General features: G+C 40.4%; 1 protein-coding gene across 3 annotated transcripts; it reads left to right on the plus strand.

Annotated features, from left to right (window-relative positions):
* Positions 1–43,365: 43,365 nt before the first annotated feature.
* Positions 43,366–236,846, plus strand: ITGA8 (integrin subunit alpha 8). Of its 3 annotated transcripts, XM_027594758.2 has the most exons (30): positions 43,371–43,933; positions 44,628–44,761; positions 72,349–72,449; positions 75,713–75,836; positions 82,473–82,534; positions 83,625–83,670; positions 90,381–90,506; positions 91,611–91,655; positions 97,406–97,449; positions 105,963–106,019; positions 108,772–108,824; positions 121,505–121,710; positions 124,107–124,298; positions 152,614–152,659; positions 154,841–154,948; positions 162,012–162,067; positions 162,718–162,872; positions 164,147–164,284; positions 164,781–164,848; positions 166,524–166,671; positions 171,643–171,735; positions 176,066–176,145; positions 181,396–181,476; positions 197,954–198,059; positions 200,014–200,172; positions 212,770–212,898; positions 217,160–217,273; positions 224,006–224,107; positions 231,942–232,064; positions 233,968–236,846. In XM_027594758.2, the coding sequence occupies exons 1-30, from the start codon at positions 43,728–43,730 to the stop codon at positions 234,052–234,054; spliced, it is 3,189 nt and encodes a 1,062-aa protein (XP_027450559.2). In that variant the 5' UTR covers positions 43,371–43,727; the 3' UTR covers positions 234,055–236,846. The 3 variants fall into 3 exon arrangements, with proteins under 3 accessions (XP_027450561.2, XP_027450558.2, XP_027450559.2); XM_027594757.2 differs by lacking the exons at positions 231,942–232,064; positions 233,968–236,846 and adding an exon at positions 224,784–225,353 and having other exon boundaries at positions 43,367–43,933; XM_027594760.2 differs by lacking the exons at positions 105,963–106,019; positions 231,942–232,064; positions 233,968–236,846 and adding an exon at positions 224,784–225,354 and having other exon boundaries at positions 43,366–43,933.
* Positions 236,847–288,358: the final 51,512 nt, after the last annotated feature.

Genomic DNA, 288,358 nt, shown 5'->3' on the forward strand with positions numbered 1-288,358 from the left:
GCAGAACTGCCATATGGACTGGGAGACACTTGTACTGCAGTCCAAATTTACACCAGCCCAGAATTTGTAAAAAGAACTATCTCACTGGAGAAAAAAAAAAATATCACATGATTTACCGGCATATAAACATAGTATGTATCCTATCAGAGTATGTAACTTAAAACAATTTTCTAAGTATGAAAAAAATATTTTGCCATGAAAGTCTTTTGATTTGAGTAGAAGACTCACAGTACAAGTATTTTTTTCACCATGTTCCAAATCAGAATTAATACTAAACATCTCCACTGAAGAACACTAACTCATTCTATCAACACAGCGGTTACATTATGTAATAACATTTTCCTCCCTGTCAATGCACTTCTTCTCTTGTTCTCACTAACTGGTGTTACATATTAAACCAATTGACTAATTCTAAACAAATATTTTGAGTGAAAGAGCAAATGCAAGCCATTTCTAGCTGTCTTGCCAAATTAAATTAAAACATTTTGTCACATAAACGCACATATAATCGTTTTAAAAATTTAAGCGGGGACATGTGCCATGTCAAAATCATAATGCTCCAGAAAAACAAAAAAAGGTGTTTTTTTTCATGTACTAAATTTCCTATAACATCTTATTTAGTTACCATCACACTTCTCATCTACTCATTTTTATAATTTCAAGAAAGTCGGTACCACTTTTTCCTATATGGCAGAGTTCCAGAATCCTAACTGAAATACACAACCTTGCAAGAGGTTGGAACCAAAAGCTAACCTAGTGGACATTTCTGAGGGCATAGTGGACCCCTGACACTGGTCCTTCCATTTTCACTAGCTATGCATTCCTGAATAAGTTGTTTTGTTTCTATCTTGTTTTCCTCACCTATGAAATGGCTTATTGTGGAACTCCAAACATTTTGCATGCATTTTCTGGCTCAAAGTAAATAGTAGGTGGTGGGAATTACAATGTTTATCATTGATCTTCAGGTTATTCACTTGCCAAATAATGACTCCATACCCTGATCAACCAACAAATACTTTTCTAAAGGACATGGTGCACAAATCTTCTGGGACTAGACAGAAAAAAATAGAACTATTTAAAATATTCAAGCTCCCAAACAATCCAACTTCTTATGGAACAGAGTGACAGTTTTCAGTACATTCCCCAATGCAGGTCGGTGACCTCAGTTACAATGCTAATAATCACAGCAGTAAGTTTTGGGCTTCTAAGAGGTAGCACCAAATCTCATTCCCTTCTGTGGTTCTAATAACACCTTGTTGAACAAACTCGGGACACAACCGTGGTGTACAACACTCATTTGCAATCCTTTTTAATAATCACCCACTTGAATTAGGGAAATTTCATGCATTGTTTTTTTTTTTTTAAGATTTCATTTATTTATTTGAGAGAGAGAGTGCTCACAAGCATGAGCATGGGAGAGGCAGAGAAAGAGAGAAAAGGAGAAGCAGACTCTCTGCTGAACCGGGAACCCAATGCAGGGCTCGATCCCAGGCCCCTGGGCAGATCCTTAACCAACTGAGCCACACAGGCACCCCATGAATTGATTTTTCTCTTAAACTACTGGGGTTATAAGAGTCCCCTTCCTCCAGAGGAGTCCACTGTCCTCAGTACATGTGACACCTGATACAACTACAGTGAAAGATAATTAAGAATAAAGTAACATATTAAGATTCAACTGACTAGAGGTCTCATACTCCAACAAATGAGGATATTGGGTGGCCCCACTGAATCTTGACTGGTGAAATCTGAAGCCGGATCGGTTAGGAGATTAGGTAAAAACCCCAGGTGATGGCATAAGAAAAAAAAAAAAAAAGCCTGCTTTAGGTACAAAGGATTGTTTCTCTCTCCTCGCGTGGAGCAAACCCTTGAGCAAATAGCAGCTTTGGTTTGGCTGCAGAGGAGTCTTACATTTGTGGAGCAAAAGCACGTGGGGTTTGGGAGCAGAATCTTGCACTGAGGAGTTGAGGTCTCATGCTTAAATATTTAAGAGGCGGCCGTGGAGAGTGCTGAGGTTGCATAAAGACAGGCGGGAGGCGGCCAAATGTAAACACCCTGGTGCAACGTTTCTAAGAGGAAATGGTGTTACAGCCAGGACAGGGGTATTTAGGAGTCGGAACCAGACATTCCCAAAGGGCTGAAATCCAAGATGGGGGAACTCCTTTCAAACAGCAGGTAAGAGGGCTGTCCAGAAAGACAGAGGCTACCTGGTAGAGTTCATGTTACATCCCCACTCTACAGGTGAGAAAGCAAAAACTCAGAGGTTGAGGCTCAACGTCCCCGGTAAGTAGCAGAGCAGGGGCTCAAACACAAATCTTTGAGTAGGTCCTACCTGTCCCTAAGCCGAAGGCAGAGCTGGACTGACAAGCAGGGAGTCTGTGGTCTCCAGGGGCAGGGAGCCAAGCCAATCAGTATTCTTCCTTCTGCAATCAATCCTCAGCCACCTCTAGTACTGGTTCTTCTAGTTCAGCAATGCTGCACTGGTTCACCAGCTACCATCCTATCACCACTTTCCTTCTTTCTTCGTGTAAGAAAATGAGAGGAAAGGTTTCTGGGACGGTCTGTCCTTGGGGCAGTGCAATATTCAAAGGGCATTTCCTCCTCAAATCATGTTTGAGAGTGGGTACTGGGCTCCCCTCCCTAAGACCAAATGAAAGAGGCATCAGGGGAAACACTTTTTGTAACAGTGGGTGCCTGCGACATTGAGAGACCTTCTCAGACAGCAGCCTGGGGATATGTTCATATGCTGTTCTGAACAAGACAGAAGAGAACCAGAGAAGCCATGACTCAGCAGTGGAACGACCTTCATTTCTACTGGGACACCAGGGGGGTGTATGGGGGGGTGAGGGGGTAGGAGTAGTTGTGCTTGAACTACGTCCAGGTGGCCCAGCTAGGATAGCAGCCCCCAGGAGTCTAGTATGTCACACATCAGGCAACTGTAGAAGGAAACCCCTCAGCACACTGTAAAGAACTCCTCCATGTACCCCCCCCCACCCTGGAGAGAGCACCACTGGGAACCCATACATGAGAGGATCAATGGCAGGTTAGTGTCACCCAGGAAAGGAGTACAGCCAGCCCAGAGAGGGCAGCAAGACCTTCCAGTTACACCCCTTCCCTCCTTGTCCAGCACACTGGAGCATCATCCCCTGCACTTTGCTCCCTCCCTAAAGTAGGCAGAGTCCCAGTAAGGGTGGGGAATGGAGGGAGATGAGCTTCATATGGAATTTGAAATTCAAGCTTTAGACTAGATTCCTTTCATAACTTTAAGTGAGCTGAAAGTTCAGGACTCTTAAAATAATTCTTAATCTCCACCTTGCCCCCTCCCCACAATCAAACCAGCAAAGGAACCTGTCAGGTTTACCTCCAGAATATGTCCATAATCCAGCCACTTCTCGCCACCACACGGCTTCTTCTGGGTACAAGCCACCACTCTCTCTTTTGTAGATTATTCTAAAAAGCCTCACCCCACTGGTATCCTGGCTCCCAAAACCTTGCCCCTCTACAGCTTATTTTTAACACAGCAGACAGAACAGTTCTGTTAAAATGCAATTCAGATCATGTCACTCTCCTATTCAAAACCCTCCAATGGTTGCCTTTCTTGTTCAGAATCAAAGCTTAAGTCCTTACACTGGTCAATATTGCCAGATACGATCTGTACCCACTCACGCCCCATTTCTTATTCCTATAACCACCCTACAAAGACACTCATATGTTCTTATTCCTATAACCACCCTACAAAGACACTCATATGTTCAAAGCCACAACTGGCCTCTTGGCCAATTTTCAAATTACCCTGCACACTCCTGCCTCAGGACCTTTGCACTTGCTTCCCCTTTTCTTGAAATTCTCTTCCCTCAGATATCCCAAGCCTCACAGAAATAGCAGCCAACCTACAAAGGCCATACACTGTAATCTTTGTCATTGTTTTTGAAGGTCATTACCACATAACTAACTCTAAGCTAACTGATACACTAATTTATTTTATTATCTGTATTTTCCCACTAGAATATAGGACAAGGATGTTTGCTTGTTTTGTTCACTAGTGTTTAACACACAGTGGGAACTCCGTAAGCATTTGCTCAATGAATTACTCTAGCCAAGAATTTGTTGAAGGATGGGAGACAACATTTGATAAATTATGGTTTAAGCCAGTGACTGGGGGGTGGGGAATGTTTTGACACTTTCACTACCACAGAGTTATCACACAATAATGAACCAGTTATCTGTGTGCTTGGGGTACAGCAAATGCTGCATCAAGGTGTATTATGCCTATTTTTATTTGTATGTCAAGGACATGAAACTGAAATGAGGGTAGAAAGGCCAAAGGTCTTTCATGAAGGGGCTGGGATGCTGGGGTAGTGGGAAATTCCAAATGGCCTTGCTCGTGTGGCTGAGTTGGTGCAGGTCGGCCACTGGCAGTTCACATGGGGTGGTGTCCAGGGTCCTCCGTTCTTTTCCACATGGACCTCAACACACAGCTGCTTGAGCTTCTGCACAACACGGAAGCTGGACTCAAAAGGAGTGGCCCAAGAGGACAAGTCTCAAAGTGCTCGTGCCAAGCAAGCCTCCGCTCGTGTTTCATCAGTTGATGTCTCCATGGCCAATATTAGACGCGTGGCCAAGCTCAGAGACAGTGAACAAGGTGACTCCATCAGGACAGGAGCATCAGGGAACCTGGATCATTGGGAGGAGCCAAAGGAACAGCTTCTCACAGCCATCTCAGAGAGTATCTGGACCAAATACAGACTAAACATCCAGCATTTCAAACTGTTCACTTAATCCAAGGGTAAGCTCATTTGAGAGATCATTTCACACAAACCAACTTTGCAAGAGCCTGATCTATAAATGATAATGTCAATTCTTTAGTTTTTCTTGGGAAATCTGCGTATATTCAAACTCTGTGCCATTCATGTATGGCCTTGTGAGGAGTCAACAGGAGACCAAAATTTCTGGCCATGTGGTAAGCAAGCAATCAGTAAAAAGGAGAAAAAATAAAGAATGAAATAAAAATTTTGCCTTGTCAAAAGGTCATTACAGCAAGTTAATAACACCTAGTGCTATCATTTTCCAAGTCAAAGAATATTTTCATCTCAGTCACTGGAACTAGTCATTAGAGTCAAAGCAAGGAGCCCTATGGGCAATGCTAAACAGAGCAAACTTATTTCACTCTTTAAAATTTCTACTTTAAAGACTTAATATTGGCTTGTGCAATTATCATTTCAGAATTAAAATACAACCAGATTACCAAGGACACATCTACTAGTTTAAATTTAAACTGGTGGTTTCTGGATAAAATTCAAGGATACCGGTTTCAACAGCAAAATACATATATCTCACAGTTGATTCGTCACTCTAATAGTTAATCACATTCACTTCTTTATGCTTTTACTTCGCAACAATTGTACGGAGTGATATTTTTGTACTTGCCTCCAACTCCTAAAAGGAATATACCCTATTTGGGCACAACCTTTGAAAACAAATTTTTTAGAAACCTCAGTCTGGCATCACTCTCCAGAATGTTAGAAGAATATAGGAAGACCAAACATGGAAAAACAGATCAATGATATGGGCCATGACCAAGAAAGGGAAGAAGGAATCTGAAAAATCACAGAAAGATAGATCAATGGGACCTGCTTGGAGGGTTCAATGGGACATGGGCTACAAATAAAAGGGAGGAAATAAAGAGGACTCCACATTTTTCCTTTAGAGGACTGAGAAAACGCAACTTGAGAAAGAAAGTCACTTAGAATCAGACAGAAGAATAGGATGAGAGATCACCGGAGGGAAGTGCCAAGTTCCAAACATATTTATCCAACAGATATGTGTTGAGCTCCCACTATGTGCCAGACACTGGTCTAAGCTCCAGGTCCCAGTGAGGGATGCTCACTGGGATGCTGTCCTCAGGGAGTTCACCTTCTGCTCGAGAGAGGCAGACCGCAAACATGTGGGCAAATAAGATAATTTCCCGTAATAATACCTTAGAAATGCCATGAAGGAGATACAAAGAGGAAATGGGATGGAGAGGGAATGGGACTCATAGGAGAAGGGGCAAACACATTACCTCAGAAGGTCAGCTGGGAGCTGGGGGATGAGCGTGATCTAGTGAAGGAAGCATCCGGGAAGGCATCCCAGGCAGAGGGAGAAGCAAATGCAAAGGCGCTGCGGTGGGAAGTAGCCTTGCCAGTTTGAGGGTTGGCACTGAGAGAGTAGGAGATCAGTTTGGGAAAGGTAGGCAGAAATGAGGTAACACAGGGACCTCAGGCCACGGTGAGAAGTCTGGACTTTACTCTGATATTAACGGGGTGCCACTGGAGAACGTGAAACAAGGTGACAGGATCTGATTTAAAAGATCACTCATTCTATTGTCAAATCAACATGCCGTACACCTTGAACTGACACAATATGTCAATGATATCTGCAGAAAGCTGGGGCACACTCTGGCTGCTCCATAGGGGTATATCATAAAAGGTGCAGAAGCTGGGGAAGAGACCAGTTAGGGAGCCCCTGCAGGACTCCGGGTAGAGCGGCAGAGGTAAGAACCGTCCTGTTGGTGGTGGACACACTGATGGAAGCCCCGCTGATGCATTCACGGGGGGATGTGAGGAAGAGAGATGAACACACAAGACAATCACCTGCAGACCCGAGAGAGAGATAATGTGAGAATTTGAGAAACAGCAAAAATAGGATTGCGAGATACTCTAGATGAGGGTATTCTCTAGATACCTAAAAACATAGGGCTAGAATTTAGGTGAGAAGTTAGGGTTGGAGGTGTAAACTTAAGACTTACTAGCTTGAGTATGATGGCTGACATGGTCATGCACTCTAATAGACTAAGCATGGAGCGGGCATAGCCAGTCATGCCAAAGGGAGTATTCTTATTTAGAAATTAACAAGATGAAGGAGAGTCGCAGAGCCGATTACACACACATCTGGCCAGAGCAGGGAGAGAGCCAAGCGTCCTGAAGCCGTGACTGACAGGCTCCAGGTCTAAGATGATTTTTGTCTCTTAGCAATGCCCCAAATAGGGACTTGTTTGTTGGTTTGTCTAATCTGAGACCCAAGAAAGTGTTTCTAAAATCGGAGAGGAAGTCTAAAAGGCTTTAGGGATCCAGGAGGATGAGGTCCTGGAAAAGGCTAGGTAGTTAAAAAAAAAGAAAAGAAAGAAAGAAAGAAAAACAACTTTTGGCAAACCTTGATGATGGAATCAATTAAAACAACAAGATACTGCTGGACACCTATTAGAAATGGGCAAAGTCCAAAATACTGATAATACCAATTGCTGGCTGGGATGTGGAGCAACCCAAACTCATTCACTGTTAGTAAGACCACAAAATGGGACAGTCACTTTAGAAGACAGTTTGGCGGTTTCTTACAAAACTAAACCACCTTACCATATGATCTAGCACTCATACTTCTTGGTATTAACCCAAAAATGTCCAAAAAAGTGCCCCCCCCCCGCAACAAAACCTGCACATGGACATTCATAGCAGCTTTATTCATAGTTACCAAAACTTGGAAGAACCAAGATAACCTTCAGTAGATGACTGAATAAGGTTATTGTGGGACATCCAAACAACAGACTATTTTAACAGCATAAAAAAAAGCAATGAATTGTCAAGCCATGGAAAGACATGGAGGAAATTTAAATGCATACTGCTGAGTGTATGAAGCCAACCTGAACAATATACCTAGTTTGTAATTCCAACTATAGGACATCTTGGAAAAAGCAAAACTGGAAACAGTAAATGATCAGTGGTTGCCGGGGGGTTAGTGGGCAGGGATGAATAGGCAGAGCACAGAGGATTTTTTAGGGCAGTGAAACTATTCTGTGGGATACTGCAACGGTGGATACATGTTATACATTTGTCAACAAAATGTACAACACCAAGTGTGAACCCTAATGTAAACTACGGACTTTGGATGATTGTGATGTGTCAGTGCAAGCTCATCAACTGTAACACATGTCCCACTCTGGTGGGGGTGTTGAAAATGGGGGAGGCTGTGCATGGTAGGGGAGCACAGGGTATATAGGAAATCTCTGTGCTTTCTGTTCAACTTTTCTGTTAACCTAAAACTGCTCTTTCAGTTTTTTTAATTAAAAAAAAAAAAAACATACGGAATCAGAGCGGTGTGGCCCAAAGTAAAAGAGAGTAGAAGCCCAGAACCACAGCCAGAGCAATCAGTGAGATAAGCAGGACTGTTGGTTTTTTGTTAAGTAAACTCCATTCTTCCCATTGCTCAGGCCAAAAACCACGGTGCTGTCTTCCTTCCTTTCCTTCCAGTTCATGAGCAAATACTGTTGGCTGCACCTTCAAAATAGATCCAGAAGGTAATCACGTCTTTGTATCTCCATGACCTTCCTCCTAGATTATTGCAAAAGCCTCCTAATCAGACCTCTGCATTCCCTACCTTGACTCCTCAAAATCTATTTTCAATGCAGGAGCTGAGGGATCCTGTTAAGGTCAGAGCCAAAAGTCAGGAGGTCTCCACTCAAAATCCCCCAGACTTGGGGCACCTGGGTGGCTCAGTCGGTTAAGCTTCTGACTCATACCTTTGGCTCACGTCATGATCTCAGGATCGTGAGATTGAGCCCTGTGTCAGGCTCTGTGCTCGGTGGGGAGTCTGCTTGAGATTCTCTCTCTCCCTCTTCCTCTGCTCCTCCCCCCACTCACCTGCGCATGCTCTCTCCCAAATAAATAAATAAGAGCACACATACTTACTCAGCCTTGAAGTCCCCACATTGTGCAGCCCCCTCCTCCTCTCCCTGTGGGTCTCACCTCACCTCCCTGCCCTCGCCTCCCGGAATTCCAACCACATTGCTTTCCTGTGCTTCCAGATGCACTGGGAACGGCCTATGTGCCTCCTGCTCTTTCTGCCCAGAACGTTTTTCCCCAAGACACCCACACGGCTCACACTCTCATTTCCTCTAGATCTTTATATAAGATCTCATTGGTGCGGCCCTCCCTGTCTACTCTAAATTATTAACAGGCCCCTACCAACTTCTGACCAGGCATTTGCTCTCTTCTTTACCTTCTGTTACTTTCCTCCACACCACTTTTTACCATTTGGTATATCTTAGCTGATTTATGATTTTTATTGTCAATCTTTCCTCTCTAGAATGTAAGCTTCATGACTTGAATTTTTATTTACTTCTACTATGTCTATCCACCCAGCGTCTGGCACAGCTCAGGCACTTGAGAAATATTTGTTGGATGAATTAATAACAGAAGAAATTCCCAACTTTTTAAAAGTGCACATGACAAAGAAATCGAAAAGTCAGAGACTGAGGCTGCTGAAATGTCTCCGTCTTCGTCCGTTTGGGCTGCTATAACTAAGCACCATAGATGAGGGGCTTATAAACAACACGAATTTGTCACAGTTGTGGAGGCTGGGAATTCCAAGACCAACATGCTAGCAGATTCGGTGTTTGGTCAGGGCCTGCTTCCTGGCTCACAGACAGCCTTCATTTTGCTCTGTGCTCACCTGGTGGAAGGGGCAAGGCAGCTCTCTGGGGTCTCTTTGATGAGGACACTAATCCCATTAGGACCTAAACACCTCCCAAAGGCCCCACCTTCCAAATACCATTTCACTGGAGATTAGGTTTCCACATATGGATCTCAAAGGGACACATTAGTCTATAGCAGTCTCCTAGCAGAGTTTTCCCATATAATTTGAGAACAAATGGCATATTGCAGATTTTTACTGATTATAGAAGATCCGTGCCTCTGATTATTCTGTACTGACCGACCAAACTGATATACGTTTTATATCTTTCATTTATATTTGACTTTTAAAGCTCGTTTGCTCACTGTAATCTTTATGAAATACATGAAGTTCTTAGGATACATGGAGTTGATTATAAACTCCAACAAAGCCTGAATTTAGAAGGTCTTGGTCTCTCCGCTGGCTATTTTTGGATGCCTTTGCTTGAACACTGCAACAACGCAACTAAAAGGAAAAACAAAAAAACACTACACACTCTCAAGGGCTAGACCACAAAACAACTGTCTTGTTTATTAAAACCTGATAAACCTTTCAAACCATGTTTATCATTCTTTTACAGACAAAGCAAATTGCAAACAGGGTTTTTGGTGATACATCAATTTGTGGCCACTAAGAAATTATAGCAAAAGGAGAAATCACTTGTCTTTTTCCTCAGTGCTTTTACTACTACACTTCCGAGGCAATAGATAAAACCAGCTTAAGGTTTTTAACAGCACCGCTCAGCAAGGGAAAACATTTATCACTACAATTTAGTGCCACTGATATTTTCCTTTTTATCTTTAATTACTGTTAATATCATAGTTAAAGTAAAACATAGATTCCTTCATTGAGCCGCTTGAAACTGGGGCCAAAATTCCAGATGTTGTGACACCCTTACAATTACAGCTGTTGCTTTTCTACAGTTTTGTTATTGCTGTTCTATCCTCACCAGCCTTTCAAACTCCCTTATTTAACCAGGAAATACATGGAACTTAACTAAGAAGAGTTAAGTATCTCAGTACTCTCAACGTGAGAGAATACTAGAAGTTCAGACACTGTGCTATGTATCAATAAAACAGACATGAGGCTAAAAGTTGTCTGTTACTTCTATTAAGAACTTTGCAAGGTAAAACCTCATTGTGGGTCTCCATGGTCTGTCTCTATGGGAACTGTTAAACATCAACACATGGTTAGAAACATACAGTATTCCTCCTACTGAACATAACAAACCACAGTTGAGTTGGAAAAAGTTCTTCATGGCTAAATTATTATCTATAGGTCCATGTTTACTCCCTTATTTCCTAAATCGGGGTTGGGACTAATTAACACTTCTTGGGCGCCTGGGTGCCTCAGTTGGTTAAGCGGCTGCCTTCAGCTCAGGTCATGATCCCGGAGTCCCGGGATCGAGTCCCACATCGGGCTCCCTGCTCAGCGGGGAGTCTGCTTCTCCCTCTGACCCTCTTCCCTCTCGTGCTCCCTATCTCTCATTCTCTCTCTCTCAAATAAATAAAATCTTTAAAAAAAAATTAAAAAAAAAAACACTTCTTATGCCCATCTGTCTACATAATAGAACTATAATAATTAATATAGTGTGATACAGACCCAGGAACAGAGAAATGAATGTGGCAAAATAGGAGTTGCAGAAACGAGCTCATGATGCACAAGCACACATATGTGTGTTTAATATGCAGTATTTCAAATCAAAGGGAGAAAAATGGATTATTAGTATGCCAACATGTATCCATTTGAGGAAAAATATCAGTTAGATCCCTACCATACACCCGGTAATAAAATATATTCAAATGCATTTGACACTATAAGAGTACTAGTAAGTGTGCCAGTTGAAGATGGAGACATAGGAGCCTTCTGAACTTATCTCCGTCCATGAACACAATATATCTACCACTATATATGAAAAAATTCTCTCTGAAAGAAATTCAGAGACTAGTTGAATAACTCCTACATGGTAGAGAAATCCCGCCATAAATCCTACCTCTGGCACAGTAACATACAATTGGGAGGGAACTCACAATTCTCAGCTTCTCTCTTAGGAGTGAAAAGGTTGGACCCAACATCTAGTGCCCCAATTTTTAAGACCTGCACCTGAGAGATGGAACCCCAAAACACCTAGCTCTAAGAGCCAATGGTTCTTGGGTCCACAGGACTCACAAGGCTACAGAAAACATACAGGATCACAAGGACTCACTGTGGCTAACCTCCCAGGGCTCAGCACAAAAGCAGCTGACGAAAATGCCCATCTCCCAGTCTTTCCATGAAAGAGGAGTATTGGCTTATCTGATCTTGAGCCTGAGGTTCAGACTCCTAATTTAATACAAATCTAGGTGTTGACTACAATCTTCCCCAGAGACTGGGGAGGATGGTGGACACCATCTTTGTGCTCTCTCTGCCCTACTCCAGTTCAGTCTCCATTAAGGGAGCTTTTGCAGCTGCCATCCGCAGAACATAACATTTGATTGCCTGGCTCTGAAGGTTACTTTCAACAATCCCAGAGGCCTGTAACAAAGAAACTGGCTATTCCTCCAGAGCTCAGTGCAGAGGGAGAAATAGCTGCCTATTGCTATATATTTCCCTCTTAGGAACTGCTTTTGCTGTGTCCCAGAGATTCTGGACCATTGTGTTTTCATTTTCATCTGCCTCCATGTATTTTTTTTATTTCTTCTTTGATTGCTTTCTTGACGCACTGGTTGTTCAACATCATGTTGTTTAGCCTCCACATGTTTGTATTTTTTCTAGTTTTTTTTTTCTTGTGATCTATTTCTAGCTTCATACTTTTGTGGTTGGAAAAGATGCATGGGATGATTTCCATCAACATACAAATGGATAAGGAAGAGGTGTGTACATACACACACAATGGAATATTATGCAGCCACAATAAAGGATGAGATCATGCCATTTGTGACAACATGCATGGATCTGAAGGGTATTATGCTAAATGAAATAAGTCAGACTCAAACAAGTACCAGTGATTTCACTCATATGTGGAATCTAAAAAAACAAATGAATAAGCAAACAGCAGAATCAGACCTATAAATACAGAAAACAAACCGATGATTGCCAGAAGGGAGGTGGTGTGGGTGAAATTGGCAAAATGGGTGAAAAGGAGTGGGAGATACAGGCTTCCAGTTCTGGAATGAATAAGTCATGGGAATAAAAGGCACAGCATAGGAAATATAGTCAATGGTATTGTTATAGCATTGTATGGTGACAGATGGTACCTACACTTGTGGTGAGCACGGCATAATGTATAAGCTTGCCAAATCACTATGTTGTACACCTGAAACTAATGTAACATTGTGTGTCAACTATACTTGAATGAAAAACAATTTTTAAAGGATATGCTGCCTACAGCCAGCCTTCTAATCAGCCTGCATCTTGGTGCTTAGACCCTTCCCTTTCGGACACTGAAAAGTCTTTCACCCTCAACTACTGGGAGCCACTAAGAGCAAAGGCAGCTTGGACAACCACAAAGTTCGGAGAAACAATCAAGAGCTAGGGCAAGGCTAAATGATAAGTTTCATCTCCCCCATCTCCCACAGGAGAACACTCCCTTAAGGCTGGGAGTGGTGACCATTTTATCTAATACACAGAAACCACAGTGAGAGTCAAGGAAAATGAAGAAACAGAGGAATATGTTGCAAACAAAAGAAAAAGATAAAACTCAAGAAATAGACCTTAATGAAATGGAGATAAGTGACTTACCTGATAAAGAGTTTTAAAATAATGGTCCTAAAGATGCTCAGTGACCTCAGGAAAATAATGCATGAACAGAGTGAGAATGTCAACAAAGAGATATAAGCAAGTACCAAACAAAAATCACAGAGCTGAAGAATATAATAACTGAACTGAAAAACTCAATAATGGGGTTCAACACCAGAACAGATGATGTGGAAGAAAGGGATCTTTGAACTCATATATGGGACAATGGAATTCACCCAAATAGAGGAGCTAAAAGAAAAAAGAATGAAAAAAAAAAAAAGTGTATATTAAGGGATATATAGAACAACATCAAGCAGACCAGTGTTTGCATTATAGGAGTCACAGAATACGAAGGGGCAAAAAGCTTATTTGAAGAATAAAGGCTGAAAACAACCCTAACCAGGGGAAAGAAACATACATCCATAACCAAGAAGCCTGAATGTTCCAGTTAAGATGAATCCAGGGAGACACACACTGAGACACATTAAAATTAAATTGCAGAAGTTAAAGACAAGGAGAGACTCTTTAAAGCAGCAATATAAAACCAACTTGTTACATATAAGGGGACCCCCACAAGACTATCAGCACATTTTTCAGCAGAAACTTCATAGGCTGAAGGCTGTAGCACAGTACATTCAAAGTGCTGAAAGAAAAAAATTCCAGCCAAGAATCCTCTACCAAGAAAAGTTGTCCTTCATAATTTAATAAAAGATAGTTTTTCAGACAAGTGAAACAAGAAATTCATCACCACAATAATGGCCTTACAAGAGATGTTAAAGGGACTTCTTCAAACTGAAACAAAGGGATGCTGATTAGTAACAAGAAAACATATAAAAGTATACACCACACTGCTAAAGGTAAATATAAGTTCAGAATACTTTAATGTCATCTTGGTGGGTAAATCACATATAAATCTAGCATGAAGTTTAAAAGACAAAACCACTAAAAATAACTTCAACATAAAAAGTTGTAAATTGTGACATCAAAACGTAAAACATGGGGGAGGGTAAAACTGTAGAGCCTAAATAAGCATTCTAAATTAAATTATCAGCTTAAAATAGATGTTTAATATAAGTTTCATGGTAATAACAAAGCAAAAACCTTTAACAGATACACAAAAGGTAAAGTGAAAGAATCTAAGCATACCACTATAGAAAAATCATCAAATCACAAAGGAAGAGAGCAAGAGAAGAAAGGAACAAAGGAATTATAAAACAGCCAGAAAACAATTACAAAATGGCAAGAGTAGCTATACTTCCATTAAATAAAACAGATGTTCAGACAGACTGTAATAAAAGACAAAGAGGGTCATTATATAATGAAAAAGGGGTCAACCCAATGAGATGATATAACATTTGTAATTATATATTTATATATGTTTTTGTATGTAATTATATTTTTATATATAATATACTTTTATATGTAATTATATATTATTTACATTTATATTGTATTTATATTTTTATATTATACATTATATTTGTAAATATTTATGCCTGTGACATAGGAACACCTAAATATATAAAGCAAATATTAACAAACCTGAATGGAGAAATAGACAGCAATACAATAATAGTTGTGGACGTCAATACCTCACCTTGAACAATCATTAAGAAGGAAAATCAATAAGGAAACATTGGATTGAATCTACACCTTAGACCAGATGGACTTATACAACATTTCCATAACATTTCATCCAAAAACAACAAAATGCACATTCTTCTCAAGCACAATGAGAAATAGATCATATGTTAGGCCACAAAACAATTTTTTTTAAGATTTTATTTATTTTAACAGAGAGAGACACAGTGAGAGAGGGAACACAAGCAGGGGGAATGGGAGAGGGAGAAGCAGGCTTCCTGCCGAGCAGGGAGCCCGATGCAGGGCTCGATCCCAGGAACCTGGGATCATGACCTGAGCCGAAGGCAGACGCTTAATGACTGAGCCACCCAGGCGCCCCACACAAAACAAGTCTTAATAAATTTAGGAACATTGAAATCCTATCAAGCATCTTTTCTGACCACAATGTATGAAACCAGAAATCAAATATAAGAAGAAAATACTAGAAAACTCACAAATACATGGAGGTTAAATAACATGCTTTTGAACAACCAATGGGTCCAAGAAGAAACCAGAAGAGACATTTTAAAATATCTAGAGACCACTGAAAGTAGAAATACAACATAATAATGCTTATGGGAAACAACAAAAGCAGTCCTAAAAGGGAGGTTTACAGCAATAAACGTCTACATTAAGAAACAAGAAAGATCTCAAATAAACAACCTAACTTTACACCTCAAGAAACCAGAAAAAGAAGAGCAAACTAAGCCCACAGTTAATTACTATGAAGGAAAAAATAAAAATCAGAGCAGAGATAAATGAAATAGAGATGAAAAAAATACAATAGAGATGAAATGGAGTTGTGTTTTTTTTTTTTGAAAAGGTAAACAAAATTAACAAACCTTTAGCTAGACTCATCCAGGTAGGAAAAAAAAAAGGGGATTGAAAATCAGAAATGGAAGAGATTACAACTGAAACTACAGAAATACAAAGAATCGTTAAGAGACTACTATGAACAATTATGCCAACAAATTAGACAATCTAGAGGAAATGGAAAAATGTATAGCAACATAGAACCTTCATATAAAATCTGAACATACTGATTACTACTTAGATTTAATCAGTAAACAAAAATCTCCCAATAAACAAAAATTTAGGACCACATGGCTTAACTGGTGAATTCTACCAAACGTTTAAAGAAGAATTAATACCAATTCTTCTCAAACTCTTCCACACAATTGAAGAAGAGACAATACTTCCAAAATCACTTTACAAAGCCAGTATTATCCTGACACCAAAACCAGACAAGAATGCTATAAGAAAAGAAAATTACAGGCCAATGTCCCTGAACATAGATGCAAAAATCTTCAATAGCATATTAAAAACCAAATTCAACAATACGTTTAAAAAGAATCATACACAATGATCAAGTGAGATTCATCCCCGTTATGCAAGGATAGTTCAACATCTGCAAATCAACATGATGCACCATTTTAACAACTTGAAGGATAAAAATTATATGATTATCTCAGTAGATGCAGAAAAAGCATTCAACAACCTCAAAGTCTATTCATAATAAAAACTCTGTGGGAGAACAGGGAACATTCCTCAACATAAAAAAAAAAAAAAAAAAAAAGGCTAGAGGGGCACATAGGTGGCTTAGTCAGGTAAGCGTCCAGCTCTCGATTTTGGCTTAGGTCATGACCTCAGGGTTGTGAGACTGAACCCTGCATCAGGCTCTGTGCCCAGAGCCTGCTTAAGATTCTTTCTCTCCCTCTGCTCCTCTAAAAAAATTAAAAATAAAAAAAATAGTAAAAGCCATATATGACAAGCCCACAGCTAACATCCTATGCAATGACAAAAAACTGAAAGTGTTTCCTCAAAGATCAGGAATAAGACAAGAATGCCCACTTGTGCCACTTGCCAGAGCAACTAGGCAAGAAAAAAGGAATAAAAGACGCCCATATCAGAAAGGAAGACGTTGCCCCACATCAGGCTCCCTGATCAGTGGGGAGTCTCCTTCTCCCTCTCCCACTGCTGCTCCCCCTGCTTGTGCTCTCTTGCTCATGCTTTCTCTCAAATAAATAAAATCTTAAAAAAAAAGGAAGAAGTAAAACTGTCTGAATTTTCATATGACATACATATTAAAAAACCTATTAGAATAAATGAATTCAGCAAAATTGCAGGTTACAAAAATCAACTTACAAAAACTGTTGGGTTTCTATACACTAATAGTGACCCATCGGAAAGAGAAATTTTTAAAAATCCCATTTATAGTTGCATCAAAAAGAATAAAATATCCTAGAAATAAATTTAATGAAGGCGGTAATGACCAGTTACTGTACACTGAAAATAGAGAACACTGATGAAAGACACAAATAAATGCTCACTGATGGAAGAATAAATATTGTTAAAATGTCCATACTACCAAAGCAATCTATAGATTCAATGAAATCTCTATCAAATTTCCAATGACATTTTCACAGAAATAGAACAAATAATCTTAAAATTTATAGGGAACCACAAGAGACCCTGAAGAGCCAAAGTGATCTTGACCAAGAACAAAGCAGGAGACATCACACTTTCTGATTTTAAACTACCTTACAAAGTTATAGTCATCAAAACATGCTATTGGCATAAAAACATACAGAGATCAATGGAACAGAGAGCCCAGAAATAAACCATATATGTATGATCAGTTTATGACAAAGGAGCCAGATATATATGGAGGGGGAGGGAAGGACAGTCCATTCAATGGTGATGGGAAAACTGGACAGCCACATGTAAGAATGAAACTGGACCTACCATACACAAAAATCAACTTAAAATGGATTAAGGTCATGAACATAAGACCTGAAATCATAAAACTCCTAGAAGAAAACAAAAGGAGTAAACTTGTTGACATTGGTCTTGGCAATGTTTTTTCTTAATTTTATACCAAAAGCAAAGGCAATAATAAAGGCAAAAATAAACAAGTGGGATTACATCAAACTAAAAACCTTCTGTACAGCAAAAGAAACCAACAAAATTAAAAGCCTAACTATTGAATGGGAGAAAGTATTTACAAATCTTGTATCTGTTAAGGGGTTAATAGGCAGAATATATAAAGATTTCATACACTTCAATAGCCCAAAAACAACACAACAAAACCCAAACAATTTGATTAAACTATGGGCAGAAGATCTGAATACACATTTTTCCAAAGAAAACATACAGATGGCCAACAGATAAATGAAAATGTGCTCAACATTCTTAATCAGGGAAAAGCAAATAAAAGCACAATGAGGTATTACCTCACAGCTGTTAAAGGGCTACTATCAAAGAGACAAGAAATAACAAGTGTTGGTGAAGATGAGGAGAAAAGGAAACCCTCACACATTATTGGTGAGAATGTAAATTGGTGTCGCCACTATCCAAAACAGTATGCAGGTTGCTCAAAACATGAAAAATAGAATTACCATATGATCTAGCTATTTTACTTCTGGTTATTAACCCAAAGGAAATTAAATCACTACCTTAAAAACGTATCTGTGCCCCCATGTTCATTGCAGCATTATATACAGTAGCCAAGACATGGGAACAACCTATGTTGATGTTTATCCATCAACAAATGAATGGATAAACACGGTGTATATATACACGATAGACTGTTATTCAGCTATTAAAAAAAAAAAAGAGTGAAAGAGTGAAATCTTGTCATTTGTAACATATGGATGGATCCTGACAGCACTGTGCCAAGTGAAACATGTCAGAGAAAGACAGATATTGTATTATCTCACTTCTATGCGGACTCTAAAAACATTTAAAAATTGAACTCCTAGATACAGAGAACAGAGTGAGTTTGCCAGAGGCGGGGGTTGGCATAATTTATGAAGGTGGTCAAATGGTACAAACTTCCAGTTACAAGATAAGTAAGTCCCGGGGTTGTACTGTACAACATGGAGACTATAGTTAACAATACTGTGTTGCATATTTGAAAGTTGCTAAGACAGTAGATCTTCAGAGTTCTCATCACGAGAAAAAAACTATAACCATATGATAGGATGGATGCTAACTAAACTTACAACCATTTTGCAGTATATACATATATCAAACCATGTGGTTTACCCTGAACTAATACAACATTTCATATCAATTATATCTTGATAAAACTGGAGAATTTTTTTTAAAGAGTACTAGCAAAAGTTCTAAGTGACTTTATATGGGCTTGGAATAGAAAAAGACTTTCTAAGCATGACATAAAGTGGGAAAACGATAGCATGGACACATAAAATTTTATAATTTCTGTATATAAAAACCCATAAGTAAAATTAAAAAGGAAATGACAAACTAGAAAAAAAATACACACATGTGGCTGACAAAGAGTTTACATTGCTACCCTGTCTCAATAAGAAAATGTTCTTAGGATGTAAGAGGACACTCACGAATGAAAAAACAGCTAAGCTTTAGTTTCTCTCTTGAAAATTAACAATAATGATAATGCATGTAAAGAGCTTAGTACTGGCCTTGCACTTACAGTTTCTAATACAAGTGGTGTTATTTACTGCTGCATGTGTGTGCATGTGCATGCACACAAGGGCACCTGCACAAACCAGCTCCACCAGTTTGCCCAGAACTGATCATGGGTAAAACTGAAAGTCCAATATTGCAGGGAACTCTTCAGCTGGCCAGTTGGGATGGTTGGTCACCCTACTACACACATACATATATACATAGTGAAGGACCTGAAAGAATGTGCACCAAGCTTTTAACAGGGTTTAATTCTGGGAAAGAAGTATTACAGATTCATTCTATTTTCTTTGTTATGCTCAGTTGTATATTCTAATTTTTCCTATAAATAAATGTGTTGGTTTTATGATTTTAAAAAAATTTATTCTAATTATTTTCTTTAAAAATTTGATTTAGGGGCATGTGGGTGGCTCAGTTGGTTAAACATCTGCCTTCGGCTCGGGTCACGATCCCAGAGTCCTGGGATCAAGTCTCACATTGGGCTCCCTGCTCAGTGGGGAGTCTGCTTCTCCCTCTCCCAGTTGTGCTCTCTGGCTCTGTCAAATAAAATCTTTTAAAAAATAAAAAAAATAATTGAATTTAGCCTCTAGAACTCTTAATAGCTGTGGAATGATTTCCTAAATACAGACTGAGTCAAATATTAACAGTTCTTACAATAGGAGAAAAATCTTTTGGCCCCAATACATGATATGGTATCAGTTTGTCAGCACTAAAGAAACATTCCCTGTACATGGCTTCTGCACTTTAATGTCTTGACAATTAGCATGGAAAAATACAATAAAGTCGTTTAATAAATGGCAAGATATGCAGTTATATTAGTACGCAATGTTTTTAGTGCTGTCAGTAAAAATTAGAGATGTTCCATGTGTCTATTGCATTTAATACAACGTCACTTATGATGTCATCATTTCAAAGACTAGGACTTACGTGCTGAAATTTTGTCCAAAGGCTGGTGGGATTATGTGATTATGTAATGAACTAGATGGCATGCTGACAGAATTTGTGATTTATACTTAAATTGATGGATTTTATTTTATTTAATTTCTTTAAAATTTTGAGTGTTCCTAACTTAAATACATACTTTAAAGTGTCTTTCTTTCGAGGAGAGACGCAGGGGAAGGGGGGGGAGGTGGGTCCCAGAACTTTGATGAGGAAAAGAAAAAATCTTTTCATTATTCTTTTAGTACCCAGGGAGCTGTAAATTCACGGAAGACAGATGTGGCAGGGAAGGACAAGCCATGGGGCCGCCTCTTCCCGTGACCAGGAAAAGCCTCGCAATCCACATAAAGGTTCATCAGTACCAGTGGGATTGTCTCGCATTTCCTTATTTAGTGCCAGCAAGCTGTTAATGGCTTGACTCAAGTCTTTCCAGTTACTGTATTTCTGAATACTTCCACATGAGATTTAGAACGTCTGAGTTGTTAAGAGAAAAAAAAATTTTTTGGAACACTGGAAGCACACAAGACAGCCTCTGATTCCTTAACTCTAATTCCTAGAGCTAAAATCAAAACACACACACACACACACACACACACACACACACACACACACACACACACACACACCCACACCCCCTCCTGGCCAGGACCTCATGTAAACAGAGATGTAATCCTGTAACTCAGCCCTATTCAGAAACCCAGGCTCCCTGATTTAAATGGCTCACCTACATTACTAGAGCAGATTTAGCCGTCATTCCAGATGCGTTCAAAACCCTGTCTTTTGAATCTAGCACGATTTCCAGCCTTTTACACTTAACTGCCTCAGCCCCCTCTACAGAGAATTATCTGTGCCTATCATGGTTGGCCTTAATTACAGAGCCTCCATCAAGTATCTGGGATTACATTACTGCTATATACACTCCTCTCTGGCTTTGCCCAAGACAAAGGGTCCCTTTTCAGCAATTACAACTAATCAAAAACAAATTGAGCTTTGGGCTTTACTGCTCTCAAAAACAAAACAACAACAAAAGCCAAACCGCACGAGAAAATACTCCTATTGCACTAAAAATGCATCTCCCAAGCTGTCCCTCTTTCTCACTCCCTCACCCAATCCCCAGTCCCCTCCACATGCAAACTGAAAAAGAAAGTAACCCGGGAGATTTTTTTTGAAGAATTCATGAAAAACCTACTTTCTGGCCGCTATCATAATTTGTAGAGAAGTTAGAGGAGATATACATGGAATATCCCCCTAGAGAAGACAGTCTTTTTTTTTTTTTTAAAGATTTATTTAGTTTAGAGAGAGATTGAGAGAGCGAGTGAGATGGAAGGGGGCAGAGGGAGAATGAGAATCCTTAAGCAGACACTCCGCTGAGCACAGAGCCTGATGCAGGGCTTGATCCCAGGACCCTGAGATCATGACCTAAGCTGAAACCAAGAGTCAGACACTCAACCAACTGAGCCACACAGGTGCCCCAGCCTTATTTTCCTAGGACTGCAGCAGAAAGTCACCACAGGTCCTTGAAATGCACATGCTGTCAGCAATCAGAATTCTATGAACCAGCGGTAGAATGTCTGATGAAAAATAAGCAGGCGTGGGGAACATCAGCCTGTAAAATCTGTCCCCGAAGTGAAGTTCTGGGGCTCAGGCAAGCTCCAGGAGCCAAGACTGAATGACATGTGAGCCACTGAGTGGCTTGTTCGAAAGCGGCATCCCCGAGGCAGCTCACTAACTCACACGGAGCCCGCGCCAGATTCTCTGATTCCCCAGGTGCTGGCAGCAGCATCAGTGTTCTTTTGGGCCTTGTGGTACCTAACCTTTCCTCTCTGACTCCTTCCGTTACCTGGTCCCAAGCGTTATCCCTTTCTCCTCATGACATAGCCATAGACCTCCTCACCTCCTATACTGAGCTAGCTCCTCACCAACATGCCCCTGCTTCCTCCTATTTTATGTCCCATCTAGAAACAAACATCTAAGTTCCTCAGTACATTTTTGTGATGCTTCCCTAGACCACAGAATCTATTCACCGACCCCAAATTACATGTATTGTTATGATCAAATAAACCAATGATGGATTATAGGGGAACTTTACCGCGTACTCTTTTCCCCATCATCAAACCACGCTCACCTCCAATTATGAGCGGCGGCACTCACCCTCTCTCATCCCTTATTAACCCCGGCTCCCACAGGCCACCGAGGCCAAAGTGAGTAGATGGAACAATGCCTCTGAGTGGTTTGATTTTGAGCTACAGGGAGTGTCATGGCAGCACAGGGGAAGTCCATGTTCAACCCAGACTCTAAGCAGAAAGGGGTTGCTCCCACCAAAGCCGCTTAAAATAACTGCACAGAGTAAGTTGGCTGGACAATGAGATCCTCCTCTCCTAAAGAGAAGAAAACCCGTAAAGAGAATCCAAACACGGTTTGGTCCAGGCAGAGAGAAAAGACAGAGATACAGCATCAACCCAAAAAGGCTGGCCAGCATTTGCAGAACACGCTGGGAGAAGCAAAATCTTCCCTAAAAATCAGTTCACAAAACTCCATCACTCGGAGACTGGACTGGGAGCAGTGACAGGAGCAAAGACGAGTTATTTTCTGTGCTTAGTTACAGGGACTTTAAAGAAAGAAAAAAAAGGGAAGAAAGAAAAAAAGAGGTCACAGCTGGTGCAGAACAAAGGCCTGGAGAAAGCAGATTCCAGACATGAGTCTCTAGCCCACCCTGGTTAATACTAGGTTCGTGATCGAGGAAGCACTGAAGACTCTTACCACAACACACTGAACGTCTTTATTGCTCTGGGGGAAGAGCTCTGGACACATCTACAGTTTGTTGCTTAGAGCTCTCATTTCAGAATATGTGTTCAGCCATTCTCAAAAAGTCCTTTTGTTGAATTTGCACTGCCCCCCTCCTAGAAGGACTGGGTAGACCCTTCCTATCTTTCACTGACTCTTTCTAGAGGTCACTGATCATTTAACTAGAAAACGCTTTGAGCTCATTCCATTTAATTCTATCTTTGTATATGGAGATAGTGCTAGTTATGTATATTTTCATATTTTTTAGTACTTATACGTGTATTGATATTTATTTGTCCTCCATTCCAAGTAAAAGATTATACCAGATACTATGAAGACACAGAGTAGATACAGCACGTTATTCTTGCCTTCAAAGGACTAATAACCTAGGAACATGAAATAAATAACTCAAGAGTTAAATAATGACAGAGTAATCAAGAAATAGCTCAGTACTTGTGGTAACTTCTAGGGCAAGCGGAGGGAGAAACCCCATGGGGACTTGGTATCCTTCTACAGTTTCTTTTCTACGTGCCAGGAAGTAGTATTGATTTTTCTTCCTGAGTCTTGCTGCAAGTTTTGGGTCTAGCCCCTTTGGCTCCCCAAAGCATGGGAGTTTGGCTGCTGGGCCTGGGTTATGATGATCCATCCCAGGAACGTAGAAAGGGTACTAGGGAAAAGGTCGCTTGACCACTAGAGACCCAAGAACCAGCACATTTGAGAGGAGTTTATTACAACCAATTGGGAATTCAATCCCAAGAGGCTAGGGTTGGAGAAAGAAGAGATGGAAAGAAAACACAGGTGTGAGGGTGGCCATTGGCTAGAAGGCAAGAAGCCAGCCTAAGTGAAAAGATTTATACCAGGGGGAGGGCACAGAGTCTGAGAACACTCCCCCACCCCCAAGGAAATGGTTGCAGTAGCTTTTATTAAAAGCAATTGCCCCCTTGAGTTTTAGTGGGATGAATCATAAAAGGGGCCCACTGAATTTAGACACCACCCCCTACCTGCTCTGACTCTTTCCTACCAGGAAGGGAGGGGTGGCACTACCCAGGGCAAACCCTAACGCTCCCTAGAACATCGCTGAGGTGGGAGAGGGGTTCCCTCAAGTACCTCTTTGAACCAGACACTTCCTAGTGGCTGATTTTAATGCCACCGGCTGCCCAGAACCTCTTCTAACACACTCTATGTGGTCCAAGGTAAAGAAGGGAATCTTGAGTTTTGATGATCAGGATGAGCATGAAATAGAAGGTATGGGGCAAGATGACCCTGAAGAGAGCTTCTCTAGTTACCTTGGAGAGTCAGAAGTCAGGGTCTTTCAGCAGCTGGCGTGGGCAGAATGTGCATTGTGTTTGGAGGCAAGCCCAGACTCACAAATCTCCCTGACTCCCTCCCCCCAGAGGTGCAGCATTAGCTGTGGAACTCCTTATATGTGTATAAGGATAGCTTCCTTAATATTGACCAGCTGTTAGGTTAACAGCGGTGCCAAGGATGGCAGGGGACCAGTGGGAGTGAAACAATGATTGATACAAAAGAGAGTGTTCTGGCCAGTGGCCATGTGAGTCATTGCAACTAAATTCTGTTAGGAATATGTAGCGCATGTGTCTTTTTTAGTAAGAGGTTCTCCTCTGGAGTTAATATAGAGTATCAATCGATATGATCCATATGGCTGATCATCTGCATACAGTGGGCAGATGGAACCAGACTTGGAAGATCTAGAACAGTCAGCTGTTTGGTCTGACAACAGAATCACCCAGGATATTAAGACTGTACATCACTTGGCCTCCTCCTAGATCTACTGAATCCTGATATTCAGAGGTAGAACTTTGGCACAAAGTTTAAACACAGTCCTTTTTTTAAAATCCCACAAGAAGCATAGCCAAGGTGGTGAATTACTGTTCTAGAACAATGCTCTACAGAATTGGGATACAAAATGAGGACAGAATTCTCGAACTGTGGAAGAATGATGTGGCCAGATAATCCGTGAGCATATGTGGGACCGGGTCATCTATCGATGGTTCGCTAATCTGTGAACGTGTTTAAAATTAGAAACTGGTTAAGTTTTAAATGTTTTAAACTACATAATAAATCACATAACCTTCTTCTGGTCATCATCTTAGTCTAGCTAGCTACAACTCTTACTCCTAAGCAGTACATTTAATAAGTTGAAAAAGTTGCACCAATAGGATTTGAGTCACTGTTCTTCTGACCACACTGGATTCAACAGATCAGTGGCTTATAAACACTCACGATCAGAACAAGAAGAGCAACCAGTGGGGACAAGGCTCTGCTCTGCTAGGAATGGAAGGGGAGGACAACAAGAGGAGTGGTGGGCACTGTAAGAAGGCAGAGTCCTTGAAAGGTGGGACCACTACAGGAAACATGTCAATTAAGAGAGCCAAGTTTTTCTGGATGATTTCCACAGAGAAAGCAAGGGGGAAATAAAGGGTTATCTTAGTGAAATCAATCCAGGGTAGATTATTATTAACATCTCTTTTGCCAACCACATATGTCCCTCACCGTTAAAAATGGGACCTTGGGTAGAACAGATGGTAGATGGTCTATTGTTGCCACCACTTCCTTCTTTGACCACGATTTCCAGTAACTGGTCACATTTCATTTTAAAGTTCCCAGTGTTAAGTGCTCAATTTGATCAAGAGGAAAATGGGTTCCAGTGGTCCAAACCCTTCTAAGTAAATACATTAGTTGGCAGCATACTGTGATGTCATGGTAAATATAAGGCCACTAAAAGTCTTGTTGGATAACATGTGATGTTTTGAATAGGCCCAGGGCTCAGCTAGGGTGTTGCTATGGCACAGGTAAAGTACATGGGTTTAGCCACCCTTGGTTGCTTCATAGAGCTACCCTCCCTCCATATTCTTTCTTGTGCACACTCCAAATTCCATGACTACTACTTCTTTTCAGGGAGGGGTCATTATATCTAAGCACCGCTCTATTAGAGCTATAGCATCACAAAGTTTTGGAGCCAAAGGACCAGGTATTTGTTGGTAGCCCAGGCATCTGCTGACCAAATATATTAGAGTTCTTTAGAAAGTAGGATGTGTATGTGTATACACACACACACACACACACACACACACACACACACACACACACACACACACACACACACATGCATATATATGGAGGGAGGGAGGGAAAGAGAGAGCTTGAGAGAGACTGAGATACATTTTAAGGAATTGGCTCCCACAGTTGTGGAGGCTGACCAGATCAAAATCTGCAGGGTGGGTTGGCAGGCTAGAGACCCAACAAGAGTTCAAATCCAAAGTCTGTTGCAGTTCAAATCCAAAGGCTGTCTGCTGGCAGAATTCCCTCTTGCTTGGGGGAAGTTGGTCTTTTGTTCTATCCAGGCCATCAACTAATTAGTTGAGGTCCACCTACATTATGGGGAGCAATCTGCTTTACTCAAAAGTCCACCAATGTAAATGTTAATCTCATCCAAAAACACCCCCATAGACACACCCAGAGTAATGTTTGACCACATATATGGGCACTATAGCCCAGACAAGTGGACATATAAAATTAACCATCACAGTGCCAAGTGGGCACCCTAATCAGCCTAAAAGACCACAGGTCCTCAAGCATCAGATACAGGGGTGTTCTCCTTCCCCCAGTTTGTAGATGGGTGGCTAAAAGAAGTAGGCATAGATGGACCCCAAACAAAAAGAAAAAAGGTACTAACCTGGCCAGGGTGGTATTCATTCCCTCTGGAAATCACAGTGTGGGAAATAATGAGAAAACCTGATAGCGCTATTTGAAGAAAGTTCTTGTTTCCAGTGCATGTTAGCATAGGGTCCCTGAATGAGGACAGACAGATATATGTCGTGTTCTCAATGCATTAGAGCAAGGAGTAGGCAGTGTTAGGATGAGGGAGGAGTGGAATTTCACACAGTTCAAAACCCACTCTGCTGGAATATCTGCCCTTAAATGCTTTGAAGGCTGTATCCCAGGCTTTGATTTACCATTTGTTTTCCCAGAAATCAAATTACAGTATCTCTGGAAAATCTCTTAGTCTTACTATGGATCACATCCACCTTTATGAGTTTTACAGGAGCACACACAAACAGCAGTCTATCGTGTACAAGAACTTGGCAAAAGAATACTATTGTGACTCTATTCAGAGTACTTAAGTTTACCACTGTCTCTCTACTAAAAAGTGATCCACGTAGAGCCAGTGAAGCCACCCACAGCAGAAAAGCTATTGAGTGAGCCACTGTCAGGGGCCTTGTCACACACTGGGGGCTCTGAAGTTAGGAGTTCCAAGTTTGGCTCCACCAAGCAAACCAAACCAGCTATTTATAGTACTTATAGGACTTAAAGGAAATTAGAGCACAGAGAAATGAGGCACAAGACAACATAATGGATCTCTATCTGCACTCTCTCCAATAGATTGCAAACTCCTGAGGGTGTCTTGTTCTCTGCTGAATGCCCAGAATCTGGCACATAACAACCTGTGCTCGGCAAACATGTTAACTGGCTAAGTGACTGGCTGGTTAAATGAAGTCCAAAAAAGTCTTCCTCAAAGTACTGACACATCATCAGAGTTGTCAAAAAGGAATGGGACTTTTTTTTTTATTGGTAGGAAAATTGGAATGTTCTCAGAGTGAGTAATGTTGAAATGAATTTATTTATAAAATGGCCACCATCTTTGCATGTCTGCTTGGCCCTCTGTAAAATGCGACTGGCATGGCATGTTTACTTAGCGCCCATATAATGCTCAGGGATACATCTGATATGTAAATATGGCAAGAAGGCAGCCCCCCCAAACTATTCATTCCAACAGCTCTTTTCCTAACTAGCAGAGGACAGAAGCTTCCAGGAAGATATCATCAGGTTGCTCAATCTGCCTAGATTTTAACTCCTGGAGGGCAGAGAGCATGTATCTCATCCCCAGCACCTAGCACATTGCCCGACACCCACAGAATGTGCTCAGGCGATGGTTATCCAATGCTTATGTTGTTTTGTTTTGTTTTTTTTCTTGCCAAGCAAGGAGATTGGAGCATGGCAGAATTTCAGGAAGCCTGTGATAACAGAAAACTGGTGAAGTGAGCAAAGATTATTGCAGTGGAATATCAGAAAGAATTAAGAGTAGAGGAGGATATTGACAGAGAGAATAACACCTGAAGAGGCTAACTAGACTATTGAGTAGATGGGGGTAATAAGAAGACAAAAGAAAGATAACTAGACTTGCAGTGAGTATTCATTCTGCCGAGTATGGAATTAGAGTATAATATTATGATATACATAAAAAGGTGGCAAGCAAGAGATCAGGTTTTTAGAGAGGTTCAAAGAACACAAAAGGTAGCGTTCCCAATCTTGAGTAGCCTACACAGTACACCGTTTCATTATTGACAAACCTGAACCAAGTGTCATACCAAGAAATAATTTCATGATCAGGGATTATTATCACCTTGGATAACTTACTTGCATATTTATCCTTCAATAGTATCTATAAGTATTATAACGTTTTATGTCTATATATAAATATATTTACAACATTTCTCTTTTGTAAACTGCTAAGACAAAGATTAAAACCCCGCAAGTACAAATTTTTTGTCATCCTAAAAAAAGGAATTCAGTCCTTTCAAATGAATAAGCCCTGAAGTCAGCATTTTGAATGCTGTAGGAAAAATTTCCAGCTTTTCTCCAAAATCATAACTATGAATGGACCCATAATTAATGCCTATACTTTCATTTTAGTGGAGCAGTGAGTCTTGGCGATTTGGGGGACATCAATGTTTTGATGAGCTGATGGAAGGTATGGACCCCTCTCCTTTACAAAAAAGGTATATACAACTTATTTTATTGAAGAAGGGTAGACAAAATATATAAAGATGTATACTTAGGTTTTTCATAGAAAAATGAATGTGTACTTCCTAAAATAAAATTGAACTAAATCAAAACTCACAAATAAAGAAAAATAAAATTTTAACTCTGCTCGCATTTCAAAGAGAAGTCAAATTTTGTTTGCCTTGAATAGGAAAAGAAGATTATAACGAGGCCTTTGTTACAGTGATGTTCATGTCAGGGCAATGTTTGACGTCTATTTAATTTTGACTTTTCTATCTGATGGCTGTAGGTGATGAAAATTCCACTATACAGAACTCTGAAGTGTTTGGTAACATCAGGAGAGCCTGCGCTCGTGTCAAGATTCACTGAAATCCCCCAATTCTTTGAACTTAATTAATGCCCCATCATTTCCTATGTTTCTGAAGTGACCTTAGGCAAAAATCTACATCCTTGACGTTGTCCTCAAAGACAAGAATTTTTAAAAAAGAGAGGAGTCATAAGCAGAGACCATAGGACTTACACTGTCAGGAGCCATGACTTTTCTCATCTCATGGCCCAGTAATGCTCTCATCCCCTTTCCAAGAGCCCCTTAGTCCTATTTGCTTCCATACTTGAGGCCTTGCCTATTCCTACCCACCAATTACTTTCTCCACAGTTCTCCACCATGTGCCTGTTGAATAGCCAAGAAGGACCCCAATCCCACTGCAGCCAGGGAGAAGGACAGCAACGGAAGTGTGGTCTGAACCATTTCATCCCAGAAGCACCATTAATGTCATGGTTGGGTTTTGTGATATACTGTTCCATTACGAGGCCATTATGAACAAACTAGTGGGCTTACTGATTACCACATTTGTTCCCATCAAAAAATACATTCCAAGTTCCATACAACCCATAAAAACTGGCTCTTGGGGCACAATCTGTCCAGAGCCTAGGTGCTCCGTGCATGTGATGTTACCCTTGCACTAGACATGAATTTCACCCTCATTAGTTTTAACAGAACAGGGCAGAGATCCAGAGGTATTTTATTCCTATGGGAATAAATATATGATTTATCCCTGTCTACATCCCAATTGTCAGGCACAGTAGTTCATATTAAAAGAAATAGAAACGGGGGGTAAAACTTCTAACCACTTCTGTTTTTACCACTGGAGCCAGACCTCTATTTTCTTAAAATTTTGTTCTAAGAGCAGAGTGGAAGGCTGCCGTTTTTACTGTTATTCTACAGGCATCTTGGGCCCACAAATCTAATAGGGAAGCTAAAAAACTACAAGGAGATCTCCTATCAGAGAGCTGACTTCTCTCCAGACTGTGTCTTCCCTATTTGGTAAAAGTCTGTGCTACATCTCAACTGATTCTTGATTAGCTTTGGTCTCGTGTCCTCGGAGGGTAAAATCAGGATGGAACATTAAATTGGACATGGAGGGAACGTCCTTGGATGTGTACACACTCTTAGATAGAATGCGACTCCCTGTACATTTTAAAATCCTAATCACATCACTATTATCCTCACTCTTAGTTACTAGCTATTGAGAATGAAGCTGTGCTTTTAAATTTACCGGGGAAGACGTGATTAATTGAAGACACACAGGCTGATGTCTTGCCTCTCACATTATTATAATCTAGTGGTGTCTCATGGTCCCACCAAAACGACAAACTTTCACCACAGCCAGCTTTCTGTGTTTGTGGTGGCGAACCTCCAAAACAGTGTTGTTTGGCAAAAACAGGAGTGTTTTTAGCAACAAAATCCAAGACAATTGTTTGCTACAATCTGAAACCAGCACATTGCCGGCCAATTAACTGAGCATCTGTTACATCTGGCCCCAAACTATTAACTCACAATCTTGATTATCTTCATGTGTGAAACCAAGTAAATGCCCAGCTAGGTGTATTTTATTTTACTTATTTTTTTTCACATAAGTCAAAGATTCAAATTTGTTTGCAAATGTTCTCTGGATGTTTGAAGCTTTCTAGATAATTTAGTGGGGTTCCCCCCCCAGTTTCTGGTGGAATTTGTTTTTGAAAAACCTACTTATTTAGAATTTATATGCCTAATATAAAAATTATTTGTGTTAGATGGCATGATTTTCAGTGAAACTAAAAGAAACTCCAACTCAAAGTGACTTAAACAATAAAAAATATTCACAACTCACATCACTGAAAAGTTGAAAAGCCAGGCAGATGTAAGGCGTGGTTCAGTTCAGAACTCTGGCTCCATTTATCTCTGCTTCTCCCAGTTCTTCCTCCATGACGGCGGTCAGCAGCACTTGAGATACTGCCTCCTCTTTCCTAATCTAGAGGAGAAAGAGACTCATCTCTCGTCTCTGGTTATATAAACCTGAACCAACCATGGCCGCTATTAGAATGCCAGGCACTGATTGGTTCATTCCTAACCTCACCCCTACCAATCATGTGGCCAGAAAGATGGCACAGGCTATTTGGCTAGTGCCAATCAGAGCCTAACCTGGAAGCTCCATCACACCTGAACCACCAGCATACTCCGTCCGTAATGGGGGCCGGAATGTGGAGGGGCGGGAGTTTCCCCATAGAAATGGGAAAGAGAGGGGATAGGTGCTATGCTACCTAAGCAACTATTGAATGCCAACTTAATTCATTTCCCTTAAAAAACTTAATTCATTTCCCTTAAAAATGAACTGACTTTTCTTTTTAGAATTGTAATAAAGAGCTATTACAGAGACTTTTTGTAAAGCACCATACAGGGGCACCTGGGTGGTTCAGTTTAGCGTCTGTCTTCAGCTCAGGTTATGATCCCAGGATCCTGGGATGGAGCCCCGGAATGGGGCTTCCTGATCAGCAGGGAGCCTGCTTCTCCCTCTGCCCTTCCCCCCACCTTGTGCTCTTGCATGCACGCTCTTTCTCTCAAATAAATAAATTCTAAACAAAAAAACCCCAACATATATGTTTTTAGATTAGAAAGAAATAGGATAGTATTTACCTACCCTCAAAGAACACTTGTACCAATATTTATAATGGTTAGGAATCCAAGTGTTCTGGAATCTGAGCCCTTGGATTTAAATTGTATCTCCATCATGCACTTAGCTACATGTCATTGGGTAAGTCAGTTAGCATCTGTGTCTCAGTAAATGAGGATAACAATAGTGCCTACATCATCAGGACTAAGTGAAATCACACACGCAAATAAATCTTGTAACAATAACAAGTGCTTCATGGTTGTCACCCACCCATTAGAATGCAGCTTCTATGTGGGCAGGGACCTCACCTACCTTATTCACTGCTGTAATCTCAGTGGCCGGCATATACTAGGTGGTTGATAAACACTTGAGGGAAGAGTGAAGGAATCTCCTTTCCTTCATCTCCCTCAAAAAGAGAGTAAGGAAAAAGAAAGAGTTAAGAAATTAGAGGCCAGTACAGCTGGAGCAAGTTTTTGGTGGAAAGCCAGCACTAAAATCCAGAGGATTGGGGTTTGGAGTTGTAGATCTACTTTGAGTGCTGTTGGAACAGCGCAGCTGACGGGGTCTGGAAGGGAAGAGGTAGAAGTGTTTGTTAAATCCCACAGCATGGGCTTCTTTTCTTTCTTTCTTTCTTTCTTTTTTTTCTTTTTGAGCCTGAGAAGCAAAGGATGAAGTTGGATCATCTGGTTCAGTAACATAATCTTAAAATAAAATGAAAAATCTGGGAGTCTCTCTGTGGGAAAAGGGAGAACAAGAGAGTCAAAGGAAAAAAGACAATAGAGGATTTAATCCAAAACATCTAAAAGCAAATATTGTTTTCAGGAATTTTCAGAGATTCTCTACAAAGGGAGAAAGAAATTGATGACTAAGGCAGAGAGGGATAAAGATGTGGAGATGTCTCAAATACAGGGACTGCACACATGCGTCTTTAAAGTATGCCTACAGGAATTCCTCATTCATACAGCTAAACATGCTGGGTTTCGAGCTGGCCCTCTCCACCCCAGCCTTCCTTATCTCCTGGGCTTCTGCCAAGATGTGGCACAATTTTAACTGCAAAAAAATGGGTCCTGCTCAGTGAGAAGAAACAAAACTGAACTAAACTCTCCTCCCAAGATAAAGCAAATAAAAATTCACTTTGGAATATTCAGAGAAACAGTGTAGGAGAGAAACTATATAGAAGATATAACAAATATGCAATTTTGCATGTGCGTTTTAAATAGACTTTTTAAGTTTAGAATAGTTTTAGATTTACAGAAAACTTGCAAAACAAAATAGTACAGGTAGTTTCTCTATATGCTTTGCGTCCAGTATCCCCTGTTGTTAAGATATTACATCAGTATGACGCAGGTGTCAAACTTACCAACAAAATTGGTACATTACAAGCTGAAGCTCATACCTCATTCAGATGTCTTTAGTTTTCATCTTTGAAATGTCTTTAGTTTTATATTTTGTCTTTAGTTTTATACTTTGTTCCAGGATCTCACCCAGGGTACAACATCACATTCAGTAATCATGTCTTCTTAGGCTCCTCTAAGGGGTGACAGTTCTTAGACTTCTTCTTTTGGCCATCCTTGACACTCTGGAGGAATACTGGTCAGATATTTTGTAGAGTGTCCCTCAATTTGGGTTTGTCTGTTGTATTTCTCTTGATTCCATTGGGATTATAGTTTTGGGGAGGAAGACCACAGACATGGTAAAGTACAATTTTCATCACATCATCAAGGGTACATTATCAACATAAATTCCTACTGAGGCTGTTAATCTTCTGAATATTTACCCCCTTTCTATACTACACTCTTTGTTAGAAGGTCACTGTGTACAATCCACATTGAGGGGGTAGGAAGTGTCGTTTCACCTTCTTAAGGGGGAAGTGTCTACACACATTTTTAAAAAATTCTTCCATATGGGAACTTGTCTCTTCTCCCCGTTTCTTTATTTATTCAATCATTTATTTTTATCGCTATGGACTTGTATTAGTCTGCTAGGGTTGCCATAACAAAATACCACAAACTGGATGACATAAACAGAAATTTTCTTACAGTTTTAGAGGCTGGGACTCTAAGATCAAGGTAACAGTGGGGTTGGTTTCTGATGAGAACTCTCTCCTTGGTTTGTAGATGGTCACCTTTCACTATATCTTTATTTGGCCTTTCCTCTGTGCACACCAGATCTCTCGTGTCTCTTCCTTTTCTTACTGGGTTAAGGTCCCACCCTTATGAGCCTTAATTTACCACCTTAGAAGCCCTATCTCCAAATATGTTCACACTGGGGGTTAGGGCTTCAACATATTGAATTTGGTGGGGGTGAGTGGGCACAATTCAGGCCATAACAGGGCTCATGATAATTTCTTTTATACTTTGGGTTATAATCCAATACTATATTATTTATTTTCTTGTTCAAGGAGCCTTTGGGAGCTCTTTAAGTTGACTCTTGTGTCCCCTTGATGTGTCCCCATCAGTTGGTTTTTTTTGTTTTTTGGTTTTTGGCTTTTATTTTTGTTTTTTTAAGTAGGCTCCATACCCAGGGTAGAGCCCAATGTGGGGCTTGAACTCACAACCCTGAGAACGACACCTGAGCTGAAACCAAGAGTTGATGCTCAACCAACTGGGCCATCTGGATGCCCCCATCAGTTTGTTTTTTGAGCACTCCCTTATTTTCTACATTACAAGATGCTTCAACTTAATCTTATATATTTCCTTCCCTAACCCTAGAATCAGCCATTTCTCTAAGGGACACTATTACTTTTATTGGAGAAAGATGTTAGACACACAAGCTGGTCCCTGGATCTGCTTGTTGCTAATACGTGTTGCCTCTGGGCTTGCTCAGTGATGGCACTTGTTTTAATGCCCCTTGTGTTGATTTGTCAAAGAGTCTGATGATAGTTTCCTTTCCCAAATCTAGAAAATAGAAATGGAGTAATAGAAAAAGTAAGTTCTTGGGAATCAGAGGGACATTCTGTGATTTATCCTCAGGTTTACTGCTTACCAGACATGTGAACTGCAAGTTCCCACAAAATTTAGGTTTCCTCATTTTCAAAATGGAATATTTAAAAAATATTAAAAGAGATTATATATATATATATATATATATATATATATATATATATATATATATATGGGTAAAGGAAAGCATCAAGCTCATGACCATAAATATTAGCAACCCCTTAGCATATAGGTCACCTATTATCTCTGCAATTGGACCTTTGAGCAAGAGATAAATGTTTTGGTAAATATTCTTTTCTACATGCAAAATCTAATGCAAGAATCAGCTGACTTATTCATCAAGGTTCTGTCCTGTATTTCAAACCAACTATTGGACAACTCTACATGTATATGTAAATTTTACTTCAAATTCAAAAAATTTAAAAAAAAATTCAAAATATTTGAAGCTAAATTCTTTTCCCTAAACTAAGTGTCACATTAGAATTTTACCTTTCTAAAAGGAGCACCATTATTCACCCAAATTATCCAGACCTAAACTCTGGTAATGCCAGACTAGATATTTCAGACTAACCGTTCTGCGAAGTACAATTTTTAGAAGTTGACAAAGTGTTTTTTCCATAGTTTTAAAGGCACTGGGGCATTCATAAGTCACTAAGGAATTGCTGAGCCAATGTCCATGAGGCTTGGTAGCCAGTATCTGGAGCCATGTTTCCCTAGAAGAATCTGTTATTTTTCTAATGAAATGGAATAAGGAGAGGTTGGGGTGGGAAGGGCTTATTGGGTTAAGGAAACAAAAATTGTAACCCATGGTCTTGGAAGAAGTTTGTTCAATGGTAAATATTTCACACTTAATGTTAAGACCCCAACAGTTTACACTCTAAGGATGAATTGGAAATAGATTGGCCCTTCCAGGAACAGAAGCCCAGATTTGAGTCATCTTGATCTGTGAAAATTGATTAAAGTGAGTTAGCCATATTATTGCTCATAGAAGCCTGCCAGAAATAAGTGTAAACTCTATCTGAATAAGACAGATTCATTCTAGGCCTTAGGTTACTTGTGTATCTTCTAATATATGATATCTGGTATTTAATTTTTTTTAAAAATGCTGCTATGTAAGAGGCACACAAAGAGACAAGATGGGACCAAAACACAAGAGAAACAACAGATAATATAAACAGACCCCTCCCCCACAATTCACATAATAAAGTTAACAGACAAAAACTTTAACCCTGAAAATGTTTAATAAAATAAAAATAAGATTAGTAACTTTGGCAGAGAACTAGAAACTATGACAATAAAATAACCTATGGCAATTCTGTAACTTAAGGATACACTAACCAAAATGCAGAACTCAATAGACTGATTTAACAGCAGATTAGTCACAATTATAGAGATAATCAGTGAGATGAAAGATAAATCAGAAGAAAAATATTAAGATAAAACATATGGAAATAAACAGATGGAAAATGTCAAATAAAATAAGAGGACAGACTATACTATGAGAAGGTTATAAAAATACCCTGATTGGCATCTCAGAAAGAGATGACAGTGGAAAAGATACAATATTTGAAAACATACTAGCTGAGAATTTTTTTAAGACAGTAACCCAGAGGTTCAAACAGTTCAAATTTAAAAGTAAAGAAGTATACATTTTAAAAAATCACAACTACACACAACACACTAAAAACAAAAAACTTTTGCCTACCCGTTGTCATTGCATTTTACCTCCTTAATTCTGATCTTTATTTTTCACATGTAGACCTATATAACTATGTACCAACTATTCTCTGTTTCTCCCTCATTTATATAACTTTTATATTAATATGCCTGAAACATCACTTGTTACCCACCCGAAAAAAAACCCTCAAGATTTTTTGGTAACCTCTCTACAAACTGCTATTGCCCAAAGGAGTATTAATTGAGAAGGCTCAACCAAGACAACAAGGCACTGTGGTTGTGAGGATGATCATCTCCAGGCTAGGGTCGGGCAAACAGTGAATACCTGATGTCCCTGGTGAAGGGTAGGCACATGTGGATAATGGAGAGGAAAAAATAATGTCATTCTATAACCAATTAGAAGTGTAAGTAATAATAATGACTAACCCTTATATTGCTTTTCATATGGGCTCTCATATAGGTTTATAATTTCAACTTGTTGAGTCCTCATAGGTCTTTGTGATATATTGTTAGTGTCTTCATTTTACAGCTGGGGAAACTGAGGCATAGAAATGGTTAGTAACTTGCCCATAGTGTTATAGGTAAGTGGCAAAACTAGGCTCTGGACCCAGATATCTGGCTCTGGAACTCATGCTCTTAATGCCTATGTTATACACGGCCTCAACACATATGAACAGCATTGATTTCCAAAGAGAATCATACCATGATTGAGCTGACAGCAGAAATTTAGGGTTCAAGAGAGAAATGTCCACTATATTTAGGGCTAATCTCTCACCTTGCAAGAATGAGATGCAGATGAGTGAGATCACACAGTGACAAAGGGCTGGACAACAATCCTAACATTATTAGAAAAATTATTACAATTTAGAGCCCTTCCCTCTTTGGGATTACCATTATTTCCCTGATTTGGTACCATACTAAGTAGTGACAAAAGTTTTTCAGGGATTTTGTAGGAAGTTACTCTAAGATCTACTTAGAACAAGTCCTCCTTGCAAACAGCTGAAAACTGGGCTAAGCCTAATCCATTTGGTTTAGTTTTCTCCTTCCAGTAACTCGACTTGGCATCTTTCTTTTTTCTTTATGAGGGTATTTTAACTTTCATCTGCTGGTTTTAATTTAACTTGTCATATTTCCATTTTTTTGTGCATGTGCCCAGAGGCCTTTGGGAAAAGGACACATTTTTTAATAAGTCAAAACAATAAAAACCAGAAAGGTCAACTTAAGTCAGTTAGTCACGTTTTAAGCAATCTAAGTAGAAGACCAAAACTCCACTTCCAACCTTTAAGTTGTTCTCTTGAAGACTGCTAAGACTGGAAACAGATTAGGGCATTCTTGAACAGAAGGAATTGAAATGACCAAGGCCAGTGAGTGTAACTCACTGTCACGATAAGCAGGAGGCCTTTTTATGTAAGTTACACAGATGACAATATACATTGGTACCCTAAGAGCTCTAAATGCCCTAACTTGATTCCCTGTACACAGATGAATTCTGCTAAAACTGAACTTCTCTAAGTCAATGGCCCCAAACAAGTCATAGGATTCCTTGTTTTCCAGATCTGGGTGAACAGGATTATAACCATATATATATTTTTAAAGTTGTGGCATGAATAGTGTGTTTTATTCTTTGGCTTGTCACATGTCTGTATTCTTTGAGGAAAAATATCTCATAAAAGCTTCTCCACCTTACTCTCACCCCCATTATTCTCTAAGCACACCTTCTTAGTTTTGCTCCTGGAGCTTGTCAACTTATCCATTAATTATCATGTTATCAGGTGGCTAGCTTGTGTGCCACCTAACTCCTCACTAGATCATAGGTTCCATGTAGGGAGGAAATTCTATTTCTTTAGCTCACAATTGTGTCTCGAGGGCTGGCACAGTGCCTAAGACATAGCCAGTGCTCATGCTTGCTGAATGGTTAAAGAAAATGAATAAACAAACCACAAAATCAAGTAGGCAAGTGAGGTTGAATCGGACACAGTCCTTACATGGATGACATGGAAATCTGATTTGGATTTTGCAGTTAGCTGGGAAAATAAGAAATATTATTTTTATGGGCAAATTCCTTCCTTCCATCCTTCTTGTCTATCTTCTTTTTCTCTCTTTCACCTGATGATTTGCAAAGCCATAACAAGGAGACAAAGATGGTGTTGAATGTAGGAGAGATCAACTCAATATTGGGAAACATTTTAATGAAAAAAAAGCCATCGAAGTAGTTGTGAGATTAAATTATTTTTCATGAGAAAATTCCACAGGATCACAGACACTAGAGGGCAGTCCTAGGCACCCTGGCAGTGTCTTCCGGAGGCTGAATAAACACAGCAATCTAGCCTGAGGTTTAAAACACACTCATATCATAAAATCTTAAAATAAAAATAAATTAAAACACACTCATATCAACAAATCAGATACTCCAGCCTTCCCGTCCTCCTGCAATTGGAGGACTTCCTCCATGACTTCCCACCTACTGTAGGAGAGCTTCGGTGCCTCAGCTGAGTCCTTTCAGCCTCCAGGACCGGGAGAAATGCATTTTTGTTTTTTATAAGCTACCCATTCTGTGGTATTTCGTTTTGGCAGCCCGAATGGACTAAGACACCTGGTACGTGCACAGGTGGGGAAGAACGCCTCGTTCCCCATTTTAAGTGACCCTCTTTCCCAAAGACTAGCATGGTACTGCCCTGAACCAGGTTAAGGTTTAACCTTACTGAAATTTAATAATAATAATAATAATAAAAATAATAAGCCCCTTGAATATATCCCTATGGCCTTATTTGGCACTGGCAGCATAAGCTTAGGTTTGGCCTCGAACATAAGCTCTGTGGGAACTGGACTCCCCAGGTGCCATGGTCCAAGTTTACAGCTAAGATGTTGTGAGTGCCCTGAGCCCCCCAGAAGTTTGCTTCAGTCACTTTGAGCAGTAGTTATGTAAAAGGCCCACCTCACCAACCCAGCCGCTTATGTAGGTTCTTCAGGATTCTGGCGCAAACTGGCCCTAGCTGAAATCTGTAAATTATTCAAGATCCCGAGTATACGTTCAGGTGCCCCTGGGGATTTGCCTCTCAGGAAGATTTATCCCCAATTGTCAAGGATTTGAAAGAGCATTATTTTCCTTAGTTACCTTCCCTTTAGAGGAAGACTTGTTTTATTTAGTTTTATTTTTTGTTTAAAGCAGAGCTGTTTTTAAAAGGCTCATTCTAAAAAGAGATCAAGTCAGAGTCTGTTTTCGACTAGTGGGAATTTTCCTGCAACTAAACTGTGGGCTGTGTTTGAACATCTGCCAACACGGGGGCCATGGCTGCACCCCTGTAACTCAAAAGCGGCTAGTAAAATCATGAAGGGAAATCACAAAAGAGAATTACGAGCAAAATTATCAAAAAGACCAAAAAAAAAAAAAAAAGATTTTTCTGTAATGAGAGTCACCCTCCAGGTACCAGAATAGAAAATTTGCAGACATAAGCTTGTGTTAGCAGAGACAGTTGATGGATTTAAAAGTTTGCCCCAAGTTTAACCGACCGGTTTCTAGTAATCAGTTGTTTCTAATAATGAAAAAAAAAATGAGCATAGTTGAGCAAAAGAAAAACCCAAGATCATCTCCTCCATCATTACCTTAAATACAAGATGAAATTGAAAAACTGCTTTTCATTTTTGGTGCATTCATTTTTCAAGCTATTGGAACCTTCAAGAACACAGTGTTTTTACATTGGCTTATTTTGTAAATGGTTTAATTAACATAGTGAAAATGTGGTTGTATGAATGAATTAATCATGTCAGGATTCTCCTACCTCTTGATCCGAAGGCAGCATTGCACTTTATCATATAAAGAAACAGATTTAAACATAGTAGGAATAACACTTGGTTATTAAGTCACAAATGTATTTTGTCATCTGTTAAAAAGTATGCACTAATGGTTAAATGTTACAGCATCTCTATTTTTAAAGTATTCAGTACATGGCTGCAACCCAGAGATCATTTTTTCCTGTAGTGCTTTTTACTTATTTATTTTTGGAGAGTTTGGGCCAAATCTGTTCCATCTTTGACCTTTGGATTCTTTTCTTTTTAGGGAAACAACGATGTATACCTTTCCCAGTATTAAACATACACACAAACTCACATGCATGATAAACAATTCCCAGACTTGCTTTTCTGACAAATAAATCAGTGCTAGTAGACCTTTAAAATGTCAAACTTCTCATTCAGCATGAGAGCTGTCACTGTCCATGTGTTCTCTGACAGCACCCCAGGCCTTACTGATTGGCATGGTTCCCATGTGTCAGAAGAGTGAAATGTACAAGACACCTATTCAGACCTACCCTGTCCCGATAATTATTGCAGGGTTGTTTTGTTTTTCCTTTTCTTTTCTTTTTTCTTTTCTTTCTTTCTTTCTTTTTTTTTTTTTTTTTTTTGGCCTGGCTTCTTCAGAGATTTACTACTTTCTCAGGCTTCTGGCCTCCCAGGGAGGTCAAAGAGCTTCAAGTTAGTTTGCTTTCCCTCCACTCTTTCAATACCAGGGTACCACCAAACCTTGTTCCAAGACCTCTTGGAGAAGTGCACAGCTGCCTTATGGCACCTCTCAATCACTGCTCACAGGCATGCCCAAAGGGTCCTCCCAGCATAGCTTACTAATTCTAGAAAGGTGACTTCTCATGATTATCACAACTTTAAAAAATGTTCTTCTAGACCTCATAGCATGAGGAACTGGTTTTGATATCCGACAGTCCTGGGTTCATATTATACCATTTTTTTGCTCTATAAATATGGATATTATTGCATTTCTCCAAACCTTAATGCACTCATCTGTGGAGTGGAAAGGGATGCCATCAAGAATATAAGTTTATTGTGTAAGTTAAGAACTAAGTATGTATTAGAAAATAGGAACAGTACATGTACCCATTTGTGTGGCAGTAAGTGGAATTCTCTTTCCCTACCTACTCTATTTTGAATACAAGGATAAAGAATACACTGGAAATATTGCAAAGCAAGGGAGTACAAAAGGGGATACCCTGGTGATGTGCTGCCCTATACAAATCAAAGCATTTTATACCATATAGTGACTTCTGCCCAGTAAGTCGGTATGGGGGCCAAACACACGTCTAAGACAATGTTACTACTTTCTACCTATTTAGGTATTCCTTTCCTACCTAAGATTTGCCTGCAATATGAGGAATTTCCAAATTTCAATATGCCAGTGTCAGCAAGCCATCGAGTTGAGGTTATCCCCTAGTCTCAAGGTCAGCAACAGCTCTGAATGTGCCCATGTGTATGTTGCATATGAACTATTCATTGATATTTACTACAGAGAACATCACTTTTATTAACATTGTAACCTGACCAGAGCCCAAGACTCCATGTCCAACACAAACGGACTTTTGGACTAAGAAAAAAAGTTTTCTACCATCTACTCTTAAGTTCTTGTCTGGAAAAGGACTATCCAGTTAGGAAATTATCCAGATGTGATGATTTGCCAGGTAATCCAATAGTTTATTGATTTTTTACAATTTTTACGGGGATAAGACAAGCAAATATAAAGACATAAAATTCAAATCAAGCTTCCAAGTGAGGTCTGATGTGAGAGAGAGGAGAAAGTCCAGCTTTTCAGTGGGCTCAGAGTTTTCCTGTGGATAGCCTCCCAAATCTGCCCCGCCAGACTGACAACTGCCGGAAATTTATGCTTCCAGAGCCTCTGGGGCTGCCAGACTCAACTCAGACTCAACAAGCCCAGCATCTGACTCACCACAGACCTCCCATCCTCTCCTTGCCCATGGCTACTGTTTGTATTCTTCTCTTCTAACTGGATACCTTCACACTCACCTTGGACGCTCCTTGACTTTCATCTGCCATTAATCCTCTGACCTTTTCCCTTCTCATTGCCCGGTGGCTTTCTCCCTCCCCTACTTTCTGTGAATCAGGTCAACGGCCTCATCACCCAGTGCATCTGGGCAATAGCTTCTTGGCTTTCCCTTGCTTCTAACAACTGCTACCCCACCCCCCACCCCACCTCCTTGCCAGCAAGTGTTTTGAATCCCTGTGGGCGTGTCATGCCTCTGCTCTAGAACTGGCTCTCTCAGCCTCAGTAAATGTTCTTGTTACTAAGATCCTCTGTCTCGGGAGATCCATCCCTATTTCCTGCCACTCCCTGACCCACTCTTTTATTCTATCCCTTATACAACCCTTTCCTCCCAGCCTGGTGTCGGTGATACTCTTTGCCTCAACTTTTCCGCCCATAACGCCTAAATCCAAGCCTCTTATTCCAATTCCAGCCCAAGTCTACATCTGCCACCAACTTGCCTTAAAATACTTTCGAAACTGCTTACCCTTCCTGTCTCTACACTCCCTGGCTATTTAGCTCCATCCCCTGCACCCTCTCCCCAGGTTAACCCTTACTTAATCGCTCTGTTCGCCCATTAGCCCTGTTTCCCCATAAGAGCGTGTGATGTGAGCATCTACACCATTCTTCTTCATCCTACTCATTCTTCAGTACCTCCTCCAAGCAGAGGACACAGAAAGAGAGCAATAGTGTCCCTGAATTGGAACTGAGGTTTGGACTCCTGTAGATTCCAGCCTACGGTTTCTACCCCCGCTGAGGGTAAATCATTAATTCGAACGTTTCTAACTTTGTTACTCTTCATCACAATTGCACAGGGCCACGGAAGATTTAGTATCAAGGCATTCACATGCCCCACGTGCCTTTGAGAAAGCGCTAAATAAAGGGTTTTTTTTTTTTTTACCAGTTACCCTGCAGGGGGGCCGGGTGGGGGTGGAAAAGTTGGATTTAAGAGCTCAGCCGCGGACGAACACACGGATGGACCCTGAGGGGTCATCAGGCTGCAGAGGTGATGCAAGGAGCCCAGCTTTATCTCGCCTCGTGGTGGGGTACGTTCTCACATTCTTCCGTTGGGGAGAAATTACAGCATACTCTCGTCCCATGCCGGGGGGGCGGGGGCATAGCTCCCAAAAGCAGTGGCCTGAACTGGCATGTGCGAGATTCAGATCGTCCCTGAGATGCGGCTGCAGTGGCTGGGCGGGCGGCCGAAGCAGGCTCTTGGCGCCGGCCTCCAGCAGGGACGCGGGCGGCCAGGAGTCTCCGGGGCTCCCTCCCGCAGCCCGCGGACCCGCCGCTAGGAGGCGCCGTGAGAGCGCCGGGCCCCCTCCCGCTGCCAGAGGAGGACTGGCATCCCCTCCGCCAGCCCCTGCGCCGGCCGGGGAGCAGGCGGGGAGCAGACCTCAGAGGACAGGCGGCGGAGAGCCGGGGGCTGTCACCGCGGACGCGACGCGCGCACCGACCCAGGACGCGGGCACCTGCGGACCGCCACCCGCCGCCCCTGTGAAGGAGCCGGGCCGGTGTCTTGGGCTCCCGCTCCCCGGTGAGCACCCGCCGGGGCGGAGGGCGATGTCTGCCGGGGCCCGCCGCGGTCCCCGGGGCAGCCGGGCGCAGCCGCTCGCGCCCCTCTGGTGCTTCTCGGCCGCGCTGGGCGTGCTGTGGACCCCCGCCTCGCAGGCGTTCAACTTGGACGTAGACAAGCTCACGGTGTACAGCGGCCCCGAGGGCAGCTACTTCGGCTACGCGGTGGACTTCCATATACCTGCCGCTCGCACGTAAGTCGCCCAGCGCAGGGAGTTCGCGCGCGGGGGCGAACGCGGCCACAGGCTGGGTCCCTGCCCGTCTGCCGGGGGACCCGCGCCTGTCCCCGCAGCTCGATGGAAGGAGATTCCTGAGATTCCAACCCGCTGCGCACTTGGGGTCCCGTCCGGCTCCCCCGCCTCTTGTCCCCCTTCCATGCTAGATGAGCCTTGTGAACTTTGAAGTAGAGACGTGCCACTTGCATTGAAAACGCAAGTCCTGGGGAGCTCCCAAGACGCGAGCAAAGACTCGAGCACCATACAAAGGGGAGACCGGGACCGAACAGACTCAGGCCAGTTAAAACAACGGACCACAACACGGGTCTGTTTATGCATAGCCTGTAACAATTAAGTGTCTGGGCGCAAGTGCTGTCGGCTACAAGCAGCTGGGCTCTGTCCTTTGCTACTTTTTTCCCCCCTTTTCTCTCATCTCACTGTATACATAGCTCCACCTAGAGAAGAGTTGGGACGATTTGCACCCTCTTCAAAACCAGGTTTCAGACGCCCATAGGTTTCCAACAGGAAATCAAGTGTGACAGTCGGTCTCCATCATAAATACGTTTCTGCCCCCGACCCCCACCCTAGTCTCAGCGCGCCGCCACGGGAGACTGCATCGCATGTGCACACTTTTATGATTCCCAGGGAGTGATTTTCTGCATCCCTTTTGCAGAGCGAGTGTCTTGGTGGGGGCGCCCAAAGCCAACACCAGCCAGCCAGACATCGTGGAAGGGGGAGCCGTCTATTACTGTCCTTGGCCCGCCGAGGGGTCTGCGCAGTGCAAGCAGATACCGTTTGACAACACCAGTAAGTGTTATCTGTCATTCTCAACGGTGGGCCTTGGTTTCAAGGAACTGGAGCCATCCTGGAGTTAACTCCCCACTTTGTACTCAGTTGGCCTGTCTGATGAGTCTGTGTTGTGGGCTGTTCAGGTCCCTAGAGAAGCCTGAGTGAAGGCGAGGAAAATGTCCCGTGAACCCCAGAGAGGGAACGTTGGTGTTTTGACCTTGAGTATTTGGGTGCGTCCTAGTAACTTCTGTTTCCTTACTGTCCCAAGATGAGCATTTTCAGGGTGAGTGGATGCTTTGAAGAAATACAAATGTTCCACCCAAACCTTGATTATGGAGAGAGTTTGGTTGCTTCCCAAGGACAAATCCAGGAAAAGACAGATCCTTAGCATTTCCAGTGCCCAAACTCTGGAGGCAAGACTCAGCTGCTATAGACCCAGACATCACTCCATGTTGCTGTTTAATTCTTTACAGAAAGAAAGAATTTTCTTTCAAAATATTGGACATTGGAGGCAAACTAGTACAAGCAGAGTGTGGATGGATTACATTCATTTCCAAAATCCCTAGACAGATGTTTCTTATTTAATTAAAGGAAAAATACATTTTAACCAGTTCAGGCTGGTTAGGTTTTCTCTCATGTTTTTTCTTTGGGTCCTGAGAAAATAACTTTACTGTAATGCTTTAGAAAACATTAACACTGAGTGTTTTAATTTGTACCTCTAAAACTTTATGAATTCAAAAGGTATACATTATCAGGAACCAAATATCTCTTTTCAGAAAAATGTGAACTCAAATAATGTTTTTTGATGATCAGTCATTTAAGATACCTTTTGCACCACACAACTATTTTTATGACATCATTCTTCATCATTGTTACATTAGTGTGCATTTAGAATGTATGTAGAAAATCCATTTTCACAGCATTTTGATGAAATTGGATGGCTTGTATTTTACCTGTTACTTTATCCGATTTGCAACTTTCTATCTTAAAAAATAAAATAATTTCGATTCTATCAATATGAAAACCATTTCAAAGGAAAAAAAAATCCTATGCAAGGCTTACCTTGAATTATGACCAAATTAGGAAAATACTTCATAAAAGCATTTTCAAATTATGTTTTTCATATGTGTCTATCTATAGTCACAGTAGCTCCTCTACCATTTTATTAAGTAACTCAGTTACTTCGTACCAATTTTCATAAGCTTTTACTTTTAAATGTATTAGAAATTAGAAAAATTAAGCCACTTGATGTTAATTTGTAAAAGATATCTTTTAACTAGTTGTTTAATTGGGATTTTAAATGTTTCTGCTTACTGACCTACCTCCATTTGAGAATAAATTTTGTAAATCAGGATTAAGCATAAAATTAATGGCTTTTTAAATAACCCATATCAAAACCATTTGTATTTTTAAAAGACCCTAAAACTTAAGCCTTGATAAATAAAGACATAAATCAATAGTATTATTTGAATTTAAGTTAAGGGAAATAAGTATTTACATTTTAAGATATGTTCTTGTATTTTTACCAAGAAGCAATCTATAGTCATGGACATAAATTTTGTAACCTGCTAGGACATTCCTATAACATACCAAATCAGGATCTGGTTAGTATATTTTTCCTTTGATAAAAGAAGAACCGATGTCTGCCCAGATAAGTCACATCTGAATACCTTTCTAAGTACTAATCCCAGTAGATGTCATCGTTCAACAGATGAAAACCAGAGAATACAGACATCAATATGAATTTTTAAAAACTGAACACTCCCAACCAAAAAATTTCCAATGTTAAATTACAATAGGTAAATTTTCCAAAAGTTCCTCCTAGAGCAACTGTTTGGAGATCTGAATTCACTTTCCCATGGCCAACTAATGCTGCAAGATTGTGCTTTGGTTTCCAGAACAGCCCACAGGAATGCACATAACCCTTATTGTAGCTGAGTTATAGTTGTAGTGAAACAGTAGGAGACAAACCAGCACAGTTTTAGCAATTAAATAAATAGAAAAATAATAAGAATGTCGAGAAAAGATCAGTGTTACTTGGAGAAAGAGGCAGGGGTGAATGGCATCCCTTCTGTGCAAGTTCTGAGGAAGACATCTGGATATCTCAAAGGGCTCTAGAGAATAATGCTGTTGGTTCTACACTATATCTTATTTGACTTCTAAATGAATGGAGGTTTTTTGGATTTTTTTGTTTTTTGTTTTGTTTTGTTTTGTTTCGTTTTTGTTTTGGTAGACAGATGCCCTCTTCCTGCTGTTATACTTAGCAACCATAACTGGATTTGAGGATTCATAAATGGAACAAAATAAGGGGGAGAAATGGGGAGGGAGATAGATGTTTCTGAAGTAATTGAGCAAAAAATGAAGGTAAAAAAGAAGCAAAACAGAGGAAGTCACACGTTTGTGAGAAATGAATGGTCTGCGGTGGAATGAACAACGCAGTGAGCTGGGAAAGCTTGGGGGAGTCCCACTGAGAAGAGTCTTTGAGAAAAGAAAGTTCCCCATGTTAGCCATCAGGGGGTACTGTGGGCCCAGGAACCTTGGTTGCTGTTGGGAATGGCCTGGGAATGGTGGGGCAAAGGGAATCTGCGGACCCTGGGGGCTCCTGGTTGGCTACTGAGTGGGTGCTAGCACGCGACGCATCATTTCTATCGATTTCTCTATCCAGGCGCCCCAGACAATGGGGCTCTTTGCAGTTGGAGTCCCTGTTCTTTGGGCACAGTGTGACCTTGGAACCAAAGATGAAAGGCAAAAACACAGGTGTTGCTGACTCTGGGTCTGGCAGTCGATGTTACCACACGCTTGGCATTTATTGATCACCTACTATGTACCAGCCACTTATACAATTTATTTCTAACCCATAAAACACATTTTATGAATAAGGAAACTGACATCAAAGGTGTTAAAAAAGTTACGTGCAAGACCACACCATGGTAAGCAGTAGACGCAGGGTTGGAAAAAAGGTCTGCCTGGAACAGAGCCTGCCTCTTCACCCTGCCTGCCTTCCAGGAATGGGAGAAGTCTGTTCCTAATGGGGAGCAAATTCAGGGCTGGATCCTATGGAGCTGACGCCCTGCTTGTCCTGCCTTCCCCACCTCCTTCCTCTCAGCCCCCAATTACCCTCACAAATTTCAATGAAAATGATCTTCCAGAGAAGATCTAGAAGGGAAAAGCAGTTGGGGTCGAGGGCTGTGGAGAGCAGAGGTCATAGAAGAAGGGCTTTGTCCTGATGGGGATGACGGGTTGTCCACGCCCTTGGCTTGCCACAGCTCCTCACAGCATGCTATGGCCCCTCAGTGTCCCCAGTCAGCGACCTCCTGTCTTAATCTCTGCCCCTTGGCAGCCCATGTACAGTTTTCCCAAAAGAGGAAGAAAATTACTCTGCTTGACAAAGTAGTGGCTTTGAGTGTTGAGCACCCACAAACTGATGTTCACATAATACAGCACGATGTCTCGGGCATAGATATGTATCATACTGCAGATATTCCTCTGTAAAGATAGGCGTGACTTCCCTGTCTTTTCTCCATCTGGCTTTACTGTTATGTCTGAATTCAAGTAAATTTGACCTTTTAATGACATTGTTTCAACTTGTTCAAGCCGCCTGGGGTGTCTACAATTTAGTGTTCACGGTGGTAACCTAACAAACTCTCTCAACCTAGGCATTGAAGGAGACTGGCCTATAATTTAGTCCCCCAATCTGGTTGTGATCTTGAACTTCAGTTGTAAGGTCAACTGCCTTTTTTCTTTTTTAAACTTCCATTTTGTTCGATGTTTTTTTTTTTTCATTAAACGATCACTTATTTTATTTTTACCTTATCGTGTAACCTGGATCTTAAAAATTACTTCTCATCATGAATGAAAAACCAGGAAGCCAGAAATAGCCTAACACTTCAAATGCATGAATACTATTAAAATCTGTGGTCCTTTCAAGTGTGGAGGAAGGAAACCTGAGGGAAGCATATGGTGGTGGGGGAGGTGCAAAGTGCAAAGAGTAGATAATTTTCCTGCTCTGTACAAAATCAAGTGGTTGCAAAAAAGCACTTCTCTCATCTCCCTTCTGTCTTTCCCTCTTACTTCACTAGAATAAAATTCCCCCTTCACCAAATTCATTTCTTTCACGTTAGCCTCAGAAACTGTCTAAACTGTGCCCCGTGTCTTAAACAATTTAAAACATCACATCTGCCAAATTCATGCCTCTCCTTTCTAAATCTACTCCAAGGTTCATTTCATCTTTTTCCTACATTTTCCAAACCCATGTGTGGAGTAAATACAACTGCTAGATTAGAGCCCCCCTGCTAAAAGGGGGAGGGAAGAAACAGAATGAATAGAGCCTCATCTTTGGAATGATGAAGGGCAAATTGCCAACAGTAGTGGCAAAGGCATAGTGTGCAAATATCTGATCATTTTAAATACACAAATGAAACCTTTTGAGGAGAAAGATAATGGCATGTGCTAATTAATGATGATAATCATCATAACACGCAAAGTAATGGAGGCAAGACAGCTGGGAACACTGGCAGTTAGGGACCCATATAAAGAATGAACAGGAAGAGGTGGGCGGTGGCATTGAGATTTGGAAGTCATCTGAGAAAAAGTACTAGGATTTGCCTGGCCTTAATTTAGTACCTTTGTGTTTAAAACAACAACAACAACAACAAAACAAAACCCTAAAATGGAAGACAGTTTGGTTAAGATATTTCAAAGCTCTGTAATGCTAAGATTTTTGTTAGAATTGTGTTTTAGCTTGGGGACCGGAAGCCTTTGGGTGAGGGGGGTCTGCTTTATTTTGTGTTAAGTGAGCCCACAATAAGAAGCAGCTTAAAGCATCTGGCGCTGTGACTGGTACAAGGGTTGCTTTTTGATAATATTGGGTGTGCCCTTTTTCTCGTGTGAGGGTTGGGAAACATATTGGTCACATAAGTCTTGCTTTTTCCAACTTCCTCAGAAAGAAATCAGGTTTTGTTCAGGAACAAAGAAAAGAAAAATGTAGGTCAGAGCTATCAAGTAAATGACAGAGGAAATAACACAAATGTGACAGAACTCGTGGACAGCAGAAATCTGGGCTTTGGGAGGCTCGGTTGAGAGTGGAAAAGAGGGGGAGGCAACCCAAATAGAACCTGCTCTATGAAGAATTCATAATGCAATAATTAGTATAAGTGCTGCTAATCAGAAACATATAGAGATACATATACATTCACTGCTGACCCCACTGAATCACTGAGGGTGGTTTAGCTGGATGGTTCACTTATTCTGGGAGCAACTCATGATGGCCACCACACCTGACATGCTGCCTGGACGGATGCAACCAACATCGCTAAGCTTCTCCCAAACGGCTCGGACTTCCATGCGACAGAATGCAACCGAGTCCTGATACGAGAAGGGAGGAGGCTGTGGTCCCTACAGCACATAGCAGCCGAGGAAGCAATTAGAAAAAGGAAGTCCTTGAAACTCTAACTAGAAATGGGAAACAGATCTGCTCTATGGCCAGTTGAGTAGTATGAGCATCAGGCGCCTGTTGCCTAATCTGCAAAATTCTTTCAAGAAACTAGAGGTCTGTGTGATGGAACAGGCTTCCAAGCTCTCGGCAGGAAGAGCCAGTGCAGTGGCTGCAGCATTCTGGGAGAAAGATAGGAAATTGTCTTAAAATTATTCCGAAAGCAGAAAAAAGCACTTGGATGTAGAAGGTGACCGGTTGAGATGTGTGCATTCAAACTTCACCTGTTGTGTATAAAGAGCCCTGTATCTGTGCACGGTGTTGAAGAGTATTGCCAATATTATCAAAAAAGTTCAGAGCAAGTGCGCCCTGACTGACACCATCCAGATTCACAAACAGATTTTTGAGGAAGATAGATAGACTAATTATTGACCCTATTAAAAGCACTCACCTAGAAAATAATATTTAATTTTCAAAATTCAGTTTAAGTATATCCTTACAAAAACATATTTAATGCATCAAGCAAGGTGCACCTATGTAATGAAACCCTAAAATAGATTAAAAATAGTTTTAATTCTATTATGGGTATTTAAGGCACATAAGCAAATCACAATTCACCAATAGGTGATTTATACTTAAAATAATCTACCTAATACACCGGTATTATTCCAGTGGACTTTAGCCAGGCAGCTCCCACACCAGTTCGGAAGAAACAAAGTTAGATGTCAGTCCTGCAGAAAGATCAGTTGTTGGGCACCTGGGTGGCTCAGTTGGTTAAGCGACTGCCTTCGGCTCAGGTCATGATCCTGGAGTCCTGGGATCGAGTCCCTCATCGGGTTCTCTGCTCAGCAGGGAGTCTGCTTCTCCCTCTGACCCTACCCCCTCTTGGGCTCTCTCTCTCATTCTCACTCTCTCTCTCTCAAATAAATAAATAACATCTTTAAAAAAAAAAAAGAAAGAAAGATCAGTTGCTGGATCTCTGATATTTTGTATATGGCCCCCAAGATCTGCCAACTTTTCTAGATCCACAAACATTGGTAAAAGTGACCATTTACCATTTTAATTGTTTTTAGTAGAAATAAGGCATGGATTACAAATAAATCTTTATAAAAATGCCGGGCATTAGGGGTGGGAAGGAGGTGTTGACTCCAAAGGAGCAGGGGGTGAGCCCACGGATGGACCTTTCTGTGTCTTGATTGTGCTGGTGGATACATGGCTGTGTGTATTTGTCAAAACCCGCAGAACTATGTATTACCAAAAGTGAATCTTACTGATTGTAAATGAAAAGAAAAAATGAGAAGGAAAATTTTTATGAAGAATGCTAGAGAGTTGTCTATTCGATGTGGGGATTCAATTTGGTTTTGTGGCCATTTGCTATGAGCATGTGGTCTTTAAGCTCCCGGACTATGGAAAGGTCTGATGTAACAATAACTGGCAGCATAAGGAGACACATATTACCCTTGAAGAGCTTAGGCTGCTGCCTCTAAATAAGGGGGGAGCAATCAGTCAGATCATCCTGTAGGACCTTCTTTATCATTCTTTAACTAAAGGATTGTATGTTCAGAGTATGTTTGGCAAGAGAACTGTGAATGAAAACATGATGAATAAGAATAAGCCTTTGCAATGAAGCATCATACTTGTGTAATATTATCCTTACTGAAATTCAGACATGGGACCCCTCACTGGTAGTCATTAAACTAAGGAGACCTCACTTCAAACACTTATTGTAGTTATCGCAATCCGTGTAACTACCCTCAGGGTATGTACATATTAACATTCGTTCAGTTTTATTCTTTACCTCTGATATCTGACATAGGGACACAGATTTGTATATGATATTGCAAAAGCCTCTGCATGCATCTGCCCTGGTTTCCAGGAAGTGTAGAGATTAAAGAGGCACACACCATTACTACAGAAATAGGTTTAGGCAGGGACGGTGCACAGCCCACCCTATGGACTGCATCTCCCCACAGGTGTAGGGGAGGAAGCCATAGGGGATGAAGCCAACTCCCCCTACTCAGGTTATGGCTCCATTTCACATGTGTCTCGGTTGTTATCCCCTATGACTTGCCCAGATGTCTCCAGCTTGCCACATCGCTCACACAACTTACGTCTTTAGCACGATATGTCACAGCACTGGGTATCTCTCAAATGTATATTACATATACACACATGTCCCTGCTCTCCCTGGGCCCACGTCCTCTACCATCCAGAACATCTTCTCTCCCAGTCATGATTTTCTGGTACTTCTGGCTTCATTCTTCCTGCCGTTCCCAAAGGGAAATATGTTTTAGACATTAATTCTGAAGTTGTTGCCAATCCTTTTTTAGAAGAAAGGAGGCATAAACACTAAAAAAGTAATGTTTTCAAATATCCTCAATATGGGTGGTCAAGCAAATTATGGCCTAATCACTATGGGAAATGGTTTTGTTTAATGTTAAATGAAAAACATAAAATTCAAAATTGTATCTAGACCTGTCAAAGAGTACAAGAAGGGATATGGAATGAGAGGCTGTCTTTGGGACATGTGATTAAAATTGGATTTCTTCTTCTTTCTATTTTTTAAGATTTTATTTATTTATTTGACAGAGAGAGAGAGACAGCAAGAGAGGGAACACAAACAGGGGAAGTGGAAGAGGGGGAAGCAGACTCCCCGCACAGCGGGGAGCCTGATGCGGGGCTCGACCCCAGGACCCTGGGATCATGACCCGAGCCAAAGGCAGACGCTTAATGACTGAGCCACCCAGGTGTCCCTCTTCTTCTTTTTTTAAATGCGTTTTTTTAACCTCATTTTCAAAACCACAAACAGGTATTTATTTATGATCAGGAAAAATAGTGGTAAAAATAAACATGCAAACATTTCTAAATGAAGTTATCGAGTTCCCTGAAGGGTTGTGAAGATTATGTATAGATGGTGGAGTAGTTTAGAAATGCACTATTTTTGTATGGGTACTTGTGTTTCCAAATATTGAAGACCAAGGATGTTTTCAGTAACAATTATATGTGTGAAAATAAGAAGATGCAGAAGTATTGCCTGTTTTACACATTTTCGATTGTCCCTGAATCAATAGGAATATAGACTTGATGGTCTGCCATAACAGTTTCTAGAGCCTTTTACAAGAAGGGGCTGCTTGTGGGGGCAAACCACTGTACAGATCCTACCAATTCAAATGCTAATTTCATCTGGAAACACCCTCACAAACAGCTCCAGAAATAATGTTCTGTCAAATATCTTGAGCCAGTCAAGTTGACACATAAAATTAACCATCGCACACCTCTATAAGACTCACAGTGCATGTTCTCCTAGGAATGGCACCGAGAATTCATGAACTAAGGAAGCCCACTGGGTTTGTAAGAGAGAACATTTATTGGTAGTCACTATTTATCTTCACATTTCTTAGGCCAAAACATACCCAGGTATTACTGTGGTAACAAAGGAGTTCAAATCTCTGGTTTCAAATAACTTGGGTGTATTGCTTGCTCACATTGTATGTTTAATATGAGTTGGTAAGGAGGCTCTGTTTATTCAAGTCACCCAAGGACGCAGGCCAATGGAGGTTCCTTATTTCTGTGTGCTTTCAGGATCACCTCAACTGTAAAGGCAGGTAGAAAATTGCACATTGTCTGTGAAAGCGTCCGCCTAGAATTGACATTTACCAGTTTTCCTCACATTTGGTAGGCCAAAGCAGGCCATGCCAACTTATTTCACACTTTTTTTTTTTATCCACACCTAACAAAATTTTATCTACAACCTTTAAAAGAATACCAGAGAGGAAATGCAATAAAAGTGGTTGTCTTTGAAAAATGTGATTAAAACTCATTTTTCTTCTATCCCTAATGGACATATTTTGTGGGACATATTTTGGGGACACTGAAATGGTTCTTTGGGACAACAGTCCCAACCCTCATACATTACGGTAGAGAGCAGATACATGGCAAGGAAACGAAGGTGTTTCTGTCAGCAGATACAAAGATGTGAACAAAACTTTATACCAAAAATCAGTCCTTAACCTGATCCACCTGGACTCCATTCTCTACCACAAATATTGTCTGGCGAGACTGAATGTCCTTCATCCTTTCAATCAGGCTCCTTGGGGGACATGCTATTCGATCATAATGTCTTTTCCCCCCTCAAAGCGCTTTTCAGTAAATTTTAACCTTACTTATGAAAACATTATCTTAAGACAACAATGGAGTTGAAAGTAAAGCTTCATGTTAGCAAACAATAAAATCAAATTTCAGTGACTAGAAGAGTGTTAATAACTTTCTACAAGCAGATACTGTTCTAAACAGTTCTGAACAGAGCCCAAGGCCTTACCTAACTCTTGTGGGGTTTACAGTGCATAGCCAGTGACAAACTGAGAAAAAGGAAGGTAAGGCCAAGGGAACAATGAGTGGTGTGTGTGTGCACTCATGTATTTATTTTAGATTGGGTGGGTATTATTTTCCTGGTGCTGCTGTAACAAATTACCACACATTTAGCGACTTTAAACAACACAAACTGATTGTCTTACAGTTTTGGGAGGCCAAATTGAAAATAGGTCTGACTGAACTAAAATCAAGGTTTTGGCAGAGTTGTATTCCTGCTGGAGGCTCTAAGGGAAGAACCTATTCCCTTGATTTTTCCAGTTTCCAGAGATTTGCCCACATTCCTTGGTTCATGGCCCTCCTGCATTTTCAAAACCAGCAATGTCAAGCTGAGTCATTCTCCCACTGCCATGTCTCCTGCCCTCCTTTCCTGCCTCCATCTTCCACTCTAAACGATCCTTGTTATGGGCGCCTGGGTGGCTCAGTCGGTTACGTGTCTGCCTTCAGTTCAGGTCATGATGCCAGGGTCCTGGCATCGAGGCCCACATCAGGCTCCCTGCTCAGCAGGAAGTCTGCTTCTCCCTCTGCCCCTCCCCCTGCTCATTCTCTCTCTCTCTCAAAGATAAATAAATAAAATCTTTTAAAAAAAAAAAAGAATCCTTGTTATGACAATGGTCCCGCCTGGATAATCTCTTTATCTTAAGGTCAGCTGATTAGCAAACTTAATTCCCCTTTGCCATGCCACCTAAAATATTCACAGATTTGGGAGTGGTTAAGATGTAAACATTTTGGGGGACCATTATTTTGCTTACTACATGTGGTTAGAGTTTCATTGAGGAGGTGGTCTATCTGAGCAAAGATCTAAATTAAGTGAGGGAGGGAATGAAGCCGTATTGAGGGTTGGGTAGTGTTCCAGCTTGCAGTGAAGTCATTGTTGAAATCTGGAGATGAGAGTGTCCTTGGGAGATGGAGGCCACTGGCTTGGACTGAGGTAAGTCGGGGAAAGAGTGACAGAAAATGAGGCCAGAGAGCCAAGTATATAGGCAAGTACCTTAAAGGCCAGGGTCAAGGCTTTGGAGTTTATTCAAGGAATGATGGGCAGCCACTGGTGGTTTTGAGTAGATAGGCAAGATAATTTGAATCATATTTTTCCAAGGATCAGTTTAACAGACTGTGTACAAGCAAGGAAACTAGATGGAAGACTATCCCCGTTGTTGACTGACAGAGAAGTATGGTTAGGGTTGGGCGATAGCAGTTAGGGTTGAAAAATGGTTAGATCTGGGTTCCTTTGAAATGGTAGAATTTCATTAAGGTAGAATTTCATTACAGATCAGATGAAAGGTGTGGAAGAGAGATAATTTTGACCTGAGTAATGGAGGAATGGGACAGAGACAGGGTAAAATAGGAAAGGAGCAAGTCTTGGAAAAAAAAATACTAGGAGTCCAATCCAGACAGGTGAAATTTGAGCTTCTTATTAGACATCCAGGTGAGGTCACATGGGAAGGTGGATCAGTAAAGTTGGAGCTCAAGCAAGAGGCTTGGAGACTGAGATTTGGAAGTCATGAGTATGTGGATGATATTCAGAACCACACCTTGGGGAGTGAGTATCGTGGGAGAAGGGGGAAGCAAAGCACAGCCAAGAGAAGAGCATGAGAAGAGAGAGATCACGGTTGAGATTGAGTCCTGGGGCATCCCGACATTTGGAGAAATATTGGAGAATTGAGAAGGATGTGTAACAAGCGCTGGGATAGAGGGCCACTGAGGTGGAAGAAGTCATGAAGCCGGTGAAGCAGGTCTTGTGAGGTGGAGTGAAGTGAGGATGGAAATGGGAACATTTGCTTTGGCAACGGGAAGTTATTGCTGATAAACAAAAGTGGTTGTGGTGGAGTGTTCGAGAGAGAAAATGAGAGGACCAAAGGGGACAACATGAAATAAGAAGCGAAGTTATCAGCTGAGCATGAGAAGGTTGGGAGATTGAGGAAGTGTGAAGAGTAGTTCCAGGGTGGAATGAACTGAGTAGTGAAGTCACGGGAGTGATTAGCAGGCAGTGCGCAGGGACCGTGCAAATTTATAAATCTGAATTTATTTGTGAAAGGAATAAATTTTTGCCTCTGCCCACCTTACGGTGTGCTTCTACTCATTTGGGATAGGATTTAAGATCTCCCAGAGAACAATTCCATCCTGAGTGTTAATCTTCCATGAGGATACGGCTGCAGACACAGAAGATTTGAATTCTGAAATGCTGATTTTATGTGCCATTGCGAATCGTGATTCTTTTATTTTTTTTTTAACCACAAAATGAACCATTTGTTAAATGAATGGTTGGGATCCTTTTTACTACATCTTCCGGCAACAGAGATGAGATCCCAAGGAAAATGCAAGCATATGACAGGAGTTAGCGTAAATACATTTGCAAGCGCTATTGGGAGGCAAGTTTATACAGCCTTCATCCTGAAACCCAATCATATCCTGTATTTAAAAGCATTGCTTTGAGGTCATATTGAAGAGATTTATGTCATTTAATCTGCTTCCTGAGATTCCCTTGCTGAGAGGTTTTCATTACTTCTTGAAGCAAATAAATTGTTGGGCACTAAACAGAAGCATGCTGTGCGCCTGACAATCTGACATAGAAGCTATATTGAGACTCGTCAGTTCCCCAGCTGTATCTATGGCCAAAACTTTGGAGACCAGGTGTGAGAAAATCTAGAGCTGAGAGAAAGTCTGAGGAACTCAAGGAGCTCAAAGAAAATCACTGTGCTTGGGAACGAAGAGATGACACTGGCGCGGTAAGGGTGGTATGAGAACTCTGGTTTCAGGATAGAGAATGAATTTGTAAGTAGCAAATCTGGGGGAAGGGAGACCAGTCAGGAGGCTATCGCAGAAATTGAGGCTAAAGAAATGGTGGTCACAACTAGAGGAGTGGCAATGGGTATGGAAAAAATGGACGGATTTGAGAGGGCTTCAGAAGGAAGAATCAACAGGAACTGACTAGCGAATGGAATTTGAGAGTGCAGCATTGCTGATTGCCAAGGATGCACGCCAAGCCCCTGGCTTGGTTCATGGGGCCACCATTTTACTAGGTATACATAGCAAACAAGACAGACGTACTCTCTGACCATGTGATATTCAAGTCCAATGGACAAGAGCATCAGTGTCAGGAAGCGGTAGTCTGAGACAAGTACTGTACAAGCAGAGAGTGAAGAAGGTTTTAGGTGTGCAGAAGGGCTGCTGTCTCTGTCTGGAGGGGGACTTAGAGGGTATCAGGGACAGCTGTTCAGAGAGGGCATCATTAAAGGTCAGAGCTGAAGCTTGATGTGTATGTGTGTGTGTATGTGTGGGTGCACGGGTGTGCCTATGTGAGCTGTGTGTCGGTCCCAGGCACGGGTGAATTGAAAGAGAAAACTGTTCTAGTCAGCGCAAATGAGTGGAGTGGGTTGGAGCAGATGAGGTCAAAAGTGATGTCTCTATACAACTCAGGTGTATTCAGCTCTGCCTTTCAGACTTTCATGTCACAGTAGGGGAGTTTTTGTTTTGTTTTACTTCGTGTTTTTAATCTGATCTGCCAGAGGTGGCTGACCATTTCCCTTTGGAGAGACGAGTCTTCCATTTAATAATGTTTGCTCCCCTAGCTGCATCATATAAATTAACAGAACATCTACCCAAAAAATCACTTGCATCGTACCAACAAAAGTCCTTTTGTATTTCCAGAACAAACCTTACGTACAACCTGAGTTAACTGGCATATGAAAAACATTTCAAATGATATTATATGATATAGAAAACTCATTTGTATTATTACTAAACAGATGTCTGAAGAACACTGGCTAGGCACTATTGGTTGTTAAAAAATCAAGTTGGGAATATGATCTTTATTCTTGGTAAGACAATATAGATTTGGAAATAATTGTAGCAGAAAATTTATATTCTCACCTAGATTAGGAAAACTACATAGTATTATGTATGGAAACAAACATTTAAATAGTGATATGAAAATAATAATTTAAAATAAAGCTTTCATGATTTCCAGAAAAGAAATGTCTTAGACTAGAGGAATGAGCTAAAAGCCTCTTAAACTCTGAATGGTTGGATGGGCTTACCAAACTTAACAGCTACTATATCCAGGCAGTAGGATTCCAATGACTTTCCACTTAGTGCCTTATATAATTCTTCATACAAGTTCCATTACTTTGTATTGTTTGAATTTTTAAAAACAAAAATATGAAGGAATTTCGATTTGAAAAGAGCTTTTGGCTCTACGTTTTAAAAGTTTTTTTTTTTTTGATGACAGATATATTTTTTTTAACAGCTTGGTTTACTTCATTCCACTATTTAAATGTAATGTGTGGTGTTCATTTGTATTCATTCAATTATTTTATTTGTTTGCTCATTTACTTATATTTGATAAATTTAACATGTTAAAATTTATAAACTTAAAGCATGTTACTTTTATACATTTATATATTGTAATATGATTGCCACTGAAGCAATATTTATCCCATTACATCATTATTGTGCAGTACTATTAACTAGATTCATTACAATGTGCATTAGATCTCTATGGCTTATTTACTACTCATTGCAAGTTTGTGCTGTTAAACCCCATCATTCTTGTCTCCCTCTCCCAACCCCCTAGTAACCACCATTCTACTCTCCGTAAAAAGCAGAGTTTTAAGGAAGTGATTTGGATTAGTTGGCAAACAAGGAAGAATGGAATTTTGCAAGAGAAACATCATATATGAAGTCTAGGAATGGGACTCAATAGGGAACAGAGAGGAAGTTATCTGAATGGAAGGAAATGCTGTCCCTGGACATCAGGTGTGGCGCCCCAGACCTATGTTATGGAGGGCAGGGCATTTAGGTTTGATCTACTAGATGAAGACAGGAAAACTATTTTTGTGTGTCTGTGTGTGCATGAGTGCATACATACACACATACATATTTGCATATGTATATAATATTCATTTAATCAGAATAACACATTTCTGTCCATCAACAGATGAATTGATAAAGATGTGGTATATATATGCATTGAAATATTATTCAACCATTAAAAAGGAGAAAGCCCTGTCATTAGCAACAACATGGACAGAACTTGAGGGCATTACACTAAGTGAAATAAGAGAGAAAGACAAATGCTGTATAATCTCACTTATATGTGAACTCTAAGAGAAAACAATAGCAACAACAAGAACAAAAACTCAGACAAAGAGATCAGATTTGTGGTTACCAGAGGTGGGGGGAATTGGAGGAAGGTGGTCAAAAGGTACAAACTTCCAGTTATAAGATAAACAAGTCCTGGGGATGGAATGTACACCATGATGACTACGGCTAACCCTGCCGAATAGTATATATGAAAGGTGTTAAGAGAATAGATCCTAAAGGTTCTCACCATCAGGGGGAAAAAGTTCCTTTTTTTTTTTTGTATCTGTATGTGAGAATAATGGATGTTTACTAAACTTACTCCTGTAATCATTTCATCATATGTGTGTGTGTGTGTGTGTGGTGTGTGTGTGGTGTGTGTGTGGTGTGTGTGTGTGTGTGTGTGTGTGTGTGTCAAATCATGATGCTGTACACCTTAAACTTATAGTTTTTTTTAAAGATTTTATTTATTTATTTATTTGAGAGAGAGAATGAGAGAGAGAGAGCACGAGAGGGAAGAGGGTCAGAGGGAGAAGCAGACTCCCTGCTGAGCAGGGAGCCCGATGTGGGACTCGATCCCAGGACTCCAGGATCATGACCTGAGCCGAAGGCAGTCGCCCAACCAACTGAGCCACCCAGGCGCCCTAAACTTATAGTTTTGTATGGCACGTATATCTCAATAAAACTGGGGGTGGGAGGAGAATAACATTACAATTTACAATTACAATTCAATTTCTTAAACATTACATGGAAAAATGAATTTGTGATATTTCCTCAAATACTTGAAAACTCACACTAAGATGATCAAGAGTATGAAGCTGACAAAGCTGTTCTTTAATGGTTTTTAATAGTGGTTTTAGGGTATCGGGAACCACACATTTGGAAGTTTGACTTTCTGGGGCATAAAAATCAGCACAGGTTCTTTTCTTGGATTTGTTTCTTTCCGACAAGGAGCTCTCCCGCCACAGCTGTATTATTTTGAATTTTACAAAGGAGTAATCCCTGTTCTCAGATATGTAGTTTCAATTTAAATGAAACTTTTACAGCATACATTGATTATGGGAAAGATTACAAACAAACGTTTAAAGATCTCTTTTTACCCTTTTCCTGATTAAAAATGTCTGGACAGCTCCTGCAACAACTTTAAGAAAATCCCTAAGGCCCTGCACTTTAAAGTGATGACTGAAGGTATAAGGAAGCTTACTGTGCTCCAGAAGGAGGTCGAGGACTTCTCTATAAATAGCTTTCAGAAATCCCCCCATCTACCAGAATGTTTTGCCGCACCTGTGTCAGTTTCGGATCTTCCCTTCTCTCCCCCGTGGTGATCTATCTTCACTTCTTGTAATTCCTCCCATTTGACCAAGCTAAATGATTAGAAAAATCTGCTTGAAGCCCATATGTGCACCATATTCTACACTCCCTCATTCCTGCTCTGAAATGAATATTCCCATGAAAAAGGAACCAAAAGTTAGTAGGCTTGCCACCCACTTGGATTTGTACCCAGACTGCCCAGAGACCAAGCTTCTGATTTAAGAGAGGTGGCTTCAAAGCCCAGAAATGTGGGACAAGACAAATCAATTTGATTGCAGCTACCCATCTAAATTTTCCAGTTTGGCCTACAAATCTTTTGATTTTATCTTTAGGGTGTTTTTTTCCCCCAGATATTTTATTTTATTTTTTGAGATTTTATTTTTTTAAGTAGTCTCTACACTCAACATGGGGCTTGAATTCACAACCCCAAGATCAAGAGTCGCATGCTCTACCCACTGAGCCAGCCAGGCAGCCCCCAGATCATATTTGAAATGAAAGTGAGATCATAATGGGGCGCCTGGGTGGTTCAGTCGTTAAGTGTTTGCCTTCAGCTCAGGTCAGGATCCCAGGGTTCTGGGATCAAGCCCTGCATCGGGCTCCCTGCTCAGCAGGAAGCTTGCTTCTCTCTTTCCCACTTATCTTGTGCTCCCTCTCTCGCTGCCTCCCTCTGTCAAATAAATAAATAAAATCTTAAAAAAAAAAAGAAAGTGAGATCACAGTAACCAATATCCTGGACAAACTTCTGAATAAATATATGGAAGCTTGGTCATTCATTCCACAAACTTATGAAGGGCACACTATGTGCAAGGCACCATCCTAAAAGTGGGAAATACAGAGATGAAGCAGAGAATTAATGTCTCCGCCCATGAGATTTACACATATTCTGAAGGAGACAGACAGTAAGCATGCAAACCAAGAAACAAGATCATCTCAGATAGTGCTCAGCCATGTGAAAAACTGTCACAGTGGGAAGAGTAAATGCAATAAGAAGACAACAAAAGCTGAGCACATCCAAGGGACAGAAAATCAATGTGTCTGCAGCTTAACGAGCCTGCGCAGTTTGGAGGAGTTGATGCTGGAAAGGCAGGCAGGGGCCAGATCATGTCAGGAGTTAATCACTGCAGAGGTAGAATTACAACTCCCCAAGAATAAAGATGGATAGTTCAATAACTGGTGTTGGGACAACTGGCCTTTCATATTGAAAATAAGTAAGATATCTGGGCACACCATGTTAAAAAAAAAAGAAATTCCAGATGGACAACAACCCCATAAACAAAGTTAAAAGACAAGCAAAAATCAGGGAATGATATTTGCAACATATATATGGGGAAAGAATCAAGACCCAGAATATATGTTGAATTCTTACCAATCAAGAAAATGAATCACCAAACAAGAGAATGAACAAAGGAGGATAGAAACTGGAAATTCACAGAAGAAAAAGGTGTGTGGGTCATAAATAGAAAAAGATCACCTTGCTAATAATCAGGGAAATGCCAATGAAGACAGAACAAAGGGAGGTACCATTTCACCTGGCTGGGCAGAAACTTACAAACCTACAAGACAAGAGCTGCTGGCCCTCCTCTTGTGCACTGCTGGTGTGCATGGTAACTGTAGTTGGTGTGGCACAGCTGGGGAAGTAGATATGGTGACTCTGTGTGACCCAGCAATGTCATCTCTACCCTGGTGCCGGACAGACATTCTTCCACATGTGTAGGTGGCTATGGATATAAGGATGTAGTCGAAAAACAGGGGGAAAAAAAACAAAAACAAATGTTCACATGTAGGTGGAATGGATAATTAAAATGGAAATGGAGTAGGATACAATGCTGAGCAAGAATTAAAACGAATGAGCGAGGAGCGCCTGGGTGGCTCAGTCGGTTAAGCATCTGACTCTTGATTTTGGCTTCAGGTCATGTTCACGGTGTGGGGAAATCGAGCCCCATATTGGGCTCCACGCTCAGCAGGGAGTCTGCTTGGGATTCTCTCTCTCCCTCTCCCTTTGCTCCTCCCCCGGCTTGCACGTGTTCAATCTCTCTTTCTCTCTTTAAAATAAATAAATAAATAAAATCTTTAAAAAAAGAAAGCTAAATCTGTCTATCCATCTATCTATCTCTCCATCTATCTATCTAAACACAGATATCTCTCACAAAGATAAAATCGAATGTCAAACACCAGCACAGACTATTACATACAGACAATGTAGTACCATTTTTTTTCCAGTTAAAAGGAACGCACAAAGGCATACTGAATAAGAAATTGTTGGCAAACTACAACTAAATCTGACCCACCACCTGTTTTTGTATGGCCTGTAAGCTAAGAGTAGTTTTCACATTTTGTAATGGTTGGGAAAAAAATTTGTAAAAGGATAACATTTAATGACACATGAAAATTATATAAATTTCAAATTTCTGGGTCCATGCACAAAATTTAATTGGAACACAGCCAAGCCCATTCTTTTACATGCTGTCTATGGCTGTTTCTGTGACAAGAGCAGAGAGGAGTAGTTGCTACAAAGACCATAGAGATTGCAAAACCGAAAGTATGTCTTTTCTTTCCTTTAAAGAAAAAAAAAATTCAGACTACTGTTCTATATTATTCATGGACATTATGTTTTAAATGGCCAGGAGTATACACATCAAATTCATGGTGGTGGATACCTCTGGATAAGGAAAGGAGGGGAACGGAGCCAGGGATAATTACCAGAGGATACTGTCATGTTTGTAAATGTGAAGAAGCTTGTCAATTCTGCCTGGTAGGAATATAAGTGTTTGTTATATTAAGTCCTTGTACCTTTTTCTACTTTCTTTAAGCCTTGGAACAGCTAACAAAGAAAAATATATTTTGTAGACATTACCCTCAATCAGTGCATACAAGTCTGTCATGTATATTTTAACAGTTGGATAGTAAACTATTTTATAGATAACAGAAATTTCTGTTTGAATCCCTTAGATATAAATATTTAAGCTCCAGTTTTGCTATCACAACCAGGATGGCAAATATCTTCATATTACATCTTAAAGCATTTGTGTAATTATTTCCATTGAACCAAATCCTGAAAGTTGAATTCCTTGGCTAAAAAAAAAAGTACATTTGGGGGCATGTGAAAAGATGGCAGAGGAGTAGGTGCCCTGAATTGAGCTGGATATCTACCAGACCACTCTGAACACCCACAAAATCAGCCTGAGATGTAAGAAGATAGATCTGGATCTCTACAAACAGAATATCGCAGGTGGTTGGTTTCGAGGTGTGAAGCGGGGAGCTGTGATTCCGTGGGCAGATATCGGAGGATAAGTGGCAGGGGGAGGGAGCCGAGCTGTTGGGATACTGCACCACCGGTAAGCAATAGCCTCCCACACTGGGGACTGGGCACAGACTCGCAGACTGGACTTGGCGGGGAAAGGACTTTAGGGCAGCACCCCAGGCTGAAACCGGAGCAGTGGGGTGTGCCTGTGAACTGGGGGTGGCTGGCGGTATTAGAAGCCCAAAGGGCAGAGATGCACCCCGACCTGGAGGCGAGGACTGGGAGCACTGCTAAGGGGCTCACAACCCAGGATGCTGCAGTTTATAGCAGAATAGACATAAACGCAGATACTGTGGCCTGGAGAGCTCACTGAAGAACAGACTGTGATCTCTCTGCTCTGAAACAGAGGGTTGGAAACGGTCTCTTCTGCTCTGACTCTCAGAAGAGACACGGAAAGCTGCCAGGGAAAGCTGCCAGAGAACAAAAGCCCCCCAAAAACGGTTTTCACTGAGCCCATCCCCTGCCACAGGGGGCAGGGCAACTCTGCCCAAACAGGGTTGCCTGAGTAACAGCGCAGCAGGCCCCTCCCCCAGAAGACAGGCTGGGAGAACGAGAGGCCAACCTTAAGGTCCCTAGAAAACAGATGCATCTTGCTTGGGTTGTGGTCAATAATTTGGACTCTGTACACTCCTTCAACCACCCCTCAACAGAATGACTAGGAGGAGGAACCCCCCCAAACGGGAAAGACTCAGAGACTGACTTCTGCCACAGATTTACAAATGGATACAGATATAACCTAGATGTCAGAAATGGAATTCAGGGTAGCAGTTGTGAGGATAATAGCTAGAATGGAGAAATCGATTAATGGCAACATAGAGTCTCTAAGGGCAGAAATGAAAGCTGAATTGGCAGAACTTAAAAATGCTATCAGTGAGATCAAATCTAATCTAGATTATCTAACAGCTAGCGTAAGTGAGGCAGAAGAATGAATTAGTGATCTAGAAGACCAGTTGACAGAAAAGAAAGGTAAAGAGGAGGCCAGGGAGAAACAACTCAGAATCCATGAAAATAGAATCAGAGAAATAAGTGACACCATGAAACATTCCAATGTCAGAATTATTGGGATCCCTGAGGGGGTGGAGAGAGAGAGAGGACTAGAAGATATATTTGAGCAAGTCGTAGTTGAGAACTTCCCTAATCTGGGGAATGAAACAAACATTCATGTCCTAGAGGCAGAGAGGACCCTCCCAAGATCAAGGAAAATAGGCCAAGGCACCAGCATGTAATAGTAAAACTCGCAAATCTTAGAACCAAGGAAAACATCTTAAGGGCAGTTAGGGGGAACAGGTTCCTTACTTACAGAGGAAGGAACATCAGAATAACGTCAGGCCTATCCACAGAGACCTGGCCAGCCAGAAAGGGCTGGCAAGACATATTCAGGGTACTAAACGAGAAGAACATGCAGCCAAGAATACCTTATCCGGCAAGGCTGTCATTTAGAATGGATGGAGAGATGTAGAGCTTCCAAGACTGGCAGAAACTGAAAGTGTGACCATATGTGACCACTAAGCCGGGCCTGAAAGAAATATTAAGGGGGGTTCTATAAAAGGACAAAGACCCCATGAGTGATATAGAACAGAAACTTACAATCTATAGAAACAAGGACTTCACAGGCAACATGATGACAACAAAATCGTCTTTCAATAATCACTCTCAACATGAATGGCCTAAATGCTCCCATAGAACAGCACAGGGTTGCAGATTGGATAAAAAGTCAGGACCCATCCATATGTTGTCTACAAGAGACTCACTTTGAGCCTAAAGATACATCCAGACTGAAAGTGAAGGGATGGAGATCCATCTTCCATGCCATCAGACCTTGAAAGAAGGGGTGGCAATTCTTATATCAGACAAATTAGATTTTAAGCTAAAGACTGTAGTTAGAGGCACAGAAGGACACTATGTCATTCTTAAAGGGTCTATCCAACCAGAAGATCTAACAGTTGTAAATATCTACGCCCCCAACATGGGAACAGTCATCTACATAAGCCAACTGTTAACCAAAATAAAGAGTCATATTGATAATACGTTAATTGTAGGAGACCTCAGTACTCCACTCTCAGCAATAGACAGATCATCTAAGCAGAAAATCAACAAAGAAACAAGAGCTTTGAATGACACACTGGACCAGATGGGCCTCATAGATACATACAGAACATTCCACCCTAAAACAACAGAATACTCATTCTTCTCGAGTGCACACAGAACTTTCTCCAGAATAGACCACATAGTGGGTCACAAATCGTGTCTCAACCGATACCAACAGATTGAGATTATTCCCTGCATATTCTCAGACCATAATGCTTTAAAACAAACTCAATCACAAGAAAAAATTTGGAAGAAATTCAAACACTTGGAAGCTAAAGACCACTCTGCTCAAGAATGTTTGGATCAACTAGGAAATCGAAGAACTTAAACAATTCATGGAAACCAATGAGAACAAAAACACATCGGTCCAAAACCTATGGGATACTGTAAAGGTGGTCCTAAGGAGGAAATACATAGCCATCCAAGCCTCACTCAAAAAAATAGAAAAATCCTGAATTCACCATCTAACTCTACACCTTAAAGAACTAGAGAAAAGGCAACAAACGATGCCTAAGCCACACATTAGAAGAGAAGTAATTAAGATTAGAGCAAAGATCAATGAATTAAAAACCAGAAACTCAGTAGATCAGATCAACGAAACTAGAAGCTGGTTCTTTGAAAGAATTAATAAGATCGATAAACCACTGGCCAGACTTACCCAAAAGAAAACAGAAAGGACCCAAATTAATAAAATTATGAATGAAAGGGGAGAGATCATGGCTAACACCAAGGAAATAGAAACAATTATTAGAAATTATTATCAACAACTATATGCCAATAAGCTGAGCAACCTGGATGAAATGGATGCCTTCCTGGAAACCTATAAACTGCCAAGACTGAAACAGGAAGAAATTGACAACCTGAATAGGCCAATAACCAGTAATGAGATCGAAGCAGTGATCAAAAACCTCCCAAAAAACAAGAGTCCAGGGCCTGATGGATTCCCTGGGGAATTCTACCAAACATTCAAAGAAGAAATAATACCTATTCTCCTGAAGCTGTTTCAAAAAATAGAAACAGAAGGAAAGTTTCCAGACTCATTCTATGAGGCCAGCATTACCTTAATCCCTAAACCAGGCAAAGACCCCATCAAAAAGGAGAATTTCAGATGGATATCCCTGATGAATATGGATTCCAATATTCTCAACAAAATCCTAGCTAATAGGACCCAACAATACATTAAAAGGTTAATCCACCACAACCAAGTGGGATTTATCCCTGGGATGCAAGGGTGGTTCAACATTCACCAATCTTTGTGATAGAACACATTAATAAGAGGAGAGAGAAGAACCATATGGTCTTCTCAATTGATGCAGAAAAAGCATATGACAAAATACAGCATCCTTTCCCAATTAAAACTCTTCAGAGTATAGGGATAGAAGGAACATTCCTCAAGTTCATAAAATCCATCTATGAAAAACCCACAGTGAATATCATTTTCAATGGGGAAAAGATGAGAGCCTTTCCCTTAAGATCAGGAACACAAGGATGCCCACTCTCACCACTATTGTTCAACATAGCACTAGAAGTCCTAGCATCAGCATCAGACAACAAAAAGAAATAAAAGATATTCAAAATGGCAAAGAAGAAGTCAAACTCTCTCTCTCTTCGCAGATGACATGATACTTTATGTGGAAAACCCAAAAAACTCCACCCCCAAATTACTAGAACTCATACAGCAATTCAGTAATGTGACAGGATACAAAATCAATGCACAGAAATCAGTTGCTTTCTTATACACTAACAACGAAACTGTAGAAAAAGAAATTAGAGAAACGATTCCATTTACAATAGCACCAAAAACCATAAGATACCTCAGAATAAACCTAACCAAACAGGTAAAGAATCTATACTCTAGGAACTATAGAACACTCATGAAAGAAATTGAAGAAGACACAAAAAGATGGAAAAACATTCTATGCTCATGGATTGGAGGAATAAACATTGTTAAAATGTCTACGCTACCCAGAACAATCTATACCTTCAATGCCATCCCGATCAAAACGCCAATGACATTTTTCAAAGTGCTGGAACAAACAATCCTAAAATTTGTATGGAATCCGAAAAGACCCCGAATCACCAAGGAAATGTTGAAAAACAAAGCTGCAGCATCACATTGCCTGATTTCAAGCTATATTACAAAGCAGTGATCACCAAGACAGCATGATACTGGCACAAAAACAGACATATAGACCAATGGAACAGAATAGAGAGCCCAGATATGGACCCTCAACTCTATGGTCAAATGATCTTTGACAAAGCAGGAAAAAATATGCAATGGAAAAGACAGTCTCTTCAATAACTGGTGCTGGGAAAATTGGACAGCTATATACAGAAGAATAAAACTCGACCATTCTCTAACACCATACACAAAAATAAACTCAAAATGGATGAAAGACCTCAGTGTGAGACAGGAATCCATCAAAATCCTAGAGGAGAATATAGGCAGTAACCTCTTTGACATCACCCACAGCAACTTCTTTCAAGATACATCTCCAAAGGCTAATGAAACAAAAGCAAAACTGAACTTTTGGGACTTCATCAAGATAAAAAGCTTCTGCACAGCAAAAGAAACTATCAACAAAACAAAGAGGTAACCCACAGAATGGGAGAAGATATTTGCAAATGACACTATAGACAAAGCACTGATTTCCAAGATCTATAAAGAACTTCTCAAACTCAACACCTAAAAAACAAATAATCAAGTCAAAGAATGAGCAGAAGACATGAACAGACACTTCTCCAAAGAAGACATACAAACGACTAACAGAACATGAAAAAATGTTCATCATCTTTAGCCATCAGGGAAATTCAAATCAAAACCACATTGAGATACCACCTTACACAAGTTAGAATGGCAAAATTTGACAAGGCAAGAAACAACAAATGTTGGAGAGAGGTTGTGGAGAAAGGGGAACCCTCTTACACTGTTGGTGGGAATGCAAGTTGGTACAGCCACTTTGGAAAACAGTGTGGAAGTTCCTCAGAAAATTAAAAATAGAGTTACCCTATGACCCAGCAATTGCACTACAGGGTATTTACCCCAAAGACACAGATGTGGTGAAAAGAAGGGCCATATGCACCCCAATGTTCATAGCAGCAATGTCCACAATAGCCAAACTGTGGAAAGAGCCGAGATGCCCTTCAACAGACGAATGGGTAAAGAAGATGTGGTCCGTATATACAATGGAATATTACTCAGCCATCAGAAAGGATGAATACCCAACTTTTCATCAACCTGGATGGGACTGGAGGAGATGATGCTGAGTGAAATAAGTCAAGCAGAGAAAGTCAGTTATCATATGGTTTCACTCATGTGTGGAACATAAGGAATAACAGGGAGGACTTTAGGGGAAGGAAGGGAAAAATGAAGGGGGGGAATCTGAGGGGGAGACAAACCATGAGAGACTATGGACTCCAAGAAACAAACGGAGGGTTTTAGAGGGGAGAGGGGTGGGGGGATGGGTTAGCCCAGTGATGGGTATTAAGGAGGGCACGTGCTGCATGGAGCTCTGGATGTTATACAAAAACAATGGATCGTGGATCACTACATCAAAAACTAATGATGTATTGTATGGTGACTAACATAACATAATAAAATTAAATTAAATTTAAAAATAAATAAAAAATAAATAAATGTACATTTAGGGGCACCTTGGTGGTGTAGTCGGCTAAGCATCTGACTCTTGGTTTCAGCTCAGGTCCTGCTCTGAAGGTCATGAGATCGAGCCCCATGTGGAGCTCTGTGGTCAGCCTGGAGTCAGCTTGAGATTCTCTCTCCCTCTTCCTCTGCCCCTCCCACTCATGCTCTTTCTCTCTCTCTCCCTTTCTAAAATAAATAAACCTTTAAAAAATTTACATTTAAAACTTTGACATATGTTGCCAAATGGCCCTTCCAAAATACTATGTTGAGTTATCATCTTGCAAACAGAGTGAATATTAATATTTTTTGCCAAACTGGTAGGTGACAAGTGTTAAGCCATTATTGTTTTAACTTGAGGCTCAGGACCTGTCCATGAATTTACAGGCTATTTAATTTCTTCTTCACTCCGCAATGCTTATTCAAGTCCTTAGAACTTTCTCCTGTACAATGTTAGTCTTTCCTTGATTCGGGAATTTTTTATATATTAAATATGTTGATCCTTCCCTTGAAAAAAGTTTCACCTGGATTTTCATTTATTTACGCTTTTAATCCAGTTACTACACAGTTCAACCTCAGAACAGCAGAAAAGATGTCTCAGGAGTCACAAAGGCCAAGTCACATCATTTTCTCTAGCAAAACAAGGTCAATTTGAAAGTGGCTTCTGCTTTTTCCCCAGAATCCATTTCCTTCCTCCCAGGAACGTGGGAGGGATCTTCTTTAAGGATATTTGAAATTTTGGAGGTGCTGGTCTTTTCATGGCTTTTTAGCAGATTGGAAATTTCAAAGCCACTGTGTTGTACTTTCTTCCTGTAATCAATCAAAGCCACATTGACAATCTTGAGAGGTGTTACTAATTTCATTGCTGAGTACCAAAAATCACCAATAATAAATAACCTGTGTGTGTGTGTGTGTGTGTGTATGTGTGTGTCTGTGTGTGTGTGTGTGTCTGTGTGGTCCTTTCCAATTCTTGGACTTAGGTTGAGTTTCCAGGTTTCTAAGTAAGAGATATTTGTAAAGGGTTTGGACTTTCAACGGTATGGCTACATGATTTCTGTAGTGTACAGCTTCTCAGCTTATAAAGAAAGCACTTTCAGTTTCATTTATCTCATGTGATCTTTATGACTTTGATCACCTGTGAAAGAGGAAAGGGGGAAGGTAATCTTAGCCTTATTTTATAGAAGAAATCAAAACTCCAAAGATTAAAAGAATTGTCCCCAGTCACTCAATTAATGGTGATAAGATTCTTTGTCTCTGAGCTCTACAATCTTCCAAAGTGCCTACATATAAATAGAAATGTTTATATTTTCAAGTGTATGCTATAATCTGTAAGATGCTCTAGTTCTTTGCTAGTTGTGTGCATTTCTGGTAAGGATTTACAGAACTTGTTTTAAAAAAAAAAAAGCTCGGAAACAACAAAAGCATAAGGTTTTTAAGAAGGAAATTCATGATTTTCTACTAACATGTAAAATGTAAATTTTAGATTAAGATTGAGTATATATAATTTGTAAAAGTCTGTAATCATATGTAAACTCAATTTAATGTTAATTACATGTATATTTTGGCCTCACTTAATAGGAGTTAAAAGTTCATTTTGTAATGCATTTATTATAGAGTCAAGGAAGAAAAATGAAATGCATACCAAAGGAAACACATACAAATAAAATGCCTTGGTACAAATGTCTTTTGAAATTCATTAGCTATTACTGACAAAGCTCCAGTTAGAACCATGCGGTTAGAACCATGTGGGAAATACGTTGACTGGGAATCAAGAGTGAAAGAAAAGATATCTGCTTTTTATTAAGACCTGAAGTGTGCTATAATTGGGTTGAGTTTCTACCCAGATGGCCCCCCTCATTCTGACATCTGCAAAGTGTATATAAAACTGTGTTGAGGTGTTATTTTCTGTGGCTGCATAGAAACATGTTACTCAGTTAAAAGCCAAGACCTTGGAGTCCTTCACAATCATTCCTGCTAACTCATGCCAAGAAACTCGTGCTTCTCTGATCAGGGAGATTCCTGTGTGTTTCCCTATTGGAAAAGATTTGGAATTCCTTAGGGCAGTTATAAGTATCTGGTCTTCGAACTTTTATAAATCAATGACAAACGTGTAGATTCAAGACTAGCAGAGTCCACATCAAGTTTATAATACAGTTCTCTCTGAAAACAAGTTGTAAAAAAATTGCTTCTTGTAAGTTATGAAATGTCATGTTCAAATATGCATTTTCGTTTGGCATTTTTCTAAATGAAAAATCTTGATTAGAACCTCCCCCTCCATGTATGAAAATTGTTTTTCAAGTATTTTTAACGGACACGTTCATTTTTACGCATTATATCTGGCTGCCACATTTTACAAATTATTAACAATTCCATGTCCTCCTTGTCAGACAACAGAAAGATCAGAGTTAACGGAACCAAGGAACCTATAGAATTTAAATCCAATCAGTGGTTTGGAGCAACAGTGAAAGCTCACAAAGGGGAAGTTGTGGTGAGTATGAATCATGGGGATGCTTTGGAATAATATGTATTCTGAAACGTTTTAAAGCTCATATTTATAAAAATACTTTCATGTAAGGACATGCCAGAATTTTAATGATGAATTTATCAGCATTCTAAAAATAAACTTGGTGCTTAAAATTAAAGAATTTATTCTAGTGTTCAAAGGAGATAAAGCTTGTTTTCCACATCAGTGAGATATTTTTGAATATTTCAAAAACAACTAAGGAAGATAGAAAAATAAAAGCTAAATATTAAGGAGGTAAATATTTTATTGCTCAAGATTGATTTAAAGGGCTGATTACACACTGACCAGAGAAATAGGACTGCCATTTGGATTCTTTAAAAGTTTATCTACTGTGGCATCATTGATCATTTTTAAAGCTAAAGGAAATTTTTCTTTAAAAATATAACCACTAACTACGTGGTTCTCTGAATACATTAATACTTTTTAAAGCAAAAAAATCTCACTCCCAAGTAGATGTCATTCAGCTTTAAAATGCTATGACTTTATAATTCTATTATCTTATTGTTTCAAGTAATGATATATGTCTAAGTTATTGAGAAATAAATGACTGTATTAGGCTGATCTGGAAATTTTTTTTGTTGGGAGAATTTTTTAAACCATTGGCTTTGATTTCCTTACAACAACAAAGCAATAACTTTGCTTTTAGGATTTGTTTAAAGCTGCCTGAATTATGATTTAATAAGAATAAGTATCTAAAGGAAATGCCTTGCTTTATTTGGTCTGTGGTTAACCCCCCAAGGAGATTTTGACATAAACAGGTAATGTATAAAATACAGATAGCCCTCTCCAGTTACAAATCCAGAATTTACAGTATGGTCTCTATAGGATTGTACTTGCACTAATATGGTTTTCACATTCCAGAACTGGTAAAAACCTTTTTATCCTTTAGTGGTGTATGATATGTGAATTTCTTTGGAAAGCTAGCTACTTCCATCTAATAACTATTTGGGGTAAAAAAAAATCTTTTGGGTACTATATTGATATTTTTAAGTCTTGAAAATTTATCTGTAATTTACAGACAAATTATACAAGTTATTCAACACTTGTAGAAGCCTTCAGGGTCACTGAAAATGAAATCATATGCCATATTCATAATAAAAATGGTTAATTTGGGGGCATGCTTGCATTTTCAAAATTATGTGAAAGGAAATAAGATAATATTAAGTATATTTCAAGTTATTTTTTTCCTTTGAGCACTGAAACTTAGCAGGGTAAGGAAATAAATTCTACCCTATGTGATAATTATCAGAACTTCAAAATGCTGAAGTATTCTTTTGAATATCCAGGTGTCATATGTGTATGTTTTAAGTTTGGGTCACAGGCCAAATTCATCTCATCAGTATGTTTCACATCAGTGTGAAACTGAGCAGATATAAAAAGGGTAACTTTCTAGAGCTGACAGCAGGCAAGTACTGGGGAAAAGTTTCCTGGCATTTAAGTGTGCCGTGGGGATCCAGCAGGTGAGGTCATTTGGCAGACTACTGGCGGCACAGGTGAATGTCTGCACTGCCCAGACTCCTGCTTTTCACTGTGGGGAACTTTATGTTAAACATATTAACCATATAACTTGTCAGTTTACCAAAAGGGCCCTAAGATAGGGAACGTGGATGAGATTCGCAGTTTTTAGGTATTGGCCAAGACCTCACAATACCAAAAAACTCAAGTAGTGGAAACACTCTTCTTACTTGAGACTATAAGTTATTTTTACTAAAAGTAGTTACGCAGGGGACTGATTATCAAGGACACATTTGGAATCATGAAAGGACTTTAAAAACAGTGTCTGCCTTCATTTTTCTGGCATTGTTTTAAGAGTGATACCATCAAACTAGGAGGTAGGCTAGTGGTTCCGTATTCGAGGAATCTGCAATTATGTGTCCTGAGAATAATGAGCACTTGAATAATCAGGTAAAACACACTTATGGAGGATTCTAGCTAGCAAAACAAGTCAAAACGATGCCTATGTCTTCTAGACATTTATTTCATTGCCTCTCTCCTTTGTAACAAAATTAATATTGTTTATTTTACTTAAAGAGGATTTCATATATTCTCTTTCATATTTGATACCCTTGGAAATACCATGCTTTTGTTAGAATCCAAGCTTCTGGAGAAAAGAAGAGTATTTTATGCAAGAATCATGTTTCTTACTGTTGTTTAAATTAATTTTTGTTTTGTTGCCAATAAAAACCATTAAATGAAAAACAAAGTCAAGAACACTGTGGCAAGGGTGTCCAAATGAAAGTCATTGTTTAAAAAGTTGTAAGATATACCGTCTGTGACAAACCAGGGAAATCCACAAAACAGAGGTTTACAAATTTGTCTGCATCCTTTGATTTGAAAATAATTTCTTAATGTAACAACTAGACAAAGAAAGTAACTAGTCTTCATTTTAAGACATCACACTGATTTATTCACTGCTTCAATGATCATTTGATTCTAGGTAAGTCCTATATTTTTAAAAAAGAAAAGAAGGTGTGAGTTCTTTGCCGTTAGGAAACAATCACTTTGTTTTCATGTTATGTTAACCACCATACATTACATCATTAGTTTTTGATGCAGTGTTCCATGATTCATTGTTTGCATATAACACCCAGTGCTCCGTGCAGAACGTGCCCTCTTTAATACCCATCACCAGCCTAGCCCATCCCCCCACCCCCCGCCCCTCTAGAACCCTCAGTTTGTTTCTCAGAGTCCAGCGTCTCTCATGGTTCGTCTCCCCCTCCGATTTCCGCCCCCCTTCATTTTTCCCTTCCTGCTATCTTCTTTTTTTTTTTTAACATATAATGTATTAATTGTTTCAGGGGTACAGGTCTGTGATTCGTCAGTCTTGCACAATTCACAGCGCTCACCATAGCACATACCCTCCCCAATGTCTATCACCCAGCCCCCCCATCCCTCCCACCCCCCACCACTCCAGCAACCCTCAATTAGGAAACAATCACTTTTGACACTTATTTAACTTAAAATCCTGTAGGGGAAAATCTCATTCCTTTCTATATGTTTAATTTGTTCTGATTCTGTGGTACATTAATGTTAAAAAAAAATGGCTTTGGATGTTTCATTAACTCTGACTACTGAGGTACTTACCAGCATGCTGGAAGCCAATTAATTCACCCCCTACTTTAACATAGTTTATCATGAATTTAGGTACCTTAGTCAACAAGTTATATCCTATCATGGTATGTGGAAACTATGTCAAGAAAATATTGATTGTCTTTGTTGTATCACAGGCCTGCGCCTCTCTGTATCACTGGAGAACTCTCAAACCAACACCAGAAAAGGACCCAGTTGGCACTTGCTATGTAGCAATCCAGAATTTCAGTGCATACGCAGAGTACTCTCCCTGTCGGAACAGTAAGTGATTTTATTCCTTGAAACTGTAATTTAGCTCAAGAGCCTTTCTGTGGTAGATGGTGCAGGCAATGTCAGAACACCGTTAGTAAGGACAAAGAGACGGGGGTGAAGGTTACGGACAGCCTTTCGGGACGCCTTTCTGTGACATGGCGGGGAAGACACAGAATTCTGTTGATCCTCTTCCATGTTGTATAAAATTTCTTTTAGATATTTTGCAGGAGAATTGCCTGGTTCCTTACTTTAGGCCTTAAACTCTCAGTTGTTCTCCAAAACTCAGGCTGTGATCTGAAGAATGCTGACCACGCACTTCACTTTTTAATGGCAGGAGTGGTCTTAACTAGCTACTGTGCTTGGAACTGGGGACACTCTGACATCAGCTTTCTGTCCAGCCTGTGTTTGGTGTTTTGCTTTGTTTTTTAGAGACAGAGAGCATGAGTGGGAGGGAGGGGCGGAGGGAGAGGGGGAGAGAGAATCTTAAGCAGGCTCCACACCCAGCACAGAGCCCGACATGGGGCTTGATCTCACAGCCTTGAGATCATGACCTGAGCTGAAATCAAGAGTTGGATGCTTAACCAACTGAGCCCCCCAGGCGCCTTGCAGCCTGTGTTCTTGACAACTGTTGCTTTCTTTGGCAGTCGTGTGCTCCAGTTATCTGCATGGCACACTTCTCTCCTTTAGGTGTTTAATCTCCATTTTTTAAAAAAGACTCTGTATACTTAGAGTGTAAGTCTCATCTGGCCATTCTAGGGGGCTTCCAGTGAACATCCTCGAAAGCAAGCCTGCAAGTGCCATCTTTGGGGCACAGCTGTTTAATCACTTCTGGGTGGAACACTCCCGGACTTGGGACAGCATTTCCTTTTTTTTTTTTTTAAAGATTTTATTTATTTGACAGAGAGAGACACAACGAGAGAGGGAACACAAGCAGGGGGAGTGGGAGAGGGAGAAGCAGGCTTCCCGCTGAGCAGGGAGCCCAATGAGGGGCTCGATCCCAGGACCCTGGGATCATGACCTGAGCCAAAGGCAGCTGCCTAACTGACTGAGCCATCTAGGCGCCCCGGGACAGCATTCATTTCCAATTGGTAGATCTACTCAGTCTTTTTGTGAATTCTTCCAGTTTTCTACCTGTCGTGTCGGTCATTGAGATTTGCCAGAAAGAAACCAGTGGATTTTCATTCATATTCCTGATAGTTTGCAAAACCGCACTGAGGAAAGAAATGTCATTAGAACATTCTGGTAACTGGTTTCAGGAAATTGATTTTTTAACAACCCAATTCCAAATTAGATTTCCAAAACTGTTAAGTAAAATTTCACCATTTTTGTGTGAATTTTTTTTAGATTCAAGATTAATTTTGGCAGGGTGCCTGGGTGGCTCAGTCGTTAAGCGTCTGCCTTCACCTCAGGTCATGATCCCAGGGTCCTGGGATCGAGCCCCTCATCGGGCTCCCTGCTCAGCGGGAAGCCTGCTTCTCCCCCTCCCACTCCCCCTGCTTGTGTTCCCTCTCTCACTGTGTCTCTCTCTGTCAAATAAATAAATAAATAAAATCTTTAAAAAAAAAGATTAATTTTGGCAAGGTAATAAACACATATCAGAAATAAAACAATGGAATGAAGGGGGGGAAATCGGAGGGGAAGACAAACCATGAGAGACAATGGACTCTGAAAAACTCTGAAAAAAACAAACAGAGGGTTCTAGAGGGGAGGGGGGTGGGGGGATGGGTTGGCCTGGTGATGGGTATTAAAGAGGGCACGTTCTGCGTGGAGCACTGGGTGTTATGCACAAACAATGAATCAGGGAACACTACATCAAAAACTAATGATGTGTGGTGATTAACATAATAAAAAAATTTTAAAAAGAAATAAAACAATGAAGATAAAGAATGGATCAGTGATATCAGAGGGTTAATAAAGAAGCCACTGAGATTTAATCTGAAGATCAAAGTGAAACAGCTAACTCAGATGGTTTTGGGGGAGGATTTTGGCAAAGAGAAGATCATGACTTTTGTTTAAAAATATTGAAATTAATTAGCCACTTCCTCACATCATGACAAATGTCAGCCGAATGAATAATCTGTGAAATTAAGGTTTTATTTTAAATGGCTTTAAAACAGAGGGTTCCTTGTTGATAATGAGACTCGATTATGTATCTATTCAACACATTGAACACTAATTATTCTATGTTTGGGGAATAAAGCACAGAACAAGAGAAAATAAAACCCAATCTTTAAGAAACTTACATTCTAGTGGGGGAGACAGACAACAAACATGTAAGTGTTCAGATCCAGTCATTCTACATCTGGGTATATAGCCAAAGGAAATGAAATCAGTATCTCAAAGAGATATCTGCGCCCACCCCGTTCATAGCAACATTGCACACAGTAGGCAAGACATGGAAACAATCTAAGCATCTGTCAATGGATGAATGGATAATGAAGATGTTATATATATGTACAATGGCATGTTGGTTAGCCATAAAAAGAAGGAAATCCTGCCATTTGGGACAACATGGATGGAACTTGAAGGCATTATACTAAGTGAAATAAGTCAGACAGAGAAAGACAAATACCAAAGAAAAATACCACTTATATGCAGAACCTAACAAAAGCAAAACCACCACCCCCCTGCCAAACTCATAGATACAAAGAACAGATTGGTGGTTGCCAGAAGTGGGGGGGTGGGAAGATGGGTGAAAGTGGTGAAGGTGGCCAAAGGGTACAAACGTCCAGTTATAAGATAAAAACGTCCAGGGGCTGTAAAGACCAGGAGGGTGACTATAGTTAGGAATACTGTATTGTATATTTGAAAGTTGCTAAGAGAGTAGATCTTAAAAGTTCTCATCATAAGAAAAAAATTTATGGGGCACCTGGGTGGCTCAGTCGTTAAGTGTCTGCCTTTGGGTCATGATCCCAGGGTCCTGGGATTGAGTCCCGCATCAGGCTCCCTGCTCAGTGGGAAGCCTGCTTCTCCCTCTCCCATTCTCCCTGCTTATGTTCCCTCTCTTGCTGTGTCTGTCTCTGTCAAATAAATAAATAAAATCTTCAACCAAAAAAAAAAAGAAAAGAAAAAATTTATAATGATCTGTAGTGATGGGTGTTAACTAGACTTACTGTAGGGATCATTTTGTAGTATATACATATAGCAAATCATGATGTTATATACCTTGGACTAATAATATGTTATATGTCAATTATATATCAATGAAAAGAATTTTTTTAAAAGAAAAGTTCATAATATAACGTCATATAGCAAAAAGTGCTACAAAGAAAAAATATAATAAGGCAAGCAAGTAGGGAGTGACATGGCCTGCCTGGGTGGGGAGAGGAGCTTTGAGACAGGACCAAAGAGCTCTCTTAGCAAATGGCTGTTGGAGAGGGCGAGCGGGAGTTTCCCAGGTATAGGCAACAGCCAACAGCCAACAGAGGCATATTTTGGGTCATGTCCCACTCAGAGTGTTGTGTTCCTTGGTTCAGTATGAGGCCATTACTATTATGCTAAAGATAAAAGTCAAGTAGAGAGATAAATAAAATCCTGAATTTACTCAGAAAACTAATGGTAGGGCTGAGATTTAACACGGAACATGTTTCACCAATCCTGTTCATATCATATTGCTCATGTTTTGCTAAAAAGCCTTCCCCAGTACAGTAAACTAGTAGAGCTGAAACGGTGAGCCCATCCTTCACACTCCTCTTGCCTTGGTGATCTCTCATACTCTTCCAACCAACATGGAGGGTGATCGTTTATAAAATTTGTCACTGCCTCTTATTCTGCCTTTTTGACTGAGTGCCTCTGTGATGAGAGAACTCAAGTTAAAATACGGCACATGGCACTTAGACATGAGTCTGAGCCTTTACCTGAAAATAAGAATTATAGCAGCCTTGTGTCTTGAGTGACACGGGCACATTATGGTGCCAGTTTACTTACTGTTTATTTTCCTAAATAAAAGAACAACTTGACCAAGGTAAAAATGGAGTTCATGTTGAATTGCAGAATAGCTAAATAAATTGCCAAGAATTCTTCCAACTCTAGTACACAGCTACAGTTTTCATATTCCTTGTGGTCACTCTCTTACTACAAATACTTCCTCCTTAAATTCACCCAAGGAGCGGACTTCCTGTCCTTCCCTTGGGTGTTTACAGTTCATTAACACAAAGCCAGCTTGTTCAGGAGCATATGGTCAATATCACAGAAGGAACACCAGCAATATTATTTTCAAAAGAGAATTTAAAGAACTCTCTCATGCTAATTCCCTATCACAAACATACCCCACTGATACGTTTAGCAGTATGGGAACTAATCTGCTCTTTCATATTCATGACATGCCTAGAGCTCTTATGATCATTCATAATTCAGGTGAGGATTATTTACATATGGTCTTCCAATCAGCATGATTCCCTGGATTCTTGAGTTCATTCTGGGACATAATTTTAAAATTTACAGACGCTCTGAAGTTCAGGAAGATAGATTCCTTTAGCTCTATGAACTATAACTCTAAGAGAAAAAATTACCTCACATTTTCTTATAACCACTGCTTCAAATAAACATTTGAAGTTGGTTATTTTCTCAATGAGTTTCATAAAAAATTAGTATTTTCTCTTAAGTTTTTCAGTTTCCTGTTTTGAAACAAAATAATTTCAAAGAACAGTCATATTTCTTCCTTTTTGAATAATTTATAATATTAAAAATGAAAGAAAGACTTGGCTTTAAAAAAAGGATTTCTGAAGAGGTTTGTACATTAGAAAAATATACTTCTAAATATATGCAAGATTACACATATGTGTTTACATAATCATATATCAGGTATTCATATAGAAATATTTACACACATGAACTTCCAGAAAACTGGTACCCAGACATTGGAGGTTATACACATGAACCTTTAGGGAATTTTATAGCATTCAGAACTACAAACCACAAAATACAACTTAAAATAAGGAAGAAATTTCATAAAAATATAGCGTAAGATGTTGTACACTTAAAATTGCAGAGGTTAAATCTTATGTTAAGTGTTTTTACCACAAGAAAACAAACAAACAAGGGGACACAAGAATTTTTTTGTAGGTGATAGAAATCCTTATTACTTTGATTTTGGTGATGGTTTCATGGGTGTATGCCTATGTCCAAACTCATCAAAATGCATATATTAAAATATGCATTTTTTATATATTAAGTATACCTGAATAAAGCTGGGGAAAAAAACTCTTAGCTTTAAAAAAGAACCCCACAAGGCATTAATGGACATTTGAATTAAAAACAGGTATTATTGTAAAAAAATACAGTGTACACGATAGAACAGTGTATTAAAATATACAGGGAGCATCTGGAGAGAAATGGATGATGACAATGCTAAAATTAGCTAAGGATTAACCAAAGGAAAGAAAAAACAGAAGACATTCTAGAAAAAGCTAGAAAGGCTAGATCTATCAAAAAGCTTCTGGAACAGGCATACCTAGTCTATATATTTTTCCTATGATAATGTCCAATTCCTTTCCTGCTCTCTTTTCTTAGTTTCCATTGAGGAATATCCTTGATAAAAAAAAAAAAAAAAGGAGTAATTATTTGCATGTTCATATCAAACTACATAATGATTGAGATGCCCCCCACTGAACTACGTTTTGATTTTATGCTAAGGACTTTAGAAGCTGTAGACGGGGGGTGCCTGGGTGGTTCAGTGGGTTAAGCGTCTACCTTCAGCTCAGGTCATGGTCCCAGGGTCCTCGGATAAAGCTTGGCATCAGGCTCCCTGCTCAGTGGGGAGTCTGCTTCTCCCCCTACATTTACCCCCTGCTCATGATCAATCAGTCTCTCTCTCTCTCCCCTCTGTGCCAAATAATAAATAAAATCTAAAAAAAGAAGAAGAAGAAGCTGTAGACAGTAGTAAATTCCTGATCCTGATGTCCTAGAAACTTTTTATAACAATCCCCTGGGAATCCACAGGTTGACCTACCCATAATTTTAAAAACGGTATGGTAAGGACCTATTGGACATTCAGTTAGTGAATTACATTGGATAGAATACAAAATAAGCCATTACTAGAGAGCTTTCTCTTTTGCAAACACTGTTTTATTCCAGTGTGCCCGTGTGGTTCATTGTGACCATAAATGCAATTTCCAAATGTACCTAACTAATGATAATAGAACAATTTTAAATTAACTTCCTCTTGGCAATCATTAAAATTGGAATCCTTGTTGGTGCCCTCAGCAGAAAGCATCTGCCCAGGTGACCTTGTTTACCTCTCTCTTGCTCAAGGGATTTCTTTAGGAATGACACATGTGGCTTCGCATAGAACACTCAGGCAGCTCAGAAACACATTACTGCCACATGGAGAATGCAGAACATGGCTGAAAGAAGGAGAGTTTATTTCTTCAAACAAACATGAGTTGTAAAACCCAGTATGATAGCTCCAAGGGACGTTATTCCTAACAATCTTACTAGAGAATCATGATGATATTTAGGACAAGAAAATAAATTGAAATATATGTCATAACTTACTCAGAATGAATTTAAAAAAATATAAAACACATATTGGTTATTTTAAATTTAGAAGTATATAGAGAAAATAACAGAATATCCTGAATTGGTTATTAAAATATACCTTGGGAATGATGATGTTATAACATTTCTACATTTTGATCCCTCTAGGTAATGCTGATCCAGAAGGCCAGGGTTACTGCCAAGCAGGATTTAGTCTGGATTTTTATAAGGTGAATTCCTTTGGTCTTGTAGCTTCTAATATTTGTATTAGCTGTTTTTTTTTTTTTTTTTTTTGCCCTCTTGCCCTCTGTCTCACTCGCATCCCCAACCCCATAAACCACAACCACCAAAAGAATCTTTAGGTATATATCTAGTCTGTTTTGGCAACTTCTTCAAATGTTTTTGTTTGCTCTTTATTTTTATGAATCTATGAAGATGACAAACTCTTAAAATAACACAGAAATACATATGATAAAAAGCAACAGTCTTTCTTCCCATCTCTTGTGATGGTCATTTTAAATGAAAAATCTCAAAAACTCAGTGGGAAAAATGTGCTTCCAAAAAAAATCACAAGAATCAGTGAATTGCTTTATCTCTTAGCTATAATTCACTGATGAGATTTAACATTAGTGTTAAAATTCACACATCCTTTCACAAAATTAAAAACAGAGATGCCTAGTAAGAGGGTACAAAGATTTCATGGTTTTGAAAATAGTATAGAAAAAATTCTTCAGCCTACAAAATTCATTGCCTTTTTTTTTTAATCATTGTCCTTTTTTTTTCCACTGAAAGTTAAGGATGCAGAGGTTGGAAGGTGGGGTTGTAAGGAGAAGGAAAAATTTATATTTGCTAGTCTGGAGTTTTTGCTTTCTCTCCTGAGAAGGGGAGAGGGAGGTGGTTGCAGATGTATGGAAAAAACAGTCATTACTGTGGCCTTGAGATAAATAGAAACCAAATTTTCTTTTTGTTGCCAAGGCTCAAAAGATAATGCCTGCTAAATTACACAGCATTAAACTTGTATATATTTTGCTTACCTGAGGCAGTGCCAAAGAACTGAATTTATATATCCTCAAGGGAAAGAATTCAACTTAGCTAATTGAGTCAAATGAAAATTATTTACTATGCTAACACACTAAATAGTGGAAAGCAAGAAAAAGAATTAAAATGAGCTGCATGCCTCTGATAGAAGGGCCTCATTTAAAAATTGCTTTTTTGTGTATAACAAATTGTGAGAGCAATGCTTATTAACAATGATTTATCACCTTTAAAAAAAATCTGTTTTGTTTGGTTTTTCCAATTGTTGCTGTTTCTGTTTTGTAGAATGGAGACCTCATAGTAGGAGGACCGGGAAGTTTTTATTGGCAAGGTACGTTCCATTAGCAGAGAAGAAATGCCCATTTGTTGTTAGTAACAAGAAGGTGAAGCACAAGTAACAATCAAACATTGACCTTTTATTACATTCATTTTATATCCATGTTCATGGTTTCCCAAATAATTGAGCTATCATTTCCCATTGTACATTGTTATATAAATGATATTTTAAAATACTGTTGCAACTTAATTCATTTATTCACCACGTGTTTATTGAGGCTACGCCAGGCATTGTGCTGCTAGATGCTGGGGATACAGTGATGAGTAAAGACAGACATTGTTCCTACCCTCACAATGTTAATACCTGGGGGAAGATGCAGGCATTAATCCAACACTCACCCAAGTCCTCACGTGGTACTCGCTGTGAAGGAAAGGCCTGTCATGATGGAGCCATGAGAGTGTAGGAGGCTTCTCCGAGGGTGTTTCTTGCAGCTGTTTTGTCCTGTGAACACTGGCGAACAGGGGACTGAAATACAACCTGTGCTCTGCTTAGGGAGCCCTGAACTAGATGTGGGACAGCATCTGCCCAGACGGGGTGATGCCTTCTAGTTCTTAAAAAGGTGTTACATAGGCCAGCAACTTCCCTAATGTCAACTAACTTGGAAGCAAGCAACCCTGAGCTGAGATCTGAACTTTGCTAGGAGGGAACTAGCAAAGAGAGAAGGGACTTTATGGAAAGGTTCTATGACCTGAAGCTGAGCAGTCAGGTGAGAGAGAGGGAAGCCAGGGTGACCAGAGTCAGGAGATGGGGAGGAGCTGCTGTGTGATGTGGAGCAGCCCCCCTGGCCATGGCTTGCAGGCCAAGGTAAGCAGATTTTTCTTTTCCTGAAAACAATAAGAAGTCCCTGGTGGATTGCAGGAGTTTAAATAGATGGCCTTAGCTATAGTAATTAATTGTTGCTTGTCTTGAGAATAATGAGAAACCACTGGAGAGTTTTAAGCATGAGATGCTATGATCAGATCTATGTTTTGGGGTGAAAAGATCACTCTGGTTGTTATATGGAAACTGGATTGGAGGTTGGCCAAAGTGAAGTATCAGCAAACCAGTCATAAAGTGATAAGTTAGTTATAAGTTTATAAGGTAAACTAGCTATAAGGTTCAGATGAAGATGCTTGCTTCTTAGAGTGGTAATAGTACAGATTGAAAAGGGGGAGAAATTTGAGAGATGATTTGGGGGGGAAATAAACAGCTTATCTAATGGGTTGATATGTGTGGGTGAGGGAAGGGAGGATGCCAAGCATATGTTTCTGACTTTTGCAACTGCATGGTTATAGGTGGGTCTCACCCACTGAGATGGGGAACCCTGGAAGAGAACAGGTTTGGAGTGTATTGTAGAGGGAATATTATGAGTTTGCTTTTGGTTATGTTGAATATGAAAATGTTTGAGATATTCAAGGTTCTTCACATAAGTGTTTAGATGTATGGGCTTTAGCTCAGAGAAGATATCTAGGCTAAAATACAAACTTCCATCACTTGCATCTTGGTGACAATTAAAGCCATGCATGTGGATGGGATGCCTACATAGAGATGACAGAGAATATTTGCTGAATTTTGGCTGTAAAGTTTAGGATAAAGATAGAGTAGACTATGAAAGAGATGAATAGTTGAGTGAAGTTTTTCTTTTAAAATGGAAGACACCTGATCATATTTAAAAGTCAATGGAAGAGTACAAATATTGGGAGTCTGGGAAAGATGGTGGATTAGGAGGACCCTAAGCTCACCTTGTCCCCCAGATACAACTAGATAACACTCACATCAGTGTAAATAGCCCAGAAAACAACCCCAAGACTGGCAGAACAAACTCCACAACTGAATGTAGAGAAGACGTCATATTGAAGAGGGTAGGAAAGGTAAAGATGTGGTAGGGAGCTAACCAGACCCCTGGGGCTGTCCTTGGGAGGGAGGGACACTGCAGGCACAGAGAAGGGAGAGAAATAGACTATCATGTCAGGGATCCCTCAGGGGGATGATGAATCCCTATTACATTGGTTTTGAAAACCAGAGGGGCTGACATTCACAAGTTCTTATAACCAGTGGGACTTAAAACCCCAGCATAAACATGCCATCTGCAGGAACCAGCATGGCATTGCCAATACTTACTACCTAACTTGCTAACACCATTTGCACTTCAGTCGATCTGTCCCCCTCCAGTCAGACCAGCTTTAGTCCCAGTTGCTGCAGGTCCCCTCCCATAGATCAGCAAAAAACTTGCTGACACCTTGCCTCCTGCCCCTATGCACTTTGAGGATCCACCCCTTTAACACTCTTGGCCAGAAGACATCCAAAGTGGTGTTATACACACACAATGAATCATGGAACACTGCATCAAAAACTAATGATGTACTGTGTGGTGATTAATATAACATAATAAAAATAAAACAAAAATAAACAAAAAATAAAGTGGTGCAACAAGTCTGGTAGTGTGCAAACAGACCTGACATGGGCCAGCACTACTCCACAGTGACTCCTGGCCTGAGGAGAGGGAAAGATAACCACACACACCTGTCATACTGTGGCCCCAGCAGTGGGCTGGGGACAGTCAGTGGTTCTGAGTGCAGGACCTGCCCACCAATGAAAGTTTCTCAGGCAACAACATGGGGAAAGTTCAGTGATACTGCATCTCTGGCAAATGCCTGGTCTGACTCAACTCAAGCTCAAGGCAGCCCCAGACTGGACGACTAACAGCACAGGGACCAAACCCTACCCACAACAGGCAAAGAGAGCCACTGCAGATGCCTGGACTGAAGAAAAAGTAGCTCAGCCACAGCAGCAGGGCACATACAACACACATAGGAGACACTTTGAAGTGCCAGGTTCTCATGAACTGGTGACACCACACTGTAGAGGACCTCTTCTTCATAAGGCCACTACTTTCAAGAGCAGGAGATGTAGCTGACTTTCCTAATACACAGAAACGGACACAGAGAGTTGGACAAAATAAGGAGACGGAGGATTATGTCCCAAATGAAAGAATCGGACAAAAATCACAGCAAATGATCTAAGCAAAATGGAGATAAATAATATGCCCAATAGAGAATTTAAAGTAGTAATCATAAAGATACTCATGGAACTTGAGAAAAGAGTGGAGGACATCAATGACCCTTACCAAAAAGATAGAAAACATAAAAAAGAACCAATCAGAGATGAAGAACTCAATAAATGACATTAAAAATACATGAGATGAAATAAATAATAGACTAGAGGAAGCAGAAGAACAGATCAGTGACCTGGAGGATAAAGTAATGGAAAGCAACCAAGCTGAACAGGTGAGGGAAAAAAATAATGCAAAATGAAAAGACTTAAGGAATTCAGTAATACCATCAAGCATAGTGATTTTCACATTATAGGGATCCCAGAAGAAGAGAGAAAAGGGGGCAGAAAATTTATTTGAAGAAATAATAGCTGAAAACCTTCCAAATCTGGGGAAGGAAACATAAATACAGATCCAGGAGGTACAGGGAGTCCCCAATAAAATCAATCAAAGGAGGTGCACATGAAGACCCATAAGTAATTAAAATGGCAAAAATAGCATATCAACAGGATTTATTCACAGAACTAGGACAAATAATTCTAAAATTTGTACAGAACCACAAAAGACCCTGGTTAGCCAAAGCAATCTTGAAAGAGAAAAGCAAAGTGGAGGTATCACAATTCCAGATTTCAAGTTATACTACAAAGCTAATAGAAATCAAAACAGTATGGTACTGGCACAAAAATAGACACATAGGCCAATGGAACAGAATAGAGAGCCCAGAAATAAACCCATGGTTATATACTCAATTAATGTTCAACAAAGGAGGTAAGAATATCCAATGAGAAAAAGTCAGTCTCTTCAACAAATGATATTGAGAAAACTGAACGATTACATGCCAAAGAATGAAATCGGAGCACTTTCTGACACCATACACAAAAATAAACTCAAAATGGATCACGGACCAAAATGTGAGACCAGAAACCATAAAAATCCTAGATGAGAGCATAGGCAGTCATTTCTCTGACATCAGCCATAGCAACATTTTCTAGGTATGTCTCCTGAGGCAAGGGAAACAAAAGCAAAAATAAACTATTGGGATTATTTCAAAATAAAAATCTTCTGCACAGCAAAGGAAGCAATCAACAAAACTGAAAAACAACCTACTGAATGGGAGAAGATATTTGCAAATGATATACCCAATAAAGAATTAGTATCCAAAATATATAAAGAACTTCTACAACTCAATACCAAAAAATAAATAATCTAATTAAAAATGGTCAGAAAACTTGAACAGACATTTCTCCAAAGAAGACAAACAGGTGGCCAACAGACACATGAAAAGATGCTCAGTGTCACTAATCATCAGGGAAATGCAAATCAAAACCACAATGAGATATCACCTCATACCTATCAGAATGGCTAAAATCAAAACACAAGAAACAACAAATGTTGGCAAAGACGTGGAGAAAAAGGAATCCTTGTGCACTGTTGGTTCCCACCATGCAAACTGGTGCAGCCACTGTGGAGGCTTCCTCTGAAAATTAAAAAATAGAATTACCATATGACCCCATAATTTCACTACTGGATATTAACCCAGAGAATACAAAAACACTAAATCAAAAAGATATATGCTCCCCTATGTTTATTTCAGCATTCTTTACAATAGCCTAATTATGGAAGCAGTCCAGCTGTCCATCAATAGATGAATGGATAAAGAAGAAGTGGTATAGAAACAATGATGGAATATTACTCAGCCATAAAAAAGAATGAAATCTTGCCATTTGCAACTGCATGGATGGATCCAGAGGGTTTATTACTAAGTGAAATAAGTCAGTCAGAGAAAGACAAATTCCACGATTTCACTCATATGTGTAATTTAAGAAACAAAACAAATGAACAAATTTAAAAAAGAGAAAAACCAAAACACAGACTCTTAACTATAGAGAACAAACTGATGGTTACCAGAGGGGAGAATGGGGAACAGGGGATGAGTGAAATATATGAAGGGGATTAAGAGTACACTTATTTTGACAAGCACTGAGTAATGAATAGAATTACTGAATCACTGTATTGTATGCCTGAAACTAATATAACACTGCATCTCAACTATACGGGAATTAAAATAAAAAATAAAATAATAAAAAACTACAAATGTTTTTTTAAAAGCCAATGGAAGAGATCTGGGAGATGGGTTTATGATAAAATTGTATGTGAAATTACTATTAAGCTTAATTCATACATGTACAATTATGAACATCAAATAATTAACATTTCAGTCTTAAAAATTATTTTGCAAATTGAAAAACTATATTTTATGTAGCAGATGGTTATAAAGTAAAAATTATGTGTGTTTAAAAAGACTTCTTCTAGTTCACTTGACTAGATAATCTAATTCACTGGATTAGATCATTCTTTCCTTAAGTTAAAATGTCGGACAGTGATAATTTGCTGAAAAGTAGCCATACCAAGGAGATTTAGAAGCATTGTCTGTGATAGGTAACGTAAAATTTTATTTAGGCTTAAGATTATAATGTTTATTGAAGCAGCTAAAGAAAACAAAGGCAGTGTGTGGGGGGGAGGTGGGAAGGGGGTATTTAGCTTTAAACCAGAGAAAATTGGCAAATTTTGTAGACATTGTTCACAATCATTTCAGGCACAGTCACTGGGAAATATTTATGGCCAGATTTGATAGTTTTATTCCTTTTGGACTTCAAACAGAAGGATTGTGTGAATTATCAGTAAATTCCCAAAGAATAATTTGGCTTTAAAACTAAAATTAATATTAAATGTTAGTTTCTTGAAGTCATTTCTCCAATTTTCTCACAAGAAGCATGAGATCACACTTGTCCCTTAGATGTCCATTATAAATATAGGAATGCATGGAAATTGTGGTGGAAAATTGCTGGCCATCTTTTGGATATTTGACCACCCCAATATGATCATATTTCAAGACTTTTAATAGTGACTTTATTTGGGAGATATTAGCCAAAGTTCTTACCATATCATTGTTGGCAGCCATGGATTCCTTTTTTTTTTTTTTTTTTTGCTAAAATTCTGGATCTCACTGGACCTCACAGCCTCCCATTGTCATAATTTTATGCTCTCCGTATACATTTTAGCATAAAAAAATAAAGAGCTCAAATGTTATGTAATTCCCTCCCTTAACATAACTGATAGATTTCATAATCTATTAAGTGTTTTAGATTTAATCTGTATTTTGTGAGAACACAAAATGTCTTCTTAGAATGCCAAAGGAGACCTTGGTTGTAATGCCAAATATCTTAAAAGTGAAACCACATGACCGGAGAGAAAGCACTCATGCTCTCTGGGCCTCAGTTTCCCCACTTATAAGAAGTTATGCTTTGGTTAGATGATCTCAAAATTAGATGATGTTTCTTCTAGCCACGATGTTCCAGATTAAAAATTTAATTCATAAATTTTGCCAACAGGTGTCTTTACACAGATATTTTTCTCATTTGGAGATGGAGGGAGTATGTATTGTGAAGGCATTGGGAAGACAGATAAAATTATGTAGTTCATCTTTGGTTCTTCTGTCAGAATGGAAAGTTCTATCCAGCTGTAGCCAGTTTTACCTTGCAATTTGGCATGTGGGAAAATTCATCATCAAAAATGCAAGCAATTCCATGATTATTTTCAGGAGAGTATATGTTATTCACAGGGCCTGTCTCTTGCATTCATTCAGCTAATGTATTAATTTGTTTGAACACAGGTCAGGTGATCACTGCCAGTATTGCAGATATCATTGCAAATTACTCATTCAAGGATATTCTAAGGAAATTGGCTCGAGAAAAACAGACAGACGTGGCTCCAGCTTCCTATGATGATAGTTACCTTGGTGAGAATCATTGCTCAACACATTTGTTGTTTCTCAAAAGGCAAACATATTAAATGTAGATGCAAATTTTATTCCTCACTTATCTGATGTTATTCTGCAACTTATGCAAATTTTCTTTCCTTATTAGCTTAGAATAGACTTTCTTTTGCTGAGCCATATTATATGTCTTTTCTTTAGGTTCAGCCTATTTTCTAGGTTCCATAACAGAATCTTTCTTCAAATTCAACAACCATTTATTTATTTTAAAAATTTCAATAAATTAGACTAGGTGGATACTTCCTTCACACAATAAAACATTGGCCTCAGCTCCAAAGTCAATATCTTATTTAGTGGGGGATTTTGATGGTTACTTTTGTGTTTCAATTTAGGTGGTAGTATGCAGTTATGCAATCAAACACTAACCATCATAGTGTCTTGCGCATAAAATATTTTGCCAATTGTAGATAGTATAAATTAGTGGGGCTGCCCAACACTGTAGGGGCAACATGCTAGCGGTCCTTTCCAGTTTTTAGAGCAACAACAAAAGACCTTTAAACAGTTGCTAGAATATTGTCAAAATGTATTACATGCAAACCATGTCATTGTACCTCTGTTGCTTCCCACTTTTGGTATCCTATTGGCATTTTGATTGCTTAATAAATTAAGCAAAATGTAGTTATATTTTTCACCTCACCTCACTTTAGAGGTAAGTGAAATTTGTGGAAAACCATCCTTAAAGAAATTAGGAAGGAGACCTTCTTGATGATCAGAAATAGCCAAACCTGAGCACAAAAGTTACCTTTCAGAGTATCGTGTCTGATCCTGATGAATTAACAACCTTAAAATGCAGTGGCCACCATTTACACTTTAAAGTGGATTATGAAGCATCCCTCAGAATCTGATTGTGCTGCCATTCTCAGAAGAAGCAGATCTATTATGCATTCAGGATTTAGTACAGAAATTGGCTTCACTAATTTTTCCCTCTACAGAACCCTAAACTTTTATGTTGCAATATTTGTCGAGATTTCTGAGCAAAGCAGTACTATGGTAATTCTTTCATTTTTCTAGACATAGCTCATTTGTAAAGCCTTCAAGCATGATTGGTTTTTCTTTTCTTTAACACAGGATATTCAGTTGCTGCTGGGGAATTTACTGGAGACTCTGAGCAAGGTGAGAGACATTATTGAATATAAGTCATTTATAAAGCCCGGGAAAGATAAGGTTAGGTTACCCTTTAAAAAGCCCCTTTATAAATGTAATTTTTGTCACTACACAAAATGTATAAAAGTGGAATCCCAGAATGTATATGATAATAATCTATAGAAAAACAAGCAAAATACACTTCAGCACAGCTTTATCAGTCTCAAAAAATTCCATAAGACTAAATATCAATCTTTATAAAATCTAGTTAAGCAATAAAAAACAAGTCCAGTAATCCCATGTTATGAATTTAAAAAAATAAGGTGATTAAATGGCCTACACAAAAGCCATGCTGTTAATGACAGATCAAATTTGAAAAATCAACATCCCCCATCTTTACTTTAATTTCTGGGATCTCATATTGGACATGTCCATACTCAACTCTCCACCAGACTCCAACCCAACATCTCCACGTTATTTCCTTTTCCCCTTCGGACATGCTCAAGCCCAAAATAATGGAATGAATTAACCCCTATTCTCATATATGCCCCTCACCTCTGTTCTCTATATCCTGTGAAGGCTGTCATCCCTGGTTTTAATCTACTGATTCTGCAGCCACTCTAATTTCCAGTGGTCAAATGCTACTTTTTTTTTTTTTTAAGTATAATTCAAATGTCATCTCCTCCAGAAATCTGTCTTTTACTTCCTTCTGTAAACTCCTATCTCATATCATTTTTCTTTCTCCTAAGGCATTTATCGTTCACTTATTTGTCCAAAATTTTTTGAGCACCTACTCTGTGCCAGACTTTGTATTAAGTGTTGGACACATGGAGGTGAACAGATGATGATCCTTACTCTCAGAGTTTATGGTCCTAGTGGGACTGACAGGCATTAAATAATGAACACAAAATACCTGATTAAAAATTGTAGTAAGTGCTAGGATAAAGCTCTAAACATAAAACTAATCCAACCCTCATGACCTAATCACCTCCCAGAGGCCCTGCCTCCTAAGACCATCACATTAGGGGTTAGGTTTCAATACTATGAATTTGGGGGGACACAAACATTCATCCCAAAAGAATACCCATCATATACAAGACTGGTATTGTTTGTTGAATGACTCAATCATCAATCAATATTTTCTTCTTGTTTCATATGAACCTTAACTACTTTTTACTAATGTGTTTTAATGAATTCACAAAGAATTAAGAGTAAATGAAATGTGGCCATCCCTAGAAATCATCAGAGCTCTTTTAACTGTTTCATGTCAACAAGACCTACAAAGCAGAAGTTCACAGAGCATAAAACACTCTTTATGCAGTGAAGCAGGGGTTGAAAGCAGGGTTGGTTTTTTTGTTTTGTTTTTCGTTAAAAGAACATTTTTCTTTTAAACATAAGCCAATTTTTAAAGGCCCTATCTTTCCATTTTTTCTTCAAGATATTAAAAGACAATCTATTGTGGTAGTTAAAAGCATGGACTTTGGAGCTAGACCACTTGAGTTTCAACCCTGACTTTGCCACTTACCAGCTCTGTGACCTAGTTACCTGAATCTCAGTGCCTTCATTTCTTAATTTCTAAAAGAGAGATGGTGGTGATGATGAAGGTGATGATGATGATGATGGTAATGGTAATGACGGTGATGATGATGACGGTGATGACGACAACAATGAAGATGATAGTATTATCTATATCATAGGATTCTTATGAGGATTAAATAAGCTATTCCTATATGTTCATTAAACAGTAGAATAATCCCTGATACATAACAAGTACTATTTAAATATTAGCTATAAGAAGAAAGAACTCTTGGGTCAGGGACCATCAGAGATAAAATTGAATTCCTAGTACCCTAGAAGAGTCAAATCTTATAATCACTCAGTGATTTAGCAAAGGAAACTGTAAAATATGCCAAATGATTTTAAACATGACATTAAACTCTTGGAAAGTTCCCGCACCCGGTACAGCATTTAGTCCTGACCCAAGGAAATTAAGAGGGATGCATGACAGCGTATCACAGAGAAAGATGGTAGAAGATCATTGTGATTTTCCGTCAGATCACAGAAATGACTAGATGGATCCAAGTTTTAAATGATTTGTAGATATGTAAAGGCACTATCAGAGATCATGATCCATTTATCAGACCACATCAAGCCATGACTACCCATGTTCACTACTTACTTAACTAGATGGAAAGAATTGGAATTCTATGAAAAACAGTGAGTGACTTGATGTCCTCTAGATGAGCGGTCCTTAATATGGGATCCTTGGACTCTGGATGGTACATGGGTGGACTTCACAGGATTCGCACCCCTAGAAATCATATGCAAGGTTTTGCATATAGGTGAACTTTTCCAGTGAGAGGATCCATAACTTCCATCTACTTCCCAAGTGTGCTTATGATTCAAAAAGATTAAAATATTTTGTTCTTGTTTTAGAGTCTGATGTGGTGAGCCAAAAACCAAGAAAGTGATCTGGCCAATCCTAGGGAATATGAATGCCTGCTTTTTAGAGGTTAAACAGTGGAAATATTATAAAGCATGTGGCACGCTCTGTAGTGGGTAGAAGACATTCGATAGATACTAGCCTCCTTTCTGCTTCTCTTGATGGTCAGGTCATGTATTTCGAGGCCAGGTATCTAACTTTTTCCTCCATGTATTATTGATATTGAGAGAAGGTTTACCACGAGGTACTGAAATGGATCTAAGAAAAGTCACTTATTTTCCCTTCCAACAATATTTTTATAGTTAAGTGACAGTTCTAACTTACCTTAAACTCCAATTTCCCCATCTTGATCATTTGTAAATAATTATGAACATTTTTAACCAGCATTTACTTTTAATAACTCCTAGTGTTGTGACCATATAAGGCTGCAGACTCCAAAGTTACTGAGTGTGATGGTTGTTGTCTTTTAAATGAAATTCTGAATGTTTGTGGAATGCTTAGTTGTGGTCGTCATGTATTTCAAATGGGATAGTCAGTCTTTTCTGGTTGATAGGCCTGATTCTGGTATCAGTCAACTCCATTATATCGGATGGTGGTTTGTGGTTACATGCCAATTTAATTCATACCAAGTAAAGATTACTGAAAACTGAGCAGTGTGCTACCAGTTCAGCCACCTTTCCTAGAAATCTGTCCAGATAGCTTAGTTTTTCTGAGCCTGGTTGTATTCTTCAAGGACATGCTTCACCTTCTCTCCCATTGCTGAAGTTGAGCAGTCCATGCTCCCTTGTAAAGTTAACTTTCCACTTTAAACTAGGCTTCATTCCCTCTCATGACTCAAAGAAGGGACTCCAGCCATTCCTAATTCTCTATCTCATATCATCAGTTTTTTTAATCATCCCCATGAATATACAAGCATACTGTTATTTCTCACATCTTAAAAAGAAAATCTCTTAACTCCACTTCCCCTTCCAGCAAGCACCTGTATTCTCTGCTTCAAGAGCGGTCACTCTTCTCTGCCTGTATCTCTGTTTTCCAGTTCCACTGTCCCCCTCCTCTTAAACTCACTGCTCAGCTGAAACAGCTTGTGTCAAGCAAACCAGAGGCCTCATGCAACTCATTTTCCTTAACTATCGGGAGCATCTGACAGAGTTCATCATTCCCTCCTCATTTCTTCACTCGACTACCCAGACACTTGCGGCTCCTTCTCCATCTCTTTTATTGATTCCTCTTTAATTTCTCTCATCTCACTGAAGTGTCCCAGGGTTAAATATTTGGGCTGTTTATTTCCTCTTTGAGTTTTGGTACTCTCATCCAGTCTCACTTATTTTTCCAGCTTATGCTGAATTCCAGGCTCATGGTACTTCTCCAGATTACACTGAATTCTAGGTTCAGGGATACATGTTCTAAGATCTAGAACCTCAAACTCAATACTGAACATCTCTATTTGAATAGCTGTCTCAGGCTTACTGTGCTCATGAGCAAACTCCTAACCTTCCCCCTGAAACGTGGTCTACCCTCCATCAGCTTCATCTCAGTAAGTGACAATGCCATCCTCCCAGTTGCTCAAGCCAAATACCTTGGAAGTCAGCCTTGGACTGTACTCTTTCGCTCACACCCCATCCATATCCAATTCATGAGTAAATCCTGCTGACTAAACTCTCAAAGTATGACCAGAATCTGACCACTTCTCACTTCCAGCACAGCTTCTACTTTATTGCAGTAGACTCTTACCAGGTCTCTCTGCATTTACCCTTGTCCCCCTGTAGTCTGCTCTAAATCCAGTAGCTAAAGTGGTCCTTTAGAAACAGAAGTCAGATTGTGTAACTTCTTTGATCCAGTGATTTTTCAACTCGTTCAGTCTGAAATTCAAGTCCTCACAATGACCTGAGACTCCATTCATGAGGCTACTAGTTACTTTGACCTCTCTCCTACCCCTTTACTCCTCACTCCCTCTTCTCCAGCTACCATGGTCTCTTTACTATTCTTTGAATACTCCAGACACACTTCTACCTCAGGACCTTTGCACTTGCCATTCTTTCTGACTAAAACATACTTTTCCCACTTCTCCATAATATTTACAGCCTACTTTCTTCAGTCTTTGCTCCAATGTCACTTTCTTGCCATGTCCTTTCCTGCTAATTGTGCCCTAAGAAGTCATACGTCCTTCCCCACCCCACCTCTAGCGCTCCCTGTACCATTTTACTGTTTGTTTTTTCTCACTCACTACACTTATCCCCTTCAAATATGCCATTTCATTGACTGTGCTTTTTAAATTGACTGTCTCTTCCAGCCAGAGTATAAGTTCTGTGAAAGCAGGGAATTTTGTCCATTTTGCTCACTACTGTATACTCCATTTGCCTATAAATATTTGTTGACTGAATGAATGGATTTACTACTGAGAAGTCCAACATCTAACCCCAAATGAATCTTCTTTGATTATTAATGCTAAGATCATGATCACCCACCTCTGCTAGAACACAGCACACCAGATGTAGTTGATGCTAGAACTCGTGCTGTACCTTTCAGGGCAGGATGAGGGGACGGGAAATTTAAGTGGAAGGGGATTCTCTTCCAGGCCCTTCCTATTTAAATTAAACTAAATCTTTAACCCCAATGAATCAAAGGTTGGTTTAGATTTATAGAAACAAGAACTGAAAGATTTTTGATAATTAGCAATTCCAACTCCCACCAATTGCAGGTAACTGGAAAAATGAGGTTAAATGACACATCCCAGGTATATGGCAGGCCCAAGAATAACACCATAACAATCTAGAGCCAGATCATAGTGCAATGAGTTATATGGACCCTTTCCCCCAGATTTGCCTCTTCTGTTTCTATTAGTGAAGCTTCCCTTCTGGGGGACCCTTAGCTACCAGGTCACCTGCTAATTCTGCTACCAGCAAACATTTCCAAGGGGGCCAGACTCATGTCATTTATGATGGCTTTTCTTTAGGTAACCAGAATTGTTTTAACACGTTCGTGTGACAGAAGCTATACTTTTTACACTAATACAAAATGTCACCACAGTGAAAGCTAGAGAAACCAGAGTAAGAGGTTTAACCTACAAATCACACACAGAGCTGAGAAGCCAGGCTTATGCTATGCAGGCAAAAACACATGGAGACCAGTGATGAAGACTGGTAAATCTCACAGTACAACTTTTGTTCTGTATTCCATAGTCTGTAGCAGAAGCAAAAGCAAACACAAAGCCATGACTTCACACTTCCAGCTCTTCACATGGTGGTTACTCATGTCACAAGCACTATCTTTAACTGATGTGTTGGATAACTTTAAAATATATGTAATCCCCCTTCTCAATGACTATTTTTATCCCCAGAACTGGTTGCTGGCATTCCAAGAGGAGCACAGAATTTTGGATATGTGAGTACAAAGAATGCATTGTTGGATATTTTCTTATATATGCAAAGAAATGTTTCATTGCATTCAACTTTTAAATGGTTTAAAATGCCTTTTAATAGTGAGCTCCTATCGATCCATGCTTGTATGCTTGTTTGCTTACTAAAAAAGGAAGGAAAACAAGCGAAGCTAGATTTTTTTTTCTGATCTATGTACAGTGTGCAAAATGAAGATGCAGGGCCCTTTGTCCAAAATTAAGAATTTCAGGATCGCAACAGCTGGGCATTAAACCAAGGGTGGGGTCTGACTGAACGTGGGGACCAGTGTGATGGCGCAGGTCACGCCCATGAAGCCAGCACGATTCTTGTGCTTCATCCAGGAATAATTGCAGAGAATAATGTTGCTGATGTGCTCAGCATTTTAATATGCCTCATATGGTAGAAATGAGAAAATCAATTGTTATTACACTAGTGTATTTGTTTCCTGAGACTGCCACAACATTACCATAAACTGGGTGGCTTAAAACAATATAAAATTGGGGGGCGGAGCAAGATGGCGGAGGAGTAGGAGACCGAGATTTCGTCTGGTCTCAGGAATTCAGCTGAATAGGGATCAAACCATTCTGAACACCTACGAACTCAACAGGAGATCAAAGAGGAGAGTAGCAAGAGCTCTCTGAACAGAGAAGCGACCACTTTCTGGAAGGTAGGACATGCGGAGAAGTGAATCCGAGGCAATATTCCGGAGGATAGACGGCGGGAGAGGGGACCTCCGTTGGCCGCTTCTGGCAAGTGCTAGAGCCGCGGACACAAAATCGGACCTTTTAGAAGCCGGCTCCGCTGAGGGACGTCGCTCCAGTGGCTCAGCGGGGGGTGGAACCCTCGCGGGACAGTGTGGTCTCAGGACCCTTGGGGTCACAGAAAGACCGGGGGTGCCTGAGTGCGGCAGAGCTCCCAGGGATCGGAGTGGGGAAGCCGACTGCAGAGACGGAGCCGAGGCGCGGGCTCTCAGCCCGGGGTGGCCATAAACTGTGATCCGTAGCCCAGTCGGGCCACTGCTCCTCCAGCAGGGACCCAACAAGCGGCAGATCCGGGGAGACTCCCCTTCCTCCCCGGGAGGAGTGGCACGGGAGCGCACCGCAGGGATCTGCTGGGTTTGGAGACTCCACACGGGGACGGGTGCCAGAGATAGAAATGCTCGGTCACAGGCCGGGTGAGCACGGAGTGCGGCCGGAGACCGGGGAGACAGGAGTGACTGCTTTTCTCTGGGGGCGCACTGAGGAGTGGGGCCCCGAGTTCTCAGCTCCTCCGGGTGGAGATTGGGAGGACACCATTTTCACCCTGGTCCTCCAAAGCTGTACCGAGAGCTTGCAGGGAACAAAAGCTCCTGAGAGCAAACCGGAGCAGCTTGCTTAGCCCAGACCGACAAGAGCGTGGCAATTCAGCCTCCGGCAAAGAAATTTGGAAACCACAGCAACGGGCCCCTCCCCCAGAAGATCAGCACGAACAGCCAGCCAAGACCAACTTTACCGATCAAGGAGAATAGGAGAAATCCAGCGCTAGGGGAATACTGCACATAGAACTCATGGCTTTATTTTACCATGATTCATTAGTTCATTAAAGTTAATTTTTTTAACTGTTTTTTTTAATTTTTCTTTTTCCCCTTTTCAACCAACATCTTATCAATCCCTTTTTTAAAAAAAAACATTTTTTATTTTCCATTTTTAGAGTCATATTTTATCCCTTCATAGTAGTTACCCTTATTTTTGGCATATATATATAAGTTGTTCTCTCTTTAAAATTTTGAGATACAGTTTCTTCTAACAGATCAAAATATACCCTAAATCACTAGTGTATGGCTTTGTTCTACTCTCCTGCCTGATCACATTCTCTCCCTTTTCTCTTTTTTTTTTTTACATCTTCTTTCTTTTTTCAAACAACTTCTCTTATCAATTCCTTTTATAAAATCTTTTATAATTTTCATCTTTACAGTCATCTTCCATCCCTTCATTTGTACATATATGTCTTTCTTCCTTTAAAATTTTAGGAGGCACTTTTTCCTAACAGACCAAAATACCCGCAAAATCTAGTGTGTGGCACTGATCCATGCACTAGCCTGATCATATTTGATCATATTCTGCTTTTTTTGTATTGTTCTGTTTTTGTTTTTATCTTTTATCTTTTTTTCTTCTCTTTCTTTTTTCTTTCTTTCCCTTTCTTTTCCCCTGGTTGCAGGTCTTTTCTGATTTGTATACAGTATATTTGCTGGGGACGTTGTTAACCTGTTAGCATTTTGTTCTCTCATTCATCTATTCTCCTCTGGACAAAATGACAAGACGAAAAAAATCACCTCAGCAAAAAGAACAAGAGGTAGTACCGTCAGCCAGGGACCTACTCAATATGAACATTAGTATGATGTCGGACCTAGAGTTCAGAATCATGACTTTAAAGATACTAGCTGGGCTTGAAAAAAGCGTGGAAGTTATTAGAGAAACCTTTCTGGAGAAATAAAAGAACTAAAATCTAAACAAGTCGAAATCAAAAAGGCTATTGATGAGGTGCAATCAAAAATGGGGGCACTAACTGCTAGGATAAATGAGGCAGAAGAGAGAATCAGTGATAGAGAAGACCAAATGATGGAAAATAAAGAGGCTGAGAAAAAGAGAGATAAACAACTACAGGATCATGAGGGCAGAATTCGAGAGATAAGTGATACGGTAAGACGAAACAACATTAGAATAATTGGGATCCCGAAAGAATAAGAAAGAGAGAGAGGGGCAGAAGGTATATTGGAGCAAATAATAGCAGAGAACTTCCCTAATGTGAGGAAGGAAACAGGCCTCAAAATCCAGGAGGCACAGAGAACCCCTCTCAAAATCAATAATAATAGGTCAACACCCCGACATCTAATAGTAAAACTTACGAGTCTCAGAGACAAAGAGAAAATCCTGAAAGCAGCTCGGGAGAAGAGATATGTAACCTACAATGGTAGAAATATTAGATTGGCAATGGACCTATCCGCAGAGACATGGCAGGCCAGAAAGGACTGACAAGATATCTTCAGAGCACTAAACGAGAAAAATATGCAGCCAAGAATACTATATCCAGCTAGGCTGTCACTGAAAATAGAAGGAGAGATAAAAAGCTTCCAGAACAAACAAAAACTAAAGGAATTTGCAAACACGAAACCAGCCCTCCAAGAAATCTTGAAAGGGGTCCTCTAAGCAAAGAGAGAGCCTAAAAGCAGCACAGATCAGAAAGGAACACAGACAATATACAGTAACAGTCATTGTACAGGCAATACAATGGCACTAAATTCATACTTTTCAATAGTTACCCTAAATGTAAATGGGCTATATGCCCCAATCAAAACACACAGGCTATCATTGGATTAAAAAACAAGACCCATCAATATGCTGTCTGCAAGAGACTCATTTTAGACCCAAAGACACTCCCAGATTGAAAGTGAGGGGGTGGAAAACCATTTACCATGCTAATGGACACCAAAAGAAACCTGGGGTGGCAATCCTTATATCAGACAAATTACATTTTAAACCAAAGACTATAATAAGAGATGAGGAAGGACACTATAGCCTACTTAAAGGGTCTATCCAACAAGAAGATCTGACAATTGTAAATATCTATGCCCCTAACATGGGAGCAGCCAATTATATAAGGCAATTAATAACAAAAGTGAAGAAACACATTGACAACAATACAATAATAGTGGGGGACTTTAACACCCCTTGACTGAAATGGATAGATCATCTAAGCAAAAGATCAACAAGGAAATATAGACTTTAAATGACACACTGAAACAAATGGACTTCACAGACATATTCAGAACATTCCATCCCAAAGCAACGGAATACACATTCTTCTCTAGTGCCCATGGAACATTCTCCAGAATTGATCAAATCCTAGGTCACAAATCAAGTCTCAACTGGTACCAAAAGGTTGGGATCATTCCCTGCATATTTTCAGACCACAATGCTTTGAAACTAGAACTCAATCACAAGAGGAAAGTCGGAAAGAACTCAAATACATGGAGGCTAAAGAGCATCCTACTAAAGAACGAATGGGTCAACCAGGAAATTAAAGAAGAATTAAAAAAATTCATGGAAACCAATGAGAATGAAAACACAACTGTTCAAAATCTTTGGGATAGAGCAAAGGCAGTCCTGAGAGGAAAGTATATAGCAATACAAGCTTTTCTCAAGAAACAACAAAGGTCTCAAATACACAACCTAACCCTACACCTAAAGGAGCTGGAGAAAGAACAGCAAATAAAGCCTAAACGCAGCAGGAGAAGAGAAATCATAAAGATCAGAGCAGAAATCAATGAACTAGAAACCAAAAGAACAGTAGAACAGATCAACGAAACTAGGAGCTGGTTCTTTGAAAGAATTAACAAGATTGATAAACCCCTGGCCAGACTTATCAAAAAGAAAAGAGAAAGGACCCAAATCAACAAAATCACGAATGAAAGAGGAGAGATCAAAACCAACACCAAAGAAATACAAACAATTATAAGAACATATTATGAGCAACTCTATGCCAGCAAATTAGATAACCTGGAAGAAATGGGTGCATTCCTAGAGATGTATCAACTACCAAAATTGAACCAGGAAGAAATGGAAAACCTGAACCGACCTATAACCACTAATGAAACTGAAGCAGTCATCAAAAATCTCCCAACAAACAGAAGCCCAGGGCCAGATGGCTTCGCAGGGGAATTCTACCAAACATTTCAAGAAGAATTAATACCTATTCTCCTGAAACTGTTCCAAAAAATAGAAATGGAAGGAAAACTTCCAAACTCATTTTATGAGGCCACCCTTATCTTGATCCCAAAACCAGACCAAGACCCCATCAAAAAGGAGAATTACAGACCAATATCCTTGATGAACATGGATGCAAAAATTCTCACCAAAATACTAGCCACTAGGATCCAACAGTACATTAAAAGGATTATTCACCACGACCAAGTGGGATTTATCCCTGGGCTGCAAGGCTGGTTCAACATCAGCAAATCAATCAATGTGATACAATACATTAACAAAAGAAAGAACAAGAATCATAGGATCCTCTCAATAGATGCAGAAAAAGCATTTGACAAAGTACAGCATCCTTTCTTGATCAAAACTCTTCAGAGTATAGGAATAGAGGGTACATACCTCAACATCATAAAAGCCATCTATGATAAACCTACAGTGAATATCATTCTCAATGGGGAAAAGCTGAGAGCTTTTCCCCTAAGGTCAGGAACGCGGCAGGGATGTCCACTATCACCGCTGCTATTCAATATAGTATTAGAAGTCCTAGCCACAGCAATCAGACAACAAAAAGAAATCAAAGGCATCCAAATCGGCAAAGAGGAAGTCAAATTCTCACTCTTTGCAGATGATATGATACTTTATGTGGAAAACCCAAAAGACTCCACCCCAAAACTGCTAGAACTCATACAGGAATTCAGTAAAGTAGCAGGCTATAAAATCAATGCACAGAAATCAGTGGCATTCCTATACACCAACAACAAGACAGAAGAGAGACAAATCAAGGAGTCGATCCCATTTACAATGGCACCCAAAACCATAAGATACCTAGGAATAAATTTAACCAAGGAGGCAAAGGATCTGTACTCAGAAAACTATAAAATACTCATGAAAGAAATTGAAGAAGACACAAAGAAATGGAAAAACGTTCCATGCTCATGAATTGGAAGAACAAACATTGTGAAGATGTCAATGCTTCCTAGAGCAATCTACACATTCAATGCAACCCCCATCAAAATACCATCCACTTTTTTCAAAGAAATGGAACAAATAATCCTAAAATTTGTATGGAACCAGAAGAGACCCCGAATAGCCAGAGGAATATTGAAAAAGAAAAGCAAAGCTGGCGGCATCACAATTCCGGACTTCCAGCTCTATTACAAAGCTGTCATCATCAAGACAGTATGATACTGGCACAAAAACAGACACATAGATCAATGGAACAGAATCGAGAGCCCAGAAATGGACCCTCAACTCTATGGTCAACTCATCTTCGACAAAGCAGGAAAGAATGTCCAGTGGAAAAAAGACAGTCTCTTCAACAAATGGTGTTGGGAAAATTGGACAGCCACATGCAGAAGAATGAAACTGGACCATTTCCTTACACCACACACAAAAATAGACTCCAATTGGTGGAAAGACCTAAACGTGAGACAGGAGTCCATCAAAATCCTAAAGGAGAACACAGGCAGCAACCTCTTCGACCTCAGCCGCAGCAACTTCTTCCTAGAAACATCGCCAAAGGCACGGGAAGCCAGGGCAAAAATGAACTATTGGGATTTCATCAAGATAAAAAGCTTTTGCACAGCAAAAGAAACAGTCTACAAAACCAAAAGACAACCGACAGAATGCGAGAAAATATTTGCAAATGACATATCAGATAAAGGGCTAGTATCCAAATCTATAAAGAACTTATCAAACTCAACACCCAAAGAACAAATAATCCAATCAAGAAATGGACAGAAGACATGAACAGACATTTTTCCAAAGAAGACATCCAAATGGCCAACAGACACATGAAAAAGTGCTCAACATCGCTCGGTATCAGGGAAATCCAAATCAAAACCTCCATGAGATACCACCTCACACCCGTCAGAATGGCTAAAATTAACAAGTCAGGAAACGACAGATGTTGGCGGGGATGTGGAGAAAGGGGAACCCTCCTACACTGTTGGTGGGAATGCAAGCTGGTGCAACCACTCTGGAAAACAGTCTGGAGGTTCCTCAAACAGTTGAAAATGGAGCTCCCATACGATCCAGCAATTGCACTACTGGGTATTTACCCCAAAGACACAAATGTAGGGATCCAAAGGGGTACATGCACCCCACTGTTTATAGCAGCAATGTCCACAATAGCCAAACTGTGGAAAGAGCCAAGATGTCCATCGATAGATGAATGGATAAAGAAGATGTGGTTTATATACACAATGGAATATTATGCAGCCATCAAAAGGAATGAGATCTTGCCATTTGCAATGACGTGGATGGAACTGGAGGGTGTTATGCTGAGTGAAATAAGTCCATCAGAGAAAGACATGTATCATATGACCTCACTGATATGAGGAATTTTTAATCTCAGGAAACAAACTGAGGGTTGCTGGAGTGGTGGGGGGCTGGGAGGATGGGGTGGCTGGTGATAGACATTGGGGAGGGTATGTGCTATGGTGAGTGCTGTGAATTGTGCAAGACTGTTGAATCACAGATCGGTACTTCTGAAACAAATAATGCAACCATATGTTAAGAAAAAAGAAAAAGAAGAAGATAGCAGGAGGGGAAGAATGAACGGGAGTAAGTCGGAGGGGGAGATGAACCATGAGAGATGATGGACTCTGAAAAACAAACTGAGGGTTCTAGAGGGGAGGAGGGTAGGGGGATGGGTTAGCCTGGTGATGGGTATTAAAGAGGGCACATTCTGCATGGAGCACCAGGTGTTATGCACAAACAATGAATCATGGAACACTACATCAAGAACTAATGATGTAATATATGGTGATTAACATAACAATAAAAAATTTAAAAAAAACGAACAATATAAAATTATTTTCTCATAGTTCAAGAAACCAGAGTCTGAAATCCCAGTGTCAGGCAGTGTGTCGCTTCCTGCAGCACGTCTAGCAGAGGATCTTTCTTATCTATTCTGGCTTCAGGTGGCCCCTGCCTTTTTTTGGTGTGTGTCAGCATGACTCCAGTCTCTGCCTCTGTCCTCAGATGGCTTTCTTCCATCTGGGTCTATGTGTGTCCTCTCCTTTCTGAGGAGAACATCAGTCATGGGATATAGGGCCCACCCTAAATCCAGGATGATTTCATTTCAAGTTCCTTAATGTATTTCATCTACAAAGACCTTATTTCCAAATAAGGTCACCTCCTGAAGTTCTGGGCAACATGAACTTTGGAGGGATACTATTCAGACCCGTTATACCTACTTACCACAAAATTAGGAAAAGAAAATCAAGAGACCCTCTGAAAAGAAAAAGTTATATTTTAAATAATGTTTAATTTTTAAAAAGTCTAGTAAATAGTATCTGTAGATTTTAGGCTGGCTGAATAGAATTAAAGGTAATATTTTTGATATGTAGATAACATTTAAAATTTTCAGTTTTGTTTTTTTGCGAAGAACCATAATCATCAGTTTCTCATAATAATGTAAACACAGAAATGAATTTAGACAAAAACCCTGATTAGATCAATTAACTGGCCATCAGGTTAATGGCTCTCAGCGTTCATTTGAATTCAATTTCTATTTTCCCTTTTCAGATTAGTGAGCATGCATTTTATCTGAAAGTATCACAGACTTAACCATAAATAAAAGTTCAGTTGGAATTTTTTAAAGATCGTTCTTATGGGATTACATTTTTGTTTTACATATAGTTAATAATTAACTACCCTTCCCCAAAATTTAGAAATGACTTAAGTTGTAATTTAAAATGTTTTTTTTCTCCAATTCTGTCAAATGATGTAACCTATCTAATCTCTATGATTTCAGGTTTCAATCATTAACTCTACAGATATGACTTTTATTCAGAATTTCACTGGCGAACAGGTGAAGACCTTTTAATACCAATCAGTGTCACTCAGTACTAAGAGTAAATCGCAATATTCATATCATTTATTCATTCATAAAATAAATGTTCACCGAGTACCTACTATATGTTGGAAACTGTTCTAGGCACTGGGAATATAACCATGCATCAGACAGACAAGATCCCAGCTTTCATGCAGCAGTGTCACTGAGTACTAGGATCTGTTATATTGTAGGCCGGTATATAGTGGGCCTGGTGGTGAGTTCTAAGTATCTGCCTTCCCTCTGAGAAAACACAGGCTTCTCGTAGGCCCCATTGTATCTGTTAGAGTCAGTGGGCCTGTGCTCTGCCTCCCTTCCTCACTGCAACTGGAGCCCTCCACCCATCCCAACATGATGTGGAGGTTGACAGGCTATCTTGTTCTGGTCCCTTCCTCCCAGGGATTAGATATTGTTCCTCCCCCACCATCACTGGCTGAGGTCTTATTATGAATGAGGGAAATGCCTGTCATTCTCCTAACCTAATAAGGCCTGAGGTCATACTTTATCCACCACCCCTGAGTTGTCCAGGGTCTTGTGACCTGTTGAAACTTGCCACATTTATTTAAACAATGAATGTGGTATGGCCATCTAAGGGAGCCAGTCATTAATTGAATCAGTTTCTCTGGGCAACCCATATTCTCTCCTAACCAGAAGCCCACACTACTGAACTTCTAGGAAGCCTCACATTTGAATGTGGCCAAGTTACCTCTTGACCTTCTGGATCATGGTTTAGGATCCTTAGATGCTCCATTCTTAGATAGATATGTAGATTTGGAATAATATATCTGTCTAGCAATTTTGATTAATAGAGTTTTCTATTGAACACAGAGCATTTTTTACATCCCCCCCCCCCAATTGGGGCTTTCGTCTATCCATTACTCTGCAGTTTTCAACAAAGCATTTAACAATGTCCTTCATGATACTCTTGTGGTAAATGTGGAGAAGTAAGGCTGGGACAATACTGAAGTTGGATGAACTTACAAATTTTGAACTATTCTCAAGTGATGGTAATTAATGGTTTATTGAAAATCTGGCAAGACTTCTCTTTTGTCCAGATTTGTTTCACATTTTTATCATTAGAAGCTTTTTAAACATTATTAAATTTGGCCTTTCTATAACTTCTTGTCCTCAATACCACCTAGTTCTTCAGTCTTTCCCTCAGCATTTAATGCATAAGTGATGAAACTCCTCTGAGTGAAGGCCACACAATGCCACACCAGAAATAAGAATTTCACTGTATGTTTGGAATAGAGAAGAGAGGTGGGAAAACTGAATTATTATTATTACACAGTTAACTCATGCATTCATTCCCTCTGCAAAGAGCATTTGGTACCTGGCAACTATATCTCAGTCTTCAGAATACTATAATAAAAAAGTCATAGATTGGGTGGATAAAAAACCCAAATGTTTATTTCTCACAGTTCTGGAAGGCTGAGAAGCCCAGGATCAAAAGGTAGGCAGATTCAGTATCTGGGGAGAGTTGGTTTTCGGATTCATATAGACAGCCATATTCTTAGGTCCTCCCATGGTGGAAGGAGGGCTGGAGAGCTCTCTGGGTTCTCTTTTATGAGGGCACTAAACCCATTCATGAGGGCTCCACCCTCATGACCTAATCACGTCCCAAAGGCACCACCTCCTAATACCATCATATTGGGGGTTAGGATCAATATTTGAATTTAGGGGAAGGAAGGGACACAAATGTTCATCTATAGCAACTGTATATGTTTGGAATAGAGGAAAGAGGTGGGAGAATTTAATTATTTCATGACACTTGTTAACTCATGTATTCGTTCCCTCTGCAGAGAGTATCTGGCACATGGCACCCACTCTGAGCTGGACCCTAGTCAGGCAGTGTAGACAGAAGACTGAACAACACAGACCAAAATCTCTGCCTTCTGTGGAGGACACTTTCTAGTGCATTGTAGACTGATTACATTAGAAGATGATGGGAGGCCAAGTCAGCTAAAGCACTGGATGCCAAAACATGGAAACAAAACATCTCGACACGTTCAAAACTATGGGCTGAATCTGAAAAGATGATAAATGTTGGAAACATCACTTGAAAAACAAAAAACTTAAGAGCTAGAATGTGGCTCGCTAGTTATACTCGGAAGGGACTTAGAAAACTTAGTTGACAATGAACTCAATATGAATTGATACTGAGACATGGTTTCCCGTGAAATTAAAACCCTTTTTATGCTTCATTGATATAAACAGCCCAAAGCAAAGAGTGTAAATCCTACTTAACTCTTCTCTGGGCAGTGCACTCATGGGGTATTATCTTTTCTTTGGTATCACATGCAGTATCTCTAAGAAAGAAAGGCCATGATGGTGAGCCAGTTACAAATATTTCCATATGAAATATCATACAGGAGTGGAATTAGATTCATTCTGTGAGGTTCAACATGGCAGAACTAAATAGGATTAAGGACTAGAAGTTACAGAAGTGCCAATTTTAGCAAAGAAAATTCTGATAATTGTGTCCATAAATTGAATGGGCTGATTGTTGAGTAGCTGCAGAGGATGACCAAGCAGATGTCAGGGGTACTGAGGGGAAATTATGCATGGGGTCAGACTGAATGACTTTAAGACTCTGTCCATGTCCAGGAGTCCATGAATTTAATGCAGAAATCTGCTGCAATGAGATTCATCCTTCAGGAAAAATTGAGAGAGGACGATAAAAATTATTTTTGAACATAAACTATGTCATCTTAATGGTTTTTCTTTGCAGATGGCATCTTATTTTGGATATACGGTCACAGTGTCAGATGTTAACAATGATGGGTAAGTTTTTAAGAACTTCCTCACTCACCATATGTTATATTCATCCACAAAGATGTTGCATTTTTTTTCCTTCATGGAATAGATCCTTCCATACTTCTTCAACAAGATAGAGGCTCTCTTGTTTTAATTGGGTGTTTTTTTTTTTTTTTTTGGTTCAGGATAAGAGGATATATCTACTAAAGAATTCTATCGTCCTATTTTATGTCTCTGTGGAGATTTTCCACATCTCCCACTTCCAGAAAAGGACTGTTTTACTTAGTTTTATCTTTAATTTAATGAACTGAATAGTCCTTGGCCATTTGAAATCCAAAGCCATGAAAGCATTTGCTCATCTGTCGCTCTTTACCCTTACTTAGCATGTGATACATTCATAACCCATTTGCACATAAATAAACATTTTTTTCTCCTGACATTGCTTTAATCAACATACTAGTAATGCCCATGGAGAAGATGAAATAATAACATGAACTTTTCAGAGTATGGCAGCAAATTACAATTGAGCTTGGATCAAACACCATGATAAACTATGGTTGTGTTTAAGTCATTCCTTAAAAACAAACTATTATTAAACATCTCTTTGGCTCACTAAAACCACCTAACTGATAGATAAAACAGATGATTAAATAAGAAAGCCAATACACTGATAACTGATTAGCCATCCAATAAATATCACTGGAGCACCTACTGTGTGTCAGCCATTGTTCTTCGTGTCCAGAATATGGTGGCGAATAAGGCAAAATAGGTCTCTGCTCTCAGAGAGTTCACATTTTTATAGAAATCAAATACCTGCAGAATCCTGACTATGTTCCAGGATCTGGGTTAAGCAAGCACTTTAGATACATCATTGATGGACACTAGCTATGATTTTCATATAGATAGAAATGTACTTTATATAACATGGTGGCATATGACTGGAGATAAATTTAGTTACTTTTGCACCTTTCAGAAAATATCTTTTTTTTTAAGATTTTATTTACTTATTTGAGAAAGAGAGAGAGAGAGAGCATGAGTGGGGGGAGGAGCAGAGGAAAAGGACAAATAGACTCTGCACTGAGAGCAGAGCCTGATGCAGGGCTCAAACCCACGACCCTGAGATCATGACCTGAGTTGAAATCAAGAGTCGGACATTTAACCGAATGAGCCACACAGGGGCCCCTGGAAAAGATCTTTTTTATTATTCTTCCATTTAATATATATTTCTTGAGCATCTACTATACACCAGCACTGTTCTAGGTGCTGGGATATAGCAGAGAACAAAATAGACACCGCTACCCTCATAGAAGCTACACTAGTGGTGGGGAGTTGGGGACTACAGATGAAAAGTAAGTAAGTCAAGTCAAGCATATTTAGATGGTGATGAACATCAGATAGGAATAAAAAAAATGGAAGGGCTGAAACCAAGATGTCCTTCAGTAGGTAAATGTACGTTCAGACAACCGAATATTGCTCAGTGCTAAAAAGAAATGAGCTGTCAAGCATGAAAATACATGGAGGAAGCTTACTTGCATATTATGAAGTGAAAGAAGCCAATCTGAGAAGATTACGTACGGTATGATCTCAGCTATATGACAGCCTGGAAAAGGCAATGCCATGGACATAATAAACGGATCACGGGTTGCCAGGGGCCAAGGCGGGGAGAGGAGGGAGGAACAGGCACAGAGGATTTTTAGGGCAGTGATGCCACTCTGTAAGACACTACAGTGGTGGATCCGTGTCACTCTACATTTGTCCAGACCCACTGGATGTCCAACACCGGGAGTGACCCTAATGTAAACCATGGATTCTGGGTGATGGGTCACTGAAAGTTCATCGATCGTAACACATGCACCGCACTGGTGGGAGATATTGAGAGTTGGGGAAGGCTGTGCCTGTGGCGGCCGGGGGTATATGGGAACTCTCTGTACTTTCTGCAGGAGTTTGCTTTGAACCTAAAACTTCTCTAAAAGATAGTCTATTAATTAAACTTATAAAAGCAAAACAGAAGGGGGGTAGAAAATATTGGGAGGGTTGTGACTTTAAATGGGGTAGATAGGGAAGACCTCAGTGTTAAGGTTGAGGAAAGTTGAGGAATGATCTGCTGGAAGTGGGGTCCATGGGGAAGAGATTCCCGGAGGTGGGAGCTGCTGGAAGTCCGAGGACATCAAAGAGACTTGGAGAGGAGGCAGAGGGGTGCAGGATCACAAAGGTTTGTGAGCCACTGCATTTATAAAGTCTTGCATAGTGCCACACAGGCTCTGCTATGGATAGAATGAGTGTTTCCAAGAAGGACACATTTCAGGAGCCACTGGAGGATAGGATACTAAGCAAGGGAATGGCCTACTCCAACTTTGGTCCCAGCAGACGCACTGTGTCTGTTGGGTCTCCTCGGCCGTGAGGCCCCTGGGAGCCCACTGCCATAAGCGAGTTGAGGCAGGACAATGCCCAGGGCCAGAGCAATGACAGGACAGAGACAGAAAACTGTAGTGGTTGCACTTTGGAGATATTCTGAAAGTATATTTGAATGGTAATCTTAGCCTGGAAGCAAGTCATTGGAAATTAAATTGCTTTCATCTCCAACTGAGCTGTGAAAAGAAAGTAACAGTTAGGGCCACCCTTCACAATTTCCAAATTAGATGGACTGGATTTGTTATCAGCACCTTTTAGTGATCTAGAAAAAAAAAAAAGGCGGGGGGTGGGGGCAGGGTGGCTGAAGAAGAACTTGAGTCCAAAACATGGCATGTTGTCCCAATTGAGGAAGCCCACACTTTAGTAAAAACAACAACAACAAAAATCCCATGATGGCCTTTGGGATATGTGCAAACACATTTCTTTCAACAGATGGTGACACAACAAACACAACCTCCCCCCCACACCCAGGGGAGCCACGCAATGCCTTATTGGGACCAGATGAACTCAGTGTGTGCCCTTCGTTTCCTCCACTCTGCCCTGAATCCTTTCAGCTTTCCCCCAGTTCAACACTATGCCCTGCAGGGCACTGCCTCCTTCCTGGGAACACATTCATTCCAGTCCATAGCAAAGCTCTGTGACAACATTTATAGGACCTTTTTTTTTTTTTTTTTTTTTGCCATGTTAAGAAAAGAACAAGAACACTTGTGAGGAAAGGCTCTCTTTGGTCTCCTGCTGATCAAAACAACATGGTAGTAACAAACACAGGAATTTTCCAGGGATAATTTGTCCTTTCTTGATGTTCTTAAAAAATTGCTATGCCCACTATTTCTTTTTTATTAGGCCGTATATTCTTAATTCTTTAGATTGCATCAAAAAAATACATCCATTATCTTAATATTGCCACTCTTTTTTTTTTAAGATTTATTTATTTGAGAGAGAGAGAGAGAGCAGGGGCAGGGGAAGAGGGAGAGGAAGAGAGAAAGACTCTCAAGCAGACTCCCTGCTGAGCACGGAGCCTGCCAGGGGGCTCAATCACATGACCCTGAGTCGTGACTTGAGCCAAAATCAAGAGTTGGACACTTAACCGCCTGGGCCAGCCAGGCACCCCTTAATATTACCATTCTTAACGTACCCATAGATTCTCAGTCTGTATGTAATTTGCCACTCTTAGTTACTGTAATGCTATGTAAATTCAAGGCCCTATTATAAATAAGTAAGCTATAGAGGCCACTGAGCACCTTTCATCCCAAATACCGATAGACAACTCACATGAAGTCTGAGACTGCAACAACGAAGATATAATTTGCCATCATCTTTGCAGCACCTGTGTTTCGAGAAAAATTGCTTGGTATTGTTGGCTTTCAAACAGACATCTTGTGTGTCTAGGTTTATACTTGATCCCAAGATGGGGGTCCGAAAACCACCCCCAGTAGTAACAGCCATGTCCTCACCTCCCTGGTGGGTATTCGTCTCTGGGGAAGGTGCAGAACAACCCACTGGGGCAGAGACATAAACTGCAGTCCCTCAGAAATCTTAGCAGAATCAGAAAAGAAAGGCAGCAAATCATGCGTGTGCCAATGACTTTTCTCAAGCCCAAGTCAGAACACATGTGTTCTCATTTTGGGAAGGAGTGCTTTTGTCATTCTAACTTCTGACAAGATTTCTAGCAGAGATCCGAAGATTGCATGGGATTTACAGGAGACATGAATCCTTGTCTCAAATAAAGTTTTCCTGGATATTATATATGCGGTCTCCCCAAATTCTTAGTCCTTTCAAATGCAAAAACCTCTATTCTCCACTGAAACTATTGAAAAACCTAGCATCGCGTTAAGCAACAAAATTTTGTCAGGCATGATTAGCAGGCAATGTTCTTTCCTCTCTCAAAGTGACTTCACGTGTAATCTGTGTCTAATAACGTAGGATGACCCAAACTACAATCCAGTGACGCTATCTAAAATTCACCCGCGAAGAAACTGAGACACAAAAGCTCAGCGACTTGCCCAAGATTACACACTAATTAGGCAAAGGTCTTGATTAGATCCCAGACCTTCTGCTGACTTACCCAACAGTATTTTTTTCGCTAGCTACAGAGAACTCTATACTAAGCTCTATAAAATAGCTGGTAGGAAAAATATATAGAATTTCCATGTCCAAGGACTTATAATCTATAAGAATTAGGAATTTTCAATGTAATAAGTGAGTAAAATGGCATGCCTCTCACTTACTTTTAAAAAGCTGAGAAATTAGTGTATTTGTCACTGAAACAATCCATGACCTTTTTTACTTTTTTAGATAAATATTATGTTTAAGGTGTACAACATGATGTTTTGATACACATGTGCACAGTGCAGTGATCACTGTGTTCAAGTTAATTAACATATCCATCTATAGGATCCATCTCTCTTCATCCAGCTGTGCAATCCATCCATTACATAGTCACCATGTCTACTGTGTGTGTGTGTGTGTGTGTGTGTGTGTGTGTGTGTGTGTGTGTGGTGGTGGTAACACCAGAGAGCTACTCTCTTAGCACCTTTCTAGGATCCAGTACAGTGTTATTAACTGTAGTCACCATGCTGTACACTAGATCTTTAGAACTTATACATCCTACATTACTGCAACTTTGTACCGTTTGACCAACATCTCCTCTCTGCCCCACCTCACCACCTCTGGTAACCACAGTTCTATTCTCTGCTTCTGTGAATTTGACGGTTTCAGATTATAAATGTGTGTGTTTCTGTGGGGTTTTTTTTTAAGATTTTTATTTATTTATTTAACAGAGATAGAGAGCACAAGTAGGCAGAGCTGCAGACAGAGGGAGAGGGAGAAGCAGGCCCCCCACGGAGCAGGGAGCCCAATGCGGGGCTCGATCCCAGGACCCTGGGATCATGACCTGAGCCGAAGGCAGCCGCTTAACCCACTGAGCCACCCAGGCGCCCCATGTTTCAGTGTTTTACTCTTATTTTTTGGTAAGAATCTACATTCCTGTTTATTAATGTGTGTTTTATTAATTTCCATTATTTTTATAAGCAAGGTCATACTTCCACTTTATAAAAATATAAAATCATAATTTCAGAGTTATTTTCACCCAAAGAACTTTAATAAGATTGTCTAACAACAACTGATTCATGAGACAAAATTCAGTTATAGTTTTTAGTGTCATGGCATGTAAGAAAAATCAGTCTGTATGATTATATTAAAAATAGCTATACTAGTCTGCTGCATTTTACTGAGTCAGTAGTAATGATTTATATATAATTTTATAGTCTATAACTCCTATATATTTTTTTAAATTCACAAAACCCTTTTAACTTTCCCAGCATTTATCAGTGATCAAGGAATCATCAGTGAGCATTAATCACCAGTAGAGTTCAGTATTAAAACTGAGATTTAATTCCCATTTTTTTACCCAAATTTCTAATTTTTCAATAGCCTTTTTTTTTAAGGTCTCCATCTTCTAAACCTTGGATCTGAGTGGATGCTATGCAATGACTCAGAATAGGATTAAGAATATCACTTGACAGGGGTGCCTGGGTCGCTCAGTTGGTTAAGCGTCTGCCTTCAGCTCAGGTCATGATCCCAGGAACCTGGGATCGAGCCCCACGTAGGGCTCTCTACTCAGCAAGAAGCCTGTTTCTCCATCCCCAAGCCCCCTGCTTGTGTTCCTGCTCTCACTATCTCTCTCTCTCTCTGTCAAGTAAATAAATAAAATCTTTTTAAAAAAAAGAATATCACTTGCATAGTTGATTGGTCATTGTTCAGAAGTTAGGACTCCACATATTCTGTGGGATTAAACCAGACTTTCCCTTCTCTGGCCAAGAGATAATTAAGTACTTTTGTGCATGAGGTTACCCAGTGACCATTCTTTGACAGTATTTGACATTTTCTCTACCCACTGTGCAACAAAAGCAAGGTCCCTGCAAATGCTCCAAAATCTCGACACAGGAGGTGGGGTGGGGAGGGAGAAAAGACAATGTCATTAAGTAATGTTGACCAAATTAGTAAATTGGTGGACTTTCCCAATATTTTTTTTAATTTAAAAAGATCTCTAGGTATTGTGAGTGACTTCAAAAGTTAAGACCAAATGGTGGTGTCTGTGCTGGTTGGTGGTTGATACTGTCAAGCTTATGACTGTTTTGAAAATATAAACAAGCTGGTGAAATTAACTTTGGTTTAGTTATCTTAAGATAGCCAGAGCTATAAACTCTGCCAATGTAAACTGTTAGGAATTTCTGGACAAACTTAACAAAGGGAGATGGAATTTTTCATCTTGAGCCTAAGCAAGCAAATTAGGGTTTTTTCTTATGGCTTTTGAAACTTACAGTATTTATACTATTTCAGAAACTCACAGGATTACAATTTAATTGATTGGATTGGTTTTTTGCCTCTGCAGGGCCCAAAGGAGATAAATTTCAAGAGAATTTTAGCAGTTTGTTAACTTGAGAACATTTTAGAGAAAATTTATTTGAAAGGAATCAGCTTTGGGTAATTATGTTTTTGCCCCAGATTTAGCCTAAGTATGTATTCTCTCAGACAGGTTTTACTATTATGATTGAAATAAGTAGAAAATCCAGAAAACTAAAACAGAAAGAAGTTGTAAATTGAAATTGATTTCTGTAATGTAAATGATCAGCTATGCTAGTTCTTGTCCACCATAAAAAATTCAGCTGATAAGATATCAACTCTAGTATAAAGTCTGCTAATCTGCATTCTGTTAATAAATAACCATGTTCCAAAAATTAATTATGAGCATTAGCATGCAGTATCTACTACTGGGAAAAAAGAAATATAGAAAAGTTTATATGTTAAACCAACACATTAACACCATTTGACTCAGAAAACTTGAATCTAGATGCTCCATATTGAATATTCTTATTGCAGGGTCCTCTCTTTCTCTTTCATTCTTTATCACTATTTATACTTTGCTTTTCAGGAAAATATAATGTTTCTGTCTCAAACAAAATGGGAAGGAAGAGAAATTGAGCCTTGCATTATATTATATTATCAGGGCAGATTTAAACATAAAAAGAGACATAAAACCTGTGTGTATGTTACCCAAAGATTTTAAAGAAAATTGTGATTAAATATTAGACATTTTGGATAAAATGAAACTTAGTGTATATATCCTTTGTTGAAGTGCCTTTATATAATAACTCAGATCTTATCCAAACTGCCATGACCCAAACAGAAAGGATGGATTTTACTGAAAACCTCATCATTAATAATAATAATATTTCTTCATCATTAATTTTTTGACATTACAAAACCATACAGGCTGGGTGATATGTGTGTGTGTGTGTGTGTGTGTGTGTGTATATATATGTATATATATATATATATATATATATATACATATATATATATAATATTCTCTTACAATGGTACCCAACCTATTACACAACTATATATCAGAAAGTCAATGAAAAATACCTTTACTAATAAAATATTTTAAAAACTTTAAACTTGGATTGGGCACATTCAAAACCAGGATTTGGCAAACTAATTTTGAAACAGTACAATAGCACACATAGCCTACTGCAATGGTTTTTCAGGGATTTTTTTTTTTTTTTTTGCTTGTCGTCCATAATAAGAAATACATTTGACATTGCAACCTGGCACACACACACAGAACTGAAACAAAAGTTTCATGGAACAATATTTACCCTCACATAATGTATTCATTCTATTTTCTGTTCTTTTCTATTTCATTTTTTAAAATTGCTTGTCAAGACCCACTGAATTGATTTCACAATCCACTAATGTGTCGCAAACCAAGATTTAAAAACACCAGCCTAAACAATAATATATATTGTGGCTCTTAAGTAGTATTGCTATAATAAAATAATATTGACACTAAGTGCAAAGTATTCTATAAGGCACATTGTACCAATTAAATCCAAGACAGTTATTGTCTTTCAACCTTATGGGAAACACAGTTATAAATGAGAAACAAATGTCTTTTGCTGTTTTTATGGCATTTAGAACATTTTAGAAGACTTACACTTAAATATCTGGGGAAATATATTTCTAACAAAATAAATCAATGCTGTCATAATCCTCCAGGAATCCAAAAGTTCCATGGACGTGCTAGGCTCTCACAATGATGGGTCGAGTAATTTTCCATTTCTAGAACTCGGTGTTGGCAGTGAGAAATGTAGAGAGCAAACCATGTCAGTCCTGAATCATGTTTGCACCCTCAGGGACCAATTATACAGCTTGTTCCTTCTTTATAGAAGGAGAAAATGGCCCCATTCCATCTCTACAGTAGAGACCAGCGATTTCAGACATCTTTGAAGTACAAGGCAGCAACACACACAATTAGGTGTTTAACAAATGCCTCTTCACACTGGCAATAATTATAACAGAAGGGGAGGCAACCGGGTTCCTGCGAGGGGAAGGCCAAGGGCGTAAATAACTCGAATCCTTGCTCTCCTCTGGTCCTGGAGCACAGCAGGATGGCAAGCTTCATCAAGTTACTTGTAAGATTTTTAAGAAAATGTTTTGCCTAAGCAGAGCAATAACTTAGGTTCTGGAATTTGAGATCAAAATAATGGCCATTCCTCTTTTCCCAGCCCTCTACCCACCTCCAGGAATGCACTTGTCATGATGAGCCCAGGTGGTGGATAGAAATGTTGAATCACTATATTGTACACCTGAAACTAATATAGCACTGTATGTTACCAATATTGGAATTAAAATAAAATTTTTAAAAAAGAACAGAAAAAAAAAAAATAACTGCTCCTCAAGTCTTTCTATAACCACCCTTTCCTTCTTACAAGTTGGCCAAGCAACACTTCAAGTGTTTCTAGCTAGAAACCATGTGTTAGGTCTCCTGCTGTGGGAGACAAGTAAGAGGCTATTAGAAGTAGCTAGCAGCCCCAGATGATCCCAAAGTCACATTTCACCATGTTTCTGGTTCCTACAAGGTAGGAGAGGGAGAACGGGGATACATTTTGCTTTTTTAACAGGAGCTCTTTCTGCTTACATTGCTGTGATGTAAAAATATTGTGTATTCCCTTCAACACCTGGGCCAGTGCCTTCATAATACCTATCATGTATTAAATGCTGTAGTATGACCTGTGTGTATGCGTGTGCGTGCACATTTGGAAAGAGAAACACACAAAGAGAGACAGAGCTGAAGACAGAGACCAAGGGAGATCTTCAGTGATGTATCCAATGAAGTAGCCTATTTCTACATTCACATTTTTTTCCGGGGCGCCTGGGTGGCTAAGTTGGTTAAGTGACATTTTTTCGGTAATGTTAACTTGTTCAATAGGACACAACTGGTTACTAAAAGAGCCGGATTTTAAATCTAAATCAGTATAAGGTCAAAACTCCTGCTTTTCTCATACGTCTGGACTCAACTTACTTTTCCAGTTATCTTTATTTTTTTTGTAGGCTGTATTTTTTTAGAGCAGTTTGGGTTTATGGAAAACTTGAGCAGGAATTAGAGAGTTCACATATATTCCCTCCCCCGCCCCTCCACCATCGGTTTCTACTATTACTACCATCTTGAGTTGGTGTGGTACATTTGTTATAATCGATCCACCCATATTGATACATTATTAACAAAAGTGCACAGCTTACATTATGGTCCACTCTTCCTTTTACACATTCTGTGGGTTTTTTCCAAATGCATAATGTCAGGTAAATCCATGTACAGTATCATGCAGAATATCTTCATTGCCCTAAAAACATCCTGTGCTCCATCTATTCATCTCTCTCCCCTCCCCTCATTCCCTCCAACTACTGATCTTTTTAGTTTTGTCTTTTCCAGAACGTTATAAACTTGGAATCCTTCAGTATGTAGCCTTTTAAGACTAGCTTCTGTCACTTAGCAAAAAGGGGTTTAAAGTTCCTCCCTGTCATTTTGTGGCTTATTTGTTCATTTCTTTTTATTGCTGAGTAATATTCTGTTATATAATGTGGCACAGTTTATTTATCCATTCATCTACTGAAGGATATCTCGGTTGCTTCCAGTTTTTGGCAATTGCAAGTTTTTGTGTGGACATAAGTTTTCAACTCATTTGTGTGACTACCTAGGAGTGTGATTATGGTCTCATATGGTGAACCTGTGTTTAGTTTTGTAAGAAACTCCCATACCATCTTCCCAAGCGACTGGACCATTTTGCCTCCTCACCAGCAGTGAATGAGAGTTCCTGTGGCTCCACATCCTTGCCAGCATTTGGTGCTGTCAGCATTTTGTATACCAGCCATTCCAATAGATTTTTAGCAATATCTCATTTCAATTTCCAATTCCCTAATGACATATGATATTGAGAATCTTTTTATATGCTTATTTGCTATCCGTAAATCTTCTCTGATGAGGTGTCTGTTCAAATCTTTGCCCAGTTTTTAATTGGGTTGTTTCTTATTGCTCCTATCATATATTATATATATTTAACATTGATTATGTATAACAATGATAATATATGTTATGTAATATATAATGGTATCACGTTTTATATGTTACTGTAATGTATTATTACTATTATTGCTATTTCATATTATTAAGTTTTAAGAATTCTTTGCATGGTTTGTTTTTCCAATTAAAATCATTGGCATCCCTCTAGCATGGAGCTCACCTGGACCACTCACTGGCCCTGACTCCACTCAGAGACACTTGCTTTGGGCTCAGAACCCTGCCACCTGGCAAGCCTGCCTCCAGAACCACCTGTCAGAATCCCACCCAGGTGCAATGCCATCTCCTCCAAGAGCCTTCCCTAACTCTCTCAAAGTTCCAGCTCTCTCTCCTGTCTGGGATCTCTAGGATTCATTTTGGATTATTCATATGCTTTTTTTCACCCTGCCTTGTCTGTAGGTAAATGAGTAGCAATTTGACCTCTCTTGTACGTTCCTTAGGAACAGGATTGACCTAATAGTCATAATATCCCTTGACTCACTTATCACAGTATCTTAAATACAGCTGTTACACAGAATATCTCTTGAATCATACAGGGAAATGGAGACCACAGGGAAGGCAAGAAGTTGGAGAGAGAGGCAGGTCAGAGTGTTGTTGGAGCGTCTTGCAGTTGTCTCAGACCTTAAAGGAGGTTTTGTGTTCTCAGTAACTGTCCCACCTCAGTGCCCTTTTAGATGAATGGTAATATTTTTAGTTTAGTTGGCAAGTTTCTGCATGTTACCTAATCTATATAGGCATAAAAGTCAAGTGCAGATTTCTATTTATGCGTGAGGTCACCCTTCAGATTGTTGCATCTCCCAAGAAAGGGGTGTCTGCAGAGGTCATTAGTATCGATCAATTAAATTATGAATTTTGGTTGATGTGACTTTTTCCAAAATTTCTAAAGTAAAAATGATACACGCATATGTTTTTAAAGAACTCAAATAGCTTAGAAGGCTCTGTTCTATTCCTCTTCGTGCCCATTGGCTCTGGGAAGGAAACATCTTTGCCCCCTTGGATTTTGTTCTCCTGGTAGTTATAATTTATCTCTAAATAACTTGCATAGGCATTTGTTTCTTGAATTTTTTCAACCTTAAAAATTGTCTACTAGTTTCCCGCTATAATATCTACATTTATAAAGAATAACTATCAAGTCTTATTTGGGAGGAAAATTTACTTTCTATATTTCTAGGCAGTCCCACAACCCTCTCTGGCCTCTGTTTTATTTAAATGAAGGTAACAAGAGGACGGAAGGAGGCAAAATTTATTTTAAACCTTATTCCTGCAAGAAAACTTCATAATTTAAGGGTATAGTTCTATTGTTGTAGACAAACTCTAATCCACTTTGAGAAAAACCTTTTTTAGATCTTTTTTGATATGTTTTACTTGTATAACTACATTTTCCGGAAATGCACTAAGAAGCTTTTGAAAATGGTGAAGTATCTGGTTTTCTTAAAGTAGTCATTGTAACATAGTTTAAAAGTTCAGTGTACGGGCACCCAGGTGGCTCAGCCAGTTAGGCATCCAGCTCTTGGTTTTGGCTCTGGTCATGATCTCATGGTGAGATCGAGCCCCATGTCAGGCTCCCCACTCAGTGTGGAGTCCGCTTCTCCTCTCCCTCTGCCCCTCCTCCCACTTGCACACACACTCTCTCTCTCTCAAATAAATAAATCTTTTTTTATAAAAAAAAAGTTCAGTGTAACAATGAACTTACAATGTTCTTACAACATTCTATCCCAGAGACAGCAAAGAAAGAAATACGATGATTGTAAAATACTCATTTTCCTGGGAAAGGAAAAATACCAAAGAAATATACTAATCTAGTTGATTAAAAGTGTACCCCAAAGAATCTCAGGTCTGTCAGTGCTCTGACCTCTCTCTTTGTTCTGTACAGAATGGATGACGTATTGATTGGGGCACCTCTCTTTATGGAACGTGAATTTGAGAGCAGCCCTAGAGAAGTAGGGCAAGTTTACCTGTATTTGCAAGTGAGCGCGCTTGTCTTCAGGGACCCGCAGATCCTTGCAGGCACCGAGGTTTTCGGGAGATTCGGTAGTGCTGTGGCACACTTAGGAGACCTGAACCAAGATGGATACAATGGTAATTGACACCAATACATGGAAATTGTTTTTTTGTCATAATTCATGTTACCGGTACACAAAGGAAACAATGACAAAGTGGTGTGTGTGTTATGGTTACTATTATTGGTTTTTAATGAAGTATCAAAAACCTCAAGGCAGTTTAAAGTTTATATATGCAGCTCTTAATAAAGGCAGCAATTGTTTTTTAAAGTGATATTTGGATTTAATGACTCAAAGAAAACTAGAGAACCTTCTGTTATGTACAGAGTCAAGACAAATAAATACATGTCGATGTATGGACAAGTATATTGCCTTGTGATTAACCCACATGGACTATGTATAGGTTATGCTGAATTTTAATTGGTCTGTAAACCTGAGCTTGAGGGCAATTTCAATGTTTGCAGTAAAGTAGTGTTAAATTCTTAGTTTAGGATTATGATTCTTTAAGCTAAGAATTTGTGAATGCCTTGCAAGTACCTTCTCAGAAAAACATGCAAGCTCACACAAAGTTTTGCTTACATGTTCAGGACCTTTAAATCAAGAAGCAAGGTATAGTGGGTTTCTTAAAGTTCAAGGGAATAACAGGAATTTGCTCCAATAAAATAGGCTTGGGAGTGTTTGCATCAGATCAGTATTCATTAGGGCCTTTGGCATTTTTATGTTTTCTTTGAAAAAAAGACATCCCAGAAATGTATGGTTAGTAATTTTTAAAGTGCTATAAAATATAAATGTATATTGAAAGTTCATGGTTCCAGGAAAATAATAAAAAAGAGACAAGTTCATCTTTAACTGATACGCTGCTTTCAGAAACTGCCCTATCGCTGAGCACCAAGCGAAATAAATAATGCTAAATTATCTATCAAGCCATCTTTTCCACCATGTTTTCCTCTATTTGTCTTTTTTCTCAAACCCTTCATGATATTTTTGAAAGCTAAGAGAAACATTTTTAATGACATTAAGGGGGTTCTGCCTCTCTGAGCCTCACTGTTTTTGAGTATAAAGTGGGCAAAATAATTCCAAACTGGGAGGAAACATGAGACAGATGTGGACTGACTTAGAGGAGGTGAAGGAAGGGCCCCTTTGCACCTGTCACATGATGATATCTTTAATTTCCACCATGATCTGAGATTTGGGATATCTATCGTTACCTGTTAAATGAAACTGGAATTATGATCCTCATTATGTAGTAAAGTCAATTCATGATTTACTTAGTCTTATCAGACTTACTTAGGAGCAAAGAGAAATAAACGACAAAGTGAGGACACATAACCGTCATCCACTGGCGTGAGCTATTATGTTATTGTGTTCTTGGTGCTCTTTTTTATGTAAAACTCAGTCTTTCTGTGTATTGTTTAGAACAATCCTGAAGAACACAATGTGTGGAAGTTACTTTTCATTGAGTGCTCTATTTACCGTGGGAGTCAGGTGATAGTGTTCTTTCTAGGTTCCCCAATGTCCTCTACTGTAAAATGCATCCTGCCTCCCTCACGGGACAATGTAATCATTACATTATATAATCTTTGTACAAGAGATTGTTTATTTCTTTTGACAAGAAACTCATAAGTACCTTGCAAAGGTGCCTCCTGTTTTATCCAGCCTAGTGATGTGACCCAGCCCTCCCTGTTGCTCGCTAAATTCCCGTGTAGACCATGCTCTCCCTGCTCCTCCAATGGGCCCAGCTTTTTCAACCTTTAGACCTTGGCACACCAGTTCTTTCTGCCTGGAGTGCTCTTCCCTCTGATTTCACACAGTTGGTTCCATTTTGTCCCCAGCTTTCACTTTCAGCACGAGCCTTAGCAACACCCTGTCCAATCACCGAATCTAGAAATAACCACCATTCTCCATTACATTAATATTTTTGATTCTTCTGCATAGAATATGTCACTTTCCATCTTTTTTTATTTTATTCTGTTATGTTAATCACCATAATTATTACATCATTAGTTTTTGATGTAGTGTTCCATGATTGTTTGTGCACAACACCCAGTGCTCCATGCAGAACATGCCCTCTTTAATACTCATCACCAGGCTAGCCCATCCCCCCACCCCCTCCCCTCTGGAACCCTCAGTTTGTTTCTCAGAGTCCATAATCTCTCGTGGTTTGTCTCCATCTTTTCTTGATTGTCTCTCTATTCAAATTGTCTACTACCTGCACTAGAACATAAACTTTCTAAAAGCGGCATCTGGTTTGCTGTCATACCCACTGCATCCAACACACAGTGGTCACTCGATAAATATTTGCTGGATGGATAAAAGCCAACAAATAATTTATGGTTGCTGCAGTATTACAAAATTTTCCTGGAAAACTGAATGAGCCCTTTGGATTATAGTTTACTGCTCTTTGACTGCACTTAATTCTATCTCTAAAACCTTCTTCTTTCCTTAAAAAATATGTTCATGTGTCCCCATTTGCAGACATTGCCATCGGAGCACCCTTTGCAGGCAAGGATCAAAGAGGCAAAGTGCTCATTTACAATGGGAACAAGGATGGCTTAAACACCAAGCCTTCCCAAACTCTGCAGGGAGTGTGGGCCTCACAGACCATCCCTTCGGGCTTCGGCTTTACTCTAAGAGGAGACTCAGACATAGACAAGAATGATTACCCAGGTAAGGGTTTCTTTCCTCTCCCACCAGAGAGCCCACTTCCTAGAAAGAAGCCCATTCTCAGGACGGCGCATCACATGTAAGCTTTTCCCTCATGAAGGCGAAGGCCCAGCTTAACTGTGGACGGCCCGGGGCTCTTTTGCATGATTCCTGAGTGACTTTCATGAGCATTTAAAGGCAGATAAAGGGATGCCTGGGTGGCTCAGTCAGTTAAGCGTCTGCCTTCAGCTCAGGTCACGATCCCATGGTCCTGGGATCGAGCCCCACCTCGGGCTCCCTGCTCGGCGGGCGGCCTGCTTCTCCCTCTCCCTCTGCCCCTCGCCTGCGTGTGCTCTCTGGCTCTATCTCTCTGTCAAATAAATAAATAAAATCTTTTAAGAAAATAAAGGCAGATAAAATAACCCCTCCCTTTCCTACCAGGAGACGATGTTAGAAAGGCAAGATGGCTTTTGAAAAGCCACATTGGACATATGACTTGTCAACTTTGCAACCAAAGTTATTTGAAACCCCTCAGTGAGTTGTTCTCCACTGATAAAGACAACTTGCCTCAGAGCGAGCTAGAACAATTTATTTTAACCCTGTCATTCTCTCTCGAGCTCATAGTTCCTGTAAGTTAACTCATGAACTTCAACATTTTAGTCCTAAAGCTCATGTTTTTTGGAGTATAAATATTTTCTTGCCACACTTTGGGGTTTTTTTCAAAATAGATTGAATATTTCAAAGTGAAACAAGAAGAACTGGTTCATAATAAAGACTGTAAACTCTTTTTGATTACTTAATTCATATTGAGGTCTCATGGAAATTAGACAATACAGTGAGATAATTCATGTTTTATGTGTGGTGTAGGAAAATACAATTTGTCTTAAAGGATCGTTTCAGTAATCCCAGGGGTTTTAGCAGAGAGCAGACTTCTTGGTTTTATGGTTCAATTTTCACTTTTATGTTAGTTATTTTAAGATGGTTTCAATAAACACTTAGAAATCACTATTAGTTAACTGACAGCTTTAAATATTTATTAAAACCTTGTCTCTTTCTACCACCCTTCCCTTAACTGGGTATTTTCCGTATGAAGAGTTTTTTTTCTGGTTTGGGGCAACATTCCAATAAACTGACGGCCTAAATATACATCACTAATTTCATCCTTCCACTTTCTCTTCCCCTCTGGGATTAGGCAAAAAGGATACTGCCACATATTCTCATAAATTTGCCAGAAGTCTTTTATGGCACTAACATAGATGTTGTAGTGGGCTCAAAGCAGATTTAGTATTATAATTATAGGCAAATACCTTCCACATTTTCAAGAACATCTAGTTAAGTTTATTTTCTTAGGTTATATTATACTAGTCCAATCAATGAGGTTAGTGGGGTTTTTTTGGGGGGGGTCATTCATAATATATTCTATGTTAAATAATCCTCCCTATGTGATTCCTTTCCAAAATACATTAGGATGATTCATGAAATTTAATTCTTGGGTTCTAACTTTAGGTAAACAGTTATTTTGGAAAATTACTGCCAGTCATTAGGCTTGTCATATTCTCACCTTAGTACCAGGGAGCTTGACAGACAGGATGGCGGGACCTTCCCCCAGGTAAGGGAGATAAGGGATGTATCGATCACACAGGCAGTTCATCAACTTCTTTCGAAGTCTCCTAAATAAAAGCCAGGAAGGAGAGAAACGTGAAAGAACTTTTCTCTCAAGGAATATTCCTTCTGGGGCTGGATGGAGGAGGAAGTGAGCCAGCATAGGACAGGGAAGAGAAAAGCTAAAGTAGGTAAATGTTGGTCATTAGTCGCCTCTTACTTATGTCTTCTTTTATCCCTTCTTAACAATCAGTAAAAAGTCATTTGAGGCCATTCGTTAACTTTATCTACTGAGGCTGATGCAGTTTATACTAACCAATGAAGTTCATGCAGTCTATCCATCTGTCTGTAAAGTGAATGATCTTTACTAAGGCAGGACCAATAATGCCACTGACTGAATTCTTATTCCTCAAGGTTGTCTTGAGGCGTTCGGTGTTCGTCTGGACATCTTAGTAAACTTGGGTTCTGGTTCCGGTTCTGCCTCTCAAATGGAAATAGAGATGTCTGGTGATTCATGATCCTATAACATTTTCCTTGATCCTCGTCTTCTTGCAAAAGAATGCCACTCAAAGAAGCCTCTTTGTAGTGACACCAAGTCCCCAGGGACCTATGCAGAGGAAAACCACCTGATGGACGGGTAACTACATTCCATTCACTGGAACTGTGGATTTGAAGTTCACAGGCATAATTCAGGAACTAGACATGTAACTTTCCTCATTATTCTATTAAAAAATTCCACTTGGCTTGTCTCAACCCTCCATTTCCCTGAAGAGGAAAACCTTAATGTCATAGTCACTTCCAGATTCAGACTTAATCTCAGTTGAGTAAATGTTCATTTAGATTCAGGACTCTCCTTCCTCTCCCTTTCAAGGAATGAGTAGCGTAGGGCATGCCTGTTGTCCTGGGATTGACAGAGGGGCATGCAGCCCAATGTGTCATCTGTTTTTATTAGTTTCTGCCTGGAGGATAACCCAGTCTCTCCTGGTCTTCGATGTGTTGCTCGAGCTTCTGTGGTTAATCCAATGGCCTGTGTAGTGGCCACTGGCAAAAGTTCCATGTGTCCTGGATCCTCATGCTATTTTGGCCTCTTCCGGTCCCCTCTCAGCATGTGCTTCTATGCCATGGTTAGGCGTTAGACACTTGCAGGTTGGGTTCTCAGGTCTCTGAAATGGTTTTTATCCCCCTAGATTATTCCTTGAGCCATTGCTGATTTTCCACTGGGACATTTTATCACTCCAGCCCTAAGAAAACATTCTTGGGTTTTGCCTGGGCAACAGCAGTCTCCCCCCCCCCCCCGCAAAGGTTATTGGGTGGCCTGCTTTCCAAACTCTATAATTCATTTTATAAACTCTATGTCCTAGTCCCCCATGGTCTGTCTTGTGATTTTTCCAAACCAATTCTTCCTGGAACTTAAAAAGAATTAGTTTTCTTTCTCTCTGGGGTCCTGCTCTTCCAAATCAAAATTGCTTTCAGATCATTGTGCCTCCTAGGAGGTTCAGAATCCATTTAACAAGTTGGCTTTCTTCTAGGATATATCTAGTCATCCTCAGTAAGCAGAGCTTCTCAATCTCGGCTGCACATCAGAATCACCTGGGGAACTTTAAATAATGCACCTGCTCGGGTCACACTCCAAACTCAGAATCAGACTCTCTAAAGTCAGAATCTCTGGGTGGTAGAACCCAGACCAGAGTATCATAGTTAAGTAACCTGGATGATTCCAGTGCACAACCCAGCTGAGAACAAATGATCTAGAACATGTTCCCCCTTTAATGGACATAGAATTGACTGGGCATGTCATTCGAGCACATATCCTAATTCAGTAGGTCAAGGGAGTGGGAAAGGTTCCCCTTTCCAATCAGTTCCCAAGTTTTTTCCCTGCTACTGGGCTCCACATTACACCCTGAGTGGTAAGCTCTGAAGCACTGTGTGTACCGGTCACCCATTGAGCCTATTATCACAGGCTGAATGCATGGCATCCCTTCAGATAGTTTGACTTATGGAGACTGAGATGGGCTGCAAGGCTTTATGTTCTTACCCAAAACCCTATTTTGAGAAACACGGCTCTAGAATCTTTGTGCTCAGTTCCCATGCCTACGGTAGCCGGATGTGCGGTGTGCTCTTTTGGCAAGCACCTGTTAGCTAAGCTCTGGCATTCCATTTATTATTTAGAAGGCTGTCAAACTAGCCCGAGGGGCTTTTCTCCAGGTTGCCTCTGTGTGGTTACTGCCATTGGGATGCTTGGGTACAATACGTGCTCTGGCCCCATCTGGAAAAATTAAGGAAGGCCCATTTAAAATATTTAAGTTTTCATGCACTGCTCTACATTTCCTGGAAGTTATCTGTGCATTTAAAATGATGCCTCACTGACTTTCATTTAAAATATATTATCGCATTTGTTAGGAATTAACCTACCTTAACCTGGCTTAAGCCATAAAGGGAGAGATTTATATTAAAGCTCTTGGAATATCTCAAGGGAACCTAATGACAGGAATTCTGCCAGGCCTCTGGAAGGGACTAACTGGGATCCAAGATTGTCAGGGTAGGGCTTCTTTTCTGTCTCTCTCTTACTCCAATCTCTGCTTTTCTTTGCACGTCACCTCTCTCTCCCTTTCTCTCTCTATCTCTATCTCTCTCTGCCACCCTCCCTCTCTTGCCCATATTTCTTTGAGTACATAGTAGTGTTTCAACTCCAGAGTTTGCATATTGCAGTTTTACTCACTCAAAGAGACTATCTACAATTTATCTCAGTCCCAAATCCTAAGGAAAGGAATCTTTTAGGCTCTGAGGTAAAGGGTGACATTCTCCAAAGAAAGTAGGAGGTGATTTGTGGACTGTGCAAGGATCCCAATAAATATCCACTATGATGCCCTGGCAAAACAAAACAAAACAAAATGGCCCTACGAAATAAGAATAGTAGTAAGAAGTGAAGAAAATAGTTGAGAAGAAAAATATTTTGTTTTAAAAATTAAAATATTAAAAATGATGATGTGATTGTTCACTGATATTTTTATGTTTATTCCTTTTGCTTCAAAGTCCAAAAGAAAAATAAGTAAGAAATTCCTTCATTCAGTCAAAAAATATGTATTAGTATTTACTACATATTAGACATTGTGCTGGGGGGTCAGTGGCAAGGCATACACAATCACTACCTTCCCAGAGCGGACATTCTAACTGAGAAAGACAGACAGTTAAATAATTACAACAGAGTGTGAGCGTTTTAACACTGAAGTCTTTAAAAGCAAAACTTTTTTTGGAGTATCATAACACCTGAAAAAATTCAAGCATGGTTGCTGAACATTATGCTTATGATTTTTAAAAGTATGTCGTGAGAAAAATATTGTTGGCCTCTGGAAATTTTCTAATTATTTGGTCTTCATTAAATCAGCTGAGGAAAATATATAAGCTCTGTAGCTCCTTACACAGACACCTCCACGAGCCCTGGCAAACTTCCAGAAGCCAAGCTAATATTATGATCAGGGTGACAAATTATGTACAGGTTGTGCCCAGCCAAGGGGCAAGTGAGGGCAGATTCATATGCCAAAGAGTTCCCTCCATACAGGGCCGCCTTTTTAAATTCAGACACAGGCATTTGTGGGCTCTCAGTGGCCCTGTTCCAGGTCCTCCGTTCTAAATAGACCAGAAACAAAATCCCCAAACTCTTCGCTTTAACTACGTGGTCACCTGCAAAATTCATGTAAAGACAAATGTACAAGTGAACAGTAGTTTGAAATTCTGCACTAAAATCAGTTAAACCCTTTGGAGCTGCTATTAAATGGAACACACTTGAAGAACTGGGAGGACCCAAGTGATGGCTTCTGAGGGGGTTATTTTTCCCATTCCTAAGGTGAACACTTTTACCTCATTTGAGGTGTACCCAGTGCTTAGCAGCTGTGTCTGCAAGCAGAGCTGGGTTGGCTTCCCCTGGTCTTCACCGCTTGCCACCTATCCACTTCTGGGCACACTGCTATGAAACCTACGTATGTTAATGGCGGGGTGCGTATGTTGCCCCATTGGTTAGGTAGCAGCAAGTATTCTTTACATGTTTTTGATACAAGTCAGCTGCCTTTTGCAGGAAGAAAGAAAAAGATTGTGATGTTTGATGTATATTTATTGTGAATTACAGCTGTTTCCTCTGCCAGACTGACTAGAAATCAGGTCACCTGGTACCTGAAATAACCAAAAGCACAGACATGTAAAAGGTGGTTTGATTTACATTTACTCTTTGTCGCATGATCTCTTCTGCAAGTTACAGATGTTCTGTATTTGAGCAGGACCAGACACTTAGTTTCCTTGTCTTAGGGAAAAAGAATTCTACCAAAAAGCAGGCATGGGAGCAATTATACTGCTAACATTATTGCAATTATAGCAATTATTACTACTATGCCATCTACTGCATAGAAGATAGATACAGGGTGCCTGGGTGGCTCAGTTGGTTAAGCGACTGCCTTCAGCTCAGGTCATGATCCTGGAGTCCCGGGATCGAGTCCCGCATCGGGCTCCCTGCTCAGCAGGGAGTCTGCTTCTCCCTCTGACCCTCTTGGATCTCGTGCTCTCTCTCTCTCTCTATCTCTATCTCATTCTCTCTCTCAAATAAATAAATAAAATCTTTAAAAAAGAAGAAGATAGATACAGTTCATATCCACTAGAATATTATTTTTTAATATTTCTCATGCACACATACATACACTCACACTTACATGTACATACATGTGTATGTATGCATGTGTATTTTTTGTGTATGTGTGTGTGCCCCAAGAGAGTTTATAGGGTAAGGTTAGATGACACTCCACCTCCTTCTTTTTGGGAAATATCAAACCAGTGTAAAAATAACCTATTAAAGTTAGCAGTGTGGCTGGGAACAGACTGCCCAGGTTAAGATTCCCATCCATCACCGATGGGCTGTGTGGCAATGGACAAATTACTTGATTTCTCTGAGCTTCCATTTCCTTACCTGATATTATGGAGCTAACAATACTTCCCTCACTGCGTTATGTGTGTTTGCACTTTCTAAGTTGGGAAAAGATTTTTTACAAAATGTTGTGAAATGGCTTAGAACCAAAAAGGAAATCCATTTGATTGACATGAACAGACTCAAAGCTACTTTACTTCACAGACATATTGGGCCACATAAAGTGTTGAAAAGCTGCATCCTTGGATTCTGGAGATGGACAAAATGGGTTTCAAAGTGGACTCCACAGTTTCCTAGCTGTATAAGCATAAGACAATTTCCTAATCTCTCTTCAATCTCCTTATCTGTGAAATTAGGTATAGTAAGTTGGTATAAAGACAAAATGGCATTGTTGCTATAATATGAAATAAGATGATGTGTTTAAGTTAAAATGGGATTACATAGAACATAGTTTAAAAAATGCCAGCCCTCCAATCAAGTTTTAAAGCAAGACTGTATTTTGGAGGTATTCTTTTCTTACGCACACTAGTTGACATTATTTTCTTTTGCTTTCCATGGCCCCCATTCTTAATTTACAACACCATATTTGCTTCTCCCACCCCAGATGAACACTGATATTGAGACTCTGTTGGGTTGAGACGCACTCATAAAATTCCTGTTGCTGGACCCTCCCTAGAGGCTTCTGATATCAGGAGGTTATTGCCCTGCTATGATGTAGTTCCACCACTCACCCCATCCAACCTCCCACCCCTGCCGTGATGGAGGGTAGAGGAGGTGGGGTAAGGAAGAGATGCTAAGGATGACTCTGGAATTTTGATCCACAGTACGTGAGAAAAGTATGGTAGAATGGAGAGACATGGGGGGATTTTGTTATAGAAATATAGAGATTCTATTATAGAAATAATATTTGGAATAATTTTCCTAAATCTAGTTTAAACACTCAGTATTTGTTTCAATTTTTTACCGTGCATATTGTCATTGGTACCCATACAAAAATAGGAGTCATTAGTATATTCATTTCTGGCACCAAAATTCTTTTTCCTATTTAAAATATGGATGTATTCAGGTCTCTGTGTTGGTGCTGATTGGAAAATGAGGGTTGGCCAGAGGAGTATCTTGTATACATTAATTGAGTGAAAGCATTTCAGAGAAGAAACAGCTGTGATAGTCAGAAATCCCTACAATTCAATGTTCTAGCCTAATCCTGTTAAACATGATTGTATAACAAGACCATCTGCTAAATGCATAGCCCAGATATTGGAGGGTGGAGGAGGCAAAGTGCAGGTTTTGTTGAGGCACAGAAATCTTGCCGGCAATAAAAACTGGGGGAATACATCGGCTGAATGCCAAGATTATCACTGTCTTCTTTAGGCCCGATTATACCGTGAAGTCACCTCAGACAATTACACCAAATGAAAAATACATGACTCATTATCTGTTTTAATGAGTGCTGTGTGTGTGTGTGTGTGTGTCTGTGTGTGTGTGTGTGTGTGTGTGTGTGTGTAAGCAAACAACTGAGCAAGAAAGAACCTTCACATAAGAAGAAATAAAAGGGTGGCTTTAACCAAGGGAACAATGCATAATCAAACATTGAGCTCCTTGAAATTGATTTAAAGTTTAGATGAACTAAATTCAAATCTCATAGTCAAAGTTTATTTCTACTTCTCAAACTGGTACTCAAGTTCTCCTGAAAAGTAAAACATGATCCTTACTGAGCAAGATTTTCATAATTTCATTATAAACACATTAGAAATTAGTATATAACCTTTCTTATAAAATATCTTATGAATTAGATTAAATGGAATTAATTAAGTCAACTGACAGAGGTCCTGGACTTGAATCCAGGTCATAAAGTGGAAGTAAAAGTGAATGGAGAGATAAAACCCATGAGTTCTAGAACCATCTCTCCCAAGATAATGTTCCTTTAGTAACTCAGCTTCTCTGGGCCTGACATTATTCCCCTGAATGTGACATGATGCATGGAAAGCTTCTCCAAGGGTCTTTTTGAACTCCATACTCCTCTGATCCTAAAATCCAAAATCTAGACTTACTGCTTTCCAGATAAAGATACTATCAAAAAAAAGAGAACCGTAAACCAATATCTCTGAAAAAGATAGATGCAAAAATTCGCCCAAAAATATTAGCAAACTGAATCCAATAATACATTAAAAAAATCATTCACCATGATCGAGTGGGATTTATTTATGCAAGGGTGGTTTAATATTCCTAAGTCAAAATGATATATCAATCAATAAGAGAAAGGATAAAAACCATCTGATCATTCCAATAAATGCAGAAAGAGCATTTGACAAAGCACAACATCCATTCATGATGAAAACCCTAAACCAAGTAGTTTTAGAGAGATCACACCTCAACATAATAAAGGCCATACATGAAAAACCTACAGCTAACATTATACTCAATGGTGAAAAATAGAGCCTTTCCCCTAAGCTCAGGAACAAGACAAGGATGTCCATTCTCCCAACTTTTATTCAAGACAGGACTGGAAGTCCTAACCACAGCAATCAGAAAACAAAAAGAAATAAAAGGCATCCAAATTGGTAAGAAATACCTAACCCTGTCACTATTTACAGATGACGTGGTATTATATACAGAAAACTCTAAAGACTCCACCAAAACACTACTAGAACTGACAAATGAATTCAGTAAGGTTTCAGGATACAAAATCAATGTGCAGAAATCTGTTGCATTTCTATACACTAATAATGAGCAGCAGAAAGAGAAATTAAGGAAACAATCCTTTTTACAGTTGCCTCAAAAATAGTAAAATACCTAGGAATGAACTTAACCAAGAAGGTGAAAAGCCTGTACTCTGAAACCTATAAAAGATTGATGAAAGAAATTGAAGATGACACAAAGCATTGGGAAGACATTCCATGCTCATGGATTGGAAGAACAAATATTGTTAAAATGTTCCTACTACCCCCAGCAATCGACAGATTTAATGCAATCTCTTTCAAAATACCAACAGCATTTTTCACAGACCTAGAACAAATAATCTTAAAATTTTGTGATTCCATACAAATAATCTTAAAATTTGTATGGAACCACGAAAGACCCCCAAATAACCAAAACAATTTTGAAAAAGAAGAATAAGACTGGAAGTATCACAATCCCAGATATCAAGTTATATTACAAAGCTATAGAAATCTAAACAGTATTGGTACTGGGACAAAAATAGACATATAGGCCAATAGAACAGAATAGAGAGACCAGAAATAAACCCGCAATTATATGGTCAATTAATCTTCAACAAAGGAGTCAAGAATATCCAATGGGAAAAAGACAGTCTCTTCAACAAACGGTGTTGAGAAAACTGAACACTTACATGCAAAAGAATGAAACTGGAGCACTTTTTTTTTAAAGATATTTATTTGTTTATTTATTTATTTATTTATTTGAGAGAGAGAGAGAACAAGCAGGGAAGAGGGGCAGAGGGAGAGGGAGAAGTGGACTCCCCACTGAGCAGGGAGCCCGACGTGGGACTCAGTCCCACAACCCTGGGATCATGACCTGAGCCAAAGGCAGATGCTTAACTGACTGAGCCCAACTGGAGCACTTTCCTACACCACACACAAAAACAAACTCAAAATGGCTCAAGAATCTAAATGTGAGACCTGAAACCATAAAAATTCTAGAAGAGAGCACAGGCAGTCATTTCTCTAACATCAGCCATAGCAACATTTTTCTAGATATGTCTCCTGAGGCAAGGAAAACAAAAGCAAAAATAAATTATTGATACTGCATCAAAATAAAAGTCTTCTGCACAGCAAAGGAAACCATCAACAAAACTGAAAGACAATATACTGAATGGGAGAAGATATTTGCAAATTATATATCTGATACAGGGTTAATATCCAAAATATATAAAGAACTTCTATAACTCGACACCAAAAAACAAATAATCCAATTAAAAATGGTCAGAAGACATGAACAGAGATTTCTCCAAAGAGACCATACATATGGCCAACAGACACATGAAAAGCTGCTCAGCATCACTCATCATCAGGGAAATGCAAATCAAAACCATGAGGAGATATCACCTCACACCTATCAGAATGTCTCAAATCAAAACCCAAGAAACAACAAGTGTTGGTGAGAATGTAGACAATGAGGAACCCTCATGCATTGTTGGTGGGAATGCAAACTGGTACAGCCACTGGGGAAGCTTCCTATAAAAATTAAAATTAGAATTACCATATGATCCCATCATTTCACTACTGGATATTTACCCAAAGAATATAAAAACACTAATTCAAAAAGATATATGCACCCTTATGTTTACTGCAGCATTATTTCAATAGCCAAATTATAGAAGCAGCCCAGTGCCCATCAATAGATGAATGGATAAATAAGAAGTGGTATGTATATACAATAGATTATTACTCAGCCATAAAAAGGAATGAAATCTTGTCATTTGCAAATACATGGATGGATCTAGAGAGTACAATGCTAAGTGAAATAAGTCAGTCAGAGAAAGACAAATACCATATGATTTCACTCACATGTGGAATTTAAGAAACAAAACAAATGAGCAATGAGAAAAAGAAACAAAACAAACAGACTCTTAACTATAAAGAACAAACTAATGGTTACCAGGAGGGAGTTGGATGGGGGGATGGGTGAAATAGGTGAAGGAGATTAAGAGTACTCTTATCATGCTGAGCACTGAGTAATGAATAGAATTGTTGAATCACTATATTGTACACCTGGAACTAATATAACTGTATATTAAATATACTGGAATTAAAATAAAAAATAAAAAAATTAAAGAAAAAGGATGTTTTTACTACCCAGTCATTTATTCAATTTTTTATATGTGTATGAACTCATGGATATTATTTTATTTTAAGGGCTATAATCCATTATAATATTTGTTTATATTTGTTGCCTAATGTGTTCTATATCTGCCATTGGAAACCCTTTCCAGTTCATTCCTATGTTCTCTTAATACTTCCCATCCTTTTATGAGCATTTCCTTGCTTTATAACATCACAATATGCTCTTAGCTCATTTTGTATTTTCCGTGCTCCAGCCTGAAATCAACCATTCTTTAAAGACCTACAGTTTCTTTATTGAATAACAGTATTTAGAAATCAAGATCTAGACAGTAGGCTTTATCATGGCAGCTATGACATCAAGACTTGTAACGACTTGTTGCCATATATTATAGCTACGTTGCAAACCATCAACATTACTTGAAATCAACAAATTACATTTTCAGTGTTCAGCCTATATTTTTTAAGTCAACATTTTTCATTTTGGTTGTCAACAACAGGTATTTGGGTAACGTTAAGGTAGATAATATATATAAGCAGTTAACACTCTGAAAAACATGTAGGAGGAATTATTAACTATTAGTTATAAATGACTACATTGATACTATTTTGACATCATCCATGCCTTTAAGAAACAATGCAATCATGAAGATTATAAGGCATCCAACAATTAACTGTAGTACAAGACAGCATATGAGAAGAATTTTAAGAGGTAAAAAAGAATAATAATGAATGAATTAAAAAGAGAAGTTTCTGCTAGCTGAGGTGTTCAAAGGAAGCTTCACAGGGGGAAATAATGGCTAAGCAAGGTCTTAAGATACGGGTATGATTTTAAGTGGTGATAAGGAGACAGCATTCCAGAAAGGAACACAGCACAACAAAGAAAGACATAGCACAAGAAAAGGGCAGTTTTGGAAGTGATTTGGTTCAAACTGAGGAGAGCATAAATGGAGAGATTCAATGAAAGGTAGATTTGGGGCAGGTAATGAAGGACCTTGAATAACATGTCAAATAATTGGTACTTTATTAGGAAAATAGTGGAAAAAGAGATTTTGTTTAATAATTCAAAATGACACTTTTGCTTCAGTCATTAGCAATGAGCAGAATGAGCTGTCATGAAAAAGGAACTGGAGGGCAAAAGCCATTAAAGCATCCCAGGTGAAAGCAGGGCACTGAACCAGGTGAGTACACTGGTAATATCAGAGCAGCCTGGAGGTGTGTGAGGATAAAACAGGCTCAGCCACCTTCACCCCTTTTGCATTCCCACAAGCAGGGAATGAAAGCTCCTGGAGTTTCACAATATCACCAGGATTTGATGTTATCAGTGATCTGGATTTGGGTCTTCCTAATAGGTGTGTAATGATATCTTGCTGTTTTAATTTGCATTTCCCTGATGAGCATCTTTACATATGCTCATTTGCCATCTGTATGTCTTCTTGGGTGAGGTGTCTGTTAAGGTCTTTGGCTCATTTTTTTAATGGGGTTGTTTTCTTATTATTAAGTTTTAAGGGTTCTTTGTATATTTTGCATAACATCCTTTATCAGATGTATCTTTTGCAAATATTTTTTCCAGTTTGTGGTTTATTTCCTTATTCTCTTGACATTGTTTTTCACGGAGCAGAAGTTTTTAATTTTAATATAGCCTAGCTTATCAATTCTTCCTTTCATGGACCGTGCCTTTCATGCTGTATCTAAAAAGTCATCACTGTACCCCAGGTCATCTATAGGCTTTCTTCTATGTTGTCTTACAGAAGTTCTATAGTTTTGGGTTTTACATGTAAGTCTGTGATCTGAGTTAATTTTTTGTGACGTGTGTAAGGTCCGTATCTAGGTTTTTGGTGGGTTTTTGTTTGTTTGTTTTTTGCATGTGGATGTTTAGTTTTTCCAGCATCATCTGTTGAAGAGACTATCTTTGCTCCATTGTATTACCTTTGCACCTATGTCAAAGATCAGTTGATCATATTTATATGGGTGTATTTCTGGGTTCTCAATTCTGTTCCATTGATTTATTTGTTTATTCTTTCACCAACACCATACTGTCTTGATTATAGTAGATTTATAGTAAGTCTTCAAGTAGGGTAGTATCAGTTCTCCAACTTTGTTCTTCTTCAATATTGTATTGGCTATTTTGCATCTTTTGCCTCTCAATATACACTTTGGGTCAGTTTGCTGATAGCCACAAAATAACTTGCTAAGATCTGGACTGGGATTACACTGAATCTATAGAGCAATGACATCTTAACAGTATTGAGCTTTCCTATCCATGAACATGGAACATTGCTCCACTTACTGAGTTCATTGATTTCATCAGAGCTTTTTAAATTTTCCTCATATAGACTTGTATGTATTTTGCTAGATTTATTCTAAGTATTTCATTTTGGAGGGTGGATGGTAATGTAAATGGTATTGTGTTTTTAATTTCAAATTCTACTTATTCATTGCTGGTATGAGACAATGATTGACTTTTGTATATTGGCCTTGTGTCCTGCAACCTTGCCATAATCACTTATTAGTTTCAGGAGCTCATATGCTGAATCTTTTGTATTTTATACTTAGATGATCATGCCATCTGTGAACAGAGATGGTTTAATTCTTCTCTTCCCAATCTATATACCTTTTATTTCCTTACCTTGTCTTATTGCATTAGCTAGGACTTCTGTTACGATTTTTAAAAGCAGTGGTAAAAAAATAAATAAATAAAAGCAGTGGTAAGAGGGGACAATCATTGTCTTGTTCCTAATCTTAATGGGAAAGCTTCAAATTTCTTACCATTAAGTATAATGTTAGCTGTAGGTTTTTTTGTAGATATTCTTTATAAAGTTGAAGAAGTTCTCTATTCCCAGTTTACTGAGAGTTTTTGTCATGTATAAGTGAAGATATTGTTGAATTCTTTTTCTGCATCTACTGGTATGATCATGTGATTGTTTTCTTCTGTATTTTTTCGATGTAATGGATTACATTAATTGATTTTCAGTTACTGAATTAGCCTTGCATACCTAAATTACATTTGGTTGTGGTATACAATTCTTTTTATACATTGTTGGATTCAATTTGCAAATATTTTGGAGATTTTTGCATCTATGCTCATGAGAGGTATTGACTCACAGGATTTTTTTTCTTTGTATTTTCTTTGTCTCATTTTGATAGTAGAGTAATACTGGCATCATAAAATGAATTAGGGCATATTCCCTCTGCTTGCATCTTCTAGAGGAGAATGTAGATAATTTATATAATTTATTTTTTAAATCTTTGGTAGAATTCACAGGTGAACTCATCGGGGCCTTGTGCTTTCTGTTTCGGAAGATTATTAATTGTCAGTTCAATTTATTTAATAGATGTGGGCCTATTCCACTTACCTCTTTATTCTTGTGTCAGTTTTGGCAGATTGTGTCTTTCAAGAAATTGGTCCATTTCACCTACATTTGGATTTCCCTGATGCCGAGTAATGTTGACTTTTTCATGTGTCTGTTGGCCATTTGGATGTCTTCTTTGCAGAGGACATAATGATCCTTGACATGTATGTGCCTAACAACAAATTGTGGGCATAGGGTTTTCCTTTATTATCTCTTTACGTGGGCATAGAGTTTTCCTTTATTATCTCTTTAATGTCTATGGGATCTGTCATAACATCCCTTCGTTCGTTTATATTATCAGTAATTTGTGTCCTATTTTCATCTTATTTAGCCTGGCTAGAGGCTCAGTTATATTGATCTTTTCAAAGAATTAGCTCATGGCTTTGTTGATTTTCTCTATTGATTTTCTATTTTCAATTATATTGATTTCTGATTTAATTATTATTTCTTCTGCTTACTTTGGATTTAATTTGCTCCTCTTTTTCTACTTTCCTAAGGTGAAGGCTTAGTTTATTTTATATCTTTCTTCCTTTCTAATTTATATATTTGGTGGTATAAATTTCCCTCTAGGCACTGCTTTCACTACATCCCACAAATTTTGGTAAGTTGTGTTTTCCTTTTCATTTAATTTAAAATATTGTTTAATTTGTCTTGGGTTTTCTTCTTTGAGCCATGTGTTTTTTAGAAGTATGTCATTTAATCTAATACTTTGGGATTTTCCAGCTATCTCTCTGTTATTGATACCTACTGTCATTCCATTGTAGTATGAGAACAAACATTGTATGACTTCTAGTCTTTTAAATTTGTTAGAGTGTGTTTCGTGGCCCAGATTATGGCATATCTTGGTCAATATTCCCTATGAGCGAGAAGAATGTGCATTCTGCTATTCTTAGATGAAGCAGTCTAGGGATGTCAGTTATATCCAACTGATTGATGATGTTAAGTTCAATTATGTCCTCATTGATTTTCTGCCTGCTGGATCTGTTCATTTCTGATAGAGAGGTGTTGAAATCTCCAACTATAATAGCGGATTAATCTATTTCTCCTTGCATTTCTTTTAGCTTTTGCTTCATATATCTTGACAATTTGTTGTTAGGCGCATACATGTTAAGGATCATTATGTCCTCTCTGCAAAGAAGACATCCCAATGGCCAACAGACACATGAAAAAGTCCTCAACATCACTCGACATCAGGAAATCCAAATCAAAACCTCAGTGAGATACCACCTCACACCAGTCAGAATGGCTAAAATTAACAAGTCAGGAAACGACAGATGTTGGCGGGGATGCGGAGAAAGGGGAACCCTCCTACACTGGTGGTGGGAATGCAAGCTGGTGCAACCACTCTGGAAAACAGTCTGGAGGTTCCTCAAAAAGTTGAAAATAGAGCTACCATACGACCCAGCAATTGCACTACTGGGTATTTACCACAAAGATACAAATGTAGTGATCCGAAGGGGCACGTGCACCCCAATGTTTATAGCAGCAATGTCCACAATAGCCAAACTATGGAAAGAGCCTAGATGTCCATCAACAGATGAATGGATAAAGAAGATGTGGTACACACACACACACACACACACACACACACACACACACACACAATGGAATATCATACAGCCATCAAAAAACCAAAATCTTGCCATTTGCAACGACGTGGATGGAACTAGAAGGTATTATGCCAAGCGAAATAAGTTAATCAGAGAAAAACAATTATCATATGATCTCACTGATATGAGGAATTTGAGAAACAAGACAGAGGATCATAGGGGAAGGGAGGGAAAAATGAAAGAAGACAAAACCAGAAAGGGAGACAAATCAGAAGAGACTCTTAATCTGAGGAAATAATCTGAGGGTTGCTGGAGTGGTGGGGGTGGGAGGGATGTGGGGGCTGGGTGACAGACATTGGGGAGGGTATGTGCTATGGTGAGCGCTGTGAATTGTGCAAGACTGATGAATCACAGACCTGTACCCCTGAAACAAATAATACATTATATGTTAATTTAAAAAAAGGATCATTATGTCTTCTTGGAGAATTGGCTCCCTTATTATTATGTAATGCCCCTCTTTATTTCTAATAACTTTGCTTAGTTTGAAGTCTACTATGTCTGAAATTAATATGGCTACTCCTGCATCCTTTTGATTACTGTTACCATGGCATCTTTCTCCATCCACTTACTTTTATTCTACATGCATCTTTATATTTAAAGTGTGTGTCTTATAAACCACACATAGTTAGGTCTTGTTTTTTGATCCCCTCTGACAATATCTGTGTTTTAATTGGTGTATTTAGACCATTGAAGTTCAAAGTCATTATTGATATAATTAGATTAAGTTATACTATATTTGTTAGTACTTTCCATTGTTGCCTTTGTTCTTTATTATTTTTGTCTTTCACTCTTTTTCTGCATTTTGTAGTTTTAATTGAGCATTTTATATGATTCCATTTTTTTCTCCTTACTTAGAATATACTTCTTTTCAACTTTTATTAAGTGGTTGCTCCAGGGTTTGCAAAATACTTTTATAACTAATCCAAGCCCACTGTCAAATAACACTGTAGGACTTCACATGTAGTGTGGGTACCTTATAAATAACAAAATAATCCTAATTCTTCCTTTCTATTCCTTCTATCAATGCTGCCATATATTTATATGATACACACACACACAGACACACACTATGTGTAAATAAAATATACCTACATACTAAGTGTAAGTCATATATATACAAATACAGTGTTGCTATTATTTTGCTGTTACATGTTAGATCAAGTTAGGATAAGAAAAGTAACATTTTTTATTTACTTTCACTTATTGCTTCTCCACCGCTTCATTTCTTTATGTAGATCCAAGTTTCTTACACCATTTCCTCCTCCCTAGAGAACTTCTTTTTAACATATTTTGAAGTAGGACTGTTGTCAATAAATTCCCTCAATTTCTGTTTGCCTGAGAAGGCCTTTGTTTTTCCTTCAGTTTTGAAGGGTAATTTTGCAGGGTAAAAAATATCCGGGGTTTTTTTCTCTTAACATTTCAAATATTTTACCTCATTCTCTTCTTGTTTGCATGGTTTCTAGAGAAAAGTTGGATGTAATGTTATCTTTTCTCCTCCTTAAGTAAGGTGTTTTTCCCCTCTGGCTTCTTTCAGAATTTTTTTGTTTTCCTTCTATTTCTTTTGTTTTTTCTCCCTCTCTACCTTTTGTAGTTGTACCACAGTCCTTGGATATTTTGTTCTGTTTTTTCCAGTCTTCTTTCTCTTCGCTTGCCCTCTAGCTCAGATATCTTTCCCCTGCTGTGTGCAGGTTACTAGTAAGTCCATCAGAGATACTCTTCATTTCTGTTACAGTGTTTCTGATCTCTATCATTTCTTTTTGGTTCTTAGAATTTCCTTCTTTCTGCTTACCTTGAGCATCTGTCCTCGTATGCTATCTATTTTATCCATTAGAGCCCTTAGCATATTAATCATAGCTGTTTTAAATTCCAAGTCTGGTAATTCCAACATCCCTGCCATGTCTGAGTCTGGTCCTAATGCTTGCTCTCTCTCTTCCCACTATATATTTTTGGCCTTTTAGTTACACCCTGTAACATTATGATAACTGGGCATGATCTACTGAATAAAAGGAACTGCTATAAATAGCCCTTAGCAATGTGGTGGTAGGTGTTGGGGGAGGGGAAGTGTTTTGTAATCTTATGAGTAGGTCTCAGTCTTTTAGTGAGCCTATGCCTCTGGACCGTGAACTTTATACGTGCTTCTTAGTCCCCCTCTTTATGTTGGACTGGATGTCAAGTGTGGGCTGGAGTCAGTATTTCTCTTCCCCCAGGTCAGTTAGAACCTGGTAGACACCCGGGAGGTAAAACTCACAAAAGCGTGCCTTCCCCCAATCCCTCCCCACCACCCCCCACCCCGCCCCTGTGACTGGATCCCCGGGGAGTTTTTAATCCCCAGAGTCGTCCACACTGAGCCTCCAGCAATTCATCACCTACTGTTCAGGTTTCTGCATCCCAGAACTGGCTCCCATGGAGGTTGCTGCCCCAGCAACGTGGCTCACTGTATTTGCCTGTCAGTTCCTCCAATTTGGAGCCACAGTTTGCCCTGTGACCTCACTTCTCTTAGGGATCTAAGAAGGGCTGTTGGTTTTTTCAGTGTGTTCAGCTTTTTACTTGTTGTTAAGTTGGAGGGCTGACTTCCAGGCTTCTGCACTGGACCAGAAGCGGAAGTCTGTCAGTTTAACTTTGAACTAACTCCCTTTTAAACACTCAATCATAGAACCTTGCTTCTTTATGAAACCCCAGGCAACAATAAATATGACAGGATATCATTTATACTTGATATTACTTATAAAGATATCGTTAATAAAAACTTGATGCCTTGCCATGGTCCCTTTTATGGGTGGAGGGAGCAGGATGTGGAGGGAGTGGGAGGGCGTTCTCCTGGACTTAGAACCTCTTGCATTATTTCTGACCTCCTACTGCATGCGCTTTCTAGAAGTCATTTTTAATGCATTAATATGTGATTTAAAAGCCATATTTTAGAGCAGTTCACTTGAAGCATCCCTTCTGTCTTCGTACACCCTGGACATTTGCCCGGGAGTTCACTTCCCACTTATGAACTCGGTTCAAATGTCGCTTCCTCAGGAAGTCTTCCCTGACTCTTGTCCTTTCTCTAAAAACACTTATCTGAGATTGAAATTACACATTAGTGTGATTATTTGATAAATATCTATTTCACCCCACTCGGCTGGACACTGTATTAGGTGAAGGCAAGCACTGAATTTGGTTTTGCTCACTATGGAATCGCTTGTGCCCAAAGCAGTGGGTGGGACTGAAGGCACCTAGTAAATATGAATAAATAAATGTCAATGAATGAATGAGTGAATGAATGAACAAACTAATTTCCTCACAGCCACCCACCCGGCAGGTACATTGTTGTTCTCCTCTCTTTTCACCTGGCCACTCTCTTCCAGCTCTACTTAAATCCAGTAAACTGTTTTACTCCTGTGCAGAATGAGAATGGAAATGTAAGCAGAGATGATGATGCCCTTTAAAAAGAAACTGGTATCTTCTCCTGGGATCATGGGAAGCTCGATTCAAGTGGTGCACTCATTCTTGACAAGCAGAACCCTTGGCCCTAGCTCTGTATTCCCTGGACGTTTAAATGTCAATTGCTGTTCACACTGCTCAACCAGGAGAACCAGTAGCCAGTGTGATAGAAACATCACCAACCTGGAGTCAGGGGACCCCTATTCTCACTTTTTCACCCATTATTATCACCTCTGTAACCTTGGACATACCACTTACTTCTCCTAACCTCAGCTTCTCTACGCTTCAAGACTGTTGTGAAGGCGGTTTGCAAACTAAGGAATTCTACCTAGTCAACTGTTGTTACTTCTTAACACAGCCCACCAAATGGAGGTGGGAGGGTTTGGAATCTCACTCTAAGGCAGAGATCCAGGCCCTTTGAGCCAGACCTGTGCTTTAAGGTGATGATTCGGGTAACTTATGCCTAAAGCCTTCCTACAAGAGAAAGGAGGAGACATTTTCAAAATAGCTAACGTGAACGAAATCCTTCTCAGTACTTCGTCCTTGCAAACGTTGCTCATGTGATGCTCTTCTTTATTTATGGTCATGATTTTATATTTTCTGGCTGACATTTTCCTGTGGTGACATTATTAATAGCTGGTTTCCTAAGAACTACCAACCCTAACGGAAATTCACGAGAGCATGAATGTGCAACAGAAAAGCTCAGGGTCTGGCCAGCCCTCGGGCTAAATTGTGAAGTAGGTGAAGCTCGTTGGGGGAATGGTCAGCTCTTCTTGTCCCCAGCTTCCTTTTCTTTCTGTCCCTGATGACTCCTCTATGCCACCTGCAGAAACAGACACTCTTCCCTTTTCTCAAATGTGCGGTGGGGAAAGATCTAATATCCTTATTCCTATCAGGACATTAGTGACCTGAGGAAGTAGGTCGAACCCAGAAACTCTGATTTGGGGGGTACCGGCCTACATTTTTAACAAGCCCCTTGGAGAGATGGCTGATAGACTGTGAATGCCTCAAGGGCAAGGGGTGCATCTGCTCACCCTCTGCTGAATCTTTGGCACCTAGGGCAGGACTTGGCTCGTGGTGGGTGTTCAGTAAAGAGTCTGAATGAGGGAACCACTGCGTACATGTTCTTCTCTTCCTCTCCTGCTTCCCTTGCAACTCTATAAATGTGTATTTTAGTGTATCAGTCTGCTATGGCTGCCATTGCAAAGTACCACACACTGGGTGGCTCAAACAATAGAAATCTATCTCCTCATGGTTCTGGAGGCTACAAGTCCAAGATCAATGTGTGGTTAGGGTTCCTTTCTTCTGAGGCCTCTCTCCTTGGCTTCTAGATGGCTGTTTTCTCTTTGTGTTCTCACATAGGCTTCCCTTTCAGTGGGCCTGTGCGGGCCTCTTAGATTAGGGCCCCCCTCGTGTCCTCATTTTAACTTAATTTCTTTTTTTTTCTCCAAATACAGTCACATTCTGAGGTACCAGCGGTTAGGACCTCAACATATAAACTCTGGGAGAGGGGACACAATTCAGTCTCTAACACTTAACAGACTTATAAAGTCCCACAATGTTTTAATCCTGGGCTTTTATCTATCAGGCTGGAGGTGGGGCAAGGGTCTCAAGAGATAACAAGCCCTTCTACAGCCTGAAATCCTTCCCAATAGGCAGCCACTTCTAAATGGGACTGTTCCTAAACAAACATACTTTTCTCCAAGACTTTGAGCAACTGACTAGACAGCACACTTATTGGAAGTGTGGCCACGCCAAGGATAAAGTGAAATGCCTTTAATTCGGTGACACAGAATGCAACGAGTAAAGCATCAAGCAACAGCCGAGGGAAAAAGCTGCTTCTTGCAGCCGCAGGACGCCAATAACGTTTGGAAAACTGTTTTACTAAGGTGGCAGACTCATCATTTGATATTTCAGTCTTATTTTGTGTGGGATTTTTTTTAAAAGGAAAATAAACTCTCAGTAAATTAGAATGTTGCAACCTAATACTGCATTCCAACTCATAAATGTTTTTCTTCAGAGTTCATTTGGAAGCATTTCAGACAGATTGTTAGGATTATTACTTTCTGGGATAAAACCATGCATTTTTTTTTTTTTTCAAGCACTTTTTCCTCAACTCCTAACCTTCCTCTCAGGAATATTTTGCATGTTGCAATAAAAAAGCAAGGAAGAAAGGCGGCCTCTATTTTTAGATTAACGCATTTGCCAAACTCAAGGAGACTTATCTAAATGCCTGCTTCCCACAGACATGAGCTGTTTCTCCAGTGCCAAACGCTTAAGCCAATTTCATAACCTTCTTACAAGTCAACATTGCCATATTTACTCACCACCTTTAACCCCATCATTTTATACATCATCTTTAATCCCACCGTTTCTCTGAAGAGCATCCCTGTAGGAAAATGAGCAGAGCCCGGGTGGGTCCAGGTGAACAATTCTGCTGGATGACCACCATTTGTCTTGAAAACACTTGTGCGCTGTGGGGAGGGCTGAGCAGAGATGGTGCCTGGACAGTGAGGAGAAGGGCCTGGGGGGGATTCTGTGAACTGTGAACAGGAGTAACATTAGGACAGGACCCAGAAGTCTTCCGATCATGAACTCAGGGAGCTGAGTCATGGGGGTAAGCAGGCCTGAGGCCCTAGTCTGGGTAAGCCAGGGAGAAAGCCAGAAACTGGCCGTCCCATCATGGGGGCAAGAGGAGAGGCAAACTCTGCAGGAGCAAGGCTGACTAACAGGCACAGAGGAGTGCGGGGCCGGAACAGGGCAGACAAGGCACGGTTGTGCAGCCCCAAGCAGTCCTGCCGAGCTCGTGGCTTTCTTGAACGATGAGAACCTTGAAGATTTCACCAGACATTTGGCAGAGAATAGCGACTTGCCCCGAGTCATTAGGAAACCAGCGGCAAAGTGAACTGGAATTTAGAATTCCCGATTTTTTACCCTCCGTTCTGTAATTTTCCACTTGAAATCAAACACTGCTTTAAAAGAGGGCTTCAAAGATGTTAGAGAGATTCAACAAGAGAATTTACAAATCAAACTCAGCCTGTAGATACACAAAATAACTGTGCATGCGTGGTTCTAGTGACTTTCCCCAAACCGGACGCAACTCAAGTGACCACTAGCCAGGGATGGACAGACTGTGGGCCATCCACACAGTGGAACCCTGCTCAGCAAGAAAAGGGAGTGAACTCATGACATACCCAACGTGGTGGATGACTCTCAGATGCGCTGAGCTGATTGTGAAGGAAGCCAGACCCAAAAGGCTACATACCGTGCGCTTCCATTTCTCTGCCATTCTGGAAAACACATTCGTGGATGCCAGGGCTAGGGGTGGGGCAGGTTCAATGACAGGCAGCATAGATGACATTTTAGGATGATGGAACTGTTCTTGATCCTGGTGGTGGTTATATGACTGGATGCATTGATCAAAGCTCTTAGAACAGGACACTAGAAAGGATGCAATTTACTGTATGTATAATATACTTAATTTTAAAAATTTTTAAAGAGAGAAAAAATGGCCTGCAGATGGGCTTTTGGGAAGCAGCATGGTAAAATAGGAAAGCATGTTGGCTCTGCAGCCAGACTGCCTGGGCTTAAACTTGGCCTTGTCCCCTTCTCTAGTTCGCTTCTCTGTATCTCATTTTCCTCATTTTTAAATGGGAATAATTAAAGTATGCACCTCCTGGGATTATTATAACTAAAGAATTCATATACTCAAAGTGCTTAGAAAGCTAGCTTTTGTCTGACGCATGTCTACACAATTATCCAACAGAGCCTCAGGACAAATTCCTAGAAGTGCAAATGCCAGGGCAAAAAGTTTGCCTTGTCAGACCAATTGGCAAACTTCCTTCCAAGAAAATTGTGCCCATTTACCTCCCCTCTCACAGACAGCCTGAGTTCTCAGTCCTCGCCCAACGCTGCCTGCCACAAATCCTTCATCTCTTCCGATGGAAAGGTCAAAAATGGTATCTCATTGTTCCTTTCATTTGGATTTCTTTGCTGACTAATGAGGCTGATCATCTTTTTATATATTTATTGGTCATGGCTATTTATTTTTATGTGAATTGCCTCTTTACAACCTTTTTATTAGAATGTTTATAGTTTTATTATTAATTTGTGTGGGCTCAGTATGAATTAGGGTTAATAATAATTAATATTTATTTATTTTACTATGTGCCAGACATTCTTGTAAGCATTGAAAAATACTCACATCTGATCAGGCGTATACATTATAAACATCTTCCCCCATTCCTTTCATTTCTCTTTGGACCCTGCTTTGACTTTTTGCAAAAGAGTTTACACTTTAAAATTCCTTTGTGATTTCCACATTGTTTTGGTCACGTTTAAGGAGGCCTTCTGTCTGGGGTCATTGTAATCTTTTTATACAACTATTAGCTGTACGTTACCATATTTCTCAATTGTTTGGAAGTTCCTTATGGCAATTCTCATTGTCTAGGATTATTCTAAAATAGTAAATGTTTCTTAATTCCAAAATATAAAAGGAGGGCTCTGACGGCATCTTTAGCCACAGACATAAGCATTAGTACATTTCTCAACGAGACCAGAGAGTAGGAAGGAAAAGTAAGAAGGCTCACATCTTGTGAAATGTAGACGCTTGGATGGCCAAAGGGACTTTCCACTAAAGGATTCTGAGTGATCCTGTAACGCATTACTGTAGCTGCTCTTCCTGCTGTCTCCCCTCCGATTGGCCCCTGTCCCCTCACCCCTAGAAAGTTTCCACTCCCTCCTGCCCACCTACACCCACACTCAAAACAAAGCTGTTTCACATAGAACTTCTTCCAACTCTAAAATTTCCTTCCTAGGTTAATCAAATCAGACTCTATAGTCCAAGTACCACTTTAAAAGCTTGGCTCTTTTCTTCTTCCTCGTTTAATAATAATAATTTTGGAGAAATAGAATACAGAACAGAGGTGTAATACATATCCTATGACCTCACATTTTTAGGGTTATTTTTTCTTGCCAACTGAGCCTGCATTCATGCTAATGTTCCCCTTTTTGAATCCTTAAAAGTACGCAGTTGTTTCATCAAAGGCCAAAAGGAAAATAAACCGTTTCCCAGGCAAAGTGAGGTGATAACAAAGGGCTCCAGCATTTTGGGAATAATTTTAGATTAAGGGGAAAGAACGGATCTTAGTCACCAGTTATTTCTTCGAGAAAAAAAAAATAGCTGTGTCTTATATAAAGGCAAAATTTTTTGTTTGTTTTCAGAATCTGCCCTTAAGAAGTTTCTAGAAGAAAGGAAAATAAACATTAGATAATGGTATAAGACCTGTTATCTCAAAGCAAGAAAGAAAGTTTGCAGAGTTACAAATCCCAAGTATCAGTACGAAAATTACTTTCTCTTCAGATTATCCTTTGAATTCCTAAGCATGACGGAATTATGTAAGATTAAAAAAGTAGTGTGTATGTGCATATATACATGAATATATGTACATGTCTATCTGTACAGAAATGTGTATGTGGATAGACATACATAGATACACAAATATCAATATACATGTATGTATATAAGGATCATATAACTATGTGTGTGTATATATACATGTATATATGTATATGGAAACCACATAGTACTCATTAAAACAAATCACATATTTTGAAAGGGCAAATCAGTTAGGAACACAAATTGGCAGATCAATTCTCCCCCTTAGAGAGATCCCAGAAGTTTAAGGTCCTAAGCATAAATGTTTCTGGCCTTTTCCAGCAGGCACAATACCAAGGTGGTGTCTCCAAAGGCAAACATACTTTCCTGGTAGATAACTGTTTTCTTGGCCTCTGAATAACTGTGGCCGCATTCTCATGAAGAAAATTGTGGACTTTTTTGCCAGTTACTTTATTTTTCCAGAGAAGTAAAATTCCCACCCTGAGGCACAGGAATCAAAGTTTCTAAAGGAAAAGGCCTCTTGCTCATTACTCTCAGGGGGTGTCTCTCATCTTCTTGTCTAAAATGATGATCGAGTTGTGATGCAGCTTCTGTACTTTCTGGAATTTTCTAGCATCTGGAGCTTCTGTGTGTGTGTGTGTGTGCGCGCGTACATCCGTGCACACTCACATAGGCAGAAACCCAGCAGAATTTAACTACGGTTTCCATGAGCCTGTCTTAACAACTGTCCCATTTTCTTCACCTTGCTCATCTTTAGTACATTATCTCATTATTACTTATTCTCTTATTTCAAGTATTTATAAAGCCTCTGTTCCCAATCTGGCCCAGTGCCTGGTACTGTGGATGCAAAGATTCTTTCTTTCTTCCTTCATTTATTTCACCCTGTACCATTCCATGAGGTAGTTGTGATATGTGAGCCCAAAGAAAGATTTCTGCCCTGGAAGAGCTCACAGTCTTGTTCTCTTGGCCATTTCCAGAGGAGTCCATCATTAAAATTCATCTTTTATAAAGTATCTAATCTTGGTATATTAATATTTCACCATATTTGGAGCCCCCAAAAACAAAGCACATAATTCCTCTAGAATCAGTTTTCATAATGGAACTCTCTTGTCTGGTGTCAGGTCAATAGATAGGGATCAGGCTGAGGGCCACCGGTGTTCTGTGTAACTCCTGGAGAGCATGGTACACAGGGAGAACAGAGTTCACATTTCCTCAGATCAGTAGCTCTTCTTCCCCTGACATAGCAAAAATGCATGGATATGCTGGAAGAGAGGAATGTAACAGGAAAAAATAAATGTGAAAATATTTGAAAAAGTTCAAACTCTGATACAATTTTAAAAATTGGTAGACTCGGAAACTTTGGCTTCTGGCTTCAAAGACTTGAATCTTTGGAAAAGACTATTTCATGCCATAAGCCATAGCTGGTCACATTGTCTTTTTTCTTACTGTGTCTTTTAATCTCACTAATAAAGAATTCTTCAAAATGAACTGCATTTGACTTCTTTGAACATTCGCATATGCACACTTTTAGATACAGAGTTTGGGAGTCCAGTCTCGAACCCATGATCTGAATCTGACTCTGTGTCTATAAAACACGAGACATCTCAACTGTGGTTTTAACCTGGAACATGTTGAAGTCCCTTTCTTTTGAAAAACAAACATTTTTATTAAGAACGGTTGTTGTTTTGGGTTGGGTTCTTCCAGCACAGACATTAAGACAAGGATTTAGAAAACAAGTGAGAAATGGTCCGAAGAAACATTGCTAAGGGAGGGGGAAGAAGGCCATGGGAAGGAAGATGGATATGAAACAGGTTGACACAGTGGGTAGTGGGAGCTGGGGACATGTGGGAGACAGGGAAGAACGTGCTTCCAGAGTTATCCCACTGGAGGGGTAAGGAAGCAGCCGTTCCTGGTTATCGCCTGTTTCCATCCATCATTAGCTGAGGGCTCGGGCCAGGGTCACTTCCGGCCTCCAGGGGGAATCATGCTTGCAGTCCGATGCTGCTCCTATGTCCAGGAAAGGTGAGTGCCGAGGGAACGTGGCTACAAATCATTTTCCTGTGCAGACTCCATTAAACCAATTAATTCCTTGATTGGTTTTCCATATGGACTGGCCAGAGAAGACCTCCTCTTTTTTTTTTTTTTTTTCATTTTCATTTCTGCTCTCCTAGGATTAACCACTTATGGTCTCAACTGTGTAAGTTTTCTTCTGTGGCCCTTATTTCTACCGGGTCCAGTTTTCTCATATCAACACCTAAATTTTATTCTACAGGCTCAGCCATTGTCATTTGTATGTTGGTTTGGTTGCATCTACCAAGAGGAATCATTATACATTAGATTTAGGAAAACAGACTGCTTTACCTGTGTTTTAGCCAAACACTGCAATCAGTGTGAGCATTACCCCTCAGACAGCCTAAGATTGTTCTGTTACCCAGAACCGCCGTAGACCAGCCCCACCTCTCGCCTAGTGTGGACTTCAGTGAATTTATAGGTTCGCCTTCTTAAGCCTCCATTTACCCACCTGCAAAATCGTGCAAATAGTAGAGACTTTAGAGACTTCCTAGCTTCTTATTAGGAATAATTAAGGTCAACCCTTAAAAAGAATTCCCGGCCTAGAGTAAGTGTTCAACATGTGCTATTTATTATTGTTGTTGTTGTTGTTGTTGTTGTTATTTAAGATCATTAAAATGACACATTAATTAGTTCGTAAACTACCAATCCCTTTGCCAAGAGGGTACTCACCATCCACACTATTCATAAAGAGCAAATCGTTGTGTCAAAAGGATGGACAGTCGAAATGTCCCATTTTGTAATAAATAATAAGACCAGCTTCTTAGGGTCTTTGCTGGAGGGAAAGGGAAAACAAGATGTGTAACATGCCCAGTACATACAGGCACTAAAGCACATGGTTTTTCCCTTTCACTTTCCCTAAGATGTAGGCCTGCAGTCTGGAGGATAGGAGAAATGGTGTTATGATGCATTTTTAAAGCATTGCTAGAAAGCTGGCTTTCATGAGTCCAGAAGGGATTGAGATCTACTGGTTTGTGTGTCCTACTGAGTTACGATGAAGGTCCAACATCCTTTCCAGAATGTCTTAAGGAAGGTGCAATTTTCTGCTCTTACTGGATGAGCCTCACTCTACAATCAGCATTTCAGGATGCGCTGTATGCTATTTATGAATATGAGCTTAGATTGTTTCTATAAAATGTGTGCATGTGTTTTGAGTTTTTGTCTTTTTTTAGATTTAATTGTAGGTGCATTCGGAACAGGAAAAGTAGCTGTTTACAGGTACGTGGTTTGTGGTATGCAAATGTTCCTCTAATTGTTTCAAGTGCATTTCCTTTTTGCTGCTCATTTCCCCTTCAAGACTATATCCCAACTATTTATTTTGGAGAACATTTAGATGCTCTTTTTAAAGTTTGGAGGAAGTTTTGCTCTCAACTGTTCTTTCTTTCATCTCTCTGTCTTTTTAATCTCATACCTCATGACCAAACTTCCAGCCCCTACCAACATAATGTTAAATGAAGATATGAATCTTAGCAGAACTTATAAAATGATGCATTCTTTAGATGTTACTATGTCTGAATTCTTCTCTTTGCCTTGGAAATGCATTAACATGTGCTTATAGAGAAGGGGTACCAGTGGGAGGAGGTTTATATAAATCAGGTGTGGAGACTCAGTTAGGGAATGGAATGTACCAAAATAATACTCCAAAAACAAGTATTGAACAAAAGTTCAAATCTGACAGGCCTAGATTCAAAAGCCTAGCCATTCCACACACACTCACTCGTGTGTAGTCTTGGGCAAGTTCCTGCAACTTTCTGAGACTCTGATTTTTCTGTCTGTTAAAGAGGAATAACAATAGCTGCTTTAGAAGTTTATTTTTGTGAAGAGGATTAAGTGGCAATCTGGAGGTAAAGTACACAGAATAGTAAGTTACCGGTAGACAATGGGTACTCAAAAATTTTAGAATCTTTTTTCTTCTTAAAAACAAAGTTTTATAGGAATGCAAGACATTAGATCAGGATATCAAAACAAAAGGCAGAGAGCAGCCCCACGTGTTCTGGGCACATAACACTAACCTAGCCCAACCCCCGGTGCGATTCTAAAGTTAGGTCTCCTCGAGTAAGTGAGATTTTCTCCATCAGTTCCAAGACATACTCCTAGACTGATGTATACCCACCCCTCGCCACTTTGGGTTGTAGAGAATCAGATGATTGGAAAGCTCAGGTGCCTAAAGGATGGGGCTGTGCGTCCGGGGGCCATGCCGATGCCCCGCTCAGGGCTGATGCACTCATGGGCTGGTTGCTAAGGTCTCAATCCACCGCCCAGTCCTCATTCCTCCCCTCGCTCCTTCGCAGGGACCAGACCTCCATCGCAGTCTGACGGCCGGCCGCCAGCCTCCCCACTCCCGCCCCTTTTTTTCCCTCATAGGTATTTGCCCCAGTGATTATCTTGCACATCGAACCCGGTCTTACCGTCTTACCGTCTGCTTTTTCAAGGACTGGAGCTAACACAATATTAAAAACAAAATTATGTAACAAAGCCCAGATAAATAGTGTAAAGGAGTTCAGGAAAATGCCCAGGGGGGCTGTTGTGGTGGTCATGAAACTGTTTAAAGTCGTGCCCTAAACACACACCGTCCCAAAGCACAGCCCTCCCTCCCCTCAGAGGAAGACTTACCCAACGCAATATCATTTCACATTGTCATCTGGAGACTTGGCTCTTAGCTCTCCTATCTTGGAACAGCGCTTTAAAAATTGCCCAGTCCCCTTCCCCCGTGAGTTACTTGCTTGCCTTATTACCCTCACCTTGGTGAAAATTGAGTTTGCTGTACATTTAGTCCCTCTCCTCACACCTGGCTGCACATTAGAACCACCTGGAGGGTTTGGTTAACATTCCGATGCCTGGCCCTGACCCCCTGAGGTTTTTTGACCTCTCTGGGAACTCCTTGAGTGCTTCTATCATGCAGTCAGGATTGAGAACCACGGCTCTGGTGTGAAGCACAACAATGATCTTGTCAGCCCACCCTTACGTGCTTAGCTCAATCTGCAAAGCTTGGATAGAAAATTATCCAACAAAATAAAAAACCATCAGCCCATCAGGAAAGGAAATTTGCAAAAGTCAAGGACTTACAGGCATGAGTGAGTATAGAATGACGTGTTTCCTCAGATACAAATATAGCAGATCACAGAGCGCACTTCACAGCAATATCTCCAAAATACCTGGAGCCCACTCTACACACAAAGCAGCTCCGTGAATGTGGTTTTGCTTGACGGACCCATAGCATCCTTTATTTGTATTCATGAGCTACCACATATGTTTTAAGGTAATGAGTTAAGTCTGGAGCCCACCTGCTCACACAGTGAGGCAAATTCTTGGCACAAAGGTTGGGAATGTTGGCAGTGGCCTCTGGAAGTGGGGTGTCGCTCATGTGGCTCATTATAACCCTGTGTCTTCTCCCTGCAGAGCAAGACCAGTTGTGACCGTGGATGCCCAGCTTTTGCTGCACCCAATGATTATCAATCTGGAAAATAAAACATGCCAGATTCCAGAGTCTCTGTCATCTGTGGCCTGGTGAGTTAGCCCAGGGCTTCTCCAACTCTGATGTGGATGCAGATCACCTGGGCCTCTTGTGGTAATGCGGCTTCCGGGGTGGGGCCTGAGACTTTGTAGCTCTGGAAAGCTCCAGTCGAATGTTATGCTGTGGGTCTGTGCGCCCAATTTAAGTAACAAAGAGTTAGTCTTTCTGAATGGATAAGGAAAATGTGATATATATATATATAGGGAGAGAGATAATTACTACATATATAAAATACTACCATATATACAAATTACAATATATATAATATGTTGCGCTCTCTCTCCCTCCACACACACACACACACACACACACACACACACACACACACACACACGAATTTTACGCAGCCATAAAAAAAAAGATGAGATCTTCCCATTTGAGACAGCATGAATGGACCTAGAGGGTATCACTTTAAGTGAAATAAATCAGATAGAGAAAGACCAATACCATATGATTCCACTCATAAATGGAATCTAAAAAACATGAATAAACAAACAAAAAGCAGAACAGAACTATACATATAGAGAACAAACTGATGGTTGCCAGAGGGGATGGAGGTGGGGGTTGGACAAAATGGGTAAAAGGGGGAGGGGGGTACAGGCTTCCAATTATGGAATGAGTAAGTAACAGGAATAAAAGCAGAGCATGAGGAATGTAAATGATATTATAATAGCAATGTAATGGGACAGATGGTAGCTGTACTTGGCGGTGACCATAGCATGATGTATAAACTTGTCAAATCACTGTTGTACACCTGAAGCTAATGTCACATTTTTTTCAACTACGCTTAAAAAATTTTTTTAAGATAACAATACTCAGAGAGATTGAAGATATGAGCAAATATGATGAGGATAATGGCAGCAACATTTCTCAATGTCAGAGAAGAAAGTTACAAATAAAAAAGGAAAGCTAGAATATTTCTTGTGGGGCTAATCTGGAATGGGAGGCATGAATGTACACTAGTGTTTTTCTATATAGAGAGATAGAAACAAATACAGATATAGAAAAAATAGAGTTAGTCTTTTGAAACAAAAAAAAGAAGGATCTATCACATGGTGCTGATCTTTTGTTGTTAACTTATTACTTGAAGGCAACTTCTCCAGTCTACAGGCTCCAAGTGAGAGGAGAAGCATAAAAACATTCGCAGAAATTCCTGCTCAAAAGAGAGCAGGATTCTTGGCATGCTAAAATAAATGTTAAACAAACTGAAAATAGAATAAAATACCTTGACTCTTACATTTGCATATGCTTATGGATACCCCTTTCCAGACTTTTTTTTTTTTTTAAATAGGTTTCGGTTAAATCGCTCAGTTTCCTGTGCTAAAAACACACGTCTGTTTTGTGATTTAGTGTGCACAATTAGACAAAAGGCAAACATTATAAAAATAGCAATTTTTGTACTCCCAACTCTATTGTTGTGGCCCTGATCTCATTATCACGAATATTAGTAGCATTGCAGTTCCTTTGGTAGGCCGTGGGAGAACGCGATTTCTATCCCTTTTGAAAGTGTTCCCTTCTCAACCTTGCTGGTCATCTGAAGGAACTACAAATGGAATTCAGTTGTAACAGAGCTTGAGAATATGCCACTTTGTTTCTCAATACATGGGTCCTCAAGGGTCAGAAGTCTGTCATATTGGGTAATGCCAACAGGGTATATCCTCTGAAAAATCAACAAATACTTGGAGTGTTTGAGATTTGCCCTCATTTTCCAGAAGGTGTGGTCTAACTCAGACAGGATGTTCAGTTCCTGAGAATGTCAGAATGCAGAAAAAAACAGTGTTGACCCAGAGGACTTATTTCCACCCAATCTCAGCGTGTTGTTGATGGCCTTTTGACAAGAGTTCATAGCAGAGTCAAAGCCTTCATCGGTGGAGGTCGGGGGTGGGGGTGGGGGTGTGAGGAAGACCCTGAAGAAATCTTTGATAAAACGTCCTTTGCTGGGCATTCCCCAATTCTGGGAGGCGTGTCCTCTCCTTTACCAGTTTTTGAAAGTAGCTTGGAAATGCCCTAAGCACATTTTTAAATGATTTAAAACCATAACGTATTATAATGAAAACCTGATCTGAGAAAATATGTGAAAGAGCCAGCGTCTATCCTTACCCTGGCGTGATTCACTGAAATGGAGCTCCTTGGGCAAGAGTGCTAAGACTTCAGTATTTCCCCAAAGAGTCTGATGTTCCCACGTTCACAACTGAATGGACCCTACACTGGATGCTTTCAAGTATCTGGGCGTGGCACGCTCTGATATAAAGTGCAATTTAAATTTTTTAAAGATTGTATTTATTTAGTTGACAGAGAGAGACACAGCGAGAGCGGGAACACAAGCAGGGGGAGTGGGAGAGGGAGAAGCAGGCTTCCCGCCGAGCAGGGAGCCTGATGAAGGACTCGATCCCAGGACCCTGAGATCATGACCTGAGCCAAAGGCAGACGCTTAACCGACTGAGCGCCCCAGGCACCCCTATAAAGTGCAATTTAAACTAGTTCATTTTTCTAAGGATCTTTAGGTTTTGTTTTTTTTTTAAGGTTTTATTTATTTATTTGACAGAGAGATAGAACAAGTAGGCAGAGAGGGAGGCAGATGGAGAGGGAGAAGCAGGCTCCCTGCTGAGCAGGGAGCCCGATGCGGGGCTCGATCCCAAGACCCTGAGATCATGACCTGAGCTGAAGGCAGCCGCTTAACCGACTGAGCCACCCAGGCGCCCCTAATGAAATTTAAGTATTTTTAACAGATACGGGGTCTGTTTGGTTTTAAGGAAAGAGTATTACTTTGTTACAAGAAAATGTTTCTTTTCATGAGCTGTTTTCCTTATTGCATTTAAACTATATTATTAAGGTAAGATGAAATTTGTTATGTGGGCAAATGAATAAATATATGTCTTTATAATTACTTATTTCATTCTATCACATGTATTCTCTGAAAAACATTTCGTCTTCACATGCAAAACTTTGGAATTAATGGTGGCTCAGGGTACTTGAAGATGAAAGTTAACAGCTGGTTCAGTTTACAATGTGTTTCTTCGATAGTTTTTTTTTAAAGATTTTTATTTATTTATTTGAGAGAGCGAGAATGAGAGAGAGAGAGAGAGTACATGAGAGGGGGGAGGGTTGGAGGGAGAAGCAGACTCCCCGCTGAGCGGGGAGCCCGATGCGGGACTCGATCCTGGGACTCCAGGATCATGACCCGAGCCGAAGGCAGTCGCTTAACCGACTGAGCCACCCAGGCGCCCTCTTCGATAGTTTTTAAATTTATTTTAGGAATTTAGGTCAGTATTTCCAAAACGATTGACAGGCATTTGTCAATTTGCTTTCCTAGAGTTTTTGTCTCTATTTGATATAACCTTGTATTCTATATTTGAAAACCATTTAAGTGAAGCTTAACTGGGAAATAGTTCTTCGCGTCCATCAGTGTAAATTTCTGCATCTTTCAAACGGCTGTGTAGCTTTATAAAGTATCGGCTACTGGCACTGCCAAATTAGAAAAATAAAAATAAAACCGGCACAATAAATATTAATATTGTTATTAATCAATTTAAAAAAGTAGTAAAACATTTCTTTTGACAAATGTGAAAAACCATCACTATCAACTTTTCAAATGTAAGAAAACCTTTTCCAATATGCCTAACTTTATGCAAAATATTTGCTGTCACTGAAATCGAATTAAAGGGCTTAGACTGAAAAATGAGGGTTGCCTGGCTGGCTCAGTCAGAGGAGCATGTGACTCTTGATCTTGGGGTCGTGAGTTCGAGCCCCACATTGGATGCAGAGATTACTTAAGGTAAATAAATAAACAAAAAAGAAAGAAAAGTGAATTGCTTTGTAGTTTTACATCCTGTTTGGTATCCACCTCATTCTTTTTCCTTCATGCATGGCTATATGCACACCGTTAAATCACAGTATCATTACTCTAACTGTGCATTGAGTCAGGGCTGGTGTCTGAGGATTTGTCATGTATCGTCCTGACTTCTGATGTATTTCCAATCAGACCTATTCAGACTAATGTACCATATTGAATGTGATCATAAATTCAAGTTTGTAATTTTAACACTAATTAATTTTAAATCACAGCTTTCTGTGACAACTCAAGGGTACTTCATAATTAGGTATAGACCTGTGAGTGGACCCAATTCTCTGGTATATAAAACCATAGTGAATATATGTGTAGGTTTATGTACAATGTATGTTTTGCTAAATTCAGAATGACTATCTCAACAAAAACACTAAAATTCGAAAAGATATACTCACCCCTATGTTTATTGCAGCATTATTTACAATAGCCAAGATATGGAAGCAACCCAAGTATCCATCCATAGATGAATGGATAAGGAAAATGTGGTGTATATATTTATAGTGGAAGAATACTCAGCCGTAAAAAAAAAAAAAAATGAGATTTTGCCATTTGCAACAACATGGATGGACCTAGAGGATATTATGCTAAGTTATTATAAGTCAGACAGAGAAAACAAGTATCATGATTTCACTTATATGTGGAGTCTAAAAAACAAAACAAAACAAAAAACAGACTCATACAGAGAACAAACAGGTAGCTGGCAGAGATGGGGGGTAAGAGAGATAGGCAAAATAGATGAAGGAGATTAAGAGGTACAGACTTCCAGTTAGAAAATAAATTAAATAAATAAATAAATAAAAGTGATGAAAAGGACAGTATAGGAAATAGAGTCAATAAATTTGTTTTAAATTTATATGGTGATAGATGGTAGCTACACTTACCATGGTGAGCACTGAGTAAGATACTGAGTTGTCGAATCATTGTGTTATTTGCCTGAAACAAATATAACATTATATATCAACTATATTTCAATAATAAAAATTTTATTAATAATGTTTTATTTATCATAACTTCATAACATTTTTTGATATCTGATAGGACTATGTCTTTTTTTTTTAAGTAGGCTCCCCACCCAATGTGGGGCTTGAACTCAGGACCCTGAGATCAAGAGTCATATGCTCTACAGATTGAGCCAGCCAGGCACCCCAATAATAAAACTTTTCTTGAAAAGAATGAATATTTTGTTTCAGTACTATGAGATTTTGAGGTTTTCCTTTTAGATCAGAACAAGGTGCTTGGAATGTTTTGACTCGGTGACTCTTTTCTATGAAAAGAGTCTTTCATAAAAAAGACAGAAAGGATGTCTTTTCTATGAAAGACATCTAGAAACTGGCAGGTTTCAGCTGAGGTGCTGTTATCAACAATTCAGTAAGTTGTAGCAGTTATTTTAAAGTTGTATGAAAAAAGTCACAGTCATCCAGCTAATGATAGGGAGGTAACAGAGAGGGAGAACTAAGAAATATAGAACACTGACGTGTAATTGGTATCATTCATAAATCAGCTGCTAACCCCGTTTGTCCATCAAACACCTTCTCACAAAGAAAAAATAAGGTTCGCCTCCAGAGCTTTATTTCTCTTCCAAAAACTTCATTGCTATTGAATTGTTCATGTTCAACAAAATACCATATATAAAATTATTTTAATTTACATAGGCTGATTATTTTATTACAAATAGGAATTTCTCTTGTAAAAGTTAATGAACTTTGTCTCTGATTTTGACATGCAACCAGGTACTCCCAAAAAAAAAGAGGGACACAGAAAAAAATTCGATTTTGAAAGCCAGATATGCTGCAGAATCTAAAGATAGGGCTAACTATTCCATCTTTCTTAAATAATTCTAATTGAAATAGAAGTGGGCTGGAATTTGTGATTTCTCAGGGAAAGTGGTACAAGCATTTGTAATAGCAGAAACATCTCAGGAAACTATTGGCTTAATGGCATGTGGCAAATTATTTACCCTGAGGGGAGACACTGACTGAGGTCACGGCAGATAGATGAGTCCCAGATGTGACACATTTTCATTATATTCCATGCAGGAAGCTGACACATAATTAAAGTATGATTAGGAATTATTTACAGCTTTGGGATGCTGTCGAAATATTCCAATCCTACTATAGTATTTTATTAGTAAAACCATTAAGACTGTCTTTAAATCATATTTAAGTATTTTCTTATATTTTCACTTTCTTGGAAATGTGAAAAAGCCCCCTCTCAAATGCTAGCTTTTTAGGGCTTGACGTGTTTCAGGAGGGACGTGAGCACATGCTGCAAAGTCAGGCAGAGACAACTGGTCATTTCTCATTTCCTCTTTGGCCACAGAACAGGTCCCAAGGCAGGTCATCCTACAAGCCATGGCGGATGTCTCTCTGGATTGAGTTTAGATCATGTTCTAGGCAAAACTATAATGTGTCTCTTGTGCACGTCTGCCCTCTTTTTATTGTGTCTACACACCACATCATTGTGCCTACCTAGCTTGAGACAGCCACGCTCAGCTCCTCACGTTCTTTCTCCACGCCCCCGCCGCTGCCCTCCTGTAGGATCTCTGCCTCAAATTGTACCCACACCTAGCAAGTTACCACCAGGTTCCCTCCTCCTCCTAAGCCGAGTGGGGATGAGGGTTAATCGTCCCATGGCTCTCCGTGCCTCTTAGGATGAAGTCCAAACTCTTTAACATGACTTTCAAAGCCCTGTTCCCTGCAGACCAACCCAACCAGCCTGGCCTCCTCGAGCTTCCCCGCCTTGCTCCAACGCTCCAACCAAACTGACTTCCTGTGGGTTCCTCAAATGGACTCATGTTCTGGCCCATCCCCAGGCCCCACCACTAGCTGTTCTCCTATATGCCTAATTCTTCCCTCCCTAACACAGGGCAATGTTCTTACGTATTTATGGAATAAAAGTAGCAAGTAATTGATTACTTAACCCATTGATTAAGTCAGTTACCTTCTAGTAATACTTTAAAGTATTACCTTCCGATGTATTAATGTTACCCATCTTGATTGTATTAGTGTTGTGGTCAACAGATAGGTAGATAATAGATGATAGATAGATTTTACATGTGTATGTATCTTTAGTTAGTTGTGCGTGTGTATAATGAGAAGTACAGAGGAAAAATGATGTATTCATTTTATCTTGGGTGAGATAAAGTAAGATTTCTACTTCAGATTCAAAACTTTACTAACCAATGCATTATTGACTCTTATTTTCCTTAGCTTCTCTTTAAGAGTATGTGCATCTGTAACAGGCCAGAGCATTTCAAATCCAATAGGTGAGCATGTTTTCATTTTTACGCTCCTGTACTATACCAAGAAAAGTTAACAATAAGCATTTCTCGGCACAGACCACAGAAAACTTTGAAAGAGCCCTTTCTTAATATTAAGATTTCTATTGTTCTATTATATTTCTATATATGGAAACTTCTACAAAACTACTACTTGAATGATTGGCGTTAATGTTGTCTGTAAAAACAAATCGGAGGGGGAGATGAACTTTTTCAGAGTGATGATGGACTCTGAGAAACAAACTGAGGGTTCTAGAGGGGAGGGGGTGGGGGGATGGGTTAGCCTGGTGATGGGTATTAAAGAGGGCACGTTCTGCGTGGAGCACTGGGTGTCATATGCAAACAATGAATCATGGAACACTACATCAAAAACTAATGTACTGTATGGTGATTAACATAACATAATAATAAAAAAATATATAAAAATGGGGGAATGACTATGTAAAACCATTACAAAACAAGGTTCTCAGTTTGGAGAGTATTTTCTAAAACTTTTTTTCATCTCGTGTATTGTTTTTGATCCAACTATGAAAACAATGTTTTCTGAGTAAGCAAGTTGAAATAGAAATTCATTCAAGCACTGCATTCACTGAATACATTTCCTTTCCTGATTATATTTGCTTTATTTCGGTCCCTAGGCTTGACTGCCGAGGTGCACCTAGACTCCCTAAAACAAAAAGGAGCCATTAAGCGCACGCTCTTCCTTGACAACCATCAGTCCCATCGCATCTTCCCCCTTCGCATAAAGCGGCAGAAATCCCTCTACTGCCAGGATTTTGTCGTTTACCTCCGAGTAAGTGTTCCAGAATCACCTTTCTGGCCTCTAACGTTCAGATTCAAATTCCAACCATTTTTCTCTATTGAATCATCGTACTTGTCCACAGAGATCCACATCTATTTTCCTTTTATAGGAGCAAACTTTATTACAAGGCCCCTTGCTCCATTCTTGAGCTCCGAGGCAGCTGACCTGATGGTGTGTGGCTGTTCGTTCCCAAGGCTTCTTTCTGTCTTGCACACTATCCTGATACTGGTACTAACTCGGGTGGTTTTCATTTCTCACTGCCTCCCTCCCAAAAAAACCATAAATGTGAAACGTAATTTATTTGAATTTTTCTCCTACGTGAGTTATGTTTGGCCAGATGTTATCAATGCCCATTTCAGAGCCAACTCGGGAAAACGTTTAGGCAATTCAACACTTTTATTGAAAGTAACTGATAATTATATTTTTAAAGAAATGTGTGTTTACACATAACTCCAAAGCCTACCGTGAAATAGAAGAGCCAAAATATTTATAACACTATTATTCCAGCTTCTTAGCAGTTGTGGGGTTTATCACTCTCTCTCCCTCGTTTTGTCTCCTCCCTTAACGGGACTTAGTGAGTGGGTGAGAGAACCCAGTGAGAGCAAAGTTCACAAACGCACTCTAGAATGCTCTAGAATGAAAAGCTGGGTGCATGACCCTTGAGTCTCATTACGACCGTGACTGGCACACATCTGAAGGTGGCATTTCCTCTGCGTGGTCTGAGGTGTTCCTGTGTGCTCAGGACCTCTGTTCCTGTTACCCCCTCCACTCTGAAGGGGGTTCTGTTTCATTTTCTGAGGGAGCTTCAGGGGCGCTGAAGGTGTTTTGAAGTTCATGCAAGCTTAAAGAGATGACAAGAGAGGAGGAGAATCAAGATGTTTTCTCCCCCCGAGCCCAAGAGGACTCGTAAATGCTGCCAACCTCATGAAAACAAAAATCCCAATTCACAAAACTTTCCATGACACCTATTACGTATATAAGTAGGGTTTTTTTTCCTTTGCAATTTGACCCATCTGGGTGGGAACCTGAAGACTGCCTCCCGAAGCATATATTTCAATGAAGCACCAGCCCTAAATGATTTCATCCCTGAACGTGTATTAATTAAGCTGCCTACTACATCCCACATGAACCTAAGCCTGCTGCCGTGATAATCACCTGACCATTCACTTCCACTGGCTGAAGTCAAACGTCGCCTGCCTCTCAGGGGCTAACATCTTGTAGCTATTTCCTGGAGCCTTCCTTGAGTGTGTGATTATTTTCCCTAGGATGAAACTGAATTCCGAGATAAATTATCTCCAATCAACATTAGCTTGAATTACAGTTTGGATGAGTCCACCTTTAAAGAAGGCCCAGAAGTGCAACCGATATTGAATTACTACATGGAAAACACCGTGACCCAACAGGTAGGTCCCTGACAACCTGGGATGGCTGATTCCCAGTCAGGGCCCTGGACATCGCTCCTGTGACCTTAACACCAAACCCAGCCTCTTGCGTTTGCATTCCTGCACACCAGCTCGTCCCACTGGGGAGATTTTCCTAACGTGTTTCCTGAAACACTGCATTGTCCTGTTTTCAGAAGTCCTTCCTCTTGAGCAACCGAGATTTAATTTGTTCAAACTGTGGCTCTTAAGGGAGGAAATACAGCTTGTGATCCTCAAAACACCGCCAGAGTGGGCCTTCTTTAGGGACACGGCAGAAGGACGGGGAATTGGGCTATGATGTCAACGAAGCTGTGTTGGGGGATCACTGCCTGGCCTAGGGTGTCTAGCGGGGCCAAATCAGGCCGCGGAGTGGAATGAAGGCTTTACTTTAATTTGTGGAACCGTTCATACTTTTCAAGAAAAAGGGTGTGATTGAGGTTTTCCCAGATTAATCCTGATGCCCGTTTGCACAACACAGGCTCACATCCTGGTGGATTGTGGCAAAGACAACGTGTGCATTCCTGACTTGAAGCTGTCAGCTAGACCGTAAGTTTAAATAAATAAACGTGTACACTTTATCTAATGGAATACAGGTGTTTATTTAAAGCTTCTCTGGAGAAAGTATACACTTCCAACTACTACTACTAAAAAAAAAAAAAAATACTCTGCATGAAATTCTTGAGCTTGGCTACACTTTGAGTTAGCCTGTGTTTTGGGTCAGTTCTTTGTCACTGGTATCAAGTGACATACCCTAAGATTTTGCCTGGGCTGTTTCATCTTTCAGCAAAAGTGGGAGAAAAGTGCTTCTTCAAAGTGAACCCCTCTGGGCAGGGGTTGGGGGGTGATTCAGGTTGTATGTACTTACCTCAGTCCTGGGAGCGGAGACCCAGGCTGGTTGTATCTACACCTTACCCAAACTAGCTTTTGCAGCACCTCATGACTCAAAAGCATCCTTAAAATTGTCAAAATGAAATCAATTTTTTAATTTCCTGAAAAAATAAAAATTAATGGCACTCTGTGGAGTAAAGCGGAAGGTGTCCCAAAATCAAATTAAGAATCGGAGTGCTTCGGGACCCCTGGGTGATTCAGTGGGTTAAGCGTCTGCCTTCGGCTCAGGTCATGATCCCAGTGTCCTGGGATGGAGCCCCGTATCAGGCTCCCTGCTCCGTGGGGCTCCCTCTGCCCCTCCTCCCTGCTCACGCTCTCTCTCTGTCTCTCCCCCTCTCTGAATAAATAAAGTCTTTAAAAAAAAAAAAAAAAAAAGGAAAGACTCAAATGGCCTGTAATGGAGAGTCACCAATCCAGCACTGGTAACTGCACTACATTTTGTTATGGAAAGAAATGAGACCAAGATAAAACATCCTCTGCTGGAAAAAGCAGACTCATGCTCCTCACACCCCAACACACACACACCCAAGGCCCATCCCACCACCAGTGTTTGGAATCTGCTTGGCAACCTTTCAGGGGATTTTTTTCCCAAACTTCCCAGTTTAGCCAGGATCCAAAGCAATAGCTTTGATTAAGGGTCAAAAGTCATAAGGGTCAAATGCCTTGGCAAAAGGCATTTCCAAATATTGGCTCAGTTCGAGGTTTGGAGAGAATTAAATTTCCTCAAAATCCTCAGGCAGCTATTTGAGATCTTATTTTACCTGCCTCTTTCTTCCTCTTACGGTTCAGTTGGCATTCACAGCCCCCTCCCTTATTCATTTCTAAACCGTCTCTCCCTTTTCTCCCACTGCCCATCTTCTGTTGGGCATGTTCAGTGTTGTGCGTGTTCAGTGATGTGCCAGAGCGGCCTCATCCTGGCTTGTGAGCAAACTGTCAAGTTTCCTGGAATTTTTGCTGGCAGATTAAGTAGGTCCGTAGCCTGAAATTGACCACAATGGGAGGATTTACATCCCTGGAATCAGCAAATGAAAATTTCAAAAACTGAAATCAGCTACAAATTGGTATTCCCCTGTTTTTTCTTTTCTTTTCTTTTCTTTTCTTTTCTTTCTTTCTTTTTTTTGAGAACTTGTTAAACATTACCAGGATGTTTTCCTGCCCTGCCCATACAGATGTGGTTCTCTCAGTTCTTCTCACAGACCCTCATGATGAACCATCTTCTTGTCCAAGTCTTATATTCTCACATCTTTCTTCTTTTCTTCCAAGTCCTTAAATAAGGTATCTATGAATCCAGAGAAGTATGATACCTAATATTCCTTTTAAACTGCGTTTTTAGAGATAAGCATCAGGTCATCATTGGAGATGAAAATCATCTTACGCTCATAATCAATGCAAGAAATGAAGGAGAAGGTGCCTACGAAGCTGAACTCTTCGTGATAATACCAGAAGAGGCAGATTATGTTGGGACTGAACGCAGCAACAAGGTAATGCCTTGCACATTATTCGAAGTAGGAAAAGAGCTCGTTATATATTGGAAGTCAAATTGATGTTAAGTAGAGCCATCTTAGCTGAGACTTTCTTCCCAAATAAAGGAGGACAAAAAGGCCCTTTACTTTGGTCATCATAATAACAATGAGCCAGGAAGGGGGGGGTGGTCTTAAGCAGTATTCATATCTTTCTTGGCCATAGTGCAGAGATAAATTGGCCAAAGATCCAGAGCTGAAGCAAGGAAGAGAATACAACTGGCTGAAAGGAGAAGCTCCCTAATGTGATCTATCAGCTTGATTCCCCTGCTCACTCCCACCCTCCCTGGCTGTTTTCAGACCTTTGTTTTTAGTTCCTTTACATTTCAAGCAGGGTCCCGGGAGGTCTGGTTTTCATTACTGCTTACGGAGGAAGGTCCGACCAGTCCCAGCTGAGCACTGATAACAGCCGAGACAGGCACTGGAAAGGAAACACGTGCATTTTTCTTCCTTCGCGGCCCACCTTTTTGGGACCGGGACCAAGAAAAGCCAGGTCTTCGTCATTTGTGGGTCCGGCAATGCCACCATTTATTAAACTGACAACAATGTTTTTTATAATCTTTCCTTATCAGACCACGAATCTTCTCGCTCAGGGCATCCTCAGGTTCTGCTGTGTTTTTAACCACTTGGTCTAAAAAACCATTATAAATACAGTGCAGGATAACGGAGAGAGTCCTTCGTCTTCAGAAATGTACAGAAATGTACAGCCAAGGGTAGAGACCCAGCCTAACACTCTTTCACGGGAACCAGGCACAGCGGGAGCTCCTTCAGGACATGCTGATGGGTTTACTCCTTTAACTACAATTTGTTAACTGTCTGCCGGTTTCCAAATACCACGGACTCCGAGGAGTTTGAGCATTCTAATGACTACATACTTCAATGAAGAATAATTCCTCTAAAGAGATGTTAGCAAGTTGTTGTGGTGTTGATACTTTATAGGCATTTAAAAACGTAAGGAATGGAAAATCCTCTACTCAAAATCCTCTACTCACACCTCTAGTCTTGTGGTTTATGTGTTGGTTAAATTACCTTCTTAGTAAAAAAAATAAACCCAGGTGAGTAATAATCGTGTATCTTTGGCAGTCATAAAATCATCACGAGTTTCTGTTGCAAGAATTTGTAGGAAAAGATCACCTACACACACTCACACACAAAAACTGTATAAACAAACAAAAAAGTTCAAGTATGTTATTTTTAAAAATATTCCAGGGCTCTGCTCCTATTTTCATTTGATTCCTTCATGTCCCTCCACCCCTGACTTTATTAAACAAAGCATCTATTCTAAAATGTTCTTTTAGCAAAACATCCAGTTTACTGTTCACTTTGTCGCGTGGAAAATACGGGAGAACATTTATCGCCTCTATCTTTGGCTGTAAACATTACAACAGACATTATCCATAATCTCAAAGAAGTCCTTAACTATTTTTCTTCCATCGGTTTCCCTTGGGCAGAGATTTAGCTCAGTCTTTGAATTTCACATGACTAAGCCACGTTCTAATTTATTCTTTGTTTTTAAGCAGTTTGAGGTTTGTGTACCTTTTTATTTAAACTCAGTTCAAGTTTGTTTTTTTTTTTTTTTAGACATTTTTCTCCAGGGGGAAACATATTAGGATTATCTGATCGTAAGTTTTTTATTCTTTTGTTAAAAACATTCATCTTTTTGAAAATGTAGATGTTGGCCATCTCTTTCTCTGGAAACCTTCACTGAGCCAGACTTCATACTTCTCTTTGGTGACTTTTTCTAATAAGGGCCTATGCGCTTTATATTATGATTCTTATTGATATTAGTATTGTTGTAAAATAGATATAAAATTTACCATTTTAGCCACTTTTTAAATGTGCAGTTCGGTGGCATTAAGTACCTTCTTGTGCCTTCTTGTGCAACACCCAGCACAGGATGTTTTCATCTTCCCAGATGGAGACCCTGTACTCACCCAACCCTAAGTCCCTCTTCCCCCAACCCCTGGTGAGCCCCGTTCGACTTTCTGTCTGTGAATTTGGCTATTTGGGGGACCTCCCATGCTGCCTTCCTCGGCCTCACACTCACCTCACGTTCAGTGTGTCCAGAACTAGGTTTGTCATCTTCCCAAACTCACGCTTCTCCCCGACTCCCGTTTCTTGTCTCAGAGGATGGTACTGGTAACCACCTCGTTTCTACAGCCCACTCAGCCCCGGGCTCTCCAGTTCGTCTCTTCCCTCCACCCAACTGCCACTGTCACTGCCTTCATCTGGGCTGGCGTGATCTTTTACTGAGATGATCACGGTCTTCTAACTCATCTCCCTGCCTGCCTGCCTCCACACGGGGTACTCCTCTCCCTACCATGTAAATCTGACCCTACTGCTTCTTGCTGAAGACCCTCACTAGGTCGCCATCACTTTTAGGATAAAATCCAAATCCCTCCAATAACTAACAAGGCCCTTAATTCTATTGTCCCTGTTTACCCCTTTAGCCTCATGACAGGGCTTTGATTCTTTCCTTTACCCCACACCCTAAATTCCAGCTGGACCGATTTTGTCTCCAGTTCCTGTAATACCCAGGTGCTCTCTTGCCACAGAAATTGCGGCTCCTGTACCTTCTCTCGGACGCACCAACTGCACTCCCTCATCCCCCATATCCAGCTTACTTCTTTCTGTTTATCCTTCAGGCTTCAGCTCGGTCAGGATTGAGGCTGCAAACATTTATTGAGCAATTGAGATGGGCTGGGCACTGCTCCGAGATCTTATATGGATTTAATGTACTTAATCCCCATAACAGCCTTATAGAGAAACAGCAAGTCTGTCCTTATGCCCCACTTGATAGACGGGGAGAAATTCAGTGATATGCCCAAAGTTACACAGCTACTATAGAGCAGAACCGAGACTCACACCTCCACTGTTAGGTCTGATCCTGGGCTCTGAGCCACTGATCTGCACTGTCCCCCAGCAGCTTTGATGTCACTTCTTTGGGGGGTGGGGCGCTGCTCTGGTCCTTAAATCTAGGTGCATAACTTCCCCTATCACTACGGCTCTCTCCTATCCTAAAACTCCAACTGCACTGATTATGTTTCCATTGCTTGTTACAATTGCTTGTGATTACTTATTACAATTGTTAGGATCATTGGAAATTCGGTGAGGACAAGGGGTCTTTTTTATCAATGCCTGGTAAACAGCAGGTACACAGTAAATATTTTTAGTGAATGAATAATATCTTAAGAGCTATAAATGGATTAGAGCAGGCGTGTCCCTGGAACAGCTAAGGAAAAGAATCTAGAAATATGTAGAAAAACAATCATTGTTTCACTCAGAGAAAGGAAATAAAGGTTAAAAAAAGAAAAAGAGTGGGAGGGTCTGGGGTAAGAAAAGATCTTTGATTGATGTGAAAAAAAGCTATTTCCATAAAACTGGAAAAAATGTACACATAACTTTTAACCTTTAGATAAGATAAAATATTTACTATAGAAACTAAGTCCTTAAATTATATTCAAAGGACTCATGGAAATTTTGAAAAGCTTTTGCTGGGTTCTTTTTTTCTGTTTTCAGGACTGAGTTAATAATTCGAACACAAAAGATCTCTCTGTACAATTAGGGTTAGATATGGATCCTTAAGAATTTAAATACATGCTAATTCTCCCTTTCAGAGGAGAGAATGTTACCAGCTTTTTGAAACTGTGTTTCTTAGCTGCTTAGAATACTAACATGTCATTCAGATTATTTGGAGAGAGCATGTATTAAATTACCTCCAGATATCAGTCATTCACTCCTTTCTCATGAGTCTAAACAGACTTTTCAGTGATCGTGCCTCCCTGGTTGATACAGGAGGGAGGATTTTATAGTTACTTGGGTTTCTGTCTATCTCATTTCAGACTCCTCTTAGGAAGTAGTGTGAGCTACTTCGGCTCTGCATCTCCCATTTACTACTTCGTGCCCAACACTGTTCTAGGCACTGGGAATAGAACAGATACAAAACCCCCTGCTTCCCTGCAGTTCATTTTCTCAAAGCATATGATTTGCTTACAAAATTCTTTACCTGGATGTGTTTGTGTAGCACTTCTTTGTTTTGGTGTTGGATCTCGGTCTTTCGGAATTAAGTGGGAAGAACAGAATGGAGGGCGGTTTCTGAAACTTTTACATGAAAAGTCCCATTACTTCCTTTGATGAAATTTCAGTAGAGCTGACAGATGGACCAATGGTCCTCATATTCAGAACCCTCTTCCTTGGACCTCTCCAGGGACAGAAATTCCCAAAAGGTTGCTCCTTTGTGAAAGTCTTCCTATTGCAAGCTTATCTCTGGGAATGAGGGTGACATATTAGTGGCACTTAGTAAATTAGAGGGAAATAATGCCTCTTCAAACTTGAGTTTTTATACTTTCTAACAAGAACAGGATATAGGGGGAGGAAGGGAGCAGGAAGCACTAGGTAAGCAGAAAAGTATTCTCTTCCCATCTTAAGTATTTAGAGGATGGAACTAAGACTGATTGTATAATCTCAAACTAGGACCGTGGTGTGTAGGAGTTTGTGTTCAGAGCAGATCTCTGGCAAATGCTCCTTGAGTCATATAATATCCTCTACTAATACCTGTCATTTCATTTCTTGCAAGAATAAATTTGTTCAGTGATGTTTACTTATCTGTGATCTTCATGGCCCGAATTTAACATTAGCAATAGTGAAAATAATTTCTAAAATGTTGTTTTATGTAGTAAGCATTTTCCTCCTCAGGGAAACACACTAGTATGTTTACCAATCCAACTTCTTCCTATAATTAAGCTTTGATTTTTTTTTTTTTCTCTCAAGTTTCTCTTCTGAGTTAATGGTCACACATGAATTCTTGGGCACAGTTGCCCACACAGGTGTTTGAAATCAAGAGAAGCTTCCCGGCCCATCGAGTTGCCTTTGGGACAGGATGTAACTTATTTGCCCCCTGAGCTCCAATGGTGGTGTTCTTTCCCATTGCAGGACCTGCGACCACTGAGCTGTGAGTACAAGATGGAAAATATAACCAGGATGGTGGTATGTGACCTTGGGAACCCTATGGTGGCTGGAACAAATGTAAGAGAAAACCAGAAGCCCTTACTAAGTTCTAATTGAATTTTAAAGAGAGCTAGTACAAAGCTCCCCAATTAGCACTCAGCAGGTTAGCACCTGGCAACTAAAACAAATTAGGCAGGAAATTAACAGGGTGGTGGCTTGAGCATTCTATCCTATACAGGGTAGGGAATCTGAGGTTAAAAACACAAAAAGATGAATATTTCTATATGCTTTCTCTTTTGACTTTACTCTTACATGTCTTTTAGATGCTTTATGAAGATGTTTTTGCTGAAGATTTTCTCTTGGGATATTTTTTCTTTGACTGTAACTGCAATTTTTTCTTTGTATTCAGTAAATGACTTAAGAAATAACATAATTAAAGATTTTAGCAAGGAAGATTAAGCTTTTATTTTTGGCATACCTCCCATATAATATCATTCGCAGTATTTTTATATTAAAATGTTACCATAACCCAGCTTTTGAGTTAGCTTTACCAGGTCTATGTTTTCCATACATTTTAATTGAAGAATAATACAGAAAATTGTAGCAAGAAAAACAAAAGAGTTAATAATGATCTGTAATGTGCTTTTGAAAGAATAAGGAGATGTTTGTCTTCTTCTTCTTTTTCTTTGTTTCCAGGTTTAGGAAATTTTCATTCAGGATTACTTGTGGACAATAAGTTTATTTTTTTCAATAGCCATTTAAGTACACATAGTAACTTCTTGTAATAAATATCTCAGTGGCAACTCTTATGAAGTCATAAATCGGAAAAAATTCTGAAGCCTGCAAATACTGCATAATTAAATGTTGTATAAACTGAACATACATATTCCTGTTTTAAATTAGATATTTATGATTATCAATAAAGTGGCCTATTTGAAAAAAATTTCATAAAAACTTATAATTGCATAGGTTTGTATTAGAATAGCTTCCCAAAATACATTCCAAAGAGTACTGATCCCTTGAGATAAGGCTTTAAAGGGGAGTTCTGTGGTTAATGCTGAGTATCATATCCTCCCCTGGGGCATTCACATGCACGTTTGCATTTTAAAGGTGCTGAGAAGTCCTGCAGTAAATAAACTTTTTAGCCCAGGATCTCTCACATGTATTTGAGCATTTGAAACTATCAAGAAATACCTATTCCCAATTTATACTTTAGGGTATTGTGCTAGAATAATATTTTTGCTTTTCTACACCCTAATAAACTCTATTCCATTGATCCCAGGTATTTATAAAGTGTGCCAAGCTATAGTCTAGTAAACTCACTTGTTGGGTCAAAAAAAGTAAATATTTAAATAAAAGATAAAATTTTATAACAGATTTTTATTAGCTAACATGTACTGATTGCCCTCTGTGTTATAAGCCCATCACTGGGTGCTCTGTCTTTTATGTTATCTCATTAAATTTTCAAAACCAACAATCCCATGAATTGAGTATTTCTCCTAGGTTATAGGTGAAGAAACTGAGAAATGTTAAATAAATTTCCCAAAGTCACACAGGTATTGAATGACAAAACCAAGGTTTAAACCAGGACTGAACACAAAGTCCGTGTTCTATCTGGTTGTCAAAATTGTGAAAAGTACTTGGATAAAAACTAATGAATAACAGATGAGATGAGATTTTTAAACGAAGCCATGAAAGATAGAATGGGATTTCTAAGCTGAGATGTTAGCACATTTTTCATTAGAATCCTTTTATCTAGAAACTAATAAGTCCTTTTGCTAGTTTTCAAGAAAAACCCAACCACCTAGTTTGGTGTAGAGAAGAGGTCTACCCAAGGCCAAAGAGGAAGAAATTGACATGGTAGCGGCAGGGTTTGTGTCTAGAGGTGACCAGGCGCTCATTCCTTTGTCAGTATTAAAAGTGTTAAATCTAAACCAGAGATCATCTAAGATCATTAATAACTAAGAATAATCTTGGAACAAAAATTGGCCACTGGGGACATTCCAAGTGGAGGGTAAAAATGGCAGTGTGGTCTTAACCACATATGTGTTTATGTGACAGGATGTCAATCCATTTTACCAGCAAATAATTTTTGGAAGTCAAGGAAGTAAATTGTTTGTATTCATTTATCTGTGAGGTCTGTAGTGGAAGAAACCTAATAGCTTTCTTATCTCGCCCTTTAATGCCCTTAAATACATCAAATTTTATTGCATTCTGTTTTGTTATAAAACATTTTGATTTATTTACTTCTTCATTTTGTACTTAAAAAAAATAGTCTCAGTGGATTGTAGTAAGATTCCAAATGTAAAAGCAGTCCTAAATATTAAAAAGCCTCATAAATCACCAGGACAATTTATTTTAGTCCCAATATTTAAAAAAAAAAACAACAGTTTTCAAGAGACTTTTTATTTTAATTTAACAAAACATTCAAGTTAATATTCAGAAGTATTACTTCTGATTTATAAGTAGTAATGTCATTTTCATATATTATCTATATGTACCAAAAAGGATTCATAAAAACTTGCAAAATCTCGCAATTAGGAAAACAAAAAAGTAGTGGTCCCACAGAGGTTCTTTAGAATCAATGCCCAGAAATCTGGTGTTCGATTCTAGCTGAAAACACACGGGCCTCCTACCGATACAAAATTGTCATATCACTGTTGTATCTTTGTCCCGGGATGAATTGTTCTATAATGAAGACCAACATTAGCCAGGCTTCATCCCAATACAGTAAGATCCCCGTCACTGGAACTGTGCAAACAACAGCACACCTTTTCACATCATTCTTTCAACCATTTTTATTGTACCCCTTCTATATGCCTGATACTAAGCTCTTCTCACAACATCACGATGAAAATATACAATCCCCATTCAATAAGAAACTCGAAATTAGCAATATCAGAGGTTGAGTGATAGGAGAGTAGCAAAGAAGGAGATAGGGAATAAAGAGAAAATTTCTGCCTGACCTGACCTGTGGGACCAGACAGTATATTGCAGGAGGATCTTTTGTCCTGAGCTTTGAAGCATGAGTAGAACCTCTTCAAGTAGAAAAAGCAGGAAAAGTTTTAAGAGGTTTCCAAAGAAGAGAAGAGTTTGTGTGCAAAGTCCCAGAGGTCTGACCGAAAATTGCACATTTGTTATAAAGGAAATCATCATGGCTGCAGCGTTAGGATTCAAAGGCTTAATAATTAGACACACCTGGGTTTGAATCCCAGCTTTGCCATTTATCAGTTGTGATACCTCGGATGAGTCACACTGAAAGGCAAGAAGCCCCATGTTTAGGAATATTTGGAGCAGTGCAATTATATGATGTATATAAAGCCACTAGGGCAGTTCCTGGCTGGTAGCACAATCAGTAAGGGCTAGTTAAATAATGATGATGATTTATGATAAAAATAAAGATTTACTAGTTCATATTATTACTGGTTCATATTAACACGAGTTTTTAATCACTGATTGGATTCTCATAGCTTAATAGCCAAGAAGAGTACAGGTGCTGGAGTCAGTTTGCAGGAATTTCAATTCCAGCTCTACAATTCACTTGCTGTGCACCTGGAGGAAGGAACTTCATCTCCCTAACCCTCAGATTACTGCTCGATTGTAAAATGTCAGCAATCACAGCACCTACCTGTGGGGTGGTTGTCACGATTATGTGAGACAAGGCATGTAAGGTTTACCACAATACATGGGAGAGTAAGTCATACAATTGCTTAGCTCTTATTTTCAGTTCCTTATTTATATTGTCATTGGATTTATTTTCCCCAACATTTTAAAAATCTGTCCTCCAATTAAAAAAATAATAAGAACGGCTTTAAAACTTGAGAAAATAAAGAAAGGTGGAAAAAACAATCCGTACACTCATAACCTTATTATACCCATAGCGTGTTATTCTGGTATATTTTCTTACCATACACCCTCACTCCTGTACAGTAATTTTTCCATCAATAAACTTTTAAAACAATAGGTGAAACACGTTGCACATACAACTGTGTAACCTGTTTCTTTATGGGTCATCATTACATTAGAAGCATTTTCCTCATCTGCATAGACTTCACAGCCCTAATTTCAATGACTACCTAAATGTGCATCAAACACAAGCATTACTGTTATCCAAATCATCTCTCGCATATTCAGGTTGCTTTTAATTTAGCACGTAGGAAGGTGGCCAGAGAAGAGTTTGTACGGGGCTAAATGAAGGGAAGGAACCACAATGTATGGGGACTTGAATTGTCTGGGCTCTGCCATCTTAGTTACATGACTTCCTCTTAGCAACCCAGGGTGGGAGCAAAGGAAGGGACAGCAATCTAGGGTGGGGGATTTGCAGAGATGACTTAAAAAAGATTTTTACGCTGTGTAGCAAGTCCCTCCCTGTCATAAACTTAGTGTCTTGTGATTTTTTTTCTTCTAGTATTCTCTGGGCCTCCGATTTGCAGTTCCACGTCTTGAGAAAACAAACATGAGCATTAACTTCGATCTCCAAATCAGAAGGTTAGATTTTTAAGTGCCTAAAATTATGGTCAGCATTCAATATAGAGAGTGAAATGAATGGCCACTCTTCAAGCTCCTTAACCTTAAAAGTTCTCCTAAAATTAGAACCCAGACTTACACAGATCATTTTTCCTTTGTTTCTGTTATTTCAGTTTTGTAATTTTTAAATTAATTATTATTATTATTATTATTTTAGAAAAGAGACCTATTCTATAGGCCAAGTTATTTTCCTAGATATTGCGTCCTGGGCACCCTCCCACTCCCATTTACCTCCATTTTTCCTCATCCTGATTCACTTCCCTTCTCCCACCCTCACCAACACCCCTACTACATACCCACCAGGCTCTCAGCTGGGGGTCGGCTAATCCCTGAGAATAAAATTTTTGCAAAAAAGCATAGATTATGCATTTGCAATCTTGAAATCTGATTCTTCAAGAATCAATGAGTCTCTGACAGTTTCATTGTGAGCACCATGGCAGGAAGCAGGTGTGATCATATATTCATTCAGAGCCTTCATTCAGGGCCTTTTCTGGTAACTACAAGCCAAAGCAGGTAAGTAGCTGCCCCTTTTTCCTAAGACTGACCCTTTACAGATGTTCAAGTGTAACTACTTTTTCACTGTCTATTCTGTTTGCTCCTTCATGGCCGAAAATAATATATAATGAGTGGGAAGACTTGTAGGGAGCAGTGTGCAGGAAAGCCCAACTGTGGATTTCAACCCGTTAGACAGTAATGGGATCAATTTAATGGCCCCAGGCCAGTATTAAAAGAAAAGGAGATTGAATAGAATGTAATATGCCAGAGTCCTGTTCATGAAACAATCCAATTAGATAAATATAAATGTGTATAGTAAGATACCCTGTGAAATGTATCTATTTCTTTTGTGGTCTGCAATTTTAAATGTCTGAACAACATTGATATAAACAGCATATGTTCAGTGTGGTGGACCCTTATTCTAACTATAACACAACTCTGAAGTCCGTCTTTACAGTTTGGTTCTCAAACACTAGTGTGCAGTTTGACTCAATCTCTAAACTTACCTTCTGTCCTAGAAGAAGTGATTGGAGAGTGTTGACTTTGTGCAATGGATTACTTTTTGATAGCTACTTTGATTAAAGGTTTAGAGTTTTTTAAAAGTATATAAGCTCTATAAGAATATAGCAGATTTTTAAAATCTACAACCTAGGGGAACCTGGATTGTCAGGTTCAGGCAACTGACTCTTGGTTTTGGCTTAGGTCATGATTTCAGGGTCCTGAGATCAAGCCCCACGTTGGGCTCCACGCTTAGCATGGAGTCTGCTTGGGATTCTCTCCCTCTCCCTCAGCCCCTCCCATTCATGCTCTCTCTCTCTCTCTCTCTCAAAGAAATAAATCTTTTTAAAATTTTTTGAAAAATCTACAACCAATATCACAAACCACATCCCCTAAATTTTATGATAGATTTCTAAGAAGGAAGGTCTTCTCACTTACCTTAGGTCCTTTTCTGACCTTAATTAGGTCTTTTTTAAAATTTAACTTACTATTTTCGGCTAGAGATTTTTAAAAATTTTACCCATCTTAGTGCTGAGATGCAGGCAGAATGAATTCTGTAATATCATTTTACCAAAAGCTTATTAAATCACTTCTTTGTATCAATATAAATGTGTATCTTCCAAAAATTTCAGGTAGTCCTAAATATTTTCATTTGGGAAATATCTGTAAGTTTTCAGAAAAAAAGAAAAAAAGTAAAGGCACTCCATAGTGAGGACCACCATCATTCCAGATGGTAGCCTGAAGTTTCTTTTTCTCACCATTACTGTCTGTGACATTGGTCCTGCAATGGCATGAAGATACATCTCTCATGAAATATAAACCCTTTATTGAAAAGAAAATCTGGTACAAAAATGTAAAGCAAATTCCTTGACACATCCTTCTTACTTCTGATTACAGTTACAGGTAATAGAATGAATGCAACTAATAATTCACTCAAGGAGCAAAGGACACCAAATGATGTTCTAAATGCCTTTCCCAAATCCATCCTGGAGATCATCATTCAAATAGTGAATTCAGCAATGAAGTGCTAAATTTGATGGAAAATAGAAATGGCCACATTTTAACATCCCCCTTCATCTAAAAGAATGGACAGTGATTATATTCTATCCTTACATGCTATAGAAACTCATGACTATTTTAACATTATCCTGAAAAATATATATAAAAATGCAGAAATGAAGAACCAGAAGGGCTACAGGGACATACATAAACCATCAAATTCCCAAAACAGACCTTTCAGAGATGAAAATGCTTGAGAATACTTAACACTGAGGTGAGCATTTATCTACATGCTTTGCTGGCAGACTCCAAGGACATAAATAAGTATTTAATGGACAGTTTGCTTTCAATTTAAATGTGTTAAAACCAAAAATAAATTAAACCAAATGCTCTGAAGTCTAAATTCTTAAGCTTTTGACCACATGGACCACTGTTACCCACATTTTATGTCCTTTTTCACAAACAGAACCCAAAAGAGAAATAGGGCTTTATTTATTAATAAACTTAAAATAGTTCATGTTACCAGATATTTGCATTAAACGGTCTCTTCACACCGTGGCTCTGTGTGACATGTAAACGTTCTCCTCCCTGACTACAGTGGATCTCAGATCTCGATTCCCACACACAAATAGGTCTTCGTGATGTCATTGACATTGCTTCCTCGGCCGTGGTGAAATGAACATTGTATTGTATTTGCTGACGTTCCAAAGACCACAGAAAGCACAGAGGGAATGTTAGAAAACAGAAAATAGGAAACAGTAAGGAAAAAGAAAATAGCATCGGAGCAATAAGTAAAAAACATATTTATCCTTGGTGCATGACATAGGGTGTAGTCATGGAGAGGAAATCCATCATTCCTGCATAGAACTAGCAGCAACAGTATAAATAGCTCAGCGTCCAGGGCGGTGGGTGATGGATTGCTTGTTTGAACGTAGCAGTGGTATTAGCAAGGGAGGTTTCCTTCCAGGAAAGAGGTCAAGGAAAAGCATCTAAGTTATATATCAAGCCCAGTGCCTTTCTTACCAGGACATATTGTTGATACCACTGGTTGATTACAGCACCAAGTGTCATGACAAGGCTGTGTGACAGAGGACGATTTTGAGTAGCCAGCCAGATCTAGTCTCCACATCTGCCATTGCTCTCATTACTTTGCAAAATAGCCTCTGTCAGCTTCAGATGAGACTTCTGTCCGAAGGCGATTTCAGTGCCTGACACCTATTTACATTTTCAGGGTGTTGTGAGTAAAGGCAATTGTGTCATTTCAACCACGTGGAAACAAAATGCAATGACATTATGGGACAGCTCAAATGAAACATTTTTTTCTTAATTTGTATATCCACTGCTGCAAAGCAGTGAGAACTAGAAAATTGAACCAAGTCTGGGTAATGTGTGGAACAATGAGACTTAAATTTCTAAACTAAAGAGTTTCCCGTCATGCATTTGGAACCACACAATGTGCAACAAGTAGAATTACTTAATGACTTCTTGCTGGTTAGCAATTCAGTAATTAAAATACAAAACCAAACCAAACAAAACAAAAAACTCTTCAGTTGACTGATTTTCCCCAGATGTGATAAAAATAAAGTGGCCTGGAAACTGGGGTTCAAACTTTGATGAACAAGTCCCCCTAGACTCATCACAAGGTTAGCCGTGATGCCCCATGACAGGAAATGAGCCTGACATTGGCCTGTTTATATCTTTTATGTGTGTTTGTGGTTGAAGTGGCCTTATCAGTATATACAATCAGACAAGGCTTTTCAAAAAGCATTGTGGGAACGATTCTGTCTCCTCCTCCCTTGAAAGCCGGCTCTTATCATCTCTCCAGCTCCCACATTTGGAAAGCTTCAAAAGCCAGTCAGAACATACCCCATTACCACCACTGCAGTGTGAAAGCTTATCATTGAATCTGCATGAAAGTCGATGATGAAAAGAGGAGGCTTTCTCTTCTTAATGAGACCTGGATATAAACATGAACCTGTCCGTGGTGGTGTGGCCACATCTGTTTGCTGAAAGCTGCATTATCTTTGGGATATGAGGGTGACTCTAGGGAAGACACAACGGGGTTATAAAAGCAAATGGCGTCTGCATTCAAAGCTCAGCTACTGGCCCGGCCTCTTGTGAGAACATGTTTCATTTTCCTGACAGGACTGGATGCTTAACATGCATTTTTTAAAAATTAAATTTCATATGTAGGCACACCTGGGTGGCACATTCAGTTAACTGTCCGACTCTTGGTTTCGGCTCAGGTTCGTGAGATCAAGCCCCACCTCGGGCTCTGCGCTCAGCATGGAATCTGCTTTGAGTTTCTCTCTCCCTCTCCCTCTGCTCCTCAATCCCCCCACGCTCTCTCTCTCTAAAATAAATAAATAAATCTTTTTTTTAAAAATTAAGTTTCATAGTAATTGTATTTGCTTGAGAGGAAAAAAAAAAACAGCGGACTTAAAAATAACTTTGCCACTGTTCAAAGAAACATTATTAAACACGCACTTTCTATCCTGAGATTCTTGATGCACTTGACAACATCTATGTCATCTCCTAGTTGCCTTGGCATGAGCTGCCCAAATTCCTAGGGTCTTGCTTCTTCCCGCCATTGGCTAAGCTTTCAATTCACTCTCGCCCCCCACCCTAGTCAGCCAGTGAGCGTGCAGTGAATGTACATTTATTTTAATATTACTGCAGAAATAAACCGTAAGGAAGATAAATTTGCTGCCAAAACAATGTATGGTGTGATGCATTCCAGAGCCAAACACAAACGCTTTTTCCATTATGTGCTGCTCTTGGATTATCCATGCTAGTTCTCTTTATTAGCATGGAGAATCAGGAGTTGACGGTGCCTTCCTTTCCCATTTAATGGGCAATGAACTTGATGCACAGAGAAGTAAGGAATGTGTCCAAGGGAGAAGCTGGAAAATGAACTCAGCTCGCTGCCTTCTTGGTTTAGCCATTGAAACAAAAAAGCGTTAGCTTTTCTAGATGGCTGTTATGTTTTCAGATAAGATGTCTTTCACGGAAAGTTATTACGTTCCTTTTACTCATAAAGAATCTTAGCATTTCCATTTTCAAATGGTTATGATTTTGTAGAATGGATATACCATTGTCTTCTGAATGATTGTGTTAGTAATGTTTGTTGTTCTTTCGATCTACAGAATGTTTTTTATGATCGTATATGGTAACATGTCTGAAAAAATATATTTAAATCATATTGTCCTTGTGTTTTAGTTCCAACAGGGACAACCCAGACAGCAATTTTGTGAGCCTGCAAATCAACATCACTGCTGTAGCTCAAGTAGAAATAAGAGGGTAAGTAATAATCAAGGCATTGTAGTAGTTATACTGTAACAATAGCTTTAATTATGACAAAACACTAGTAAAAATTATACGGAATTTTCCTAATGCATTAGCAATCACAATTCATTTTGGTTATAAATTTTCATTTTTTTCGACCCATCATTCGACTTCCATTGAAAACTGGAGTAAACCCTATATGGTAATTAACTCAAAGGATATCAAAACAAGAGATCACTTTATTCCCCAAACTGACAGGTCAGTAATGAGACTATAAAAACTAGTGATAAGAAGTCAGGTCAAATCGACAAACCTGTGATTGCCCGAAACTCTCACTTCTCCAGTAATTATTTCAGCATAATGAAAACTCAGCCTCATCATACTACAGCTTGAGTTGAACAAATGGCTAACTCTTAGATGTGAGGGTTTCTGGGATTTACATTTTATGTCTTTTTCCTTCTGTCCTTTTCTTCGAAGAAGGTACCAATATGCAATCAGCTGAGAGACAGGAGGACAGTGGTCAAGGAAAAGGCTTAGAATAACTACCATCTTGGGAAATCCATGCCTGTGGGGAAGAAAATAAATTAGCAATGTACTGTCTGTAGTTCTCTTATGCAAGTGTGGACCCCAGTGATTTTATTGTAATTCTTATTTCTTCAGGACAATCAAAGACTTGGCTAAAAACGTCAACTGGTATTCTGGGCTGAATTGTCATTGGGCTCCAGCAACCCCGGTTCCCTTTCCTTTTCCACAGTCCTGAGTGGTTCCCACTCCTCCATGATGGCAACTGTAGCCCCTGCAGTCAGAGCCATGGTCTTCCATGCATCCTCTCACTGCTGCCCCCTGCTGCTCTCAATGGCAGGAGCCCTGCCTGCCCTCCTGGGACCAGTGAGGCTCCGCCTAGTAGATTAGAGAAGAATAATAATACCTAGTGCCGTTTTGATCCTTCCATGTGCTACCCCAGCCCATTAGCACATCTTAACATGTACCAGTATCCTCGCTGCACGGGTGAGGAAATTTTGGCACAAGGGGCTGAAGGCTACACAGCTAGGGCGTGGGGAGCTAGAATGCAAGTCCAGGCAGCCTGTCTCCAGGTCCTTTGTTATAAATGATCATGCTATGTAGCCTATGAGAGAGTCCTTTGAACCTTAGCTACGCAAAATCTTGTTTTGTTTATGTTTCTGCGATATTTTTCAGTCAAATGAATGTTTTTGACATTCACCCACTTTAGGGCATGTGCCTATAGTTCATTCATTTTAGTTGCAGAAGAGTTTAATATTGTAAAGCTACACCACACTTACTTACGCATTCTACTCCTGATGAACGCGTGGGGGTTTTCTTTTTCCTTTTTTACAAACTTCCTTGTACCTATCCTCTGGCACACATGTGGAAGAATGTCAGAAGGGTACCTGCTTAGAGGTGGAATTTCAGGATCAGACAGTGTACACTATTTAACTTTATTAAATAGTACCCAACTGTTTTTCAAAATAATTATACCTACCTATTGTTCCACAAGACACGGAGGAAAGTTTTCACTGTGACACGTTATTAACTAACTCATAAAATGGTCGCAATTTTCATTTTGAGCCAATCTGATGGATGAGAAATACCATCTAACTCAAGGTCCAGTTTGCTGTTCCCTGATTCCTAAATGAGACTGAGTAGCTTTTTCATGTGTTTGTTGTCTCCATTCTTCCCAAATTGGGTAATTTCTGCTCATTTTTTAGGACATTTCTACGAAGAGACTTAATTGTTTCATATTAATTCATAGGAAGGAACTCTTTCCTTTTCTAGAGTTGAGACACTAATCCTTTATCAGCTACACATGTTGCAAGTACCTTTTCACAGTCTCTGGGGTTTGATGTGTGTGCGTGTGTTTTTTTAAGTCAGGTTTATTGAAGTATAAATTAATAAAGTAAAACTTACCCTTTCTTTAGATGTTCAGTTTGAAGCATTAAGATACCACAAGGATGTTCAATGTAAAACAGTTCTGTCACCCCACATAGCTTCTCATGCACCTTTGTAGTTAACCCAGCCCCCACCCCCAGGCTCTGTCAACCTTGATCTATTTTCTGTCACTATATTCCCAGAAAAATCATATAATTACACTCATACAGAATGTAGCCTTTTGAGTCTGGCTTCTTTCACTTAGCATAATGCATTTGAAAAAACACCCATGTTCTTACATGTATCAGTGGTCTGTTTCTTTTTATTGTTGAGAAGTATTCCACTGTACGGAAGTCCCACAGATCATTCGTCCATTCACAGGTTGGTGAACCCTTGTGTTGTTCCCAGTTTGGGGCTCTTAATAATAAGCCTGCTATTGGCTTTCACATACAGGTCTTTGTTGGGATATTTGATTTCACAAATGGAGTTGAGCTGTATGGCAAGGGTATGTTTAACTTTATAAGAAATCGCCAAGCTGTGTTTCAAACTGGCTGTACCATTTCCAATTCTCATTCCCACCAGCAGAGTGTGAGTTCAGTTGTGCTGCATGCTTGCAAGCGTGGGCTTGAGGTTTGTTTTTGTTTGTTCGTTTTTAGCCATTTTAGTAAGTGTGTGAAAGTATCTCTTTGAGTTTGAATTAGCATTTTCTTTTTTTTAGATTTATTTATTTGTTTGAGAGAGCGAGAGCTCAAGTGAGCACACAGAGGGAGAGGGAGAAGCAGACTCCCCGCTCAGCAGGGGGCCTACCGACGAGGCTCGATCCCAGGACCCTGAGATCAGGGCCTGAGCCGAAGGCAGACACTTAACCGACTGAGCCACCGAGGCGCCCCTAATTAGCATTTTCTAATGACTAGTGATATTGAGCATCTTTTCACTACTTATTTGCCCTTAGTAGGGTTTTTTGAAATGTCTTTTAAAATTTTGCCCATTTATATTGAGTTGTCTTTCTTATTATCAAGTTGTAAAAGTTCCCTACATACTCTGGCTACAAAATTATTTATCAGATATATGTCCTGCAAACATTTTTCTCTCAGTTTATGATTTGGCTTATTATTTTCTTAACAGTGATGTTCCAAAAGCAAAAGTTTTTAATTTGTATGAAATCCAACTTTTAAATATTTCATAGTTTGCCCTCTCTCTTCCTAAAATAAATAAATCCTTAAAAATAAATAAGTACATAAATACATAAATAAATAAATATTTTATAGTTTGTGCTCTTTTTGTCCCTTGTAGAAAAATTCTTCACTTTGCCCAGAGTCACAAGACTTTTTTCCTATGTTTTCTCCTGCAAGTTTTACAGTTTTACATTTGGTCTGTGATACCACGTTTGTATCTGGTGTGAGGTAAGGTCCAAGATTCACTGTTGCCTAAGAATATCCAGTTGCTGCTATGCTGTTGGCTGGCAGACCATCTTCCCCCCATTGGATTCCTTGACACCTCTATCCATCTGTGAGGCTCCTTCCATTCCGTTCCACTGATCTACATAATAAGTCTTGAAATGCAAGCAGTATCCTGAGATCTTGATAAACTTGCTTACAAATTCTAGTAGCTTTATTATTTGTTGATTTCCTAAAATTTTCTATAGCATTGTCATTTCATCTGTGAATACAAAGTTTGATTTTTTTCCTGACTAATCTAATCTGTATGTGCGAGGGTTTAGCCAACTATGGAGTTAGAGGGAATAGAACCCACCAGAAATTACCCTTACTTCTGATACAAATTGCAGAGTTGTGTGCTTCCCAAAACCACCCAGGGTTGATAAATCACTTAGAAGGACTCACAGAACTCCCTGAAAGCTATTATACCCATCAGTACAATTCATTACAGGGAAAAGATAAAAATTAAAATTAACCAAGGGAAGAAGTGTGTAAGTCAGAGCCTGGGGCAATACCAAACACAAGGCGTCTGTTCTTATCTGCCATGGAGCCAGGACATATTACTTTCCTTGTATGGATATATAGCAGTATGCATGGAGTATCCTCAGGTGAGGAAACTCCCCAAGTCCCAGTGTTCACAGTTTTTATTGGGGACCCACTACGTAGGCATGAACAATTGATTGACCACTTAACTGATCGCAGTCTCCAGGTTGTCTGATATGATGCGATCAAGCTCCCACCCTAACTCACACTGTTAGTCTTTCTGATGTGGGCAACCCCCACCCTAACTCATATTGTTAGAATATCCAGTGTGACCCAAAACCCCCAGAAAAACAAAGATACTTCTTTCAGGCATAAAATTTCTAGAGCTTAGACTACCTCCCAGAAGCTGAGGGCAAAGGCCACACCACTTTGGGGAAAAAGTTGTTTACTACATAGTTATGCCTTTTATTTCTTTTATTTCTTTTTTCTGTATTTCTTTTTCTTCTCTTACTGCACAGACTGGGAGTGTCGGGGCAAGATTGAGTATAGCCTTGGTGCAAGAAGACATCTTTGCCTTATTTTTAGACCCTACCTTGATCTTAAGAGGGAAACATTCAATTTATCTTTCAAGGAATTTGTCTGTTTCATCTAAAGTGTTACATGTATGGCATAAAGTTGCTCGTGATAGTCTCTCATTTTCTTTTTTTTTAATTTTTTATTGTTATGTTAATCACCATACATTAAATCATTAGTTTTTGATGTAGTGTTCCATGATTTATTGTTTGTGCATAACACCCAGTGCTCCACACAGAATGCCCTCTTCAATACCTATCACCAGGCCAACCCATCCCCCCACCCATCTCCCCTCTAGAACCCTCAGTTTGTTTTTCAGAGTCCATCGTCTCTCATGATTCGTCTCCCCCTCCGACTTACTCCCCTTCATTCTTCCCCTCCTGCTATCTTCTTTTCTTTTCTTAACATATGTTGCATTATTTGTTTCAGAAGTACAGATCTGTGATTCAACAGTCTTGCACAATTCACAGCGCTTACCATAGCACATAACCTCCCCAATGTCTATCACCCAGCCACCCCATCCCTCACAGCCCCCACCACTCCAGCAACCCTCAGTTTGTTTCCTGAGATTAAGAATTTCTCATATCAGTGAGGTCATATAATACATGTCTTTCTCTGATTGACTTATTTCACTCAGCATAACACCCTCCAGTTCCATCCATGTCGTTGCAAATGGCAAGATCTCATTCCTTTTGATGGCTGCATAATATTCCATTGTGTATATATACCACTCCTTCTTTATTCATTCATCTGTCGATGGACATCTTGGCTCTTTCCACAGTTTGGCTATTGTGGACATTGCTGCTATAAACATTGGGGTGCACGTACCCCTTCGGATCCCTACATTTGTATCTTTGGGGTAAATACCCAGTAGTGCAATTGCTGGATCGTATGGGAGCTCTATTTTCAACTGTTTGAGGAACCTCCAGACTGTTTTCCAGAGAGGTTGCACCAGCTTGCATTCCCACCACCAGTGTAGGAGGGTTCCCCTTTCTCCGCATCCCCACCAACATCTGTCGTTTCCTGACTTGTTAATTTTAGCCATTCTCACTGGTGTGAGGTGGTATCTCATGGAGGTTTTGATTTGGATTTCCCTGATGCCAAGCGATGTTGAGCACTTTTTCATGTGTCTGTTGGCCATTTGGATGTCTTCTTTGGAAAAATGTCTGTGCATGTCTTCTGCGCATTTCTTGATTGGATTATTTGTTCTTTGGGTGTTGAGTTTGATAAGTTCTTTATAGATTTTGGATACTAGCCCTTTATCTGATATATCATTTGCAAATATTTTCTCACATTCTGTCGGTTGTCTTTTGGTTTTGTGGACTGTTTCTTTTGCTGTGCAAAAGCTTTTTATCTTGATGAAATCCCAATAGTTCATTTTTGCCTTGCTTCCCTTGCCTTTGGCGATGTTTCTAGGAAGAAGTTGCTGCGGCTGAGGTCGAAGAGGTTGCTACCTGTGTTCTCCTTTAGGATTTTGATGGGCTCCTGTCTCATGTTTAGGTCTTTCAACCATTTGGAGTCTATTTTTGTGTGTGGTGTAAGGAAATGGTCCAGTTTCATTCTTCTGCATGTGGCTGTCCAATTTTCCCAACACCATTTGTTGAAGAGACTGTCTTTTTTCCACTGGACATTCTTTCCTGCTTTGTCGAAGATGAGTTGACCATAGAGTTGAGGGTCCATTTCTGGGCTCTCGATTCTGTTCCATTGATCTATGTGTCTGTTTTTGTGCCAGTACCATACTGTCTTTTTTTTTTTTTTTTTAAGATTTTATTTATTTATTCATGAGAGACAGAGGGAGAGAGAGAGAGAGGGAGAGAGAGAGAGAGAGAGAAGCAGAGGGAGAAGCAGGCTCCCAAGGAGCAGGGAGCCCGATGCGGGACTCGATCCCAGGAACCTGGGATCATGACCTGAGCCGAAGGCAGACGCTTAACCATCTGAGCCACCCAGGCACCCAGTACCATACTGTCTTGATGATGACAGCTTTGTAATAGAGCTGGAAGTCCGGAATTGTGATGCTGCCAGCTTTGCTTTTCTTTTTCAATATTCCTCTGGCTATTCGGGGTCTCTTCTGGTTCCATACAAATTTTAGGATTATTTGTTCCATTTCTTTGAAAAACAGTGGATGATATTTTGATGGGGATTGCATTGAATGTGTAGATTGCTCTAGGAAGCATTGACATCTTCACAATGTTTGTTCTTCCAAACCATGAGCATGGAACGTTTTTCCTTTTCTTTGTGTCTTCTTCAATTTCTTTCATGAGTATTTTAGAGTTTTCTGAGTACAGATCCTTTGCCTCTTTGGTTAAATTTATTCCTAGGTATCTTATGGTTTTGGGTGCCATTGTAAATGGGATCGACTCCTTGATTTGTCTCTCTTCTGTCTTGTTGTTGGTGTATAGGAATGCCACTGATTTCTGTGCATTGATTTTATAGCCTGCTACTTTACTGAATTCCTGTATGAGTTCTAGCAGTTTTGGGGTGGAGTCTTTTGGGTTTTCCACATACAGTATCATATCATCTGCAAAGAGGGAGAGTTTGACTTCCTCTTTGCCGATTTGGATGCCTTTGATTTCTTTTTGTTGTCTGATTGCTGTGGCTAGGACTTCTAATACTATGTTGAATAGCAGTGGTGATAGTGGACATCCCTGCCACGTTCCTGACCTTATGGGAAAAGCTCTCAGCTTTTCCCCATTGAGAATGATATTCACTGTAGATTTTTCATAGATGGCTTTTATGATGTTGAGGTATGTACCCTCTATCCCTATACTCTGAAGAGTTTTGATCAAGAAAGGATGCTGTACTTTGTCAAATGCTTTTTCTGCATCTATTGAGAGGATCCTATGATTCTTGTTCTTTCTTTTGTTAATGTATTGTATCACGTTGATTGATTTGCAGATGTTGAACCAGTCTTGCAGCCCAGGGATAAATCCCACTTGGTCATGGTGAATAATCCTTTTAATGTACTGTTGGATCCTAGTGGCTAGTATTTTGGTGAGAATTTTTGCATCCATGTTCATCAAGGATATTGGTCTGTAATTCTCCTTTTTGATGGGGTCTTTGTCTGGTTTTGGGATCAAGGTAAGGGTGGCCTCATAAAATGAGTTTGGAAGTTTTCCTTCCATTTCTATTTTTTGGAACAGTTTCGGGAGAATAGGTATTAATTCTTCTTTAAATGTCTGATAGAATTTCCATGGGAAGCCATCTGGCCCTGGGCTTTTGTTTGTGGGGAGATTTTTGATGACTGCTTCAATTTCCTTAGTGGTTATAAGTCTGTTCAGGTTTTCTATTTCTTCCTGGTTCAATTTTGGTAGTTGATACATCTCTAGGAATGCACCCATTTCTTCCAGGTTATCTAATTTGCTGGCATAGAGTTGCTCATAATATGTTCTTATAATTGTTTGTATTTCTTTGGTGTTGGTTTTGATCTCTCCTCTTTCATTCGTGATTTTGTTGATTTGGGTCCTTTCTCTTTTCTTTTTGATAAGTCTGGCCAGGGGTTTATCAATCTTGTTAATTCTTTCAAAGAACCAGCTCCTAGTTTCGTTGATCTGTTCTACTGTTCTTTTGGTTTCTAGTTCATTGATTTCTGCTCTGATCTTTATGATTTCTCTTCTCCTGCTGGGTTTAGGCTTTCTTTGCTGTTCTTTCTCCAGCTCCTTTAGGTGTAGGGTTAGGTTGTGTATTTGAGACCTTTGTTGTTTCTTGAGAAAAGCTTGTATTGCTATATACTTTCCTCTCAGGACTGCCTTTGCTCTATCCCAAAGATTTTGAACAGTTGTGTTTTCATTTTCATTGGTTTCCATGAATTTTTTTAATTCTTCTTTAATTTCCTGGTTGACCCATTCGTTCTTTAGTAGGATGCTCTTTAGCCTCCATGTATTTGAGTTCTTTCCGACTTTCCTCTTGTGATCGAGTTCTAGGTTCAAAGCATTGTGGTCTGAAAATATGCAGGGAATGATCCCAATCTTTTGGTACTGGTTGAGACCTGATTTGTGACCTAGGATGTGATCAATTCTGGAGAATGTTCCATGGGCACTAGAGAAGAATGTGTATTCTGTTGCTTTGGGATGGAATGTTCTGAATATGTCTGTGAAGTCCATTTGGTCCAGGGTGTCATTTAAAGTCTTTATTTCCTTGTTGATCTTTTGCTTAGATGATCTGTCCATTTCAGTCAGGGGAGTGTTAAAGTCCCCCACTATTAGTGTATTGTTGCCAATGTGTTTCTTCGCTTTTGTTATTAATTGCCTTATATAATTGGCTGCTCCCATGTTAGGGGCATAGATATTTACAATTGTTAGATCTTCTTGTTGGATAGACCCTTTAAGTAGGCTATAGTGTCCTTCCTCATCTCTTATTACAGTCTTTGTTTTAAAATGTAATTTGTCTGATATAAGGATTGCCACCCCACCTTTCTTTTGGTGTGTCCATTAGCATGGTAAATGGTTTTCCACCCCCTCACTTTCAATCTGGGGGTGTCTTTGGGTCTAAAATGAGTCTCTTGCAGACAGCATAATGATGGGTCTTGTTTTTTAATCCAATCTGTAGCCTGTGTCTTTTGATTGGGGCATATAGCCCATTTACATTCAGGGTAACTATTGAAAGGTATGAATTTAGTGCCATTGTATTGCCTGTAAGGTGACTGTTACTGTATATTGTCTGTTCCTTTCCGATCTGTGCTGCTTTTAGGCTCTCTCTTTGCTTAGAGGACCCCTTTCAATATTTCTTGTAGGACTGGTTTCGTGTTTGCAAATTCCTTTAGTTTTTGTTTGTCCTGGAAGCTTTTGATCTCTCCTTCAATTTTCAATGAGAGCCTCACTGGATATAGTATTCTTGGCTGCATATTTTTCTCGTTTAGTGCTCTGAAGATATCATGCCAGTCCTTTCTGGCCTGCCAGGTCTCTGTGGATAGGTCTGTTGCCAATCTAATATTTCTACCATTGTAGGTTACATATCTCTTCTCCTGAGCTGCTTTCAGGATTTTCTCTTTGTCTCTGAGACTCGTAAGTTTTACTATTAGATGTCGGGGTGTTGACCTATTATTGATTTTGAGAGGGGTTCTCTGTGCCTCCTGGATTTTGAGGCCTGTTTCCTTCCTCAGATTAGGGAAGTTCTCTGCTATTATTTGCTCCAATATACCTTCTGCTCCTCTCTCTCTTTCTTCTTCTTCTGGGATCCCAATTATTCTAATGTTGTTTCATCTTATCGTATCGCTTATCTCTCGAATTCTGCCCTCGTGATCCTGTAGTTGTTTATCTCTCTTTTTCTCAGCTTTTTATTTTCCATCATTTGGTCTTCTATGTCGCTGATTCTCTCTTCTGCCTCATTTATCCTAGCAGTTAGTGCCCCCATTTTTGATTGCACCTCATCAATAGCCTTTTTGATTTCGACTTGGTTAGATTTTAGTTCTTTTATTTCTCCAGAAAGGGTTTCTCTAATAACTTCCACGCTTTTTTCAAGCCCAGCTAGTATCTTTAAAATCATGATTCTGAACTCTAGGTCCGACATCGTACTAATGTCCGTATTGAGTAGGTCCCTGGCTGACGGTACTACCTCTTGTTCTTTTTGCTGAGGTGATTTTTTTCGTCTTGTCATTTTGTCCAGAGGAGAATAGATGAATGAGAGAACAAAAGGCTAACAGGTTAACAACGTCCCCAGCAAATATACTGTATACAAATCAGAAAAGACCTAAAACCAGGGGAAAAGAAAGGGAAAGAAAGAAAAAAGAAAGAGAAAAGAAAGAAAGAAAAAAAACATAAACAAAAAGATAAAAACAAAAACAGAACAATAAAAAAACAAATATGATCAAATATGATCAGGCTAGTGCATAGATCAGTGCCACACACTAGAGTTTGGGTGTATTTTGGTCTGTTAGAAAAAAGTGCCTCCTAAAATTTTAAAGGAAGAAAGACTTATATATGTACAAAATAAGGGTTGATACAATGAAGGGATGGAAGATGACTATAAAGATGAAAATTATAAAAGATTTTATAAAAGGAACTGATACGATAAAAAGTTGTTTGAAAAAAGAAAGAAGAAGATTTAAAAAAAAAAAAGCAGAGAATGTGAGCAGGCAGGAGACTAGAACAAAGCCATACACTAGTGATTCAGGGTATATTTTGATCTGTTAGAAGAAACTGTATCTCAAAATTTTAAAGAGAGAACAACTTATATATATATGCCAAAAATAAGGGTAACTACTATGAAGGGATAAAATATGACTAAAAATGAAAAATAAAAAAATGTTTTTTTTAAAAGGGATTGATAAGAATTTGGTTGAAAAAGGGAAAAAGAAACATTAAAAGAAAAACAGTTAAAAAATTAACTTTGAAAAACTAATGAATCATGGTAAAAAAAAAAAAGCCATGAATTCTATGTGCAGTATTCCCCTAACGCTGGAGTTCTCCCGTTCTCCTTGATCGGTAAACTTGGTCTTGGCTTGCTGGCTGTTCGTGCTGATCTTCTGGGGGAGGGGCCTGTTGCCGTGGTTCCCAAATGTCTTTGCCGGAGGAGGAATTGCCCCGCCCTTGTCGGTCAGGGCTAAGCAATTTGCTCGGGTTTGCTCTCAGGAGCTTTTGTTTTCTGCAAGCTCTCGGTACAGCTTTGGAGGACCAGGGCGAAAATGGTGGCCTCCCAATCTCCGCCCGAGGAGCCGAGAACTCGGGGCCCCGCTCCTCAGTGCGCCCCCAGAGAAAAGCAGTCACTCCCGTTTCCCCGGTCTCCGGCCACACTCCGTGCTCACCCGGCCTGTGACCGAGCGTTTCTGTGTCTGGCACCCGACCCCCTGTGGAGTCTCCAAACCCAGCAGATCCCTGCGGTGCGCTCCCGCGCCGCTCCTCCCCGGGGGAGGAAGGGGAGTGTCCCCGGATCTGCCGCTTGTTGGGTCCCTGCTGGAGGAGCAGTGGCCCGACTGGGCCGCGGATCACAGTTTATGGCCACCCCGAGCTGAGAGCCCGCGCCTCGGCTCCGTCTCTGCAGCCGGCTTCCCCACTCCGATCCCTGGGAGCTCTGCCGCACTCAGGCACCCCGGTCTTTCTGTGACCCCGAGGGTCCTGAGACCACACTGTCCCGCGAGGGTTCCACCCCCCGCTTAGCCACTGGAGCGACGTCCCTCCGCGGAGCCGACTTCTAAAAGGTCCGATTTTGTGCTCCGCGGCTCTATCACTTGCCAGAAGCGGCCGACGGAGGCCCCCTCCCCCGCCGTCCATCCTCCCGAATATCACCTCTGATTCACTTCTCCGCACGTCCTACCTTCCAGTAAGTGGTCGCTTCTCTGTTCAGAGAGTTGTTGCTCTTCTTCTCTTCGATCTCCTGTTGAGTTCGTAGGTGTTCAGAATGGTTTGATCCCTATTCAGCTGAATTCCTGAGACCAGACGAAACCCAGGTCTCCTACTCCTCCACCATCTTGCTCCCTCCCTCTCTCTCATTTTCTTTTTAATGTATGTAGGATCTCATCATTCCCTGTACTGGCGATTTGTATCTTTTACTCCCCTCAATTTTTTTCCCTGATCACTCTGGCTAGTTTAGTGAACTTTTCAAAGAACCAGTTTTTTTATTTCATTGACTTGTCTCTCTCTCTCTCTCTCTCTAAGATTTATTTATTTGGAAAGAGAGAAAGAGAGCGCAGAGTGGATGGAGGGGCAGAGGGGGAGATGGAATTTCGAGCAGATTCCCGGCCGAGCGGGGTGCCCATCCTGAGGCTTGATCTCATGACCTGAGTCGAAATTAAGAGTCAGACACTCAACTGACTGAGCCGCTCAGGCACCCCTTTTTTCTCTCTTTATTTGTTTGTTTTGCTTTCTATTGCATTAGCTCCTGCTTCTGTTATTATTATTTCCTTCCTTCTGTTCACTTTGGGTTGGATTTTCCCTTTTTCTCATTCCTCTAGGTAGAAATTAGATCATTGGCTGGAGACCTCTCTTCTTTTCTTACACAAGCATTTAGTGCTGTAAATTTCCTTCTAATTACTTGAGCACATACCAAAATGTTGATATGTTGGGTTTCACTCACAGTGTTTTCTAATTTCCTTTGTGATTTCTTCTTTAACTCGTGAGTTGACTCATGAGAAGTGACCTGTTTGATTGGTAGATAGTTGGAGCTAATCAAAATGTTTCATTTGTGGGCATTTCTTATTTAATATGCCCATCTTCCTCATTGAGAAAAACACTAAAAAAAAATTAGAGAAGAAATAAGCATTTCTTTATTATCTTATCTTATATCTTTTAACATTTACAACTAGTGTATATGAAGTTTTGTCTCTTTCATTAACCGTAGTTTATCTTTGTTTTGCCAAAAATAAATTGAATCTGTTTTTTAATCCCAAAGCAAATTTTAAATTGGGAACTGTTTTTATTCCATAAGACATAACTCAGTCCAAGGTAGCAGAGGGTGCAATGTAGCTGTATTTATTCTTATATATCTATTTTATAAGATAAATATTTATAAATATATTTCTGCCATCAGTTATAACACCAATATTTCTCAGTTAAAAAAGAAGGAAATTTTCTATTCATGTTACCAATAATCAAAACAGGTAATTAAAACTGGGTTTCTCATATGGGTGCAATTTTTTAATTGCTAGATTAATGTCCAACAATTGACCACAGTTTATTCTCTAACACGGGGTTAGAGTTCTTGTTAGCCATTTTGCAAAGTAAAACTCTTTACTCCAGATACTCAACAAAAATATTGTTTTCAATGTTTAATTCTTCAAGGAACAAACAGCTACTGTGTTGAAAATCTTCCATGCTCAGTCTTCAGAAAAATCTCTTTTTATTCACCAGTTGGTTTATTCCGATGTATTTTATCACGCACGGTCTCTAGTAGTTCTTACTCAGTTTAATGTTGTTTTTATCATTTTAAAAATAAACTCAAATGGATTTATTCCTTCAATGGGAAAAAAAATACTGAGAATTATTCTACTTATTTCAAAGCCAGATGGTGTCAACACTGTCTTTCAGCAGACTCCCATGTCATTTGTTGGTACAGAGGATTAATTTAGCATTAAGTCTGTAGGAAGTAAATTTGGCCACAAGAGACAGCACCACATGCATCGAGCTCATGAAGAGTAATAAACTTGTGTCCTCTTTCATATAATCAGGATTGAGTGGGTTTGATCACAGGACACTGCAATCATAAACAACCATGGTCTGTATAGACGCTGGCTATGGTGGGTAGAACTAACATTGTTCCAGACAATAAATAGTAGTCTGCTATTTGGGGCTTATAGTGTTTGAAAAAGGGATTATGAAAATAGGGTTCATACTGTACTACCACAGCATTGGATTTGTACTTCTGATAGCATATAGATTTTAACTTATCAAAAACCTAATTCCTTACTTCCCTAATCCTTTCCTAATGTCTCGTGTTATCATTGATACCCCAATCTTCTTATCCCTGGGCGGGGGGGGGGTCTCCCTGGAATAATGTTCTATCCTCCATCTTAGAGTGTGAGCACTATTCAGTAAGAGCTGTTAGGGCTGTTTATCCTTGGCTAATAGTTGATTATATTCTTCCTTCCTTCTAAAAAAAATGATAATTTTGAAAACAGTGAACAATGTTTCACTTATTCATTTGGTATCTTCAGAGAGCCATTTTTTTCTCATGGTTTCCCCAGATTGGAAAAAGTCTTAGACAGTAGATAACTGAATTTTGTGAGCCGTAGCTTTTGAATGATTTTGCCATGATTTTGCCATGACCTATAATAGATTATCTTTTCCCTTACAGATTTCTATTTGATTTTGTTAAAGAAATGGAGCAGGAAGTTTCTTTAAGTTGTCTTTACTAAAATCACTGCTGCTTAGTGGCCCCTGTGGTGCATTATACAGTCGACTTTTGAACAATGCAGGTATTGGGGCACCAACCCCCTGTGCATGTAACTTTGACTCCCCCACACTTAACTACCAGTAGCCTGCTGTTGACAGTAAGCCTTCCCGATAACATAAGCAGTTCATTAACACATATTTTGTATATGTGTTATACAGTGTATTCTTACAACAAAGTAAACTAGAGAAAAGAAAATGTTATTAAGAAAATCATAGGAAGAGAAAAAAACATTTACAGTACTGTATCTTAGATGAAAAATCATATATAAATGAAAAAATCTGCATATAAATGAACCTGCACAGTCCAAACCTGTGTTTTTCAAGAGTCAACCATATATTGGAAATAGAACAGGCCTGAGTAAACCTGAGCTGAAGTCTTCACCTGCAACTAAACCCTACTTTTCTGAACATCAATTTTCCTTTCATGTATTAAATGAGGGCTTTTGAACACACTGTCTCCATAGGACCTGTAAAGTTCTAACTATTTATGATTCTGTGGTACTGGAGCATATAAATGCCCCAGTTCTCCAGGATTGATGACCATAAGAACAAAACTCTTCAGAGAAAATATGCTCAGATTCTACTCTGTATTTGTTCTCTATGCAAACAAACAAACAAACAAATAAATAAATGGTCTCCCTAGAACCTCACATTGGGTGTGGAGCATGGGGTCAACTCTCTGTTGCCAAGCCAAGAGCAAAGTAAAGCTTTGGGTGCTTAGGTCGTGAAGACCCCACGGGGACAGAAGTCCAAACTCTCTGGGTTTCACTCGAATAAAAGTAACCTTCTGTGTTCTGTACTCTTCTCCTCACCAAGTCCCCATTGTTTGACCTGAACATGATTTAATCAAATCAAGTCGGAAAAGGGAGCGTGACATAACAACAAGCCAATATAAGGGTCGGGGATGTTGAGGTATCGGCCCAGCAAGGCTGTGTTCTGCACTTGTAATTTAATAGTTGCCCATTAAGGATGAAAGCAAAGGGTTTCATAATTTAGTAGCATTTCTGTGTGTTGTCAGTTTAAAATACGTACTTCTTCCACACACCCCTAGAAGACAATGCAGCCAAAGTGACTTTGACCAAGAGTATTTGAGATGTTTTCCAATCATTTGTGGTATACAACCCAAAGAGTTTATCATAATTTTCCAGATGAGGAAATAGGGACGCACAGAAATTAAATTACTTGCCCTTGGGTCAGTATTTAGCCCAATAAATTTTGCTTTCTGCTTTAGAAAGAGATTACTCAGAGGGGAAAATAAAAATAGCATTTGAAGTTGCTAGAGGCTGCGTTAATTACTGATGCCCTTAAAAGGGCATTTAAGACTTCTGATTGCCAAAAGAGGGATTTTCTGTTGACATTACTTTCAGCTGGAGGTCTAGGAATTCTTTTAAAGATACCGTCACCTAAAAATTGCTAGAAAAGCATTGTTCTTTTGAGAAGTATCCTTTTTAAGATTATATGAGAATAACAATTTGGTTTGGAACCAGCTTTTAATGTAGAATAATGCCATGTACTGCATTGCATTCAGCCAGTGCTCACTTTCTAGGTGTAAATTGTAGGCAAAAAATATGTTTGTGTCATGTTAATATCCTACTTACATGATTGCATCATTTAACTGTCTCTCTGTCTCTCACCCTTGAGTTGTCTAGAGGACAACTCTAGAACTCGATCAGGCTTTATTTTGGCTCTGGGCCTGGCCTTGGGGGAGGTATGGCTGCATTAATGGTAAGCAAAAGAAATCTAAGAAGTAGGAATATACAAGTGGCCACCTTTCTACTCTGAAGTATTTAATTCAAAACTACATTTCTTCACAACTCAACAGAATTCTAGATTTTTATCCACAAAAAAGTCCCATTTCTTGATATGGCTTGAAGCACCGATTATATATCCTGTGTACACACACACCCACACCCCCCCACACACACACACTCTTACACTTACACGGGACCTACAGATAGATGTATACATTTATATGTCTATATGTTAAATTATCTCAACTCAGGATGCTCTCTGCTCTGCCCCCTAGTGTCCAAGAGAGGAGATACTATAAAACAGTCAATCTCTGAGCTAGAAACCAGAACTTAAAAGCCTCGGGGTAGATGTTTCAGATCCCTTACTATTCCTTGAGTTATTTTGCTAAACGTCACTTTCAATACCTTTTTCCGTATAGACGATATCTGTTCAAGTAAATTGCGGGCCCCCTTTTCCCATTGCTGTTAGCGAACCCTACGCTAGTGAAGCATTCTTCACCTGTGTCATCACCAGCAATTAACAAAACATTCTACGTTTCAGAGTATCCCACCCTCCACAGATTGTTCTGCCCATTCATAACTGGGAACCGGAAGAGGAGCCCCGCAAAGAGGAAGGAGTTGGGCCATTGGTGGAACATATTTATGAGGTAGCTTTTATCTATCTTAAAGTTGTGTTAGGGGTTTATTCTTACGCTCTTTACCAATAAACTCTTCATAGCATTTTAAAAGACACCGATCCAAGATCTGAGCTTTATATACTGCTTGGATTTGTGCTGTTACGCTATCATATTGCAGTGGGGGGGAGGGGGTAGAGTATGAGTCACTTGCTTTTTAGTGGTGAGAGCCATTATGTAGTGAGAATATTTTATCTTGTTACTGTTCTCTTTTAAATGTTCCTTACATCTCTTTTTTTTAATGTTTGGACAGCCTAACCATAAAAAGGACTAGCTCCCTGGACTTTATTTTGCCTCTTCCTACATTTTCAAATATCCTTAAAATCTACCCACCTCTTAAACTGAAAGTCACCAGCCAGAAGGTACCAGACAGAGAAAATTTTATGGATTATTCGCTATGTACAAAAAAAAAACCCACACATATAACACACACACACACACATGAATAACTTATTCTGAGATTTGAAATAGTCCGTTGATTAATAAAATATTTTCCAGAAACAAACCAGAAGCTCATGAAAAAGCCATCTTCTGTTTGAGGTCCCTTCTTATTTACTGCTCTGTATCCCTTTCCTCTGTAACTCATTCCACTGACCTAGGAATCCTGACTGTGACTTTCATCTTAAGCTACAAGGGACATGAATAGCATTCTCTAAGGTTAACAATGAAGTCATTTCAAAACTGATGAGCTGTGTACATATGTGGGAAAGAAGTGTCAACTCCTGCATAGCATCAACATGAAAACCTCTGTCATCTGCCCAACCTGTGGTTCAGAATCAGAAGCCCCATCCGCAGCTGGATCAAAGCTTTGCCCTAAGCTCTCTTGATAGCAAAAGGATAACATAGTCCCCAAGGCCACTCGGATTAAGAACCTTGCTAGAAAAAAATGCTGTCAAATAATTTATTAAACCTTGTGTGCACCGGTTTCTGTTTAAGAATGGTGAAACTTTAAAGTTTGCAAACATATGCAAACTCAATCATTCTCAGGGCAGCCCTGCTTCTAATCTTAGCATAAACAGATCATAAAATTTTAGGGTAATAATCAGTGGTGACAAAAGCAATCATCACGTGTTTCCTACATGCTATTCTCATGTCTCAAAATATCCTGTTATCAGTGGATGCCATGTTGTTTTGATAATGTGAATTAAATGAGCCACCTAATAAGCAAAACCAAATTATAAATTGTTTTGTTGATCATTATAATTATCAGAACTGTGAAAAAAAAAAAAAAGACAAAAGTTCCCTGCTAACTTTGAAGTGAATTTCCAAAACCACAATAAATTTAAATACATTTCATGATTTTCCCAAGCTGTTTTTGTGTCCTGTGAGTACAGGATTCATGTGTTTAAAATGCTCATCTCTTTAGGAGATGTGACCTCTCTTTCTTTGATATTCACTGATTAAAATAGAAGGAGCTCAGCTTTGAAATGCGCACTTGAAGTGAACTGTGGTGAGCCTGGACTATCTTTGGCATTTGATGGATAACCATTTTTCCAGAGGGTGAAAGAGAGTGCGTCGCATATGGTTGCAACTGGCAAGTCAGTAGTCTGGGAAAAGGCAGATTTCAATGTAAAGAACGAATAACTAGGTTTTGAAAGAGTATCATTAAAATTGCATTTCTAGCCCTGCGATTAAATGAATATAAATTTTAGGTAAACATCGCAATGATCAGACATGGTTAATGTGTTCTTTGCTAAGGAGATCTGCCCTCAGAGATTCACAGAAGCAAGAATCCTCTCTGAGCAAAAGCGCCTCTTGTTTTCGGAGCTCCTCTTGCTTATATAGATTGTATTTTCCTATAGCCACCATCATAGCCCGGATGCATTAAAACCCAAAATACGTGCTTTTTAGAATGGGTAGGAAGTACATGGAGCTTTATTTCATCTTCCTGCCTTGTCCTGCACCATTACTTGTTCCTTTCTTGTAGCTGCACAATATTGGACCGAGTACCATCAGCAGCACTCTTCTGGAGGTGGGCTGGCCGTTCTCTGCCCGGGACGAATTTCTCCTCTACATTTTTCATATCCAAACTCTGGGACCTCTGCAATGTCAAACAAATCCTAATATCAACCCACAGGATATAAAGGTAGGAGCCTGGTCTAACTAGCTGTTTTGCCTGTTTTTTATAGCAAGGAAAAAAAATTAAAACTGTGGTTTATATTTTTTAAAGCAAAGTAGTTAAGAATAAGTTATTTCGGTGATAATCTATACAGCCTTTTCTTTTAGTTTTATGGTTAAAATGCCAGGTCTTGGGGCACCTGGGTGGCTCAGTCGGTGAAGCATCTGCCTTTGGCTCAGGCTGTGATCCCAGGGTCCTGGGATGGAGCCCTGTCGCTGGGCTCCCTGCTCAGCGGGGAGTCTGCTTCTCCCTCTGCCCCTCCCCCTGCTCGTGCTCACTCGATCTCTCAAATAAATAAATAAAATATTTTTCTAAAAAAATGCCAGACCTAACTTAAAATGTCACTCCTAGAAAACTTAAATTTCTCTTGGTTTTATTGTTCATGGTAACCTGTCATTTATCTAGCCTATTTTAATAGATACTTTTGCATATGGTTTGACTAGCAGCACAATAAAACCAAAATCATAAATAGACATGTCATGTTTTGGAGAATTTGTGCAAAATTCTATTTTTAGAGTCCTTTTGGTGCATTGCCAAAAGATATAAGGATTTCTGCCAAGTGGGCTTTTCCAGATGTTGCCAATAGCAAGTGGTGAAATGCGATAATTTTCCAAAGGCCATCTCTGTGCCCCAAGAACCCCCAGACTGAAAATTTCTGGACCCCATGCTTTAGCGCAGCTTATAGAGAAGCCGAGAGCTTTTCAGATTCTCAAGCTTATCCAATCACCTGGGGGTCTCGTAAGAGGCAGGGTCTGGGGGCCCTAAAACTCTGCTGCTCTACAATCCCCATCTGACATCCACACTGCTTTGCTGGTCACGGACTAGCCAGGAGCTCAAGTGTCCAAGGAGCTGATCTCATTCAGATTAAGATCCAAATCTGGCTTTAAGTTTTTTCTGGGAAGAAAAGAACATAATTAGCATAAACCCTTGAAAATGTCACATTTGAATGGAAAAAAAAAAAAAAAACTTTTTTACCGGATGTTATCCTCAAAAGAGAACTTTATTTAAGAATCAACATTGTCTAGTAGCTCAGGGAGACAGTGTCTCTATTCGAGATGGAGTAAAGAGCAGGCTTCATGAAATACTAACTCAACCATTTGGAACGCAGGTCTGCCTCTACTCTAACTGCGGGCACAGGGACATTGCCGGTTATGAAAGGCTTTCTTCTTCAACCCAACATGGCTTCTAGTCCAAGGGAGGAAGGCTGAAAGGGGTTCAGTATGAAAGGATTTATAGGACAAGTCTCCTTCTTTATGGAGAAATAATAAATAAGGTCACAAAATTACTTAAAATACTTCCTCCCTGGAAATTTTTTTTCCATTTCCTCTCTCTTGGCTCTTCATTGAGACGATTTTAATATCTTCAAGGACAGTAGCTTATTATAAAATAATAAATAGCTTATTATAAAATAAATAAAATAAATTTTTATTTAATCAGGGGGCGTCTGGGTTGCTCAGGCGGGTAAGCATCTGACTTTGGCTCAGGTGCCCCTAAGGCTAGTAATTTAAAAAAGTGCCACTTAAGGGCTCCTGGGTGGCTCAGTTGGTTAAGCGACTGCCTTCGGCTCGGGTCGTGATCCTGGAGGCCCCGGGATCGAGTCCCACATCGGGCTCCCTGCTCAGCGGGGAGTCTGCTTCTCCCTCCGACCCTCCCCCCTCTCGTGCTCTCGCTCTCTCTCATTCTCTCTCTCTCAAATAAATAAATAAAATCTTTAAAAAAAATGCAACTTAATTATGCTCCTTTTATAAAACTCTCAATTTGTGGAAATTGAATATAACAAGATTTGATTACAGTATGAAGGAATAGCTCCCCAAAATGACAAATGATAACAGTTCATGAATTCTTGAAATTCAGAATGATGAAACGTTTTTACTTTCAGGTCCTCTGAGTACTTTTACTTATATTTAGTATGTATAACCCAGAGAGTCTAAAAGAGCTTTTTATCAGTAAATATATTTTTAAAATTAATTATCAGTATATTTTACATAAGCAGCTACCAACAAATTGAGAACACTTGAAAATTATTTTCTTCTTAAGATAATAATTTATTGGTGAAGTCTCCATAAATTCACTTGGCAATTTATTTCTTCCTAGATAATACAAAGCTAAATAATCAATTCTCTGTCTTAAATATGAGTTGGAAATTAGTGAAGAATAAATTATTTATTGTATCTAGTTATCTTCAATGGAATAAGTCTGGGAAATTTTTTAACTTAGGTATCAATTTCAGATTCTTGCATCAAATCTGATTACTGTTTTTTATATAGATATTTAAAGATAAATATAGTTTTTTTAAATATAGATATTTAAAGATAAATATCTGTAGTTTTTTTTTAACTTAGTTCTTTAAGAAGTAGAGAAAGGGTAGGTTTAATAAAAGGAACAAGGAGGCAAAATACATTCATATGGGCAAAAAGTAAATCCTAGTAGGACGAGTGGGTGGCTCAGTCGTTAAGCGTCTGCCTTCGGCTCAGGTCATGATCCCAGGGTCCTGGGATGGAGTCCCGAATGGGGCTGCCTGATCAGCAGGGAGTCTGCTTCTCCCTCTCCCTCTGCCCCTCCCCCCTGCTTGTTTCTCTCTCTCTCTCTCTCTCTCTTTCTAATAAATAAATAAAATCTTAAAAAAAAAAGTAAATCCTAGCATTCGATCTTACCCACTAAGATAAAATTTCTTACGATTTGGTTCTACAATTTCTTTATAAGCAGAGCAGTGATTAGTGAGTGCCTCTTGAAACATCTGCGTCTATGAGCAGGTCTGCAGGTCTTTTCTGAGGATGCTCTAGGGCCCACTGGATGAGCTGCTGACATATCCCAGACCAGCTGCGTGCCTGTCAGAGGGAAAGCTCCCACCTCAGCTTTCCCGAGGATCCTCTGGAGGATTTTCAAGTTCTCCAGCATGTTTGCCTCCTCAGCCATTCAGCTGATTTCCCCTCAGCAAAATGCTTTCTCTTCAGGTCACATATACCTTTTTGTCCACCCCTCCTCCCGTATATATTTTCATTCCCCCCCCCCCCACTTAACCACTGAAAATAGCTCCCTCCTTCACTGCTTCTTTGCAGCTCCCACCAATGTCTAAGGAAATGTGCTGATGAAAAAGCAACTGTCCAGAGTTCCTTAGAAGCATTTTCTAGGCCACCTGCTCCAAGGAACCAATGCCACCAACTCTAAAACCTTTAAAATTCCCTGGATCCCTTCTGCAGAATCTCCACATCTCAAAATAATTCCTCACATCTGCCTAATTAAACCTATCAGCATTTAATAGAATTAATGTATTTAACACAATGTGGGAGGGGTCCATAATTTTTAAAAAAAATTACTCAGAGAGCAACCTCTTGGCTTTGCGTTTTATTACAAATACATAGTTTTATTCATCAAAGCCATATTGTAGATAAAGTAGGGTTTTTTTGTGGGCTGATCTGAAAACTGAGCCACCATTTAAAAGATTGTCTCTAAAGAGAAATGCATTCTGAGTGCCAAACATCTAGCCTCAAACCTTCTGAAATATGACCCATCTGTATATTGAACAGGCATTCCAAATGTGACGCTCCTCACATAAGTCTCCAAGTCCGATTAAGGCCGGAACGGGATTCACTTTTCACAACACTGACTGGTACAGCTGAGTTATCCCACCAAGTGACCCTAATGTCCCCAAGATCTGAATAGCAGACTACTTTTGAAAGCCACCACCGTGAACATAGGAAACAATGGGCCAAAGTTCTCACCCACACGTACCTCACTTGCTGCCCAAATACAGAGCATCAGTGACTAAACTGGGGACACACTCAGATGCCACTAGAAGTTTGTGAGTTTTTTTATAAGGATTTTAAGTTAGTTTTCTTCTATTGTCACTTACCATAAAATGGATACAAATAGATTAATCTGCCAATGGAAAACTGATAAATAGCTACAATTTTTCCCCTGTGACTTTATCCCACTGAAATACAGGTCACCTGCCTTGAAATAAGGCAAGAGTTTAAAGAAATGAGGACTTAAGTACTCATGACGTTTAAAAATATGATCTGGGAAACGGTGTCATTGAGATTGAGAAATAAGCATGTCTGTCCATGGCCTACCCATGCTGCTCTATGTTATGTACTATGATCGTTTGTTCTCAGCCTCATATCAGGTTTTGTGGGGATTCATTTAGCCTGCTCTGTTGCCACTGTTCAAACACCCCAGTGAAGGTAAATAGCACGCGTGGGTGATGGGGTTCGGGAAAGGGGGGTGAGCCGCCCGGCCCCTGGTGGTGCCCGGCGCACGCAAGCCGGAGGGTGGGACACTGCCTTGGGGACATTCCCTTCCGCTTTCCTTTTTGCCTCCCCGTGAAATGACTGCTGTCTTTGCTTTTCTGTTCCTCCCATGATGGTTTCATGTCATCAGGTTCACTTCTCTGCCTTCTATGAACACAGGGGCATGAGCAGATGGCCATGAAGGTTCTGCCTCCGGGCTTCAGAGATAGAGGATTTTAATGTGGCAATTTCGGCACATTCTGCCATCCAAAACATTGTGAGACAGTCAACTGTCTGCAGCATTCTGGCCAATCCATTAAATCTAATTCATTCCAGATCCTTCTTGAAATAAAATTTTAGAGTCGAATAAAGTATTTCTCAACCATTCGAAAGGCAATAAAATAATGATTTCCAACTACCCATTATCTTATTTGGGAGGACTTTATCCTGGGATTTGGAGAGTCTTCCAGACAGGCTGTGATCTCTAGATAAGATGTAGTTGAAAAAGCCAACGCTATTAAGGAACCAAAGCTGCATAAAGAGTAAAGGACTTTTTTTTAAGTTGGCAAGGTTTCATCACCAACAGCCAAGCGGGAGAAGTGGGAGAAAGGGCTGTGGGATGTCACACTGTACCCAGGAGGGGAGGACAGGCGAGGTGTTGGCTTCAGCCTGTGCTAGGATCACAGGACCATGTTCTGGGCCCCCACACTCAAGGAAGGAGCCCGAGGTCCACATGATGTGACAGAGGCTAGACTAGGGCGACCTTAACAAGAGAGAAAGCCAATGTTGCGTAAAGAACGGGCTTTGGAGCCATGGAAGGCAGGAGGTTCCAACTGTCTCGAATGAGACCATTCTCACAGGAATCCCAAATTACAACCAGATAGTACAAACATGGAAGCAGAAACACAGGTACCATCCACCAAGCCCTGCAATTAGTTTTTGGGGGTTTTTTTGTTTTGTTTTTTTATGTGTTTAATCGGTGAGCATGCAGACTGTGGCTTGACTTGGCAAATTTGCATCATTTTGTCTTACCCTCGAGAGAATTTTTTTCTTCATAACTGCCTCCATTTACTTATTGCTCCTTATTAATTCAGAATGCAGGGACTTGTTACAGTTCGAAACCCACTTGCGTTCTCTCTCTCTGTCTCTCTTTCATGCACCCCCGATAGAGGACTTTCATTCCCCTTTTATTTTTAACAGTGCCTATACGTCAATTTTTCAGCCATCAAAGGGAATACACTCTCCAGGGTCCATTTCTCTTTGGCTTATCTTCTCTTTAAAATGGTCTTCAGATTCTCCTGTAAATTTTATTTTTATTTTTTTTAAGATTTTATTTATTTATTTGACAGAGAGAGACACAGCGAGAGAGGGAAAATAAGCAGGGGGAGTGGGAGAGGGAGAAGCAGGCTTCCTGCTGAGCAGGGAGCCCGTTGCGGGGCTCGATCCCAGGACCCTGGGGTCATGACCTGAGCTGAAGGCAGACGCTTAACGACTGAGCCACCCAGGCGCCCCTCTCCTGTAAATTTTAGTATATAAAAACACATGTCTAACAACTAAGAAAAGCTTCAAAATCCCCAATGGAGTGAATCTATCCTTAGCCCCTGGAAAGAAAACTCATCTTGGTTCAGGTCATTCCAGTGGTAGCTCGGATGATCTACGAGATGTTTTCTGGTGATTTTACGTGGTCCTTTGACAGTGGCAGTGTCTGCCTGCAGATCTCAACTCCAGGCATCAAAGATAACATCGCTGCTCAACTGAAGCAGCTGTACCGCATCCTCCAAACCCACGAAAGCTGGCAGCCCATGCAGTCCACCCCCAGCATGCAGCTACCCCCGCCTGCCAGCCCAGTAATCGTGAATGCGATCTTTTTTTTACAATATTGTACATATCGGTATTTTTTATTACTCAGATTTAACCAGCTTTTAAACCTCTTCTTTCTAACAATGTTAGTGGCCTCTAATTCTCCACATATGCCTGGCTTTTAAAGTTGATTTAATTTATGGAAAAATCACCCTTCATGTTCCCCCTTTCTTTCTTAAACCTCCCAATGTTAGTATAATGTAGGAGAGGGAGATTTGGCCTGGGACTTTGGACACCAACGTTCTAGCTGCAGTTCTGCTTCAGTGGTGTGATCTTGAACCACCAAGTCATTTCACCTCTAGGCTTCAGATTCATTACTGTAAAATGAAGGGGTTGGAACAATGCCTGAAATAACGCCACTTAAAACTCTGACCTGATGACTTTATTCTACTTGTATAAGGCAAAACTGCCTGGAACAGAACCCTTCTGCATTGTTCTTGCACCACATTTTTTTCTTGCTTTCATTACAGTTCCCTCAAGTGAAAAAAAAAAAAAAAAAACGTGGTTTGTTTGGGTTTTTTTCTCTCCAAATCCTTAACATTTATGTCTTAAAGAAAATTACATGGTAGACTGACCTCCTGGGTCTGTCTCTACTTCGATTTAATTATAGACAAAGAATTACATGAGGGAAAGCCCACCATCTTTTGTGTATTAGCAATACCTGAAAGCCAAAGACAAACCACAAACCAGAAGAGCATAGTATGTGTTGTGTTTGTTCAGGTTCAAAGAGCCCTTAATCTTATTGCACCCAACTATTTTCTTCAAAAGTTTTATTTCCAGCAGTATTGCACATTCCAGCCAGGCAGTATTCCTTTAGCTCATAAATTTAAACCTATCCCAGAGTGAAGAGTTTGGTGAAGAGTCATGCAAATAGAAAACTCCTGTTGGAGTCCAAAATCTGAGTAGCAGCTGGGGAAAGAACCGTATTTACTAACAATTGTTTCCTTATTGCAGAAAAAGAGCAATTTTCGTATTTGTTCTGAAGAAGATACTTGAGTGTTCACCACCAGCTCCTCAGAGCACTTAGCAAATTGTTCTCTGAACTGAATGCCTGCCTAACATGGGTGCTAAGAGGCCCTCACCTCTAAGGGTTTCAGCTTAAGGAAAAACATGACCTGCAGGTTCATGATCAATTGTGAAACAGGCTCTGAGAGTTCATCTAGAAAACAGGCTGCAACTGTTGTTTACATTTCTTGGATAACTTCTTCCTTGTTTTTTGTTTTTTGTTCATTTTGCTTTTTGGGTTTTGTTTTGTTTTCTTTTGTTTTATATTTTGAAATAATTTCTGGAATGCCACTTCCGAAAACTGGTTAGAAAGCCTTTCGAAGACTTTCTCAATGTGGCGTTTGGGAGGGACATTCTTCTATCTGCAAAACAATATTACTAAAAGGAAGAAGCATGTTTTCTCAACCCCTGCTGTGTAATACGTTCATTCTCTGGCTCAGAGTAAGTCCTGTGTGTTACTGAGAGACTGCTCATAAGTATTTGTAAATGATGATGTACCAGGGGCCCCCACAAACGTGGTCTTCATCCGTACGCAAGCTGCATCTGACACCACCACACAGGAGGCTGAAGAGCTGTCTTCTCTTTGGGCTATTATTTTACTATTACTGCTACAACTACAGGAATAAAGGAACATCCCGTAGGTCCATCCAGCACCTTTTCCCTGTAGTTTGGTTATGTGCAGAGTTAATTCTGTAACATATCTCCCGGTGAACTATAAAAAAAAAAAAAAGAAATTACACATGAAAATGTCAAAGCAAAAACCACACACACACGCACACACACACACACACACACACGAGTATGTGATAGAAAATATATAAGGGAATCTTAGAGATGTTCACAATTTTCTATCTAAACTCAAATTGCAATCTTAAGCTATAAGGGCATTTCTATCAGATTCTCCACCATTGAGGATCCTTGAACAACTCTTTGGCTGGCACTCCTTCCTGACCATGGTCCTGGACTATTCCAGCATCCTTGGGGCTGGCCCACACCTCAGTGTCTACGTACTTCATCAGCCCAGTGCTGTGAACATCACTGCTAATTACCCCGTCCCTGAAATATTTAAGTGCACATCCACGCCTCCAATTCAATCTCCTGTTTTTATAACTTTCTCACTTCCTCTGTTCACGAGACCTTCTCTTCCTTGATAGAAAACTTTCTCCGAGTCAGTTAACCACCCGATTCTCAAGACTGCCAAGCCGGGAATCCATGATGAGTTGGCTTAAACATTCTTTTATAGGTTCCCTTATGTAACCCTCCCTTCTCCCATGTCCTTCCAAGTCCCTGCCCTGAAAATCTCCATCAGGCACACTCCCATAATTTGGCTTCTCTGCCCCTTCGCCTGAGGGCACCAGGACACACTGATGGTGGGAAGTGCTCACTAGACAGCCAGTGGAGTGTGGAGAAGCCCCCTCTGCCATTTTGATTCGTCTCTTCATTTGTTTCTCCAAACCTTCACTACTGTTCTCGGACTTCCCGTCCAGCCTCCCTAGCATCACTGTTAGTAGGTGACCTCACAGCAAGAGAATCTTCAAAGGATCCTTTTCGCCATTCCAAATCCCAACTCCCACCACACACGCACACACACACACACGCACGCACGCACACGCACACACACACGCACGCACGCACGCACGCGCACGCACACACGCGCACACACACACACACCCCTCTAATTGTCTCTTTCTCATCCCCAAGTCCTGTCCACCACCTTCCAGGGGAAGGAGAGCTCTTCCTCCGGTTCCAAATTTAACTTGCTACATCAAGTATGCCCTGTTTCCTATATTTTCAACCTCTTCTCCTCTACTGGTTCCTTCCTTGGATCCCAAAAACTTACTTAAATTTCCTCCATCTTCAAAACAAAGAATAAGCAAATAACTTATTATAATTATTAATTTTTTTATTTTCATATTAAAGAGTATTAAATGCCCATCAAAAGAATATATCAGGCAATATATAAAAACAGAAGAAAAATTTTAATTTCTAATAATGTCTCCACCCATTTACTGTTATATTTCCTATTTATTTGTGCATGAATTTTTTTCCACTTCACTGTATATTGCCGGTAATTAAGGATCTCTTTGAGAATCCATAATACCATTATCATACTTGAAAAGAGGTTAGCAAAACTTCTACCACTAGTAATATTTACATGACTATTCTCCCAGATTTTGTTTCATTGCTATATGTGCAAGGTAAATATACGTCCATTTTTTTTATTTTTTAAAAAATGCAATCTTATTATATATATGCTATTTTATAACCGGCCTGTTCCTCTCACTAAGATCTCGTATTTTTCTAAATTACTATGTAGCTTTACATCATTTTTAAAAAGTGTCCAGTAGTCTTTTGCATAAATGTCATAATTTATTTAACAAATTATGAATGCCCACAAAGTTTTATGTTACTATCCTGTTTCCATTATAAATAGCATGTTTTATTTTGTTTTCTTTTGGTGCTCTCTTATTTGGAGGACATGGCTGCATCTCATCTCTGAGCCATGGGGAATTGCTTCAATATGAGAATAAGATAAAGATTTAATTTTATACTTTTTCAAATAATTATCCAATTGTCTGAATGCATTTACCCTTTGGCTTCTGCAGATCAATTTCCACCCATACCCATCCCCCGCTCAGCAAAAGGCATCTACAAATTCTTTTTTCTTTTTTTTACATTGAGGTATAATCGACATACCACGTATTAGTTTCAGGTATACAACATGTTTTGGTATTTGTATACATTGTGAAATGATCACCATAGTAAGTCTAGTTCACATCCCATCACCACACAGAGTTACCAATTTTTTTCCTTGTGATGAGAACTTTTAAGATCTACTGTCTTAGCAACTTCTAAATATACAATACAGTATTATTAATTAGAGTCACTATGCTATACTTTACATCCCTAGGACTTATTTATTTTATAATGGGAAGTTTATACTTTTTGACCACTTTCACCCATTTCAGCCACTCCCCAGGACCCCCCTCCCCCAAACTGTGGCAATCACCAATCTGTTCTCTATGAGTTAAGGCTTTGGTTTGGGCTTGGGTTTCTGGTGGTCTTTTTTTCTTAGATTCCACATGGAATTTGTCATTCTCTGTCTTAGTTCATTTAACATAACGCCTACAAGGTCATCCATCCAGGAAATCCCATCCAGGATTTCCTTCTTTTTTTTTTTATTTTTTTATTGTTATGTTAATCACCATACATTACATCATTAGTTTGTGATGTAGTGTTCCATGATTCATTGTTTGTGCATAACACCCAGTGCTCCACGCAGAATGTGCCCTCTTTAATACCCATCACCAGGCTGACCCATCCCCCCACTCTCCTCCCCTCTGATTTCCTTCTTTTTTATGTTTGAATAAGTTTGGGGGTGTGTGCATGTGCGCACGTGTGTGTGTTCACCACATCTGTTCACGATCAGTGGACACTTAGGCTGCTTCCATATCTTGGCTACTGTAAATAAAGCTGCCGTGAACATGGAGATGCATATATCTTTTCAAGCTAGTGTTTTTGTTTTCTTCCGATGAATACCCAGAGCGGAACTGCTGGATCATATGTCCATAATTCCTTACATGACAAATTCAGTGACTGCTTTTAGTCGTAATTCTTTACTCCTCTACAGGATTTGACATTCTTAGTCACTCCTTTATTTCTGCAACTTTCTTTCCCTTAGGCTTCCCTAGATTCCCACTTTCCTGCTTTCCTGGATTGGGTCTTACATCCAATTTCTCCTATCTCACGTCTCCTCACTGGATCTTCTTCCTCTCCCTGTTTCCCAAGATTGCCTTGGATGTTATATATGACTCTATGCTTATCATTTTACATGTTCTCACTGGGCAACTCAGGCTGTTCAGCAGGCATTTACAGCACAGCTTGGTGGGTGCTGATGGGGGAATAGAGCTACCACTTGGAAGGTCACACAGGGGCTCGGGAATCATCCTGCTGCACGTCAGGAGTGGACAGCAGTTCTGCACGTTGCTGAGCAGGGTGTGGGGGGCTCTTGGCAAGAAATGAGGCTGGAGCAAGTAGGCTGAGGCCAGAACACAGGGGCTGTGCACAGATACTGAGGAATCTGGACTCTACCTTTCTGTTTATCCAGTAGATTTTTCTAGGGTCTTAGGACATGCTGGGCATGATCATTCCATTTTCTGTGGTGCATCCTACATCTACAAATATAGGAATACCTTTCTTCACCCCACAGAAATGGGCATACTATCACTGCCCCTGTGACTACAAAGAGAACATGTGTGGGGGCACCCGGGAGGCTCAGTCAGTTAAGTGTCTGCCTTCGGCTCAGGTCATGATCCCAGGGTTCTGGGATCAAGCCCCATGTTGGGCTCTCTGCTCAGTGAGAGCCTGCTTCTCCTTCTCCCTCTCCCTCTACTGTTCCCCCTGCTTGTGCTTGCTCTCTCTGTGTCAAATAAATAAATAAAATCTTAAAAAAAAAAAAACTTTTAAAAAAATTTAAAAAATAAAAGAACATGTTTGGGGGACTTGGGGTAGGGGCAGAAAATTAAGGTTCTATATTCAGTCAGTCTAAACTGAAAAATTCTAATGGGGTATTATGTGTGATTTATGGGCATTTCAAAATATTTATTCAGCTATCAGATGTACCCAGCATGGAGCCTCAGATAAAATCGTAAGTTCTAGAACACTCGCAAAACAAACTGAGGGCTGAAAACAAGCTCCCTTACAGCACAATGTTCATGTGGCATGCTTTGGAAAAGTCATTTTTATTAGAACACGATTCACTCTTGAGGGACCATTTCTTACAACTTCAGGAGCGTGGGGCTCAGGCATGCTGATGTCGGGTCCTCGACTACATCTGTTTCCCCAGCACCTCACTTTCCTGCCTCCTGAGGATCCGTCCCACCACACAGAATATTCCTGAGCTTCGCCAGCACCGATGTGTGAAGAGAGAAAAGTAACAGGAAAATAATGACTCATGCTTGAAAAGTCACTTCCTTCTGGGGAAATCACTTCTGCTTAAAATCTGACCCTTGGGCGCCTGGGTGGCTCAGTTGGTTAAGCGACTGCCTTCGGCTCAGGTTATGATCCTGGAGTCCCGGGATCGAGTCCCACATCGGGCTCCCTGCTTGGCGGGGAGTCTGCTTCTCCCTCTGACCCTCTTCCCTCTCGTGCTCTCTCTCTCTCAAATAAATAAATAAAATCTTTAAAAAAAATAAAATAAAAAAAATGAAATCTGACCCTTACAAGATAAACTTTCCAGGAAGGCATTCCCCATCCTTCAGGAGCTCCTATGGTTGGAGAACGGGAAGCCTTATCCCTTGTCCATGCATTTCATTGTGTGATTGAACACACTGCTGGCAAAGCAGGAGGGGTCTGACTTCTCTTGTGACTCCTAGCCAGCTGAGGGGGAAAATGCCTGGTGTTCAAGGCTAATGAAAAGGTAATGAGCATTTATGAGACTGACGTGCTATCTCTTGCTTTCTCTTTGCAGCCCGCCACCCCCCCAGAGGACACCCCCGAGCTGAGCGCCTTTTTGCGAAACTCGACCATCCCTCATCTTGTCAGGAAGAGAGACGTGCGGATGCCGGAGCCCCACAGACAGAGCCCCGCAAAAATCTTGGTGAGTTATCCCAGTGTGCGTACATCCGAGAGGAAAGACCGGATTGGACCGAACCCCCCAAACACAGAAGGTTTGAACTTCGGCTGTTTCTCCGACCCATTCAATGCTCAGATATGCCTGCCATGTTTTGCCAGTATGCCTTGTGAGCCACCAAAGCGACTCTTCCCTGCATTCAAAGCCATATTTGCATTATAGTGTTTTCACTCTTCTAAACGTGCCATGCAGGCCACATTAGAAAAATAATGATAAAAACCTAAAACACGGCATGCAATGCATTTGCAGAACACAAAGCTCCTGCTGTGAGCCCATTCCTAGACGCTGAGCTCTGGCGGGGTGGGGGGGTGGGGGGGGGGGTCACAAGTGTCCCTGCATCTCAGACTCCTCTGCTGGTCCAGAAAGGACGAGAATGGGGTTTTCTGATTTCCTGGGCCCAAATCCTGCAGAGTCTTAGCACGGGGAGCTGTGGTAGATCTATCCTGAGCTTAGTCAACCCTTTGCAAAACTGTGGAGAGCACTCAAGAGTCCATATTTTCAGTTCAATTCAATTCTCTTCCCTCGTTCCAAGGTGAATGTTAATACCACCAAACTCTACAATTAAGAGACTAAAATTAAAAAAAAAAAAGAGGCTAAAATGTTTTGTTTTAATGTGCCTTGAATATGTTCTAACATTCATAAAAAGTTTCAAACACGGAAATGGACAGAAACATACATCGAGCACGTCTAACTTATTCAGTTAAACTTAAATCAATAGAGCAATGTTTATTATAATAGAAGTACCTAAAGTTACCTGGCAAAAAGCTATGGCAGGGGACAGATTTTGGTTCAAGTCCCTGTAAATTTTTATGGCATGGTAATGTTTTTCAAAACCTAAGAGTAGGAAACTGTTACGCTGTTCAGTTTAGGATAAATTAATAAAATCCCACATATTATTGTTTAAAGAAAGCTTCCCAGAGGAACAGTAGAACAGAAAACAATGATTTAAGTCCTGGGGATGTGGCATACAGAATGGTACTGCACTTAATAATCCTGTATTGCATATTTGATAGGTGTTAAGAGAGCAGATCTTAAAAGCTCTCCAAGATCATAAAAAAACTGTAACTGTGTGGTAATGGATAGTAACTAGACTTATTGTGGCGATCATTTCACAAAATATACAAATCATGAATCATTATGTCACACAACCAAAACTGATATAATGTTCTGTGTTAATTATACCTCAGTAAAAAATTTAATAATTTTTAAAAAGAAAACAATAATTGGCATCTATAGAATTCTAATATGCAATACCAGTGTGAAAGCCCTCTGGAGAACCAGTGTCCAAACCTACGGGAACCAACAATTTAGAAAATCAGTGTTCACTTTTATTTTTCAATTTCCAATTATTTTACATCTCATGAGGACACTGAGGCAGGAGAGATCAATAACTAAAATTCTTTCGAAAATTATATGCACTTCTGTTCTAGGGTCAGGATTTTCCCCTCCCGTTCTTTCTCATTAAATATTTTTAATGCAAGATGATTTCTAACTCCTGAATATCATAGAAACTTACTACTTGCAGATGAGAGCGAGGCAATCCTTGATTTCCATTTCTGACTTCGTTAACTCATGCTTTATTCTCTTTGTCTCTTATTGGTTCGAAAATTGCAAATCATACGCCTCCCCGTGTCCTCAAGTCAAAACGGTTCTGAATAGAAAGTGATTATACAAAGTTTATTCTAAAATCAAAAGTTCAATAAGACCTCCTACGGTTTTTGTTTAGTTAAAAACAACTTACTGAATCCCATTTCTGATTAGGAATTTGAAAGTGCAAAATGCCAACATCCTGTGTTGGGATCATAATTTCCAATTTGCATAGGAAAAATTTGTTATCTGTCACACTGAAATATACTTCTCCTCTGCCCAAGAACGTCCTTGCCTCTCTTATCTCGGACCCCTGCTGCTCTTATAATGACCATACCATCTCCTCCTCCTCGCCAGGCTTTCTGCTTGTCCCTTTCCCTCCTCAGCTTACAGAAACCTTATCTTTCAAACCTTCTTCAGCCTATGATACTATTAACCGCTTCCTGAAACTGTATGTCCCTTGGCCTCCCGCAAAATACTCTCTCCTGGCTCTCTTCCGGTCTGTTGGCCTGAGCCTTCTTAGACTTGTTCGTGGGCTTCTCTGCCCATGTACCTCAGGTCTGCATCCTCAGGTCCCTTCCTTCTGCCACCAACTTCGCTCCTTCAGGGAGATGTTCTGCACGATCGTGAACTCCAGCCATGCCCACTGCCATCTTAGCAGTCCCTACTACACTCTAGACTCGAGGGGCTCAGGGTATACATTCCTCTGGATGCCTGATAACCACTCCAGCCCCAACACATCCAGAACTCTGTCTCCATGCCCCCCAGAACGTGCTTCTCCTCTAGGATTCCCAGTCTCAGGAACGCCAGTGCCCATCCGCTCGGTTCCCCAGCCAAAAGGGCTCCCTACAGCCCTCCCTACAGTCCTCCCTCTCCTTCATCGCAACTTCCAATTTGTCACCAACGTCCCATTCTGCTTCGTGAACCTCCTTAAACTCCGTTTTCCTCTCTCCATCCCCGTACCTCAGTTCAGGGCCTCCCCCCCTCTCCCTTGGACTCTTGCAACAGCCCTTGTCACCCTCCTCGCTTCCCACTCTCCTCCGCCCACCAGGCTTGCCTTCCATACCGCCTGCCCCTAAAGCCCAAACCCCATCATAGCCCTGGCTTAAATGGGACCTTCTGGATAGGATCTAAACTCCTCAGCTCCAATAGGAACCTTCTTTACCACCTAGACTTCCTCTCATTCCTCTCGCACTTGCATCCGTCCACCCTGCCCCCGAATACCCTTTTCTCCTCTCTTCTGAACATGCACTGGCCTTGTCCCTGTCTGCCTGGACAGCTAGGTCACTCTTTCTCACCCTTCAAGACTCATTCTGAGCCCAGTCTTTTTCCGGAATCCTCCAACAGAGCTAGCTCACCAGGACCAACAGCTCCAGGGAGCTTATAAGAATCACCCCCTTCTCACTCGCCACCTTTGCCTCCAGAGGGTGGGATTGGAGATACACAGCGTGTCAGTAATGAAGTGGAGGTAGACATGAGGGTCCTCACAGGGGACACAAACTGCGCACTTCCAGAATTCCTGCTCCTGCTGCAGGCACAAAACCCCAAACACCTCAGCGCCCAGCCCTAGTAGAACAAGAACAGCCCCGCCACCTGAACCTGGAAACAGCATTTCGAAATCTGACCTCCCTGGAATTTCAGATGCCCCTTATCGATTGCTTTGTTTTTAGAGAATTCAGAGGTTCTCAAAAAAGATTTTCATGGCAATATGTCCCTCAAGTTACTCTGTGGTTTAGCAATTTCATTAAAATGAAGTGCCTCAGTTAAATCCTGCTCATACTAGTCAATAAACTAATGCTTATTGAGCATCAGTAGTCCAGAGCCAGTGCTTGAGACATGGGAAATAAGTAAAGCATAACCCACACAATAAGTTCAAATCAGTGAGGGAGTACAATTCAAGAAGTATCATCCTGCACATGTGTACACAGAAAACGGATGTGAGCCATCTATTTATTTCCATACTGGACCCAATCAAAAAATATGATTTGACAGGTAGAATGTCATCACAATGAATCCTTCCCTGGAACATGCATTTTATATAGTAAAAGTTACCTGTTGTAAGTTGGCAAAATTAGGAACTAGCTTAAAAACAGCCTAATGGATGGAACTCGAAGGTTCTGCTTTATAACCAAGAAGTAATTTAGAAGGAAGAATGTTTTGGAAAAAATGGGTTGATAACACTGGGTCTTTGAGACAATATAGATAACAGGGAGCTTCCTCCGAAGCCGTTTCTGGGCTCCTCTAGTCCAGGGTCACGTGTTGTCAGGGTCTATAAGAAATATCTTCCCACCTTCGGAGAAAGGAAATCAACAAAGAACAATCCAATCACTGCTGCGGAGAATTGTTTTAAGTCCTTAGGAAAAAAACAAAGCTTAAATCTTATGTTGTATTTTACATTCCATTATCTCTACACTACCAGTAAAACTGATGCATCATTACTACCAAATTGTGTTTTCTCTTGGTTGTTTCAATGTAATTGTTTGTTATTTAAATGAATAATTTATGAATTAGGTGGTGACTTCTGAGAAAATACAGTGCAGATAAGCTGACTTCAATGTTGATTTTCCACCACAATTTAAAAACACCAATTGGCCACCACTGCTGTTGAGGTTTTTGTTTTTTGTTTTGTTTTGTTTTGCAGAATTGTACAAATATCGAGTGCTTACAAATCTCCTGTGCAGTGGGGCGGCTAGAAGGAGGAGAAAGTGCCGTCCTAAAAGTCAGGTCACGGTTATGGGCCAAGACCTTCCTCCAGGTAACGACACTGACGCTCATGCACCCACTTGTAGGGAAACGCTCCTCAAAAGCTCAGCTGGAAGTTTTCCTAAAAAGGATTTTTAAATGTTTTAATTTTTAAATTTAGAAAAATTTGATTTTTTTCATTTAAAAAAATTTAGATTTAATTTTAATTTTAATTTAACATTTTTTATTAATTTTTTAAATTTTTTAATTTTTAAAATCGTTTAAAAGAGGTGTCTGTGGAGACGTTGAGCCAAGATCAGCTGGTCATCTTTCCCATCAGGTGAAGACCTTTTTTTTTTTCCCAGCTTTTTTGAGATGTTGCTGACCTATATGGAAGTTTAAGGCATACAGCATGATGATTGGAGACCTGTATGTTTTCGAATGGTTACTACTCTGAAGTTCATTCATACCTCCATCCCCTCATGTAAATACCTTCGTGTGTGTGTGTGGAGGGCAGGTGATAACTTTTAAGACCTACTCTTTTAACAGCTCTAAGAATCCAATACAGTATTGTTAATTATACATTAGATACTCAGAACTTATTCATCTTATAGCAAGAAGTTTGTACCCTTTGACCGTCATCACCCCAATCCCCCCTCCCCGAGGCCCTGGCAACCTCCAACCTGATCTACTCTATTTCTGAGTTCTGCTTCTTTAGATTTTACATGTAAGTGATGTCCATACAGTATTTGTCTTTCTCTGACTCCTTTCACATAGCATAATGTCCTCCTTATCCATCTTTGTTGTCACAAAAGGCAGGATTTCCCTCTTTTTTATGGCTGAGTAATATTCCTTCATCTTTTAGGTGAAGACAATGAAAATATTCTGAGTCCGTAAGACCTTTAGACAGTAACTTAGCTTCAAATAAATCTATTTAGCTCACCACTTTCTACCCAGTGGCCAGCACATCGTAGTTCTTCAGTAAATATTGGTCAGCGGAATGATGGTGCGTACAAGAACACAGTGTAAGCCATATGCCCCAAAGGGTCAAAATAGAAATCAATGAAGAAGGGAAAAGGGATATTCCACAGCCTGGGCTCCAGCCAGGACTCATCTCAGTGACGTTCCACATATGTGTGATTAATAGATTCTTGGCTGCTTCAGTGTGTCTATACTGTGGCATCCCACCCTACCACAGATAATTCCGTGGATTGTGTGCATTTTAAAGTTTTAAGATCTCTTTTATACTGTACAAATTCATTTTTTCCATTTGGAAAGAGCTGTTTATTCAAATGATACTACTATGCTGTGACCTTGTGGTTTAGAAAGGATTTACAGAGGGGGAAAATAAGATAAATTAAAAACCCTACCAAGTCTATGCATTCTTGCTCATATTTTAACTATTAAAAAATTCATCTGGCTCATTGCACCATAGAAAATCAAATGGTAAAGTCCTTTTGAGTCTAACTAATAAATACAGAATTTCAGAGCTCTGGATTTTCTGTTTTCCGGGATTCAAAATACTTCTGTAGTCTCACAAATCTTATTTAATTTTGTTTCTAAAATAAATAGAAGGAAAGTTAAAGGTATTTATGAAATAGTGGTGAAGCTTTTTTATTTTTTAACTAAGGCAGGGTTTCTTAATCTCAGCATACTATTTCAGATCAGATCATTATTTGTTGTGGGGAGCAATCATTATAGGATTATAGAATGCTTTATAGGAAGTGCATTATAGGTTGCTTAACAGCATCCCTGCCCCCCCCCCCCCGCCCACTAGATGCAACCCATTCCCCAGTTGTGACCATCAAAACTGTCTCTAGACATTGCCAACGTCCCCTGGGGGCAAAATCACCCCCAGTTTTGAATGCCTGAACCAGGGAGAAGTGCAGTACACAATTTATTTGATTTTAAAAATTTTTTTTTTTAGTTAAACCATTATTTATTCATTCACTAAACAAATACCCATGGAATGCCAACTATGCGCCAGGCTCCTCTTCAGGTATCGCTTCCTTTCCATCGATTTGTTCATGGTCACTCTGTTTTGGGGTTGTTACTGCTTGTCTCAGAGTTGAGGAGTTGAGGAGAGGAGTCTCACTGAATTCCCAAGCCCCTACAGTCTTCAGTGATAACCATACATTCCTTCTATTACTTTGGGTATCACATCCTACTGAAATAAGGGAGAATAACTTTTTGGTGAAACAGGACTAAAATCATTACAACACCACAGTCAAGGGAAACAGGATTATTTAATTTTTTTAAAGATTGTCAACTTATTAACTTGTTAATTTTAGAGAGAGAGAGAGAGCAGGGAGAGGGGCAGAGGGAGAGAGAGACTCTCGAGCAGACTCCCCGCTGAACACAGAGCCCGATGTGGGGCTCGATGATCCCAGGACCCTGAGATCATGACCTGAGCCAAAACCAAGACCAGAGAGAGTGGCTCAAGTCACCAGCATTTACCCACAGCCATAGCCCACATTTCCGCACACCCAGTTTCTGCGTATTCCCTGTCTTGTAATCTGAGGGCCGAAGAGGAGTGCCTTCCTTATTGCAGTCTCTCTCCCTTGCTCCCTCCCTGCCTCTCCCACTCTCTCTAAGAATATACTACATACTGGAGGTCTTTAACGGTTTTGTCATGCAATCCAGAAGGAGGTAAACATTTTCTGCCTTCCTAATCTAAACTAGAAAGTTTACAATTCTTGCCTGACATGATTTGCTGCATTATGTTTGTTTCTGTCCACTTGGTGAACATGCAAACCGGTCAGAAAAAGATTTTATTTAGAATAGTCCTAAATGATACCCTGTCCTGTGATTGTTGCTTGAAACAATCCTTCCCAGGTAAGATTTTACCAGTAATTGCTTAGGTTTTGTCAGCTCACAAGGCTTTGTGTCTGGCAAATGTTGAGTACTTAAACATGGGCGATGTGGTCAAAAAGAATTCTTGAGAAGGAAGTGAGCCGTGGGAAGGTAGGAGTGGAAGGGCTCATGATGTTACCAGCCACACCATGTATTTAACCAATTCAAAAGCCTCACTCTCCATTTGTTACCGACTAGAGGACTTGTATTAGTACCAAGACCATAAGCAAATCATTGTGCAAAAGTGCATGACAGCTAGTGAGCTGCAAACCACGGTTGAAATGATGCAGCAATGATAGAGGAACAGGGAATTTTCTGAGGATTAATAGCTAGCTGGGGCAGGTTGAAGGTCCCAGATATCGTCAAGGGATATTAACTCCAGCTGCTTTTTCAATCTTAAATTGCCTGCAATATAGCAATGGTCGCTATTAGATGAGTATATTGCTATATGGAAGAGGAGATTTCTTTTAAACCAAAGAATAATGTAGTTGTTATGTGAAGACCACGGCTGAAAGCATTCAACTTTGAACATAGAATCAGTAATATGACTCTGCTCATAATTGTTGTTCATGAATTAAATACTTGTGCCATGCTTTTGACCTGCAGTCACGAGACTAGCACATCTCTGGTGCCACCCCAGCTGATCATAGTCTAATTGTTTACATATCCCCCATTCCCGGGAGCTCCAGAGCATCTTAGAAAAATGAAAAAACAAATGTATCTTCCTACTGAAGAGGATGGAAGAATCTTGGTTTTGGGGAATAATTTAAAATAAGGAGTAGATCTGTCTATGAGTTGTATTGTTTGCAGGCTATTTGCCTACCACCTTAATTTGTTCAGGCCCCAGACTGTGTCAGTTTATGTCACTGAATCAAGTAGTGGAGGGACAGGTCAACAGCCCGTTTTCATGAACCACAGCCCCCATTTTATGTCACTACCTTTCTTACAACTTCTTGAACTTTCTAATCTAGTTGAAAGTGGACGGGGTCCAATTCAACCATTGAAAGAACTAAACCTTCTATAAGGTGCTATAAAATGGGTGTTATGTGAGGTGGGAGGGTTCATTCACTGTCCATTTACGTGGTCAGTCAGCCAGGGTTGAAGCTGTTGGCGGTGCTATGGAAGATACAAACATTATATCCCATGGTTTACACCCTCCATTTCTATACAATCTTGTTGAGGAGAAAAGTAATCGAGACAGATAATAAGTTAAACAACAATGTCAACATTGCAAACAGTGTAGGACAAATATAGTTTCATCCTCATCTTTCTGAATCAGAATCCCTGAGCCTGATCCCAGCTGTTTCTGAAGCTCCGCAAAGCCCACGGGGCTGTGAACCCTTGGAAAGGACACTGAGGACCGGGCATAAAGTAAAACATGAGGAAAAATCAAACTGTGGCCAAGAGCAGAGGGGGTAAAGGAAGGAGGTGAATGGAAATCCCCTCAGAGAAACATGGTTCTCCCTGTTCTACATTCTAGAGTTCAAATCCCACCTTTTATTCATTAAGAAACTTCCATATTCATAAATGCAGAATCAGGCAGGACAAAACTTCCCATCTAGAGCTGAGACAGAGATGGAGGTCTCTATTGATTTGTTCCTCAAAGATACGACTTCGAGAACAAAAGAATTATTTTCTATCCGTTTTTTTAATTGGACTTGGAGACTAGAGAAAACTTGTTCTTTGGAGTTTGGGGAGCATGGACACACATGTGAGTATGTAATTGTGATTCTTATGCAGAATCTCATGGCCAGAATTTGATCATGTTCCTTCTGTGCCTACCAGCCAGGGTGGTAAAGAAAGTAGATTTAAATCACCAAGTACATGCCAGAATTTATGAGCAAAGTCCTTCCACATTTTAAAAAACACTTCTCATACAAACAAACAAACAAATCCAACTTTCAGTTAAAATGGAAAAGCCAGGAGACAAAAGAACATCAGAAGAATAACAACCAAAAACTAATTTTTCCAAATGAATGAAGTTACTTATCCTGGAATGTTGGGGTAGAAAGAAAGAGTCAAAGATATAGTGACTTTAAGTATTTAAAAATGTTGCATACTCTTGCCTGTCCTTATCGTCTAGAGGAAATGGGATTTATTGAAAAGAGGAAAACATTCAGTCACAGGAAGAAAAAAAGAAGAACTTTGTAAAAAAATGTAAACAAAATTATTACAGTCCAACTTGATGGATTGGCTTCAAGAAACCCAGCATTCAATTATAAATGGTGAAGTGCTGGTGAATGTTTAATAAACTGCTCCGTGGGAGTAGGGGGGAAAGCTCCAATGTGCAGCATTTGCTGATTTCCATGGTGTAAATATTCCCACCATGGCTGATTTCAAGCTGCCAGCATGACGTCACCAAATCTGGAGTTGGGAAGAGAGGTTCTAACACACCATCGTATCGTATTTCCCCTTCCAGATACAACAGACTTCGATAATATCCAGAGCATAGATATTAGCAAAATACAATAAAATAGTTAATAAATACTGAGTTTGGAGTGTGTATGACCTTTTAAAAAACATAATTTTCTGAAAGTCACATATATAGAAGTTTTAATAATGGCTCTGTTTAACAACTGATACTCAAAATTCCTGAAATTTTAACAGTCTGCTCTCAAGAGCCATTATGAACCAGCTCCAGCCTAAGACTGGATAGCTCTAATCACTGTCTCAAGTTAAAGGGTGGGGAACCACAGAAATTTACGTTCTCAAAATTTACGTTCCTTGACTTAGTTTAAATATTTTCCTTTGGCTTTAATCAACAGTTAATATGGGAACCAATTAAACAAAAAAAATTTTTTTTTTGCTGAAAAGTTTTATCAAAATTTCTATGGCTTTAAGTCAGTGGTTCTTTTTTTTTTTAAGATTTTATTTGTTTATTTGACAGAGAGAGATTGAGATCACAAGTAGGCAGACAGGCAGGCAGAGGGAGAGGGAGAAGCAGGCTCCGCACCGAGCAGGGAGACCGATGCAGGGCCCGATCCCAGGATGCTAGGATCATGACCTGAGACAAAGGCAGACGCCCAACCGACTGAGCCACCCAGGCGCCCCTAAGTCAGTGGTTCTTAACCAAGGGGATTTTGCTCCTCGGGGGACATTGACAATAATTAAAGACTTTTTTTTAAAGATTTTATTTATTTATTTGAGAGAGAGAGAGAGAATGAGAGATAGAGAGCGCGAGAGGGAAGAGGGTCAGAGGGAGAAGCAGACTCCCTGCTGAGCAGGGAGCCCGATGCGGGACTGGATCCCGGGACTCCAGGATCATGACCTGAGCCGAAGGCAGTCGCTTAACCAACTGAGCCACCCAGGCGCCCTTAAAGACATTTTTGGTTGTCACAACTGGGATAGAGGTGTTACTGGCCTGGCATCTAGTGGGTAGAGGTCAGAGATAACTACATATCCTACAATGCTCAGGACAGTACCCCATCCAACCCCAAAATCCTAACAGTGCTGAGACTAAGAGAGCCTATTCTGGGTCTTCTGTATCAGATGAAATGTGATAAATTTCTTTATAACTTAGTATCAGCCTCTCTCCTAAAATATTTCCCTCTATCAGATAATAAGAATTTTATAACCCACTATATCTCCCCTTTGTTCTTCACTAGCAGCAACTATATTAATCCTTGTGCTTGATTCTTTTTAGGACTCTGATTTTCTGTTTTTATTCTAACATCGTTGTACCAAGTCTTTTGTTAATACAACAAATTCTTTTTAGAACTAAGAAAAGGATGAATGGATGGGCAGTTGGATGGAGAGTGGAATGGATGTCTCAAAGGATGGAAGTATGATGGATGATTAGACGGGGAAAAATTTTTTCAAGAGAAAAACAAAAAAAAGGAAAAATGAAATTTTGCTTTGGAAATGAAAACCACTGAAAACAATTGGATGGCTGCCTGTATAACTTTTTAAATATTTGCATGGAATATATTTAAATAAATATTTTTAATTTCAGAGAAAAAATGATCCCTATTCTCTTGCATCCCTGGTGTCCTTCAAAGTTAAGAAGATGCCTTATAAAGATCAGCCAGCAAAACTCCCAGAAGGAAGCATAGCAGTGAGTATCTGAAAAATATAGAGCCACAATAATTTTGTTGAAATAATTATTTTTTAAATCACTGTTCAGCTTGTGCTACACTTAAGTGCTTATTACATTAACTTGAGGAAAGTTTCTTCTCTGGATCACTATTTTCTTATCTCAGTCTGGAAATTTCTTAGTGCTGCTTGATCAAAGTTTTAAACTTTCAGTGTCAATTTCTACTCAAAAGAAAAATCGCAGTGCAGGACTAATACCACTTTTTCATCAAGCCATTTTGTTTGGAAGAAGTCCAGATAGCAATGATCATTATAATGCAATCCTCCTGATTGTTTAATTTTAAAGACAGCATGGTAAGTGAGGTAGGGATGTTGGGGGGAAACTCTGACTTAGGGACAGCTGGATGACCTTAGTCATATCCTTTCTATGCAAAGAACTGTAATTTTCACCCGGGGGAAAAAAGCACACTATGATCTTCATTTGAATGAAATGTTATTTTAAAGCTGAGTATACTAAACATTAGTGACGGGGGTCTATCAGTCACAACACAACTGCTGTCATCCTCCGCAGCTTGGCAAGGCCATGGAGAGCGGACCAGGACAGGGGGTTTACCTGAGTTTACCATGAAGGTGATCACAGCCAGAGCTCTGGGAAAAAATATTAAGATTTAAATCTTTGTCTCTGGGTCATTCCATAGATACAACCCCCACTTGAAACCTGGTCCCCAGGTCTTTGTTACTCATCGTGCAGCTTGCAGACAGCACCATCTGCATCACCTAGGAAATCCGTCAGAAATTCAGAAACAAGCCTCACTCCAGACCTGCTGAGTCAGGATCTGCATTTTATCACAATCACCAGGGCATCGTGTACACAGTACAACTTGAGAGGCACTGCTTTGGATGGTATATAAGTTGATACTGTCATGATGTCTTATTGGTGTAGGTCTTAAAATGTAATTATAAAATTTAATCTTTCTAGCCTGATCTACTTTTAGTAATTTAAATTGGATAAATCCATCGATTCGTGATTCTCAACCCTGAGTATGCAAAGCATCATCACTCGTGTGACTTTAAAGATATATACATGCTAAGACCTCACCCCAAATATCAGGATTGAGGAGGGCTGGGGTGGGGCCCTGGCACTGTGCTTTAAGAGCACTGAGAGGGGCGCCTGGGTGGCTCAGGTGGTTAAGCATCGGACGCTTCATCTCAGTTCAGGTCTTAATCTCAGGGTTGTGAGTTTAGCACAACAAGGTTGTGAGTTCAGCACAGTGTTGGTGTGGAACATACTTAAAAAAATAAAAGCACTAGGAATCTCCAGCACGGGGTGAGGCAACACAGAGCAAGACCCACATTTCAAACGTGTTTCAGGAACAAACTGAGGGTTGCTGGAGGGGAAGGGGGTGGGGGACGGGGTAACTGGGGGATGGCCATAAAGGAGGGCACTTGATGAAATGAGCACTGGGTGTTAGATGCAACTGACGAATCACTAAACTCTACCTCTGAAACTAATAATACACTATATGGGTTAATTAATTAAAATTTTTAAAAATTAAATTTAAAAAATAAAAAAATGGGATTATATTATTGAACAGACACACACACACATTCTCCTGCGCCTCACCCTGGCTCCACCCATGGAATTAGGAAACATTCGCGAAATCACTGTACCTCCCTGAGGCTGTTATATTCACCTGAAAGCATTGTTGAGAAGGTTAATAACATTACACCTGGAACAAGGTACGCTTCAAGCCTCAGTAATAGTAACCCTCCCAAAATGTCTCACCCTCCCTGGCTAAGTCAAGGAAGCCCAACTTGGAAATGTCAAAATATTTTTGTAAGCTTTGGTGGCATATTAAAGTAAGGATGGCCACATCTTATTTCATTTAGCTCGCCTTTCTTTCCCTTACAAGATGTCTGCTGTAGTTGGATTTACGTTCAACCTAGAAGACGGAGGCTTTGGGTTTTAATACAGAATGTTCATCCAAAGAGGTTCAAAGGCTTGTCTCTCTAAGGGAGATAAATCTGGGTCCCTTTGTTTTCTCTGAGCATGTGTTCCATACCAGAAACATATGTTACAGTCAATCCTGTCAACAGCGTTGGGTCTTTCCGTACTGGCCCCAGGTGATAGCCTGCTGTTCTCAACTCATCTCGATAGACCCACAAAATTATCTGTTACATGTGCTTCCCCATCCCCACCACCCTTGTCACTGCATTTTTTAAAAGCCTTATTATCTGAGGTGGATGATTTACCACATCGTTTATGGAAAGATTATTGGAAAAACATTTAGGAATGAAGGTGCTCTTAGGTCTCCCAATACCTGACCGAGTGGAGATCCGGTTGGTGGAAAGTTTGCCCTGTGCTACAGGGAAACGATTTTCCTGTGGCTTGATTTGAGAGGACTGTGCTTTGAGCTAGCTGATGTTTTTGTTTGTTTGTTTGTTTTGTTTTTTGTTTTTTTAAAGTGAGTTCTTCTCAAAGGTCATTCTTATCTGGAAAAGAATGCAGCAGAAGGGAATTGCTTTAAGGTGATGAATTGGAATAGGTTGAGAATCGTAAGAACTCCAATCCATACTCTGCCAACGGGGAAACCCTCTCAGATACTTCTTTTGTAATGAGACTTGTTGTCCTAGGCCCTTGTGTGGGATGATTAGTGAGTTTGTATTCCCTTGTCAACGTGGTCATGATTTCAACCATTTCTAGAACCCCATGTGAGCTTCACACACTGAAGAAAAGAGTGCCTCCTATCTGCTACCTGTAGCATGTCTGTGTTTGTAACAAATGAACTCATGAAACATGACCCTTGCCATGTTCAGAGGTGAGGAAAAGGTGACCTGGGATGCAAAGGGCTATGATTGAAGGTTCAATCATTACAGTGCAGCAGAAAAAACAGGATTCAGTTACTTGACCATTTTCTTTGCCTAGCAAGAAACGTTGGTATTTGTATGTCATGCCACTAAAGCTGAATTCCATAACTGACACCTAGGAGGGAATATTACTGTCTAGTGTAACTCCAACAGTAGTTATTATACAAGAGTTCATGAGAATCCTTATTGAAACCTCCATACAAAAACTGTTGAATCCATTTCATTTGTTAGCACAACTTCAAAACCTTAAAATGGAATTATTATATCAAACAATTGTTTGGAGTTCAAACTGCTTATCTCATAGGGGTTATTTAAATGTTGTTAAAATGTGTGTCCAGCTGGTCCACTTTATATCATTTTGTTCTAAATGGCACTGTAGGTAAGGTATCTTGGTACATTCATTTAAAACATTCCTGTGACCCCTATGAAGTATGTTTACACAAGATTTTGTGATACCTAAATACAGATGTCAACATAAATTACAGTTGCAAATACAAGGGAGCTTTTTCCTTCTACCTTGGTATTTTGTCAAAATATACAAAAACATATCATAAATGTCAATGATAAAATATGGGCATATTAAAAATTTATTTATGATCTTTCAATCATAATAAAGAACAAGATTTATGACTGGATGAAGGTAAGATTAAATGTTCCCTACTTAGCATCACTTTAAGAAAGTCTAAACCACTTGTAATTTATGGATCTCACGTCCTAAAATTGCAGATAATTATAATAAGGGAATTGTTAAAATGTTATGTAGTTCTTTAAATAGCTGTAGGTTCTTGATACATGAAGACAAACTGAAACGGTTTGTTGATTAGTTGGCACACACCTGAGTTTTTCTCCCTAAATTTTCAGTACTTACTTCAGTTAGTCACCATTACCCTTCTTTCTTAAAGCAGTTGAAATTTGTAATCGCTTGTCCGTATTCTTAAAGGAAACTTTTAGTTCTCAATATACCCCATTTTCTGCCTTGGGACCACCTTGTTGATGAATGAATCTTATAAGGAGGGACTTAAGTAAATGGGCAAATCACACCATTGTGTGAGATCATACAAAATGTTCTAGAGCTGTGCAGTCCAGTATGGTGGCCATCAGCCACAAGTGGATAGTGAGTGCCTGAGAGGTGGCCACTGTGACAATGAACTAGTAGTTTTACTTTAACTCATTTAAAGGTAAACCTAAAAACTTGCTGTATAAGGTGTTTGTCCATTAAATGAACCTGTGTTTTTTCTCTGAGACTGCATTTCACTTTAACCTTTGAAAATCTAGTTTGTTGTCATGTGCTGCAAATATAAAATACACACTGAATTTTGGAGACTTCTTTTTAAAAAAATAGTTTAAAATGTCATATGTATATTTTTATATCAACTGCATGTTGAAATGATAATAGTTTTGATACTTAGGCTTAAATAAATTATTAAAATTAATCTCATCTTTTTCCTCTCTTTTTAATGTGGATACTGAAAATTCTTTAATTACACATGTGGCTTACATTTTATTTCTATTGGACACCACAGATCTAGAGCAGGGTTACAGAATGTTCCAGTTTGGAGCTGATGATAATACCTGCAGAGCTTCAGAGAACATGGGGTATTTAATAAATCTTATTTGAAATGAATGAAAAATTATTACAATAAATAGTACTTAGTCATGAGAAACTAAAAATTAAGACCTATTTTTCTTACTACTAGTTATCCAAAGGATAACTAAGTTTCTTGTGGGCTTATCAAAATGAGCTGCAAGACAAACATAAATGCTAACAAAGTTTTAGTATTTTCCAACATTTTATTTCTTGGCAAGTTTTCCCAAAACCATTCTGTAATTTCCACAGCACTAATACAAATTTAAATAAGCTTTGGTCTTATAAAAGTGATCAATTTAGTCTTTCCCTAGCAAGCTTGTCTCTGTAGTTCAAGTTTCTAATTTACACAGATCATTGACTTTTAGGAAAAGCTGGGCTTTACCTGTTTTCACCCATGAATGAAATGCCCCATTGCCATTTATACACATGAATATGTCACATGACTCCCTGATCAATGTGTCCTCAGAAAGACCTCCCTTTCCAAGACACGTACAATTCTTCCAATGATGTGTCACCCTTGACTCTTCATCCACCTCTTTCCAGCAACAATCAATTAGCTCCCCCGCCCTGGCAATCTGGAGAAATGCTCTGGGGCACTGTTGTTGATTTTCTGTATTTCCAACTGTCATCGGTGTAGTGACTTCTTGATTATGCGGTGCAAAGCCTAGGTAAGTTTAGGAAAACACCAGGGGCCAAAGGAGGTCTTTGCAACTGCTCACATTTTAGATTGAGAAGATTGCGCAGCCTCAGTGCCACATGGATGTCCTAAAGGCAACAGACAAGAAAAGCAGAATAGAGGTGCAGGGGGAAAGTTTTCCAGTTTGCTTTCTTTTAAAATTCTTTGTTCTTTCCTCCTGGTTAATTACATATGATGACTTTAGGGAAATGTACAAGACATGTATAATCTTAACTTTTGTAAAATACTCAGAGAAAGGGAATAGCGTGGTATTTTTTAAGTGAGCATAATGTTACTGGGAGCTGACTGATGACCATTTGCGTGATGAGAATTTCAGAATTTTGGAACTGAAAAGGACAGTGGGGATCATCTACTCTCAGACGTTTTTAAGACACTGCTGTCAAGATCTTTGGAAGTGATTGCAAATGAAAAGCCAACAGATTTTGTAATTATATCTAGAAAGCTGTTTTCTGCTTCAGGAGACCCTAATAAGCATATCCTGTTCAATTTAATATTTTATTCATATTTTCCATCATTGCTGCAAAAAAAAAGGCCTTCACATATCATTATTAACTCTTTGTAAGTGACCTCCCCTACCTGTTTCTACAGAATGACCAGTTTTTTAGATAATAACATCAAAACCTATAGTAGCCAAGAGGCACAGGAACCCAGCAAAGTCACTGGTAGCTTTTCTCCCATCCCATTGCTTTTTACTAACCTAACAATTTGAACAGGCCCTTCTTTCAACTCCTTTAGCTAAACTGGGAGGCAATTTAAGATATTAATTAGGTAAATCAAGACAGGGAAGATGAAGAAGCATGGTTGCTTGTGTTACTGTAAGTTACCTATTAGTAAATTTTGGTGATCTCTAACACATGAACTAAATATAGCCTGAAACTATGTTGTTTCCTCAGTGTACTTAGAGCTCAGGGGGAGGAAACAGTTATCAGAAACCTCAGAATTGGGGCACCTGGGCGGCTCAGTCGGGCAAGCATCTGCCTTTGGCTCAGGTCATGGTCCCAGGGTCCTCAGCAGGGTGTTGGCTTCTCCCTCTGCCTGCCGCTCCCCCTGCTTGTGCACGTGTTCTCTCTCTCTCTGTCAAATAAATAAATAAAATCCTAAAAAAAAAAAAAGAAAGAAAGAAAAGAAACCTCAGAATTTTCCATGGCTCCAGATTTTCTCTCTCCTGGGTCATTGTAACTGGCTAGTGAGTACATGATCACTACTATCCCTTGTGGTTCCAAAATTCTGAAATTCTCATTATCGAAACTGTAGGCATCTGCTTCCAGTAATATTAGGATCATTTTGCAAGACGACTTCATGTCCTCTCTCGGAGCACCTTACGATAAGGATTGAGCACTGACTTCGTAGGTGTTACTAGATGTAATTCACCAAGGGAAAGGTATATAAAGAGAGGTGATTCAGAAGTCATCAGCCCCTACCTTGCTCACGCAGCCATATACATGCAGAGGATCAGTGTAGAATAAGCGATGCAGGCTGCAGAATCCAGTGGCATCGTGACTGCTTTGAGTCCTTGCGGTGTATTGCTTCATGCACCACGTGTCCTGTCCTTAGACGGCAGCAAGCAGGGTGAGGCTAATCCCAGCATGGTCATGGAATGCTGCACTTCCTGCTGATGTGTTGGATGAAACAGGGACTGCTCGGCAACGGGAGTTAGCAGGCTAAGGAGGAAGGTATAATGATGAGCAGGTGAAGGCCAGCCTCTTTCTCACTGAGAGCAGGAATCAAGTCACTACTGGTGATGCCTTTGTTTAGTCTGGATGTAAATGATATCTGGGGCTGGAGAATTGAGTGAATTAAGCCATCAGGATGACTGCCAAATAGGGGAAATGGACCAAGATGAAGGAGCAGTGAAAAGCCAGACAGGCTGAGAAGCTCAGAGGCAGGATGCTCCAATGTAGTTAAGAAGGCAGAGGAAAGAGCTGAGCATGGTCAGGGTCCCATACTTGGGTGCAGGCCACGAAAACACCTATATGTATCCAGTTGGGAAACATTCCAGGGCCACCAACCTTCGCCAGAGTTAGACTTTCTTAGCTGAGACCTGGGATCTTCTTTCCAGTATGCTTGGAGTGAAAAATCTTTTTATGAAGCCTTCTTTTTCTTGTGTAATTAGTCAAGATCTCAAGATTTTCACTGACATGACCCTATCAGCAATCCTCTGAGATGTTTCGTTACAAGCACTACACAGGTGCAAATAATATAGGTGATTAGGTGATTTTCTAATCTTTTGCACATCCAACAGTCTGATGGATCCAGTTCAACTCACCTCTCAGTGAGGTTAGTTCAGGTCTGTGGAGAAATGTGTGTGGACAGACTTGGCCTTCCAGACAGTCTACTTTTAGTCATTACTGCCATAAAAGGTCCAGCCCGATTTAAGGTCACTCCTTTCCACCTTGTTGGTTCTCAGTCTTGGTCCACCTCAATTCCATGCCAGGGTTTCTGGGCTGTTCCAAGCCAAACACACACCAGGTGTATGTAATTAGATCTTCCATCCAACCTGGGGGACCTAAAAATGTGCTGGTTTTTAAGATTTGTTGTCTGAGTGCTGTAGACATTCAAATCTCCCCTGGGATGATTTCAACTCTTGTATGGATCTTTTCAGAACTAACCCCCACCCCACCCCCATGTTGTATTGGTAATTACTGCTTTATTTCACCCAATAGTTTTCAGATTTGAGGTCATTTGCTTTATTTTCCATTTCAGATTAAGACATCAGTTATTTGGACAACCCCAAATGTTTCCTTCTCAATCCCATTATGGGTAATAATACTAGCAATCCTTCTTGGATTATTGGTTCTGGCCATCTTAACGTTAGCTTTATGGAAGGTAAGTTTATTTCTTTTATTTTTCTTGTTGAGTAGAGAGGCCACTGAGGGGATTTACAAGGATACACCTAGAGGGGCACCTGGGTGGCTCAGTTGTTAAGCATGTGCCTTCAGCTCCGGTCATGATCCCAGGGTCCTGGGATCGAGCCCCGCAATGGGCTCCCTGCTCAGCAGAAGCCTGCTTCTCCCTCCCCCACTCCCCCTGCTTGTGTTCCCTCTCTTGCTGTGTCTCTGTCAAATAAATAAAATCTTAAAAAAAAAAAGAAACAAGGATACACCTAGAGATTTAAAAAAGACAATGCCAGAGGCATGATTTGGGGATTTTTAACAGTCCAAAAAGCATAACGGGAAAATTGTATCATGTTTGTTTTGGCAACCGTACTACACCTATACAGCTGACAATTTAAGAAGACCAAGAGTGTTTAATGCTGCTTTTATCTTGAGATTTCTTATAAATAAATACAGAGAGAGTTAGACTTTCTTAGCTGAGACCTGTGATCTTCTTTCCAATATGCTTGGAGTGAAAAATCTTTTTATGAAGACTTCTTTTTCTTGTGTAATTAATCAAGATCTCAAGCTTTTTGCTGACATGATCCCATCAGCAATCCTCTGAGATGGTTCGTTACAAGCACTACGCAGGTGCAATTAATATAGTAATTAACTGATACTTGGACTATCAGGCTAAATAGATCGTGCATGTTATATTCTTGAACTTGTTTTTTTTTTTTTAATCTTGCCAATTAGTCCATCTCCATTAGGAAGATTTAATGTGTTTTACTGAAGTTTATTGTAAAAATCTACAATAGGCATTAATTTCTAGCCCCAAAACCAACACGACTGCCAAGTTTCACAGAGCTTTCCACTCCAAAATAGGAACAGTGTCACAATTACATGACTATAAGAGTAATCAATCCAGTCACATCTTAGTTAACCACTATTGTTGTGGTTCCCCAAAATCATAGTGTATTTTTATTTTAAAACAATATGTGGCTTGCTTAACAAACTGAGAAAACCTTGCCATGTGAATTAAATATGTCTTTCCTGATCATTATCATAAGCTGTTTTGTGCCTTCCTGAGTCTACAGAGGCTACTGCATAGTTTACCTTTAGAAATAGACTCTTATATTATTCTGTTATTTATAGTATCTTTGTTTCCATAAATGATACAATGACATATGGCAATTGACAGAATATGGTACTAGTCCTGGGGAAAAAAAAGAGAGAGAGACAACTCAATAGTTATAACGAAACCCAGTGAATTTGGCTTCCAGTGTAAGAAACAATCAATAGGAATTAAGGTTCCAGTTTTCCAGACCAAATACTAATGGAAATTCAGGAGGATGAAGATTCTAGAATCACTTCTTCCTCAAGTTGCTGGCTGGTCTTTGGAAAGTCACTAAAATGTCCTGGGATTGAAAGAAATGACCAATCTACTTTTCCTCTATATGCTATGTGCTCCACAAGTACAGAGCAATATGCAAGCATCTCCTCTCTTTTTCCTAAATTCCATCGCAAGGTAGCCTACAGTACACTTCAGCAGTTGGTACTTCTGCTGGCTCCAGAAAGCATGCAGAAAAGCAGAGAGGAAGACTGGGCCTTGTGGCTATAACCTCAGGGGGAAAAAATGCCAGGTCCATAAGTGGATTATACAAAACAGGGACATTCCCCCACTACCACGACATGGCAGGAGGAAGGACCCAAACCCTCTGCTCTATGCAACGAATTCCTCTCTGAAGGTAAAGAAGACTCCGCTTTCCCCTCCTAATTTGGAGAATCCAACAGATAATATCCACAGAGCTCCGATTTCCTTAGAAAACAGAGAAAGTGAAAATCCTTATAATGAGGAGTTTCACCCAGTTCCCAGAACAACTTGATATTATAGCCCTCTTTTCTCTTGTTCATAGTGTGGATTCTTTGACAGAGCGAGACCCCCCCAAGATGATATGAATGACAGGGAGCAATTGACAGATGAGAAAGCCGCGGAGGCATGAGAAGTAAAACCCCAAGCTCAAAACACACAAACACTGGTCCTGTTCAAGGAAAAGAAGGAACACAAAGGTTCAGTAAATGTTTCCCTGTACTTGCCAGTGACCTAGGAAATGGAAGGCCCCCAGAAATATCACTTCATCTATGCTGCACTTTGGAGAAGCTGCCACAGAGCCCAGAGACCCTTCTGGGTGATGTAACGTCCATCCTCAACACTGTGGAAACCATTAGCAATCATGAAAGACGTCTTTTGCTTTAGTCGTTCTGTCTTTGACAGACGCTCTGAGATGGGCATGGGAACTCAAGTTGCTTTCCAGGTAAATCCAACTCAAGTTGCAGAGATGAACTGTCTGAATCACAGTCGACTTCGGAAGGTGAACTAGGACCGAACCTTCCAACACTACTGCATCCAACGGAATATTCGACACCTCCCATGGAAAAGAAACATTTCTAATGAAGTTATGGCTCAGGGAGACAAGCATTATGTTGTTGGTACTGTGAAAGTACTTTTGAAACAACAAAGATGATCTTGTAACTGAGGATAACAATTTATTTATTTATTCTCCATGTCTCTAGGCAGATGTTCTGGTCATCTAGAATATTTGGACATTACAATTTGGTTAGCTGGTTTTTGAAATCACTCACTAAATTTCCTTCTAAGATAACCATCTTGTGCAGATAAATTAACAGAGCTTCAGGATTTAGACAGTGTTAAGGAAAAGCAGACAGTTTCACTTAATACCACGCCACCTGCAACCTGAAATCACTTTTATTCACATTTTCCAGGGACTCACGTCTGCTTAATTTAGCTTTGCAAAAAGATGTATTTATACTTCCTTTTAGAGAAACAAAAATCTTCCCATTGACTTAATTAGCAATACAGAAATTTCAAGGTACTCTGGAACCTGTCTGGTGGTTAAAAGTAATGGTAAAATTTCTAGAGTCCATTAACAAAAAAGCAATTTTACAATATGGGCAAGCATTATTTTTAATTATAAGAAGCAACGCCAATATTCAGCTTGGGATTAAATACCTATTTTCTCTACTGTACCTCAAATTTATATACACAGGAAGACGTGTTAAGCATACATGGGAAAGAAATATAAAGTTATGCAGATGTGAGATGAACCCAGAAAGGGGATTCCTAAGAATTTTATCTACCATTGTCTATTCTAACTTTACTACTCATTTTTACTGCTAATCTTTATAGTACATACCTTTGGAAAATAATCTTTATTTAAGCTATTCTCCTGTCATCTAAAATTTAACCATCACAAAAAGTTGATGTTTAGGACTCTTGTAAATAATCCATAACCGTGTGTAATGTCATCATTTTTGAAGTAAACTTGACCAGCCAAATTCATATAATCTGCACAATTTTGTATCCTTTTTATGAAAATGAGAAATTACTATGAAGAAATCCTGAACAAATTTTATATTTATGTGCAATATTTTATAGACCTATGTATCTAAAGCATGTTTACACTGGCATTAGTTATGTTTTTAATTAATATGCTGAATATTACATATAATAGAGCAAGCGGACCAAAATCCTTCAGTTTACAAAGCAGTTGGAAAATTTGTATTCCCGATGTCAACAATCACACTTTATTTGAAAGATGAGCCAAACTCACAGACACTAAATTTTCTGTCATGCCTTAACCTGGAGGCAAGCCATTTGGCTACAGCTGCAGAGCTTCATTGGAAACCACATGCAAGGCACATGGAAGAATACTCTGATGCAGTTCATATTTTTCCCACTTGTGAATTAAATCCTGTCATGGTAGCAGTTTCAAGTGTGTAAGGACTGAAGTCTGGCTCTCATTGTGTACGGCTGACTGTGGGTGAGAACTGCAGGTGCCTCAGAGAGTTTGAGGGTCCCACAGCAGCCTCTGGGGGTCTTCCATGTTAGTCGTCTAGGTAGAATTGGTTTTACAGGGAGGTGGCTGGCTGTATATGATTGGAAGAGTGCCTGACAGGTTTCTCTGCCCCCAAGTAATGCCCTAACTCTTGTCATCGTGCCTGACTTTGGGCCAGTAGGGATTAGCTCCTCAGGATTTGGGGTCATAAAAGGTCTCTGAGAAAACATACCCATTGCCTTTTAAGCTGCCATTTGTGAAGAAACTCAGAACTCGTAGGGCTACATAAATGTAGAACCCCATGAACCGGGTCACACAGACAGCTGGAGAAAAGTCGTGATGACAGGAACAAGACTGGGACCCAGAAGGATCAAGGTCTGGGGGCTTCCTCACAGTCGCAGCCAAGAGTGGTCCTCTCTAGAGGGAAGGGCACTGCTACCTACAGGCACTTGACAGGGGATCATCATGCACACTGTGGCCCCTCTGCCACCTCAGATGTGGAAGCAAATGGAGGAAGGGGGACACCTGAGGTCAGGTGAACCCACCAGTCATCAGTTCCTGAGCATCCCTTCTACTTGAGGAACACTCTCTGTCAATGCACTGGGAGTATCTGCTTCCCATAGAGCATCGCCAATTGCTTTCATAATTCATGTTGTACCATGCCTCCGTTAAAGTCTATGTATATTTTAGATATCCCTGTTAAAATTCTTGCAGCTGGTTTTGAAGATGTGGGAAAAATGGACAAATCAAATGGGCAAATCATACACTTGGAGATTTTAATTCAGTAAACAAACAACATGGACTAGCCGCCACTGAAACCCCATGCTTTCAACTCAACTCCTTTCTTTTTCTTTTATTTAAATACATGTGTAGATATCTGTGAAGATTGTCACATACCTATTTACCTTGTCACTAATAAAATGAAAAAATAAAGACAAGATGAGGTACTTGTGGTTTGTTTTGCACGCAACATAAAGCTTTCCCACAATGGCAGAGATCAAAAGTTTCTGTCTTTATGCTTAGATTTTTCTATTATTATAAAAACATTTAATGTTGGAAGAAATTTGAAAGAGTGAAAATACATTTCTTTGGGATGAGGAGAATGTTCTAAACTTAGATTGTGGTGATGTTTGCAGAACTCCATGAACACACCAAGAAAATATTGAATTGTACACTTTAAATGGGTGAGTTTTATAGTATGTGGATTAGATCTCAATAAAGATACTTTTTAAAAATTTTAAGTTACTTCCAATACCTCCACCCTTATACAACTGATTATTTGTCTCTACATTGCATTTCAAATTTTGTCCATATAAAAATCTTAGCTCTTTTATGAAGCTTTTCCCTGTGTCTTCAGCCAACTTGAAGGCTCCTCCTGCACTCCAATGGCATTTTGTGAATAACTACACTTTTCCATTTGTTTGCATGACTGTCTTTCAGCTGGACTGACCCTTAATGAAAGCAGGAAACACACATTTTCACCTTGTGTCTCCAGCACCTAGCACCAATATCTGCTATATAATCAGTAGACATTTCTACAACATTTCTAGAATAAATGAATAAATATATCTATGTGCATAGTAATCACAGGGAACATGTACTTTTGTAATCTGCTTTCATTACAAAGTCCCAGGGTCACACACTTTTACACCCTCCTATTGCTAGTGTCCATACAATGTTGTTATAATAGTTACCCAAAGTTCTATTCAATTAGCGGACCATCTTTTGTTTAACCATCCCCCCTCCCATCAGGAATAGTTGTTCACAGAGTCCTATATTAACAATAACATTAAATTGAACACTTTCATACACGAGGCTTCTTTTGGTTACTTCAATGAATGAAATTCACATGTCTTTGCTTGGTCAAAGCAAAGATTGAAAATTTTTGTACTTAAAAACATATTGCTTCTTATGAGCACTAGATCAATTTGCATCAACCTAAATATACTATTTCCTTCCTAATTCTGTTGGTATTTTAAAATATTTTGGTAATTTCTTTCAAGCAATACTTTAATTCCTATTTCACTAGAATTCAGTTATTTGTTGTACACATTTAATTTTGAGTTCTAATATTTATCATTCAATATAGAGCAATTTACTGGTCATACCCTATAAGGTATTTAAATACCTGTCACTTCTGGGGCACCTGGGTGGCTCAGTCCGTGAAGCATCAGCCTTCAGCTCAGGTCATGATCTTGGGGTCCTGGGATCGAGCCCCTCATTGGGTTCCCTGCTCAGAAGGGAGACTTCCTTTCTCCCCACCCAACCCCACCCCCGACTTGTGTTCACACACACTCGCACTCTCTCTCTCAAATAAGTAAATAATTTCTTTTAAATGAATAAATGAAAATAAATAAATACCTACCACTTCTCTAGCCAGTAATCATGAATCCCAATGAGAAGAACCCCAAATTTCCAAGCTTTCTTTATAGCCTAAAGCAAGCATTAGGATGAATCCTTCACTTCATGTTGTATGTCACTCACACTTCAAAGCCTAAATATATCTAAAGGCTTATGATGGTTCAAAGGTGCCTGTGTATCCCAGATGAAAAAATGGAAAACTCAGTCTGAGATTTGGTCATATCGGAGCTGACCATCAAAGCACCATCCCAGGACAAACTCGTCTGAGTGGGGCAAGACCACCAAAGCACACACAGAAGGATCTGTTCCAGGCCAGTCCCACTGGAAAAGCCTGCACATGTTCACAGTAAGGGAAAAAACATCTTACCATACCTTTTATAGTAGTAAAAGGCTTTGTAGTTGTGTGTAGTTGTGTGCAGTGAAATTTCAATCTCCCCAACAAATTCCGTTGATATCTTTGTCACTCCCAGCCATATTATATGTAGACAGTCAATTGCATCAATACTGTCTCTTTTTTTATTAACATATAATGTATTACTTGTTTCAGGGGTACAGGTCTGTGATTCGTCAGTCTTACACAATTCACAGCGCTCACCATAGCACATACCCTCCCCAATGTCCATCACCCAGCCCCCCCATCCCTCCCACCCCCCACCACTCCAGCAACCCTCAGTTTGTTTCCTGAGATGAAGAGTCTCTTATGGTTTGTCTCCCTCTCTGGTTTCATCTTGTTTCATTTTTCCCTCCCTTCCCCTATGATCCTCTGTCTTGTTTCTCAAATTCCTCACATCAGTGAAATCATATGATACTTGTCTTTCTCTGCTTGACTGACTTCGCTTAGCATAATACCCTCTAGTCCCATCCACGTTGTTGCAAATGGCAAGATTTCATATTTTTTTGATGGCTGCATAATATTCCATTGTGTACCACATCTTCTTTATCCATTCATCTGTTGATGGACATCTAGGCTCTTTCCATAGTTTGGCTATTGTGGACATTGCTGCTATAAACATTGGGGTACACGTGCCCCTTCAGATCACTACATTTGTATCTTTGGGGTAAATACCCAGTAGTGCAATTGCTGGCTCATAGGATAGCTGTTATTTTCAACTTTTTGAGGAACCTCCAAAATGTTTTCCAGAGTGGCTGCACCAGCTTGCATTCCCACCAACAGTGTAGGAGGGTTCCCCTTTCTCCACATCCTTGCCAACATCTGTCGTTTCCTGACTTGTTAATGTTAGCCATTCTGACTGGTGTGAGGTGGTATCTCATTGAGGTTTTGATTTGGATTTCCCTGATGCTGAGTGATGTTGAGCACTTTTTCATGTGTCTGTCGGCCATTTGGATGTCTTCTTTCCAGAAATGTCTGTTCATGTCTTCTGCCCATTTCTTGATCAGATTGCATAAGTCTTTATAGATTTTGGATACTAGCCCTTTATCTGATAGGTCATTTGCAAATATCTTCTCCCATTCTGTCAGTTGTCTTTCGGTTTTGTGGACTGTACCTTTGCTGAGCAAAAGCTTTTTATCTTGATGAAGTCCCAATAGTTCATTTTTGCCCTTGCTTCCCTTGCCTTTGGCGATGTTTCTAGGAAGAAGTTGCTGTGGCTAAGGTCGAAGAGGTTGCTGCCTGTGCTCTCCTCAAGGATTTTGATGGATTCCTGTCTGACATTGAGGTCTTTCATCCATTTTGAGTCTATTTTTGTGTGTGGTGTAAGGAAATGGTCCAGTTTCATTCTTCTGCATGTGGCTGTCCAATTGTCCCAACACCATTTGTTGAGGAGACTGTCATTTTTCCATTGGACATTCTTCTCTGCTTTGTCGAAGATGAGTTGACCATAGAGTTGAGGGTCCATTTCTGGGCTCTCGATTCTGTTCCATTGATCTATGTGTCTGTTTTTGTGCCAGTACCATACTGTCTTGATGATGACAGCTTTGTAATAGGGCTTGAAGTCCGGAATTGTGATGCCGCCAGCTTTGCTTTTCTTTTTCAACATTCCTCTGGCTATTTAGGGTCTTTTCTACTTCCATACAAGTTTTAGGATTATTTGTTCCATTTCTTTGAAAAAAGTTGATGGTATTTTGATAGGGATTGCATTAAGTGTGTAGATTGCTCTAGGTAGCATAGATATTTTCACAATATTTGTTCTTCCAATACATGAGCATGGAACATTTTTCCATTTCTTTGTATTTTCCTCAGTTTCTTTCATGAGTATTCTATAGTTTTCTGAGTACAGATTCTTTGCCTCTTTGGTTAGATTTATTCCTAGGTATCTTATGGTTTGGGGTGCAATTGTAAATGGGATCAATTCTTTAATTTATCTTTCTCTGTCTTGTTGGTGTATAGAAATGCCACTGATTTCTATGCACTGATTTTATATCCTGCCACTTTACTGAATTCCTGTATGAGTTCTAGCAGTTTTGGGGTGGAGTCTTTTGGGTTTTCCACATAAAGTATCATATCATCTGCAGAAAGTGAGAGTTTCATTTCTTTGCTGATTCGGATGCCTTTATTTATTTTTGTTGTCTGATTGTTGAGGCTAGGCCTCCCAATCTCTGCCCTGGAGGAGCCGAGAACTCGGGGCCCCGCTCCTCAGTGCACCCCCAGAGAAAAGCAGTCAGTCACTCCCGTCTCCCTGGTCTCCAGCCGCACTCCGTGCTCACCCGGCCTGTGACCGAGCGTTTCTATCTCTGGCACCCGACTCGGTGTGGAGTCTCCAAACCCAGCAGATCCCTGCGGTGCGCTCCCACGCTGCTCTTCCTTGGGGGGAAGGGGAGTCTCCCCGGATCTGCCGCTTGTTGGGTCCCTGCTGGAGGAGCAGTGGCCCGACTGGGCTGCGGATCACAGTTTATGGCAACCCTGAGCTGAGAGCCCACTCCTCGGCTCCGTCTCTGCAGCCGGCTTCCCCGCTCCGATCCCTGGGAGCTCTGCCGCACTCAGGCACCCCCGGTCTTTCTGTGACCCCTGAAGGTCCTGAGACCACACTGTCCCGCGAGGGTTCCACCCCCTGCTTAGCCACTGGAGCGACGTCCCTCAGCGGAGCCGACTTCTAAAAGGTCCGATTTTGTGCTCCGCGGCTCTAGCACTTGCCAGAAGCGGCCGACGGAGGCCCCCTCCCCCGCCGTCTGTCCTCCCGAATATCGCCTCAGATTCACTTCTCCGCACGTCCTACCTTCCAGAAAGTGGTCGCTTCTCTGTTCAGAGAGTTGTTGCTACTCTCCTCTTCCATCTCCTGTTGAGTTCGTAGGTGTTCAGAATGGTTTGATCCCTATCCAGCTGAATTCCTGAGACCAGACGAAATCCAGGTCTCCTAGTCCTCCGCCATCTTGCTCCGCCCTCATCAATACTTTTCTAAACTCACTGCAGAATTCTGTGACAAGGCGGAATTCCCTTAGGAGTTGCACACCTACTCCGTGAAGTTTGTACCATACTCGCAGGGTCCCCCTAGAGGACACAGCACCCTGGCACCCTCTGGGAGAGCTACAACATGAAAACCTTGGCCTGGTATCTGTGAGGTCTGATGTTCTTTGCCCCAAATATAGCAGATTTTCTCCTTCAGAACTCTAATGACATGAAAAGGTTGATTTCTTTAGCATGAGAACTTTAAAGCATTGCAACTTTAGACTCCGTTGGGAGCTGAGGAGAACTATAACCCCCCAGGGGTGCTGAAGTCAATGGCAAGTTCAGAACGGCCAGCGTGCGTAAAGCACAATTCTGCTTTGCCATGTTAAACTCTCCCCAACCCCACTCCCAAAATACCATCTGCCTGACACACTGCCTTTTGGAATTGTTTATGAGCAAGTTTTCTGTTATTTATGATTGTTGGCCAAAGTCTACATGGAAATGTAGCTTGATACCGGTGCCTCTTGACAATAAAAAGTCTTGAATTTAGCTTCTATCGGCACCATGATATGACACAGTATGAATGTTCTTAATATCTCTGTGCTGTTGCTTATTTTGATTGTGCACTGTGTTGTAGAAACAACCAAGTTATCAGCAAATTGCTATGCTATCCAGCCTGTAGATGGGAATTTTTTTAAGCAGTAACAGTGGACCTCCCTGGTTTTAAAATTTTTTATTTAACTTTTATTAACTTAATTCATTGTAGGATCAGAGCATATTTAATAATTTTAAATTCTATAACAATTTTTAAGTATTAAAAACTCCATGTTTCTTTTCTATGTTAGCTTCCTAGGGTTACCATAACAAAGTACCACAAACTGGATAGCTTAAAACAGCAGAAATTTACTGTCATGTATTTCTTTAGGCCAGAAGTCTTTAGGGTCCATCCCAATGACCTCATTTTAAAGCCCCTATCTCCTAATCCAGGCACATCTCAGATAAGGGGAGGTTAGGACTCCAACAGAGCTTTTTGGGAAGACACAATTCAAATCATAATATCCTCTCTCAAAAATATCTATCATGTAGGACAGTTTGACAAGGTGACAAAGCACATATGAATTAAAGATAGGCTGAAGAGTTTAAAGAGGGTGTCTTTGTATCAGTCTTTTGATTCCTACCCACACAGGTAATATACTAGTGTTGCCAAGTACTGAATAAATGCATACATATTTATGTTTCTCCCCACTGACTGCCTTCATGCACTATTAGAAATTAAAACAGTTGCACTTGTCATATAATTTACTCATCGGCTCTGCTTTGCAATTTTCTCCCACCACCACCAACATCCACATTCTCATCCGCCACTTTCCTCCTCTCTTGAAATAATCATCTTTGTCTCAGGATTAAGTGGATAGCTGTGAGCTTTATGATATGAGGGACTAGGTTCCCTGCTGTTTAGAAACAAAGAGTCCTGCTACTGAGTTAGGGAAGCTTCTATTGGGGGATGTAGGGCTTGATCCCTAGCCGCCCCAGTCAACACGGTTCTTAAATCTGCAATGACCCAGAGTTGAGAAAAACAGCTACCATCCCGGACAACAGAACCAAGAAAATAAAGCAAAGATAACCAGCATTCACTGGACACGTGTTGCATGTGTCACTGAGCCACACACTTGGTGGTAGGAGGGAGTTTACCCCCCACCCGGAAAAAAGGGAAGAAAGAAAGAAGGTGGGTCCCTCAGTGCCTGACAATGGACATAAGTCTGGTCTCACAGTGTGGCCAATGGGTCCGCTGAGTGGACTGTCTCTTGCTTCTGCTCCACCTATCTGCTCTTCCCGCCGTCTTCCTTCCCAGTCTTTATCGGGGACTCTCCATCAGCGTACATGTGGGGTAATGGATATTTTCCTTTGGCCACTGACCTCTCACCGCACACTCAGCTTCGGGAGTTTGTCCAAGCTGCCAAGCTCCAGGCATCAGCTGCACTGGTGGGATTTCATCGCTGAGAAAAGCTGCAAGGACCAAGCCTCAAGCATGCAACGTGAAGAGGATGGCTAATCTGGAGAAAAGAACATCTGGGGGACATCATCTGACTGGAAGTCCCTGAAGGACTATTATGAGGAGGAGGAAGTAGAAGTAGGAAGGAGTTGGGATGGAATAGTAAAGGTAGTAACATTGGAGGGGTGCCTGGGTGGCTCAGTCGGTCAAGCATCTGCCTTTGGCTCGGGTCATGATCTCGGGGTCCTGGGATCGAGCCCCACTTCTGGCTCCCTGCTCAGCGGGGAATCTGCTTCTCCCTCCCCTTCCTCTTCTGCTTCTCCCCCTGCTTGTGGTCTCTCTGCCTCTCTCTCAAATAGATAAATAAAATCTTGGGGAAAAAAGGTAATAACAGTGGAAATGCATTAAGCTTGCACTCTGTGTCAAGCCCTCTGCTAACTGCCTTCCACGCATTTTTCATTCAATTCTCACAACCACCATATGAGGCAGATACTAGGATTATCCCTGTTTTCTGGATGAATTTGAGATCTAGAAGCAGTAAGTAGCTTAATCTACACCATAGTTGGTGGCAGAACTGAGATTCAAACCCAGGTCAGCGTAACTCCAGAAACCAAGACCAAATTAAGAGCACCTACTATATTTCATGTGGAGAGCAGAGAAGGAACTATTTAAGTAACAGAGTTAAATGGTTTTTTGTGACCTCAATGATCCTTTTTAAATTCTCCCAGAACAGGGCGCCCAAGTGGCTCAGTTGGGTGAGCATCTGACTTTGGATCGGGTCATGATTTCAGGGTCCTGGAGTGGAGCCCTGCAATGGGCTCCCTGCTCAGCGGGGGGGGGGGGGGGGGGGGGGGGGGGGGGGGGGGGGGGGCGGTCTGCTTGTCTCTCTTCTTCTGCCCCTCCCTCCGCTACTCATGCTCTCTCTCTCTCAAATAAATAATCTTTAAAAAAATAAAACAAAAAAAGAATAAATTCTCCCAGAACTTATTTTAAATTCTAAATTTTAATTTTAAATTCTCCCAGAATTTCTTATTATTAAAAATAATAAGGACTTCTGGGTATGAAAGTGCAGAGCTGAGTCCTCCATCTAGTTATGGAGTCCAGATGAGAACCACAGAGCTCCTGTTCTCTTCTACTTTCCAAACTCCCTTTGGGTTCATGCACATGCGGAGACATCCTCAACATCTTCAACACCTACAAAGTTAGGTGGAAGTTATTTTATTTGCAGAATATATGGATAGAGAAACTCATTCTTTAGGTCATTCGTGAAGATTGAAGCTGACTCCCAAAGCCACAGGGATTTCAGAGTCTGAGAACAGTGTGCTTTCAATAGTTTTCCTCACACTAAAAAGCTACTGGTTAGAAGCCTACATAGTGGAATAAACTTAGTTTATCAGATCAAAATACTAGACTTTTCCAGTTTCGTTTTAGGAAACTGCGATCTCATATAATGTCCTGCCAAGGCCACAAACAATCGCTGTCTAGTGATCTCGCTGCTTAGAAGACTAATCTGATGTTTTGTTTCCATCTTTTGGAAACCAGAGGTAATGAAGGATTAACCCCTGGCAAATAGAACTCCAGTTTAATCCTCAACCTAGGAGGTCTGCTAACTGCATCAGCATCAATGTCTGTTCCTATGTAATTCAGGTTCTGTAATGTTGAAATGTTATACTTTATTTTTAAATCAAGAGGCTATGTGTACACTTGGAAGGACAAATCTCTCGTAACTCACTCCCCTGTTGGACAGACAGCGAGGAAGACCAGGGTCCTTTTGACTTGAACCATAGGAGAAAGAAAGGTAATGATGTGGCTTTGTCCCATGCTGTGATGTGTAGCCATCACGGGGCCGGCGGGCAGCATTTCATCTGGGCTGGGTAGAAGACAGGGCAATACAGAAGACGTTGTACTTTCTCTTTAAATGTTTGGATCACACTATGTTCAAGAATTAGTTTTTATCCATAGGTGTTGGAAGGGATGTATGTGAGGTGTGGTGTGTGTGTGTACAAGAGAGAGAAAATGTGTGCATAAAGGGGAGAATCTGCAACACATGCTGGTGGGAAATCCTCTAAGGGAGCTGCACTGGGAGAGCAGAATGTGCTGTAAAGCCTCCTAAGGAACATTCTGCGAGCCTGCATGCTCAGACATGCAGACATGTCATGCTGTGGACAGGGACGGGCACCATGCAGAGCTCTGGTGAGTGAGAAGTGGCGTTTCCTTCAACACAGACTGAGATCAGCAGCATGAGGATTACAAAAGGGAAGCTTTGTAGAGTGATCGAACTGAGGACGGGAGCAAGGAAAGAAACAGGAATCCTCTATAAGGAATGTCACTTCCTGGGCGCTCTGCCCAAGGACAATAGGAAAGTAAAGTTTAGTGTGACGTTTATAACTTCTTTCCCTCCTACGTTGCAGTGCCTTTTGTGGACCCCATTTCAGTGGAATTCGACCCGCCCTTCAATAGCAGACTGCATAAATGGCTCTAATTCTTCACTCTTCCCCACATCTATCTATGCCCTTTGCCATGTTGGCTTTGCTGTCCCTCCCATCAACAATTATTTTTATTTTTTTTAAAGATTTTTATTTATTTATTCAGAGAGACAGAGAGAGAGAGAGAGAGAGAGAGAGAGGCAGAGGGAGAAGCAGGCTCCCAAGGAGCAGGGAGCCCGATGCGGGACTCGATCCCAGGACCCTGGGATCATGACCTGAGCCGAAGGCAGATGCTTAACCATCGGAGCCACCCAGGCGCCCTGCTGTCCCTCCCATCAAAAGGCCACCTATCCTTCTCTACCATGATTCTGAGTTCGGCCACATGACATGCTTTGGCCAGGGGGATGTTAGCAGATGGGAAGCTCACAGGGGCGTGAAAAGATGCCGGGCATAATAAAGCTTGCTGTCCGGTAGCTACCCCGTCATCGGGAGAGGGACATACCGGGGTTAACCTCCTTGTCCCAGGAGGAGGATGACAGACACCTGGAGCAGAACCACCCTCGCCCAAGCCCAGTATAGATTACCCGTCCCCTGCCAACCTGTAGACTCGAGAGAGATAATATATATAATAATATAAGTAGCTTGTCTGAGAGAAAGACAAGCTTGCAGGGGCCCGAAACCAGAGCCCACTCTTAAGCACTATGTGATGCAGGTCCCGTGGAGGATAAAGGTGCACGGCAAATAAAAGGAAATGTGACACGCCCTGACATCTTACTTCCACTGCAGCTTGTATGCAGGGAGTAACATCTGCTGAGGGGGCCGTCTCCAGGAGTTCCCAGTAGAAAGCGGGGCCCATGGTGGCCTCAGAGCAGGGAAGATCTTCCTCCTTAACCATCTGCTCCGCCACCCTATCCCCTGGCCAGTCACACGCCAGGTCTTAAGATAACGATAGGATAATGCTCCCTCACATACACCAGAGGAGGGAAAAATACCCCTTGGGCTACAGGTCATGATTTAAGTATAATGAAGTATTATATATGTGATCACATATACATAGTATATGTAAGTATATACATATTATATGTGCACTGAGCGTTTTAAAAATGTGTACGGGCAAGTGTCATAGGTGTATATGGATGGGACTGTAACAAGCTAACTAGGACGTTAGCAACCCTGCGATTCTTTGAAGTGTTGTCATCTGCAGACTTCATATATATATATATGCTTTTATAATGACACTGTTAATATAAAGCTGAAATTGTTCATGAATTGTTAAAAATTCCCACTTTGAACTTCAGACCCTCTTCTAATCAAGTAAACATATATACTTATAAATACCACAAGCAGACACATGACATTTTGCATTTTGTTTTTACCTCTACAAGCTAAGAACATGTCGATTAATTAAAATAGTGTTCTCTTGATCACACACTGATATGCTCTTGGACTCCTCACCCTAGGCTTAGACTATGGGCATCCAGCTTTTTGGATTGTGCCCACAAATATAGCTTTCCATATAAAAATCGCGCCCATTTTGTGCTTGGTAATTTGTAAGTCCTAAGTTTTTGGGGGGGAGGGAGCTGTTGGGGTTTTTTTTTTTCAAAGATTTTATTTATTTATTTGAGAGGGATGTTTCTTGAAGTCATCCTGTTATAACCACCTGCAAAGTCAGGGAAGATGGCAGAGTAGAAGGATCCTGAGCTCACCTTGTCCCACAGACACTCCAAGATAACAGCTGTATTTATTCAACTAACTCTGAAGACAATGTGAAGACTATTAACACCTCCGGAATAAGCCACTACGTAGAGTACTGCCGAGCTGCCTAACCAGGCGCGCGCTCTCTCGCTCGCTCGCTCTCTCTCTCTCTCTCCCCCCCTCCCCCCCCTCCCCCTCCCCCCCCTCTCCCCCCTCCCCCCTCTCCCCCCTCCCCCCTCTCTTTCTCACTCACACACACACCTCTTCATCCTTAATACTATTGTCTGTGAAAGAGTCATTACTGATAAATTGTCCTTTTAGTTTAGAACCAAGATTTTCCCTTGATACACATTACTATATATATATATTTTTTTAAATCTAGTCCTTTTCACCCCATTCTAAGTATCCTTTGTAACTCATAATACCATCACCCTTATATCTATATCCAAGGGGCAGGAGAAAAACCATACTCTACCAAGGATTTATCACTGAAGCTGCAATTTCTTGTCTCCTGCTTTTGAGTTCACATGAGGAAAAAAAAAATCTCACTTAGTTGTGTTTTACTCAAGACAAAAATTATGAGGAGGGAGGAGTGAAGGGTTACATCTGGAGAGAGTTAAGTTCTGTGGTTTGCGAAGCAGCTGGGACGATGTAAGGTGGCCCCTCCCTCCCACAGCCGTTCTGCTTTAGCTGGAAAATGCGTGGGTTTTTAAATGGTGTGGGTTTTATTTGGATAGAAGGAATAGAGTGTTTTTTCAGAGAAGACATTTAACAGTTTATTCATGCTCTTAAACCACTTTTTGCCCTAAATTTATTGACCGGGATGATACTATTAACTAAAATTGGGAGGTCTTGGGGAAACTCTAAATCTTGCACAGCCGTTAATTCCTGGGCACTGTGAGAGCTTTTGACAAGATGTTGTGGAGTGCCTTTTTTAAATGGTTCAAAAGGTAAGGTCTTTTTTTTTTTTCTTTTTTTTTTTTTAATCTGTTCCTCTTTGATGCCCACGCTGCTCTCGCTTTACTTACTTCAGGACTAAGCAGCCTGATAATCCAAGCTGGTCGTCAAGGGATGGTGACCTATGGCCTTGAGTACCGCCTGCAGTGGTGTTCCTCGAATATCTGCGCCTTTTTAAAAAAGATTTTATTTATTTATTTGAGAGAGAGAATGCGCACACGTGAGAGACAGAGGGACAGAGGGAGGGAGAGAGAGAGCGCACGCGAGCATGAGCGGTGGGGGCGGGGCAGAGAGAGAAGCAGGCTCCCCACTGAGCAGGGAGCCCAGACATGGGGCTCAACCCCAGGACCCCAGGACCATGACCTGAGCCGAAGGCAGATACTTAACTGACTGAGCCACCCAAGTGCCCCTCAAATATCTGTGCCTTTGTTGGAATCACCTGAGAAGCCATCGCCCCTTCTCTTCCTCTGTCCGTCCACCTGCACCGTTTGATTAATGATAAAGAATAATTCTGCCACATAAAATCATTTTGAAATGGAGAAGTTCCCACCTGAGCATGAAACAGTGTTTTATCTACACTAAAACATGACCTACCTCACAAATTGCTGCCGCAAGTTGCTCAGAGGAAAAATAATTGCCAAAATGTTTTAAACTTCTTCAGGTTTAAGAAGAGAGAAGTGCTTGGAAATGCTCTTTTATTTACAAATATGTTAGGTTTCAAGGGGTGGTTCACAAGGGGAATTGTTAATAAGTTCGAAGGTGGCAATTCCTGAGGCGTCACCTCAAAGCAGAGAGTGAACAGGCTCTAGGAGTCTTGAAAGCGGGGCCAGAACTTCTCCCACTTACTGAGAAATTCCCTCTCATGGGGCGCCTGGGTGGCTCAGTCGTTAAGCGTCTGCCTTCGGCTCAGGTCATGGTCTCAGGGTCCTGGGATCGAGTCCCACATCGGGCTCCCTGCTCAGCGGGAAGCCTGCTTCTCCCTCTCCCGCTCCCCCTGCTTGTGTTCCTGCTCTCGCTGTCTCTGTCTCTGTCAAATAAATAAAATCTTTAAAAAAAAAAAAAGAAAGAAATTCCCTCTCAGGAAGCTTCTCTCATTCCACGACTTCCCTTCATGGCATGACCTCCCACAGGACTTGCGCAGGGCTCACATCTCCACTTCCCTCGCTCCCCTGGGGTCGCCTGGTCCCCAGTGTTCTCCGTGAGGCCAAATCCAACGGCCGCCTCCTGCTCATCTCCAGTTCTCAGCCGTCTGTGCTCAGCTGACCACCCCGCCCTTTTGGAAAGAGTCTCTTCTCCTGGCTTTTGAATCACCACACGCAGCTATTGTCCTTCCCACTGACCCCTCCTCCTTTGTCTTTTTTGAGCTCTCCTTCTTCCATTCATTGCTCAACTTCTAAATCTGGGAGCTTTGTAGTGCTCCATGCTGGGCTCCCAGTTTGATATATTTACACTCTCTCTGGATGACCTCTGCCAGTCCATGGATTTAGATGCTATCTGTATCTACGACAATGACTCTGATTCTTTACCTTCAGTTATGTCATGTAGGCTCACCCACCATCCAACTCCTATTCAACACCTCTGCTTGGACATCTAATGGGAATCTCAAATTTAGTATATTCCTTTCTTTCTTTTTTTTTTTTTCAAGTAGGCTCCATACCCAGTGTGGAGGCCAACGTGGAGCTCAAACTCATGACCCCGTGCTCAAGATCTGAGCTGAGATTAAGAGTCAGATGCTCAACCGATTGAGCCACCCAGGCGCCCCTCAAATTTAGTACAAAGTCTATGATGAAATTATCCTGTTTTATGTTTATTCCTTTATTGTCTGTCTCCTGCCACCCACTTACATAGCAAGGACCAGGTCTGTTGTCGCCACTATCATATCCTCACACATAAATCAAAGTTTAGCACATGCTAGGGGTTCAACAAATATTTAACTAAATGAATAAATCTTTTTGTAAAAAAGAACAGCTTCAAAAGGACAAATACTGGGGTGCCTGGGTGGCTTTGTCGTTAAGCGTCTGCCTTCGGCTCAGGTCATGATCCCAGGATCCTGGGATCGAGCCCCGCATCGGGCTCCCTGCTCTGCGGGAAGCCTGCTTCTCCCTTCCCCATTCCCCCTGCTTGTGTTCCCTCTCTCGCTGTGTCTCTCTCTGTCAAATAAATAAATAAAATCTTAAAAAAAAAAGGACAAATACTATGTGATTCCACTTATATGAGGTACCAAGAACAGTCAAATTCATACAGACAGAAAGAAGAATGGTGGTGGCCAGGGGCTGTGGGAGAGGAACAGGGAGTTAGTGTTTAATGGGTGCAGAGTTTCCATTGGATATGATGAAAATTTTCTGGAGATGGATGGTAGTAATGGTCACACAACAATGTGAATGTACTGAACAGTACACTGAAAAATGGTTAAAGTGGTAAATTGTACATCACACGTATTTTATCACAATGGAAAAAAAGAAAAAGAATTGCTCCATCAATAATGAAAATCAGTTGAGGCAAATAAATCTCTCCACTGAGGACATCCACAAATGTCACAGCAGACTCCTTAATGGCTACAACAGTCATACTTTTGCCACCTCCTTACCCAAACAGGACTCCTTACCCAAACAGGACTTTCACCACCTCCTTACCCAATCCATGGACATATCCACGGCTTGCCACAAAAGTATCTGTAGGACTTCCACCGTGTATAATCCTTAAGTTTAGCACATCGCTAGCCTTCTCCGAGAAAGCATTAGGTTAATAAGCATCTATTTTATTGTTGAGTCCTGCAACCAGCACTCACCATGCTTCCCATTTTGTCAGTCACCTCTCTTCTTGCTAGTTTTGAAGATCGCATGGGTATGGACTTTTCACGTGTCATAAGATTCTCTCGTTCTTTTTCAGAATCATGCCTACGCCCAAAGAGTTCATCCACTAGGTGTGTGTAACTTCTGTCCTTTTCTGACCATTTTCTCGCGTTGTGTTTTCTCTAATATTTCCCATCATAACTGTGGGCTTCCCTCACTAGTGTTTTCAACGGTGTCACCGCTTTTGCATGTATTGGCCGTGTCGAGGTTAATAACATCCCAAAACATGTGACGATGAAGCACCAGCCTGGTGAACACAATTAGACTAATGATCAAAGTGAGGCCTATGCCATCTGTTGAAGCAGGGGATGAATCAGTGTATTCTAGAAGGACAAACAAAACGCAACCTGCGGGCATGACTTGTATTGTTTGTTTGGATTTATTTGGCCCATAAAGTACTTTGTAAAAAAAAAAAAATTTGTTTCCTATATGTAAAACTTTGGAACTGCACATAAATATCCAGATTTATAGCCGTGTTTGAAAAACTAGAAGATCAGCAACTGGGTCTCCATTCTGCAGCAGGAAGCAGCTAGCCCTGAGCAGCAGGGCCCCTTCCGACCAATGTGGGCTCTCTAGTTAACCACGGTCCCCACCCAGCCCTCCGCATCCGTGACCCACCTGGCCCCGACAAGCACTTGAATTGTCGAGTCCCCCCAAGTGAACGGAAGGCAGGCTCGCATCCAAGATGAAGCCTCCTAAGAGGCATCCACACACAGAAAATTTTGCTCTTTGATGTGGAATAACCCAGTGACAAATAAGCCTCAACTAATAAAACTGCCAATGTGTATAAAGTCAAGTTGGTGAGTTTTTAAGATATAGATTAATTAAATATGGGTAAGCCACAAGAAAACCAAACACATTTTTTTTTAGTGACGAGAAATCATTAAAAAAAAATTTATTGTGCTTTAAAAATGACCTCCTGGTAATATTTAGAACTCTTACTAGCTCATGTTTTCAAATGATGAAGAGAGGAATTTCATTAGGCTCAGCAATATTATAATGTGGAGCACACAAAGACAGAAGTGAGACTTGCTACAGCAAAATTCCATCATAGGGTACTGTCTTGCTGATATAATCTTGACACTAACGGTCAGATAGATTCAAACTGACCACATGTCTATACAGAGTTATACCTGGTGGTGTTGGGAATGGGCCTGCTTTAACACAGATCTTTTCAAAGATGAAAAAGTATTAGGCATGCTGAATGCACACTCTATGATGAAAATATTTGCAAGGAGTATATTGGCTCATGTAGCAGAGAAATTCAACAGCACCTTGATCCCGGGATCCAATCTGCCTCCCTCTCTTGGCTCTCAGCTCCCCACATTGCCTTCAGTTTTTTGGCTCTCCATGGTGATAAGATGGCTCCCCACATCTTCAGGGTTCAAGCTTATAAGCCTCTTTTCCAAAGGTCCCAGAAAAAGTCTTTTACTCTTAATTGACTCACGTATGTCCACCTCTTAAGTAATAACTATGACCAGGCAAATGCAATGTTCCAGTTGGTCAGGTCTGAAATCATACACTCACCTCTGATAGGAAGGAGGAAGACTCCCATTTCTGCAGGTCAGAAGTCTGAAATGGGTCTCACTGGGCTAAAATCAGTGTTAGGAGGAGGATGTCTTCGTCTGGAAGGTCCCCAGGAGAACCCGTTACCTTGCTTTTTCCAGCTTCCAGAGGCTGTCTGCCGTCCTTGGTTTGTGGCCCCTTCTTTCATCTTCAAAGCCAGCAGCCCAGCATCTGCCAATCTCTCTCTGATTCTGACCTCTCTTCCACTTCTTCTGTCACTTCAAAGGACCCTTGTGACTACACTGGGCCTGTTTGGATATTCCAGAATAATCTTACTTTAAGATAACCTGATTAGCATCCCTAGTTTCCCCTCCTCATGTAACACAGCATATTCCTGTGTTCCATGGATTCGAACATGGGCATGGGTGGGGTGGGGTGGGGTGGGGGCTATCACTTCTCTGCCACGAAGTCCAAACTGAATTATCTTCTGTAATCTCAAGGTGATTGAACTCTACACTGTCTGCTCAGGGTTTCTTCATTCTTCATGGCCCCTTCTGCTAAGTCCTTGCTTGTAAATTCACTCACTTACACATTTAATAGATAAGCATTAGTGGCTACTGTTAACTTAATTAAACAGGGAGGCCATTAGGCTAAGGTGGTTCTGATGCTGTGGTGGCCTATGTAAGCAGACCACAGAGTGAGTGTGTAAATGCTTCAAGCTCACAGGACTCAAATCTGAAGGGGCACCTGGGTGGCTCAGTCGGCTGAGCATCTGACTCTTGGTTTCAGCTCAGGTCATGACCTCAGGGTCATGAGCTCGTGCCCCACATCGGGCTCCCTGCTCAGAGGGGAGTCTGCTCGAGATTCTCTCTCTCTCACCCTCCCCCTCCCCCCTGTGTGCTCTCTCTCTCTCTCTCTCAAAATAAATAAATAAATCTTTAAAAAAAAAACCTCAAATCTGAGAACCAATCACAAACAGCCAATTAAGAATTATAGCTTAATTAGGCTGTAGACTAATTTCCTTTCCTTGTATATAAGTCTTTTTCCTAACTCCTGTCAGCTGAGTACACCTGAACACTTCCAGTTTATCACTACCCAATTAGAATCAATTTTTGCTCAAATAAACTCTTAGAATTTTTAATACACCTTCAGCGGTTTGTCTATAAACTATATAGACAAAGCACTGAATATACAATGGTAAGCAAAACGTTCCCCTCCCTCTTGGTGTTTATGGTCTCGTGGATGAACTGACCATAAATAACCTGATCGACAAGCGATTTTTAAATACTTAATTGTTAGCAACCTGTTTCAACAGAGGCTTTGTTTCCAAATTGGATTGCAAATAATGGCCATCTTCAAAATTCTCCTGCTCTCTGTTTTTATAACTGGACTCGGTTGGCACTCCCTCCAGGGGCCTTCAGGACACTGAAGAGAGGATATGGCCTGTTTGAGATGCAGTGGACAGGAAGTGGCCCTTCCTGCCGACAGTCGCAATCGAGACAGATGCCCATGGCGCGGGAACAGGGTGGCCGTGACTCTCTGTATAACATCTTTAAATGACGACACCTCCCCGACCCATGCTCCCCATACTTGCCAGAGCAGTGGTTGAAGGGTATTTACATTTTAACAACTTCACATCTGACATCATGTTGGTTATATTAAGTAGTAAATGCAAAGCTACTCAGGACAAACTGGGAGAAAAGCGACAGTTTCCATGGGTCCAATGAATGAGAGACAAGAAAAGAGATAATCACAGTTATGTAGGATGGCTTCCCACTCTTTAAATATTATCTGCTTACAATTATTATTCCGTCACGTAGGAGCTTTAAGTTTTTACTTCAGTCTTTCTGTTACCTCATCTTGGCCAAGTCTATGCTGTAGTGTTCTTATTTATAGGAAGTGGGTAAAAATGTGGCAATCCTTCACACAGCAGTAATGAGGTTATTTTTAAAGGAGTTTTAAGGCCCGGGGCAAGTCTTAGTACACAGGTCAAAGGGTTTTGTATACAATCACTAAAAATTCTTTCAATGCTTCTGTAGCTCAAGCCGCATTTTATCCTTGTTATCTCCCCAGAATCATAGGTTCCTTAAAAACATGACCTTGAAAAAAATCCTTTTAATTATGTGTTGACAGCAGCACTGCCTACTCCCTCCTTTTCCCGTTCACTTTCCTCCCCCAACAGAAGTAACACAAATTCTCACCCCGGAAGATAGTTTTGTGCTACAACACATGACCACAAACTTTAAATCGCAACTGAGCGCTGAGCCCGTCATATTGCGGGAACCAGTTCGTTAGCTTGTGCCCCAAATGAGCAACATCATAAGAGTGCTCATCAACTAGAGACTTTGTTCACTGTATTTCCTTAAAACCTGCAGATTTGGGGCCAGATTACTAGGAAGCTATCACATGCGTCCGCCTTGGCTGTCTTCCTCTAATCTACAACTTTGTCTTACAGTTTCATATTTGCATCCATTTCCTTTCCATGGCCATATTAATCAACATCCCAGCAGGACCCTTACTGAACATTCAAGGGATTAAACCAAAGAGTGTTAAAAGAATTATCTACAGAGGGCAAATCTCTAGCCAGACAGGGAAAGAATAAGAGGGATGAATTCTCTGACCTCTCCTTCATCCCCGGCCCATCTCCTACCAACACAGCCAGCCCCAGACAGACGCCAGAGGGCAGGCAACCCTGGACAATGCAGGCATTGGCTGTCTGCCTCCTGGGGCACAGAGTGTGTGTGACAGACTGGGGGCTGCAGTGTGGAGCCCATGCATGGGCCCTACGACCCTGACTTTCCTTCCCCCACCGCAGCAGGGTGGCCAGACACTGCCATTCTATTGTGCCCTCATTCACTGAATCTTACCACGGTGTGAGGTAGGTACTATTATTACTCTTCCCATCTCTCAGACAAGGGAACTGAGGTACAGAGAGGTTGAGTAACTTGGTCAAGGTCACACAGCTAGTCGGTGGCAGACTGAAGATCTGAATCCGGGCAGCCTGGCTTCAGGGACTGTGTTCTTTACCCATACCCTAGGTCGTCTCTCATTCTTTTTATTGCGACCCGAAGTAGACACTGGATTTCTATCCAGAATATAAGAAGGAATCCCAAAACCAGTAAGAAAAAAATCAAGAACCCACTAGAAAAATGGGCCAAGGCTCTTGATAGGCAACTCACAGAAGAGAAATTAAAATGACCAATAAACATATAAATCGTCACTGGTAATAAAAGGAAATGCAATTTTTTAAAAATGAGATGTGAGTTTCCTTCACCCATTACATTAGCAGAAATGATCACTGCCATGTATTGGCAAGGAAACAGTTATTCTCATAAGCTGGGTCGGAATACAAATTCGTAGAGCTTCTGTGGCACTATGTAATAAAATGTTAAATACCCGTTAGCTGATGACTCAGCCATGTCCATTGCTTAACATCTATTGTAGAGAGAGATGTGCATTATGTGTACCATGATATCACTGTCATATTGGCAATAGTAAGATTTTGGGAAGTACCTAACCGTCGATCCACTTTGATAGTTTCAAAAAATGGCAGGAGCGTCTACGAATCACTGGCCAATAGTTCAGAAGCAAGAGAGGCAGTTACAGCGTGGTGGGTGAAGCTTGCGGACCCGAGTTAGACCCACAGGTATTCCCATCCAGTGGTACCACTGTGTGAACAGCAAGCTCTGATCCTCTCTGTACCCTGAGGGCTTCATCCAAAAGTGAGACTAACAACAGCACCCACTTTGGTGCGAGAAGTCAGGCAGGCAGGACCTGTAAAGATCTCAGAACGGCGTCTGACACCTGCCAAGTGCTCTGTAACTGTTAGCAGTTGTTATAAGTCACCTGGAAAGATCTCCTAGATACGTGGTTTAAAAAAAAATGCAGACACATGCGGGCATGCGCCACACAGAACGACTGCAATTATGTATATAAATATATGCATAAATAATATATGCATATATATGGATGAACATAAGCAATCACTTAAAAGTGATTTGTATAATTGTCTCACTCTTTTTGGAAGGATAAATGCTATATCCTTTTAAAGAGACATTGTAAAAATTTATTTTTCAGGGCGCCTGGTTGGCTCTGTCAGTTGAGTGCCCAACTCTTGATTTCGGCTCAGGTCATGGTCCCCAGGGTCATGAGATCGAGCCCCGTGCTGGGCGGTGTGGAGCCTGCTTAGGATTTTCTCTCTCTCTCTAAAAACAAAAATTAATTATTTTCTCAAACTTCACATAGAAAAAAGACCGGAAGAAAATATATCCGAATGTTCACAGTGATTGCTTTTGGATGTAGAAACGATGAATTCATTTTGCTTACTTTTTCTCTTCCAAATTTGCCTTTGGGCTTACATATTACCTTAAGTCCAACATTTAAACAACTATGGTTTTAGGGAAACACATTGCTAACTTATATTAATAGAAATGATGAAACTTGAGACGAAAGGCCTTTCCTCGGCACTGACAATTTTCGTGTAGTTCAGATGAACTTCAGAAGTTTCCTTCTCTACATTTTTTTTTCTTTCAAAAAGGCAGGAGGGTCTGAAAAGGAGGAGCAGAAATGACTCCCAGCAAAGAGGTCATGTGCATAAAGATGAAAGGCTTTGGGACAGTTTGATTTGTAAGGAAGAAGTTCCCAAACTCACAGGCTCTCTTGTTGAGTGCAGCCTCCCGACGTGCATTGGTTAGACTAGGGTGGTTCACTCAGTTGTGATTCTGGAAGCCTTGACACGACACACATGCTCCATTTTCTCAGGATCCCATCATTTCTAATTGCCTTAAACCCTTCGGCAGCTTTTATTTATGATCCTTGCCTGGTCCCTAAAAGCATGTGAGCCTGCAATGCCCAAGGAAGCCCTCGGTTCAGAACCGAAAGGGAACTGAGAACACGTCAAGAGATTGTGATTAAACACGAAGAAATAGTATTCAGGTTTAAATCAAAGAGAGCTTGCACAGGCCCGTTCCTGACGAACTCCTATGGCAAGCTATTTAACTGTGTGTCTCAGATGATTTTGTATACACTTTCATGGAGATCAGGCATTAAAAATCCCACTGGGAGTCTTGTAAAGCAGCAGGTCTCTGACGGGCATGGGCGTCCACGTCACCTGCAGTGTCCAAAACACAGATTTCTGAAGCCATCCCACCCCCCACTTCACCACTGAGGTGCTGGCTCAGTAGGGGATACTAAATCAGGGAAGTTTTGACCTCATTTCAAGAAACTACATTGTGCTAGACACCTTGAGAGACACCCGTGAGGCCCACAACCCCCTTCTCCCCAGGATGCACCCACACAGCCCACAGCTGGTGGGTAGAGGCCCCCTGCTCTGGCCACAGCAGACTGCACAGGGAAGGACATCTGCTCCCTGGGCCTGTCGGACTCTCTACCCTGACCACTCGAACTTGGAATTCAGCGAAGCTAATAACCTCCACTCATTCTCCAACTGGAAGGAGGTGGGACATGCAAAGTTGGTGGGGCGGGGAGGAAAGCTATCTTCTGCCTCCTGGATATAGAAGCAAAGAAAGCTAATCTTTTAAGGAAATGAAGCAGCAGTGCAGAGAAAACTGAAAGATTATGCAGTCTCGTATGAAGGCACAGTAACTGCTATGACAAACAGCCCCAAATTCCAGTGACTTAACACAATAAAATTTTATTTCTTGCTCATGTAACTGTCTACTGTGGCATCTTTTGGTCAGTATTTCTATCTTGTGGCTCTGCCCTCCCTCAGGTCCCTGGAGGCTTGCGTTCAGCCAGTGGATAGGATCAGCATATAGGAAGTTTTTATGGGCTAGGCCTGGGAGCAGCACATAGACCCACCTGGCCAGAAGTCAGCTACATGGCCCTGCTTAAAGACAAGACATGCTTGGAAATGTGGTTTAGCCACGTACCCCAAAGAAAAAGGGAAACGGAGTTTGGAGAACACATAGCAGTCTCTGCTACAAGCTCCAAAGAGAGAAAAGTTAAAAGAACAGTTGCCAAACTATTATCAAAATGTAAACGAACAGAGTTACCTGGGGGGCTCAGTGGGTTAAGCGTCTGACTCTTGATTTCGGCTCAGGTCATGATCTCAGGCCCTTGAGATCAAGCCCCGTGTCAGGCTCCGTGCTGAGTGTGGAGTCTGCTGGAGATTCTCTCCCTCTGTCCCTCCCGCTCCTGCTCTCTCTCTCTCTCTCAAGTAAGTAAATTAAAAAATCTTTTAGAAAAAATGAACAAACAAAAAAACACAAAATAAGTAACTGTGAGGATGTGGAGAAACTGGAACCCTCATGCACTGTTGGTGGGAATGCAAACTGGTGTATCCGCTGTGGAAAACGGTATGGAGGTTCCTCAAAAAATTAAACATGGAACTTCCTAGGGTCTGGAATTCCACGTACTCAGTGGAATTAAGAAAAGGAATCGAACAGATACTTGCACACCCCTGTTCACAGCAGCGTTATTCACAAGAGTCAAAAGGTGGGAACAACCTGAATGTCATTAACAGATGAATGGATAAACAAAATGTGGTTTACTCATACAGTGGAATACTATTCAGCCTCAAAAAGGAAGGAAATTCAGGGGGCTCCCGGGGTGGTTTAGTGGGTTAAGCATCTGCCTTCGGCTCAGGCCCTGATCTCAGGGTCCTGGGATCGAGCCCCGCATTGGGCTCCTTGCTCAGCGAGGAGCCTGCTTCTCCCTTTCCCTCTGCCCTCGCTTGGGCTCTCTCTCTCTCTCTCTCTCTGTCAAATAAATCAATAAAATCTTTTTTTTATTTTTATTTATTTGACAGAAAGGGAGACAGTGAGAGCAGGAACACAAGCAGGGGGGAGTGGGAGAGGGAGAAGCAGGCTTCCCTCCGAGCGGGGAGCCCAATGCGGGGCTCGATCCCAGGACCCTGGGATCATGACCTGAGCCGAAGGCAGACGCTTAACGATTGAGCCACCCAGGTGCCCCTAAAATCTTTTTAATAAAGGAAGGAAATTCTAACATATACTATAACATCACAAAAGTACAAATATTGTATGATTCCACTCATACAAACTTTCTAGAGTAGTGACATTCATAGAGATAGAGAGTGGAGTAGTGGTTACCAGCGGCTGGAGGGAGGGAGGAATGTCTCTAGGCCAGGTTTATTCTGTAGCTACAGACATGAATGTAAAAACAAACAATAATAATAATTATTTTAAAAAATAAATATTTATAATTATAATTATATAATTAAAAAATAAAATAATTATTAAAAAAATAGAAAACATTATACTCAGCTTCCACACATCCTATCTCAACACATCATCACCCTCCGCTCTCTGGAATCCGTTCCTCTGCTCCTCCTTCTCCATTCTCTATTTCAGCCAATAGCTCTGCTTTCAGTTGCCCAAACATCCAAAGAATTATTCTCGATGCTCTCTCTCTCCAACCCCACCATCAAAACCATCTGTTCAGCCAGAAGCGTCTTTCCCATCCTGTGTGTCACTGCTCTAGCCCAGGCCTGCTTTAGTCTCCACATTCATCACTAACAACAACTTTCCGATTGCTTTCAATACCTTCAATTTCTTTTCATCCTTTACCCACGATTCCCCAAACAGATCATCGCAAAGTACGGGTCTGACTGTGTGTCGTCTGCCCTCCACCCGGACTCGTCTGCCCACTTCTCAGCCTCCATAAAATGGCACATGAGACTCTTCATAGAACCAGCATTGCCCATTTCCTCCCGGACACCCCCTCTCCCACAGCGCCCAGCTCACTCCCCACACAGGGCTACTTCTCAGGCTTCCATGAGGTCGCAGTTCTATGCCCCCCTGCCTGGAGTACCTCTCTCATCCCCTCCTTCACTTCTCTGTCAAGAGTCAGGTCAGACATCACCACTTCCTGAAAGTCTTTTGTGACTTCCCATCCCTAACCCTCATCTGGGTTAGTTGCCCCTCTGATATGTCCTCCCAACCTCACAGATGCTCCTTGTACATTCATTTCTCCATCCACCCGGCTGCCAGCGCTTAGGTCAGGGACTCTGCCTCAAGGCCGCCAGAGCCCATCTCTGTGTCTGGCACGTGTAGACGCTCAACAGATGTCTGTGGTTCCCACTAAGGGGGATTCATGGTTTCCTGGGAAAAGTTACAAAGACACGGAAGAAAAATGGAAGAAAAAAAGAAGAACACCAGACATATATTGATGTGCTCATTACACATTCAATCAAATCTTGATTGGGGAAGACTGTTTTTTTTGGACTACTGACCCTCACGCAAGGTATCGCCCTATGCTAGGGGAGCGAAACTGAAAGCAGCCCTTTTCCCATCCCTGAGTCCATCCCTGAACTGACTGTATTCAGGAATGCAGACACCAAAAACAATAAAATGCAACTGGAAGCTAATGAAATATTTGTACTTGTCCTGGCCATGCTTCTACGTGGGAGTAATTCCGTTTACATCTCTAGAAAGAAAATCTGGGTTTCATTCTGTAAACTCAGAGCAGACATAAGGTGCCCAAAGACATCTTGACACCCCAGCAGTATTGTAGAGAATTCCACATATAGCACTTTTTGCTGATGACACCACCACTCAGAAATGTGACATTTTCCTCTTACAAGGGAGAAACTATACTTTGCCCATAATCTGGCAAATCACTTCTGAAAGCTGAGTTTAGGACCGATTTGCTCCAAATTCCCAGAAGAACACATTCATGCAATTTCTATTTATAGGTTAAATCTAGTCACTACAAAAATGCACAATAACAAAAGATCGTTACACCCCTAGGGGATAACCTGCTTAAAGGAAAACCACTGGTCTCTAGGAAAGCACAGACCACAGAAGGCTTAACCCCAGCCTTGCTCCAGTGGAATTTGACCTGTGTAACCATGTCCCTTCCTCACATAACGGTTCTCCAGCAGCGCTTCTCCGCGGGCTTAATCCAAACCTTGCTGGCTGCCCATCCCAATCCGTTTCTGGCACTTGGTGTTTTGTGGGACTGGATTGAGTTAAGAGAACTAGACAGTTTCAGTGGTGAGCAGCATGAATATATGAATGAAGGTGTGGCAAATTCAAGTGCTCTGACTTCAAGAAGGGATGGGCACGGGGCCCAGGTAAGATACGAGTAAAAATCCGTCCCCCCTTGGCCTTAAAAATAATGAAAAGAATTTCATGGTATGCATCAACAACATCTCATTTCTTCTGTAGATGAGCATTTCACACGGTGTTCTAGTCCCCAACATTCATGCTTGTAATCCTTCTTTTCTCACATTCTTATTTTAAGAACAATAGACTGGCTTAGCTATTGGGATAGGAATGTGGAATCACATTCCTATTAGGAATATGGAAATCTTCCTCTTGCAGAGATCACTTTAGTACTAAGCATGAATGAGAATGACAACAGGGTTCAAAATCATGTCATTCTTTTTCTGGCCCTCGCTCACCATAATCTTTGCCCTCCAGTATCATCAGTCTCCAGAAGATACATACCTAATTTCTAGAATCCACTCCCACTGTTACAGAAACCGTCCACAGTGCACAGGCCCTGCTAGAGGTCTAAGCCAGCACGGAGACTCGGAGGCTCTGAAAGCACCCTCGAATCTGATACCATCCCCCACTCAGATCTGCCCGGGTCTCCAGCATCCCAAGCATCCTCCGGAACTACGGTGGTTATGATTCCTTTCCTCCTTCCAGGGTCACAAGGTTAGGGCCAAGGGAAAATTACCGAAAACAAGACCACTGAGGGTTGACTTGCTAATATCAAAACATGCTATCATGACACACTAACTATAAATAGCACAGAACTCACACAGGAAAAACAGATCAATGGAATGAAAGCATCCAGAGACTAGATGTAAGCACGAACACACACACCCGCACATGCTCACAAATTTATGAATTACATGATACAAATATTTCAAATTGGTAATTCACAGAGAAAAGACTCTTAGCAAATACAGAAAATAAATGGCCTACCAGTTTGGGGGGAAAATGAAGACTGATCCTTATCTCCCATTCCATATCCAAATAAGTTCTGAATAGATTCAGATTCAAATGTTAAAAAAAAAAAATCCCATAAAATAGCCAAGGAAAAGATGAAAAGGTTTAAACTTTTCTATGCTTAACAAAAAAACAGACATATGACATATGTTTTTAGGTAAATAAGTCACCTTTGCAATGCCTCTTTTTAAAGGTGAATATAGAAAGGCATCTTACAAATCAGTAAGGGAAAGAGGGATTCTCCACAAAAAAATGGGCACAAAACAAGGAGGCGATTCACAAAGGTAGAAATACAGATACTACAAAATGCTGGTAGAGATCAAAGCAAGTTGCGTTAAACAACAATGATCTATCATATTTCACCTATCAGATTGGCAAACACTGAAAAGAGTGATCCTACCCAGGGTTGACTAGGCAATAGCCAAGGGAAATAAGGCCCTGCTTGTGGGAGTGGAAATCGATACCCTTTCAAGAACACCGTCTGGCGCAGGCCACCTAACTTCAAAATACATGTGTCATTTGACCGGCAATCCCACTCTGGGAATCCATCCTGGAGAAACAGTCAGCCAGGTATGGGAAGAGGAAGGTGCACACGGTGAGGTCAGTATGGGGGGATGGGAACGCAGCAAAGGGATGGACAACAGGTCCCAGGGACTAGGGAGGACACTGGGCAGACTTCCTAGAGGGGAGGGGGAGACAGGCAGAAGGAGGAACAGAAGGAACAGAACGACAGAGGTAAGGCACAGCGAGAGCACCGTGCACCTAGGAACATAAGCAGGGCCTTGGAGCTGCGGGCAGGGAGAAAGGAGGAAGGGGGTCCGTAACAAGAATACCAACGAGGGCTGCTCGTGATGTGCACTTTATGGATGACGAAACTGAGGTTTGATTACACAGTTCAGGTGGACAGAGCTGCCCACATTACTTGTAATGATAGAGCGGGAGTTTGAGCCAAGGTTCATCTGACTGTGGAGCTCAGGGCATGGAGGGGAATTTGGGCTTTCCCCGGCTGGCCACAGGCCGCTGTGGAAGGCACGTGGGAGGTACGTGGAAGGCACGTGGAGGGGGGGTGGATACACCTTCCTCAAGTTTGTTCTGGCGGCAGTGTGGGGAGCAGATCGGAGGCCTCCCGGGGGGAAAGAGGACAACCAGGTAGGCATTGGTTGCAAGACCAATGAGTGAGGACAGACCCAGTAGGCATGGAGCAGTGAGGGATTTGAGAGAGAAAACCCACAGGGCTTGAGGACCTGTTGAGCGAGAGGGGTGAGAGGCGGAGGAGGAGTCCAGACTGACTCCTGCTGTCCACCCGACATTTCACGATGAGCAAGTGTTAATATCCAAACAACTGCTCTTGCTTCTTGGACACACCTCTGTCCACATCTCTGCTCTCAGCCTTCCCTCCCATGAAACATCATCCTCAATTGCCTTCAAGGTGAAATGCCATCTTTCCAAAGGCTGTCTCCAGGGCTACCTCCGGAAGTCACAAAAAAACTCTTCCTCCACCCCACTTAGAGAGTGTCTTGGGGCATTTTGTGTTGGCCTTTATCTGCCTGACAGTTAATCAGTTGTGCAAATACCTTGTTTTCCTCTCTTGTCCACAGGGCCACATTGTGCCCCTTCCCACATGTTTTGCAGGACAAAGCAGAGGCTCTTGGGCATGGTAGACATTTAAATAGTTGAAATAAAGAAAAACAAATAGCTCTCCCCCTCTTTCCGCTCTTAGATTTTGCCTTCTCAGCTTTTAGCAAAGAGCTTGCTTAAATGTTTCTTGCTCCAGAAACCAAAAGAGTTGGGAGGAAGTTTTGGAATGCCTGCGGGAGATTTTCTTAATCCTTAACTGGCTGATAACACTGCAGGAAACTAGCTTAAGGAAAACAGTGATGAAACAGTAAGGTCCTATTACCCCTATTACTGCTTCCCTGCTATACTGAACAGGACATTTTGAGAGTAATTTCCAGTGGAATGTCTTCCAAATGTATATAAATAGTCATGGTCAGCCTGGTGAAAGTGTGTGTTTCCAAGATGAACTGATAAACTAAGCAAGATAAAAGAGGTCAAGTGGACAAGATGGATTGCATAGGACATTTATAGATGAAGTTGGCGCATTTTGCTGGAAAGCAAGTGCATACAAGCTCAGACACTCCATGGATCTGCCTCATTTTAGAAAGCACGGGGCAAAACTTTAATCTCAACAACAAGGATAAATAAATAAGAGGAGACTGTTTACAGAACCAAAATAGTCCAAACTCCACAGTAAGTCAGACACAAATAGATATTCATGCAAGAAACAGGGTGATCCTTGGTAAAAATGAGTCAACTCAAAACCCTCCACCATGTAATGCTTTGGCCATTGTAGTGATGGGGTCCCCCTAGAGTAGTCTTTCCTCTCCCCCTAGAGTAGTCTTTCCTCTCAACCACTCCATACACCAAACCAGAATTTCCCAAGGTGTGTTGTCTGGAACACTGACCCCAGAAAATTTTCCATCAAGGGAGTTCCATGGTCAAAGACAGTTAGGAAATGTTTATTAATATCATAACATCTCTTGGAGACTCACCATGCATCTTGGCATCATGGAGGCTCTGAAAACTCTTCTATAAATAAACTTTCACTCTTCTTAAGCATGTGTTTCCCAATTATTTGGTCATGGAACCTTCTAAGAGGAGCAAAAGTAAGACCATAGCACGAGGTTGATACAGTGTCCCCCAAAACCCAGTTGAGAACCTCAAGATCTTACCATCTCTGGTTTTCCTTCCTTCTTCTGAACCTCATCTCCTCACTTCAAAAGTCAATGGCCACATTGCTCTTTTCCTCAGAGCCCAGAGAGGTGACTAGAAAACATGAAGAGATCCTTTAATTCATTTATGGATAATGACTTTTTAATTACCTCTCCCTGGGAACATTTACATTTTTCCTGAGGCCTTGTGAAATATAATGGCTAAATTCAAAGGAAGAGTGCAAATGCCAAGACTCTCATGCCTCTGTGTCATATCAGAAAAGTCAGCTCTTCTTTCCAGGCATAGACTCCCACCAGGGAGACTGTAGGGAAGTTACACTCCCTCTCCTTGGCTATCAAAGCAACCACCACCACAACAAAATACCATGTGTGCTAACATTCACCCTCATCTTTACCTTGTCATGCTTTAGGGATCAAAATAAGTATTGCTTCCTTCTTCCTGACCCCTGGATAGAATAATAAATGGGGCTATCCACATTCATAAAACCCAGAACATCCCCCTGCCCTGCCCCCATAGCATGTCTCACTCTGTATGCCACAGTGGCTCACTTCTCTGTCTCTCTGTCTCCTCTTCTTCTGTGTGCCCAGAGCCTGGTCCAGGACAGAGTACATCACAGGAAATCAATAACCTAATGAATGGAGAAATGTGTTTGTTGGTTGGCTTTTAATCCCACGGGGGACTAACAATCCCATTTTCAAGAATAAATCTAAAAGGAGAAGATGAATATATGAGTCTACAGCAGTGAGAGTCGAATGATCCCATTCATACTATTTGAGCATTGCCATATAAGGCATTATAGAAGAAACAACAGGAAAATAAAAGATTTGTAAGATCCAATTCCTGCCTTCAAGGAACTTAAAATGATGAAGGAACAATCATAACCCTTCTACTGACCTGCAACATGGCTGATGCAGGAGAGCAATGCTGAGCACTAAGAGTGTCCTGAATACCCTCTCCATCTCCATATTAAGAACACAAACATTCATTAGATTGAAAGTTTCACCCTGGCCCCCAGTGCCAACAGCTTAAAATAGGGTAGCTTCCTGGGGCAAGGAGGCTTGCCCACAGGTTACCTAACAGACTTAGTGCGTTTCTGCCACTCAATGCTGTGTAGGCACCAGCAGAGCAGACAAAAGATGCAAGGGACCAGGCTCACGGGGGGCTGAGGAAGTCGGGGTGGAGCTGTGCAGCTTTGCTGGTGTGTGTGATAGCAGCCGAATGGGGAACATCTGTGTCCTGTCAGAGTTTCCTAGAGGTCTTCTCTAACTGCAGTGTGAGCAAATTAAGATTGATAAATTGTAGGCCTCTTTCTGGCTTTAAAGATCCCAGATGCTCTGCGAAATTAATGAATGCTCTATCTCCACTCAATCTGACACCAAAACAGAACTTTGAAAACATACCAGACCCCTGCTCCCCCAACACCCAGGGCAGCGCTCCTTCTTTCAGCTCAGATTCCAGGGGCGCACACCCATATATTTAGTTGGTGACGGGGTGTGTGTGTGTGTGTGTGTGTGTGTGTACATATGCGCACACGTGCATTTTCAGACCAGAACTTATCTTCACTCTAGGGCATGTATACACAGTCTTGACCAACAAATGTACATCTGTTAACACAAACTCCCCAACTAAGTTCCTTAAACACCAAACTGTCCATTACAGAGTAATTCCAAGATGAGATCATTTGTGTCATTTGGAAACTATTGTTTTACTCAAACACAACACATTGCTAATAATAATATCTAAGATTGTTCTGTTCTAATTCTCCAGCACTGAGTTCACTAACCCAGTTCTCTACATGGCCAACAGCATGTTTTATTTCTATCAGTAGAAAATAATCACATGTACCTCGAGGAAAAGTGTTTGAGGCACTTAACTAAAGCGATTCTATTTCTGTGACATTCTGAAGATCAGATACAATTGGAGAACGGCCTTTTGGTGGCCACCCAAGTAAGCATGCAACTCCAAATGAAGTATCTCTAACAATGGTAGTTCCCTTAGAAAAGGAACTGACTAGAAGGCAATATCCCTAACAAAGGAAAAGCATCCTAGGAGGATACCAAAGCCAAACAAAGAAGAAATGCCCTACAAAATTCAGACCACTGGATCATTCTGATAAAGACCCCTGGATCATCTACTTCTGTGTTCTCTTTCCAATTAGGGCATTAAAGGGAATTAAATAGTTTATCCTCTATGACATCATCCTCAGAAGTTGAAAATGTTCCTCAACATCCCTAAATTCCCTATCAAGGTTGGTGAGAAGACTTAAAACAATGATTTGGGGTGTTGAAGCTCTTTTTTTTTTTTTAAGATTTTATTTATTTGCGAGAGAGAGAATGAGAGACAGAGAGCATGAGAGGGGGGAGGGTCAGAGGGAGAAGGAGACTCCCCGCTGAGCAGGGAGCCCGATGTGGGACTCGATCCCGGGACTCCAGGATCATGACCTGAGCCGAAGGCATTCGCTTAACCAACTGAGCCACCCAGGCGCCCTGGGGTGTTGAAGCTCTTTTAAGCAAAGCATGCCTGGACACGGGCCCCAAGTCAGCAGCCTCCAGCATGGGAATCACACTGGTTTCCTCTGCTGCTTGTTATCTGGTTTTCAAAGTTCTCCATTTCCAGAGCCCAGTGATCATACCAGCAAGCCAACTTCATTCACCCCCTCATTCATCCATTCAGCAAGTCTTTATGGTGCATTTACGATTCCACCACCCGGGATACACTGGAGCATAATAAAACTGTGGTCGTCAAGATCTGGTGCGGGGACCAGGGGTATCAGCATCAGCTGGGAACTTATTAGAAGTACAAATTCTTAGGTTCCACCTCAGACCTACCACAAACTCGAGGGGGCTGGCTAGCAATCTGGTCTTTTAGCAAGCCCCCCAGGAGATTTGGAGGCACATTTAAGTGGGGAACACTCTCACGGAGCGCACCCTCTCGTGCAGGAGATGGGCAATAATTAATAAATAACAAATGTGTGATACAACGTGAGGCAACAATTTTTTTTTTTTTAAAGTAACTCAAGGAAACAGGAAGAGAGTAATGGGAGTGCTATGTCAGATAGGAGAGTCGGGGAAGGAAAGCCTCCCTTCGGAGCAGAGCATGAAGCCAGGGAACAGGACACGCGCACAGCCAGCCCAGCATCATCGCGGCATCCCGTCTCCCTTCAGACCTTCCAATCTCCCTTCAGACCTTCCAATAAACATCAGACCACACTGGAGAGACGCTTGTCTTCCCAGCCATTCTAGAATGTCTATGGGAATTTGAATCTTGAGGAAAAGTAAAAAAAAATGTAGTACCTGCTCCAAACCTCCAAATAAGTTTTGAAATCAGAAGATTACAAAATAGCCAAAAGCCTCAATGATTTCACTTACCATTGCAATAGACGTAAGAGAGACCTTCTTGACAGGGAAGATTAGGAAAATATCGAATGGGCTGCCAAAGAAGACACAGGAATGCTTTCCTGAAGGAAAGATTATTCCCCAACACTCATAATTCATGTGAAATTCTGGTGGGATGCAAGCCTGAAACAGATGACCCTTTGGGGTCACATTTATGCCTGAGATCATAAACATCTGCTCTACCGTTTTTCCAATGCTTTTAATAAAAATCCTCAAATGTATGGAAGAACAGAGTGAGGATCCCACATAGACGTGCCACCTAGAATCCAAAATGTTAACTTTTTTCCATATTTGTTTTACTTAGGTAGATAGGTAAATAGACAGATAGATAATAGATATTGCAAGTCATTGGAAAATAAATGATATCGTGTCACTTTACCCTTAAATATACAATCATGCATCTCCTAAAAATCTATTTTTTCTGACAGAATCACAGGGTTATTATCACTCCTAAAAGAATTATTAACAATCATCTAATAATTTCTAATCCATATACAAGTTTCAAAGATTTCCCTTAATTACTTATTTAGGGGATAACTGCAATATGCTCATCTTGGTTGGATAGAGATTTGAGTTTCATCTAGTTCTAAATATAGACAGATATAGACCTTGAAATTATACCAAAATTTAAGATGATGATCACTAACCCAAGGGTTACAATAAACAATTTATGGAGAAATGTTAGAAAAGGAAGTAGGGATCCCAGAAAAAGAGACTGCTATCGATTAAATGTCTGTGTCCCCCCAAAATTCATATGTTGAAATCCTCCCCCTCCCCCCTCCCCCTGGACCCTGTGATGGCTTTAGGGAGTGAAGCCTTTGAGAGATAATTAGATCATGAAGGTGGAGCCCTCATGAAACGATTAGTACCTTTAAAGAATAGTGAGAGAGCTTGTTTCCTCTTTCTTTCCATCATGTGAGGGTAGAGCACAACAGCGGCAGACTCCAAGCCAGGAAATGAGCCCTCACCAGACACCAGATCTGCTAACACCTTCATCTTGGACCTCCAGCCTCCAGAACTGTGAGAAATAAAAGTTTGCTATTTAAGCCACCCAGTCTGTGATAATTTGTTATAGCAGCCTGAACTGACAAAGACAGAGCCTGAATACACTCATTCATTTATTCAGCAAACAGGCTGCTCGTCAGACCCACAGAGATGTACAAGACAGACAGTATCCCTGTATTCTGGGGTCAGTTCAGTCGGTAGAGGAGTAGTCAGAATCGAGGAGAAATGGCTGCTGTGTAATGGGAATCCCTTTGTGGGCTCAGGACCTACCTATCCCTACATCTTTCATCTTACTGCCAGTCTTGAAAAATTCTTTTTACTTATAAAATGGGATTTTTTTTTAAAGATTTTACTTATTTATTTGACAGAGAGAGAGAGAGCACAAGAGAGCACAAGACAGCACAAGCAGGGGAAGTGGCAGGTAGAGAGAGAGGGAGAAGCAGACTCCCCACTGAGCAGGGAGCCCGATGTGGGGCTCGATCCCACGACCCTGGAATCATGAGCTGAGCTGAAGGCAGACGCTTGACTTACTGAGCCCGCCAGGCGTCTTTAAAACGGGATTTTAAATTTGCAGTGGACTCACTCATGGTTTAGAGGGCCCTGTGTCTCAGGGAGGTAACCTACTCTTCTAGGATCAGAGTGCCAAGCAGATAGACACTGGATGACCAGTTAAGGTCATCTTGGATGGAGACATGAATAGAACGAGGGGAATGCCAGGTCAAGGAGCTTCGTCTGGCCACACTGAATGAATCCTCAGCTTCTTTAGCATTTGAATGGAGGGGGAAGGAGGGACATCTCTCCTGCATTCCTTTTTTACAGGTTTTGTCTAAAAACTGGCAAATACAAGACATAAAGCTTGACTCTCAGGGACAAAAGTAATCTGTAATACCATAATCTTTAAACAGAATGCTAGAAATTTAAGAGAGTGTGAGGTCTATTCATTGAAAAAACATTTATGGAACATCTCTTAGACAGAAGAATCAGACAATTTAGGAGACTCAGACAATCGGGAGTTAGTGCTGCTCTTCACGAGGTTACAGAGCTTTAGGAAGGAAAGTGCCAGCGACTTTCAGAGGACACATAGCTATTGTGGTGGCACAGTTATGTTTAAAGCATAGGTTTCTTTCTTTACCACCCGCGGCTGTCTCCAGCAACCCATAATGGCCTTGATGAGATTTAATATTACATGAGTCCTTTGTTAGTTTTATTACATGTAAGTTTCAGGAGGGCAGACGCTTCAATTTGTTCCCGGGTGGCATTCCCGCCCCGCACAGTGCTGAACGCATGTGCTATATCTGGCACATAATACATGCACAATATATTTTTTAACTAAATGAACTACCTGAGGTCATGCAATATATTACAACATCTCCTCCCACTATGTACTAAACAATTTTAATTTGTGTGCAACTTGCTTTACCTTCCACACTTCACAAGGCCAAAGAAGTAACAAGGGCAATGATGATGATTTAAATAGGTCAGGATATTTTGTTTTCCTCAGATCTGATCATACTTTTCAGAAGCGCTTTATTCTAATTATTGAATTATTCTAATTTATTCTAATTCAGAATTATTCTCATTCTTACATAATGAAACCACGCCAGCAGAAGCTATTTCATCCTACTCTTTGAGGGGAAAAAAAAAATCAACACTATTGCAACACTAATGCAAGTTATTGGTGTAACTTCGACACTAGTCCATTGATCCTCTTCCCGTTTTATGAAAGCAAGGAGAACTACATCATAGATTTTTCTATGACTTAACAAGAACCAATGTTCTATCTAGCTAACCTCAGTCATTCACGTATCACTTGGATGGTAGCCTAATTGGCATTGAACCCAAAGCAATGTTCTCAATAGCAAATACATTTTAGAGAATACATTTTAGAGACAATTTCGGTGGCTCCTGAGACCCTTTGGCAACTTCTCTAACTGTTCCTCAAGAGAAAGTAGATTAATCTTTAACTCTGATTGAATTTCCCGGCACCAAATGGCTTCTCAGTCTTCTCTCAGTTAGCAATTTGCCAGTCATTTGGGATAAACAGTTAATAATTATCAAGACTTTGGAATTCTCCACACTCTGTGAGGTAATTTTTATAAGTTTAATAACCATGCAGACAGCTCCCATTAACATTCTCAGTGCTTCCCGGCAATTGGAGGCATCCTCCAAACCTCACCATTTGCTTTCTTAATTCTATCTGCGATTATCTAAACACTCTATGAAGAGGTGATGGCATCTCTCTGTGGAGGTGGTATGCCTACCAACAATGGCCCAATTCTTCCCACCTGGTGTTTCTCAGGCTCAGTTAGAAACTCCAGCTGAGATTCTGCTCCTGGCTAGGAAAAAGCAGAGCTGCATCCCATGGTGCCATTTTATTAACTCGCTCCAGGAAACAATGCGGTGAGAAGTGGACATTGTTCTTTGGTTGTCTGCTGATCAGCCTCAGTGGGAAGGAAATAATCCCTTGGACAGACCAGAAAGAATACAAAGAAGGTCTGGCAATGCATGGTCTTCCCTGACTTAGTTTTTCAGAGAACTAGGCAGTGGATAGAGTATCACTTCACCTCAGCTCATCGGAGTCACACTAAGTATGTACCAGGCTCGCTAAAAAAAAAAAAACAATACAGAGATTAACATCGCCCTGTGCAAATTCCTGGAGCATACTTTTAAATGTGATGCTATGTGAATTTTACCCCAACAAACAAATATATAGACAAACAAATAAGTGCCTCCTAGACACTGGAAAATCAGCTAGGAGATATACATATTAAGTGGCCCTTCAGCTACATCTTAGGAAGCACCACCTGTCAAGTGGACAGTGAATGTAGCCAAGAGCAGTCTTCACTCTCGATAGCTACTGTTCTAGAATAGAAAACAAGGAAAAGAAAAAATCCCCCCAAGTCAGCAGGACAAGAGAAAGGGAATTGTTTTAGAAATGAAACCTCTCAGAAAATAATTTAATATGGTAAACAGAAGAAAATTCAAATAATTTCCCAGAATGCAGAGAAAAGTTGAAAAGAAGGAGAGATGATAGAGAAGACAGTGTTTTAACCTACAAATTGCCATAGTTTCTGAAAAAGAAACCAGAATATTTGAGATAGAAGCAATGTCTTAAACAAATTTCCCTGAGTGTGTAGATCAAAAGATCTCCAAACAAAATCAGTTAATATAAATCCATAATTAGATATCCTCTAAAAAAAAAGTGGATTATAAGAATGCCTCAGTCAATGCGTTGACAGGAACAGGAACTTCTGCAAGTAGGTTAACTGTGCATTTGCAGGGAGGGTACAGGAGAATCTCACAGAGGTCCACTGATGGCAGTATGGGTGGACTCCTAGGAAAAAAATAACCATTATCAGGAGTTTTTCTCTCTACCCCCGCCTCCCCACCCCACAGTTCAACGTCACTCCATGACTGTTTCATCCAAGTTTCTCCATGATCTGACTTCCCTGCTTATTTGCTTATACATAGCTCAAAATGGCGGCTCCTCAATGAAACATCAGCACTTGAGTCTGCGTTATCTTCGAGCTTAAATTCCTACAGCTAAAAAAACTCAGTCCCTGCTCTCCACTTACAAGTTTCTGGATAAGATTACTGATGGCCCAGCTTTGGATAGTTGTCCACCCATGGTCCAATTAGCTGTAGCCAAAGGCAGGGCCATACTGTGATCAGAGCTGCTCCATGTTCTCTAGGAAGGGGTTCTGGAATTGGAGGAAATTATTGAAACCTCCAGCCCAGTGAATTAAGAAAAACATTCTACAAGCACCCAGGCAGGAAAAATATTTACCGACTATGGAACAAAAACCAGTGTGGTCTTCAGTGACTCTGCAACATTAACTACCGGAAGACAAAGAATCACAGTCTACTCGGTTTTGAGTGGGGAAAGGTCATGAATTTTGTATTCAACCAATATAAACATATTCTTTGCAACTGAAAAAAGTTCTCAGACCCGCATGAGATTTTTTTTAAAAACACCTTCCCCAAGACACTGTCCAGCTAACCAAATGGAGAGGCAGGTATGACCAACCTCATGCCACGTGGGAACCTTGAATGAAGCAACAGAAGAGCATAGCCAGGAAACTCTGCCCAGTTTGAATGGAAGTGCTTTTGGGGGGATCAGTCAGGGAGAACTGACACCCACCTCACCACAGCCTCACTTGCAGCTACTCTGTTCCAGCTACAGGTGGCACAGGCAAGGGCAGCTTCCACCTGGCAGCCAAGCCCTCCTAACACCAAGGTGGGAATGGTTGGGGCACGACTGTTCACTCTATCACCAGAGTCCGCTGAACACATTGAATTCCTACTCATATGAAAAAAAGTGAATTAGGGTCCTGAACTGGGTGCACCTGGACTTTCTAGTACCTGTACTGAGAGCCTGGAATCCAACTCTGAGACTGAGGCATATTATTTTATACACAAAGCTATACCCAAGTGCTCCCTGGTTACAGAGGAGACTAATCACAATTAATAAATCTAAGTATTGATAAGTCATAGACTGAATACTCAGGGTTTCACTCTAAGATTTCTGTGTATTTATAGTAATAACCCATATCCAGTCGATGGATAATGAGCACATCAAGGGGACATATATGCTGGCAAATCTCCTTTGTCACTGTCGTTGACAAGGAAAGGAAACATCTGGGTTTGCTACATGAACAAGATATGTCATTCTGGTTAAATCATCAACAGATTAAGAAATAAGTAATAAATAAAACATTAACAAAGGAAAGCCTGAAACAATAAAATGGTGATTTTACTTAGCACTCAACTTTGTACAAGATGAGTGTAAAGTACGTTCTTTGCATTACGTCCTTGTGATCTTTACATAAGCCAACTGAGATATATGTCACTATTCCCATTTCAGAGATCATTAAATTGCAGCTCACAGAGATTAAAGAACTTATCCACAGTTGTGTGACCAGAACCAAGCTGAGAGCCACACTCAAATCTGTCTGATTCCAAAACTTGTGCTTTTAATCACTTCTCGGTTATCCTCTTCTTTTTCTTTCTCTTTAAATTTTTTATTGTTATGTTAATCACCATGCATTACATCATTAGTTTTTGATGTAGTGTTCCATGATTCATTGTTTGTGTATAACACCCAGTGCTCCATGCAGAACGTGCCCTCTTTAATACCCATCACCAGGCTAACCCATCCCCCCACCCCCCCTCCCCTCTAGAACCCTCAGTTTGGTTTTCAGAGTCCATCGTCTCTCATGGTTCGTCTCCCCCTCCGATTTCTCCCCTTCATTCTTCCCCTCCTGCTATCTTCTTCTTCCTCTTCTTTTTTTTTTAACATATAATGTATTATTTCCTGCAGAGCTACAGATCTGTGATTCAGCAGTCTTGCACAATTCACAGCGCTCACCATAGCACATACCCTACCCAATTATCTATCACCCAGCCACCCCATCCCTCCCACCCCACCCCCACTCAAGCAACCCTCAGTTTGTTTCCTGAGATTAAGAGTTCCTCATATCAGTGAGGTCATATAATACATGTCTTTCTCTGATTCACTTATTTCACTCAACATAACACCCTCCAGTTCCATCCACATCGTTGCAAATGGCAATATCTCATTCCTTTTGATGGCTGCATAATATTCCATTGTATATATATATAGCACCTCTCCTTTATCCATTGATCTGTTGATGGACATCTTGGCTCTTTCCACAGTTTGGCTATTGTGGACGTTGCTGCTATAAACATCAGGGTGCATGTACCCCTTCGGATCCCTACGTTTGTATCTTTGGGGTAAATACCCAGTAGTGCAATTGCTGGATCGTGTGGGAGCTCTATTTTCAACTTTTTGAGGAACCTCCATACTGTTTTCCAGAGTGGCTGCACCAGCTTGCATTCCCATGAACAGTGTAGGAGCGTTGCCCTTTCTCAGCATCCCTGCCAGCATCTGTCGTTTCCTGACTTATTAATTTTAGCCCTTCTGACTGGTGTGAGGTGGTAGCTCATTGAGGTTTTGATTTGGATTTCCCTGATGCCGAGCAATGTTGAACACTTTTTCATCTGTCTGTTGGCCATTTGGATGTCTTCTTTGGAAAAATGTCTGTTCATGTCTTCTGCCCATTTCTTGATTGGATTATTTGTTCTTTGGGGGTTAGGTTTGATAAGTTCTTTATAGATTTTGGATACTAGCCCTTTATCTGATATGTCATTTGCAAATATCTTCTCCCATTCTGTTGGTTGTCTTTTGGTTTTGTGGACTGTTTCTTTTGCTGTGCAAAAGCTTTTTATCTTGATGAAGTCCCAATAGTTCATTTTTGCCCTTGCTTCCCTTGCCTTTGGCAATGTTTCTAGGAAGAAGTTGCTGCGGCTGAGGTCAAAGAGGTTGCTGCCTGTGTTCTCCTTTAGGATTTTGATGGACTCCTGTCTCACATTTAGGTCTTTCAACCATTTTGAGTCTATTTTTGTGTGTGGTGTAAGAAATGGTCCAGTTTTCCCAACACCATTTGTTGAAGAGACTGTCTTTCTTCCATTGGACATTCTTTCCTGCTTTGTCGAAGATGAGTTGACCATAGAGTTGAGGGTCCATTTCTGGGCTCTCGATTCTGTTCCATTGATCTATGTGTCTGTTTTTGTGCCAGTACCATACGGTCTTGATGATGACAGCTTTGTAATACAGCTGGAAGTCCGGAATTGTGATGCTGCCAGCTTTCTTTTCTTTTTCAACATTCCTCTGGCTATTCAGGGTCTTTTCTGGTTCCATACAAATTTTAGGATTATTTGTTCCATTTCTTTGAAAAAAGTGGATGGTATTTTGATGGGGATTGCATTGAATGTGTAGCTTGCTCTAGGTAGCATTGACATCATCACAATATTTTTTCTTCCAATCCATGAGCATGGAACGCTTTTCCATTTCTTTGTGTCTCCTCAATTCCTTTCATGAGTATTTTATAGTTTTCTGAGTACAGATCCTTTGCCTCTTTGGTTAGATTTATTCCTAGGTATCTTATGGTTTTGGGTGGAATTGTAAATGGGATCAACTCCTTAATTTCTCTCTCTTCTGTCTTGTTGTTGTTGTATACGAATGCCACTGATTTCTGTGCATTGATTTTATATCTTGCCATTTACTAAATTCCTGTATGAGTTCTAGCAGTTTTGGGGTGGAGTCTTTTGGGTTTTACACATAAAGTATCATATCATCTGCAAACAGTGAGAGTTTGACTTCTTTGCTGATTTGGATGCCTTTGATTTCTTTTTGTTGTCTGATTGCTGTGGCTGGGACTTCTAATACTATGTTGAATAGCAGTGGTGACAGTGGACATCCCTGCCACGTTCCTGACCTTAGGGGGAAAGCGCTGTCTTTCCCCATTAAGAATGATATTCACTGTAGGTTTTTCATAGATGGCTTTTATGATATTGAGGCATGTACCCTCTATCCCTATTCCCTGAAGAGTTTTGATCAAGAAAGGATGCTGTACTTTGTCAAATGCTTTTTCTGCATCTATTGAGAGGATCATATGATTCTTGTTCTTTCTTTTGTTAATGTATTGTATGACGTTGATTGATTTGCAGATGTTGAGCCAACCTTGCAGCCCAGGGATAAATCCCACTTGGTCATGATGAATAATCCTTTTAATGTACTGTTGGATCCTATTGGCTAGTATTTTGGTGAAAATTTTTGCATCCGTGTTCATCAAGGATATTGGTCTGTAATTCTCCTTTTTGATGGGGTCTTTGTCTGGTTTTGGGATCAAGGTAATGGTGGCCTCATAAAACAAGTTTGGAAGTTTTCCTTCCACTTCTATTTTTTGGAACAGTTTCAGGAGAATAGGTATTAATTCTTCTTTAAATGTCTGATAGAATTCCCCTGGGAAGCCATCTGGCCCTGGGCCCTTGTTTGTTGGGAGATTTTTGATGACTGCTTCAATTTCCTTAGTGGTTATAGTCTGTTCAGGTTTTCTATTTCTTCCTGGTTCAGTTTTGGTAGTTGATACATCTCTAGGAATGCATCCATTTTTTCCAGGTTATCTAATTTGCCTGCATAGAGTTGATCATAATATGTTCTTATAATGGTTTGTATTTCTTTGACGTTGGTTTGTGATCTCTCCTCTTTCATTCATGATTTTGTTGATTTGGGTCATTTCTCTTTTCTTTTTTGATAAGTCTGGCCAGGGGTTTATCTTTATTGAAAGAATTGTTAATTCTTTCAAAGAACCAGCTCCTAGTTTCATTGATCTGTTCTACTGTTCTTTTGGTTTCTAGTTCATTGATTTCTGCTCTGATCTTTATGATTTCTCTTCTCCTGCTGGGTTTAGGCTTTATTTGCTGTTTTTTCTCTAGCTCCTTTAGGTGTAGGGTTAGGTTGCGTATTTGAGACCTTTCTTGTATCTTAAGAAAGGCTTGTATTGCTATATACTTTCCTCTTAGGACTGCCTTTGCTGTATCCCAAAGATTTTGAACAGTTGTGTTTTCATGTTCTTTTGTTTCCATGAATTTTTTTAATTCTTCTTTAATTTCCTGGTTGACCCATTCGTTCTTTAGTAGGATGCTCTTTAGCCTCCATGTATTTGAGTTCTTTCCGACTTTCCTCTTGTGATTGAGTTCTAGTTTCAAAGCATTGTGGTCTGAAAATATGCAGGGAATAATCCCAATCTTTGCTACCAGTTGAGACCTGATTTGTGACCTAGGATGTGATCAATTCTGGAGAATGTTCCATGGGCACTAGAGAAGAATGTGTATTCCGTTGCTTTGGGATGGAATGTTTTGAATATGTCTGTGAAGTCCATTTGGTCCAGTGTGTCATTTAAAGTCTTTATTTCCTTGTTGATCTTTTGCTTAGATGATCTGTCCATTTCAGTCAGGGGTTGTTAAAGTCCCCCACTATTATTGTATTGTTGTCAATGTGTTTCTTCGCTTTTGTTATTAATTGCCTTATATAATTGGCTGCTCCCATGTTAGGGGCATAGATATTTACAATTGTTAGATCTTCTTGTTGGATAGACCCTTTAAGTAGGATATAGTGTCCTCCCTCATCTCTTATTACAGTCTTTGGTTTAAAATCTAATTTGTCTGATATAAGGATTGCCACCCCAGCTTTCTTTTGGTGTGTCCATTAGCATGGTAAATGGTCTTCCACCCCCTCACTTTCAATCTGGGGGTGACTTTGGGTCTAAAATGAGTCTCTTGCAGACAGCATAACGATGGGTCTTGTTTTTTAATCCAATCTGATAGCCTGTGTCTTTTGATTGGGGCATTTAGCCCATTTACATTCAGGGTAACTATTGAAAGATATGAATTTAGTGCCATTGTATTGCCTGTAAGGTGACTGTTACTGTATATTGTCTGTGTTCCTTTCCGGTCTATGCTGCTTTTAGGCTCTCTCTTTGCTTAGAGGACCCCTTTCAAGATTTCTTGGAGGGCTGGTTTTGTGTTTGCAAATTCCTTTAGTTTTTGTTTGTCCTGGAGGCTTTTTATCTCTCCTTCTATTTTTAATGACAGCCTAGCTGGATATAGTATTCTTGGCTGCATATTTTTCTCGTTTAGTGCTCTGAAGATATCATGCCAGTCCTTTCTGGCCTGCCAGGTCTCTGCGGATAGGTCTGTTGCCAATCTAATGTTTCTACCATTGTAGGTTACAGATCTCTTCTCCCGAGCTGCTTTCAGGATTTTCTCTTTGTCTCTGAGACTCGTAAGTTTTACTATTAGATGTCAGGGTGTTGACCTATTTTTGTTGATTTTGAGAGGGGTTCTCTGTGCCTCCTGGATTTTGATGCCTGTTTCCTTCCCCATATTAGGGAAGTTCTCTGCTATTATTTGCTCCAATATACCTTCTGCCCCTCTCTCTCTTTCTTCTTCTTCTGGGATCCCAATTATTCTAATGTTGTTTTGTCTTATGGTAACGCTTATCTCTTGAATTCTGCCCTCGTGATCTAGTAGTTATTTCTCTTTTTCTCAGCTTCTTTATTTTCCATCATTTGGTCTTCTATATCGTTGATTCTCTCTTCTGCCTCATTTATCCTAGCAGTTAGTGCCCCCATTTTTGATTGCACCTCATTAATAGCCTTTTTGATTTCGATTTGGTTAGATTTTAGTTCTTTTATTTCTCCAGAAGGGGGTTCTCTAATATCTTCCATGCTTTTTTCAAGCCCAGGTAGTATCTTTAAAATCATGATTCTGAACTCTAGGTCCAACATGGTACTAATGTCCGTATTGAGTAGGTCCCTGGCAGATGGTACTACCTCTTGTTCTTTTTGTTGAGGTGATTTTTTTCCCTCTTGTCATTTTGTCCAGAGGAGAATAGATGAATGAGAGAACAAAATGCTAACAGGTTAACAATATCCCCAGAAAATATACTCTAAACAAATCAGAAAAGACCTGAAACCAGGGGAAAAGGAAAGAAAGAAAAAAGAAAGAGGGAAAAAAAAGAGAAAGAGAAAGATAAAAACAAACAAAAACAGAACAAAATAAAAAAAAACAGAATATGATTAAATATGATCAGGCTGGTGCACAGATCAGTGCCACACATTAGATTTTGGGTGTATTTTGGTCTGTTAGAAGAAAGTACCTCCCAAAATTTTAACAAAAGAAAGACTTATATATGTACAAAATAAGGGTTGATATGATGAAGGGATGGAATCTGACTGTAAAGATGAAAATTATAAAAAATTTTATAGGGCGCCTGGGTGGCTCAGTTGGTTAAGTGACTGCCTTCAGCTCAGGTCATGATCCTGGAGTCCTGGGATCGAGTCCTGCATCAGGCTCCCTGCTCAGCTGGGAGTCTGCTTCTCTCTCTGACCCTCCCCCCCCCTCATGATCTCTCTCTCTCTCTCTCATTCTCTCTCTCAAATAAATAAATAAAAAAATTTTTTAAAAATTTTATAAAAGGAATTGATAAGTTTTTTGAAAAAAGAAAGAAGAGGATTAAAAAAGAAAGAAAGAAAGAAAGAAAAAAAGGGGGGGAGAGAATGTGATCAGTCAGGAGACTAGAACAAAGCCATGCCCTAGAGATTTAGGGTATATTTTGATCTGTTAGAAGAAAATGTATCTCAAAATTTAAAAGACAGAATAACATATATATATATATGCCAAAAATAAGGGTAACTACTATGAAGGGATAGGATATGACTCTAAAAATGAAAAATAAAAATTTTTTTAAAAAGGGGATTGATAATATGTTGGTTGAAAAAGGGAAAAAGAAAAAATTTAAAAAAGTTTAAAAAAATTAACTTTGAAAAACTAATGAATCATGGTAAAAAAAAGCCATGAATTCTATGTGCAGTATTCCCCTAGCGCTGGAGTTGTGCCGTTCTCACTGATCCGTAAACTTGGTCTTGGCTTGCTGGCTGTTGGTGCTGATCTTCTGGGGGAGGGGCCTGTTGCCGTGGTTCCCAAATGTCTTTGCCGGAGGCGGAATTGCCCCGCCCTTGTCGGTCTGGGCTCAGTAATCTGCTGGGGTTTGCTCTCAGGAGCTTTTGTTCCCTGCAAGCTTTCCATTCGGCTTTGGAGGAGGAGAGTGAAAATGGCGGCCTCCCAATCTCCACTCGGAGGAGCCGAGAACTCGGGTCTCCGCTCCTCAGTGTGCCCCCAAAGAAAAGCAGTCACTCCCATGTCCCCGGTCTCCGGCCGCACTCCGCGCTCACCCAGCCTGTGACCGAGCATTTCTATCGCTGGCACCCGACCCCGTGTGGAGTCTCCAAATCCAGCAGATCCCTGCGGTGCGCTCCCGCGCCGCTCCTCCCGGGGGAGGAAGGGGCGTCTCCCCGGCTCTGCCGCTTGTTGGGTCCCTGCTGGAGGAGCAGTGGCCCGACTGGGCCGCGGATCACAGTTTATGGCCACCCCGAGCTGAGAGCCCGCACCTCGGCTCCGTCTCTGCAGCCGGCTTCCCCGCTCCGATCCCTGGGAGCTCTGCTGCACTCAGTCACGCCCGGTTTTTCTGTGACCCCGAGGGTCCTGAGACCACACTGTCCCGCGAGGGTTCCACCCGCCACTTAGCCACTGGAGCGACGTCCCTCCGCGGAGCCGACTTCTAAAAGGTCCGATTTTGTGCTCCGTGGCTCTAGCACTTGCCAGAAGCGCCGACGGAGGCCCCCTCCCCCGCCGTCTATCCTCCCGAATATCGCCTCGGATTCACTTCTCCGCACGTCCTACCTTCCAGTAAGTGGTCGCTTTTCTGTTCAGAGAGTTGTTACTCTTCTTATCTTCGATCTCCTGTTGAGTTCGTAGGTGTTCAGAATGGTTTGATCCCTATTCAGCTGAATTCCTGAGACCAGACGAAACCCAGGTCTCCTACTCCTCCGCCATCTTGCTCCGCCCCCCTCCTAGTTTATCCTCTTCTGAAAGTCAGTTACTAGGAAAGGCTGACTAGGAAGGATCTTCTTGTACCAGGTCAGTTAGTCTGAAAATCACAAACCATTTCCCAACTTCCAAAAAGCTAAACAAAATAAAATAACAACTCCAAAACACGGATAGGCAGATACACAGAGCAGATATATTGAAATAGTAGAGAACAAATAAATGTCCTTCCTACCAAAAAGGAGTATTCTGAAGTTTAAACAGTCTGAAGTTTTTTTTAAGCATCAGAGAAAGGCTATCCCAAAGAATGAACTAGAAGGATTGCTGCAAATTTTTCCCGTCTGATAAATATCCCATGTTGAAACAATAAGTTTCAGAATTTTCTTTGAAAGACTATGCTTAACATAAATGTTCTGAAATTTTCCTTTGTTTTCTCAGTTTATGATAAGTGAATCAGAGATGACTGAGTTATACAGCTATTTAAATTAAGTTTATGAAATATCTATAGCATGGGAAATGCCAATATTTCACACGATGCCATGTGAAAAAACCAGGATACAAATTTTATAGAGTATAAACTTCAGCATATAAAAAAAATGCATAGAAAATCAACATTAAGGACATACACCAAAAGGCTGAGAATTTGGGGGTTTGGTTGGACCAGTTATGAGTAATACTATTCCTTCTTGGTTTTTTTCCAAATTTTTTAGAACATGTACAATTTTATCATCAAAAATATAAACTTTATTTTTTAAGAATTGTGACCTAGCCCACAACTTTGTTAGTGTCATTGGCTCAGTGGAAAGAGCACTAGATCCAGGAGACTGGAATGTTCTAAGGGGGAAATCTGCTCCATCAGCCCTGGTTGTCCAATAATGAAGTCACCAGCCCTACATGCCCAAGTCTCTTCATGTGCAAAATGAAAGGGTTGGAACAATGATCTCCAGGGTCCCTTCCAATTCCATGGAAGATTGTACTGCCATTATGCACACTCCATTGGGTAACTGGTGGCCATGAGAATTTGTCATGCAAACTTCCCACTAGAGGAAGTGTAATTGACTGAGAGGTCCAGCTGCATGCTCTGAAATCCATCATCACCTTTGCATCAGGGTCACATTTCCCACAGGCCGCTCCCAGCCCCTGGCTGAGCACAGCAGGGCATACCTGGGAGGCACAGGACCCCTCTCAGACACAGAACCCGGCTTTGGCTCAAGGATTCCCTAGCGGCCTTGCTGAACCTTCCTTGAACCGCACAGCAATCTTGGATGTTTCCACCCAACCCTCTTCCTTCTCTTCTTCACTCAGGGTCGGACTTGCATTGTGCTCTGATGGCTCTCCTTCCTTTCCTGGCTCACCCTGCATTTTTTCTCACACAGGCATGTCCCCTATAGAAACCTTTGTGTACTAATGTCATCTTGGCATCTACTTCTCAGAAGACCCAGACTAACCCAGCCTACTGGTAGACCGACAAATTACACCTGTACTACAGTCCAAAAAGAGTCGTATTCTATTGCCTATGGACAAAAAACAAAAACTTTTTTTCAATAAGTCTTTCCTAGATTTATTTTAAATTTGCTCTTGTTTCTTTCTCCCTATCAGCCATATGTATCTCTTCAGCAACTTCTGACGCCCCACTTCAGACCAGAAAATACAGTTCATTCTTCATTTCTGTCATCTGCAACATTAGAGGAATCTTCCTCTGAGATTTCAAGTATAATTAATCATTTTCATCCCAGTGTGACCCCCTCCGGATGACTAAGGGACCGTTTCTTGCTAAAGTCCTCTATTTTTAATAGAGTAGCTTCCACCTTTCATGGTTGGTTGTCAGTCTTCGCCCATCATGGTTGTCAGTCTTTGTCCACCTTAGAACTCCTTTGAAAATGTCAACAATTCACCATTCCCTGACTCTTCCGCCCACTTCTTCCAGGTTGAGGATATTGAAATCCAAAGGTCTTCCTGCTGTGCTGTTTAGAATCTTGTTTGTAAGCTAAATGAGGCAGCCTCCCAGATTTAAACTCAGAATTCCACAACAACATTTCAGAAAAGACACCCTTGTGCTTTGCTTTGGTAATTAGGAGGGAAAACAAGCAGCTCTCCAGGGAAGTAGAGTCCTTTCTTTGATGAGCTCTGAGTAATCTAGGGACTCCACGGGAGACATTTCCTCCTCTGGGTGAGGGGCAATGGGTCCTGGGGAGGGTCACCACCTAGGATGCAGCCAGTGCCCCCCTTCCATCCCCCAGCAATGGGTTCTGTGCCGTGGGCCTTGCACAGGGAGCGTTTAATCTTCTTGGTGATGTAAGATTTGGCCCAGATTCACGGATTCTTGTGGCGGATGTTGCGCCCGTGCCAAACCCTTACATAGTGATGCTCAAAGAGATCAGGGAGGAGAGAGCCCCCTGCCTGTGCACAGACAAGATCATGCATTCTGATGAAAGGTGCTTTGATTATGACCCTTTCTCTCCCTCAGCCAAGACTCCAGAGCTGTCTCCAAACTCACTCGACACGAGAAATCCTCAGGTTGCAGCAGGTAAGATGGACTGGAGGCCTGGTCAAAGCAGAAGGGTACTGCCAAGTTCCTCAGAGAGAGACCTGGTCCAGCTTCAGAGGGGCGGGATGGGTCTCACGCTACCAGACAGAACCCTCTGACTCCAGGGTCCCAGGACACTGAATCAGCATCTCCACTTGCTCGTTTGACCAAAATGACTAACTAGAAGGCTTTACTCAGCAAACAAATACCAAATTTTTTTTCTACTTCTTACTCCTGTTTCTACTTTGTCCCCAGGGAATGTAGAAAAAGCAAATATTATCTATAGAGATTTCCTCTTTTCAGAGACCATGTGCATGAGGCTTTATGTCCCCAAAGAATTTGTAAACTTTCTCTAATATAACCTCTCTCTTAGGTTATTTATTGCGACATTTCCAAAACAAACAACTAGACAACTGAAACACAGTCTTGGACAAAGAGGCTTAGGGACATGTTATTATTTTAGGGCAGCAGGAAGGACACCTGCCTGGGGAACAGAGGAGCCCATCCCTTCAGCCTGTTAAACTCTGTTGGGTTTCTCCAGTCAGCCACGAGTGCTTCAAGAATACATGCCACTCCCCCTTTCCTCCCTGCTAAGGGGAGGGCACTTTGCAACAGAGTAACTCCAATTTCTGAACATAAATCTCTTGCTAATACCCACATTCCTCACACACCGCCCAGACAAGATTTGGGATTTTCTTAGTGTACTTAGACTGAAACTTCAAGACTTGTTGTTAATCAAGTTTAATCCCAGGTTACAAATAGCCTCACTGAGAAGTAAAGAATTCTATCCCCATCAGTATGGGTGCAATTCCCTTCCTTCCAAAAGTATTCTTTCTAAATCTAAACGCTATTGCAAATCTCCTAAAATGGAAGAAATGAAGTGGTGGGTGTCAGGGGGAGGGAACATCCTAGAGTCAGTAGCTAAAAGCATAATAAAATAGACCAAAGCTTTGGGGACTATGAAAATGTCATGAATTTAGCAAAAGAATGAGAAAGAAGACACTCCTAACCACGTTTGGGGATTTGGGGTACATTCTATATTATGGATGGTCCCTCCGAAAGAATTCTCTTTAAATACATTTACCTCGGGGCACCCGGGTGGCTCAGTCGGTTAAGCGTCTGCCTTCGGCTCAGGTCCTGATCCCGGTGCCCTGGGATGGAGTTCCTCCTCGGGCTCCCCGCTCAGCAGGAAGTCTGCTTCTCCCTCTGCCCCTCCCCCCATTCACGCTATCTCTCTCTCTCCCCCCTTTCTCTCTTTCAAATAAATAAATAAAATCTTCAGAATAAGTAAATAAATACCTCACTCTTGTACAATTCCAAAGAACATTTCAGAAATGATTTGATGGGGGCATCTGGGTGGCTCAGTCAGTGAAGCGTCTGCCTTCGGCTCAGGTCATGATCCTGGGGTCCTGGGATCGAGCCCCATGTCAGGCTCCCTGCTCAGCGGGAAACCTGCTTCTCCCTCTCCCACTCCCCCTGCTTGTGTTCCCTCTCTCGCTGTGTGTCTCTCTCTGTGTCAAATAAATAAATAAAATCTTAAAAAAAAAAAAAAAAGAAATGATTTGATGCCGTCCAGGTGAACTAAAAGCCATACCCATCTCTGAGAAGCTAAATTCTTTAAGCAGGACAGTACAGTGAAACCGGATGGTCCAGTGGAATAAGTTAGTATGAAGCTATTGTGTCAATAGCTTGATTGCTTTCTTAAAATCTTAACTGAAGGTGATTGTAAAGTGAGTAAGAAAATACATCATGTGATTTTCTCAAGGAATTGGGTAGGTGATACATGAACAGTGAACTCATTTGAGGACAAGTGTTACAGCCGAGCAAGGGCATCTTTGTTAATGACTTCGAAGTTGACCAGTGGTTGTCTCAGTCAATAAACCATGCGACACTGGATCTCCAGGCCGTGAGTTCGAGCCCCACGCTGGGCGTAGAGATCACTTAAAAAAAAAAAAAAAAAGGTGGAAAAAGTAAACAGAATTTGAAGGAAACCCAGAGAGAAGTAAAATGGAATTAGAGGTGTGAAGTCTTATCCCAGGAAAAATTCTACTTCCAACAGAAAATTACCCAAAATTCAGACTTGTAAAAGTATGGGTGTGCCTGGGACAGGTAAAGAAACCGAGGAGGGTGTGGGAAACAGGTACCTGAATTCATGCTGTGTAATAGAGAAACCAAGGACCAGCATTCTGTGCAGATTAATAATGCTGCTATTCCTAAGGAAAGATGATTTTCCTACTCCCTACAAATTGCTTAATTTTCCTCTCCAATTCTGCAAAACAGAATAACTAAATTCCAATGACCTGAGGGAAACCGAAGTTTGGGCTGTATTTAGTACCATGCGAATTGGGACCAAGGTTCTCACTTGCTTTTGGGATGGTAATCCCTATAACACCAGAACTACTGTAGTTGCATTTTTTGAGTTCATGATATTAGTACATCTACATGCTTACTTGAATCCGTGCACCATGACCATGACCTAAGGAAAATATTTAAAAACCACCTGTGTGTGTTTCACCTGAAATGGCAGCAGGGAAGAATGGAGTGGGAGCAGCACCATAACTCAGGTGGAAATGCTCGCATATGAGGGAACGCAGGAGTTTAGGTGAGGGGGACATGTCAGTGGCACTTAGAGGAAACAGAAGAACCCCGCTCCCAAGAGTATTAGGAGAAAAGATTCTGAGATGAATAGCTTAAGCCACTTTATCCTGCCCCTTCAATGCCAAAACAGACAGCCCCCTGAGGTTGTTAGGAATATCCTAGAGCAACTGTGAAGAGGGGACCAGAACTACATTCGTAGAACTGACTCCAGTCTTCTTCAGTGCTGGAAAATGCAGAATTAGGCAAGCTAGTTTATTGAGAATTGTTATGGACTGAGGACTGGTGGGGATACTTTAAACACACTAAAGAAGTGTGTAATAGAATCTTTTTTTGGAATTTGGAATCCCATGACTTGAAAACAATTGGTGGGTAATAGAAGTCAGTGCAAAACTATATTGAGTTCTTGGGTTTAGTCATGATGCCCAAGAGAATTTCACAGAAGAGTGAGAGCAAAAGCATCCATGGAGGCTTCCCAGAAAATGTGATTTTGAAGGCTAGGTCAGATGTGAATGGGCAGCAAAGAAGGAAAGGATATTCTATAAAATAAAATAAAACAATAAAATAAAATAAAATAAAATAAAATAAAATAAACAAAAGGAAAAGACAAGACCGCAAACAGGGCTTGAGGGGACAGCAGATGGCCCTAACGGGGCTGTGATGAGGAGCTCTGCATGATGCATTCTCAGAGGGCGAGCGCGGGGTCAGATGAGGAAGAACGGTGGAGCAAGGCAAGGATACGTGTACTCCATAAGAAAATAAGGAGCCACTTAGTTTCTGAGCAGGGAGTCATGCCGACCAGCTAATAAGACTCGTGCCGAAATCCAAGCATGGGTAATGAGTGTAGAGTAAAAAGTGGTGGTTATAGCAAC

Source organism: Zalophus californianus, chromosome 9 (genome assembly GCF_009762305.2).
Source record: "Zalophus californianus isolate mZalCal1 chromosome 9, mZalCal1.pri.v2, whole genome shotgun sequence".
Taxonomy (NCBI): Eukaryota; Metazoa; Chordata; class Mammalia; order Carnivora; family Otariidae; genus Zalophus; species Zalophus californianus.

Coding starts and splice junctions, on each gene's coding strand:
- ITGA8 (XM_027594757.2), top strand. CDS start 43,728: ATGTCTGCCGGGGCCCGCCGCGGTCCCCGGGGCAGCCGGGCGCAGCCG. Junction 97,450..105,962: donor GAGCACAGAATTTTGGATAT/GTGAGTACAAAG, acceptor CTATGATTTCAG/GTTTCAATCATTAACTCTAC. Junction 108,825..121,504: donor TCAGATGTTAACAATGATGG/GTAAGTTTTTAA, acceptor TGTTCTGTACAG/AATGGATGACGTATTGATTG.